Here is a 203,574-nt window from a genome sequence, read left to right as displayed (position 1 = left end):
AGGACCCGAACCTATCCTTAGAACAGAACCCACAAAGTGACCGAGGACTCAAGTAGGTTACCCTCCATTTCTATGGGAGTGCCAAAAATAGCCGAGCAACCCCTTGGGCATTAGCCCACTGTGGCCATTCCACCCCTGGCTATCGGAGTTCCAAAAATAGTTGAGCGCTTGCTTGGCTATTTCCAGCAGTCCCATAGCTGTAAGGAGAGCACACCGCGCATGCGCAGCTTGCTGCCCTTCACTTCAGGGATCCAGTTCTTGAGATGGGAGCAGGTCACAGAGTTGGGACACGCATCTATGGTATATCGTAGCAATGTGCCATCAATTTCTGAGATGGGAATAACCCTTTAGTGGTTGACCTGGTTATATATATTGATGTCCTATACAGAAAGGACAGTTCACTGCAAGTTGTGCCTGTCTGCACTGCAGATCTCTGCTTTTACAATACCTCTATTTTAAAGAGGACCTTTCATCAGTTTAGCCCTAGTCTAATTATGGTCTTACATTATAGGGCGGCCCCCACTGATGCCTTGGCATTTAATTTTTTTTCCGCTCTTGTCCCTATTGATTTCGGCACCTTATATTATAATGAGCCGACTCTGTTATACTAGGCGGAGCCTCACAGTTTCGCTGGGGGTGGTTCTCCCTGGCTTTGAGCGCATCAAATCAGAGCGCACCGCTCTTAGCCAGGGAGAATGAGCTCCTCCCTGGCTAAGAGCGGCGCGCTCTGATTGGATGCGCTTCTTGGCTAAGAGCGGTGCGCTCTGATTGGATGCGCTCACACCCAGCGAAACTGCGAGTCGGTTCATTAAAATATAAGGCGCCAAAATCAACGGGGCCAAAAGCGGACGAACGGGGGGTGGTTTTTGGGGGGAAAAAAAAAGTGCCATGGCATCAGTGGGGCCCGCCTTATAAGGTAAGACCATAATTAGACTAGGACTAAACTGATGAAAGGTCCTCTTTAAGGCTGGGTTCACACCGGAGCGTTGTGAAAGGAGCGCTCCGTATGCGCGATTGTACGGGCGTTTACAATCGCGCATACAGAGACAAGCAAACACACATTGTCGCGCGTTCCCGAAAGTCTATGTACGGGAACGCGCGACAAACACCCGAAAAAACGCTCATGTACTTGTTTGAGCGTCGGGCGTTTTACAGCGCGATCGTACGCGCTGTAAAACGCCCAGGTGAGAACCATTCCCATAGTGAAGCATTGGTTTCTCCTTGTTGAGCGTTTTACAGCGCGTAGGAACGCGCTGTAAAACGCTCAGGTGTGAACTGAGCCTAAAGAAGTTTTCCGGGCTACACATATAGATGGCCTATACTCGGGTAGGTTATCAATATCAGACCGGTGAGGGTCTGACACCCAGCACCTCAACCAATCAGCTGTTTGCCGCAGGCTCCTGAGCTAACAAAGAGAATGGAGTCAGAGGCACATCTCCATCCACTGTGCCGTGGCCATGCCAGGTTACTGAAGCTCAGCTCACTTGAATGGGAGTTAAATAAAAACGTTTTGTCATCTGATCGGGTGTTTTATGCTTGTTTGGTAGAAGCAGATCTCCCTGTGTAAATGGGGAATATACTGCCGACAGATGCAAACTAAAAAGGAACATTGGGAGAGATTTATCTTTCCCCTATGCCATTTTTGGTTTTCTTTTTGCGTACAAAAAGTTGCAGTCCCTTGGTTTGAGACATATTAAACGACGTTGCAATTAAAAGTGGTTGTAGTTTGCGTTTCTATGCTGCCCTCATCACTTTCCCCCCAAAAAAGGGGGTGGGATAATGGGCACAGGCACATTTATCTTAATTTATGGCAGTTTTCAGGTATCACTGGTGACTGAGATCTATGGCAGCTATGAGCTAGGGTAGACTGCCGGAGGATTTGCTTAGACGAGCCATGCACCGCATCATAAATTAAGTGCATCCTCCAGCACCACAGAGAAGGTCAAGACCAGTCTTAATAAATCTCCTCCATCATTTGCCCCATACAGTGGGACAATAGTTTATTACATTTAAAGGTACCGATCACGATGCTCTATTGTGAATCTGCGCTCATTTACCGCCAGATCTGCCTTTATGTCTGTGATTACAGATCCGTCATGGATTGTCAGCTGTTTTTATTTCTGTCAAGGGGTTGTATGACACTGAAAAAACATGGCTGCAATGACACTTACTATAGATGTGGACACACGGTGATGCTAATGGATTTAGCTTTGGCTAAACCAGGGAATGGAGTATAGAGGACTGCGTTCTTCACCCCGCGGGACGGAGGTCCAGCCACAGCACGGCAAACATGCAGAGAGGCGGCCGGACAAAAACTGCAGCATGTGTGCCGCTGCAGCCAAGTGGCAAATCACTGCTAGGTCACATGCCGCTTGGAGACACATAACTATTGAGGCCAGTCATTGGTTGCGGCGGCGCATGTGACAGGAAGTTGACATGCAGGGACTTGAAGTCCGGCGAAGAAAGCCCGGACTTCACAGAGAGGCAGCCAGCAGGTAATTATAGATCTCATTAAGGATCCCACTGGAGGGATTTAAAATAAAATCTTGGAAACCCCATTTAAAAACATGTAAAAAGCAAACATAGTGGAGGAGCTTTATCAAAATTGGTGCAAGGGAAAGCTGGCTTAGTTGCCCATAGCAACCAATCAGATTCCACCTTCCAAATGTTTTCCTTTGCACCAGTTTGATAAATCAGGGCCAAAATGTTCAAAGCATTTTGTAAATGGGAACTGGAAATTAACAATATTTGAAAAGATATAACCAAATGAATGTTAAATGGTTATTTTTTTTCCATTTTTACTTTGTATGTTATTAGCAAAACTAGATATCTATCATTTCATCCAGGGCCCTCAACTATGATGGAGGGATCTTCCCCTGGCGAGGCCAATTCTAGATGAAAGTACAACTGTGCAGAATGTGCTGGTGCATAAATGGGATTAATGATGATATAGGTCAAGCCTTGCCTTGCCCTAATCTGCACCACGCTCTCTTATCTGCTACTAATTAGAACAAATGATGTAGAGGGCTCTTCCCAATGTACGCTAACTACAGCTTGATGAGTATTGTGTGCTGAATGCCTGCAACTATCAAAAGCGTTGTAATGGTAATTAATTAATATATCATGCTAGAAGCGAGCGCTAGAGATGGAGAAGATCGTACGTTCATATTTGTGTTAAAGGTTCTAAAAAATATATATATGTTATATTAGTAAATATGGAAAAATTTGCAAAAATACTGCAAAACCAAAAGGGACGCAATTGTCCTAGAGAGGGGTTCACCAAGAAATCACTTTACTTATATAGGATAATTTGATTTGTGAAGGTCCCAAATACTGGAATTTTGACCAAACCCCAGAGCTTGTAAGGAGTTTCAACAGAACGTGTTCATGTATGCAGCCATATTCTCTAAAAATGACAATGATAAGACTGCCCTGTTGAAGTTGCGCCTGAACCCTCACAGATTCAACTTTTTAGATACGATTTAATTATCTTACTATACCACACAGGCATAATCTTTTTTCAATATACGAACATAACGGAATCCATAGGATGGAATGCAAAACGGAAGCCTATGAGAGGCATTCCGTTTTGCTCCGTCCTAATAGAAGTCTATGGGAAAACATAACGGATCCGTCTGAGTCCCGTTATGCAAGACTGAAAACAAAGTCCTGTCGACAGGACTTTGTTTTCCGTCTTGCATAACGGGAACCAGACGGATCCGTTTTGATTCCTATAGACTTCAATTAGGACAGAGAGCAAACGGAATGCCTTTTAAAGGTGTCCGTTTTGCATTCTGTCATAATGCAAGTCTATGGGCAGCAAAACGGATCCGTCCTTCTGTCTTATGGATTCCGTTATGTTCCGTTATAACCCTATAAGCCATAATGGACTCCATAACGCTACTGTGAACCCACCCTTATAGGAATATAGGTGTCGCTAGGCTAATGACTATGCATATTGCCATATCAGGCAAAACCTTTTGCTAAACTTCACTAACTAGAACTTTATTATTAATAAAACTTTAAAACTGTCATAAGATATGTACCTATGAAACTGGCTGACCTGCTGCATGTGCATTTGGCAAGCTCGGACTGGCCCACAGGGTTACAGGTGAATCCCCGGTGGGCCCCTGAGCAAGGTGGGCCTCTAGTCTCCCACCCCTGCAGCAGTGGCACATAATACAGTAGATTTACTGCGCTACATACATATATTCAATGTACAGCACCTCAACCAGACTATATTCATATAAAAAACTTGATAGATTATTAAAGAAACTTCCTAGTTTATTATTATAGACACGATCAGAGCTGAGATGACTTCTAGGTATAGAGAGAAGGTGCCAGTGTCCTCTTCTCCCCAGGACTTACCTTCTCAAAGCTGCAGGGACCCCCATATTCAAGTATTTGTTAGCATCTTGTGTGAGCAGGTAATATATGTATCTGTACTGTGGGCCCCCAAAATAAATTTTACTGGTGGGCTCTAGGCACCCCAGTCTGACACTGATCATAGTAATGCCCTGGAGACTGAGAGGGTGAAGATTCAAGTTCATCTGCAGATCTGAGAGAGTAAAACTCTGCATCAGAACTAGGGGTTCAGCACTAGAAATGAGGGGTTCACTTCACACCCAAAACATATTACTGACAGCACAGTCACTTCTCACCTAAACTCATCGCTTCCGCAGAAGTCACTCTCATCATCCTCTACACTGTTACTTGCAAGTTGCTTGCAGAGGAATGAAATCTCGATTCCCGTGGCACAGGACACTAAAGTTTCTCTGCTGGGCGCTAGTTAAGCCAATCAGCAGCAGGTTCTGCGAGCACTGCTAATGCTGATTGGCCAGCCCAGCGCCCAACAGTGAAACAATGTAGAGCGCTAGTCGGGACTCCAGCGCTAGCCACTGATGATGTGCTGAGTGAAGGGGAGCCCCGAGGACAGCACAAAGGAAGCAGGGAGCTGGAAAGCAGAACCTGAGCCCCAGACAGGGATTTAAGACAGGAGCGAGAATTTAGTGTAATTATGAGGTGGGGCCTTTTGTCCAAGACCGGGCCCCCTTCCTCCAGGGGCCCCATAGCAGCTGTGTGGTCTGCCTCCGTTGGAGGTACACCACTGACTGTACCTCTTCATTTTTATTTTTTTTCAGTGGAATCTGTATAAGGCCTCATGCACACAAACATATCCGTTTTGCAGTCTGCAAATTTCGGATACACAAAAAATATGGATGTGGTCCATGTTACATCCACATTTTTTGCGAATCCGTTGACTTCAATGGGTATGTGGTCCAGAGATTGTTTTTGTCAATACAAAACTTTGCCCTATCCACAGAATATCTGGGACCACCACTGATCACGAGAACTGGATCCTGTGTCTCCTTATGAATGAAGTGGCAGGTCGAGCGTGCACACAGCTACTCTATTCACTCTCTATGGCTCTGCTGGAGATAGCCGAGTACAATGCTCAGCTATTTCCAGAAGTCCCATAGACATTGAATGAAGCAGAAGGGAACATGGTTGACCTACCATTTCTTTGGGGACACAGAATCCCCATTCTCATGATTATGGGGGACCAAGCAGTCCCCACTGATTAGATACTTATCTCCTATCCTGTAAGTAGGGGATAAAACAAATAAGCTGAGCTGTAAAACCAAGAAAGGTCATCACTATCTGATCAGCAGGGGTCCGACACCCTGCACCCCCATCCAACTGACTATGAAGGCTCAGACACACCACTACTCGATATACACTGACTTCCTTATTAACTGCAAGGTATCAAATGTACAGTAGATGTTCTCATTAGAAGTCAGGGCACTGGTCTTAAAAGTGGCCCTGTTGATGATGGGCCTTTGACTCATGAATAGTGTTGAGCGCAAATATTCGGATTACGAATTTTTATCGCGAATATCGGCACCTCGAGAATTCGCGAATATTTAGAATATAGTGCTATATATTCGTAATGATGAATATTCATGTTTTTTTTTTTTTTAACAGAGTACACATCAGGTGATCATCCCTCCCTTCTTCTAGCTTGTGGGCCAATGAGAAGGCTTTGTCACAGCTTAGCAACATCCCTAGCAACCAATAGAAAAGTTCCCCACCCCTTACTATATAAGAACCTCCCCAGCAGCTATTTTCTAAAGTTTATTGCAGTTATGAAAGAGACAGCAGTGTCATTGCTGTGCTCTGTGCTTTGTTGTATTAGACAGTTATATACAGTACAGACCAAAAGTTTGGACACACCTTCTCATTCAAAGAGTTTTCTTTATTTTCATGACTATGAAGGCATCAAAACTATGAATTAACACATGTGGAATTATATACATAACAAACAAGTGTGAAACAACTGAAAATATGTCATATTCTAGGTTCTTCAAAGTAGCCACCTTTTGCTTTGATTACTGCTTTGCACACTCTTGGCATTCTCTTGATGAGCTTCAAGAGGTAGTCACCTGAAATGGTCTTCCAACAGTCTTGAAGGAGTTCCCAGAGATGCTTAGCACTTGTTGGCCCTTTTGCCTTCACTCTGCGGTCCAGCTCACCCCAAACCATCTCGATTGGGTTCAGGTCCGGTGACTGTGGAGGCCAGGTCATCTGGCGCAGCACCCCATCACTCTCCTTCATGGTCAAATAGCCCTTACTTTCAAAGTTTTCCCAATTTTTCGGCTGACTGACTGACCTTCATTTCTTAAAGTAATGATGGCCACTCGTTTTTCTTTACTTAGCTGCTTTTTTGTTGCCATAATACAAATTCTAACAGTCTATTCAGGAGGACTATCAGCTTTGTATCTACCTGACTTCTCCTCAACGCAACTGATGGCCCAAACCCCATTTATAAGGCAAGAAATCCCACCTATTAAACCTGACAGGGCCCACCTGTGAAGTGAAAACCATTTCAGGGGACTACCTCTTGAAGCTCATCAAGAGAATGCCAAGAGTGTGCATAGCAGTAATCAAAGCAAAAGGTGGCTACTTTGAAGAACCTAGAATATGACATATTTTCAGTTGTTTCACACTTGTTTGTTATGTATAGAATTCTACATGTGTTAATTCATAGTTTTGATGCCTTCAGTGTGAATCTACATTTTTCATAGTCATGAAAATAAAGAAAACTCTTTGAATGAGAAGGTGTGTCCAAACTTTTGGTCTGTACTGTATATGATTCAGATAGTTAGGGGGGAGATAGTCAGTGTAGGTTAGATTGATCTATAGTGTAGCTGATAGGTTCCAGTGCAGGGTGTTAGGCAGTGTAATAGGTTCTGCTATCCATACAGACATAGTGCTATGATGTCACAAGTTGCACGTATTGTGAAAATTCGCAAGCGCAAATATATTGGAGCACTCTATCTGCATATAAAGCTATTCTAATGTTCTGCCGTGCCGACCATTTTCTCCGGTCTCAGGAAACTTATACCAGCTTGAAAAATGTAGCGTAAGTGACTTATGCCGGTATTTCGCGCGCATTACGCGAATAATATATTGTCGATTTTCGCAACAAGAATATAATCTTGAATTCGCGAATATATGACGAATATTCTACAACATATTCGAGAAATATCGCAAATTCGAATATTGTCCCTGCCGCTCATCACTACTCATGAAGAGTCGACCTTCAGCACTCAGGAGAGGAAAAACCCCCAGTGGAGGAAACCTCTAGGGAGCCGTGGCTGAAGGACTGCCCTTCCCCTAGGCGGTGGAGGAGAACAACGACATATGACAAGGACGGTAGATTTTTCCTTGAATTAATGGTGAATGTCAAGTTCGTTGACTTCTGCAGAGACCAAGCCTGGAATCTGCCTTTTAATGCAGCAGGAATATCACTTCTTCGGTTAATACATCTGGAAATTTCGGTGAATGACAAGTCCAGTGGTCAATGCAGAGACCGAGCCCGGAATCTGCCTCTTAATGCAGCAGAAAACTCACTTCTTTGGTGAATACGTCTGTCTGCAGAAAGTCCTGTGAATGTCAAGTCCAGTGGTTATTGCAGAAACCAAGCCTGGAATCTGCCTTTGATGCAGCAGGAATCTCACTTCTTTAATGAATACGTCTCACTGCAGAAAGTCCAGTGGGTGAGTGCAGAGACCGAGCCCGGAATCTGCCTCTTGCTAAAGCGAAGGTCATCTGATTCTGACATGGTGGCCACCACATCGATGACTTGTTTCATCACCTCAGGCTGTATCCCATATTCATTGCCAGGAGACAGTGAGACCTACGCTTTGGTACAATGATCTGCAGATGCAAAAAATATAACTAATTATGACTGAACATGGAGCAGCGGAAAATTACATATAAGTGACACACAATTTACTCCCGGTCACTGTGGGTCGTTGTAATCCCTTTAACTGTATTAATCTTGGGCCCATGTTCCTAACAGCGATACCAACGCTTATCATTGTTATCGACTGTTATAGCTGTTATTCTTGTTCTGGGACCCACTGCTGTATCCAACATAAACAGAATACACCTTGAAATCGTGGGCTGATTTATTTTCATATATTTTTATAGGGTTTGGAGCTCAGTTTTCCTGATAGAAATCGTCAAAACCCCTTTATTACACACTTCCATAGTTAAAATTCTGGGAGCCATTGCTGAAGGTGATCTTCATATCAAGGTCAATGGGAGTTCCCTCTAGTGGTGACTGCAGACAGTTAGAATTTTATCATGCCATATATAAGGTGGTTTGGATGATTTTCCACTAATGGCCACTGCTCTGCTCATCTTCATGGAGAATCGAAGCCCTAAATTATTATGCGTCATCACTGTGGTGTCTCCAGAACTTGGCCTCATGTCTCTTATTATTATGAGCTTCTGTCATAAATGCCATTACATTTTATGACTCCGGTAACAAGGATCTCACCTTATAAGACCAATACCTTCTGGCAGGGGTCACAAGTGAAGATCAGGAGATGGTTTATTCTGCGCCTCATTTTGTCTCAGACCTCTGGTGACCCCATCTGCTGCAATTGCCTTCTTAACCCCAGGCTGTTTTTATTTCCAGTGGTGACCAGTGGATACCGCTGTGTCCAAGTTATACAGAAAACACCATAACTATCAAGAAAATCACAAATCATCAATATACCGAATGAAGATACAAGGTCTTCTCATGGATGCAGTCTTGATCATCTGATAGTCTGACACATGTTACTGGAACACAACTGCCTGATAATCAGGTCTCTAGGACCGAGTTAAAATAATAAATTAGGATACACTACCTATCTGGTCAGGGCGATCTCTTGACCCATCATAGACTCAACATGTCATGAAAGACATGGAGTCACTAAGTGGCCTTTTTGGGAAAGCCTGTGATTGTGCAATTCTGCAGGCACTATATTAGATAAAGGGGTCTGCAGTATATGAGATGTGTATTTTTGTGTTGTGCCCACACTGGTGATTACGAAGGGGGTCGTCCAAATTGTAGAGTCCATTTAATTTCGGCCGCCCATTGATACCAGAGTAATATGCAAGTAGTACGAAGCCATAATACAAACACCAAAGTAGTCTATGGGGCCTTACTGTACCCAAGGGCATAACTAGGTGCAAAATTCGGTAAGATCCCAAGCAACTTTCCCAAAACCTCTCCTCCCACAGCGAGTCCTGCACTGTTCAGGCGGAGGAATCAAGAGTTTATTAATCAATGGCTGATGAAAGCACCTCCCAATGCCCTTCCCTTCCATCTGCATGCAGCAGCTTCTTGATAGTCCTCTTCTCTCTGAGGGTTTGGGTCCCTGTAGGTTGCAATCTTCTGTCCTTACTGTAACCTAATCATCTATCCATGTACTGACCTTCCACTTACACACAGCAGCAAAATTGAACAGGCAGTGCTTCAGTGTAAAGCATGAGGGAGATACAGAACAGCAGACCAAGTTTATATGGAGACAGGACCTCCTATACACAATGCAGTTAAGCTGCAGTCACTATGATGCACATCAAATACAAAGAACAAAAAGTCAGTCCTGTGTCCCAACACGGACAAGTAAGGCTACTTTCACACTAGCGTTCGGGGCTCCGCTTGTGAGTTCCGTTTGAAGGGGCTCACAAGCGGCCCCGAACGGATCCGTCCAGCCCTAATGCATTCTGAATGGATGCAGATCCGCTCAGAATGCATCAGTCTGGCTCCGTTTGTCCTCCGCTCCGCTCAGCAGGCGGACACCTGAACGCAGCTTGCAGCGTTCAGGTGTCCGCCTGGCCGTGCGGAGGCAAACGGATGCGTCCAGACTTACAATGTAAGTCAATGGGGACGGATCCGTTTGAAGTTGACACAGTATGGCTCAATTTTCAAACGGATCCGTCCCCCATTGACTTTCAATGTAAAGTCAAAACGGATCCGTTTGCATTATCATGACCAAAAAAAATAAAAAAAATTTTTTTTTGTTTTTTTTGTTCATGGTAATGCAAACGGATCCGTTCTGAACGGATCTAAGCGTTTGCATTATAGGTGCGGATCCGTCTGGGCACATACCAGACGGATCCGACCTAAACGCAGGTGTGAAAGTAGCCTTAGGCTACTTTCACACCTGCGTTCAGGAGTCCGCTCGTGAGCTCCGTTTGAAGGAGCTCACGAGCGGTCCCGAACGCAGCCGTCCAGCCCTGATGCATTCTCAATGGAGGCGGATCCACTGAGAATGCATCCGCCTGCCAGCGCTCAGCCTCCGCTCCGCTCAGTGAGCGGACACCTGAACGCTGCTTGCAGCGTTCGGGTGTCCGCCTGGCCGTGCGGAGGCGAGCGGATCCGTCCAGACTTATAATGGAAGTCAATGGGGACGGATCCGTTTGAAGATGACACAGTATGGCTCAATTTTCAAACGGATCCGTCCCCCATTGACTTTCAATGTAAAGTCTGAACGGATCCGTTTGCATTATCATGAAAAAAATGGTTATGGTTATGTAACAAAAGGCATAAAATACAAACCAGTTGTCACGTTCCTGGACGTGACGACTGATTTGTATTTTATGCCTTTTGTTCACGAACCCTTGTGAGTAGAATAAAACCTTTTATAAAAAGAGTGCTAAGGGTGCTTCACTATTCTGCCTATTCCCTTTCAACCCTGCAGAGAAAGAGGTCTGGGGAGGACTGGATCCTGCAGGCATTGAGGAGAGGGGCTGACACCCTTTTGCCATTCACTGATGACCGGGAGACATAGTCTCTAGCAGCGCGGTTCCAAAACCCTTTGACTATGATGCACATGACTATATTTTTGGTCCGTGTCCAATCCGCATTTTTCGCGGATTGCACGCAAATCCATTCATCTCTATGGGTCCACCAAATAAACGGACAACACATGGATGTCATCTGTGTGCTGTCTGCATCCTTGCGGCTGGGCCACAAATGATAGAACCTGTCCCATTCTTGTCTATTTTGTGGACAAGAATAGGCTATTTTTTACATTTGTTCTCACGAAAATTGGGGGATGCACACAAACTGGTTCCATATTTTGCGGATCTGCAATTTGGGGACCGCAAAACTGATACGGTCGTGTGTAGGAGGCCTGAGAGTGAGAAAAATGCGGAGTGCACACAGAAGGTGTCCGTATTATGCAGGTCCATTGTTTGTGGACTGAAATATGGGCACGGACATGTGCATGAAGTCTAAGATATAGGGCCAGATTTATCATCACTGACAGCTCACTCCACTTTCACATATGGCTACAGTCAGTTTTAGCCAAGTCAGATTTATGATCGGCCCTTTAAGACTGTAATAAATGTGGTTTGACGGTAGCAGTTTATCCGTCAGTAAGTAGCTTTACAAAAGTCGCACGTCTTTACGAAAAAGTCGCATGTTCTATTAAAAAGTCTTATAAGATAAGCATGGTCCTCACTGGAGTGAAATTGCGCATTTTTTTGCGACTTTTTAAATAGTTGCAATAGTAAATCTGTCTAGAGATTCATTCACATAAGAAAACACACCCACTTTCAGAAAACTGGCGAGCATAGCGCAGAGCAGAAAAAAGTCGAAAATTTTTGCGCATTTTTTGCGATTTGGCAAAAATTTGAGACTTTTTCACTCCATTATTCTAACTTGAGCTAATGATAAATCTGGCCCATAGTGTAGGCTCTTTTACAGTCAGCGAGGTGTCAGGGAGTATACTACCTCTACAATGACTATAGCTACATCCCTCACTATTCCAGTTAACATACGGCCACACAGTCAGGTTTCCTGATGCCATTTTGGAAGCCAGCCACCGAGCCGCTTTTCACCTTAAATCCCAGGCCGATTTTTTAAAATCTGACATGTGTCACTTTATGTGGTAATAACTTTGGAACGCTTTTATTAATCCAAGCCATTCTGAGAATGTTTTCTCGTGACACATTGTACTTCATGATAGTGATAAATTTCAGTCAATATTTTTCATTTTTATTTAAAAAAAATACCAAATTTACCAAAAATGTGAAAAATTCACAACTTTCCAAATTGCAATTTCTCTGCTTTTAAAACAGAAAGTGATACCTCATATAATAGTTATTACTTTACATTTCCCATGTCTACTTTATGTTTGTGTAACACCCCAGAGTTGTGTTATGACACGCCTCTACCCCGCTACTATCTCTTAAGAGCCTTTACCTTGTCATCTGATATGATTTTGCTCATGTCTTCACAACTGTGCATTTAAAACTATGTTAAATGTAAATTTCCTGGTTCACCAGCAGGTGGCAGCAATGCGTTGGTAAGGTATTAGGTTCAGTTTAGTATATCTAGGCTGGAATGGGTCATTCCAGCTTAGCTCCCCCTCTGTGGATGTGTGGACTGTTCCCACATCCTGCAGATTGGGTGGAGAAGGAAGTTAGGGTCAGTATGCCAGCCACCCCTGTTAGGCAAGGCCAGACTGGCCTACCGGGATACCGGGAAAATTCCTGTTAGGCCGGTAGCCTTGACTGCCGCACGGCCGGCTGAGGAGGCTCCTTGGCCAATGTAGCACTTCCAAACACCACACACTGTAACAACATTCAGGACGGCGGCAGTCTTCTCTCACCTCCCAGCAGCGCCCTTACTACTTTATAGACACCCTGCCTGTGTCACAACTTGCACGCTTCTCATTTACAAGATTCAAATCCAACGAATCCCAGGCATAGTTATCTGTATTGCCGTCCTCAGGACAGCAATACAGATGCCTTGCCTGTGCTGTAGCAGGAGAGTGAGAGATATGTCTGCTGGGATTCAAACCCACGACCTTCTGTATCAGAGGCAAAGCACTTACCCACACAGCTATAAGAGCTGCATTGCCACTGACTGAAAAAATATGAGACTTCTACTGTTATAGCTGGCTAAGTGTATATCTATACACATGACAGCTGCCCCAACACACCCAGCACTGCTATTTCTCTATATGACAGCTGTACCAGCACACTCAGCTCTGCTATATCTCTATATGACAGCTGCCCCAGCACACCCAGCCTGCTACATCTAATACACATGACAGCTGCCCCAGCACACTCAGCTCTACTAAATCTCTATATATGACAGCTGCCCCAGCACACCCAGCTCTGCTACATCTATACACATGACAGCTGCCCCTGCACACTCAGCTCTGCTATATCTATATATCTCTAAGTATTACTATACAGTAAATAGATAGATAGATATATAGAGATATAGCAGAGCTGAGTGTCCTGGGGCAGCTGTCATGTGTATAGATGTAGCACTGCTGGGTGTGCTGGGGCAGCTGTCGTGTATAGATGTAGCAAAGCTGGGTGTGCTGGGGCAGCTCTGCTAGGAGAGAGGCACTTGATACTGGCACATGGGGGGGGGGGGAAGATGGCACTATGATACTGGCACATGGGGGGGAAGGAGAGAGGCACTTGATACCGGCACTTTTTTGGGGGGGTGTTAGGCACTATGATACTGGCACATGGGGGTGGGTGGGAAGGAGAGAGGCACTTGATACTGGCACATTGGGAGGGGGGGTGGCACTATGATACTGGCACATGTGGGGGGGGGGGGGGGAGAGGAACTTGATACTTGCACATTGGGGGGGGGGAGATGGCACTATGATACTGGCAATTGGGGGGGAAGAAGAGAGGCACTTGATACTGGCACTTTTTTGGGGGGGCGAGATGGCACTATGATACTGGGACATGGGGGGGAGGAGAGAGGCACTTGATACTGGCACACGGGGGGGGGGGGGGAAGGAGAGAGGCACTTGATACTGGCACATTGGGGGGGGTGGCACTATGAATGATACTGGCACATGGGGGGGAAGGAGAGAGGCACTTGATAATGGCACTTAGGTGGGGGGGGGGGGGAGATGGCACTGTGATACTGGGACAAGGGGGGGAAGAGAGGCACTTGATACTGGCACATGGGGGGTTTGGCACTATGATACTGGCACATGGGGGGTGGGTGGGAAGGAGAGAGGCACTTGATACTGGCACATTGGGAGGGGTGGAGATGGCACTATGATACTGGCACATGTGGGGGTGGGGGGTGGGAAGGAGAGAGGCACTTGATACTGGCACATTGGGGGGGGGGATGGCACTATGATACTGACACATTGGGGTGGAGATGGCATATGATACTGGCACATGGGGGGGAAGGAGAGAGGCACTTGATACTGGCACTTTGGGGGGGGGCAAGATGGCACTATGATACTGGCACATGGGGGGGTTGGAACTATGATACTGGTACATGGGGGGTGGGAAGGAGAGAGGCACTTGATACTGGCACATTGGGGGGGAGATGGCACTATGATATTGGCACATTGGGGGAGATGGCACTATGATACTGGCACATTTGGGGGAGAGATGGCACTATGATACTGGCACTTTGGGGGGGGCGAGATGGCACTATGATACTGGGACATGTGGGGGGGAGGAGAGAGGCACTTGATACTGGCACATGATGGGGGGGGCATCTATGGGGACACTTACTGGCACATTATTGGGGGGCATTATGGGGGTCCCTTTTTACTAGCACATTATTGGTGGGCACTATGGGGGCATCTACTGAGGCCACAAAGAAGGGGTATTATGAGGGGATTTATCTGTTTCTGCAGTATAATATTGGGGAGCACAGCGGCACAGTATTGGGGGTAGTAGGATGATTTGTCCAAAAGATGCGAGAATGATGGAAAAGTAGTAAACTAAGATTTTTTTTGTCAAACTGCAGAGACGAAAAATGGCTGAAAACTGGTCTGATCTGAAGGTCTGAAAGAAGATGAGGAAAGAGAACATCTACATCAAAGAGACGTCACTGGATGTAAGAGGTATGTGTGCTGTATTACCCTTTTTTAATACTTTATTAAAAAAGGACTCTTTATTTTTTCATATTAAAAGAATATTGAGTTTGGATCACTTTGTTTCTTAAACCGTTCACAAAATTCTTATGTGTAGCATTCGAGATTCAAAAGATTTGAGAGATTCGAGAACCTTTTCGGATTCGAATTTGGATTTGAAAAAATTGGATTCGTCCTACCTCTACTTTAAAGTAAAGTTCTTTGATTATTCTTAGTTCTGACCCAATTGGATGGGATAATGGTCTACTGTAGTTTTTCCCTCCTAGGATGCCTCTAGCTGTTGCAAAACTACATTTCCCAACATGCCCTGACAGCCAAACGCTGTCTGGGCATGCTGAGAGTTGTAGTTTTGCAACAGCTGGAGGCATCCTGGTAGGGAAAAGCTGGTCTACGGTGATAATATGAACAAAAGAGCTATTGTGGGGCAAAGTTCATATTCGTGTTTACACACGTGTTTTAAAATGAATGCTTTCCCCTTTTATAAACAAGTAAATAATGACGCAATGCTGTGGGGCTGGTATGCAACTTTTTCCAGGGCTGGTTTTTATCCCCGACCCTGCTGTTGGGGAAGGCTGTGTGATAGAGTTCAGGAGTCTCCCTGCATAGCGAAGAAAGCCAGGATCTTGTCTCGGCTGAGACATTGATCACATACCCAGACTGAGCCCTGCAGCCTCGGCTGGATGACAAGAAAGCAGACAACCTCCAGAGTTCCAGGACGAAAGCATTCCCTGAGAGTCTATCTGTGAGTAAGGTCCAGAGACCTAGGAGAAGCCATATCCTCCTCAGCTAGTCAGTCCCCACAGAGCAGAAGATAAAGAGAAGTGCAGAAGCTAAATTCCTGCCACAGTTTCAGAGCTACTAAGCAGACGTCTTTTCCTGCAAGCTCCAGATTTATAGTGCAGAAGATTTATTCCTGCCAACCATTGCCAAAACCTGCTGGGACCAAGGACCAAAGCTGTATTCTGTTTGGATTCAAGTTATCCTCAGTAAAGAAAAGTTTGAACTTCACCTAAAGGTCTGGACATAAATTTCTGCTGCAAAATTCCTCTATTACTCCTACTATCACCACACTCAATTTTTTTGTAAGTGAGCCAGGAGTCCAGCCGTACCCAGGTAGGAGACACCGTTGACACAATTATCACCACCTATAGAGACATTATAGGACATTACACCACTCTGGCATTCCTAACCTGGGACGTGCATTATAACACCTTGGGAGGGCCCTGTGATAGTACCCTGCGCATGCTGCAATTGCCGTCACGAACAAAACTATAGACTATCTACACTTGACCCAGCCATTGCATAGTTTGGCGTCAGCGTATCCTGCCTCATTGCATTTGGATCATTTTGTAAATGCCATTTTATTTTTTGGGGACGTTAGAAGGCTTAGAAGTTTAGAAGCAAATCTTGAAATTTTTCTGAAAATTTCCAAAACCCACTTTTAAAGAACCAGTTCAGGTCTGAAGTCACTTTGTGAGGCTTACATAATAGAAACTGTAACGGACCATTTCAGCAGACAAGGGGTTAAAATCCGTTTAGGCTATATGCCCCTTTCTGAAACACAGGCACAGCTACTGCAGAACACCAAACTCCCGAACTGGATACAAAATAGCACTCCAAACTGGAACCTCACGAATAGCTGCTAGCAGACAAACAGGAATCAGCTTACACTCCTGGCAATCAGTCTCTAACAGCATACAGCGGATCCCCCCAATAACGAGACAAGGCTCCATGTTGAGGGTCAAGCAGTGGTCTGACTGTACTTCAAGTACAGCCTCTTTTATTCATAAACCACAAACATAGTACTGCCCACAGGGTTTTGAAATACAACCAATCAGTAATTTACAACACATACAATGTAAGTACAGCAACCAATCGTTCACGCCCCCAGAGGACCAGAAGGGAGACTGCGACACAGGACAGATACAACATATCCCCACAATGCATCATGGATTCCTCCTCTCTGTCCCGGAGACAACCGAGGAGCAATCCAATTATCTCTCAGGACAAAGGGAAATCGCCAATACACATGTGGATACAACAGGGCAGACATCACCATTTAAACACACAATGGGACAATGGCACAATAGAAACACACCCAGCATATTCCTCCCAAGCTGACAAGTTACACTTATTATAAATTGTTACAACTTTGTGAGTTTAAATTGTCCATACATATAACTTACATCAATTTAAACAGTATAACTTGGGGACAAACCTATCCAAAATTCACTTGAATAGGTTCAGGGGTTTAAAAGTTAGTATGGGCCATAATCCTGAGGCAAGAGGCTTTTAAACAGGCCTCTCCAAAACCCAGTGGCGAGGTTGGTTTCGCCACACATCTCCCCCCCCCAGGGAAGACTAACCAGATACCTGACCTCACGGTCAGTACCTGAGTTAGTCTGGCAGTCCACCCACAACCCAATACTGGACCTGTTGAATTTGGTAGCCTGTCTCTGTCCAGTGAGTCCACCCAGGTTATGTTGGTAGCTGGTACTCCCGGTCTCTGTGTTGCTCCCTGGCTTGGAGTGGAAGTTGCTTTGTGGGCAGGGATCAGCGGTACTCTGCCCTGGTGCCAGCGCTACCACGGAAGAAGCCTGGTTGGAGCCTGGTTGTTGGAGGGGGAGACCGACTGTCTCCCCTTTGGATACCCAGCTTTGCTGCTGGAGGGGGAGACTGACTGTCCCTACCCCCTGTGCTGTAGGTGCAGAGACCACGGTCCCATCTGCACTGTTGTGGGGCTTACTGTCTCCCCCTGGTGCATTAAGCTGCCGCTGGGGAGAGGGGGTAACGAGCTCCTCTCCCATACATACTTCCAGCCGCTGGGGAGGGCGACCGACCGACCGTCTCCGCTCCCAATACAGTGTCCTGCTGCTGGGGAAAGGAGACTGGGCTCTCTATTCCCTGATGGACACTCTGCCGCTGGGGGACAGGACCGACTGTCTCTGCCCCCTGTAACTCCGCCTGCCGCTGGAGAATGGAGACTGGGCTCCCAATTCCCAATAAATCACACGGCCGCTGGGGAATGGAGACTGGGCTCCCAATTCGCTGTACATCACACGGCTGCTGGGGAATCGAGACTGGGCTCCCAATTCCCAAAAAATCATGCTGCTGCTGGGGTACAGGAACAACTACCTCTGCCCCCTGTAACTCAGCCTGCCGCTGGGGAGGGAGGACGCTGCTCTCCTCTCCCTACATTTCACACTGCCTTCCCGGCATATCACTCTGCTGCTGGGGGGCAGGAACAACTACCTCTGCCCCCTGTAACTCAGCCTGTCGCTGGGGAGGGAGGACGCTGCTCTCCTCTCCCTGCATTTCACACTGCCTTCCCGGCATATCACTCTGCTGCTGGGGGGCAGGAACAACTACCTCTGCCCCCTGTAACTCAGCCTGCCGCTGGGGAGGAAGGACGCTGCTCTCCTCTCCCTGCACTTCACACTGCCGCTGGGGAATGGAGACTGGGCTCCCAATTCCCTGCAATTCACACTGCCGCTGGGGAATGGAGACTGGGCTCCCAATTCCCTGCTGGACACTCTGCCGCTGGGGAGAGGAGACTGAGCTCCCTCTGTCCCGCAACTGTAACTTCCGATGGAGGTCCACCCAACGTGGCAGCTGACCGTCCCCTTCTGCCCGGTATAGTAGGGTCTTGAACACTAGACTCCTCACGAACTTCACGTATTTCTCAGCTGGATTGGGTCCGAAGAAGTTCAGCCGCAACCACATCATACAGTCAAATTCCTCAACAGAGTATCTGTACTCCACTGCTGGTTCCATCCTGGTGCTTTTAGGGTCGCTGTACTGAGACATGCGTTGCCCTTAAGTTGTAAAATCCAAAGAAATGGTGTCTCCTGTAGCTGTCCTTCTGGCTGTAGGAACGATCCCGCTGCTTGCCACCAATGTAACGGACCGTTTCAGCAGACAAGGGGTTAAAATCCATTTAGGCGATATGCCCCTTTCTGAGAGACAGGCACAGCTACTGCAGAACACCAAACTCCCGAACTGGATACAAAATAGCACTCCAAACTGGAACCTCACGAATAGCTGCTAGCAGACGAACAGGAAAAGCAGACATCAGCTTACACTCCTGGCAATCAGTCTCTAACAGCATACAGTGGATCCCCCCAATAACGAGACAAGGCTCCGTGTTGAGGGTCAAGCAGTGGTCTGACTGTACTTCAAGTACAGCCTCTTTTATTCATAAACCACAAACATAGTACTGCCCACAGGGTTTTGAAATACAACCAATCAGTAATTTACAACACATACAATGTACGTACAGCAACCAATCGTTCACGCCCCCAGAAGACCAGAAGGGAGACTGCGACACAGGACAGATACAACATATCCCCACAATGCATCATGGTTTCCTCCTCTCTGTCCCGGAGACAACCGAGGAGCAATCCAATTATCTCTCAGGACAAAGGGAAATTGCCAATACACATGTGGATACAACAGGACAGACATCACCATTTAAACACACAATGGGACAATGGCACAATATAAACACACCCAGCATATTCCTCCCAAGCTGACAAGTTACACTTATTATAAATTGTTACAACTTTGTGAGTTTACATTGTCCATACATATAACTTACATCAATTTAAACAGTATAACTTGGGGACAAACCTATCCAAAATTCACTTGAATAGGTTCAGGGGTTTAAAAGTTAGTATGGGCCATAATCCTGAGGCAAGAGGCTTTTAAACAGGCCTCTCCAAAACCCAGTGGCGAGGTTGGTTTCGCCACAGAAACCACCCAAAAATTACCCCATTTTAGAAACTACACCCCTCAAGGTATTAAAAACAGATTTTACAAACTTTGGTAACCCTTTAGGTGTTCCACAAGAATTAAAGGAAAATGTAGATGATATTTCAGAATTTCACTTTTTTGCAGATCTTCCATTTTAATGCATTTTTTCCAGTAACAAAGCAAAGGTTAACAGCCAAACAAAACTGAATATTTATTACCCTGATTCTGTAGTTTACAGAAACACCCCATATGTGGTCATAATCTGCTGTACGGGCACACGACAGGGCGCAGAAGGAAAGGAACGCCATATGTTTTTTTAAGGGCATATTTCACTGGGATAATTTTAAGTTGCCATGTTACATTTGTAGACCCCCTGATGCACCCCTAGAGTAGAAACTCCAAAAAAGTGACCCCATTTTGGAAAATACACCCCTTGAGGTATTCAAAACTGATTTTACAAACTTTGGTAACCCTTTAGGTGTTCCACAAGAATTAAAGGAAAATGTAGATGACATTTCAAAATTTCACTTTTTTGGCAGATTTTCCATTTTAATCAATTTTTCCAGTAACAAAGCAAGGGTTAACAGCCAAAAAAAACCTTTATATTTATTACCCTGATTCTGTAGTTTACAGAAACACCCCATATGTGGTAGTAATCTGCTGTATGGGCACACGTGTCGCCAGGGCACAGAAGGAAAGGAATGCATATGGTTTTGGGAGGGCAGATTTCACTGGGATAATTTTAAGTTGCCATGTCACATTTTAAGACCCCCTGATGCACCCCACAGTAGAAACTTCAAAAAAGTTACCCCATTTTGGAAAATACACCCCTCAAGGTATTCAAAACTGATTTTACAAACTTTGGTAGCCCTTTAGATGTTCCACAAGAATTAAAAGAAAATGTAGATGAAATTTCAGAATTAAATTTTTTGGCCAGATTTTCATTTTAATAAATTTTTTCCCATAACAAAGCAAGGGTTAACAGCCAAACAAAACTCAATATTTATTAGCCTGATTCTGTAGTTTACTGAAAGACCCCATTTGTGATCATAAACTGCTGTACGGGCACAGGGCAGGGCGCAGAAGTTAAGAAACGCCATATGGTTTTTGGAGGGCAGATTTCACTGGGATAATTTTAAGTTGCCATGTCACATTTGAAGACCCCTTGATGCACCCCTAGAGTAGAAACTCCCAAAAAATGACCTCATTTTGGAAAATACGGGATAAGGTGGCAGTTTTGTTGGTACTATTTTAGGGTACATATGATTTTTGGTTGCTCTATATTACACTTTTTGTGAGGCCAGGTAAGGATACTTTCACACTCGCGTTTGGTGCGGATCCGTCATAGATCTGCACAAATGCATCCGTTCAGATAATACAACCGCATGCATCCGTTCAGAACGGATCCGTTTGTATTATCTTTAACATAGCCAAAACGGATCCGTCTTGAACACCATTAAAAGTCAATGGGGGACGGATCCATTTTCTATTGAGCCAAATTGTGTCAGTGGAAACGTGGATCCGTTTGGCTCAGTTTCGTCAGATGGACACCAAAACGCTGCAAGCAGCGTTTTGGTGTCCGCCTCCAAAGCAGAATGGAGGCGGAATAGAGCCAAACCGAGCCAAACTGATGCATTCTGAGCGGATCCTTATCCATTCAGAATGGATTAAGGGCAAAACTGATCCGTTTTGGACCGCTTGTGAGATACCTGTAATGACCGGCGTCACGCACGGGGAGGGAAAAGGGAAAGCCCTGCCCAAGGGAGAGGGAAAGGTGGTGACCCCTGACTCACCTTGCGGCTGGCACCTGACTGCACTGACGTCCCTAGACGGGTTCCTTACCCGTGCGGCGATCACGTGCCTAAACCCTGGCTTTCCCTAAAATGAGCCCTAGATAGTGAACGGGCCGGTGGGATCGCTAGTCCGCACCACTGACACTAAGAGGGAAACACCTGCGAGAGGACAGACAAAACAGACAAACACATACACCCAGGTGTAAAAAGATTCAAGGTTAAGGGCGAGCACTCAGCAATTGGACCACAATAATATGATATAAAATTTTATTAAATCACAATAATACAACGCGTATGTAATTGATAAAATCTACAATATCATATAAAATCTGTAGACATAAAATACTAAATATCACAGGTGAAGGTAAATGGTAATGAAAGTCCCTTAATGTCCAGAATAACTAATATATAGGCAATCTGAACCGCAGGTGACTGCACTTGACATCCAGTACGCACACTGAAGTTACTAAGTAGCAAATTCTTGCGTGCTATTGCTAATTTGTCAAATCCAATGCGCGTATGAGTATGTCAATTAGATTGTAGACCATAGAGATCCAATGCGCAAACTGAAGCTGCTAGGAGTAGCTAGTTCCTATGCGCTGTAGTTATGCTTCCAAGTCCAATGCGCCTATAGGTATAGCAATGGAGTTATAGGCTCTTGCGCACTAGTGGTTGGCAAACAAACTCCTGCTTGCGTAACAACACGTGTCCTTGAATATAGTTTTGTATAGTGGATATACACGCTTATTCAAATAATTAGTCCGTCACATAAAGGTCTCGACCGAAGTCTTCCTACCTTCCCATCGGTACGTCTCACAAATACCTCTATAGACGTGACAGATAGATGAGCGGCATGGAACGCTCCCGGCTTCTCGTTTGTGGTTCCTGTCGTTAGTTAGTCCCAGATCTCGCGGTGTTGTGGACGTGATCTGTGTCCGGACGTCGGAGAGCAGAAGTTAACAATTTCTATGCTCTGCGTGTTAAATATCCAACTTCATCTGTTAGAGTCTAGTTTGCATGGCCATGCATAAGGTGCGGAGGTGCTGTTTCAACAGGTGTGCGGCCCAGACGCGTTTCGGGAATCCTTTTCCCTTCGTCAGTGGTGGGCGACCACAGCAGTCCACAAAGGTCCAACAGGGATCCGGAGGGTAACGTTCTGGACCAACAACCAGAGAACGCGGCAACACAGCTCCAGTGGGTCAGTATAGAAGTCCAGGCAGGAAGCTCTATATCTGGCAACCAGAGAAGTGTGAGAGGGGAATATAAGGAGGTTGGGAGTGCTGGACAAGGAACAGCTGAGGAGAAGGAGCTACGAATCCCTGAGTGAGCCAAAAAGGGTTGCAAAGCAAACCCAGAAAGCTACCATAAGGAAAAAGCCCTATCTTACATAGAGAGCGCAGCCAACCGCTGCGACTTCCTGACCCCGGGTATAACGGAGTCAGGCGTGGGTCTTGACACCCTCGTGACAATACCTGAACGGATCTCACAAACGGAAACCAAAACGCCAGTGTGAAAGTAGCCTAACAAAAAATTGCTGTTTTGGCATTGTTTTTATTTTTTGTTATTTACAATGTTCATCTGACAGGTTAGATCATGTGCTATTTTTTATAGAGTGGGTTGTTACGGATGTGACAATACCAAATATACAACTTTTTTTAGTTACATCCAAAATACTGTAAGCCATAAATCATCAAAAAATGAATGGATGAAACAACTATCCATGCACATCAATACCATGCATAACACAATCCAATCATACTTATGGCAAAAAAGTGTATGACTATATGCCAATAAAAATTACCAGATCGCATGAAATATAAATATAATTTATTGACCCAATTTATAAATAACAATTCATACATGAAACCAAGTGCAGGAAAAGGCGACATCCACATCAGGAGACACAACTGGTGACTCAATCCATATTATGCATAATATTAAAGTGCAAGTGCATATAAGTATCTCATACATACAATGAACAGAGTCTATTTACCCTTTTTGTGTCTCCTCTGGGATGGCGCCAGTCCCGACGTGTGTTTCGACGGACCTTCGTCATTATATTATGTATAATGTGGATTGAGTCACCAGTTGTGTCTCCTGATGTGGATGTCGGCTTTTCCTGCACTTGGTTTCGTGTATGAATTGTTATTTATAAATCATGTCAATAAATTATATTTATATTTCATGCGGTCTGGTAATTTTTATTGGCATATACTTTTTTTGGTTGTTTGTTTCAGTTTTACATAATAAAGCATTATTTTTTTTAAATTATTTTTTAGTGTCTCCATATTCTAAAAGCCATAATTTCTTATGTAGGAGCTCATTTTTTTCGGTATGAGATGACGGTTTGATTTGTACTATTTTAGGGTGCATATGACTTTTTGATCGCTTGGTATTACACTTTTTGTGATGTAAGGTGACAAAAAATGGCTATCAGTGACTGCCAGACCCCTGCAGCTGAGCGGCGGGCGCAGCTCCTGCGCCCTCCCGATCAGAGTGCTGTACTTGTACGGTGCTGGGATTTCTGACCCTCTTTCCAGCGCCGTACATGTACGGCCCTGGTATCCTACAGGTTAAAGGGGTTATCTGGGATTCACATTAGTCGAATCCCAGATTCACACAAAACTTCTTTTCAATACTGTATAGAGCTGGAGCTCCGTACAGTATTTGTTCTGATGAGCTGAAATTATTGCTTCACGAAGTCTCGCGAGACTTTGTGTAATAACTTTGTGAATTGATTATTACTGTAAAAAACCTCGGTACCGAACTTGGGTTCGGTTTCAAGGTACCACTTGTAACCAAACCCGAGTTCGGTACCAAGGTTTTTTACAGTAATAATTAATTCACAAAGTTATTACACAAAGTCTTGCGAGACTTCGTGAAGCAATAGTTTCGGCTCATCGGAGTCAATACATTCTAATACTGTACGGAGAGTTTTTTTGTGAATCGAAGCATCCGAAGTCGATTCGCTTATTATTATCTATCACTGTTTAACCCCTTTAACTGAAACCTGAGGAGAAGACAATATGGGGAAAGCAGAGAACTCCTTTAAAAAAGAGTCGTATCTGTCCCTTATACTTTCTCTCCATTTTTAATCTTCCTGATTTTGTCTTTCAAAATGGCTTTAACAAACTTGACCGTGTGGCCGTACCCTCACGTTCCCCTATAAATGCTCCAAAAATCTCCTCCCCTATTCCTCTTGAACATCAAATGTACACAATGAGCTGCAAGATGGACGTTGGGAGAAGACTGAGGAAGTCCACGGGTCGCTGATTCATCCTCCACATGGCAGCCCCTTGAATAGTGGAAGTTCTAGCCCCGAGGGTTGCTATTAAAATCCAATGTAGTATTACGCCATAGTCATTTTATTCAATATCACAATACAATTATAATATTTTGAACTTCTAAAATCTTGTATGCGATTTCTGCAAACAAGGCATGTGATAATTCATCAGGAAACCGCAAAAGACTTCATCTGAATGCGATCAAAGTTATCAGAATATTCATGTTTACACCATATAGAATAAGAATTATCACAGGAATTATTCATTATTATGTTAACAAGGCCGTTTACATCATCCATCATATGAATAGGTTTGCATTCACTACTGACAATAATGTGACACATTTTCCAGAAAATGACAAAACTAGGCAGGTGACGTCACTGTCTGCCCCTGTCCTCACCCTGGAAACAAAACAGCAGCATTTTATTTTTCTGTCAGCAGGTGTCGCTGTCTCACAGCCGCTGGGTGGCAAAATCTTTGGCTCGTCATAACGGCTTTCTAGCCAGCCTCTCTCATCTCTATCGACGACTCGCCGGACTGGGTGACGTTGGACAACAAAGATGGCGGCGGGAAGCAGTAACTACTGGGAAGGTGAGAAACGGACCCTAAAGGCGGCCAGTACCGGATCTACCGGGAGATGTGTGCTTGGGGACACTGGTTAGGATGCGGGGTGCCTGGTTATAACTCCAGAGGAGTGCTAGCAGCCTGCAGTGTAGTGAAATTAACCTCAGCAAGGAAGACTTTCCTATTACTGAGCTGTAATGTCTCTATGATGCAGGTGAAGCTGTCCCCCAGTCCAGAGGCGATAATGCCAGTGTGTTGTATCAGGAGCCTGACTTTCACTATTACACCCTCCATAGCCTGTAATGTAGTCTATGTGCTGTACCATGCAAATGCCATTATGCAGCCTCCTCATGTAAAGTATTACTGAAATGCCATGATCTGGATGTGTAATGGTGGCCATCAAAGCGCTGATCACCTCCTCAGCCCGTCAGGTCAAGAGCTGTTTGGGTCGTTATAGTCGTGTCTGCGCTGAGATCCGTAATTCCGTAAATGTACAGGACATACATTGGCTAGAATAGGTTCCTGTAAACACAAATATGAATAAAACTAATTAATATTTAAGTTCCCCCTTATTTCAAAATCTCTGCTAGCTGTCAGTAAAAATTCTTGTGCCCATGCTGTCCTGATCATGTCCTGTTTAGTGTTGAGCGAACTTGTGTTTTAAGTTCTGCGTCCAAGGGTCGGGTTACCTAAGAATCCCGTTATGGATTCCGCTACCGCGGACCATAACGGAATTTGGAATCCATAAGGGGATTCTTTGAAGGCTACTTTCACACCTGCGTTGGGTGCAGATCCGTCTGGTATCTGCACAGACGGATCCGCACCTATAAATGCAAACAATGGTATCCGTTCAGAACGCATCCGTCTGCATTTTATGTAAAAAAAAAAAGTCTAATTGTTAGTCCGATGGATCCGTCCTGACTTTACATTGAAAGTCAATGGGGGACGGATCCGTTTGCAATTGCACCATATTGTGTCAACGTCAAACGGATCCGTCCCCATTGACTTACATTGTAAGTCAGGACGGATCCGTTTGGCTCTGCATCGCCAGGCGGACACCAAAACGCTACAAGCATCGTTTTGGTGTCCACCTCCAGAGCGGAATGGAGGCGGAACGGAGCCAAACTGATGCATTCTGAACAGATCCGCATCCATTCAGAATGCATTGGGGCTGAACTGATCCGTTTGGGGCCGCTTGTGAGATCCCTGAAACGGATATCACAGGCGGACACCGAAACGCTGGTGTGAAAGTACCCGAACTTTGGACGCAGAACTTAAAACACAAGTTCGCTCAACACTAGTCCAGTTGACACAGCTGCGTGACTATAAGCCTGAGCTCTCTCTAAGAACTCATGTACACGACTGTGTTTTGTATCCACTTGAACTGATGAGCGAACTTCTGTTTTCAAGTTCTATAACTTATGGCCAGTGGTAGCGGAATCCATAACGGAATTCTTAGATAACCCGAACTTGAAAACAGAAGTTTGCTCAACACTATCCATGTGCGATCCACGTTTTTTTTTGTGTGGATAGAACACTGACTAGGGATGAGCGAATCGACTTCTGATGAAACATCCGAAGTTGATTTGCATTAAACGTTGTTCTAATACTGTATGGAGCAGAAGCTCCGTACAGTATTAGAATGTATTGGCTCCGATGAGCCGAAGTTATTGCTTTGCGAAGTCTCACGAGACTTTGGGTAATAACTTCATAAATTTATTTGTACTGTAAAAAAACATTTCCCGAACTCGGGTTTGGTTCCAATTGGCACCTTGAAAATGAACCCTAGTTCGGGAAATGTTTTTTTTTTTACAGTACAAATTAATTTATGAAGTCATTGCGTGAAGTCTCGCGAGACTTCACAAAGCAATAACTTTGGCTCATCGGAGCTAATGCATTCTAAGGGTCCATTCACGCATCCGTAGAATGGGTCCACATCCGTTCCGCAAATTGCGAAGGGGTGCCGACCCATTTATTCTCTATGCAGCAGGAATGGGTGCGGACAGCACACAGTATGCTATCCGCATATCCGGAGCGCGCCCCCGATCTTCCGGTCTGCGGCTCCGAAAAAAAAATAAAAGAACATGTCCTATTCTTGTCCGCAATTGCGGACAAGAATAGGCAGTTCTATGGGGGTGCTGGCCGGGTATATTGCGGATCTGCAGTACACTACGGACGTGTGAATGGACCCTAATACTGTATGGAGCTCCTGCTTCGTACAGGATTAGAACAAAGTTTTAATGCGAATCGACTTTGGATGTTTCATCCGAAGTCGATTCGCTCATCCCTAACACTGACCCGTTCATTTGTATGGGTCCACAAAAAAAAACATTATCTGTATCCATATGTCTGTTTTGGAAATTATAGAACATTTCCTATTCTTGTCTGTATTGCTGGCAAGAATAGTCATTTCTAGTAATGGGAGTGCGAATTTTTGGGGATCCGTGGTTTGTGGACCACAGTACAGACACGGTTGAGTGCTTGAGGCCTTGTAGCGAGGCTGTGTAACAGGTTTTCAGCCTCTTGTTCTTGTAAAAGAAAGTTTCCCATTTGCTGACAGCAAGCTGAGATCTGAAAGTTGTGAAGACATTAAAGGGATATTCCATTATTTTTTTTCATTTGTTTATATAATAGAAATTTTTGCATTTTTCCATACACACGTATTTACCATTTCTCTTAGATACCTTTCTTAGGCTACTTTCATACTTGCGTTTTGTGCGGATCCGTCTTGTATATGTACAGACGGATCCGCACGAATAATGCAAACGCTTGTATCCGTGAATAACTGATCAGTTTACTTTATTCATAAAAAAAAAAGTCTAAGTCAAAACGGATCTGTCTTGACCTACATTGAAAGTCAATGGGGGACGGATCTGTTTTCAATTGCACCATATTATGTCAGTAGAAACGGATCCGTCCCCATTGACTCACATTGTAAGTCTAGACGGATCCGTTAGGCTACGCATAGTCAGACGGTCACCAAAACGCTGCAAGCGGCGTTTTAGTGACAGTCTAAAAAAACGTAACGGAGACCAAACGCAGCCAAAGTGATGCATTCTGAACGGATCCTTATCCATTCAGAATGCATTGGGACTGAACTGATCAGTTTTCGGCCGCTTGTGAGAGCCCTAAATCGGATCTCACAAGCGGATCCAGAAACGCCAGCGTCAAAGTAGCTTTATATCAGGCTGTTGCCCCCTATCTGCACAGCAGAATGGTGCAGCCCATGAATCAGTCAGTCTTGTGTAAGGGCACCTTCACACACGGCACATTTTGTGGTAGAAAATTCTGCGACTGAAAATCAGTTCCATTCATCTAATAGGGCTTGCAGAAATCAGTGTGCTTGCTGCCCTATTCAAATTAATGGAACGGATTTTCAGTTGTGGAATTTTTTGCCACATGTGAAGGCGCCCTAATGCTTTCAGGGCCTAACTGAAACATGGCATCAGTCAAGTGACACCCGACACATGATGTAATGACATTCAGTAAGCAACAGTCTTACATGACATACATGTTCTCGGTCAGCACATGGGAAACTTCCATGAGATAGCTACAAAGGACTAATGGTGGAAACCATTGAGGCTATTATAGCAACTATTTCACTGTATGTGTGTTTACATGGCTGCCTGTCTCTAGGTGATGTCGTCATTTTGTACAGGGAGATCAATGTCAGATGTGCTTCTCCTCTGACAGACATTATGAGGTGCTGCTGTATATACTGTATACATATGTTCGGCACCGCCGTAAACTGCTATTCACCTGTTAGATTTATGGGCATTTAACTCAATGCCAGATCTGTCACATGACTGACGCCATATTTAGCCCTATTCAGCCCTATTCAGATCTCCTCCGGATGCACTTTACAGGAGTAAAATGGGCCGTACCAATTTTTTTTTTCTCTAGCGAGAAGCTGCTGTGCAGATATAATAAAGGTCAGAGAACTACCGTACATTTTAATACGTTATTAACCACCTCAGCCCCCAGTGCTTAAACACCCTTAAAGACCAGGCCACTTTTTACACTTCTGACCTACACTACTTTCACCGTTTATTGCTCGGTCATGCAACTTACCACCCAAATGAATTTTACCTCCTTTTCTTCTCACTAATAGAGCTTTCATTTGGTGGTATTTCATTGCTGCTGACATTTTTACTTTTTTTGTTATTAATCGAAATTTAACGATTTTTTTGCAAAAAAATGACATTTTTCACTTTCAGTTGTAAAATTTTGCAAAAAAAACGACATCCATATATAAATTTTGCTCTAAATTTATTGTTCTACATGTCTTTGATAAAAAAAAAAAGTTTGGGTAAAAAAAAAAATGGTTTAGGTAAAAGTTATAGCGTTTACAAACTATGGTACAAAAATGTAAATTTCCGCTTTTTGAAGCAGCTCTGACTTTCTGAGCACCTGTCATGTTTCCTGAGGTTCTACAATGCCCAGACAGTACAAACACCCCACAAATGACCCCATTTCTGAAAGTAGACACCCTAAGGTATTCGCTGATGGGCATAGTGAGTTCATAGAACTTTTTATTTTTTGTCACAAGTTAGCGGAAAATGATGATTTTTTTTATTTTTATTTTATTCTTACAAAGTCTCATATTCCACTAACTTGTGACAAAAAATAAAAAGTTCTATGAACTCACTATGCCCATCAGCGAATACCTTGGGGTCTCTTCTTTCCAAAATGGGGTCACTTGTGGGGTAGTTATACTGCCCTGGCATTCTAGGGGCCCAAATGTGTGGTAAGGAGTTTGAAATCAAATTCTGTAAAAAATGGCCAGTGAAATCCGAAAGGTGCTCTTTGGAATGTGGGCCCCTTTGCCCACCTAGGCTGCAAAAAAGTGTCACACATCTGGTATCTCCGTATTCAGGAGAAGTTGGGGAATGTGTTTTGGGGTGTCATTTTACATATACCCATGCTGGGTGAGATAAATATCTTGGTCAAATGCCAACTTTGTATAAAAAAATGGGAAAAGTTGTCTTTTGCCAAGATATTTCTCTCACCCAGCATGAGTATATGTAAAATGACACCCCAAAACACATTTCCCAACTTCTCCTGAATACGGAGATACCACATGTGTGACACTTTTTTGCAGCCTAAGTGGGCAAAGGGGCCCAAATTCTAAAGAGCACCTTTCGGATTTCTCTGGTCATTTTTTACACATTTTGATTTCAAACTTCTTACCACACATTTGGGCCCCTAGAATGCCAGGGCAGTATAACTACCCCACAAGTGACCCCATTTTGGAAAGAAGACACCCCAAGGTATTTCGTGATGGGCGTAGTGAGTTCATGGAAGTTTTTATTTTTTGTCACAAGTTAGTGGAATATGAGACTTTGTAAGGGAAAAAAATAAAAATAAAAAAATCATAATTTTCCGCTAACTTGTGACAAAAAATATAAAATTCTAGGAACTCGCCATGCCCCTCACGGAATACCTTGGGGTGTCTTCTTTCCGAAATGGGGTCACATGTGGGGTATTTATACTGCCCTGGCATTCTAGGGGCCCTAAAGCGTGAGAAGAAGTCTGGAATATAAATGTCTAAAAAATGTTTTACGCATTTGGATTCCGTGAGGGGTATGGGGAGTTCATGTGAGATTTTATTTTTTGACACAAGTTAGTGGAATATGAGACTTTGTAAGAAAAAAAATAATAATTTCCGCTAACTTGGGCCAAAAAAATGGATGGAATGGAGCCTTACAGGGGGGTGATCAATGACAGGGGGGTGATCAGAGAGTCAATATGGGGTGATTACCCCCCTGTCATTGATCACCCCTCTGTAAGGCTCCACTCAGATGTCCTTATGTGTTTTGCGGATCCGATCCATGTATCCGTGGATCCGTAAAAATCATACGGACATCTGAATGCAGCCTGACAGGGGGGGTGATCAATGACAGGGGGGGTGATCAATGACAGGGGGGGTGATCAGGGAGTCTATATGGGGTGATCACCCCCCCCTGGAAGGCTCCAGAGAGATGCCTGTATGTGTTTTGCGGATCCGATCCATCTATCAGTGGATCCGTAAAAATCATGTGGACATCTGAATGGAGCTTTACAGGGGGTTATCAATGACAGGGGGGTGATCAGTGAGTCTATATGGGGTGATCACCACAGTCATTGATCACCCCCCTGTAAGGCTTTATTCAGACGTCCGTATGCGTTTTGCGGATCCGATCCATCTATCAGTGGATCCGTAAAAATCATGCGGACATCTGAATGGAGCTTTACAGGGGGTTGATCAATGACAGGGGGGTAATCAATGACAGGGGGGTGATCAGGGAGTCTATATGGGGTGATCAGGGGTGATCAAGGATGATCAAGGGGTTAATAAGTGACAGGGGGGGGTGTAGTGTAGTGGTGCTTGGTGCAACATATTACTGAGCTACCTGTGTCCTCTGGTGGTCGATCCAAACAAAGGGGACCACGCAAAACAGCGTCTAATATACCTGTTAGGGGTTAAAAAAACCACATCTCCAGCCTGCCAGCGAACGATCGCCGCTGGCAGGCTGGAGATCCACTCTCTTACCTTCCGTTCCTGTGAGCGCGCGCGCCTGTGTGCGCGCGTTCACAGGAAATCTCGCGTCTCGCGAGAGGACGCGCCGGCGCGTCCACCCAGAAGAGCAGGGCCGCCGCAAAGACGCAATCCTGCGTACGGCGGTCCTGAGGAGGTTAATACATTAATATTAGAAAATTGTATAACTGCCTGTTCTCTGAGCTAATAAATGTAATCATTAAAACCGGAATACCTCTTTAAGGGGGTTTCTGTCATCAGAAAAATCGTTATGTAGCTGGCTGACATTAGCGATGTGCTAATGTCAGCAGAACATAACTGTATGACATATCTCCCTGCCTGCCGCCGTTCGCACTAAATAATGACTTTTATAATATACAAATGAGCCTCTAGGTGCTAGTGGGGCGTCGCTGCAGCACCTAGAGGCTCCGTCCTCTCACCGTTTGGCACGCCCTTGTAAAGGTGAGTCCGATTCACACCAAGGTCCAATTAATAGTCATAAAGACCGCGCAGCTCCAGATAGATACAGATCCGACCAAATTGTAGTAGATAGACAACTGTCTCGGTATATAGTCAATCACTGTTATGTCAAGTGTGGACTCCACAATAACTCTCATCTGCGCCTCCTATATTGGAAAGGACAGAATGGCCAAGAATAGTGCAGTACTGCGAGCACTTAATATCAAACCAGTATTTATTATACTTACAAGATTCCATAAAACATAGACATATAAAATTAAAAAATTGGTCTCCCGACACTCGCCCGATCCGGGTTTCGCCTCTGCTTCGTATGCCCCTGACGAAGAGGAAGCGAAACCATATATTAGCATCATTTTTTTTCTCAGCAATGCAGACACATATGAACATGGGACCAACACAGATGTCTTCAGCTGCCAAGTGCACATGTAACAGGTCAGCCAGTGTCATAGGGACAAAACTGCTGACAGATGCCCTTTAACTTGTGTTAACCCCTTTTTCCCCTGCATTGAAAATAGTTCTTCTCATATAGCCCAAGAGATACATACGGTACATAACGCCCCCACATATTTCCTTCCCCACTGTCTAGTAAACAATATAGCTTTATATTTCTATGGACATAGAAGTAGGGATGAATGAATGACAGGTGCCTGGACCACTTCACTCACTTCTCCATGAGATCACTACACTGGCACTGAGGGGAGGAAGAAAGCAGGGAAGCTACTGAGCATGTCAGTCCACCTCTGGATGCATGCAGGAGAAGGTGGACAAGAATTATAGACAGCAGGGGGCACTACCAGAGAGGAAAATGTAATGAGCAGAAAAAACAAACTATTTTTATTTCATTTATTGCAATAATTCTTAATTTAAAATGCTTTTTTATTTAAATTGCATAGTAATACTTTTCACAGGACAACCCTTTTTTAACAACACTGTTAAATATGTGGTGATGTGACTGTTTTTTTTTTTTTTTGTTTTTTCCCCATTAACAGATCTGAGGAAGCAGGCCAGGCAGCTGGAAAACGAACTAGATCTCAAATTAGTTTCCTTTAGCAAACTCTGTACAAGCTACTCCCATAGTAACTCAAGAGAGGGAAGACGCGACAGGTATAGGTACTACCTGATTTTATTTTTTATTTGTTCTTTTGATTAGTTTTACATATCAGTATTGCCTTTGACGTTTACATTGGCCACTTACAGTTAGTTCCATATATATTTGGACAGAGACAACATTTTTCTAAGGCTACTTTCACGCTTGGTGCGGATCCGTCATGGATCTGCACAAACGCTTCCGTTCAGATAATACAACCGTCTGCATCCGTTCAGAACTGATCCGTTTGTATTATTTGTAACATAGCCAAAACGGATCCGTCTTGAACACCATTGAAAATCAATGGACGACGGATCAGTTTTCTGTTGTGCCATATTGTGTCAGTGAAAACGGATCCGTCCCCATTGACTTACATTGTGTGCCAGGACAGATCCGTTTGCCTACGCATCGTCATGCAGACACTAAAATGCTGCAGGCATCGTTTTGGTGTCCGCCTCCAGAGCTGAATGGAGACTGAACTGATGCATTCTGAGCGAATCCTTTTCCATTCAGAATGCATTAGGGCAAAACTGATCCATTTTGGACCGCTTGTGAGAGCCCTGAACGGATCTCACAAACGGAAACCAAAACGCCAGTGTGAAAGTAGCCTAATTTTTGTTCTGTACATTACCACAATGGATTTTGAACAAAACAGTTCAGATGCAGTTGAAGTTCAGACTTTCAGCTTTAATTCAGTGGGTTGAACAAAATGATTGCATAAAAATGTAAGGAACTAAAGCATTTTTTAAACTCAATCCCTTCATTTCAGGGGCTCAAAAGTAAGTGGACAAATTTAATAATTGTAAATAAAATGTTAATTTCTTAACATTTAATTTCTTAAAAGTTAATGAAAACCCTTTGTTGGCCTGAAGTCTTGAACTCATGGACATCTCCAGACGCTGTGCTTCCTCCTTTTTAATGCTCTGCCAGCCCTTTACTGCAGCGGTTTTCAGTTGCTGTCTGTTTGTTGGCCTTTCTTTCTGAAGTTTTGTCTTTAACAAGTGAAATGCTCTATTGGGTTCAGATCAGGTGACTGACTTTGCCATTCAAGAATATTCCACTTCCTTGCTTTATTAAACTCCTGGGTTGCTTTGGCTTTATGTTTTGGGTCATTGTCCATCTGTATTATGAAATGCCGACCAATCAGTTTGGCTGCATTTGAGCACACAGTATGTCTCTGAAAACCCCAGAATTCATCCGGCTTCTTCTGTCCTGTGTCACATCATCAATAAACACTAGGGACCCCAGTGGCCAAGCCATCACACTGCCTCCGCCGTGTTTTACAGATGATGTGGTATGCTTTGGATCATGAGCTGTACCATGCCTTTGCCATTGTCACGAACGGGGGTAGGGAAGCGTGTACCCCTGACTGCCACCCACGCCTCTGCCCCTACCTACTTGCACAATCCGTCCTAGGTAACAGGGCGCAACTGGACGGCAGTCCCTAACTTAAGTAAGTGCAGGGGAGGAACAAAAGACAGGACAAACAGAACACAAAGCAAGTCAAACTAGCCAAAGTCAAATCAGTACAAAGGAGCAACAAGAGCGAGTCCAAACACAAGCCGGAAGTCAGTACCAGGAGATCAAGACAAGCAACAGGGGATGAGCAGGAAGCGAGGTCAAACTAGCAGAGCCGAGATCAGAATTCATGAACACAATGCTAGGAATACAGGAGCGTATAAAGACCTTAATCACAGGCAACCTGTGGCCAGCAAGCTGCCTGTTTAAATAGGCCTGGCTGGTGAGTCACATAACGTGGCCAGCGTCACGTGACTCACAGCAGCCCTACTCAGCCGAGCACTGATCATCATTATTGGCACTCAGCTCCCTTGCTGCTCGCCTGCTGCCATGGAGACAAGGACGCAGGCTACGTCCTTGCCCCACTCCTTGCGCAGGTTGCCGGCGGTGCTGCGAAGGAAGCGCACGCCGCCTGCCCCTCGTTACAGTACCCCCCCTTCTACGAGGGGCCACCGGACCCAAAGTCATAGGATTGGGTTTCTCCGGATGAGCCAGATGAAACCTCTTCACCACTCTGGCAGCATGTAACTTACTCATCGGCACCCAAGACCTCTCTTCTGGCCCGAAACCCTTCCAATGCACCAGATACTGAAAAGAATTCTGGACCTTTCTAACATCAATAATCTTTAAGACCTGGAATTCCATTTGTCCGGCAACCGCCACTGGAGGCGGAGGTTCCTCTGAAGGAACGACAGGTGACACATACTTTAGTAAAGATTTGTGAAACACATTGTGGATGCAAAAGGAATCAGGTAGTTTTAGTTTAAATGATACAGGGTTAATAACCTTAATAATCTCGTAAGGACCAATAAATCGTGGAGCAAACTTAGTAGATGGTGCTTTAAGGGACAGATTTTTGGGAAATAGCCATACCTTCTCACCAACCACAAAATCCACCCCATGAGAGTGTCTATCATCAGCCTTGATTTTCTGAACCTCCTGAACTTTCTTCAGGTTTGACTGAACCTGGGCCCACACTGTGCACAATTCTGTAATCAATTTATCTGCTTCCGGAACTTGTGAAGAAGACAGCGACAATGAATTAAATCGTGGATGGAACCCAAGATTACAGAAGAATGGCGACACTCCCGTGGATGAGTTCACCCGGTTATTGATAGCAAACTCAGCCAAGGGTAGATGTCGCACCCACAACAGTTGATTATCAGAAACATAACATCTCAAGAACTGTTCCAACGAATGGTTCAACCGTTTGGTTTGACCATTAGTTTCAGGGTGAAAGGCGGAAGAAAAGGACAAAGAAATATCACACTTATGACAGAAGGCTCTCCAGAACCTAGAAGCAATTTGAGCGCCTCTATCAGAGACAACATTCTCTGGAATCCCATGAAGATGTACCACATGATCCACAAACACAGAAGCCAAAGTTTTAGCATTAGGGAGCTTTGCCAGTGGAACAAAATGCACCATTTTACTAAATCTATCGACCACTACCCATACCACGACTTACACTGGCAAGTCGGTGATAAAATCCATGGAAATATGTGACCATGGTCTACTGGGAATGGGCAGTGGTCGTAACTCACCAGCCGGGCGAGTTCTGGGAGTTTTGGCTCTGGCACATACCTCACATAAAGACACATACGAGTTCACATCTCTAGATAGCTTGGGCCACCAGTAGGACCTGGAGATGAGTTCCTTGGTGGCATAAACACCGGGTGTCCACATAACACTGAATTATGACACTCACCCAAAAGCCGGAGATGTAAGTGAACTGGAACAAACAATTTATCATGGGAAGACTGTACCAGAGCTAGATGTTGTGTCGCCTCGATTTCGGTGGTAAGATCGGAGGACATTGAGGCCACAATGATACCAGCAGGCAAAATAGGTTCAGGAGGAGTGTCAGGTGGTTGAAAAGCATGAAAACTTCGGGACAAGGCATTGGCTTTTAAATTTTTACTTCCTGGCCTGAAAGTAATAGAAAAGTTGAAACACATAAAGATTGACGCCCACCTTGCTTGTCTAGGATTCAAACGTTTTCCGGATTCCAGAAACAATTGATTTTTATGATCAGTAAGAACAGTGATGCAATGCTGAGCCCCCTCCAAAAAATGTTGCCATTCCTCAAAAGCCCATTTAAAGTTAATCTGTCACCTGGTTTGAGCATATTAAAGTGTTACTACTGCCATGTACAATAAAATACCTTATTTCTTGCTGTAGTCTTTTTTTGTTTCATAGTCTTTTATGTTATGCAAATGAGTGTCCAAGGTGGCCAGAGGGGCATTATTATCCTTCTCTGGAGCCCAGTAGCTCCCCCTTACAGTGCCCAGCCTGCCTTCCTTTAGAGCCCAAGCACTCCTCTTCCAGCATAAGTAACTGCCCACACCCGAACTCTTTGCCACCCCAAATCTTTACTAAAGAAATATGTCTCTCATCAGCTATTTGATAAGAAACCCGCACTAGCGCCATGGCCTTCTTAAGACTTTCCCTAGGCCAGTGACGACATGTTCATCGGTTACATGGCCTTGGCGCAGCTTAGCACCATAGAAGTGAATGGGGCTGAGCTGTGATACCAAGCACAGCCGCTATACAATGTACAATATTGCGCTTGGTGAGAAGAGAGAAGGCTGCGGTGCTACTGCGGGCGCCTTTGGTTCTCAAACAGCTGATCGGCAGTGGTCCCCGGTGTTGGACCCACACTGATCAGATACTGATGACACGTATCGGAGGATACGTTATCACTAAAAACAGCTCGGAAAACCCTTTTAAAATATTCCCATCTGGGCATTTCACTAGGATATGCCGTAAATGTCAGATATGTGTGGGTCCCACCTTCTGTCTCTAGATTGGGGTCCTGACATAATACGATAAATCAGACACCTTAAAATTTATTAGGGCCATCCACACTTTTTTTTTTTTTTATGTTTTTATGTAATTTCCAAGCAGTAGTAGACAAAGAAACCCATACATTAATTAAAAATGAACAGAGGTAAATGAGAGTTAGGATGCACAATGATACTATAGTTACATATTACCTACATTATAAAAGACAACAAGCAAAAAGGGTGAAAACAGATGGTTAGCTTGGAAAATTTTAAACATTAGAAAGCAAAGAACAGGATAGGGAAGGGGGGGGGGGGGGGAGATGGGGGTAGGCGGTGCACGGCTGCTCCCATAAGGGCCACCTTACAGAAAAACAATGGTGGCAGGGAATTGCAGGAGGGAGAGAAGTCCCTCTTCATCCTTTATGATGAAGTCATTAACTGATCGGTCATGGTATTCCTGCTACCATTTGGGTCAAATACTAATTAATGTATTGAAAAGTGCGTAATTGTGTCTTGGTTTGAGGAGCCAGAATCTCGATAAATGGTTCCCATAAAGTAAAGAACTTTTTACCATTAGCTTCTTTATGCTGAGCAGTTTCCACCCAGTCTATTCCTAATAGGTGGGACAGTTTTTGCAGAAATAAATGGTGATGCCTGGGAAGAAAGCCATTCCTGTAGGCCACACTGGACAAAATAGACATCAGTTTCTTTGCCTCTGAAGTGCAATGATAGACCCGAGGATCTAGATGACCAAAGATCACCCACATACAGAAAAGTGGGTCTTATATGGGGGTAGATGTGCACTTCTATCACTTCCATATGTAGCTATGTCTGTATGGCCTTACAGAAATAACTTTGTGAATGCAGCCTACAGGTGTCTGAATTTTGATGGACTTACTGTTTTGTTTAGTTTCTTTGTGATATCTCAACTTATCTTAAATGTACTATTAGTTTATGGTTGAAAATATGACTTGTGGTTTTCATACCCTCAGTTCTGATACAACTCCACTCCTAAATGGATCAAGCCAGGATCACATGTTTGAAACCATGGCTGTTGAGATTGAGCAGCTCCTGACAAAGGTATTTAACGATATTAATTGTGTGTTTGGGATAAAGCTCTGTTCACACTGTAGTGGTGCGTGGCCAACATACACACTGAGAAGGTCTTCCAAAGTACACGTCAAACACATTGCCCCGATGTAGGCAACTGTACTCCATACATCCGCATATTACAAAACAGAGCCCTTATCCTACACAATACACTTCTCTATCGCTATTCTTTCAGAAGATTTTTCCAGGATATTTGCCAAACATGCATCATATATGTGGTGGAAATGTAACCTTACATATTAATAATAAACTGTTAGCCCAAGCTTCGTGATGCTATAGAGCAGTGATGGCGAACCCTTTAGAGACCTAGTGCCCAAGCTGCAACCCAAAACCCACCTATTAAGTGCCAGCACGGCAATTTAACCTGAATACCAATATAGTATATCTTCCATGTACTTTATCATTTAGCTATGATCTGCCTACATTCAGCGCGCTGCCTGTACTGTTCATAGTGCGCCTGCGCTGATGGCAGGATAAGTCTAAGGCATATTGGTACACCATAGACTTTTGTCGCTCATATCATTGGGGACACAGAAGACCATGGGTATAGCTGCTGCCACTAGGAGGCGACACTAAGCAAAAAAAAAGTTAGCTCCTCTTCTCAGCTATACCCCTCCTGCAGACACTGAGCTAATCAGTTTCTAGCTTAGTGTCCGTAGGAGGCAGACATTTTTTCTGCAGGTCTGCCAGTCTTTCCTTTTTTGTTTTATTTTTCAGGTTCGGGCAGCAGGTGGGCTCTCACCACCTGTTTTTCTCACACTTGAGGGGGGACATCAGCGGGTCCTCAAGCCTGCTGCTTGTTCCCCACCTCTGGAAGGCAAGGAGGAACAGTGGATTTCAAATCCGCTGTTACCCCCAGCTACAGTGTCACCTTGGCTACTACTTCTAGAAGTCCCCCCTATTACCGGTGTAGCCGCCCTCCCCAAGGAGCAGCACACTGAGGAAGGTGACACTGCTGGAATCAGGGTGGGCAGAAACCATCTGGGTAAGTATATTACCTACCTCCCCTGCTGGCGCCCCCACTGTGCCCGACCCCCCCCTTCTCCTGTGAACACAGGAATATATGTTGTTTCTCCTAGACCTTGACCCCTGTTTCTGGTGACTCACCGCCTCGGTCCCACCTCCGGTCCCCGGCTTCATCCACACCCTGTGAGCCAGTGCCGGCGGTCACGTGTCTCCTTGGGCGGCCGCTGCTTTTCTACTCGGGGCATCTGTACTCCCGCTCCCGGCCTCTTTGTTTCCCAGTGCACTCCGCTCCCTCCCTACATCGCCGCCCCAACCGGAAGTTCTTCCGGTCGGCCCCTCCTGTACTCGAGACCCCGACTCTGCGGCCTACTAGGCCGCATCTCCCAGCATGTTTTGGGGGCGGGATCTGTATTTTCAAAGCCCGAAAATTTTGCGCCGATGCCTTCGCCCCACCAGCTGCCCAATATCTCCGCCCCTGCCTTCTGCTTAATCCCTTTCTTGCCTCAGTACTACTGTGTTGAGGAAAGTGCTAACTGGGCTCTCTGCTGAGGCTTACAGTGCTGGTCATTAGTACAGACAGATGTGGGTTCAGTTCCCCTAGCTCTGTTTTGTTAGAATTGAACTGTATGAAAAAAAAATAACTATATAACTATATATTTATATATTATTAACCCTTGGAGCGATCTGGTCCTTCTGGAACTAGTTCCCGCGTCATTCTGTAGGCAGAATTTCTTTACCCTACTGCTGGATACATACATCCTACAGCGTAAGCGGAATCCTGCCACTACCGCTGGATAGCGCACTCCCTGTAGCTTATCCTCCTATAGGCGCAGTAGTTACACTACCACTGAATTCCATGAGTCCTGCCACATTCCCTTCCCTTCTTAGGTGGAATATGTGTGCTCACCACTGAACCCTGTACATTCTGTAACCTTACCCTCCTTCCATAGGCAGAGTAATTGTCCTTGCACTGAATGCCGTACAGCCTGTAGTGCTACCCTCCTTTCTAGGCGGTGTACTTGCTCTACTACGGGATACTGTACTGCCCATTGCATTATGCTCCTTCCATAGGCAGGGTAATAGCACTACCACTGGATACTGTACAGCCTGTAGCATTACCCTCCTTCCGTAGGAGGAGTAATTGCACATCCACTGGGTTCTGTACGGCCTGTAGCATAATCCTCTATTGGCGGAGTGTTTACATCCCATTGGTTCCTATACGTCCGGTAGCATTGCCCTCTTCGTGGGCGGAATATTTATTAGGGATCGACCGGTTTTACCGATCTTATCGGCCCATATTCAGGATTTTAAAAGTTATCGGTATCGGCATCTATTTTGTTGATATTCCGATAACGAATCGGGAACACGGATCGCGCTGCTGTCAGCGCGATCCGTGCTCCCTCAGCAGCACGGGAGAAGGAAGCAGTGTCTCCCTCCCCTCTGTGCCGCTGCCACCAATGACAGGAGGGAATACAAGAGGAGGGGCGGGGCTGTGGCCACTGCACCAGCAATGAAGATAACTCTCATTAATTCATATACAGGAGGCGGGTGCTGGCTGCAGAATCTCATAACCGGCTCCCGACCTCCTATGACAAGTAGCTGCGATCTGCGGTAGTTAACCCCTTAGGTGCCACACCTGAGGAATTAACTGCCGCGGATCGCAGCTACCGCTCATAGAAGTCGGGAGCTGGCCTTGTGATTCTGCAGCCAGCACCCGCCTCCTGTATATGGCGAGTTATCTTCATTGGTGGTGCAGTGCTACCCCCACCAACCCCAGTATTAAAAACATTGGTGGCACAGTGCGCCCCCCCAGTATTAATCATTGGTGGTGCAGTGTGCCCCCCCACCCCAGTATTAAAAACATTGGTGGCGCAGTGCGCCCCCCCCCCCACCCCCTAGTATTAATCATTGAAGGCAGTGGCCACAGGGTCCCCTCTCCCCTCCTCCTCAGTGGCCGTTCCGATCGGAGCCCCAGCAGTGTAAGCCTGGGGCTCCGATCGGTTACCATGGCAGCCAGGACGCTATTGAAGCTCTGGCTGCCATAGTCTGCTCCCTGCTGCTGTGTGCCCAAAGCCCAGGGCAGCAGGGACAGTGTAAAGTCCTATTCACCCTGATAGAGATCTATCAGACTGAATAGGACAAGGGTTCTAGTCCCTAAGGGGGCTAAAAGTTAGTAACAAAAAAAAACAACAAAATATTAAGTATAAATGAAAAAGAAAGATTTACAAAAAAAAAATAATACACGTTAACAATAAACATTTTCATTTTCAGCAGATTTGTGTAGGTTTTATTTAAAAAAAAAAAAATGAAAATTCACAGAATATCGGTATAAATTATCGGCTATCGGCCTGAAAGTTCCCAGATTATCGGTTCTAAAAAAGCAGGAGGATTAGTTGCACCACAATTTCGTGCTATAGATACTGTAGCATTACCCTCCCCCAATTGATGGAGTAGTTGCACAACCAGTAGTGCCAGGGGACCCTGTACATGTTTTCGGTTCCCCTTTTTCCGTCAGCGGAGTAATTCCACTACCACTGGAAACTGTTCCTCCTATTACATTATCCGTCTTTCTTGGGTAGAGTAATTGCTTCAACATTGTCTACCTCGACTACTCTCATTTGTTCCTTGTCGCAAGGCATCCTGTTCCATGGGTGGCCTATTGGCTAGACACGGTACCTACAACCGCCTTATCCCCACAGGTGGTATTTTGGCACTACTGCTGGATACTGCTTCACACTACCCCACACTACCCCCTTCCTCATGTAGTCTTAGTTTGGATTGGTGTCTGGCGCCTACGGGCAGCCTTTGTCTTCCAGGTCGACCTGTAGCTCTAACAGGCCGTTAGTATACCTCATACCTTCCCTCGTGCCTTGAGTCCCTGTGGGGGGCAATCTCATTTGGTTGATTGTCATTGGCACGCCCGGCGTCCACACTCCTTCCGTAGGTGGAACGTCTGCTCTGATTGCCAGTTTTCTTCCTTCTCAGGTGGAGTGTTGCGCTACCACCAATTCTTGGTGGCTATTGCTGTTGTCTTCATTTTCAGGTGGATTCTCTCCTCTGACCCTGGAGGCCATAGTTGTTGCTATCGCCTCACCCCTGTAAAGCAGTCTTTGCGCTGCCCATAGATATTCTGGCTACTATGGTTCCGTGGCTACCACGGCGTGAACCCTTCCCAGGGGGAATTTTTGCGTTCATCCTTCAACTGCGGCTTACAAGACGCATGGGCGGGAGACACTACATTTATGGTTTTCTCCACATCTCCTTCCTCCATGTGGAGTATCGGCCCTGGCATTCCGGCGGTATCTACACAGCATTTCTCCTTTTAGGCATGGTGCCTTTTCGCTAGTTGTAGTTGGGATCATGTCTACATATCCTTCTTCCACAGGGGGCCCTTTGGTTATGTTCTGCCATGACACGCTGCGGCTGAGGGGTTTGCTCACTTCTGCTGGGCATTAGTACGTTTTCTGTACCTGGTATAACCTACCGATTTCTATGGCGCTGGCTTAGCGCCTTGTTCCCTTTACATGTAACGCATCGCCTCTACAATTTACTATGGTGACAGCATCCGCGTTCTCTCTGTGTGGAGTTTGGGTATGCACTTATTCCGTTTGCATATGTGAGTTGTCTGCATGTCTCCCCTCACCGGGTCGAGCGATTGTACTGCCCTTGTCATCCCTAAGTGCTGGTTTTCTACTAAGCCGCATGGGCTGCTTCTACTTCTCCCCTTCCGCAGGGCTAGTAGTTGCAGTCTCCCACATACTGTTACTGCCTTCTCGGCCAGTGTTTATAGCCATTGGGTTCTAGTATGCCCCCTTTCTTCTGTGGGGTGCCTGCGCGGGTGGTGTTGGTTCTGTTACCAGTTTTTATCTGGGCCTCTGTGGCGCTCGGGGTCCACACTCTCTTCCTGGCGCAGTATTTTTCCTATCTCTGGTTCCTGTCTGCAGCTTCCGATTAGGTCTGCCAGTTCAGGCAGCCTTTCATGGAGTATCAGACGGCTTCTCTCCTCTCTTGTTCTGGAATTTAAGGTCCTCCTCTACTTGCCTCTGCTTACCACATCGGCATTTTCCTGGGGGAATATTCTTGTGAAGACACCCCCTTTGGCCGTATCTCTGAAGGTGTCACGGAACCATGAACCAGACGTACAACAAGAGATAAGTGAAAATAAGAAGGCTTTATTGAAAATAAAGCTGTAAAGCAAAAGTCCAAACGGATGGTGAAACCGAGCAGAGTCTTTGCGAAGCCAGAGGTCAGGAACCAGAAGGGTAGTCAGACGAAGCCAGGATCAGGAACCAGCAGGGTAGTCAGACGAAGCCAGGATCAGGAACCAGCAGGGTAGTCAGACGAAGCCAGGATCAGGAACCAGCAGGGTAGTCAGACGAAGCCAGGATCAGGAACCAGAAGCAGCAGCAGTCTTAGAAGCATGTGAACACAAGAGGACCAAGCAAGGAACTGAAGCCACAGACCTCCTATATATATGAGCTAGGCATCCAGCTCCTCCCAGGGGAAGGAGGAGCCGCAGGGTGGAAGGCTACAAGAAACCCAGGACCCAAGATGGCCGCCAGCACATGTCAAACGAAGGAGAGCAGCAAGCAGGTAAGACCATGACAGTACCTCCCCCTCAAGGGCCCCTCCTCCGCGGAGCACAAAACGGTTTCTGAGGGAAGCGTGCGTGGAAGGCTCGGAGCAAGGCAGGAGCATGGACATCTGCGGAGGGAACCCAGGAACGCTCCTCTGGACCATAACCACGCCAATGGACCAAAAACTGCAACCGACCGCGGACCAGGCGTGAGTCCAGGATATTGCTCACCTCATATTCCTCACGATTGCCCACTTGGACCGGACGAGGCCGAGGAACCGAGGAAGTGAAACGATTACACACCAGTGGTTTCAACAGGGAGACATGAAACACGTTGGAGATCCGCATGCCAGGAGGAAGCGCAAGGGCATAGGCTACCGGGTTTACCCTGCGAAGCACTCGGAAGGGACCAACAAAGCGAGGCGCCAGCTTGGGAGTGGGCACTCGAAGGTTGAGGTTGCGGGTGGACAACCATACACGGTCTCCGACCTGGTAGGAAGGAGCAGGCGCTCGTCTGCGATCAGCCTGGAATCTCTGGCGCTGCGCAGAGACCTCAAGGGACTTCTGGATCTGTACCCAAGAAGCACGTAGGACGGAAAGGTGATCCTCCACAGCCGGAATATCCTGGGGAGAGAATACCTCCGGTAACACGGCAGGTTGGAACCCATAATTGGCCATGAAGGGAGACGTCCCAGAGGAAGAGTTCACCGCCGTGTTCCTGGCAAACTCAGCCCAAGGCAGGAGGTCAACCCAATTGTCTTGGTGATCGGAGACATAGCAACGAAGGAATTGCTCCAAGGCCTGATTGGATCGTTCTGCGGCCCCATTGGACTGAGGGTGGTAGGCCGAGGAGAAGGAGAGATGAATCCCCAACTGGGAGCAGAAGGCGCGCCAGAACCTGGACACAAACTGACTCCCCCGATCCGACACAATCTCCTTAGGCAAACCGTGCAACCGGAAGACCTCCCTGGCAAAAATCGTGGCCAACTCTTGTGCAGAGGGTAACTTCTTGAGAGGAACACAGTGGCACATTTTGGAAAACCGATCCACAATCATGAGAATGACCGTATGGCCTCGGGATGCAGGGAGGTCCACAATGAAATCCATCCCCAGGTGTGACCATGGGCGCTCCCCGGTGGCTATGGGTTGCAGAAGGCCCAACGGAAGGTGCCGAGGGGACTTACTCTGGGCACAAACGGAGCATGCCGCTACATATGCGGCGATGTCGGAACGTAGGGAAGGCCACCAGAACAGACGTGAAACAGCCCAGGACAGCTGATTCTTTCCAGGATGCCCCGCGGTCTTGGAGTTATGGTAGGTTCGCAACAACCGAGTGCGCAACTCCTCAGGCACAAAACATCTGCCGTTGGGTCTCCCAGAGGGAGCACCAGATTGAGCCGCCAAAATCTGCTCACCCAGGGGAGAGGTCAGGCTGGTGCGAATGGCGGCCAGGATCTGATTCGGAGGTATGACCGAAGTCGGAATCGACTCCTCCCTGGACAGCTCGGAGTACTGCCGTGATAAGGCATCCGCCCTGATGTTCTTGGAACCGGGTAGGTAGGAGACCACGTAATTAAAACGTGACAAGAACAGAGCCCATCTGGCCTGACGTGGTGTCAATCTCTTGGCCTCAGAAAGGTAGGTCAGATTCTTGTGGTCCGTCAGGATGAGAACCGGAACCACCGAACCCTCGAGCAAGTGCCTCCATTCTTTAAGGGCCTGCACGATGGCCAATAACTCCCTGTCACCAATCTGATAGTTGCACTCCGCGGAAGACAGTTTCCGGGAGTAAAACCCACAAGGAAGCAGAGGACCCTCTGCTGTTCTACGCTGAGACAGAAGGGCGCCTACTCCCGTCTCAGACGCGTCCACCTCGAGGACAAAGGGCAACCCAGGGTTGGGATGCGACAGAATCGGAGCCGACACAAAGGCAGACTTTAGGGCCTCAAAAGCTCGGATGGCCTCGAGCGGCCAGACCTGGGAATTACTGCCCTTCCTGGTCAGATCCGTGAGAGGCTTGGCCAGCATGGAAAAGTCCCTGATGAACTTCCGATAATAATTGGCGAAGCCCAAAAAGCGCTGCAGGGAACGAAGACCACTGGGCTGGGGCCACTGTAAGACAGCCGAAACCTTCTCAGGATCCATGGAGAACCCCTCAGCGGAAATGATGTAACCTAAGAAGGTTACCTGGGATCGGTGAAATTCGCATTTCTCAAGCTTACCGAACAGCTTGTTCTCTCGTAACCGTTGCAACACTCGTCTGACATCCAGAATGTGGGCCTCCATGGATTCAGAATATACCAAGATGTCATCCAAATAGACTACCACACACTGCTGCAACAGGTCACGGAAAACATCGTTGATGAATTCCTGAAAGACTGCGGGCGCATTGCACAACCCAAAGGGCATAACCAAGGATTCGTAATGACCGGTCCTGGTGTTAAACGCGGTCTTCCACTCATCGCCCGCCTTGATCCTTACCAGGTTATATGCCGCCCTCAGGTCGAGTTTGGTAAAGACCGTGGCCCCTTTAAGGCGATCGAACAGCTCGGAAATCAAGGGTATCGGGTAAGCGTTCTTGATCGTGATGCGATTGAGACCCCTGTAATCGATGCAAGGCCTCAACTCACCGCCCTTCTTTTTCACAAAGAAAAATCCAGCCCCTGCCGGGGACGAAGATTTGCGAATGTGTCCGCGTGAAAGCGCCTCCCTCACGTACTCCTCCATGGCCTCATTCTCCGCTACCGACAGTGGATAGACTTTGCCACGAGGAGGAACGGCACCAGATTGTAACTCTATGGCACAATCGTATGGGCGGTGCGGAGGTAGGGCAACCGCGCGCACCTTATCGAATACATCCCGGTACTCCTCGTATTCAGGAGGCAACAGAGAGTCCGAGGAAGTACACAGCAACTTGACAGACCCATGGATGCAACTAGCCCCACACTGCGGTGACCACGAGAGGATCTCGACCGATCTCCAATCGAAAGTCGGATTATGCTTCTGGAGCCAGGGGTACCCCAAGACCACCGAGTAGTGTGGAGACGAAATAACCTGGAGGCAGACCGACTCTCTGTGAACGGCACCAATGGCTATCCCCACTGGAAGGGTCTCATGAGTCACGTGTGGCGGCAGAAGGGGTCTGCCGTCTATCGCCTCAAGAGCCAGTGGGGAACCTCGAGCCTGCAGAGGAATGGAATTGGCGGCAGCGAACACACTATCAATGAACAAACCACCAGCACCAGAGTCCACCAACGCCTGGGTCGTCACCGAGCCCCCGACCCAGGAGAGGACAACAGTGATCAGTGGTTTGTCAACACGGGAAACCGGGGACGAGGAGACTCCACCCAAGATCTGCCCCCGACAGGATCTCAGGGTACGAGCGTTTCCCGGACGGTTCGGACATGCCAACCGAAAATGCCCACCGAGACCACAGTACATGCATCGGCCCTCGCGTCTTCGGAGTGCCCTCTCCCCCTCGGACAGGCGAGCAAACCCCAGCTGCATGGGTTCACCCCCAGACAAGTCATCCCCAGGAGGCGTGGGAGGAGAGGGAGGCACGGGTGGGACAGCAAACGTAGGCACCAATCTGTTAGAAGACCTCCGCAGGTTCTCCTTAAAGGAAGGTCTCTCCCTGAGTCTGGTGTCAATCAAAATCAGGAAAGAAATAAGAGACTCGAGCTCAACTGGTAGGTCCTTAGCTGCAACCTCATCCTTCAAGGCATCCGAGAGACCATGAGAGAAAGCAGCGACCAGAGCCTCATTATTCCAGCCCACCTCTGCTGCCAGGGTACGAAACTCAATGGCGTATTCAGCTACGGATCGTGAACCCTGTCTGATGGACATAAGGAGCTTCGCAGCAGAGGCAGCACGAGCCGGCACATCGAATACCTTCCGAAGAGAAGCAACAAAACCGGAAAACTCGGCAACCACCGGATTGTTGTTCTCCCATAAAGGGCTGGCCCAGGCCAAGGCCTTGTCCGAGAGCAGCGAGATCAAGAAGCCCACCTTTGATCTCTCAGTAGGAAAGGCATGTGGCAGCAACTCGAAATAAATGCCCACCTGGTTAAGGAAACCTCGGCACTGAGTTGGCTCTCCCCCAAAGCGCTGTGGAAGAGGGGCAGAACCGATCATACCCCGAAACACCGCAGGCGCAACAACAGGTGTCGGGGTAGACTCTGGCGCAACAACCGGAGCGGCAGTAGGAGCGAGCCCAGGAGCGACAACCGACCCATCGGCAACGGGAGCGAAATGAGCCGTGCGTTCAAGCAGGGTTTGCAACGCCACAGCGAACCGACCCAACAGGTGATCCTGCTGATCAAGTCTGGCAACCAGCGTGGGTAGCGAGGATGGCCCTGTACCGTCAGAATTCATGGCTTGGTCCTAATGTCACGGAACCATGAACCAGACGTACAACAAGAGATAAGTGAAAATAAGAAGGCTTTATTGAAAATAAAGCTGTAAAGCAAAAGTCCAAACGGATGGTGAAACCGAGCAGAGTCTTTGCGAAGCCAGAGGTCAGGAACCAGAAGGGTAGTCAGACGAAGCCAGGATCAGGAACCAGCAGGGTAGTCAGACGAAGCCAGGATCAGGAACCAGCAGGGTAGTCAGACGAAGCCAGGATCAGGAACCAGCAGGGTAGTCAGACGAAGCCAGGATCAGGAACCAGAAGCAGCAGCAGTCTTAGAAGCATGTGAACACAAGAGGACCAAGCAAGGAACTGAAGCCACAGACCTCCTATATATATGAGCTAGGCATCCAGCTCCTCCCAGGGGAAGGAGGAGCCGCAGGGTGGAAGGCTACAAGAAACCCAGGACCCAAGATGGCCGCCAGCACATGTCAAACGAAGGAGAGCAGCAAGCAGGTAAGACCATGACAGAAGGGGACGTTTTTGATCCCGGAGGACACTCTTTTCCTACCAGGTTACTCCCCAATTTTTTTGTCAGTTTTGGGTCGGTTCCACTGCCCTGTTCTCTTTGGGTTTCTTCTCACTCCCTCAATTATTTTTTCTTGTGATCAATTCTCATGCTTGACCTCCAGGTTATCTAGCCCTGACTTGTTCGTCGTGGTCTCGCTGGAGTGTTCTTCTCTTCTGGCAGTCCGGTATGGTGTGTGGGGCCTTTGCCTTCGGGCATGCTTCGTTCTTTCCCCATGGGACAAGTTTTGTCACATCTGCAGTTCTTTGGCCCTTAATATCCAGACGCCATTTTCAGTTCGTCTTCTTCCAATCGGTATTCCTGGTGTGTCGTTCTGTTCCCCCCCCCCCCCATGGTACTGCTCTTTAAGGTCCCATGGTCTTCTGTGTCCCTCAGTGATACGAGCGAAAACATTTGATTTTTTGTGCTTACCTGTAAAATCCTTTTCTCGCTGAGTTCATTGGGGAACACAACTCCCACCCAGTATGTACATTGCTGGTTCTCCTAGATGGGTCCTTCTGGTTCTTGATGATGACCCATCTTCGCCTTTCTTACTTTTTATTGTTTTCTGTTGGCTTCTCCTGACTGCTCCTACTGCTTTTCAACAAACTGATTAGCTCTGTGTCTGCAGGAGGGGTATAACTGAGGGGAGGAGCTAAAACTTTTTTTTCTTTTGCTTAGTGTCACCTCCTAGTGGCAGCATCTATACCCATGGTTTTCTGTGTCCCCCAATGAACTCAGCGAGAAAAGGGTTTTACATTTAAGCACAAAAAAATCTACTTTTCCAGGATGCGGGTGCTCACAGAGAGGGCCGCCACCACTGCTATAGAGCTGCCAGGACAGGAATAGATTTTGTTCTCTTGAGTTGCTTTCACACCTAAACTCTGGAATAGGTCTGGAGATTTACCAAGTTGGACTTTTACCCGGAGATGTTCCATGTCGGGTGTGTTCTCACTACAGGGGAAATTTTCCAGATCCTCAGGCAAGGGGTGGTAAATTTAGGCATGGCCCACTGTGATTTTCTGGAACATTTGCTGCTGTTTTCACACATGAGCTCACGCGGACAAAACCCGGAGGTAGTACTAGGGCTCTGAGGAGAAAAAGTCTGAGTAAAGTCCAGTACAGATATTGCAGATGTTTGCATTCACACATACAACCCCTCCGGGTAAACTCCACAAAATTTATGGATTCCACTGTAAGTGTTTAATGGGGCTTTGGTGACTTTCTCTCGCTTTATCCCCTTTTCTCCACTCCACCTTTTCTTTAAATTCTTTTTTTTCCCTTGTTTTTCTTGCTTCTTCCCATTCTTTCCTTCACTTGATTCAATGTCTAAATACAAAACTTTCGGCATCCGTAACGATAGATGTGTATGGGGGACAGGGGAGACTATTCATATCAACTGATTTACTAATTGTTACTGACTTATGATTTCTTTTGTCTTTGAATATTTTGTAGCTTACTGGCGTGAATGACAAAATGGCTGAGTACAGCAGTACGGCTGGGGTGACATCAATAAACGCAGCACTAATGCACACATTGCAGAGACACCGAGATATATTACAGGTAGGTTACGTAATATGCTGGTAACTGTGGTTTGCATTTTGTCTGGATTAGAAAAACACCACAGTTTTCTTCCAAAAACCGTATCACACTTGTCCATGGGTTTTGTCTGGTATCTCATCTCTGCTGCTATACCACACAACCTTTGGACAGGCGTGGTGCTGTTTTTGGAAGAAAACAGCCCTTTTTTTCCCCTAATCCTAGACCTAGACAAATAGTTTAATGTTGCATCTGTGTGTGTCTGACCTCTGAGTCCAGTGATCACTTGAAAGGGAAACCAATGTTCCTCTTGAGTACAGCCGCAGTGGAAGGCGTTGTATGGATCTAAGACCAGCATTTGTCTGCCTCTCCATAGAAATACATAGGAGATACAGAATCAACCAAGTGAGCTTTAAAGAGAACCTCTCACCTCCCCTGACATGCCTGTTTTAATAGCTTCATACATTCCCCATGTAATAACTATTCTGGAGCATCTATTCTTATGTCTGTATGTTGTGCCATTCCTTTTATTATTTCTACTAGAATTTATGAATGAATTGCTAGCAGTCTGCAGTAAGGGTACAGAGGGGAGGTAACCAGTTGTGGGTGTGTACCTGCACAGTCTGAAAATGGCAGCACTGATTGGATAGAGTGAGTCTGTGCAGGTACACACCTCCAACTGGTTACCTCCCCTCCGTACCCTTACTGCAGACTGCTAGCAATTCATTCATAAATTCTAGTAGAAATAATAAAGGAATAGAACAACATAGAGTCAAAAGAATAGATGCTAAAGAACTGTTATTACATAGGAAATCCATGAAGCTATTAAAACAGGCATGTCGGGAGTGGTGAAAGGTCTTTTTTAAAGAAAATTTCCATGCAAAGTGTAAAACCAGCTATGTGTGTTGTAAAATTATACCTTTTTCATTAGCTTGGTCAGATGTTATCATGAGTCTGAGGGATATTGGCTGGACATGTGCCAGCAGTATCCAGTTCAGTATGAGGCTGCTGCCCAAAGCAGGTAAGGGCTCATGCACACCACTGTAGCTTCAGTCTGCATCCGATCCGTATTTTTTTCAGAATCGGATCTGGACCCAGTCATTTCATTTGGGCCGCCAAAGATGCGGACAGCTCACCAACCATATGGTGTCCTCATCCGCACGTCCATTCTGCGGCCCTGCAAAAAAATAGAACGTGTCCTATTCATATCCTTTTTGTGTACAAGGATAGGACGTTTCTACAGAAGTAAAAAAATAAATGGTGGCATGCACACAGCCGTGATCCGTGTTTTGCGGACCACAAAACACGTCCGTGTGCATGAGCTCTAATAGACGACGCAGGTGGACACATAAAGAAGATGTGTGCATGTAAAAGGTTTCCAGCAGTCTCATGATGTCCCAGTGACATCACAGAGGTTTGCTAAAATGAAGATTTTTGAAGTGCTCACATGGGGGCAAACTAACTATTGAAAATGCATCAGTTTTCTGGTGGATTTTGCTCTAAAATCTCCCTGAGGATAAGTCATCAACCCCTTTATGCTCCTTCCATTACACTCTAGAAATGTTGTATAGTTCACAGGCTTTCCATTACTGTAGAGAGATCAGTTTGAATCTGGTAACTCTCTTCCTTCCAAACAAAATAATGATGGGAATGATTAAAAAAATGCCTTTATGTTAGTTTTTAGCAAAATGCTTTGCTTCCTAGTTATGATTTGTTTTTCATTTCATGCACATGACCGTATTTTGGGTCAGCATTTTTTGCTGATCCCATGCAGACCTGTTCATTTGTATTGGGTTGCAAAAAATGTGGACAGCACACAGATTTTATCTGTGTGCTCTCCGCATCCGTGCGGCAGTTCCGAAAATTATACTACATGTACCATTGTTGTCCGTTTTGCGGACAAGAATAGGCATTTGCAGGATGCACATGGCCGGTATCTGTATTTTGCAGATCACAAAACGGCAACAGCCATGTGCATGTGGCCTTAATCTGCGTGTTTGTTCACTTGCTCTTAAAGGGGTTTTCCAGGATTTTAATATTGATGATCTATCCTCCGGATCGGTCATCAATATCAGATCGGCGGGAGTCTGACACCCGGCACCCCTGCCAATCAGCTGGTTGAAGGGAAGGCCGCACTCCATGCGAGCCGAGCCTTCTCTTGTTTGTTTACCTGCTCGCTGTCGACAGCGCAGCGATGAGCAGGTGTACTTACAAACTGTCCCATTCACTTCTATGGGACGGCTCGTTCCTATACTCTTGAATACTACAGAGCTGTCCCAAGCAGGTAAACAAACAACGCATAGAGCTCGGCCTTCCCTTCATCCAACTGATCGGTGCGGGTTTCTGACGTGGATGACCTATCATGAAGATAGGTCATCAATATTAAAATCCCGGAAAACCCCTTTAGGTCATTATACAGCAGATTTATTAATAGATGAGAATGCTGTTTTACAGGATTACACACATGAATTCCACAAAACAAAAGCTAATTTCCAAGCAATTCGAGAAAGAGAAGACCTCTTGGGATCAGTGCGGAAGGATATTGAGTAAGTCACAAATGATGTTAGAGACTCTCAGCAGATGGCTTGAGTGGTCCGTGCTGAGTGCTGCTTTCCTTTAAAGGTTTATGGCTCTGATATTGCAGCACATTCCCGTGTTATTTCTCTCATGGTTACTGTGCAGCACTACTCAGCAGAGGAGCATCACTGGAAGCCTCTGTAGTTTATGGGATTATTATTTTTAGACCTATGTGGTAAGGGTTGTATAGTTGACAGTTTTGTAGTTGTAGTGAAAATATTGCAATATAAGAAAAGAGCCATAAAAGTAATCTAAAGAGGAATGATATTTCTATTTACTACAGTTCCAGTGCTCATTTTATTTTCATGAGTTTATCCAAGTATATAGAAATCTTTCCAAAAGGCTAGGTTGGTCTAAATGAGATTTTTCTGTAATGGATTTTTAATTCCTTATTCTGTATTGGGCTCTTCTTTGAGAGGACCAACCTTCTCGAAGATTCTTTTTCTCAGCAGTTTTGGAAGTTGGTCTAAATGAGGTTTCACTGCATTACATTAAAGGGAATTTCGTAGATCTTGGTCTTGAACATTTTCAGCAGCTTTCTCTTTTACTACATCTGCAGACTATTGCTTTCTGTTTTACACTAAATCGGGCAAGGAACTTCTGTGTCTGCTCCATCTATGACCCTTTAAAGGGGTTGTGCAGCAATTTATATTGATGACCTATCCTCAGGATAGTAACATAGGGGGGGTCATTTATTAATCTGAAATACACCTAAATCTGCAATACTCTCCGTTCATGTCAGATCTAAAATTGTGGGCGTGGCGCGAGCAGGGAAGGGGACAGGTTGGTAGGCCCGTCTCATTTACCATTTTCTACGCCTGTTTCATAAAAAAAAGGTCCGCACAGGGAAGGAACGCTATTCCGGCACTGCGCATGCGCGAGCTCTTGCATCGCAAGATTACGGCGACCTGACTTTGTGAGCAAGGAGGAGATTGCTGGTTACAGGCGGTGCTGGGCTCCAGTACGGCCCCTTAGGCTCCTTACCAGGCTGATTTACATATATATAAAATCATTTTTTACACTCAATAAAACCACTCAGAGATATGGGACAGTTATATTGCGGACATGCTAGCGGCGATCTAGCCGTGCAAGTCCTCATCTCTATAGGGTAAAAAGAGGTGACAGAATACCTTTAAGACCGGCCGGTCTTAACAAAAGTGCCTCATAGTTTGTAAGGCTGAAAAAAAGACATCTGTCCATCACGTTCGGCCTGTTATCCTTCAAGTTGATCCAGAGGAAGGCAAAAAAAACTGAGAAGCCAATTTTCCTCATTTTAGGGGGAAAAAATTACTTCTCGACTCCAGGCAATCGGAATAACTCCCTGGATCCAACAACCCATCTCCAGAAATCGAATAACTATAACCTGTAATATTATTACACCCCAGAAATACATCCAGGCCCCTCTTGAACTCTTTTAGTGAGTTCACCATCACCACCTCCTCAGGCAGAGAGTTCCATACTGCTCTTACAGTAAAAACAAAAAATAAATAAAAATCAAATGAGCCTCTAGGAGCAATGGGGACATTGCTGTTACTCCTAGAGGCTCAGCTCTCTCTACAACTGCTGTGCCCTCTGCACTTTGATTGACAGAGCCAGACAAGCATGATGACTTTTACACTGCCTGGCCCTGTCAATCAAAGTGCAGGGGTGCAGCAGTTGCAGAGAGAGCTGAGCCTCTAGGATTAATGGCAGTGCCCCCAGATAGGTGATAAATATCAAATTGCGAGGGTCCCTGCTGAACAGGCAAGTGCTGCTGCTCCTTCATTGCTTACATTGCTCCACACTACACAACCCCATAATTTAAGTTGAACCTGTCAGGCTGTTTCTGCAGTCCCATCTGAGAGTAGGCTATAGTTTTTATGATTTGAAGCAGGGTGGCAGGGTAAAAAGCGGAGTAAATCCTGACCGAAATACTAGGACAGGCAATTGGGGTAATTTATTAAGACCAGTGTTTTAGACTCCAGTCTTAATAACCCTGCTCTGGAGCTTGATGGGCCTAAGTTATGTACAACAGCCTTAAATCTACACCAGCTCCCTTGCTGACGTAAATTTAGATCATTTGCTACGCCAAAAACTGGTTTAAAAAATGATGAATGAGACGGGCCTACCTGTCCTCTTTCCCTCGACCATCACGCCTCCTTTTTTAGAACTGCCGTGCGTGGCATGTAAGGGGAATAAGTTGCAGGTTTTGACTCAAATCACCTTTGCGGAAAAATCTATGCCAAATATACTCTAAAAAGTGCCGTATATTTGGTCATAAATGACCCCCGATGTGTCGACATACGGTGCTATACCCAGAACAACCAGTATCAAAGGGGTTGTCTAACATTTTGACATTGATGGCCTATCCTCAAGATAGGTGATCAATATCTAATTGGTGGTGGTCTTACTCCCGGGACCCCTGATGATCAGCTGTTTAAGGAGGCCATGGTGATCACTGTGGCTTCGTCATCGCTTACCAGGCACAGCGCAGTATATTGCATAGTGGCTTTGCTTGGTATTGCAGCTCAGGCCCATTCACTTGAGCAACTGAGCTGCACTTAGGTCATATGACCAATGTGCATAATGTCACTGGCCTACGAAAAGTGAGCTCTTTTGAGCACCACAGCTGCTTCAAACAGCTGATCGGCGGGGGTGCCGGGAGTCAGACCCCCTATCCTCTGGATAGGTCATCAGTATCTGATCGGTGGGGTCCGACACTCGGGACCCCCGCCGATCAGCTGTTTAAAAAAGGCACTGACACTCCTGTAAGTGCAGCTGCCTTCTCCCTCCTCACTAAGCCCAGCACAGTATGTTTTATAGTGACTGTGTTTGGTATCACAGCTCAACCCTATTCACTTCTATGGGGCAGAGCTGCGCTTAGGTCATGTGACTGATGAACGTGTTGTCACTGGCCTAAAGAAAGTTGGAAAAAGCCGCAGGACTACTGCGAACGCCGCTGCCTTTTCAAACGACTGATCGGCGGAGGTCCCTGGTGTTGGACCCCCTCTCATCAGATACTGATGACCTATCCAGTCAATAGTTCATCAGTATTTAAGTCTTGGAAAACCCCTTTAAATACTTCACATGCTGGATGTCAGTAGAGCTGTTGAAGTAAATTATGTGCATGTTTTCTGCTTTTACAGATCTTACAAAACAGGCTCTGGCGTTAACAACAGGAGAACGGAGCTGTTCCTGAAAGAGCATGAGCACCTCAGAAGGTAAGAGAAGCGGCTGTCAACTCTGAGACGTATGGAGCTAATGTGTACAGTATGGATTTTAGCTTTCTGCAGCCTAATTGCTCGGCACAGAGATCCAATAGTCAATAGGCTGATCCGGCAGCTATGCTTGCTGAGCAGAGAGTCCATGCTTTAAAGCAAAACACCCGTTCAGCAAGTTTAAGAATAGACCTCATTACAAGAATAGGGACTTCCTCGAAAGCAGTAGGTCATCACAATTGTGCCGCCTCTTTGTTTCTAATCCATTACCCATTGGGAACCCGTATCTCTGTCCTGCAGACACAGTTTTCTGTTATTGAAGAAGCAGCATGTTCCAAAATGAGTCTAGAAAACATCATTTATCTCTTTTGGCTTTACTATGGGGGATGTACGGTGGGCAGGTGCTCTGTCCGTCATCATTTACATAGCCAACATTGATTATTTTTACACAGGATTTAGTAAATTACTCAGTTTAGAGGTTGGCATGACGTTTTATAATAAATAAGCAAAAATATCTCTGGCACTAAACGGACTGAATAGGAGGCCTTCTTGACCTCCATCTCCTCTGAGGTGGTGCGAGTCACGTTGACATTTTGTGTCCATGGCCTGGAAACTCCCCAGATCTTAATCCCATTGAGAACTTGTGGTCAATCCTCAAGAGGCGGGTGGACAAACAAAAACCCACTAATTCTGACAAACTCCAAGAAGTGATTATGAAAGAATGGGTTGCTATCAGTCAGGAATTGGCCCAGAAGTTGATTGAGAGCATGCCCAGTCGAATTGCAGAGGTCCTGAAAAAGAAGGGCCAACACTGCAAATACTGACTCTTTGCATAAATGTCATGTAATTGTCGATAAAAGCCTTTGAGACGTATGAAGTGCGTGTAATTATATTTCACTACATCACAGAAACAACTGAAACAAAGATCTAAAAGCAGTTTAGCAGCAAACTTTGTGAAAACTAATATTTGTGTCATTCTCAAAACTTTTGGCCACGACTATAGACATATTAGGAATTGCCACGTGCGTAACGATCTGCTCTATAAAAAAGTCACATGACCTAATCCCTCAGGTAAACGCTGTAAAAATAAAAACGGTGCCAAAACATAAATTTTTTGGTTACCTTCCCTCACAAAAAATTTAATATAGAGCAATTAAAAATCATATGTACCTCAAAATAGTACCAATAAAACTGGTACCTTATCCCATAGTTTCCAAAATGTGGTCACTTTTTTTGAGTTTCTACTGTAGGGGTGCATCAGGGGGGTTTCAAATGGGACATGGCATCTAAAAACCAGTTCAGCTAAATTTGCCTTCCAAAAACCATATGGCGTTCCTTTCCTACTGCGCCCTGCTGTGTGCCCGTACAGCAGTTTATTACCACATATGGGGTGTTTCTGTAAACCGCAGAATAAGGGTAATAAATATTGAGTTTTATTTGGCTGTTAACCCTTGCTTTGCTACTGGAAAAAATGGAGTAAAATGTAAAATCTGCCATTTTCCATTAATTCTTGTGGAACACCTAAAGGGTTAACAAAGTTTGTAAAATCAGTTTTGTATACCTTAACCCCTTAAGGACCGGGCTCATTTTCACCTTAAGGACCAGGCCATTTTTTGCAAATCTGACCAGTGTCACTTTAAGTGCTCATAACTTTAAAACGCTTTGACTTACCCAGGCCGTTCTGAGATTGTTTTTTCGTCACATATTGTACTTCATGACACTGCTAAAATTGGGTCAAAAAAGTTAATTTTTTTGCATAAAAAAATACAATTTTTACCGTAAATTTTGAAAAATTAGCAAATTTCAAATTTTCAGTTTCTCTACCTCTGTAATACATAGTAATACCCCCAAAAATTGTGATGACTTTACATTCCCCATATGTCTACTTCATGCTTGAATTGTTTTGGGAATGATATTTTATTTTTTGGGGATGTTACAAGGCTTAGAAGTTTAGAAGCAAATTTTGAAATTTTCAGAAATCTTCAAAATCCCACTTTTTATGGACCAGTTCAGGTTTGAAGTCATATTGTGAGGCTTAGATAATAGAAACCTTCCAAAAATGACCCCATTCTAGAAACTACACCCCTCAAGGTATTCAAAACTGTTTTTTCAAACTTTGTTAACCCTTTAGGTGTTCCACAAGAGTTAATGGCAGATGGAGAAACAATTTTGAAATTTATATTTTTTGGAAAATTTTCCAATATAATCAATTTTTTCCAGGAGTAAAACAAGGGTTAACTGCCAAACAACACTCAAAATGGGTTGCCCTGATTCTGTAGTTTGCAAAAACACCCCATATGTGGTCGTAAACTACTGTTTGGCCGAACGGTAGCACATAGAAGGAGGGGAACACCATATGGGTTTTGGAAGGCAGATTTGGCAGGACTGGTTTTGTTTATACCATGTCCCATTTGAAGCCCCCTGTTGCACCCCTAGAATAGAAATTTCAAAAAAGTGACTCCATCTAAGAAAGTACACCCCTCAAGGTATTCAAAACTGGGTTTACAAACTTTGTTAACCCTTTAGGTGTTCCACAAGAGTTAATGGCAGATGGAGAAACAATTTTGAAATTTCTATTTTTTGGAAAATTTTCCAATATAATCAATTTTTTCCAGGAGTAAAACAAGGGTTAACTGCCAAACAACACTCAAAATGGGTTGCCCTGATTCTGTAGTTTGCAAAAACACCCCATATGTGGTCGTAAACTACTGTTTGGCCGAACGGTAGCACATAGAAGGAGGGGAACACCATATGGGTTTTGGAAGGCAGATTTGGTAGGACTGGTTTTGTTTATACCATGTCCCATTTGAAGCCCCCTGTTGCACCCCTAGAATAGAAATTTCAAAAAAGTGACTCCATCTAAGAAAGTACACCCCTCAAGGTATTCAAAACTGGGTTTACAAACTTTGTTAACCCTTTAGGTGTTCCACAAGAGTTAATGGCAGATGGAGAAACAATTTTGAAATTTCTATTTTTTGGAAAATTTTCCAATATAATCAATTTTTTCCAGGAGTAAAACAAGGGTTAACTGCCAAACAACACTCAAAATGGGTTGCCCTGATTCTGTAGTTTGCAAAAACACCCCATATGTGGTCGTAAACTACTATTTGGCTAAACGGCAGGACATAGAAGAAGGGGAACGTCATTTTTGGAAGGCAGATTTTGCTGGACTGGTTTATTGACACCATGTACCCTTTCAAGCCCCCTGATGCACCCCTAGAGTAGAAACTCCATAAAAGTGACCCCATCTAGGAAACTACGGGATAAGGTGGTTGTTGTTTTGGGACTATTTTTGGGGTAAATTTGATTTTTGGTTGCTCTATATTAGTCTTTTTTGAGGCAATGTAACAAAAAAATGTAATTCTAAAATTGTTTCTACATTCACTATTTGGTTTTGTGGAACACCTAAAGGGTTAACATAGTTTGTAAAGTAACTTTTGAATACCTTGAGGGGTGTAGTTTCTTAGATGGGGTCACTTTTTTGGAGTTTCTAGTCTAGGCTACATCAGGGGGGGCTTCTAATGGGACATGGTGTCAAAAAAAAAACTGTCCATCAAAATCTGCCTTCCAGAAACCATATGGAGTTCCCTTCGTTCTATGCCCTGCCGTGCGGCTATATAACCATTTACGACCACATATGGGGTGTTTCTGCAAACTACAGAATCGGGGCAATAAATATTTAGTTTTGTTTGGCTGTTAACCCTTGCTTTATTACCGGCAAAATGGATTCAAATTGAAATTTTGCCCAAAAATTGGTGTTTTGGCACAGTTTTTATTTTATATTTTTAACACCGTTCATCCGAGGCGTTTGGTCAAAAGTTATTTTTATAGCGACGACTTTTACGCACGCGACGATGCCCAATATGTATGGCTCTCAGACTTTGGAGACACTAAGCAGGCATCCTAAAACTGCGGCCCTCCAGATATTGTAAAACTACAATTCCCACCATGCCCTGCTGATGGCTGTAGGTTGTCTGGGCATGCTGGGAGTTATAGTTTTACAACATCTGGAGGGCCGCAGTTTGAGGATGCCTGCTCTAAAACTAATATTTTTTGGGGAAAGAAAAATTGTTTCCGTGTCTCCAAAGTCTGAGAGCCATAGTGTTTTATGTTCTCTAGTGGACTGTTGAGGATTATAAAAATTTAGTACTCCATGGAAGTGTGATACTCCCTGAAGCAATTGATAATGCAGAGGCCCGGATGATCGGGGCAAGTGTCACATTGAGTAGTGGTGTCCTTCCGTATCCCCCTCTTGTGACACACTCTGCACTTTTTTTGGGTTCGTCCCTTCTTTCCAGTATGGGGGACCACACCTGGAAAGTGTTGGCCAGGGACGATCCGGGCGCCTCCAATTCCCGAGGTACTCCGGCCTGCTCTTTCCCGGTCCGAAAAGATCAGGTCTTTGAGGACTGCCTCATAGAACTGGAGGAATGTCCCTGTGCTGCCAGCGCTTCGGGATAGTACAAAAGAGTTGTACATGGCAACCTGTACCAAGTAGACCGCAACTTTTTTGTACCATGCCCGGGTTTTGCGCATGGCGTTATATGGCGTGAGGACTTGATCAGAGAGATCAACTCCTCCCATATACCGATTGTAGTCGACGATACAATCGGGCTTGAGGACCGTTGCCGCGGTACCTCGCACAGGGACAGGGGTGGTGCCGTTACCGTGGATTGTGGACAGCATAAGGACATCCCTCTTGTCCTTATACCTGACCAGCAACAGGTTTCCACTGGTAAGGGCACGGGTCTCACCCCTGGGGATAGGTACCTGGAGGGGGTAGGCAGGGAGGCCGCGTTGATTTTTCCGCACGGTCCCACAAGCGAACGTGGATCTGGCGGCAAGGGACCTGAACAAGGGAATGCTGGTATAAAAGTTATCCACGTACAAGTGGTAACCATTATCCAGCAGTGGGTACATAAGGTCCCACACGAGTTTCCCGCTAACACCCAGAGTGGGGGGACATTCTGGGGGTTCAATACGGGAATCTCGCCCCTCGTACACACGAAATTTGTAAGTGTACCCTGAGGCACTCTCACAAATTTTGTATAGCTTCACGCCATACCTCGCCCGCTTTGTGGGAATGTATTGGCGGAAACTGAGTCTCCCCTTGAACGCAACGAGAGACTCATCAACCGCGACCTCCCTTCCAGGTACGTAGGCCTGCTGAAATGTGGCCCCAAAGTGATCGATGACCGGCCGTATCTTATACAGCCGGTCATAGGCAGGATCACTTCGGGGGGGACATGCTGCATTATCGGAATAATGCAGACATTTCCGGATGGCCTCAAACCGGTGACGTATCATGACCATACTGTACAGTGGGGTCTGGTATAGGACGTCCCCACTCCAGTATTGCCTGACACTGGGTTTTTGGACTAGACCCATATGCAGCACGAGGCCCCAAAATGTCCTCATTTCGGCTGCACTGACCGGCGTCCAGCCACCGGGTCTAGCCAAAACTGAGCCTGGGTTTTGAGCGACGAACTGTTGGGCGTACAGATTCGTCTGCTCCACCATCAAATTCACCAGTGAGTTACTGAAAAAAAACCTAAAATAGTCTATTTCAGTAAACCCCACTGTGGGAATCTGGATTCCAGGATTGCCAGCAAAATCCGGAATCTCAGGCTCAAAGTCCACTGGGGGACACCTGCTAAGTTCATCGGCAGGGGGCTCCGGTGGACTTATTTGGTGGGCCGGGAAACCAGTACGAACCCCAGGGCGGCTCGTACTAGGGTGGGCCACAGGATCCCTAGCATGTGGGGCCCCTGGCTCCGCCTGGCGGCGTCTCCGCCGCCTTGGTGGCTCATCGTCATCAGATGATGATGAGGAGGATGCGGATGATAAAAGGAATGTGGGGTCATCCTCATCCTCACTGGGGCTCTCAGAGTCGGAGGCAATCTGGGCGTATGCCTCCTCGGCCGAGAACATCCGGCGGGCCATGGGTGTGCGTGTAGGTGTGCGTGTGTGGCAAACTTTATTATATGTGCGTGTGTGTGGGGGCAACGGGTGTTCGCGTACTAAAAAGTCCAGGCAAAAAAATGGGCAAGTGTTAGAAAAAAAAAAAAAGTTAAAACTTGCTGATCAGCGGTACAACGCTGATCAGCGGTCGGTGGGGTGGTGGGGCGGGCGATGCGCTAACAGTGGACGGACGCTAAAAAGTGCCGGCCAGTCAGCGCACGCAGAAAAAAAAAAGTGGTGGTGAGTGGGGGGTGGGGGGGGCTGGTGGGGGGTGGGTGGGGGGGGGAGGCAGGTGGGGGGGGGGGGGGAAGTGGCTGGTGGGGGGGGGGGGGGGGGGCAAGTGGCAGGAGGGGTCTGGGTTAGGGTTAGATGGAAGTTTGGAAGTTTGGAATAAAAGTACTTTTTTTTTTTTTTTCTAACTTACTTTTCCCTTCTTTCCCTGCCTAACGGTGCCTCTCCCTCACTGACCCTAACCTACCTGGGTGGCGATGGGTGCAGGAGGGTGATGGATTCCGATTAGGGGGACACAGGAGCTGGTGCTGGACGATGCTGCACGGTCAGGGTGCTGGACAGGAAGAGGAGGGGAGAGAGGAGCGCAGGAAGTTTGAATCTCGCGCCTCTCTCCCCTGCACCAATCAGCACCCTGGACAGCGGCATTCAGCACCAGGGCCAGCACCGCCTCTCCAAATCCTCGGACTGCGATAGGTGGTGTATAATTACGCCACCGATCGCAGTCTTTTTCCGGTTCATCGGGTCACAGGACACCCGAATGGACCGGAAACGCAGAAAACCGCAGGTCTGAATTGACCTGCGGTTTTCTGCGATCGCCGATACGGGGGGGTCAAATGACCCCCCCCTGCATTGTTACGGGATGCCGGCTGAATGATTTCAGCCGAAATCCCGTTCCGATTAACCCCTGCGGCGCCGGAGTTCCGATTTTAAGTCAGGACGTACCGGTACGTCCTCGGTCCTTAAGGACTCGGGAAATAGGGCGTACCGGTACGTCCTAGGTCCTTAAGGGGGGGGGGGGGTAGTTTCTGAAATGGGGTCATTTTTAGGTGGGTTCTATTATGTAAAAATAATATAACAAAAACAGGTGCACTCTGTGGTCTTACTAACCTTCGTACTGGTGTAAAATTGAGAATTAGCCAACATTTCCTGCTTGGAGGACATGTCTGAGCCCGAGCTCTGTTTGTATTTAGAATTTTTTGGAGGTGTAGAAACTCCTAGTCTGAATGTGCCTTTATTGCCATCCACAGGCAGCATTCTGGTGCACATGTGAGGCCCGGGCTATATCAACCAGTCTTGGGTGGGGCTCAGAGCTCTCTGCCTCCTCCCATTGTATGCATGGTCACATGCTGGATGTTACTGGGAGATTGCTTTGAGTCAGACCTTGCGCTCCTGTAATTTGCCCACTGGCTCCTGGTATTGCCCATATGGCCCAGGTAGTTTTAGCGTTAGGTCACGAGCTACTTGAGAAACCTTGGCGCGGTGCTCGGGCTCAGACATGTCCTCCAAGCAGGATATGTTGGCTAATTCTCAATTTTACACCAGTACGAGGGTTAGTAAGACCGCAGAGTGCACCTGTCTTTGTTATATTATTTTTACTGTTTATCACATCCACACATTTGCTATCCTGTGTAGGATGTCCATCGTGGTACTTGTGGTCCGCTGCAGGCATCCTCCATTGTATGCATTTTTGCTGGGGATTGCCATTAGCAGCCGGCCACAAGTGCAGGATCTGCCCCTCCTGTATAGATGCACCACTGCATATGGGGTTGAGCACTTCCTGCTTTTTAATACCACGCCAATTTGTAGTTTGTATTATGTAATCCTCACAAAGTGACTTCAGACCTGAACTGGTCCTCAACCACTTCAGCCCCCAGTGCTTAAACACCCTTAATGACCAGGCCACTTTTTACACTTCTGACCTACACTACTTTCACCGTTTATTGCTCGGTCATGCAACTTACCACCCAAATGAATTTTACCTCCTTTTCTTCTCACTAATAGAGCTTTCATTTGGTGGTATTTCATTGCTGCTGACATTTTTAAATTTTTTGTTATTAATCGAAATTTAACGATTTTTTTTTCAAAAAAATTACACTTTTCACTTTCAGTTGTAAAATTTTGCAAAAACAACGACATCCATATATAAATTTTTCTCAAAATGTATTGTTCTACATGTCTTTGATTAAAAAAAAATGTTTGGGTAAAAAAAAAATGGTTTGGGTAAAAGTTATAGCGTTTACAAAATGTGAATTTCCGCTTTTTGAAGCAGCTCTGACTTTCTGAGCACCTGTCATGTTTCCTGAGGTTCTACAATGCCCAGACAGTACAAAAACCCCACAAATGACCCCATTTCGGAAAGTAGACACCCTAAGGTATTCGCTGATGGGCATAGTGAGTTCATAGAACTTTTTATTTTTTGTCACAAGTTAGCGGAAAATGAGGATTTTTTTTTTTTTTACTTACAAAGTCTCATATTCCACTAACTTGTGACAAAAAATAAAAACTTCCATGAACTCACTATGCCCATCACGAAATACCTTGGGGTGTCTTCTTTCCAAAATGGGGTAACTTGTGGGGTAGTTATACTGCCCTGGCATTCTAGGGGCCCTAATGTGTGGTAAGTAGTTTGAAATCAAAATCTGTAAAAAATGGCCGGTGAAATCCGAAAGGTGCTCTTTGGAATGTGGGTCCCTTTGCCCACTTAGGCTGCAAAAAAGTGTCACACATGTGGTATTGCCGTACTCGGGAGAAGTTGGGCAATGTGTTTTGGGGTGTCATTTTACATATACCCATGCTGGGTGAGATAAATATCTCGGCAAAAGACAACTTTTCCCATTTTTTTTATACAAAGTTGGCATTTGACCAAGATATTTATCTCACCCAGCATTGGTATATGTAAAATGACACCCCAAAACACATTCCCCAACTTCTCCTGAGTACGGCAATACCACATGTGTGACACTTTTTTGCAGCCTAGATGCGCAAAGGGGCCCACATTCCTTTTAGGAGGCCATTTTTAGACATTTGGATCTTCGCACGCTTTAGGGCCCCTAAAATGCCAGGGCAGTATAAATACCCCACATGTGACCCCATTTTGGAAAGAAGACACCCCAAGGTATTCAATGAGGGGCATGGCGAGTTCATAGAAATTAATTTTTTTTTTGCCACAAGTTAGCGGAAATTGATTTTTATTTTTTTTTCCTCACAAAGTCTCCCTTTCCGCTAACTTGGGACAAAAATTTAAATCTTTCATGGACTCAATATGCCCCTCAGCGAATACCTTGGGGTGTCTACGTTCTGAAATGGGGTCACATGTGGGGTATTTATACTGACCTGGCATTTTAGGGGCCCTAAAGCGTGAGAAGAAGTCTGGAATATAAATGTCTAAAAAAATTTACGCATTTGGATTCCGTGAGGGGTATGGTGAGTTCATGTGAGATTTTATTTTTTGACACAAGTTAGTGGAATATGAGACTTTGTAAGAAAAAAAATAAAATAAAAAATTTCCGCTAACTTGGACCAAAAAAATGTCTGAATGGAGCCTTACAGGGGGGTGATCAATGACAGGGGGGTGATCAGGGAGTCTATATGGGGTGATCACCCCCCTGTCATTGATCACCCCCCTGTAAGGCTCCATTCAGATGTCCGTATGTGTTTTGCGGATCCGATCCATGTATCCGTGGATCCGTAAAAATCATACGGACGTCTGAATGGAGCCATACAGGGGGGTGATCAATGACAGGGGGGTGATCAGGGAGTCTATATGGGATGATCACCCCCCTGTCATTGATCACCCCCCTGTAAGGCTCCAATCAGATGTCCGTATGTGTTTTGCGGATCCGATCCATGTATCCGTGGATCCGTAAAAATCATATGGACGTCTGAATGGAGCCATACAGGGGGGTGATCAATGACAGGGGGGTGATCAGGGAGTCTATATGGGGTGATCACCCCCCTGTCATTGATCACCCCCCTGTAAGGCTCCATTCAGACGTCCGTATCTGTTTTGCGGATCCGATCCATGTATTCGTGGATCCGTAAAAATCATACGGACGTCTGAATGGAGCCTGACAGGGGGGTGATCAATGACAGGGGGGTGATCAGAGAGTCTATATGGGGTGATCAGGGGTGAATAAGGGGTTAATAAGTGACGGGGGGGGGGGGGGGGGGGTGTAGTGTAGTGGTGTTTTGTGATACTTATTACTGAGCTGCCTGTGTCCTCTGGTGGTCGATCCAAGCAAAAGGGACCACCAGAGGACCAGGTAGCAGGTATATTAGACGCTGTTATCAAAACAGCGTCTAATATACCTGTTAGGGGTTAAAAAAATCGCATCTCCAGCCTGCCAGCGAACGATCGCCGCTGGCAGGCTGGAGATCCACTCGCTTACCTTCCGATCCTGTGAACGCGCGCGCCTGTGTGCGCGCGTTCACAGGAAATAGCAGGGCCGCCGCCAGGACGCAATCCTGCGTACGGCGGTCCTGAGGCGGTTAATAAGTGGGTTTAGGAAATTTTCTGAAAAATTTCAAGATTTGCTTCCAAACTTCTAAGCCTTCTAACATCCCCAAAAAATAAAATGTCTTTTTCAAAATGATCCAAACATGAAGTAGACATATGGGGAATCTAAAGTATTTTTGGAGGTACTACTATCTATTATAAAAGTAGAGAAATTGAAATTTGGAAATTTGCAAATTTATCCAAATTTTTGGTAAATTTTGTATTTTTTTATGAATAATTTTATTTATTTTTTACTCATTTTTACCACTGTCATGAAGTACGATATGTGACGAGAAAACAATCTCAGAATGGCCTGGATAAGTAAAAGCGTTTTAAAGTTATCCCCACATAAAGTGACATATTTCAGATTTGCAAAAAATGGCCTGGGCAGGAAGGTGAAAACAGGCCCGGAGTTGAAGGGGTTAAACTATAACCGTTTGAAGATGGCAACCGCCAGTGAAGTCAGCAAGTTGGAGTAGTTTTGTTTTTAACCGCTCTTCTCTGCCCTTGCTGTAGAGTGAGTTGCTGTAGGAACCCAGGTGTTTGAGCAGCCATCAAAATGACAAAAAATCAGGACATGATTTCTAAACTGCCTCCACTCCCTCATTTTCAAACCCACCTACACAAATCTGCTGCTAATGTTACTATAAATGTATGTTTTAATGTAACTGTGAAGCACTTTGGGCAACAACATTGCAAATTAAATGTGCTATATAAATAAATAAAAGTTGAAATGCATTTCTCACTCTGTCAAGCTTGCCATGTGCACTTTTTTAATTTGATCAATCAATTGGTTAGTGTAATGTTTACTATCTTTACTCACTTCAAACACTCCACACAGTTACTCTGCCCACTCCAAAAAGTTACTCTGCCCAGTCCAACCTTTCCACAGTTACTCCGCCCACTCCACCCAGTTACTCTGCCCACTCCACCCAGTTACTCTGCCCACTCCACCCAGTTACTCTGCCCACTCCACCCAGTTACTCTGCCCACTCCACCCAGTTACTCTGCCCACTCCACCCAGTTACTCTGCCCACTCCACCCAGTTACTCTGCCCACTCCACCCAGTTACTCTGCCCACTCCACCCAGTTACTCTGCCCACTCCACCCAGTTACTCTGCCCACTCCACCCAGTTACTCTGCCCACTCCACCCAGTTACTCTGCCCACTCCACCCAGTTACTCTGCCCACTCCACCCAGTTACTCTGCCCACTCCACCCAGTTACTCTGCCCACTCCACCCAGTTACTCTGCCCACTCCACCCAGTTACTCTGCCCACTCCACCCAGTTACTCTGCCCACTCCACCCAGTTACTCTGCCCACTCCACCCAGTTACTCTGCCCACTCCACCCAGTTACTCTGCCCACTCCACCCAGTTACTCTGCCCACTCCACCCAGTTACTCTGCCCACTCCACCCAGTTACTCCGCCCACTCCACCTGCAGACTACTGGTGGAGGCAAGAACACTTCACACAATTTCCCCAGAAATTGTAGCTTTTCTAGTTACATATATTTATTCTATGGTAAATATATTTTAGAAACTTATACATTAGGATTTTTTTGATGATTTATCTCTGCTTAAAATCAGCTTACATTATTATAAGACGTCCTCCCACATTACAAGGTTACAGTGGTCATTGCAGGACCAGAGACCATCCATATCTGCTGATCGAGGCAATCAGCCTGGGCACTTCAGTGGTAAAGCAGCTGTATGGTAGAAGTGCATGCAGTCATAGGCTGTCTAATAGGACCTCTCTAGAGTACGGTGAAGTATTACATGCTGCTTCTTACCTGTACCAGGAATAGCTGATCTTTTGGACCCTAGGCCAGGGCAGCGCCATGTTATATTTCTGGTACCCTGTATACTATGAATAAGATTGTGGTTGAAGCACATACGCAGTAGTTTTTATTGGAAAGCTAGATTTTATCGTTTCTTTTTGGATTCGCACAAGCATGCCGTGTTCCAGGCACCTCCGTTCTTCCCAGACTGTGGGCAGGTGAGCGCTGTTGTATCACCTTGGACTGTGATTGCCCATATTGGCTCCTTTGCTGACTTGATTCATTTTACACAGCTCATATCCAGGGGTTACAGCCACGGTAAATCAAGTAGTGGTGGCCGTGCTTTCACACTATAGGTGGTCAGGACAATGTGAGCACCCGTAAGCATATCTCTTATCTGAATATAAAGCAAGTATACCGTGGCTCACCCAAATCCAAATTATGGTTAAGGTGCTCTGTTTTTTGATGATTCACCTAATCATCCCAATAAAAGAGCATTTTTGAAATTTAAAAACAGGCACTCACCATCTGACAGTTAAAATTTATTTTAATAAAATATAATAAAGAATAAAACATATATTACCCCTACAATATTTCTACAATTATAGTTCTACAATTGGTTATCCCTACAATATTCTGCGATTATAATATTTTGCGATTATAAAATTCTGCGATTATTTGGGCACCAGATAATAAATTTCAGCTCTTTGCATTCAAACTAATATAAATGAATATAAACTGTGCAATAGGGTTGAAACAATGTATCGAAAACTGCTGCAGTGTCTCTTAGTGCTTGAACATAATATGTGAAACAATCAATTGATTATTTGTGCACAATTAATAATGAAATACCTTAAAGGGACACTAACAGGCGAAATCAGCATATATAATTAGATATATCACATTACAGGTCTTATAGAGTCTTTTAAAAGCATCTAACTATCCCCCCTGTCCACCTTATAAAGAGCGAAATATAAAGTTTTATAACCTGCTTCTCCGTTCAGCAATCTGCCCAAGGGGCGGCGTTTCATGTGAAAATGCGCCCAGCCAGCCTTCCCAACTGCCGTTCTTAAGCCCCGCCCAGCTCATCATTATTCACTTCGCTGGGCGGGGCTAGAACTCTCCACAGTCCCGATCCTGCGCAATTCAATCCTCCGGGCATCGTTCATGCCCAATCTTCTGCGCCCCGCCGTGCCGTCGGACGCACTATAATTAACCCCTTATATGATGTGAGTGAGCAGCGCTCTGAAGCGCTGCTCTGAACAGTGCATGGCTGAGGCTGCAGCTGCCTCAGCCATGCACTGTTCAGAGCAGCGCTTCAGAGCGCTGCTCACTCACATCATATAAGGGGTTAATTATAGTGCGTCGCACGGCGGGGCACAGGCGCAGAAGATTGGGCATGAACGATGCCCGGAGGATTGAATTGCGCAGGATCGGGACTGGGGAGAGTTCTAGCCCCGCCCAGCGAAGTGAATAATGATGAGCTGGGCGGGGCTTAAGAACGGCAGTTGGGAAGGCTGGCTGGGCGCATTTTCACATGAAACGCCGCCCCTTGGGCAGATTGCTGAACGGAGAAGCAGGTTATAAAACTTTATATTTCGCTCTTTATAAGGTGGACAGGGGGGATAGTTATATGCTTTTAAAAGACTCTATAAGACCTGTAATGTGATATATCTAACTATATATGCTGATTTCGCCTGTCAGTGTCCCTTTAACCTATTATAACATAAATTAAATATAACTGAAAAAAGAAGTTGTGATTACTATATTTGTTCCCAATAATAATGGTCACTGATGTTTGTGTGACGATATAGGAAGTTACTTATGGGACGATATAAAAAGTTATTTGCGAATTTCAAGTATAGAGCCAGATGTAAGCCAGTCAATTCAATCACTTAGGAAGGCAGGTATCGATAGTAAGGCTGGCGTCTGGGGCGTCCCCCTCGCACAGCCTCTTACCTGTTCCTTCCGTTCACCGATCTCCAGGCTGTGTCTCTTTACAAGTGTCATGTACTCCTGCGATATTTCTGGTCTTTCGGTATGTCAATCCTCTATTACCGGCATTCGAACTTTCCGGCTATGTAGAACATAGACCTCGGCGTCTCACATGGGAGATGTTTGCAATCTTCGCCGAAGGATAGCAGCTGTGACGTGACGTCAGCCAGAATCAGGTAGTGATTTTGCTCTGGTTGAGATGTCGAGTAATCTTAAAGGGCCCAATGTCCTATATAGAATATCAATTGGAATATAAAGTATCGTCACTTTGTGGTGGTCTTAGGTGGCCGTTCTTGGATTTACAACTACCCACCTAAGACCACCACAAAGTGCCGATACTTTATATTCCAATTGATATTCTATATAGGACATTGGGCCCTTTAAGATTACTCGACATCTCAACCAGAGCAAAATCACTACCTGATTCTGGCTGACGTCACGTCACAGCTGCTATCCTTCGGCGAAGATTGCAAACATCTCCCATGTGAGACGCCGAGGTCTATGTTCTACATAGCCGGAAAGTTTGAATGCCGGTAATAGAGGATTGACATACCGAAAGACCAGAAATATCGCAGGAGTACATGACACTTGTAAAGAGACACAGCCCGGAGATCGGTGAACGGAAGGAACAGGTAAGAGGCTGTGCGAGGGGGACGCCCCAGACGCCAGCCTTACTATCGATACCTGCCTTCCTAAGTGATTGAATTGACTGGCTTACATCTGGCTCTATACTTGAAATTCGCAAATAACTTTTTATATCGTCCCATAAGTAACTTCCTATATCGTCACACAAACATCAGTGACCATTATTATTGGGAACAAATATAGTAATCACAACTTCTTTTTTCACAGTTATATTTAATTTATGTTATAATAGGTTAAGGTATTTCATTATTAATTGTGCACAAATAATCAATTGATTGTTTCACATATTATGTTCAAGCACTAAGAGACACTGCAGCAGTTTTCGATAAATTGTTTCAACCCTATTGCACAGTTTATATTTGTTTGAATGCAAAGAGCTGAAATGTATTATCTGGTGCCCAAATAATCGCAGAATTTTATAATCGCAGAATATTATAATCGCTGAATATTGTAGGGATAACCAATTGTAGAACTATAATTGTAGAAATATTGTAGGGGTAATATATATTTTATTCTTTATTATATTTTATTAAAATAAATAAAAACAAATTTTAACTGTCAGATGGTGAGTGCCTGTTTATAAATTTCAAAAATATCTCTTATCTGCTCTGCAGCACTGACCGGAACCCCTGGGAAAAGCCGTTTCTAATGTGATGGAAAATCCTCAGGATAGGCCATCAGTATCAGATCAGCAGTGGTCTGACAACTCAACACCCGCTAATCAGCTGTTCATGAGCTCTAGGGCCAGAACTACACAGCTCAGTCTATTATGCCGTGGACGGAGCTGTTATTGCAGCGCTACTCAGATTCATTTCAATAGGATCAGCACTGCAGTAACCAGCTCCGTCCACAATCCAATGGAAGAAGCTATGTAGTGCCGATGCTGCTACCGAACAGCTGATGGTCAGCAGGGTGGGGTGTCAGACAACCACCAATCTTATCTGGAGGATAGGCTGTCAGTACAAAAATCCTTTTAATAGAATTTCAGTCTCTGGTTCGTTGAGACCAGGTAGGGTTATTCCATATAGAGGAGCAGGCATATTACAGGTAAGAGGCTCGCCGGCAGTTCTCTTCTGCACTGCGCCTGCGCTGTTACTTATCCACACAGAACAGCATGAGACTTTATGAGAAGTCAGACACGTTCACGATGCCAGCCCCTGTCAATCAAAGTACAGGGGGTGCTGCAGAAAGACTCTAGGAGTAGTGGCAACTCCTCTGTTAATCCTAGAAGCTAATTTTCAGATATAAAAACATAATTTTTTTCACCAAGATGCGGCCACATATTAGGACGGAGCCAAGACAGATCAATTATGCTGACAAGCACGCAGTTCTAACGTCAGCCTGTTCTATTGCTTTGAAACTGGTGACAGCAGCCCTTTAAATAGAATCTAGTATTTGAAAATGACCTATTGTTTAAGTCAAGTTTTTATGCTAAACATTTTTTTTTAATTTGTGGTGGTGGGTTTCTTAGATTTTTAAATAAATATATTATAAATGAATAAATAAAAAATCCTGAAATATTGCCATTTTCACTTTGCCTCTGAGCCCTCCCATGAGGCTGGCTCTTCCTGTTCTGTAGAGACCACTTATTAGCATTTATCTCATTATCATCACAGGTATGATTACAATGAAAGGTAACATACTGTATATCAGGGGCGTTGCTAGGTTAAAACATTCGGGGCCTGGGCCCCTGATGTTTTGTCCCAGGCCCCGAATGTCCTGCCTGCCAGATAGATGCAACTGTATTGCCATCCTCAGGCCAGCAATACAATTAAATCTAATACACTGGAAGATCTGAAGGATCTGTGGTGACAAGCAAAACAGGCAGTGGTTGAGAAGTACCTGCGATGATGTCACCATCATGGAACCAGTGCAGGAGAGGACGGCAGTGAAGAGGAGAAGACTGGGAAAGAAGCTGTGGTGATGTCTGCTACACGAGGAGAGGTAAGTGAAGGGAGAGGCAGAGCAATGCTGGGAGTTGTGGTTATTTAACTGGGACTGTATGTTAGGGCTGAAGGGAGGGATGTTATTCACATGGTATTGTGTGTTGGAGGTGGCTTGGGAGGGGGTCATGTTATTTACATGGGACTGTATGTTGATGGCGGTTGTGGGAGGGAGTGATGTTGTTTACATAGGACTGAATGTTGAAGGTGGCTGGTGGGGGGAATGATGTTATTTACATGGGACTGTATTTTAGAGGGGGCTGAGGAGATGGTGTGATATTTACATGGGACTTTATGGCGGAGAGAGGGAAATAGTGTTATTTACATGGTACTGTATGTTGGAGGGGAGTGATGTTATTTGCATAGGACTGTATTTTGGAGGGGCTGGAGAGATGGTGTGATGTTATTTACATGGGCCTGTATAGTGGACAGAGGAATATAATTGCAGGGGGCATTATAAATACTGGGGGCACTTCAGGGTGACCATTATAACAGTAGGGGGCATTATAAATACTGGGGGCACTTCAGGGTGACCATTATAACAGTAGGGGGCAGTATAAATACTGGGGGCACTGTAGGGGTATTATAAATCCAGGGGACATTAGGCATTCTTATTACTACTGGGGGCTCTATAGGAGGGACTTATAGATCTGCCTTATTTCTTTTAAGACCACTATGGAGGCCTTATTACTACTGAGGGGTCTGTAGAGAACTTTATTACCACTGGGAGAAAAATAGGGGGCCTTATTTCTACTGGGGGCTCTTCTACTAATGGGGGCATTCTTGGGGAGCATTATTACTGTTGGGGGAACTGTAGGGGGCAGTATTACTAATGGGGGCATTCTTGAAGGGAATTACTATTGGTGGGACTATGAGGAGCACTATTACTATGGGGGCACTCATATTTCTTCAGGATAGTATTTGGGAGTATTGGGGAGCACAGCAAGCAGCAGAATAACACTGTGGTGACTCCTGGTTGGGGGATGATGATAGAAATGTGCGGAAGCTAAGATGTCTGTGTGTCACACTCTGCAGAGACGAGGCGCGGCTGGGAGAAGTTATACGAACCTAATGGAGAAGATGATGACAGAAGATCTATATCAGAGGAAACGTCACCTGGAGGCCCTGGATGTGACAGGTATGTGCTGCTGTATAACAAGTACAGCAAAATGCGGTGTGTGAGGGGAGGGGGGGGAGACTTAGAGAACTGGGCCATATTCATTGGGACTTGGGCCCCGGATCTTTTGAAACTCTAGCAACGCCCCTGCTGTATATCTATATAAAACTGAGGATTCATAATAGGTGATGGTCACAGATCATCTCCTCCCTTTAGGCTCCTTTCACACAGGCGAGATTTCCGCGCGGGTGCAATGCGTGAGGTGAACGCATTGCACCCGCACTGAATCCGGGCCCATTCAATTCTATGGGGCTGTGCACATGAGCGTTGGTTTTCACACATCACTTGTGCGTTGCATGAAAATCGCAGCATGTTCTATATTCTGCGTTTTTCACGCAACGCAGGCCCCATAGAAGTGAATGGGGCTGCGTGAAAATCGCAAGCATCTGCAAGCAAGTGCGGATGCGGTGCGATTTTCACGCACGGTTGCTAGGAGACGATCGGGATGGAGAAACATAGAATGTGTCGGCAGATAAGAACCATTTGGTCCATCTAGTCTGCCCAATATATCTGAATCCTATTAATAGTCCCTGGCCCTATCTTATATGAAGGATGGCCTTATGCCTATCCCATGCATGCTTAAACTCCTTCACTGTATTTGCAGCTACCACTTCTGCAGGAAGGCTATTCCATGCATCCACTACTCTCTCAGTAAAGTAATACTTCCTTATATTACTTTTAAACCTTTGCCCCTCTAATTTAAAACTGTGTCCTCTTGTGGTAGTTTTTCTTCTTTTAAATATGCTCTCCTCCTTTACCGAGTTGATTCCCTTTATGTATTTAAAAGTTTCTATCATATCCCCTCTGTCTCTTCTTTCTTCCAAGCTATACATATTAAGGTCCTTTAACCTTTCCTGGTAAGTTTTATCCTGCAATCCATGTACTAGTTTAGTAGCTCTTCTCTGAACTCTCTCTAGAGTATCTATATCCTTCTGGAGATATGGCCTCCAGTACTGCGCACAATACTCCAAGTGAGGTCTCACCAGTGTTCTGTACAGCGGCATAAGCACTTCACTCTTTCTACTGCTTATACCTCTCCCTATACATCCAAGCATTCTGATGGCATTTCGTGCTGCCCTATTACATTGTCTTCCCACCTTTAAGTCTTCTGAAATATTTACTCCTAAATCCCTTTCCTCAGATACTGAGGTCAGGACTGTGTCAAATATTCTATATTCTGCCCTTGGGTTTTTACGCCCCAGGTGCATTATCTTGCACTTATCCACATTAAATTTCAGTTGCCAGAGTTCTGACCATTCTTCTAGTTTTCCTAAATCTTTTTCCATTTGGCGTTTCCCTCCAGGAACATCAACCCTGTTACATATCTTTGTGTCATCAGCAAAAAGACAAACCTTCCCATCGAGGCCTTTTGCAATATCGCTTATGAAGATATTAAACAAAATTGGTCCCAGTACAGATCCCTGTGGAACCCCACTGGTAACATGACCTTGTTTTGAATGTTCTCCATTGACTACAACCCTCTGCTGTCTGTCACTCAGCCACTGCCTAATCCACTCAACAATATGGGAGTCCATGCTCAATGACTGCAGTTTATTGATAAGTCTTCTATGTGGGACAGTGTCAAAAGCCTTACTAAAATCTAGATATGCGATGTCTACTGCACCTCCACCGTCTATTATTTTAGTCACCCAGTCAAAAAAATCTATAAGATTTGTTTGACATGATCTCCCTGAAGTAAACCCATGTTGTTTTTCATCTTGCAATCCATGGGATTTTAGATGTTCCACAATCCTATCCTTTAATAGGGTTTCCATTAATTTGCCTACTATTGATGTCAGACTCACTGGTCTATAGTTGCTCGATTCCTCCCTACTACCTTTCTTGTGAATGGGCACGACATTTGCCAATTTCCAATCTTCCGGGACGACTCCTGTTACTAATGATTGGTTAAATAAATCTGTTAACGGTTTTGCCAGCTCACCACTAAGCTCTTTTAATAATTTTGGGTGTATCTCATCAGGATCCTGTGACTTATTTGTCTTCACTTTAGACAGCAAACTTAGAACATCTTCCTCTGTAAAGATACATGCATCAAACGATTTATTAGTCATCCTTTCTAGTGGAGGTCCTTCTCCTTCTTTTTCTTTTGTAAAAACTGAACAGAAGTATTCATTAAGGCAGTCGGCTAGCCCTTTATTCTCTTCTACATACCTTCCGTCCTTTGTTTTTAATTTAGTTATTCCTTGTTTTAATTTCCTTTTTTCATTTATATATCTGAAGAATGTCTTATCCCCTTTTTTCATAGACTGAGCTAGTTTTTCTTCTGCCTGCGCTTTAGAAGTTCTTATAACTTGCTTGGCCTCTCTCTGCCTAATCTTGTAGATTTCCTTATCTTCATTGCTCTGGGTTTTTTTATAATTACAAAATGCTAGCTTTTTATTTTTAATGATTTGGGCCACTTCTGCTGAGTACCACAGTGGTCTCTTCCTTTTTTTGCTTTTACTGACAAGTCCAATGCAATTTTCTGTTGCCTTCAATAATGCACCTTTTATAAGGGTTATAAGGGAGAATAATAGCATTCTTAATACAGAATGCATAGTACAATAGGGCTGGAGGGGTTAAAAAAAAATAATACAGTCTACATAACACCGAACCCAAACTCGAACTTCTTACAATGTTTTAAACTCGCGCGGAAAAATTGTGCATTTTCCCGCAACGCATCCGGACACGGTCGTCAGCAAGGGGCCTTACTGCACAGTGACCTCTGCACAGGTTATGCCTGCAACACTTTCCTGTAGAAGTCAATGCGTCATGCCCAAACTACAGGTTCCTATATCTATGTGGCTGGCAGCCCCCATAATCATCTACAAAAATTGAATACAAATATGATATCAGAAAACAAAACAGATAAAATATTTAGTTTCTGTATATAGTTTGAATAACTAACACAGTGATATGTGTGGACTGCGCTATTCTTGTTCATTCTGTCTATTCTGGTTTAGGCTGGTTTCACACTTGCGTTGTCCGGATCCGGCGTGTACTCCATTTGCCGGAATTACACGCCGGATCCGGAAAAACGCAAGTGAACTGAAAGCATTTGAAGACGGATCCGTCTTCAAAATGCGTTCAGTGTTACTATGGCACCCAGGACGCTATTAAAGTCCTGGCTGCCATAGTAGTAGTGGGGAGCGGGGGAGCAGTATACTTACAGTCCGTGCGGCTCCCGGGGCGCTCCAGAATGATCCATGCGACACGTCATCCATGAGCGTGGAGCGCCCTGACGTCACTCTGGAGCGCCCGGGGAGCCGCACGGACGGTAAGTATACTGCTCCCCCGCTCCCCACTACACTTTACCATGGCTGCCAGGACTTTAGCGTCTTGGCAGCCATGGTAACCATTCAGAAAAAGCTAAACGTTGGATCCGGCAATGCGCCGAAACGACGTTTAGCTTAAGGCCGGATCCGGAATAATGCCTTTCAATGGGCATTAATTCCGGATCCGGCCTTGCGGCAAGTGTTCAGGATTTTTGGCCGGAGCAAAAAGCGCAGCATGCTGCGGTATTTTCTCCGGCCAAAAAACGTTCCGGTCCGGAACTGAAGACACCCTGATGCATCCTGAACGGATTTCTCTCCATTCAGAATGCATTAGGATAAAACTGATCAGGATTCTTCCGGCATAGAGCCCCGACGACGGAACTCTATGCCGGAAGAAAAGAACGCAAGTGTGAAAGAGCCCTTACCAGCTTTCCCTTTCTTTATGGTATACTTTGTTGCAAAAATTGTGTTTACAACAGGATTTCTGGGAAAGTTGCACTTCTGTCCTGTTACCAGCAGGGGGCACTGCTTATATGTTAATGGAACTGCAATTCACTGTCTTATAGGCCACATGAATTCAGCAGTTTCTAGTTTAGCCAGAAATGCTCTAAAAGCATTCCCAAGTAATTAAAATGTAGATTGTTAATTTGAAGTAGATAAAGTGCATCATGAGCAGCGATGTACTTTCTTGCTGAGTCTCTGCTTTACACTAGGTTACTTTGTACCATTATGTAGCTATGTAAGGTAATAGAGGGTAATTGCTCTGTCAGTCAGTGTGTGTGTATCCCCTTAGTGATCACCAATACAGCTTTTTATGGCGGTCACTAAAGGGCTTTAGGCTGGGACGCGCCTTTTTACAGAGACCCGTGCAGCGGAGAGCGTTGGCATGGCTGTTAGATGTTGCTGGAACGCCGAACTGGGCTGTTTACTCCCTTACATGCCACAGGCAATCGTGCCCACCACCTAGAAACAGATGCCCTTTGTCTCCCATCAGCACCCCGCAAATGAGATAGCGGGGTGCCGATGTCAGTGCAGGCAGACAGGCCTGCCTCCAGCATTTCCCAGTAGGCTGCACCTCTCTGGCGAATGTCAGTAGAGCACTGACATTTAAATACAATGCACTATAGAAATGTATTTTAGAAGTGGTCAAAATATCGCCTATTATAGTACCCTTATGGAACTATTAACCCTATAAGGACCCCCGACGTACATGTACAGCGCTAGTGGACATCACTTAAGGACCAACACCGTACATGTACAGCAGGCCGATCGGCAGCACAGACCCGGCAGTCACTGACAGCCGGACCCCTGCTGCATAACCTAGCATATTAACCCCTTGTATGCGGCGGTCAAAGCTGACAGCGGCATGCGGAGGGTACGGGTGCCCTCCACATCTTCATCGGATCCCTGCGCTGCAGTGGCGGGGACCCGATGGCAAAGAAAGCAGCCTTCTACGGAAGCCTGTGAGATCCAGCCCTTAGGCTGGGTCTCACAGGCAGGCTGTCAGCATACAAGCTGACATGCAATGTATTACAATACAGGATGTATTGTAACTAGTGTTGAGCGAACTTTTGTTTCAAGTTCGGCGTCTAAAGTTCGGATTCGGGTTATCAAAGAATCCCGTTATTGATTCCGCTACCACGGACCGCAACGGAATTCGGAATCCATGTCGGGATTCTTTGATAACCCGAAGCCGAACTTTAGACGCCGAACTTAAACCACAAGTTCGCTCAACACTAATTGTAACACATTGCAGAGGGGATCAGACCCCAGAAGTTGAAGTCCCAGAGTGGGACAAAAATAAAAAGTAAAAAGCAAAAAAAGAGTAAAAGAAAGTGTTTTTCATAAAAAAAAATCGTTTCAAGTAAAAAAAAATTCCCTAAATAAAACATAAAATTGTAAAAAAGAAAAAAAAAGAAAACCAGACATATTGGGTATTGCCACATCCATAACGACTGGCTCTATAAAAAAAATCACATGATCCACCCCCTCACCTGAACGCCATAGAAAAAGAAAAATGTGCTAAAACAATAATTTTTTTTGTCACCTTATATCACTAAAAGTGCAACACCAAGCGATCAAAAAGGCGTATGCCCGCCAAAATAGTACCAATCAAACTGTCACCTCATCCCGCAAAAAAATGAGCCCCTACATAAAACAATCGTGCAAAAAATAAAAAAACTATGGCTCTCAGAAAATAAAACATGATTTTTTTTTTGTTTCAAAAATGCTTTTATTGGGGTAAAAGTGAATTTTTTTAAAAAAGTAGACATATCAGGTGTCGCCGTGTCCGTAACAAGCAGATCTATAAAAATATCACATGAACTAACCCCTCAAGTGAACTCCGTAAAAAAATAAAAACGGTGTCAAAAAAGCCATTTGTCACCTTACATCACAAAAAGTGTAATGCAAAGCGATCAAAAAGTCATATGCACCCCAAAATAGTACCAATCAAACCGTCATCTCATCCCGCAAAAAATGAGACCCTACCTAAGACAATCGCCCAAAAAAAAAAAAAAACTATGGCTCTCAGAATATAGAGACACTATAACATGATTTCTTTTTTGTTTCAAAAATGCATTTATTGTCTAAAACTTAAATAAAAAAAAGACATTAAGTATTGCCGCGTCTGTAACAACCTGCTGTATAAAAATATCACATGATATCACTCGAATGAACACCGTAAAAAAAAAATATATACTAACGCAACGCAAGAATACCAGTTATGACTACTTTTTTGGGTTGTTTGTTTCAGTTTTACATAATAAAGCATTTTAAAAAAAAAAAAAAAAATTTTAGTGTTCATATTCTGAAAGCCATTTTTTTTTTTTTAACGACTGTCTTATGTAGGGGCTCATTTTTTTCAGTATGAGATGACGGTTTGATTGGTACTATTTTAGGGTGCATATGACTTTTTGATCGCTTGGTATTACACTTTTTGTGATGTAAGGTGACAAAAAATGGCTTTTTTGTTACCTTACCTCACAAAAAGTGTAATATAGAGCAACCAAAAATCATATGTGCCCTAAAATAGTACCAACAAAACTGCCACCTTATCCCTTAGTTTCCAAAATGGGTGAATTTTTCAAAATTTTTGGTAAATTTGATATTTTTTTTATAAATAAATATGAAATATTTTGACCCAAATTTACCACTGTCATGAAGTACAATATGTGATGAGAAAACATTCTCGGAATAGCTTGGATAAGTAAAAGCATTTTAAAGTTATCACCACATAAAGTGACACATGATTTGCAAAAAATGGCCTGGTCCTTAACCACCTCCGGACCGCTGTACGCACAGACGCGTCCTGGAGGTGGTTGATTCATTCCGAGTGGACGCATATACGCGTCATCTCGCGAGACGCGAGATTTCCTGTGAACGCGCGCACACAGGCGCGCGCGCTCACAGGAACGGAAGGTAAGAGAGTTGATCTCCAGCCTGCCAGCGGCGATCGTTCGCTGGCAGGCTGGAGATGTGTTTTTTTTAACCCCTAACAGGTATATTAGACGCTGTTTTGATAACAGCGTCTAATATACCTGCTACCTGGTCCTCTGGTGGTCCCCTTTGTTTGGATCGACCACCAGAGGACACAGGTAGCTCAGTAAAGTAGCACCAAGCACCACTACACTACACTACACCCCCCCCCCCGTCACTTATTAACCCCTTATTAGCCCCTGATCACCCCATATAGACTCCCTGATCACCCCATATAGACTCCCTGATCACCCCCCTGTCATTGATTACCCCCCTGTCATTGATCACCTCCTGTAAAGCTCCATTCAGATGTCCGCATGATTTTTACGGATCCACTGATAGATGAATCGGATCCGCAAAACGCATCCGGACGTCTGAATGAAGCCTTACAGGGGCATGATCAATGACTGTGGTGATCACCCCATATAGACTCCCTGATCACCCCCTCTGTAAAGCTCCATTCAGATGTCCGCATGATTTTTACGGATGCACTGATAGATGGATCGGATCCGCAAAACGCATCCGGACGTCTGAATGAAGCCTTACAGGGGCATGATCAATGACTGTGGTTATCACCCCATATAGACTCCCTGATCACCCCCCTGTCATTGATTACCCCCCTGTCATTGATTACCCCCCTGTAAAGCTCCATTCAGACGTCCGCATGATTTTTACGGATCCACTGATAGATGGATCGGATCCGCAAAACGCATCCGGACGTCTGAATGAAGCCTTACAGGGGCATGATCAATGACTGTGGTGATCACCCCATATAGACTCCCTGATCACCCCCCTGTCATTGATTACCCCCCTGTCATTGATCACCCCCCTGTAAAGCTCCATTCAGACGTCCGCATGATTTTTACGGATCCACTGATAGATGGATCGGATCCGCAAAACGCATACGGACGTCTGAATGAAGCCTTACAGGGGCGTGATCAATGACTGTGGTTATCACCCCATATAGACTCCCTGATCACCCCCCTGTCATTGATCACCCCCCTGTCATTGATCACCCCCCTGTCATTGATCACCACCCCTGTCATTGATCACCCCCCCTGTCATTGATCACCCCCCCTGTCATTGATCACCCCCCCTGTCATTGATCACCCCCCCTGTCATTGATCACCCCCCCTGTCATTGATCACCCCCCCTGTCATTGATCACCCCCCCTGTCATTGATCACCCCCCCTGTCATTGATCACCCCCCCTGTCATTGATCCCCCCCCCTGTCATTGATCACCCCCCCTGTCATTGATCACCCCCCCTGTCATTGATCACCCCCCCTGTCATTGATCACCCCCCTGTCATTGATCAACCCCCTGTCATTGATCAACCCCCCTGTCATTGATCACCCCCCTGTCATTGATCACCCCCCTGTCATTGATCACCCCCCTGTAAGGCTCCATTCAGACATTTTTTTGGCCCAAGTTAGCGGAATTATTATTTTTTTTTCTTACAAAGTCTCATATTCCACTAACTTGTGACAAAAAATTAAATCTCACATGAACTCACCATACCCCTCACGGAATCCAAATGCGTAAAATTTTTTAGACATTTATATTCCAGACTTCTTCTCACGCTTTAGGGCCCCTAGAATGCCAGGGCAGTATAAATACCCCACATGTGACCCCATTTCGGAAAGAAGACACCCCCAGGTATTCCGTGAGGGGCATATTGAGTCCATGAAAGATTGAAATTTTTGTCCCAAGTTAGTGGAACGGGAGACTTTGTGAGAAAAAAATAAAAAATATCAATTTCCGCTAACTTGTGCCAAAAAAAAAAAAATTCTATGAACTCGCCATGCCCCTCATTGAATACCTTGGGGTGTCTTCTTTCCAAAATGGGGTCACATGTGGGGTATTTATACTGCCCTGGCATTCTAGGGGCCCCAAAGCGTGAGAAGAAGTCTGGTATCCAAATGTCTAAAAATGCCCTCCTAAAAGGAATTTGGGCCCCTTTGCGCATCTAGGCTGCAAAAAAGTGTCACACATCTGGTATCGCCGTACTCAGGAGAAGTTGGGGAATGTGTTTTGGGGTGTCATTTTACATATACCCATGCTGGGTGAGATAAATATCTTGGTCAAATGCCAACTTTGTATAAAAAAATGGGAAAAGTTGTCTTTTGCCAAGATATTTCTCTCACCCAGCATGGGTATATGTAAAAAGAAACCCCAAAACACATTCCCCAACTTCTCCCGAGTACGGAGATACCAGATGTGTGACACTTTTTTGCAGCCTAGGTGGGCAAAGGGGCCCATATTCCAAAGAGCACCTTTCGGATTTCACTGGTCATTTACCTACTTACCACACATTAGGGCCCCTGGAAAATGCCAGGGCAGTATAACTACCCCACAAGTGACCCCATTTTGGAAAGAAGACACCCCAAGGTATTCCGTGAGGGGCATGGCGAGTTCCTAGAATTTTTTATTTTTTGTCACAAGTTAGTGGAAAATGATGATTTTTTTTTTTTTTCTTTTTCATACAAAGTCTCATATTCCACTAACTTGTGACAAAAAATAAAAACTTCTATGAACTCACTATGCCCATCAGCGAATACCTTGGGGTCTATTCTTTCCAAAATGGGGTCACTTGTGGGGTAGGTATAATGCCCTGGTATTTTAGGGGCCCAAATGTGTGGTAAGGAGTTTGAAATCAAATTCTGTAAAAAATGACGAGTGAAATCCGAAAGGTGCTCTTTGGAATATGGGCCCCTTTGCCCACCTAGGCTGCAAAAAAGTGTCACACATCTGGTATCTCCGTACTCAGGAGAAGGTGGGGAATGTGTTTTGGGGTGTCATTTTACATATACCCATGCTGGGTGAGATAAATATCTTGGTCAAATGCCAACTTTGTATAAAAAAATGGGAAAAGTTGTCTTTTGCCAAGATATTTCTCTCACCCAGCATGGGTATATGTAAAAAGACACCCCAAAACACATTCCCCAACTTCTCCTGAGTACGGAGATACCACATGTGTGGCACTTTTTTGCAGCCTAGGTGGGCAAAGGGGCCCATATTCCAAAGAGCACCTTTTGGATTTCACTGGTCATTTACCTACTTACCACACATTAGGGCCCCTGGAAAATGCCAGGGCAGTATAACTACCCCACAAGTGACCCCATTTTGGAAAGAAGACACCCCAAGGTATTCCATGAGGGGCATGGCGAGTTCCTAGAATTTTTTATTTTTTGTCACAAGTTAGTGGAAAATGATGATTTTTTTTTTTTTTTTTTTTTTTCATACAAAGTCTCATATTCCACTAACTTGTGACAAAAAATAAAAACTTCCATGAACTCACTATGCCCATCAGCGAATACCTTGGGGTGTCTTCTTTCTAAAATGGGGTCACTTGTGGGGTAGTTATACTGCCCTGGCATTCTAGGGGCCCAAATGTGTGGTAAGGAGTTTGAAATCAAATTCTGTAAAAAATGACGAGTGAAATCCGAAAGGTGCTCTTTGGAATATGGGCCCCTTTGCCCACCTAGGCTGCAAAAAAGTGTCACACATCTGGTATCTCCGTATTCAGGAGAAGTTGGGGAATGTGTTTTGGGGTGTCTTTTTACATATACCCATGCTGGGTGAGAGAAATATTTTGGCAAAAGACAACTTTTCCCATTTTTTTTATACAAAGTTGGCATTTGACCAAGATATTTATCTCACCCAGCATGGGTATATGTAAAATGACACCCCAAAACACATTCCCCAACTTCTACTGAATACGGAGATACCAGATGTGTGACACTTTTTTGCAGCCTAGGTGGGCAAAGGGGCCCATATTCCAAAGAGCACCTTTCGGATTTCACTCGTCATTTTTTACAGAATTTGATTTCAAACTCCTTACCACACATTTGGGCCCCTAGAATGCCAGGGCAGTATAACTACCCCACAAGTGACCCCATTTTGGAAAGAAGAGACCCCAAGGTATTTCGTGATGGGCATAGTGAGTTCATGGAAGTTTTTATTTTTTGTCACAAGTTAGTGGAATATGAGACTTTGTAAGAAAAAAAAAAAAAAAAAAAAATCATCATTTTCCGCTAACTTGTGACAAAAAATAAAAAGTTCTATGAACTCACTATGCCCATCAGCGAATACCTTAGGGTGTGTACTTTCCGAAATGGGGTCATTTGTGGGGTGTTTGTACTGTCTGGGCATTGTAGAACCTCAGGAAACATGACAGGTGCTCAGAAAGTCAGAGCTGCTTCAAAAAGCGGAAATTCACATTTTTGTACCATAGTTTGTAAACGCTATAACTTTTACCCAAACTATTTTTTTTTTACCCAAACATTTTTTTTTTATCAAAGACATGTAGAACAATAAATTTAGAGCAAAATTTATATATATATGTCGTTTTTTTTGCAAAATTTTACAACTGAAAGTGAAAAATGTCATTTTTTTGCAAAAAAATCGTTAAATTTCGATTAATAACAAAAAAAGTAAAAATGTCAGCAGCAATGAAATACCACCAAATGAAAGCTCTATTAGTGAGAAGAAAAGGAGGTAAAATTCATTTGGGTGGTAAGTTGCATGACCGAGCAATAAATGGTGAAAGTAGTGTAGGTCAGAAGTGTAAAAAGTGGCCTGGTCTTTCAGGGTGTTTAAGCACTGGGGGCTGAGGTGGTTAAGGTGAAAAATGGCAGGGTCCTGAAGGGGTTAAATGGTGAAAAGTAAAAAAAAACATTAAAAGGGTTGACCACTTTCTGGTTATTGTTGACCAATGTGTATGTAAGATGACTATAAGATACTTACTAATATAGTCTTTGTTGAAATTCTGCACTATTTTCTATAGTTAGTTCATGGGGTATGCTCCCTTGTTTACAAAGTCTTTTGTGCTGTCCACAGGGAAGTCCTGTGCATAAGATGGCTGCTGATGGAGGGTCATGTGACCAGGAAAACACCTCCATGTGGTGCCTCCTCCATTCAGATACACTACACCTGCACTAAACTCCCAACAGAACAAGTACAGATGGAGGTGTGATGTGTCTGGTCAGATGTTCCTCCATCAGCAGCCATCTTATGGACAGGACTTCTGTGTGGGCAGCACAAAAGACTTTGTAAACAAAGGAAGCTTATGAAATATAGAAAATAGTGCAGAATTTCAACACAAGCTGTTAGTTAGTACCATATGGTCATCTCACATACACATTGGACAACAGTAAACAGAAAATAGCCAACCCCAATGAATAAAAAAAGTTTCCAGTTAAAAAAACAACACTTTTTTCCCATTGAAAAAATTGCAAAAATAAAATCTCCACATATTTGGTATTGCCACGTCCATAATTACTCGCATTACGCAATTATTGTGTAATTTATCCCGTATGGCGAATGCCATAAAAAAAAACTAAAAAAAACCTGAATTGTTGCAGGTCACTAAGGGGAATTATATACAGTGGTCCCTCGAGTTACAATGTAAGGGAGCATCATGGATCCGTGTGTTCCGTATGTCTTCCGATATCTTTCCGTTTCCATTCCAAAAGTCTGTATAATACAGACGTGATGCTTCTGTGTGTCATCCGTTTTTAACGGCCCGCAAAAAAATGAAATGGGGTTTTCTAGAATGACATATGGATGCATTTCCGTGTGCTATCCGTTTTTTACGGACCCATTGACTTTCTATTGGGCCACGGACCGCAATTTGCAGCCAAGTATAGGACATGTTCTAAAATAAAAGGAACGGACACACGGAACGGACAGCACACGGATGACAAGGAAAGGCATTCCGCAATTTTTGCGGACCCATAGAAATGAATGCTAGTCCAGCGAAATGGATATACAGTCTCAATTAGGGTTAGTGAACATAAATCCAACTCCAGCAATTAGTATAACCCTTAAAATTAATATACTTTAATTAAACATCCTAAAATATAGAATAGTAGACACACAGAACACCTAAATCACTGAGAGTAAACTCCGATAGTACCACAGCAGGCAGCTATACAGATATCCACAAGGGTGAGGGACACTATCCCTATGAACTCACCCTAGTCTAGTACTCAGCCCAGGGACGGCCCCTGATGGTGGGGACTCCCTGTCCTCGAACCTGGACTAGTAGAATCCTACACCAGCCCTATTACCATGGTCAGGGTTAAATAGGTGCCTGCAAGTGGAAAGGACAAACGTTACACACATTACCCTATGAAAATAGGGTCAGTTGATGGACTATGTATACAGCCCTAATGCTGTATTATAACAGCCAGAAGGTACACAGTACATCAAGGTGTACGTAATTAAATACAACCCATAGAAAGATATGCACAAAGAAAATATCCCAACGCGTTTCCCCCACTATGTGGGATCATCAGGGGGTTAATAAGCTCATAGATATTGGATATCAATAATGATGTAATGATATCCGTAATTAGGGTGCGGACCACAAATAGTGATATGTTGGTGTCCGTAATACATTAATGATGATAGGGGAGCCATTTGATGATGGTAGGAGGAGATCAAAAATCGTTAGGACCTAATGCAGACCATAACAAAAGATAGCTGGTACGAAATTGATATCTGCTGAAGTTACACCTCCATAAAGGCATCTGTGGAGGAGAAAAAAATGTGGTATAGAAAACAAGTCCAAAGCCTGCACCTCCACCAGTGACCTCCTCTGTTGAAACCAGAACTCAGTCTCTACAAGCATCACGAAGGTCCAGCGAATGTTAGATGACATCAATATACTTAGATATCCTAAATCAGGAAAGTACACATTCAGTTTCACCAGATATAGTAAAAATAATAAAAACTCATGGGGAATGTGTATCCCTACTTGCAGTCAGTCGTCCATCTCTAAAGTAGAGCGTCCTGCTCCTCCAAAGGCCCGCTACTCTATGCGCACCATACCCCCCTATTTAAATGCACTCCTCATATTCAAGGATTCCCGCCCCCAGTCACTGAGATGTATCCGCGTCGCCCATCAGTTACCGTCACTTCCGATCTCTGGAATGAGTCATTTCCGGCCAATGGAACGCAAGTGAATCCTCCGTCCGTACGCGCATATCCGGTCACGTGTTTCCGGTAAATGGAGCGCACTGGACTGCAGATCTAAACGGAGGAACACTTAGTCTAGATAATAGAGGTACATACTGCCAATCAGAATATCCTTAAACATAAAATAAATAAATAGCAGCAATAACAGGCGCGGGGACAGCAGTGAGGCAATGTATACCCAGGAGGGATATCTAAGTCAGAAATGACTAATCCAAATGGAATATACCGTACATGGGGGAAGGAAACTTCAAAAAGGTTATGAGGTGCAGTGATTAATAGAACCATAGTCTTATACTATCCAAAGACACCTTCCTTCGATTATAGAAGGTGTCACATAAGGCAATGAATAGGTCAAATTCATTGAGCTAGATACTATTCAATTATAAGATGCTTCCCGCATCTGGCCAGTAGAGGGATACTAAATTTTACAGTGGGTCCGGCCATGTAAGACAGAGACAACCGAGACAGGGCACTGGCTGCCTTATTAACAAACAGTCAGAGAAAGCAGGAGAAAGTCAATCTCTCATTGATCCCGCGGGGGGACTGGGACCGGAACCTATGTATCCATTCACACTCCTTCTGCAGGATCTTCCTGTCCCAGTCACCCCATCGGGAAGAAGGAGGAACCAGTTCAAGAGCCGAGAATCTTAAACATCTCTGGTCTCCCCCATGGTAATCATTTACATGTAGTGCCACCGGTGTTGCATTCTTCTTCACTATGTCATTCACATGTTCAAGGATCCTCCTTCTCAGCTCTCACTGTTTTACCTATATAGTCCATTGGACACGTACATTGACAGATATAAATTGCCCCTTTACTCCTACAGTTAATGAAATCCCTGACCTCAAAAGCACGTGATGACCTTGGATGTTGAGAGGAATTCACACGCCTTACAGAAACCACATCTAAAAACAGCAATAGGTTTACGATCCAACCATGTCCCGCTTTTAGCTGGGGGTATAAAGTGGCTATGCACAAGGCGATCTTTTATGCTTTTACCACGCCGATACGTGACAGAGGGGTGCTCGGTGACAACATCGGATAGATCGGAAATCGGAATCCATCCACAAAATGGGCCAGTATTTTTTTAAGACACTAATCACCTCTTGGTTGGCTACGTCAAAGGTGGAAATAATCTGCAGCGGTTGAGGTCTATCTAGGGCTCTTTGTCTTGGGACCAGCAGGTCAGTCCGTCTCTTCCCCTGGGCATGTTTAAAGGCCTCATTCCGAACTGTCTGTGGATATCCCCTAGCCCTGAATCTGTCCTGTAATCCTCTTGCTTCACTGAAAAAGGATTCGCCCTCAGAGCAATTCCTCCTGACTCGGCGATATTGACCCCTGGGTATACCCCGTTTGAGGGAGACAGGATGATGACTCTTCCAGTGGAGCAGGGAATTTGTGGCCGTGGATTTCCTGTGTATATTTGTCACAAGTCTGTCACCCTCTTTAGTCACTTGCACATTTAAAAAGGTGATTGTGTTAGGATCAAGCTCATGGGTAAATCGGAGGCCAATTTCATTATCATTAAGGTCATCAATGAACTTTTTAAAGTCCCCCGATCCACCTTTCCACACCAAGAAGATGTCCAATGTGTGAGAGAGAATCTAAATCGCACATCCTCATTACTATGCTTTTGATACAACAACTGTTTTAAATTTAAGCAAGATAAACAATGGCTATACAGCACTATTATCATAAATTTGCTATGCACTATTAGGAGGCATTAGTATACAGTTTGATCAAAGAGCATAGGCCCACTGGCACTTACCACGACAAGGTCGCCTCCTTTCAAGTGGGGACCTACTCTAACTATGGCGCGGCGCAGTGCGGCGACCATCGCGCCCCCACACCGCTCCAGCAGGCAATGGGACCCAGTAACCACACAGCACCCACTGTGCAGAAAAGCCACCAAGGCCCTGGGTCCCATTACTCCACCAGCACGGCACAAAAGCAGCGACGGCCACCGTCCAGCACCGCATGTGAACTGGTGCAAAGAGCTCACCTGTTCACAGCCTCTCAGGAACACCAACTGAAATTTGGTAGGAATTATAAACCCTATGCAGACTTCTGCAGATTAAAAGCACCTGAGCCGAATGGGGAGGAGTGCTGATCCAGAGAGGGGGAAAAGCAAAGTCTATACAAAGTATCCAATGTGTGAGAGAGAATCTAAATCGCACATCCTCATTTCTATGCTTTTGATACAACAACTGTTTTAAATTTAAGCAAGATAAACAATGGCTATACAGCACTATTATCATAAATTTGCTATGCACTGATCAAACTGTATACTAATGCCTCCTAATAGTGCATAGCAAATTTATGATAATAGTGCTGTATAGCCATTGTTTATCTTGCTTAAATTTAAAACAGTTGTTGTATCAAAAGCATAGTAGTGAGGATGTGCGATTCAGATTCTCTCTCACACATTGCACACCAAGAAGATGTCGTCAATGTAGCGTGTCCAAAATACAATATTGTCAGCCCACCAGACGATCTGGTCAGGGAACACACATGTGTCTTCCCACCAGCCCAGGAGGAGGTTGGCATAGGTGGGGGCACAGGGGCTACCCATTGCCGTCCCCCTGAGCTGGTGGTAGAAACCTGCATTAAAGAGAAAAAAGTTATGAGTAAGCGTAAATTCCAATAGCTGTAAGGTAAAGATATTGTGTAAACTACAGTGTGTGCCTCTTGTCCTTAAAAAGTATTCAACAGCTATAAGTCCATAGTTGTGTGGGATGGAACTGTAGAGCGACTCTACATCGATGCTCGCTAGTACACAGTCAGAGTCCAGGTTGAGTGTATCGATCTTACTAAGGAAGTCCATTGTGTCCCTCGTGTATGCGGGTAGGGACACAACAAACTGCCTCAGAACCTGGTCAAGGTAAACACCGCAATTTTGTGTCAGGGAATTAACCCCAGAGACAATTGGGCGACCCCTAATTACGTACACCTTGATGTACTGTGTACCTTCTGGCTGTTATAATACAGCATTAGGGCTGTATACATAGTCCATCAACTGACCCTATTTTCATAGGGTAGTGTGTGTGTAATGTTTGTCCTTTCCACTTGCAGGCACCTATTTAACCCTGACCATGGTAATAGGGCTGGTGTAGGATTCTACTAGTCCAGGTTCGAGGACAGGGAGTCCCCACCATCAGGGGCCGTCCCTGGGCTGAGTACTAGACTAGGGTGAGTTCATAGGGATAGTGTCCCTCACCCTTGTGGATATCTGTATAGCTGCCTGCTGTGGTACTATCGGAGTTTACTCTCAGTGATTTAGGTGTTCTGTGTGTCTACTATTCTATATTTTAGGATGTTTAATTAAAGTATATTATTTTTAAGGGTTATACTAATTGCTGGAGTTGCATAGAAATTAACGTGGAACGGACACGAAAGAAAAACACAGTCGTGTGAATGCTCCCTTAATTGGTTCTGGGATGACCATTGTAAGTTGAGTAGTTGGTTTCAAAGCCCCAAAATGTCATCCAAGATAAGAGAAAATGAAGATTAAAGAAAAATAAGCAGATAACTTAAGGCCCTTTTACACTTGCGTTCTTTTCTTCCGGCATAGAGTTCCGTCGTCGGGGCTCTATGCCGGAAGAATCCTGATCAGTTTTATCCTAATGCATTCTGAATGGAGAGAAATCCGTTCAAGATGCATCAGGATGTCTTCAGTTCCGGACCGGTACGTTTTTTGGCCGGAGAAAATACCGCAGCATGCTGCGCTTTTTGCTCCGGCCAAAAATCCTGAACACTTGCCGCAAGGCCGGATCCGGAATTAATGCCCATTGAAAGGCATTAATCCGGATCCGGCCTTAAGCTAAACGTCGTTTCGGCGCATTGCCGGATCCGACGTTTAGCTTTTTCTGAATGGTTACCATGGCTCCCAGGATGCTAAAGTCCTGGCAGCCATGGTAAAGTGTAGTGGGAGCGGGGGAGCAGTATACTTACCGTCCGTGCGGCTCCCCGGGCGCTCCAGAGTGACGTCAGGGCGCCCCACGCGCATGGATGACGTGATCACATGGACACGTCATCCATGCGCATGGGGCGCTCTGACGTCATTCTGGAGCGCCCCGGGAGCCGCACGGACTGTAAGTATACTGCTCCCCCGCTCCCCACTACTACTATGGCAGCAAGGACTTTAATAGCGTCCTGGCTGCCATAGTAACACTGAACGCATTTTGAAGACTGATCCGTCTTCAAATGCTTTCAGTTCACTTGCGTTTTTCCGGATCCGGCGTGTAATTCCGGCAAATGGAGTACACGCCGGATCCGGACAACGCAAGTGTGAAAGAGCCCTAAGACAGATAAAACAAGTCCTTACATATAATGGTCAGGAACAGCTGCTAACTAGCATCTAATCCAGCTATTTTTCCAGAGAAGTGGCCTTGATTGGTTGGATTCGAGTCTCAGACATTGTATGTTGAGTCTAGTTTCAACTTACGATGGGTCAGAAAAGACTATTGCATGTTGAAAATATTGTATCCTGAGGCCATTGTAACTTGAGGGAGCGCTGTACTGTATTTTTTGCTTCATAAGACGCACTTTTTTCCCCCAAAAGCCTTATAAAGCGAATATTAGTGAGCGCTTCTACTATGGAATATATATACATACAGTACTGTGCAAACAGGTGTGATTACAGCAGTGTTTACAGTTCTATTTTCATCAATAAGAAAAATGTAAAGTGAATGAACAAAAGAGAAAGTCCAATCAATGCTTGGAACCCTTTGCCTTTAGAACAGCATTTGAAGGAAACTGTAAATGGAAGGAGTACTTGTAATTACACTGCACCGTCGAGACTTCCTAGACAACGGGCAGTGTAATGAAGAGTAAGCAGCCCTCGCATGGAGTGCCCCCTTCCTTTCAAACAGCTGATTGACGGGGGTGTCAGGTGTTGGACACCTGCCGATCAGATTTTGATGACCTATCCTGAGGATAGTATTACAGTGCCAGCAAAGAGAATGAGATTTGACAAAGCTCATGTAAGCTTTACTTATTCTCTTCCGTGAGGAAATTGACCTGTTGTGTGGGTTTTAAAATCTGCATCATGTCAATTGTTTGTCGATTCTGCACCTTATGTAGAGTGGTTTTCCCCATAGACTGCAATGGGGTTCTTAGCATTACTAGAAAATCTGCCAGAAAATCCACAACAAAGGCATAAAAACCACACAGAAAACCAAGATAAATAGTGCGGATACATGTGCATTTTGGTGCGGATGGTGTGCACAAGCTAAAAACATCTGATTCTAATTACACATGACAAATCATTGAAAAAGCACTGCTTACCCCTTATGGTAAGTTTCCCTGTAGTAGCAACGGGAGTAAAGGTTGTCTTGTCACAAGCTTTCTGGTTGGGATAGGTTATACTGTAGCATTAGAGGAAAAAAATGGAATAGACGGCTCTACTGCAAATGATCGAGGTGCAGGGCTGCTAGAACTGACTCACCCAGTCAGGAATGGATTATTTGAAGGAAAATAAGGCTACTTTCACACTTGCGTTAGGAGCGGATCCGTCCGGTATCTGCACAGACGGATCCGCTCCTATAATGCAAACGCTTGCATCCGTTCAGAACGGATCCGTTTGCATAACCATGAATAAAAAAATTAAAAAAAAATTTTATATTTTTTTTTTTGTTCATGATAATGCAAACGGATCCGTTTTGACTTTACATTGAAAGTCAATGGGGGACGGATCCGTTTGAAAACTGAGCCATACTGTGTCATCTTCAAACGGATCCGTCCCCATTGACTTACATTGTAAGTCTGGACGGATCCGCTCGCCTCCGCACGGCCAGGCGGACACCCGAACGCTGCAAGCAGCGTTCAGGTGTCCGCTCACTGAGCGGAGCGGAGGCTGAGCGCTGGCAGGCGGATGCATTCTCAGTGGATCCGCCTCCATTGAGAATGCATCAGGGCTGGACGGCTGCGTTCAGGACCGCTCGTGAGCCCCTTCAAACGGAGCTCACGAGCGGACACCTGAACGCAGGTGTGAAAGTAGCCTAAGTAAGCAGGCACACTCTAATTTGGGTTAATCTATTAATTTATTTATATATATAGTGGATGTAGGATATATTAAAATTGTTCGATAAAATGAGGCAAAGGTGTAGCATATAGTATGAAAAATAAAGTTCCGCTAACTGTCCTTTTTAATGGGTAAAAAGTAATGGATGTGAGGATGGGTGGGTTGTCACTAAATGGTCACTAAATGGTCACCAACTGGTATTAGGAATGTTGAGGTAATAAAATATAAAAAAAAAAAAAAAATGTGCGCTGAAAGAATGATGCGCTAATAGAACGAAGGAGGTAAAAAAAGTATAAGTAGGAAAGTTGTCCTTATATATAGAATCGTCTTTTCATGAAATAATAGTCTCAATGTGGAGGCTAAGAATAATGCGTTTTGTTCCTTATATAGGATAATATTATTCTTTTGTGGTCCTCTGAATAAGAGGTAAATAAGTGAATATTGCGCCTTGTGACTCCTTATATGATTCCCGCTTGTTAAATGGAGGGTACGTGATGCGCCTTTTTGTTATATAAATAGATCAGTTAGTTGTCCTAGAGCCGCAGGCATATACATTAATACATTGTAGTAATAAATAGATGTTATGCTTCTTATGCGGGTGCTATGGGAGGAAGGGGTGCTCTGTGCCTGAGTGCGGCGTCCCGCACTGGCTCTGGCTACAGAGATCACTTACCCTTCACCCGGCGCTGTTGTCTTCAGTCCTCTGGCGGTGATCATTTCTCCCTGGGCGGCTGTCTTGAATCCAGGAGTCGGCGGTGTATCTCGTGTTGCCAAGGACGCCGGGAGGCGTGGTTTGCGCGTCTGTAGGGTGACGTAGGCAGTCACGTGATCGCGATCTTTCCCGGCTTGTGCTGAATGGTCCCGGCCTATTCTGAATGATCTTCTAGCTCCGTTCCGAGTAATGGGTATTCCGACAATCCTCTGCTCCTTAGGGAGGGTAGGCATTTTAGAGATTGGATAATCCCTTTAACTTACCTCTCTGGATGGCGCCACCACTCTACCCATCTAGCCGCTCTTCCTGCATTCTCCGCTCTTTTCTTCTCCATGTCTGCACTGCACTGTGACCTGACATTGCACAGTGTGAGGACAGTGCAGCATGGGCCTGGAGAAGACCAGGGAGTGGTGAGTACAGCCAGCATTAGCCACGCTTCACTTGCCACCCCCCACGTCTCCTGCATACTAGTGAGCAATTAAATAATGGAAGCGCTCTCTAGTATTCTCTATATACGATGCACTGACATTTTCCCCACACTTTTCGGCCTTATAAAATGAAAAATACAGTAACTTCAATTGCCCTTATTTATCTTCCATATACTATCACTAGATGTTAAAGAGGACCTTTCACCACTGCTGACATGTCTGTTTTAATAGCTCCCTGCATTCTTCATGTACTAGCAAATTCTGGAGCATCTATTCTTATGTCTGTATGTTGTGCCATTCCTTTATTATTATTTCTACTAGAAGTAATTAGTGAATTGCTAGCAGTCTGCAGTAAAGGTACAGAAGAAAAACTGCTACAAGAGGACATAGTTTTAAATTAGAGGGACAAAGGTTTAAAAGTAATATCAGGAAGTATTTCTTTACTGAGAGAGTAGTGGATGCATGGAATAGCCTTCCTGCAGAAGTGGTAGCTGCAAATACAGTGAAGGGGTTTAAGCATGCATGGGATAGGCATAAGGCCATCCTTCATATAAGATACCCTTACTGCAGACTGCTAGCAATTCATTCATAACTTCTAGTAGAAATAATAAAATAGATGCTAAAGAACTGTTATTACATAGGAAATCCATGAAGCTATTAAAGGAGGCATGTCAGGAGCGGTGAAAGGTCCTCTTTAATTCATACTTTTCCACTTGGCCTAGGAATATGAAATAAATATCTCTACCCCTCACTCTGGCATATTCTACCTCTGGATATATGACCACATTACCTTCTAGTCACACTTTGCCCGATTTTTCTTGACAGTCTGACAAGTTACCGCTTAGTTCTGGCTACCCCTGCAGTTTCCATTCACTTTTCCTGCCGCTGTGTATCCTCTTCTAAGACAAATCAGACAATTTGCACAGTTCATCTGCAGCTCAGAAACCGGTTGTCGCTTTATATTACCGAAGTCTATTTCCAGCTTCTGCCTAATACATTCTCCTTATAATCTGACAAGCCAATATGCGTGATTTATATTAGAGGGCCATTTGTAATGAAGAAAAACGATCACAAGTTTGGTTAGCTGTAAGTGTCCTGCAGTTTCCAGAGCTGACGCTTTAAAATGTACTTTAGTTCAAAGACTGAAAAAAAAGTGCAGCTTGTGAGGGACTTTGGTTTAAAACAAATACATTCTTATGATATTTAAAGGGAACATGTCACCGGGATTTGGGGTATAGAGCTGAGGACATGGGTTGCTAGATGGCCGCTAGCACATCCACAATACCCAGTCCCCATAGCTCTGTGTGCTTTTATTGTGTAAAAAAAACTATTTGATCCATATGCAAATTAACCTGAGATGAGTCAAGTAGGCACAGCATAGAACTTGTTCATACAGCTGGGATGATGGTGTGTGGTTGAGCGGTGTTAGTGCACTCCCGCCAACCTATACACCTTACCGACCCCTTACATACAGTAATTCTCATGGGGCACAGTGCTTTTAACCTTTTTAGGTAGCTCACAATATTCTTTCACCAGTTTTAAACATGAATAAGTGAAAGTTATGTTTTATTAGTCTGGGACAAGAGTGGTTAGTAGCCGTGTAGGCAGTAGTGTTTGAGTAATAATAAACCCTTCCCAGATAGGGTCCTTGATAGGAAGTAGACTTTAAAAAGTTACTAACTTACTAACAAACTAACATAACGGCCATCTACCACCAGAAGGTTCTTTTAGGTAATTTTGGACCCTGTCATTTAAAAAAAAAAGTTTTTGTTTTTTTTTGTTTTTTTTTCCAGAGACACCAATGACACCTTGAATAAAGTGTATGAAAATGCATGCTTATGAATATTCATTAGAGGTTCTGTTTCAGCTCAGTCATCTTATAATGCATAATGCTGGTTGCATTAGAGGAACATTGAATGTGATTGCAGAGAGGCCACACTTAAAGAGGAGCTGTCCCCTCTCCTGACATGTCTCTTTTAGCAACTACTTCCATTTCCCCTGTAATAACAATTCTGGAGCATCTATTCTTACAACTCCATGATGTGCCATTCTTTTATTATTCCAGCTAGAAGTTATGAAAGAATTACTAGCAGTTTGCAATGAAGGTCCAGATGGGTGTTACCTGTTGGGGGGGGGGGGGGTCCCTGCACAGTCTGACACTGCCAGCACTGATTGGATAGTGTCAGACTGTGCATGATGAACACCCCCCAACTGGTAACACCTTTGTAGACCGTTATTGCAAACGGCTATTAATTCATTTATAACTTCTAGCAGGAATAATAAAGGAAAGGCACAACATAGAGTCATAAGAATAGATGCTCCAGAGTAGTTACTACATGGGGGATGCATGAGTTACTAAAACAGACATGTCTGGAGGGGCGACAGGTCCTCTTTAAGCTGGCTGTTCACTCTAGCTAGCTGTAGGCTGATTATTCGTTGAGTCTATAGCTGTTCCTCTAGTCACCCCCGGCCCCCTAGACAAGCGCACACTGCTCCGTCACTTACTAATAGGGAGAAGGGGTTAAGCCACTGATGGCTTGTCTTCCTTGACAACAAAAGTTTGTGCATGTTGAAATCCATCATGCCGTTAGGGGAAAGTTGGGATTCCTGCATACACGTTGAATGGTCAGTCAGTTCAGCCAAAATCTGCAGGTTCAGCCAGCCTCCTTCTAATGCAGGGATCAGCAACCTCCGGCACTCCAGCTGTTCTGAAACTACAACTCCCAGAATCCTCCTTTCACTTCTGTGGGAGTTACAAGAACAGGCAAGTACGTGTGCATGCTGGGAGTGCCGAAGGGTACTGATCCCTGTTCTAATGTGTATGTCCACCTTAAAGTTCCAACCAGTAGACCATTATGACTGCAGCGACCCTGTCAACTTCACATGTGAATAATATGGGCACAGTTTGGATGATCAGACCAGCATTCGGGTCGGATTTGCAGACATATTATGGGCGCAGAAATGTGGACTTGTTATGCTTCTGTGAAGTTAACCTTCAACTTGTTTGTTCTCTTAAAAAATGGCTCTATGGTTCCCTGAAATAATAGGAGATGTAATTGAGTCCTCCTATATGAAAATATTATAAGATTTTATTGTACATTGTGTATTAGATTGTATTGTACTATTTTTTTTTGGGAAGAATTTTGTCTATACCATTGTCAGGTACATACAGTTTGGTGTTTAAGGGGCTTTGCCGGGATCAGAATGGACTGCCTTATTTTGAGCCCTCTGTATTCAGCACTTTTTTTTTTTATTGCCACATAAATTTTTCCTATTCTTTCCAATTAAACAGTAAAGTAATAATTTATAATAAAACAGTAAAATCATTTTAACAAATAAAGGGTTTGTTTGCTTTTTTCCAGTGGGGGTAGAGGGCTGGGACTTGTTGTTTGTGAGCTGTCCACATCCGTAGTTCCGTTCTGCGGCCCCTATAGGCATTTCTTCCATAGGGCTGGCCTATTTGCATTTCACAAAATGTGGAACACACACGGCCGGTACCCGTGTTTTGCGGATCTGCAATTTGAATGGACCTTTAGGAAAACATGGCGGTCATTGTTAGGCCCCTGGCTGTCATTGAAACCCATAGGCACGTGCCGATCATGTTGGGATGCATACGGTTGATATACTTTATACTGTATAAAACATTTTAAAAAATAAGATTGACCACTCTTGTCTTGCGTATGTATTGTGGACGTCTACCTCTACGTTTTGTTATTCTATCGAATGTAAATTGCTCAGGGCACACTTCACGACATCTCTGGAGGCTTTTGTTCTGTCTTTGCCCCCTCCTTTGTGATGCACCCATCGCTATTGTTTTTACAATCCTAGCCACTGAACAATTAATGAGCCCCATGAGATTACAGAGCCATAAATGTATGGCACTGGGACTTATTTACTGGCATTCAGCACCGGGAAGGGGTTAAACTGCTCCAAGATGGGCTTTCATTAACTCCCTCGTCATATCTTTTCTTCAATACTGGTCTATTCTCTTTGTAGTATTGGGACATTCATGGCTATCATTAGACTGGCTACTTTTGTAAGCTTTAAAGCAGGGATGCCCAACCTGCGGCCCTCCAGTTGTTGCAAAACTACAACTCCCAGCATGGTCGCACAGCCTACAGCTATAGGCCTACAGCAGGGCATAGTGGGAGTTGTAGTTCTACAACAGCTGGAGGGCCGCAGGTTGGGCATCCCTGCTTTAAAGGGATTGTCCAGCGTTTTTTAAGTGATGGCCTAACCTCTGGATAGGCCATCACTAGCTGATCAGTGGTGGTCCGGCACCTCACACCCATCAGCTGTTTGGTGTAGCTCCATCACCAGAAGTCAGCACCAAAGCTGTCAACAATTTAATGGAGGGATCTGTGTACTACAGCGCCGCTCCTATTGACTTAAGTGTTAACGGTGATGTGTAATTCCGGTGATGGAGCTATACCAAACAACTGATGGGTGCGTGGTGCCGGACCACCACTGATCAGCTAGTGATTGCCTATCCAAAATATAGGCCATTGCTTAAAAAAGGCAAGACGATCCCCTGTAACTTTTACAACTATAGCTAACTAAAATATCAAAGGTGAGATGAGTTGTGCCTTTTCTTAACTCTGAACTATCCATTGTGCATCCTGGTCACTTAAAATTGTCCTTATTAGAATGGGTAGATTTAAAATCCACGCTTTATTTCAAAAGACTGGACATCCTCTTTAAAGTTGTTATTTAATAGCAAATAATGTGTTCAATGGTATGAAAATGTGAAAGGAAGCAACATACTAATGTACTCTCCTTTTCATAACTGCACTGATTGCAACCGCAGTGATCCCGGTAGTTCGGAGACTTCCCTGTGACGTGTTGCCACCGGATCATGTGACAGGGAGCTTCCTCCACCCCCCTGTGTTTCGGCAGAGATCTGTATGAAGGGGGCTTGATGTCTGCCTCAGTTCACTAGCTAAGGGCTGTGTTACACAGGTAGATTTTATGTTGATGACGATTGATGATCAAACTGTTAGCGTTTTGAAAGTGCTGACATTACACAGAGCGATGGTCGCTGTTATTGGTAATTTGATTGTTAGAAACTCTCTAAACTACACCTACAGTCTGATCTTCTAACGAGCGGATGGCAACTTATTACACATTAAGATATAGTAACATAGTATATAAGGCCGAAAAAAGACATTTGTCCATCCAGTTCGGCCTGTTATCCTGCAAGTTGATCCAGAGGAAGGCAAAAAAAAACCTGTGAGGTAGAAGCCAATTTTCCCCACTTTAGGAGAACAAAAATTTCCTTCCCGACTCCAATCAGAATAACTCCCTGGATCAACGACCCCTCTCTAGTAGCTATAGCCTGTAATATTATTACACTCCAGAAATACATCCAGGCCCCTCTGGAATTCCTTTATTGTACTCACCATCAGCACCTCCTCAGGCAGAGAGTTCCATAGTCTCACTGCTCTTACCGTAAAGAATCCTCTTCTATGTTTGTGTACAAACCTTCTATCCTCCAGACGCAGAGGATGTCCCCTCGTCACAGTCCTGGGGATAAATAGATGATGGGAGAGATCTCTGTACTGACCCCTGATATATTTATACATAGTAATTAGATCTCCCCTCAGTCGTCTTTTTTCTAAAGTGAATAACCCGAATTTTGATAATCTTTCAGGGTACTGTAGTTGCCCCATTCCAGTTATTACTTTAGTTGCCCTCCTCTGGACCCTCTCCAGCTCTTCTATGTCTGCCTTGTTCACAGGAGCCCAGAACTGTACACAGTACTCCATGTGTGGTCTGACCAGTGATTTGTTAAGTGGTAGGACTATGTTCTCATCACGGGCATCTATGCCCCTTTTGATGCAACCCATTATCTTATTGGCCTTGGCAGCAGCTGCCTGACACTGTTTTTTGCAGCTTAGTTTGCTGTTTATTAAAATTCCTAGATCCTTTTCCATGTCAGTGTTACCGAGTGTTTTACCATTTAGTATGTACGGGTGACTTGCATTATTCCTTCCCATGTGCATAACCTTACATTTGTCAGTGTTAAACCTCATCTGCCACTTATCTGCCCAAGCCTCCAATCTATCCAGATCCCTCTGTAGTAGTATACTGTCCTCTTCAGTGTTAATTACTTTACACAGTTTAGTGTCATCTGCGAAAATTTATACTTTACTATGCAAGCCTTCTACAAGATCATTAATAAATTTATTGAAGTTAATAGGGCCCAGTACTGACCCCTGAGGTACTCCGCTAGTGACAGTGACCCAATCTAAGTGTGTACCATTAATACCCACCCTCTGTTTTCTATCATTGAGTCAGTTACTTACCCACTTACAGACGTTTTCTCCCAGTCCGAGCATTCTCATTTTATATACTAACCTTTTATGTGGTACAGTGTCAAATGCTTTGGAGAAGTCCAGATAAAAAGATATGCGCTTGATAAACAAGAATTTTTAAGCTTGCTGAAAGATCACAATCAGCAAAAACCAAACCATTTTCCAGTCGCTGGAAACTATCACACAGTGCGAATATCGCTGTTTCGTGAACAATATTATGATTTCTTGTTTGATTCTCGCAACTTATAATACAAGCTAATACATGCAAATATGTTGGTTTCTTGATTTATTTTACATTTTCACACCACTGAACATGCTTTTTTGGTATTAGATAACGCCTTCAAAGGGGTTGTCTCACTTCAGCAAATGGCATTTATGATATAGACATGGTTACTACAATGCACTTACTAATGTATTGTGATTGTCCATATTGCTTCCTTTGCTGGCTTCATTCATTTTCCCATCACATTATACGCTGCTCGTCTCAATCGTTACGACCGCCCTGCAATCCAGCAGTGATGTTCGTGCTTGCACATTATAGGAAAAAGTGTCGTCCTATGCACACTCTGGCAGTCTTGGCCACCGGAGAGGCCGGAGCTTTTTCCCATAGTGTGCAAGCACGGCCACCGCTACTGGATTGCAGGGTCATCATAACCATGGAAACGAGCAGTGTATAATGTGATGGAAAAATGCTTACAGCCAGCAAAGGAGGCAATATAGACAATCCCAATACATTAGTAAGTGCCTTATATTAACTTTGTCTACGTGACAAATGCCATCTGCTGGTGACAAAACTGACAAAAAGACAAACCTCAACAAATAACCCATCAGCTGTACCACTAAACAGACTGTGTTGGACTGAACCTGAGTCTTCTAGTACACCATCCATAACTGAGGACTTGTTAGGATGTTTAAAGGGATTCTGTCACCTCGTTTTAGCCTATAGTGATGCGGACATGCAGGCTAGATCGCCGCTAGCATGTCCGCAATATACTTGTCCCATAAAGCTGTGTCCTTTTATTGTGTTTAAAAAATTATTTTATAGATATGTAAATGAGCCTGGTAAGGTGCCCAAGGGGCCGTACTAACCTTCTTGGAGCCCAGCCACGCCCCCTGTGAAGGAGCCCAGCACCGCCTGCGTCCTCCGAATCTCCTCCTTTCTTCACAGTTAGATTGCTGTAATCTCGCGATGCGCAGTTCCTTCCCTGAGGTTGATGCCAGCACAGGGAAGGAACACTATACCGTCACTGCGCGAGCTTGCGCATCGCGAGATTACGGCAATCTAACTGTGAAGAAAGGAGGAGATTCATAGGACGCAGGCGGTGCTGGGCTCCATCACAGGGGGGCGTGGCTGGGCTCCAAGAAGGTTCGTACAGCCCCTTGGGCACCTTACAAGGCTCATTTACATATTTCTAAAATCATTTTTTAAACACAATAAAAGGACACAGCTTTTTGCGGACATGCTAGCGGTGATCTAGCCGTGCATGTCCGCAGCTCTATAAGCTAAAACGAGGTGACAGAATCCCTTTAAGGAGTAGAGGTTTTCATATTTTTTTCCCGTCTAAATAACCTTTTTCAATTTCTCCATCAACTTGTGCTCTCTTGTCACATTGACTCCCATGATTTATGACTGCAGCAGTCAATTAGCTTTGCATAAGTTGCTATTTAATTTATATTTTGCTGCAAGAAATTGATGAGTTTTTTTTCCCCGCAGTAGTTGAAAAGATTTGTCAAAGTCATTTATTTACATTTTTGCACAATTTATATGTTTGAGGATTATGTGCCAACTTGAAGAGTAAAAAGCGTTGGACCGAAATATACAGGCATTACCCGTGTACTGTTTTCATAAATGATATCACACTGTAGTAATGACCATAGGTCACGTTGAAGGGGTTTTCTGGTTTGCATCTACATCCTTTAGGCCTCTTGCACACGAATGTGTGCCGGCCGTGCATTGGGGACCGCAAATTGCGATCCCCAATGCATGGGCACCATCCCTGTGGCTGCCGCAGACGGATCCAGACCCATTCGACTTGAATGGGTCCGGGATCAGTCCACACCTCCAAAAAATGGAACGTGTTTGTGTGCGAAGGCACAAAGAGAAACCCCACGGAAGCACTCATGCCCGTATATATTGCAAACCCGCTGTTTGCGGGCCACAATACAGGCCCGGGTAGTGATAGGGAAGTGTCTATGTAACTAGCTGGGTGGGAGGAGCTATAAACTTGCTGTACATTGTTAGGGGCGGGGCTGGAGGTGTGGCAGAGAAAGGAGAAGTGCATCATGGGTTTGGTTGGACACAGCGACAGGAAGTGCTGCATACAGGATGGTGAAAACTGGTCAGAAAGTCCAAGTTGAAAAAGAAAAGGCATGGGGAAGATGGTAGGCCTCATTCAGATGACTGTAGTGCAGCCACATTTTAGCGATCTAATAACCTGAAGCAACAGCATCATATGGGTTAGACCTGTGGTCGGCTAGGACTGATGCCAGTTCTGGTCTTCAGACTTATGGTTATGTTGCAGCAGTAATACGGACGCTAAAATGTGGCTGTCTGAATGAGGCCATAGATAAAATAGATAGAAATAAATTAGAGATATTAACCAACAGAAGTATTGGAGGGCTGGTACTTCCTTCATGTCCACGTGCCGAGACACCATCTTGCAGCAGCTGAGAAGCTTCAGTAGACAATCCAGTCAATACAGTAGTACGTTTTTGTTAAGCGACGCTGTTTACTCCATGCACACAAGAACCCGCTTCCCTTCATCATTCATTTGTATGAATAAATACATAGTACACCACATCAGATGCCAACTTTTATTCCTTGTATTAAACACGCATCACAAAATCATCACCCATAGTGTGCATCCAAGTCCTCATTTCTGTTATCTGTGGCATTCACAGCAGAGTTATAGCTGGTGGATGAAGTCCGACCACACTCTACCTGCAACGTTTTGAGGGAAATCCACCCTATTTCTCAAGTATGCCTGCAAAACCCATCACCAGTCTGAAATAGTACACTTATTTAATCACCTACAAATTATCAATAAAATTGAATTAAGCATCATTTTTTTTAAAAAGCTTTCCATTCATTTCAATAGGAGAATCCGCGCGGATTCCGCTCCAAGATATAGCATGCTGCTGCTTTTTAAGGTGGAAAAAAATATATATAGTTCTGCCTCCCCATGACATGAATGGGAGGCTTTTTTTACAGGCTGTCCGCAGGTCTTGATAAAGGAATATTTGCAACATCTTTTACAATATCTTAATAAATCACAGAAAAAATGCACCAAACGGATATGCCACTGGCTATACTGGCTATCTTTAAAATATCACTTTGAGCCATAAGTAGTTGCAAAGTCCCTATTCCACTCATGACTGAGGTAGGGACACATTCACACAGCCCCAATCAGTTCAGTATAAACACTGCTACAGAAAAGCATTTAATATAACATATAGTTCCTTTAACCCATTAGGGCTTTTAGTATTCAATGCAAAATCCAGTAGGTCACCTAATCTGGATTTATTCCTCATCTGGTCCTTTTATCTCCTCCCCAATATGCACTATTTTAATTCAACTACTTTAGACCCCAGCTCATAAAAGTGACATGCTACCGTATGGTCGCCTTATTTATTTATTTTTTTCACTAGTTTGTGCCCATCTTTATTCTCATCAATTCTCTGAGGGTAAAACCAGATCCCTGAACGATGTTCATTCACTTCCCGAAATATGAATCCTGTGGTCTGTCCCCCAGTAGACCTCAGCTTGGCTTACATTGGAGCTGCTGCCTAATAGTTCACGTACCCTACGCTTGGCTGGCGTCATTTGGAGCTGCCCGCCAGCCCTACGCTGGTTGCTCAATTTGAGCCTAAAAATACGTAGATAAAGAGGTTCTGAGCACACAAGGGCGCCTTCACCCGCGGGCGATTTCTGCCACATAAAATCTGTTCCATTCATCTGAATGGGGTTGTTTTGGCGACAAGCGCATGGATTTCTGCAACCCCCAAATTTGCTGTAACGGAATCTGTTGCATGTGAAGGCGCCCTGACGTTTCCACGAGATTGAATTTATATTGTACAGGAGCCTTTACGAGCTACGTGGGTGTCATTGATGTCTGTAGAAATGTTATTGCAACGAACTACTCAGTCAGCAGGTTTGTAGCACAGTTTTATAAAAAAACATCTCTCACCGGAATTGTATGAATACATCCTGATACGTAAATGATAAGTGCTTGGCGTGCATCTCTGTGACCTTATGTACTGTACACAAGCAATAAATGTAGTGTGAAAATAGGTAAATGCCATTGCTATGATGAAAACTAGCTTGTTGAGTAGAAAAGCCAGAGGAGATGGGCAGGACTTTTGAGGGCCACATTGAATATGAACATGTTGGACCACATTCATATTCGTTTCTGTCAGACCACAACAAGAATATGTTCAGATCAGACTGTCTTCTTATGTTTGCCACAAAATACATCACTTCTTGACTTCAGTGGATTCCTGATAATTTTCATTAAAATACCTGGAAGGAACGTCCAGGCAGAGACTGAAAGAGGTAGCTGCACATGTACATAGATAGCTCTCTGTTCACTTCTACAAGAGTTACGTAAACATTCAATCAAGTGTGTTAAATTTTTCCCCATATGTGAATGGAGAGAACTGAGTACATACATGGGCACCAGTCAGCCACCACCTGGATTTAGCAGCCAGGGGCCCCCTGACCAGGCTAGACTGGGGCTGGAGATTGATGTAGGTCCAGAGGGTGAAACCCACATCTATCAAATGTTTTTGGCTCTTCTTTTGGATATATGATAGATGTTTAAAGATGCTGGAAGAACCTGATGCTCGTTCATTGGGTAATCTCTGGCAGCTTTAGTTTGCTGGATCATCGCTAACTAGTATTCCTACAAACGTTGGCACGACAGTCGCCTGGTGTAATACTATCACTTAGATAAGGATTAGATATCAACTGTGTCTTTTCTAGGCATCCCATACGGTTTACAAACTTTCTGACGAGCATTCATATAAACATATTGTAACAAATCATTATTTGGGGGGTACTATCTCTCCTTCGGAAGAGAGTGCCTTAATCGGCGTGAGGAGACGTCTAGGCCATACATGCTCCTCTGGAATTCTGGAAAGAAAGGGGACATTAGAGGCAGAGCTTGTTAAGAGCTCATTCGTAGAGTTGAGCGAAGCAATCTTCAGATGCTTAATCCAAAGTCGCTTTGTTCAAAACTTCGGAATAATACTGTGCAGAGATTCATCTCCGTACAGTATTACAATATATGGGCTCCGATGAGCCAAAGTTAGTTATTCACGAAGTCGAGCGTGACTTCGTTGAATAACTTCAGTAGTTGATTTTTTAAGTTTTCACCACTTTAAAACTTGAAACCAAACTATGCTTCAGTTCAAAGGTACTAGTTTGAGTCGGTTTCAAGTTTTAAAGGGGTTTTCCACTTTAAAAATCAACTACTGAAGTTATTCAACGAAATGTCGCTCGACTTTTGTGAATAACTTACTTCGACTCATCGGAGCCCATACATTCTAATACTGTATGGAGATGAATCTCCGTACAGTATTATTCAGAAGTTTTGAACGAAGCGACTTCGGATTAAGCATCCGAAGCTCGCTTCGCTCAACACTAGTCATTTGCATCCCCTTCTTCCCTGAATTCCAGAGGAGCATGTATAACCTATAAGTCTCCTCACACCGACTAAGGCGCCCTCTCCCCAAGGAGAGAGAGTACCCCCAAATCCTGACTTGGCCTCTCACCCAGTTAAGCCAGTACTCTCTGCTCTGCACTAATGAGGGGCAATCACCCTGAAACAGCTGCCTGCAGATGAGGTGCTGGCTTACTTAATATCTGAGTCATGTCTCAAGGCCTACTTAAAGGGTTAAACATTGACCTCCTTACATCTGGTGGCATTAGAGGCAGAGCTTGTCAAGAGCTCATTTGCATCCCTTTTTCCCCCCCGAATCATTTAAATGTATCATTGTGTGTTGAATATTTACTAATTGGATTTAAAAAAAAATGTTTACTTGGCTGGAAGCAAAGTTTATTGAAGGAGAGAAAAAAAGCCCATATTACTGCTGCGAGTAGTCTCCGAACCCTAGGAGCTGTGTACTAATGAAGCCGACAGCTCAAGGGAACCAGAGCTTCCACCTAATTATAAACATTCTTACTCCAACCAGATGCGGATGGGCCCAGATCTTTCATGTCTCCCGAGCGTTTCTGATCCTCGAAGATTCCCAGCACTGCAGACAAATGAGAGCTAGCATGATTTCTCTAGGCTTCAATCTTTTCTGCCTCTCTTAGAAATTGCCCATTTGATGCAAGTGGAAGCAATTTCTCTGTCGCCGCGTGTGCTTTAACCTATTCACCCGAAGATTTTCTGAACAAAGGATCAAATCTTCTTCTGAAGTGACCAATCTCCTATACGTTTTCAGAGGGAACAGAAAGCTAGACTTTTGTCTTTTAATTAGATTGGGACCCCGAACGAGACACCGATAATTACTTCGCTGTCTCCACATTTGTATTACGTCAGTCTTGTTAATGCGATCGGATATCTTACAGCGCTAAACTGTGGACATCGGTTGGGGAATATTCTTATACTGTGCATAGTCTTAATGCCCTTAAGTTTCCAAAGGAAAAAAAAGCTTTATGAAATGGGTACAAAGAATTGCATTTGGCACACAGTGTGACAAGCAGTAAAGATCCTGTTTTATTGGATTGCCTGCATGTTGATTACTAGCGTATGGGAATCTTGTGGCACGTGGTTGAGAAGACTAATAACGTCTACTAGAATTCGAACCCCCTTCCACTTGACACCGCATATCATGCTACTCATGTTCCTTCTGTAATCTCCAGATTCCCACCATTAAAGGGATTCTGTCACCAGATTTAACCCTATTAAGCCAGCTGACATTAGCGATGTGCTAATGTCAGCTAAACCTAACTAGCCTATTCCTACTTTTATCTATGCCCCCGTTACGCCAGAAATCTAACTTTTATAATATGCTAATTAGCCTCTAGGAGCAGGGGGGGGGGGTGCTCTCCCACCTTTGTCGCCTCCCTCCAAGAGGCTCTGCTCTCCCACCTTTGTCGCCTCCCTCCAAGTCTGTCTGCCAGCCCTGTGCTCTGGTGAAATCTCGTGCCGTTCAGCATTCGGCGCAGGTGCGGTGAGAAAGCTGGCAGCCTTCGAGCGTCTTTCCCTCACTGCGCCGAATGCTGAACTGCGCAAGATTTCACAAGAGCACAGGGCTGGCAGACAGATGCGAGGTGGGAGAACGGAGCCTCTAAGGGCAGGAACAACGCCCCCTCTGCTCCTAGAGGCTAATTAGCATATTATACAAGTTAAATTTCTGGCGTAACGGGGCATAGATAAAAGTAGGAATAGGCTAGTTAGCTTTAGCTGACATTAGCACATCGCTAATGTCAGCTAGCTTAATAGGGTTGAATCTGGTGACAGAATCCCTTTTAAATATTAATTCTGCAACACTTTTCCTTAATTTTATGCATTATTCTATTTCGCTGTTACTTCTGAAAATGTGTGAATAAATTTATTCGCCCTGAAAATGTGTACATAAATTGACAACTCTCTAAATAGTCTAACACAGTCAGAACTGATTCCCCCCCCCCCCCCCCCGAAAGCAGGTTTTCAGCCTGTGTAAAGCATTACTGTGCACAGAAAGCTTTTGCCTGCTGTGTCTGTGTCCTTATCGTGGTATTCCCACCTTGGACATTTATAGCATACCAACAGGATAAGCTATTAATGTCTGATAGATGCGGATCCCACCTCTAGGGCCCAAACTACCTAGTAAAGCGGCTGCCAAATCCAGGCGGAGAAGGAACCAAGAGATGACTTGTATGGGAGTGAAAGCAACAGCTGAGCTCTCCAATCATCCCCCGCCTGGATGCGCCTGCATTATCAGGTGGGCCGGGACCCGAGTTTTCCACATAGGTCCGGCTCCAATTGTTTATCTGCATCAATCAGACATAAATGGCATATCTTATTTTTAAAACTGAGGGGGTCACTTATTAAACAGAAATACACCTATATTAGGTGTATTTCTAGCGCAGATTGCGGTACAAAGGTCCTTTGCGCCTCAATGTCCAACTTTTCCTCAATCTACAACTACTGCTCACCCCAGGTCTAAAGAAGTGGGTGTGGCGGTGAAGGAGACAGGCTGGCAGGCCCGTCTCATTTGCCATTTTCTATGCCTGGTTTAGGTGTAGAAAATTTTATAAATGTAAGACCGCTACATTTAGAAGCGCCAGTGTATCCTCCAAAGTTGTGTAGAGGTCAGCGTTTCTACATAACTTGGACAGATCCACCGCCAGGCCTTTTTAAGTCTGGCGTCTAAAATGCTGGTCTTAATAAATGTTCCCCTGAGTTCCTTGTCTCATCTTTTCTGACCCCTCAGATATTACAAAGTTATTAAGTGGTGCACGCCTCTTAATGTTTGTGGCACATCTGTGCAGGTCAGTGAGCCAAACTGGAGATCTACGCCAGCAAGGGAGATGCTGTAGATTTCCTCTATAATGTATGCCAGTTTCCAGGCGTAGAATATAATAAATGTGACTCTGGTCCCACACAGCTCCCCCGGCCCCCCCTCCCTCTATTGTATAATCATTGGTGGCCAGTGTGCGGCCTCCCCTGGCCCTCCCTCCCTCTATTGTATTATCATTGGTGGCCAGTGTGCGCCCCCCCCCCCGATCATTGGTGGCAGCGGAGAGTTCCGATCGGAGTTCCAGTTTAATCGCTCTGGGGCTCCGATCGGTAACCATGGCAACCAGGACGCTACTGCAGGCCTGGTTGCCATGGTTACTTAGCAATATTACAATATTAGAAGCATCATACTTACCTGCTGCGCTGTCTGTGACCGGCTGGGAGCTCCTCCTACTGGTAAGTGACAGATCATTAAGCAATGCGCCGCACAGACCTGTCACTAACCAGTAGGAGGAGCTGGGGTGGGGGCCGCACACTGGCCACCAATGATATTCAAACTGGGGAGGGAGGGGGGTCTGCCCCCTGCTGCCTGGCAGCCCCTGATCTCTTACAGGGGGCTATGATATGCACATTTAACCCCTCAGGTGCAGCACCTGAGGGGTTAATTGTGCGGATCACAGCCCCCTGTAAGAGATCGGGTGCTGCCAGGCAGCAGGGGGCAGTCATGTACACAGTTCGTAGTATATTCTAACTAGAAGCATCATCATCACTATGGGAACGCCTCTGTGTTAGAATATACTGTCGGATATGAGTTTCTAACTCATATCCGACAGTATATTCTAACATAGAGGTGTTCCCATGGTGATGGGGAAGCTTCAAGTTAAAATATACCATCGGATTGGAGAAAACTCCGATCCGATGGTATAATAGGGACTCCTGACTTTACATTGAAAGTCAATGGGAGACGGATCCGTTTGAAATTGCACCATATTGTGTCAACGTCAAACGGATCCGTCCCTATTGACTTGCATTGTAATTCAGGACGGATCCGTTTGGCTCCGCACGGCCAGGCGGACACCAAAACGACTTTGGTCCGAAAAAACGGTCACGGACCAACGGAACCCCGTTTTGCGGACCGTGAAAAAATATGGTCGTGTGCATGAGGCCTTATACAAAGATGTGGATTTTTTTACACTGTTTCACCTTGCTGTATAGTAAAGGTGTTTCAAGGAGTTTTATGCATTCTTTCTTCACCATTTTTGATGCAAAGGTTGGTGATGTTTGCCTTTTGATTTATGGAAAAAAAATCATGCCTGCTTCTATTGTTTCATTTAGCCATGTGCTCAAGCTTGTATATCACATTTATTACTGAGCAAATGCTGCATTTATGATCTACAGGTCAAGTGCTCACAGAGGCCAAGCTGTGACCATCTGCTTCATCCTGGTCCTTGTGAAGCACAAAGCGGTGAGCACTGACCTGTTATGGTCTGTGCTGAATTTGACCAGAAATGAAATTAGCTCAGGCTTATGCATAAGTGTTTGTCCATTTGTGCAGCATCTTCAGGTTTCAATGTACGGCTTTCATTAGTGTTTAAAACTGACGGGCTTTCCATTTAGAGCTATAATTGCTATATTGCAACAGGTTAAAGATAAATGCAGTAGGGGCGCGTGGCTAGGCCGACGAGAGATATGGCTGCTTAGTTGGGGCGCTCCGGCATCAAGCATCTGAATAAGCAGCAACATCTCGTCACATAAGAGACAGAACCTGCCAGACTGCTGGGTAAGCAGACACAGGTGATGGGGAAGACAAAAAGACAGCTCCCTAGGCTCTCAAACAACTTGAAGCAGTACTTTGACAGGGACCGGAGCACAGATGGCGCCAAAGTACAGGGCTCAATGTCTGCTCTCGATTCCCATCACAGCTCTCCAGCCTCAGTAACACCACGCTTACACTCCCCAACACTCCCCTTGCACCGCTGTCCGCATCTATACAGACCTAGAAGGCATGGTGTACCACGTAGAGTTTGCAGACTCGCAAAATTCCGTCATTGATGCGCATAATGATATGGCGGAGGAAGTGGAGGCGCTTAAAGCAAAGATGGCAGAAATGGAGGACCGCTTCCGCCGTAATAACATCAAGTTCAGGGGCATACCAGAAACAGTAGCCCCAAGTGAGCTACGACCCTATCTTCACAAGCTCTTCTCCACAGGGTGCCAAAACCACTATTCTTGGACAAAGATGTTCCACGAGATACGCTGGCATGAATTCACTTTTTCCACACCAAAGAGGCCCTGATGATGGCAGCACGCAAGGGCAAAACTATACCTCCACCCCACCAGTCAGTCAAGCTATTTACGGACCTATCTGCGGCCACACTCTGACAACGCAGAAACCTTATCCCCATAACGACAGCTTTACGGGGCCGCAATGTCGCATACCGCTGGGGATATCCAATGAATTGTTTATCTCTGCAGACGACGGCACACACATGGTGAAATCTTACGAAGAGGGAAAGAAACTGCTCACTGAATGGAAAATCCCCATAGAACAACAGAGATAAAGATGCCGTTAACTTTTACGCCTTTGAACAAGGAGTGGAACAGGGTCCCCCAAGGCAGAAAACAAAAAAGAGATGAACATAGACAATATGACAAGATTCCCACCCGCCTCAAGTAGCCTAAATACTCGGCTTCTACATGGAACTATTCCCCCGTGTTACTGGTTGTCGTATTGTTCTTTTTTCAGGGATTTCTTTGTTTGATAATGTTTTTATTTTTCAGCTTAACTGTTTTATGGTTCCCTCATATGCCTTTACTATATATCAGCATTTCTCTCAAAGTCAAGGGGTTAAATAGTCCACAGAAGAGAGCTTATGCTTGGAGGGAGGCGATGGAGGCCCACGCGGACATCCTCTTTGTGCAGGCATCTCCCCTGCTACAGTCAGATGCTCACCGCATGCGACATCGCGTCTATCCAATCATCATACACGCACATAACATGAATAAAAAAACAGAGGTGTTTTTATTGCCTTGAGGAATTCATTAGCCTCTTCAATCACTCAACAGATTGATAGCATGGGCAGATTTATCATTCTAGTTTGCTCTATTAACAACATAGTATATACCCTGGTAAACGCCCCAAACGAATGTCAACTGGCTTTCCTAAAAAGCTCATGAACAAAGTCAATAGACAGAAACAAGGAAAACTAATGGTGTGTGGTGACTTTAACACTGTTGTAGACCCCGCAATAGATTCTACCAACAGCAGTCGACGCCAAGATGGGGGTTTACTATCATTCCTGCGCACGGAGGGGCTCAACGATGTCTGGAGGTCTCAACATAGTGTTGAACGAGATTATGCTGTTGCTGTTAAATTATAGATACTGACATGGAAAATAAAAAATAACAATGCTCATAAATTCTTTAACGATGGGTTAAACATGAAAATGTGATTTAAACAATAGGTCATTTTATGATGACACATTTCCTTTTCATTGTGAACACAAACGGGAGGAGGACAAACCGCCAGGAACTCAGTGCCACATGGAGGGCTGAGACAGTCCCAAGCTTTCACTCCACAAATTACTTTCTATAATATTGATTATGAACTGATTCAAATTTGTATTTATCTAAGTAATTACATAGTCGTTTGTGTTGCTATTTTTCTTCTTGTTCACAAGTTCAAAATCACCTGAACCAACGAATGGAAATATCTTATTAGCACTTGAAGGAAATGTGTCAGCAGAAAATTACCTGTTGTTTAAATCACATTTTTATCTTTAACGTATTTTTGAAGAATTTTAGGTGATGCTATTTTTATTTTTCAATTTCAATATCTATAGTTAAACGAAAAGCATAAAATCCTGCAGTTTTCCCACTGGCCACTAAGCCTTAAAATAGGCGCTATTTCTTGGTCTGTACAGATCACTTTACTGCAGTTACCTGCTTATATATACGCAGAGGTGATATCATTACAGGCAGGATTAGAATGGCAGATAAGACAGGATCCACAATTCACAATAGGTGATTGTCAAAGCTTATCTATTCTGTCCTTGTACAATGACCTCTGCACAGATCACAGAGGATGACTAGAAAACCCTTCCTTAAAAGTCGATGAGGTCCCCTCCTGACCATTGTGTCTATGGACCATGTGGGTGTTGTAAAGCAATTTTCCATGTCATCACCATGACGGACTCACAAGGAGATTGACCCCTGACCTCTATAGAGGGGACTGTGAAAGGTTAAACCCCCCCCCACTACCATTCACCAGTGTATCCTGTCCCTACAGAGGCCAGAGCAGAGAAAGGTCTCCCTGACAGTCAGGGAGATGAAGGAAGAAGAGTTTATTGTTTTTTATTTCATGTTGGTTTGGGCTCCCTGGGGAGGTGTCATAGGATGGCACTTATCTGCATGCAGTTCCCCTGCTCGCCGGTGGTCTTGTACCAGTGCTGAGCAGGGGAGAGACGGGAGGGTTCGCTCTGGTTGATCCGGAGCCTGCTCCCGGGGTTGCGTCCTTTTCCTGCCCCCTTGTGCTTGAAGCAGGAGTAAGCGCCCAGTGCGCTATGCGCTTTGGATTATCGTCACTTCCAGGTCAGGAGGCGCGCGGTGGTGTGGCGTTCAAATGCCGGCTGGATAAAGTGGAGGAGCCACGAGTTAAGACTGATCTGAGGTCTGGTGGTAGCAAGATGTCAGGTCCTGAGCCGCAATCACCCAGAGAGCTTGATGCTCCTTTTCTGCCTCCTGTAAGTTCCCTAGGGGGATTGCCCTTTCAAAATGTTGATTACTTGGCACTGGAAATTAGGGGGGTCACTCTTTATTTTAAAGTATGGGTGTTTCTTCCCCCTATGAGCTTATGATCTGCACCCAGTCGCAATGATATTTATATATTCTTCCTCCTAATTTTGGTCTGTTCTCAACTCATAGGTATCTGAAGAAACAAAAAAAAAAATGCAAAATGCATTTCTTTCCAAAAATTGCGGGGTACCCCCAAAAAATCTGTAGGGATTGCATCTCTAACATTATCCAGGAGGAACGTATCTCTCTGAGGGACGAGTTCCGTTCCATGATTCCGGAGGAGGTTGAGGCTTCCTTATCCCAGATGTCTGAGGCTGATCAGGGACCGTTGAACCGAAAAAGGAGAAGAGGCCTCCCTACAATACCGTAAATGAGGGCAACCAGAACCAATCATGTAAACCTAAAAATGTTGCTAGAAAAACAACCATAGAATGCCCAATAAAAATATAAATATTTTATTAAATCATCAATTGATCAAAAATTATTTAAAGACAATTATTTTCACAGAATTACTATGGAGAAAAATCAGCAAAACAACCTGGATGCAGTAGTCCCCCCTGTCGGTGCCTCAAAAGCCCGCCAAATAGATGACATACATGTCCATGCAATATGCAGTAAGGTGATTCACAAGTAGCAAATATCAGGTGAATACCTGCTACAAGTGACTGTGATATTCACCTCGCTGCACAGCCCAGTGGAGAGTTAGTGTGTACTGGTAGGGCCCTAAATGGTAATACTCTAGAGCACATAATCACATACCATCCGTTAAATAATTTCAAATGAATATGCCCCTAAACAACAGGTCATGGATAGCAGACTACAAAGTAACAAACTATTACACAGAAGTACCCACTGGGAACGTGAACATACCCATAGACATGATGAAGGGCTGAGACACCGAACATAAGGCAGGCAAGAACCCCGACGCGCGTTTCGCCTCAGCTTCGTCAGGAGGTTAATGAGAGTGTGGCCATGGCTCCCCCTTTATACCCCTCATGTAGCTGCACATATGTAAATAATTGATATAACTCGGCTGATACCTATTAACCGAGCGCTTGTGCCCGATGATGTACGCCGTGGATATCATGGAGGCGCTGCATTCATCAGGAGGAGGGGTGGAACGCAAACATGCGTTCCAGCCCGCCTCCCAAGGAAACACAGCGGCGTCCCCACGTGACCCGGCGCACAGCGCATCCTGGCCAAGCGCTGCATCAGCTCATCCGGCAGACATGCCATTAGACTCTGGAAATGTCAAACCCTCTTCAAATATATGGGAAATTATTTTAGCCCTAAATAGAGTCTACATGGAGTAAGTATAAGGTCCAGAAATGCCAGAGGACCGCTGAGTATACCCAACTAATAGCAGAGAAGATAGAAAAGAAAGAGGGGTAAAGTAGAAGGAAAGAAAGAGCAGGAGGAATCAGGAGGAATGAACAAAAACTCCATACCATATATTTAGATTATGGATACACGTATCTATGGTCACATAATCATACAAGGGATCCTTGATGTCGTACTGTATAATGGTAAATTAATACATCAGCAATAGCATGATTCTATGGACAATTGTGTGCCCAGATTCCCAACAAGAAAAACTATAGTTCCTCAGTACCATGATTTCATACAAGATTACAGCAAATTAGCATGATAGATGTATACAAGAAGAATACTATGATTCCACATCAATTGAATCCCATGATTTTTAACAATAAATTTACATATCCATGACACCATGATTACAACAATCTATCACCAACAGACATTATGTGCATAATTATGTGATACAATATATATTTCCTCTGATCAGGGACCGTTACCTCCAAAATGGCAAAGAGTAATACCACCCTCTTCTGTTTCGGAATGCTTGGGTGACGATGCCTCTTCCTCTAGACAATGGGACGAGGAAGACCCTCTTTCGGAAGGAGAGATTTCGGAAGGAAGTAAAAATTTCTGCTTTACGGCAGATGAAATGTCCGACCTCTTAAAAGCAGTAAGAACCACTATGGGGGTAGAAGAGGTTCAAAAAGCGCATTCCATTCAGAAGGAGATATTCGGTGGGTTAGAGTTAAAAGGGCACGAGTGTTTCCCATTAACGAAAATATCCGTAATATGATCCTTGAGGAATGGTCAGACCCAGAGAAGAGGCTAGTAGTATCTAGAGATTTTAAGAACCGATTGTTATTTGATCCTGCTGAGACAAAGATCTTTGTTGAAATCCCTAAAATAGACGTTCAAGTGGCCAAGGTGAACAAAAAAACCTCACTGCCCTTTGACGATGCGTCTCAGCTGAGGGACCCCATGGAAATGAAAGCGGACAGCTTACTACGTAAATCCTGGGACAATGTTTAACGTGAAGTCCAACATTGCTGCAGCCTCGGTTGCTAGGTCCATGTATCTTTGGTTGAATGAGCTAGAGACTCATCTAAAGAATAAGACCCCCAGGGAAGAAATAATAAATTCCATCCCTCCTCTAAAATCAGCAACGACCTTCTTGGCAGACGCTTCGGCTGAATCTGTCAGATTTTCAGCCAAAAATGCAGGACTTTCCAATGTGGCCCGACGGGCCCTTTGGATGAAATCGTGGTCGGGGGACAAGATTTCAAAAATGAAAGTATGTTCTATGCCCTTTTCAGGTGAATACGTTTTTGGCCCAATTTTGGACTAGATTCTGGAGAGGGCATCAGATAAAAGGAAGGGCTTTCCTGAGGATAGACCATACAGAAGGAAAATTCCTTTTTGGGCCAAGATAGACTCTATAGGGGGAAGGGAAAGTCAGGATGCTGGAGTTACCCCAAAGGGGGTAGTGGTAAGGGGTTCCTCCTTAATCCCCAGAATAAGCCCGGAGATAAGCAATGACGCCAGGGTAGGAGGGAGACTGAAGAATTTTCTATCCTCCTGGGGAAAGATAACATCAAATCCCTGGGCCCAGGAGGTAGTCAGAGTGGGCTATGAAATAGTTTTCTTCAGTCCCCCCGAGAAGATTCCTTGCGGCAGATCTGGGGTCAGTAAGATCTCAAAACAGTATTTGTCAGGGGGTCCAGGACCTTATAAGATTGAGACTTGTGGTTCAGGTCCCATTTCCAGACCAGGGCCAGGGATTTTATCCAGTCTCTTTCTAGTAAAAAAGAAAGAAGGTTTCTTCTGTATGATCATAAATCAAAAATTCCTCAACAATTACATTACTCACGGAAGGTTCAGGATGGAATCCATGGGGTCCTTAATTCCCCTGATAAAAAAGGATGCCTTTATGTGCACAGTGGACATAAAAGATGCGTACTATCATATCCCAATCCACCACAATTCACAAAAATTCCTAAGATTCGCCATAAAAGATCAGCTAGGAAACATTCACCATTTGCAGTTCACAGCACTTCTGTTTGGGATTTCCTCTGCTCCCAGAGTATTCACCAAGCTGATGGTCGAGATGATAGCATATTTGAGAAAGAAGGAGCTAGTTCTGGTTCCATACCTAGACAATTTCTTACTAGTAGGAGTCACGGTAGACGGGCTGTTAACAGATCTAAACATCTTTTTATCTACTGGAGAAGCTGGGATGGATTGTCAATCCAGAAAAATCATTTCTACAACCATCAACCAGCGTAAGATTTCTGGGAGTCATCCTGGACTCTTGAGCACAGACTACCTTTCTACCTCCAGACAAGATCCGGTCCTTAAAAGAGAAGGTCAAAATCTTCCAGAGAAGGAAGATCTGTTCTAAAAGACAAGCTATGAGTTTGTTGGGGACGTTGACTGCTTGCATTCCCTCAGTGACATGGAGTCAGTTTCATTTCCGCACCATACAATCCTGGATTATGGGAATCTGGGACAAGCAACAAAAGTTCCTGAATCGGAGGATTCCCATTACAGTTTCTGTGAAGACTTCCCTGTGCTGGTGGAAAATAGACAGGAACCTCTCATGGGGGGTAGCCTGGAGAAATTCACCTCCTATTCAGATCAAGACGGATGCAAGCCTGTTGAGCTGGGGAGCTAAAAATGGGGGACTTTTATTACCAAGGTTCCTGGTCCTTATCGGTGAGCAGTCAGTCCTCAAACTTCAGGGAACTGAGTGCAGTGTGGCAATCCCTAAAAAAAGGCGAGAGAGATTCTTCAGGATCATCACCTGAGGATCCTTTCAGACAACACAACAGTGGCTTACCTCTCTCATCAAGGGCAGAAAAGTATGTAAAGTCTATCTCAGCGACCCATCTCAAAAGGATCTCTAAATCAGGAAGCGGACTATCTAAGCCGACGCATAATAGACCAAACAGAATGGTCCCTAAATCTGGAGGTCTTCAAAATGATAGTCGACAGATGGGGGGACTCCAGACATATACTTGTTTGCTTCAAAAGACAACAGTAAGAGGAAGCAATTCTGCTCCCTGGATCCCAGGGGCAATTCTTGGGCGATAGACGCATTTGCCACGACATGGGACTGGAGTCTGTGTTATGCATTTTCACCAATACCGATAGTGCCGAGGGTGATTCAGAAAATCCAACAAGAAAGTTTGACAGTCATCCTGATAACCCACTTTTGGCCGAAAAGGAGTTGGTTCTCCTCCCTCAAAAGGCTTTCAATCTCCAACCCTTGGACCCTTCTGCTCAGGAAGGACCTTCTTCTACATCAAGGTCCCATCCTGCATCCACACCCAGAATTCTTAGAACTGACAGCTTGGATCATGCAGGCGAGATACTGAAACGTCAAGTCCTTTTAGACAAGGTTCTAACCACTCTAAGGTCCAGTAGATAGAAGGTGACTTCCGCTATGTACTTGAAGATTTGGAAGAGGTTCTGCTCCTGGTCAGGGGAACCATCTCCGAAACTAGAGAGGCCATAAATTCAAAGAATCCTGGGCCACAGACCCTCTGCACTTAAAGTGCAAGTATCGGCATCCAGCTGTTTCTTCGATTCAGACTTAGCCGATCATAGATCAGGAGGTTCATGAGAGCCGCGTCTAGACTGAGGCCCAAGTTGAAAACACAAGTCCCTTCTTGGAACCTTAATACCGTTTTAAAGGGTCTAACGATGAGTCCATTCGAACCTCTGGAAGAATGCTCAAATTCCTATCTTTCAAGACAGCCTTTCTAATTGTGATTATGTCCGCAAGAAGGCTGGGGTGAGATCCAGGGCATTTCGATTAGAGAACCTTATCTTAGAATCTTGGAAGATAGGATAGTGCTTAGACTGGACCCGCGGTTCCTTCCCAAGGTGGTGTTAAATTTTCACAATGATAAAGAGATTATTTTTCCATCCTTCTGTAATAACCCAAAAAATTGTGTGGAGTCTACCTTTCACACTCTCTAGATGTAAGACGTACAGTTTTAAAATACCTAGAGGTGACTAAGAATTTTAGGAAGTCTTCTTATTCATTTCTCAGGGAAAAACAAAGGTGAAACAATTTCTAGGTCATCGATTGCCAGGTGGATAAAGAAAACCATTACCCATTGTTATAGTGTTCAGGGGTTTCTTGTCCTGTTAACTTAAAAGCTCACCAAACTAGAGCTTTGTCCTCTTCATAAGCGAAGAAAGCGGGTTCATCTCTGGAAGACATGTGTAGAGCATCTACTTGGTCCAGTATGCATACTTTTATAAAGCATTACCGGTTAGATTTATCCAATACTTCAGAATTGTCTTTTGGACGTAAAGTCCTCCAGGCAGTAGCTCCCCCTTAATGTTATAATTTTGTATATCTCCTTGTGAGGCCGTAAAATCTGAATAAAATTTACCGGTAATTTGGTTTCCATGAGATCCCCATGACGGTCCATTAATCCCTCCCATTTTATTAGTTTACTTTGTTTCTTATATGGTATGAAGTAACACCTTCATTTTCTATATTATTATGTTACTATAATTAAATCTCCACCATCTCACTCTCTAGTAATTTTGAAAGCACTGGTGTATAGTGGGGTGGGGCGGGGGCGGGGGTTTAGCGGTTTACCGGTAAGTCTAATTCAGATTTTCTTAATGGTTTCTAAATGCGGTTAAGAACAGTTTAGGCAACATGGCTGCCCCCATAATCATGTTCAGGAAAGAGAATAAAGAAATCTGCAATCAGAAGATAAAAACCGATGAAAAGAAAAGGATGTGTTACTACGTGGTTTTAACTGGCAGAATTTTTTTGGGGAAATGCATTTCCTTTAAAGGGGGTTCTGTGGTTTGGACCCTTGACAGTAAAGTGATGACAGAGTGTCTCTCTGCTGGAGCTTCCATCAGTCTGCTGGAATCTGTGGGAAATCTTGGCAGCAAGTGTTCCGTTTTCCTGCTGCACCACCACAGGGAAAAGCGGGCATTACACATGTAATGCAGGACAGGTCCTCTAGAGCAAGTGGTGCTCTTTGTATACAGTCTTTACTCTAACTAAGAGATGAAGATACTGAATAGAGGACTCCCTCTATTTATTTTTTTTGTCTTTGTTTCACTTTAGCAGTGCTCAGCAATGTGCAAGGGGTTGATATTAATATTAGCTAACCTTAATGTATATTCTAATGAATTATAACATTTTAAAAATGTACATGCTTCATTGATTTCTTACGCATATTTACATTGGGCAGTTAAGTGTTTTCTAGGACTCCCACAAACCTGCCTTAATTACACATAACACGCCTATAGGAGAAATAATGTAATATACCGTTACAAAGTTGCATGGATCAGCCTCTGGGAACCTGGTTATATAATGCTACTGAAGTTCCAGCTTCTGCTGACGTCACGTCCTGCATCAAGTTTTCAGCCTGGGCTACAGATGGCGTGTCACTTTTGCTGAGGATGGGGCTTCAACAGTTCCCCTATCTGGTGCATGAGCAAACTCCTGAATCTACCTGCGCATGTACCAGGGAGTGGAGTACTTCTGGCCTTATCGATAGCCCAGGTTGAAAACTGGTAGAGGACATATTGGTGGAAGCCGAATTTTCAGGAAAGGAATGTCACATAACCGGGTTCCTGGGAGGCCAATCCTTCCAATTTTGCAAGACACTTTCTCCTACTGGTGTGTTCTGTGTAATTAATGTGGCTCCGCTGGTCCTGTTGGGTCCCGGAAAACGCCTTTAATAATTGTTTAATTGTTCAGATCTGAACGATAATTGCTTTGTGAAAATAATTGTGCCTGGATGGAGCTGGCAGGGGAACTTTGCTTTTTAAACCATTGGCCGGCTACTTAAGTGAGTAGAAATAGAGTGGTTATGGAGTGATACTGTCAGTGTGTTAGACGCCTATAAATATTAGATGATTACTGATGGTTTTGCCGGTTTCAAAGATCAGGTGACAGACAAGCACTGTGCGTAAGCAGCAGCGCTTTGTTCTGATCTCTCCTCAAAAATATAGTTATCTATTGTAAGAGCTCTTGTATCTCTGTGTGCAGTACTCCTTCTTACTAGACCTGCCTGTTTGGCTCCTGAGCTCTTCCTCCTAGCTGGGACCAAGAAACCGTAAGCTGCCACAGCCATGTAAAGCTTTGGAGCCCTGACCTCCTTATGTGATAGGACTAAATTATACCTGCTCCTAATTCTTTTTCCTCACTCTAGTTTGTCTAAGATGTGCTGAGTTAAGGTGCCATACACATTAAAGGGCATCTGTCAGCAGAAGGCATCTGTGGTGGTCCTATGTTCATATGTGCCCGCGTTGCTGAGAAAAATGATGTCTTAATTTATGCAAATGAGCCTCTAAGAGCGTTCCTTCCCAACAACTGGTTCAGTGAGGGTGAAGCGCTGCATTTACATGCAGTGATCACCTCCACAATGTGAGAACGAGTGATTGCAACTGCAATTTTTAGGAACGAGCGTTCGTGGGAACATTCGTCCCTGATGATCTGCCCAACAGTTGGGCTGTGTAAACCCAGTATTATTCACCACTCCTAATAGAGGGTCATGATCAGTGTCCTGGGTGGGAGTTCCCCATTTTTTGTGCAATGTGTCATGAGAACTGACAGCATGTCACCCCCCCCCCCCCCCCCCCCCCCCCCACACACACACACACACACACACACACACACACACACCAATCCCACAGACACAGCCGATTGTTTAAGAACATTATAACAAAGATTTCACAGTCTCTCTTCAGCTCTGCTTTGTGTAATATGATTTCTCAGGGAAAGCTCTGACAAAAGCCTTGGGATTTTTCAGTGAGTGCAGAGATTCTGAAAAGTTACAGTCAGAGCAAATGCAAAGGATAGGGGAAAGAGACATCTGATATGTGGAGAAAGAGGCAATTCACATTAACACAATATATTATAAAACTTTATTAGATTTGCATACACTACTATAGATAAATGAAAACAATGATAGGTATTCTTTATGACTTATCGCTAGTGGTGGGTCGTTCTTTATGAGGTCTCCACCTGCCTGCAGTGACAGAATGGCAGTGGGGCAAGATGTTTACGAAGAAAAGAAAGTTTTCATCTTGATTCATTGCAGCGTATACCTATTTTCATAAACACGAAAAGAAATAAGAAACTTGCAATGGTACATTTGGTCTTAATTATACTTACCAGCTTGCATATGCTGCGTTCACTAAAGAGCTTGATTCATTGTGGACATATCTGATGTTTTAGTTCCTAGGTGGATTGTTTTGGAAAATTCTTGATCACCAGTAGGTTAAGTGCAGGTTATGCGAGGTATGGTGTTCTTATTGTTGCAGCTGCATATGTTAATTCCTTTACTTTAGAGGAGTAAGAGAATCCATTAGATTTGTTCCTGGCATGGCTGGAACCATTGCGGTTAATGTTAATGACTTTCAGTAATGCCTTTTACCTGCATTATTTTGCCTTGCAATGGGCTCCTGCATAGCAAATGACATAGGAAAGGCTTACCAACTGCTGGCCTGACGAGGAGAAAGCTTAAATACACTCATGCGGTAGGAACCCATCATATTGTTCCTGCTCACTTTGTTAGATGTCAGGAATCTTGGTGCTTGCAGAACCCATAAAATAAATTGCTCCTGCTTGTCACACTATCTTTGAAGTTAAATTTCTGCATTATACATGTTTGGTGTAATAGAAACTTACAATGAAACAAACATTTTTCTTGCAGTAGTTTAATTCAGCTTTGTAAGAAGCCGTTGAATCTGTATTTAATTTTTCTGGCTGCCATCTTTTTTTTGTAACCTCTTCAAAGTATCACCGAAATCATTTTTTATAAGTCATAACGACATATCAAAGGTGTGGATTGGTGGGGGTCTGAGTGCTGAGATCTCCTAACTATGGCTAGAATGACAGGAGAAGTGCTCACACAGTGCACTCGCTCTTCTAACTGCAGGAGATGGATTCAAGACAGGTCCATAGACTTCCTCTTGAGCCTATCAAGGAACAAGTACTCAGATAAGAACTCGGGTATTTGCAAAGTTGGCAATTTTTTTAAAACCACAGCTGTAAAGTCATGGCCACTAGTGGTCTCACTTCCACCTAATTTGTAGTCCACTGCCAGTTGTCAGGCAAGATCTAGCCCTGATAACAGAGACTCTGAAAATATGGGGGGGGGGGGGGGGGGGGGGCGTCAGAGGTAGCTGATATACTGAGCCTGATAAAAAAAACTGCTTCTGAATTCACAGGAGCCTCCTGCCTTTCTGTAAGTGTGATTTACCCCTCTTGATCTGTTCTGTGAGCTCTGAAGCTGCAGACAAACTTAGTGAGACATAAAGGAAAGGACATCAGTAGTACAGTGCTGGCAGACTTCACAGAAGAGATACTCCCCCCTGCTTGTGAGAGAAATGCATCTAGTTGTGCAGCTGAAAGGAAATAATATGGCTGTGTAAGACTTTAGGGAAGCCCAAAGCACCTGTTCCTTCACAGTTATGATTGTAGATAAGTGCTCAAACAGTGCACCCACTCTTCTAGCTGTGAGGGATGGAATTGAGACAGGCCCATAGACTTCCTCTTGATCCTGTTAGTAGCAGAAAACAAGTACTAAGATGAAGACTCAAGAATTGGCAAAGATGCAATAAAGAGGATGGTGAAAGTGTGATTCTACCATGGTTTGGTGGGTGGATTTGTCTTGAATTAAATTATATCAAACTGCATTGTTTTATAGAGGTCTTCCAGGACTCCTGACACCCCCGCTAATAAGTTCATTGGAGCCGCAGGGTGCTGGAAGTAGCACAGTTCCATATACTGTGTAGTGGGTGGAAAATGTACTGCATACTCGGTTCCATTGCAGGACAATTTCTGGCCACTACACAATGTACACACCTGTACTAGATTCTATATAAGCTGATCAGTGGCGGGTGCTGTGAGTCGGACCCCCAACAGCCTCATAGTGATAAATCATTCTAAGGTAGTTCATCAATTAGGAAATCTCTGGGTTATTTAAAAAAACTGGCTTTTTTTCCATCCTGTGGAAGAAAGATTGTTTAGTTAATACTTACCCGTCCTTCGCTCTGCCGATGCTGCTGTCCCCACTGCACTCACACAGGTTGGGGGCTTTTCCACCTTGGTCCTGACAGATGTGTGCTCATCTTTTCCTGTTCACCTGCATTTACTTTTATGAAGCTGAAGAGGGGTATCTCCCAAGAAAGAGAACTGTCTCGCACCACCTATTGGAAGTGGCTCCATACGAGTCCAGATCTGACTTTCCAACAAGCCTTGGGAATTGACAACGGAAAATAGCCAAGCCAGATATCCATCCATAGATAGCTGTTTCAGGGTGCTTGCCCCTCGTCAGTACAGAGTACGATTCTGGCTAGCTTGGAAGCAGCTTAGGCAGGGTGCTGAATCTCCTTAAAGAGTCCCTGTACTTTCACGCAATTTCATTCAATAGAGAATGGTGTAAATAGCAAATTTCTAAATCACTTCATTTAATAAATATGCCTGTATCCACCTGAAAAAAGCTGTAAAGTCATGGCCATCAGGGGTCTCACTTCCGCCTAATTTGCAGTCCACTGCCTGTTGTCAGGCAAGATTCATTCATCCATACATGCAAAGATAAAAGAAAGACAGGAGGCAGCGCCTCATGTGTTGTGTTTCAGTAAAATAATAAGATTAAAGGATAACTGTCATATTTAGACCCTAATTTCAATTTTCATATATGTAGTTACTAATAACATGATATTCCCGAATCAGTTACTATTAGACTGACTTACCCCATATTTAATAAGATTCAGCCCTTAGCAACCAGTCTGCATAAAACTGCAATTTCACTATTAAGTTAAGATGGCCGCCACTGCCCTCACCCTGAGGCTAATCCCGCCTGCCCTCACTAGCCAGTAACAATAGCCCCCCCAAAAGTGTCAGTAACCAGAGCCCTCCCCCCTAAAGGGTTAATCTCCTGCAGCACAAAGGGGTCCTCTTACCACATGTTGCTTTCATTTATACACTGAGCAGATGACAGATCTCCCTTCCCTGGTCTGCGCTGCTTCCACTCTGCATTCTCCAGCTCTGCTGAGTGAGGGAGCGTCTGCCAAGCGCAGGAACAGGGAGAAGTGCACACAGCCCAGGCACTGTTATCAGCTGCTGGGGAGGACCTGGCTTTAATCATTTACTTACAGTCCCTGGCTGTCAGTAATGTGAGCCTGCACGCTGCGTGCTCCGTCCTTCAACAGATAGACGGACCATGCCTAGCATCTCTATTTTAAGTTTGTGGGCATTAATATGTTAAACTGGCATATCGGGAACACAGGGAGAAGTGACTTCATCGTATAGCCTTAGTGATCTCTACAAAGACTGTTTTGTAATTATGCCGGTTTTTATTGAGGATATTCACTGCAGAGCATGCTGTAGAGCAAGATGATCGTGATGTGATAAAAGTGACTGTGTTATGTCGTACCTAAGAGTATAACAATATCGCACTGGCATGCCAGGGAGACAAACCGAGGGGTGATTTAGAGTATCAATATGATAGTTTTTATGAGTGATTTTTGACACAAATCAATAATTGAAACCAATTTGTTTCTAAAAGAAAAATGTTTAATCAGCAGTGCACCCTCCAAGATACGGAGGATCGCAGATATATGTATCATGTAGTTATCTTACTTGTAAAATTGTATCCATAATTCTCATAGATACAATTTCATAGATGTAACACTTTCCCTTTTGGAGGGGTAAAAAGTGCAGAGCAGTGCGTACTGCAGGCACGTACTATATGAGGGCCATAGTGGCATGTAAGATCTAAAAATTAGTCATTAGACCGGTCTGCCGTAGACACAAGGGGGAGAGATAGAATGTCTTGAAAATACTGTGGTTTTAAAACACAATATTTGTAATAGGGATGTCCCGATACCATTTTTTTAAGACTGAGTACGAGTACCGATACTTTGATTTAAGTACTCACCGATACCAATTACCGATACTAATTTTAACAATAAAATACACACACATGTATTTTCTGACCACTGACCAACCAAAAGGCCCAAAAACAGAACTATAACATTCCAAGGAGACATTATACTGTATGGGGGCCACAAAGAGACGTTATACTGTATGGGAGCAGCCACAAGGAGACGTTATACTGTATGGGGGCAGCCACAAGGAGACGTTATACTGTATGGGGGCAGCCACAAAGAGACGTTATACTCTATGGGAGCAGCCACAAGGAGACGTTATACTGTATGGGGGCAGCCACAAGGAGATGTTATACTGTATGGGGGCAGCCACAAGGAGACATTATACTGTATGGGAGCAGCCACAAGGAGACATTATACTGTATGGGGGCAGCCACAAGGAGATGTTATACTGTATGGGGGCAGCCACAAGGAGATGTTATACTGTATGGGGGCAGCCACAAGGAGACGTTATACTGTATGGGGGCAGCTACAAGGAGACATTATACTGTATGGGGGCAGCCGCAGGGAGACGTTATACTGTATGGGGGCAGCCGCAGGGAGACGTTATACTGTATGGGGGCAGCCACAAGGAGACGTTATACTGTATGGGGGCAGCCACAAGGAGACGTTATACTGTATGGGGGCAGCCACAAGGAGACGTTATACTGTATGGGGGCAGTCACAAGGAGACGTTATACTGTATGGGGCAGCCACAAAGAGACGTTATACTGTATGGGAGCAGCCACAAGGAGACGTTATACTGTATGGGGGCAGCCACAAGGAGATGTTATACTGTATGGGGGCAGCCACAAGGAGACATTATACTGTATGGGAGCAGCCACAAGGAGACATTATACTGTATGGGGGCAGCCACAAGGAGACATTATACTGTATGGGGGCAGCCACAAGGAGATGTTATACTGTATGGGGGCAGCCACAAGGAGACATTATACTGTATGGGAGCAGCCACAAGGAGACATTATACTGTATGGGGGCAGCTACAAGGAGACATTATACTGTATGGGGGCAGCCACAAGGAGATGTTATACTGTATGGGGGCAGCTACAAGGAGATGTTATACTGTATGGGGGCAGCTACAAGGAGACATTATACTGTATGGGGGCAGCCGCAGGGAGACGTTATACTGTATGGGGGCAGCCACAAGGAGACGTTATACTGTATGGGGGCAGCCACAAGGAGATGTTATACTGTATGGGGGCAGCCACAAGGAGATGTTATACTGTATGGGGGCAGCCACAAGGAGACGTTATACTGTATGGGGGCAGCTACAAGGAGACATTATACTGTATGGGGGCAGCCGCAGGGAGACGTTATACTGTATGGGGGCAGCCGCAGGGAGACGTTATACTGTATGGGGGCAGCCACAAGGAGACGTTATACTGTATGGGGGCAGCCACAAGGAGACGTTATACTGTATGGGGGCAGCCACAAGGAGACGTTATACTGTATGGGGGCAGTCACAAGGAGACGTTATACTGTATGGGGCAGCCACAAAGAGACGTTATACTGTATGGGAGCAGCCACAAGGAGACGTTATACTGTATGGGGGCAGCCACAAGGAGATGTTATACTGTATGGGGGCAGCCACAAGGAGACATTATACTGTATGGGAGCAGCCACAAGGAGACATTATACTGTATGGGGGCAGCTACAAGGAGACATTATACTGTATGGGGGCAGCCACAAGGAGACATTATACTGTATGGGGGCAGCCACAAGGAGACATTATACTGTATGGGGGCAGCCACAAGGAGACGTTATACTGTATGGGGGCAGCCACAAGGAGACGTTATACTGTATGGGGGCAGCCACAAGGAGACGTTATACTGTATGGGGGCAGCCACAAGGAGACGTTATACTGTATGGGGGCAGCCACAAGGAGACGTTATACTGTATGGGGCAGCCACAAGGAGACGTTATACTGTATGGGGGCAGCCACAAGGAGACGTTATACTGTATGGGGGCAGCCACAAGGAGACGTTATACTGTATGGGGGCAGCCACAAGGAGACGTTATACTGTATGGGGGCAGCCACAAGGAGACGTTATACTGTATGGGGGCAGCCACAAGGAGACGTTATACTGTATGGGGGCAGCCACAAGGAGACGTTATACTGTATGGGGGCAGCCACAAGGAGACGTTATACTGTATGGGGGCAGCCACAAGGAGACGTTATACTGTATGGGGGCAGCCACAAGGAGACGTTATACTGTATGGGGGCAGCCACAAGGAGACGTTATACTGTATGGGGCAGCCACAAGGAGATGTTATACTGTATGGGGCAGCCACAAGGAGATGTTATACTGTATGGGGGGCAGCCACAAGGAGACGTTATACTGTATGGGGGGCAGCCACAAGGAGACATTATACTGTATGGGGGCAGCCACAAGGAGACGTTATACTGTATGGGGGCAGCCACAAGGAGACGTTATACTGTATGGGGGCAGCCACAAGGAGACGTTATACTGTATGGGGGCAGCCACAAGGAGACGTTATACTGTATGGGGGCAGCCACTATTATACTGTATGGGGGCAGCCACTATTATACTGTATGGGGGCGGCCACAAGGTGACTTTATACTGTATGGGGGCAGCCACAAGAAGACGTTACACTGTATGGGGTAGCCACAAGGAGACGTTATACTGTATGGGACGGCCACAAGGAGACGTTATACTGTATGGGACGGCCACAAGGAGACGTTATACTGTATGGGGGCAGCCACAAGGAGACGCTACTGTAAGGAGTCAGGAAAACAATTTTTGAAGCCCCCCCTCCTCAGTATAATAGTCTTGTGGCCATCATACAGTAATGTATATTTCTTCTTGCCCTAATGCCTGCTTTTAGAGATCAATGTGCAGCTTGCAAGCAGGAAGGGAAGGACCAGGGCCATAGAAGACAGACACTATCACCAGGGACTTGCTCCTGGCAAACACAGCTCTGCTGCAGTGAATGCAGTGGAGCAGACTGATATAATTACAATTAGGGTTGTCCCGATACCGATACTAGTATCGGTATCGGGACCGATTCCGAGTTTTCTCGGCGGTACTCAGCCGCCGATACCCCGCCCCGATACATAAATAGAATACTTTTTTTTTTTTTTTACATCAAGCGGGCTGGTGAGCGGTGCATAGAGGGGGCAGTGAACGGGAGCTGAGAAGGGGTGAAACGAGCGGTACATGTGTGTAACTGTAATAATTAGTGATGCCATGTGTTTTGTTTTCTCCCCTCGAGCGGGCTGGTGAGCGGGTGCTTATAGGAGGCATGTAGCGGCAGCTGAGAAGGGGTGGAGAGAGCCGGCAACGATAATTATTGCTGGTATGTGACTGGGTATTACTATTACTTACTGTTTGTTTCCTCCCCTCGAGCTGGCTGGTGGGCGGCTGAGAAGGAGAGCGCCAAAGATCATCCAATTAGCATGCATTTTCCTCACCTTGTGCTGCTAATTGATGAGAGGGCACTGGAGAGTGGGCAGGAGAGAGAGAGAGGGAGGAGAGTGGGAGGAGAGCAGGCGGAGAGCAGTACGAGCAGGACGGACATCGCAGAAGCAGGCAGCCCTCGCCGAGCAGGTAAGATTAGAGTGAGACAGTCAAGTGAGTCACTGTGGTGCCACTGCCATTTAAGCAGGACTGGTTCTTTACGTACTATTGATTTGCGCAAATCTTCACCATATACTGTATGCTATTTAATCTTTCATTTAGTTGGCGCAGCTGTCCCCTTTTCCTGGAACCCAAGAAAGGCTTCTTATTCATGTTTGTTTTTTTTTTAAAAAAGGCACTGCAGTGATTAAATAAAATGAATACCACCAAAATAAGCTCTATTTGTGTGAAAAAAAAAAATTATAAAAACAAAAAAAAGGAAAGTACGGTGTAGCATGACTGCGCATTGCGCAAATATCACTCAAAGTGTGACAGCGCTGAAAGCTGAAAATTGGCCTGGGCAGGAAGGGGTGAGAGTGCCACTGCCCGATAAAAAAGTAGTTAAACAATGGATGCTTATTTTTTTTATTTTGCCTTTTTCACCCAAGGTCGTGCAAATTATCAACACCTTTCAGTTCACACTGCACAGAGACACCAGCAGAATGTCAGCTGTGTGGAAGTATTTTAAAATTAATGAGGACAACCGACGGATTGCAGAGTGTAAACTTTGCTCTGTAAAATTATCGAGAGGAGGTACAAAAATCAGCTCTTTCAATACCAGTAATCTGATAAAGCATTTGAAAATAAAACATAAAACTGAGCATGCAGAGTTTACCGCCAGCACTAGCACTCAGCAGCCAACTTTGCAACAAACTTTTGCCAGAAGTGAAAAGCTGTCAAGAGACAACCCCAGAGCTGTAAAGATAACAGATGCCCTCACCAAATTTATTATTTTGAATGATCAACCTCTTTCCGTTGTTGAGAACATGGCTTTTCAGCAATTTCTTAACGTGTTAGAGCCAAAGTATGACATTCCCAGTCGCCACTACATAACGGACGTCATCTTACCAAAGATCCATGGTGCGGTTCAAAAGCACATTACCATCATGTTGCAGAACGACATTAAGGCAATTAGCTTCACAACAGACATCTGGAGCAGCAGTGTGAGTCCACTGTCTCTTATCAGTTTAACGGCGCAGTGGATAGACGGCGAATTCTCTCTGCATCAGGTCATGCTCCATGCTACAAAATTTGAAGGCTCCCACACCGGTCAAGCAATTGCCAACATATTTGAGGAAATGCTTCAGAATTGGGCAATTCCAAAAAGTTTGGTTCATGTTGTGGTCCGGGACAATGCCAAAAACATGATAAAGGGTATGGAAGATGCTGGACTTCCCAGTATTTCATGTGTTGCGCACACATTGCAGCTTGCCGTCACAGAGGGACTGTTGTCACAGCGCAGCATTTCAGATGCTGTGGGAGTCGGGCGCAGAATAATTGGCCACTTCAAGCATTCTACTCTGGCATACTCTCGGCTGCAGGACATCCAGAAAGACCTTGGTCAGGCAGTAAAAAGACTCCAGCAAGACGTGCAAACTCGTTGGAACAGCACATTTTACATGCTGAAGAGTCTATTTGAGCAGAAACGTGCCCTTGGAGTCTATTCGTCTGAACATGAGCTCCCTGCCACCATTACTTCAAACCAGTGGAACCTGATAGAGAAGTTGCTCAATATCTTGGCTCCATTTGAGGAGATGACCCGCCAAGTCAGTTGTTCTGATGCTTTCGCCTCTGATGTTATTCCTGCAGTAACAGTGCTACAGAAAGTTTTGTCAAAAGTGGATGACGACCAGGGCATCAAAACAATGAGGAGCACTTTGCTTGCTTCTTTGCAGAAGCGCTTTTCTGATACTGAGAGAAACCCCCTTTACTCTATCGCAACTTTACTGGATCCAAGGTATAAAGATCGATTTTTTGGTAATTCAGAAACTTCCAGGGAGGCAAAAGAAATGTTATTACAGGAACTGCAAAACTTTTCTGATGAGACAATAGTATCTGAGGATCATGAAGAACAAGCTTCCAAAAGACCTCACTGTGACCAGCCAGGTACCAGTCTGTCCAGTGTATTTGCGGAAATTGCTGGTGAAGGTTCATCTACATCGGAAAGCAGTGCTCCAAAAGCTGCTACTATACAGCTGGAAGCTTACCTGGGAGAGATCACCATACCTCATTCAGAGAAACCCCTGAAGTACTGGGCAGTTCACAAAGTGAGGTTTCCAACTCTGGCTAAAATGGCCCAAAAATTTCTTTCTGCCCCATGCAGTAGCGTTGAAAGTGAAAGACTGTTCAGCTTAGCGTCCAACGTGCTTACTGATAGCAGAAACAGGCTAATGGCTGAACATGCAGAGATGCTTTTATTCCTTAAAAAGAACTTGCCACTAACTTTTGACAAATAATAATTCTATTACCTATATTGCCGTTAATCCATCCCATAATGTTTGTTCCCCATGTTAAACAATGCACTGTTACAGTTTTTTGCTGTTTTGCACTTTTAGTTGGGTTGTGATTTAACATGTGTTTAGTTATTGTTGTTGTTAATATATTTTGATGTTGTAAAATATATTTTTGGGATTTATCAACATGTTCTTTGAAAATTCTTTGAGTTTTGTAGTTTTATACTACTGCGTGACAAGCAAATAAAACAGTTTTATTCTTTTAAAATGTCTTGAGTTCATAGAGTTCTTCATAATTCTAAAGAAAATATCCTTAGTCTGTATTGTGGTTTGAAAACGGTCACATGACATTTAAAAAAAGTATCGGTATTCGGTATCGGTGACTACTTGAAAAAAAGTATCGGTACTTGTACTCGGTCCTAAAAAAGTGGTATCGGGACAACCCTAATTACAATGTATAGTTATTGCAGGGACTCAGAGAATCGTCTGAGAGTTTATTAGTTAAAAGAATCTAATGAGTCAGAGACTGTGTCACCGAGTCCCTGCCAGACTTCCTGCTCTGCTACATGCACCCTGTACACACACAGCTCCACTACATGCTATGCTAATAATGCCCCCCCCCCCCCCTTCCCCCGGACGGACTTACAGGAAGCCTGGCAGGGACTCGATGACCACGGTCTGTGACTCATTGGATTCTTTTAACTAATAAACTGTCAGACGATTCTCTGAGTCCCTGCACTACGCTCCCTGTGCTGTGAGTCTCTGATTGGTTGGAGGGCGGGGAGGGGCGGGGCGGAGCTAGCTTCCACTGTCGGCTCCTATTACACACTGCCTGCTGCTGCCCTCTGAAGCTGTTAGCTGTGCGAGGTGCAGGGGCAGGCTGCGGACTGACACAGACACATAGAAGCGGCGCACAGGTATCGGCAGTGGTATCGGGGACATTTGCACGAGTACATGTACTCGTGCAAATGCCCGGTATCGGTCCCGATACCGATACTGGTATCGGTATCGGGACATCCCTAATTTGTAATATATATATATATATATATATATATATATATATATATATATATATATATATATATATAGAGGAGTATGTCACCCTTAGGTGATACAAGACAGATAGCGCTGGAGTGTGTGGTCAAGACAGCTGGTCCCATAAACAGTACTAGCCTGGTATAATGCTGATAATGTTAGCGATGGTGTGATACAATATTAGTAGTAGTATTGTTGTAATAATAGGACCAGCAGAAGAATCTTGCAACAACAGGACCAGCAGAAGAATCATAGAGCAACCAACTCCTACTCCTTCAGATCAAACCACCAACTGAGGAACCGACATCGGATGAATAATAAGGTAGTGACACTGCTGCCATAACCTATGTCAGTTTTCAGTTTTATTCCTGCTTGACTTTCCACCCAAAGGATAATTAACATACACTATTACAACAATACTACTACTAATATTGTATCACACCATCGCTAACATTATCAGCATTATACCAGGCTAGTACTGTTTATGGGACCAGCTGTCTTGACCACACACTCCAGCGCTATCTGTCTTGTATCACCTAAGGGTGACATACTCCTCTCTCATTACTTTATTCTGAGGAGAACAATAGCTCCTCACTAGACAGTAAGCAGCGGGATCTCCCTATCCAGGCAGATCTGTCTGGTCAAATAACAGGAGCGCAGGGGGAGCACCTTTTTCCTTTCTATATATATATATAATTGTCGAAGAAAGAGAAAAGAAGCTCAAAGTACCAAACAGAGTAAAATAAATGAGTAGTTAGCCAATAATATATAAATGATATATAAATATTTTATTGTATCAAAACATGATTAAAAATACAAATACATACAGATAATGCCATGAAAAAGGGTGGAGGAAGCAGGGAAAAGGAGAAAACAGGCGCCACCCTGGGAGAACACACAGGTCACAAAATATATATGGTACAGAAATAGTGATGGTCATGGGAAAATACTAGGTACAATGACCAGCCAATAGGCCAAATATAACAGAAGTTGGTAAGGTAATACAGGGTATACGAAGGCACGCCGAAACGCGCGTTGGGGTGGCGCCATCCTGGGTTGTCAGTCCACACAAGGTCCATTTTAGGTAAGCTTCAGGTCATAGTCTTCCTCCCACAACTTTGTGTTGCCGATGTTGAGACTTCTCATCTGGCTCCTTCATTCCCTTGCTGGCCATATACTTATGTTTTTTATTATTATTGTTCTGCTCAGTATATTATGTATCATAGCCGTGGTTGGTTTTCTTTATTGACCTGTTCTTACCCTGTATTACCTTACCAACTTCTGTTATATTTGGCCTATGGGCTGGTCATTGTACCTAGTATTTTCCCATGACCATCACTATTTCTGTACCATATATATTTTGTGACCTGTGTGTTCTCCCAGGGTGGCGCCTGTTTTCTCCTTTTCCCTGCTTCCTCCACCCTTTTTCATGGCATCATCTGTATGTATTTGTATTTTTAATCATGTTTTGATACAATAGAATATTTATATATCATTTATATATTATTGGCTAACTACTCATTTATTTTACTCTGTTTGGTACTTTGAGCTTCTTTTCTCTTTCTTCGTTATTGCACTCGGGGCTTGTACCGAGTTATCTCTTCACGGGTGCCCCACTGCGTTCATTTTGGGTGGACATAGTCCTCCATCTGCTTTTGGGACACCCGGGGTCTTTCTTCTTCTCTTTCTATGTATAATTGTCGCAGTTTATATCCTAAACGAAAAAAAGGGGGGAATTGTAGCTGGGTAATAGAGGCAGCCAATATATCACAAAGCCTGACATGTAAAATACACCAAGAATGGTGACATGTCATGTAACTATAGTGATTTTTATAGCGGTATATATATCCGGCACTAATACATTCCTATGGGAAAAAATGCCGGATCCGGCATTCAGGCAAGTCTTCAGTTTTTTTCGCCAGAGATAAAACCGTAGCATGCTACAGTTTTATCTTTTGCCTGATCAGTCTAAACGACTGAACTGAAGACATCCTGATGCAAACTGAACGGATTACTCTCCATTCAGAATGCATGGGGATATACCTGATCAGTTCTTTTCCGGTATAGAGCCCCTGTGACGGAACTCTATGCCAGAGAAGAAAAACGCTAGTGTGAAAGTACCCTAAATGGTGCTTTATTGCGAAGGTGGTTTCGTTTTTATTTGAAGAAAAATATGTACAATTACTGGCTATAACGTTGCAACATAGGCATCGGCTTTTTCCACATTTAAAACTGACAGTTTTTTTGGGAGGTAGGTGTGTACCGCCTGAACTAGCTTTTTTGTGTTGTATCGGCTTACTTGGGGCGAGAAGGTTCCTAATAGTTGGGGCTCTCCTATAAATCATGCTGGGCTCAGATGGTAGGTATTTGGCTAGATACGGATCCTGTAATAGGATGTGCCAGTGTTTTGAGAATATTGTGCGTATGGTATTATTGGATGTATTGAACTGCGTGACAAAGTTTATATTCATTTCTGTATGCACACCTTCTTTTTTTGTAGGCTGTAGACATGTTTCTTGTGTATCTGTAGTTGTTCTGCTATAGGCGTTTTTTATAAGTTTCTTGGGATAGCCCTTATCAATAAATCTTCTTTCGAGAATTTTTGCTTGGTTTTTAAAATCGCTATCATCGGTACAGTTTCGTCGAATACGTTTGTATTGGCTATATGGAATGTTTTCCAACCATTTTTTATGGTGAAAACTCGAAAAATGGATGTAGCTGTTTGTATCAATAGATTTGAAATATGTTTTAGTGGCCAACTGGTTATTTTTAATGGAGATAATACTGTCTAGAAACTCAATCTCAATCTTTTTTTTTTTTTAAAGGAGTCAGCCCAACATATCAAATCCTAGGATCTATATAAGACTATGGTTCTCATTACCCAGCCACGATTTTTTCCCACCTGCAGTATGCATTGTTATGTATATCGGCTCTTTTTTTTTATTTATTTTTTTAGAATATATATATATATTTATATACCACTATAAAAATCACTATAGTTACATGACATGTCACCATTCTTGGTGTATTTTACATGTCAGGCTTTGTGATATATTGGCTGCCTCTATTACCCAGCTACAATTCCCCCCTTTTTTTCGTTTAGGATATAAACTGCGACAATTATATATATATATATATATATATTACAAATATTGTGTTTTAAAACCATGGTATTTTCAAAACATTCTATCTCTCCCCCTTGTGTCTTCGGCAGACCGGTGTAATGACTAATTTTTAGATCTTACATGCCACTATGGCCCTCATATAGTACATGCCTGCAGTACGCACTGCTCTGCACTTTTTACCCCTCCAAAAGGGAAAGTGTTACATCTATGAAATTGTATCTATGAGAATTATGGATACAATTTTACAAGTAAGATAACTACATGATACATATATCTGCGATCCTCCGTATCTTGGAGGGTGCACTGCTGATTAAACATTTTTCTTTTAGAAACAAATTGGTTTCAATTATTGATTTGTGTCAAAAATCACTCATAAAAACTATCATATTGATACTCTAAATCACCCCTCGGTTTGTCTCCCTGGCATGCCAGTGCGATATTGTTATACTCTTAGGTACGACATAACACAGTCACTTTTATCACATCACGATCATCTTGCTCTACAGCATGCTCTGCAGTGAATATCCTCAATAAAAACCGGCATAATTACAAAACAGTCTTTGTAGAGATCACTAAGGCTATACGATGAAGTCACTTCTCCCTGTGTTCCTGATATGCCAGTTTAACACATTAACGTCCACAGACCCGCGCCCCTCCCTCCCCCTGCTCCACCTCCCCCGGGTCCCACACGCCACAAATTTGAGTTTAAATAACCGCTATATGTGAATGTTGTATATTGTCCTGATGAAGAGGGCCCTCCGCCCCTGAAACGCGTAGACTGTAAATTAGGGCTGAAACGATTACTCGATTAAATCGAGTAATTCAACACAAAAAAATCCTCGATGCAAATTCTTTGCATCGAAGGTTCGTTTGTGTCATGTGACCACGGAGCAGGAGTGAAGCGCTTGCTATTACTCCCGCTCCGTGGTCTCCCGCTGCGCTCGTAATACTCACCTTTCCAGCAGGGGGCCTCCGGACACTTCACAGCACGTCCATGGTCCAGCGCTGCACTGACCTCCTGACGTACACACGCCGTGAGCTGACGCGCTGTGTGACGTCAGGCGCAGAGCAGCGCGGAACGATGGAGTGTCGGCGGCGCCCCTGCTGGAAAGGTAAGTTGGTGAAACCGAGGGGGTGGGGGCGTGACTAAGGCCAGGTACCCGGAGTCCACAGCGTCATAGCAACCAATGACTGTGCAATCCGGGTGTCAGGAGGAGCAGGGCAGCAGAGACTATGGCACAAGGGGAGAGTAAAGCTGTTGGCACAAGGGGGGAGTGAAGCTGTTGGCACAAGGGGGGAGTAAAGCTGATGGCACAAGGGGGGAGTAAAGCTGATGGCACAAGGGGGGAGTAAAGCTGATGGCACAAGGGGGGAGTAAAGCTGATGGCACAAGGGGGGAGTAGAGCTGATGGCACAAGGGGGGAGTAGAGCTGATGGCACAAGGGGGGAGTAGAGCTGATGGCACAAGGGGGGAGTAGAGCTGATGGCACAAGGGGGGAGTAGAGCTGATGGCACAAGGGGGGAGTAGAGCTGATGGCACAAGGGGGGAGTAGAGCTGATGGCACAAGGGGGGAGTAGAGCTGATGGCACAAGGGGGGAGTAGAGCTGATGGCACAAGGGGGGAGTAGAGCTGATGGCACAAGGGGTGAGTAGAGCTGATGGCACTGAGGTGGGGGAGAGCTGATGGCACTGGGTGGGGTGGGGGGGAAGTGATGGCACTGGGTGGGGAAAAAATGAAGGCACTGAGGGAATGGAGCTGATGGCACAAGGGGGGGACAGATGATGGCACAAGGGGGGGACAGATGATGGCACAAGGGGGGGACAGATGATGGCACAATTGGGGGAGAGATGATGGCACAATTGGGGGAGAGATGATGGCACAATTGGGGGAGAGATGATGGCACAATTGGGGGAGAGATGATGGCACAATTGGGGGAGAGATGATGGCACTGTGGGGGAGTGGAGGTGATGGCACTGGGGTGGGGGAGCTGATGGCACTGGGGTGGGTGACACTGGGGTGGGGGGAGCTGATGGCACTGGGGAGTGGAGCTGATGGCACTGGGGTGGGGCAGGGCTGATGGCACTTGGTCAAAGAGAGCTGATGGCACTGGGGGAACAGACCTGATGGCACGGGGGAAAGCTGATGGCACTGGGGGATAGTGGAGCTTATGGCACTGGGGGGAACTGAGCTGATGGCACTGGGGGGAACTAATGCACTTGGGCTGATCGCACAGGTGGGAACGAAGGGTGTTGGGGACTGATGGCAGGGGGTCTTATGAATTTTTTAAAAAGGAAAACAGTCTATTAATTCATTTTTTCTTATTAGATTACTCGATTAATCGTAAAAAATAATCGATAGAATACTCGATTACTAAAATAATCGTTTACTGCAGCCCTACTGTAAATAAATAGTATTGTTTTACCGATACTTACCTGCATCCGACTTCTGCTGACAGCGCCACCACAAAGGTTCAGTTTTTTCTGTCTTCTTCTGTAATGATTCATCCCTAGTAACAGAGACTCAGCAGAAATGGGTGTGTGGCAGAGGTAGCTGAGATACTTAGCCTGATTAAAGATCTGCTTCTGAATTCACAGGTGCCTCCTGCCTTTCTGTATGTGTAATTTATCCCTCCTTATCTGTTCTGTGAGCTCCGGAGCTGCAAACAAACTTAGTGAGAAGTAAGGGAAAGGACATCACAGCCGTATAGTGCTGGCAGACTTCACAGCAGGTATACACTGCCTGCTTGTGAGAGAAATGCATCTAGCTGTGCAGCTGAAACAGGTAATAATACGGCTGAAGAAGACTTTAGGGAAGCGCCAAAACACCTGTTCCTTCACAGTTATGATTCTACAAAGAAGATTAGCCATTATGTAAGCTTTTTCTTTTTTTTTTTTTTTTTTTTAAAGCTCATGTATGATTTAAAGAGAACAGTTCTGTATGTAGACTTACTGGAAGTATATTCCATAGTATAGAGACTTATTGGCAATGTTCCATAGGCATGAATCGCAGTGGGTGCATTCGCACCATGTTTGCAGTGTATGTCCCAATATATGCCTTCAACATATTCCACTGTATAAGTATTAAAAAGATGTAATTACTCTTTTGGCCTTTGTCGGATGAATGGGGCTCTGTGGTCATGTCTGATGTACTGTATATATTGTTAGCATTCTCAGCCCATACATGTATGCATACATCCTCAACAGCCTTCCAACCAAGAGGAGAAGGACATAAAGGGCCTGTAAGAGGCATACAATAGATCAGGGCAGCAATAAGGGAGAAACAGCAAAAGATGGATGACATTTGCAATAATTTGCTTTTGAATTTTTCAATCCTTAATTGTTTTTGAGGGTTGAGAGCAAAACAATTATCATCGGATATGGCAGCATGCTAATACCAGTGTGGTTTTGGAAAGGGAATCCCAACCAATGATAAATAATAACAGAAATAAAAACACCAAAGATGTGAATACAACGTCCTAGGACATGGGCGTATGCTAATGTATTCATCCTGATTTTCTAGGGGAATGCTAGAGTAAAGATGGACGCAAAGGCAGAGCAGTAAGAGGATGCTCACCCAAATAGTATCCCATTAGACAGCTTGGTGAGCCATATGCCCTCTGAACTGGCTGCTGCTGATGGTCGCTCACAGATGTGATATTTTTAAAAAAAATCTAGTACATGAAATGCATCTGTTTTCTTTCATTTTTTTTAAAAGGAACCGAAAACCTTTGGTGAAACCGCGTTTTTGCAGATCGCGCTGCACTTTCGGGTCTCATTGGCTCTTTTCTGCTTTTCCAGCATGCAGAGTACAGATCCATAGAAAACATATAGGATCTGTCCTCCAATCATTGGAAAACCAAGCAGAGCCGATGAAACCCGAATGTGTAGAGCGCTGTGAGAAGCTCTGCTGCACGATCGTGGCTTCACCAAAGGTATAAGTCCCATTTTTAAAGTCACTTGAATCAGTTTGTGTGAATTAATTTACATTTGTGTTTTCATCTCTACTTTGATAAAGGAGGGATCAGTGTGTCTAAATGATCATATCTTTATTTATTTTACAGCTCTGACCGTCTTATAGAAGAAACAATAAGGTAAGGAGATTATCCATACTATTCATGTGCAGTCACATTCACACTAGCATCATGTTAAAGAGCTGTTCCGGTGTCCAGCATTTTCCATCTGGCCACCGGGATCCCCACCAATCACAAGAACAGGGGACCCTGAAGTTAAACTACAGGTTGTAATTCTAGACATCGGGCTATAAACATCACATTGCGGGCCAGTAAGTGGTGATCAACTGTGGGAAACTAGCGAGATAAATGTAATTACTGTGTATTGTAGTATATTAAGGATTTTTATTTTATATCATATACTTTCAATAGTAGTTAAGTATTATGTATACTGGAATACCCCTTTCACTGTGAAGCAGTGGAGGCAGTGGTGTCCAGACAGTTAAAGGGGTATTCCTATCTCAGACAGTGGAGGCATATTGCATGCGCGGCCACCGCTCCTATTCGTTTCTAGAGCCAGTGCTCGGCAATTTTCGATGGCCCCATAGAAATGAATGGAGGGCTGCCACGCATTCGCAGTGCGCCCTTCGTGACTTTCTAGGCTCTGTTTAGGAGATAGGTGTGGGTCCGAGAGGTGGGACTAACACCTATCAGACAATGGGAGCATATCCTAGCAATATGCCCCCCTTGTCTGAGATGGGAATACCCCTTTAACGCTGAGTTGACATCAGTGTTGTTTTTCCATCAGAGAGACTGAAAACAGAAGAAGCTGATCCGTTTTAATCCCCTTGTGTTTGAATGGGTTAGGCTTCATTCACATCTCCATTTGGAGATTCTCTATGCCAGAACAGCCTGTCGGATCTGGCATTGACTGCAATCAGGTCCAGCGTTGATCCTGCCAATTTCCAGCCTAAATGCCAGGTTTGGCCGGCATTTGTGCCGGATCTCCAAAACAGAGATGTGTACGTTGCCTTCGTTTGTGCTCAGTTTTCATCAGGTCTTAGTTATGTTGTACTTTTTTTCTCCTGTCAAAAAATAAATGAAACCTGACAGGGCTGACATAAACTGATGCTCACAATAACTCATTCTAACAAACAAATAAATCGGTTTTTTTGTATTTTCTTCTGTTAGGCTTTGTTCACATCATGTTTTTGTCCCATGTTTAACATATACACATGACATATATGTTAAAGGGATGTCATATAGTCGCAGCCGTGACCATAAGGTTCCACAAAAATAAAAGGGATGCTAACTTTATATGTTTTTTGCTGGACTCTGCAGGATTGAAATGCGTAGTGAACTATGATTTTGCTTCCTTTTTTCCCAACATAAAGGGGTTGTGCAGCAATATATAGATGACCTATCCTCAGGTCATCAATATCTGATCAGCTGGGGTCCGGCACCCCCACCAATCAGCTGTTCGAAGAGGAGGCAGCGCTGTATGCGAGCGCTGTTTCCTCTTCGTTACGTTACCCGTTGTCTCAGAACTTTTGTCAGTGCAGTGTAATGACAAAGAGAATGGTGTGAGCATTTGTAATTACACTTTGCCACCGCTACAAGGAAGACGACACGTAGTGTAATGAAGAGGAAGCGGCGCTTGCATGAAGCGCCGCCTCCTCTTTAAACAGCTGACAGCGGGTGTCAGACCATGAGTGTAGGACATAGTATATATGGTCTGCACAACCCGCTTAAATGTGATGTGAACAGCTCCTTAGCCGGACAGAACAGAGATACGGAAAACGGTGACCTCAACCTTAGTTGCAAGGAACTTACAGAAACCGTATTACTGGAATTTCCCTTTAAAGTAATTTCTTTATACATATGTAACGCTGGAGCGATCTGATAATTGGCGTCAGAGCTGCAGAGAATTGATAGCCTCCCATGCGTAAATGGCTCCTGTATTCTGCTGACACTGCCTGCTGGGCAGAAGTAGACAATCTGAATTATTTCCTTTTAACTGGAGTTTGGCTTTGGCATAATTGTACATCTTTTTAGTAATATATTGCTGTTTTTGTTTACATCTACGGGGAGTAATTATATTAGGGATATTTTGTCCTTTACAATGCACTTCTCTTAAGCCCCTCGTTAATATATAGTGAATATATAGGCAGCAGCCAACATATAGAGTTGTTAGATTGGTACCCTGGCTAGAACAGATTATCCTTTATCCACTGGAGAGAGGATAACTGTTAGTTTGGAAAGGGTCTGACCGCTAGGACAAAAGGTATGACTTTAGGAGCAGCATGGCTGCCAGTATGTTTACCCCTGTGTTCATACTTGTCCCCCCTCCAGCTGGCCCTTTGCGTCCTGAGCTATCAAGCTGCATCACCTTAGTGCCATGAACACTGGATGCAAAGTAGCATTGGAAATATATCCCAGTGCAAGGGGTCCTCTTCTGAAGCGTGTGTTGGCAGAGTGTTGTTTCATCCTTTCCTTTCCTGCACTGAGCTGTCAGTCTGGGACTATTCTGACATCAATTGAAGTCGCTCAGCGGTATATAGCAAGCCATGGCTGCAGTTGCAAATGGACACTTTTGCCAAATTGTTGTGACAGGTGAACATTTCTGGTCACGGATGTGCCCATGTTAGTCATTCTGTATACTGTGCCTGGCATCCGTCAGAAAATGACCTTTCAGAGGAGCATTATTTTGTGGCAGAACAGCCTTCACTAAAAGAGATCGACTCCCTAGGTCCCATGGTAAATAGGAAATCTTTAATCAATAATGCAGTATAATATAAATGTAATTAAAATATCAGATATAAACACCAGAAACCACGAATTAAAAACAAAATACAACAGAAACTGGTTACAATAAACCATAAAATTAATGTTATACAACGCGTCTTGAGCTGTTATAGCTATCGCTAGGGCCCAGCAGTCGGCTAAATATTGTTGTCCCAGGCGTAAGGCTACTTTCACACTTGCGTTAGGAGCGGATCCGTCTGGTGTCTGCACAGACGGATCCGCTCCTATAATGCAAACGCTTGTATCCGTTCAGAACGGATCCGTTTGCATAACCATGAAAAAAACCATGACTTTACATTGAAAGTCAATGGGGGACGGATCCGTTTGAAAATTGAGCCATACTGTGTCATCTTCAAACGCCTCCGCACGGCCAGGCGGACACCCGAACGCTGCAAGCAGCGTTCAGGTGTCCGCTCACTGAGCGGAGCGGAGGCTGAGCGCTGGCAGGCAGATGCATTCTCAGTGGATCCGCCTCCATTGAGAATGCATCAGGGCTGGACGGCTACGTTCGGGACCGCTCGTGAGCCCCTTCAAACGGAGCTCACGAGCGGACACCTGAACGCAGGTGTGAAAGTAGCCTAAAATGTAAAACATTGTTTCTATTGTATTTTGTTTTAAATTCATTGTTTTGGTGTGTACTGTATTTTTAGTTCTATAAGGCTACTTTCACACTGGCGTTGTTTAAATCCGGCGTTCAATTCCGACACCGGAACTGCCCGCCGGATCCGGAAAAAAATGTGTGAAAACGGATTACATTTGAATCCTGATCAGGATTTTGATCACAATGAAAAAATGCATTGGAAAAAACGGATCCGCCATTTATGGACTTTAACTTTTTTTTCACATTTTTCGGGTTTAACATGCAAAAGCCGGATCCGGTTTGACTGAACACACTGCGCCGGATCCGGCGTTAATGCAAGTCAATGGGAAAAAGACCGGATCCGGCGTTCAGTCAAAGTGTTCAGGATTTTTGGCCGGAGGTAAAAATACAACATGCTACGGTTTTCTGAAAAGCCTGATCAGTCAAAAAGACTGAACTGAAGACATCCTGATGCATCCTGAACGGATTGCTCTTTATTCAGAATGCATTAGGATAAAACTGATCAGTTATTTTGTCCCCCTTCATAGTCAATGCGGACAAAACGTAACTGAACAGAACGGAATGTTCTAAAATGCATTCCGTTCTGTTTGGTTGCGTTCTCATACCAGAGAGCAAACCGCAGGAAGCTGTTTTCTTTCCGTCATGGGATGCAGAGCAAGACAGATCCGCCATGACCCACAATGCAAGTCAATGGGGACAAATCAGTTTTCTCTGAAACAATAGAAAACAGATCCATCCCCCATTGACTTTCAGTGGAGTTCATGACGGATCCGTCTTGGCTATGTTACAGATAATACAACCGGATCTGTTCATAACGAATGCAGACGGTTGTATTATCAGTAACGGAAGCGTTTTTGATGAACTCTGCTGGATCCAGCCAAAACGCCAGTGTGAAAGTAGCCTTAGACGCACCCAGGTTTTAGAGGAAGAAAATAAGACTCCTAGTGTTAATCAGACCTCAGATCAGAACCCTAATCAGAACCCCAATGTCTTATTCAGATCAGCCCCACAATGTTATTCAGGCCTCAGCTCAGACCCCCAATCAAACCCCCATTGTTAATCAGACCTCAGCTCAGATACACATTCAGACCTCAGCTCAGATACACATTCAGACCCCCATGTTAATCAGACCTCAGCTCAGACCCCCAGTGTTAATCAGACCTCAGATAATACAAAAAATATAAATAAATCAACTCACCTTTTCTGTTCCAGACACCACCGCCACTCTGGAGATCCAGTTCTCTTCCTGCCGTGCTGTGACTGGGCGTTGCACAAAGCGAGGTCCCAGAGCGCGCCCATGTCCTCACACAGTGTGCTGATCACAGCACAGCGTTTGGAGCCAGCAGGAGAAGACCAGGAAGCAGTGAATACAGCCAGCACAAGGAGCGCTGCGTTCACCAATCCCTGGTCCTCCTGTACTAATGAGCGCTTCCATAATGGAAGTGCCCATTAGTATTTGCCCTATAAGACACACTGCCACCCCCCCCCCCCCCCCCCCCCACACACACTTTTGGGGGAAAAGGTGCATCTTATAGGGTGAAAAATACAGTATATTTGATATTTTTATTACATGTAATTGCTGCATATTGATTAAAGGGTTTCTACCACCACATTTTGACCTAATTAGCTGTCAGACACTAGCGATCTGCTAGTGTCTGCTCTACCTAACCATGCTATTGTAATTCCTTTCTCTGCAGCGGTTACCCTAAAAAAACAAACTTTTATTGCTATGCAAATGAGCCTCTAGGTGCTATGGGGGCTTCTTTTCAGCACCTAGAGGCTCCGTCCACTCACCATTTCTGCCGCCCAGCGCATTCCAGCCCGCCCCTCTCCTCTAGATTGACAGCCTACTCGCGCCTGCGCCGTGTGCTTCTGTATTAGGCGCAGTGACTGTTGGACTGCTACCTGCACCGTAATCGGCGCAGGCGCAGTGAAGATGCCGACGCAGGGAGACAGTCACTGCGCTAAATACAGAAGCACACGGCGCAGGCGCGAGTAGGGTAACCGCTGCAGAGAAAGGAATTACAATAGCATGGTTAGGTAGAGCAGACACTAGCAGATCGCTAGTGTCTGACAGCTAATTAGGTCAAAATGTGGTGGTAGAAACCCTTTAAATATTCCTTTATCATGGTACCTAGAGAGTTAATCTTTTAGTGTTACTGATTTCAATTTTGCTTGAAAATGCCAGGAGGGCTATTGCAAGGCCTACGTAAGCTGCTAAGTTATACTATGTTTACCAGATCAGCTTTTATCTAAATGATACAGAGTCCTAAATTGTGGTCTGTAGTCTGCAGTTAGACCATCACTGGTAGACACATTTATAGCAATCTGAACATTCTCTAGCAGCTTTCCTCACTGCCTGAAATATAATGTATTCTTTGTATTAATGCAGACAGTTAGTATAGGTGAACAGATATGAGAAAAGCTGCTGAATGAGCTGACATGCCCAGTTAATCAGTGTTGTAGTCCGTGAGGGCAGGATGGCACTACAGGTGTCTGAAAGCCATGTGAGTAGGGAAACCAGGCCTCACATACTTACTGTTACTGGTATCAGTAGGATCTTAAAGGGCATCTGTCAGCAAATTTGTACCTATGACGGACTGACCTGCTGCATGTGCGCTAGGCAGCCGAAGGCATCTGTGAACTTTTTATATATGCTAATGAGCCTCTAGGGACAATGGGAGCTTTGCCATTACTCCTAGAGGTTCTGCTCTTTCTGCAACTGCCGCACCCTCTCCACTTTGATTGAAAGGGCCAGGCAGTGTAAACGTCATCATAGCTGCTGGTCCTGTCAGTCAAAGTGGAGAGGGCATGGCAGTTACAGAGAGAGCAGAGCCTCTATGAGTAAAGGCAACACCCCGTTGCTCCTAGAGGCTCATTTGCATATATTGAAACTTTTTCAGCCAGGCGGGCACATATGAACATATGCCTTGAGCTGCCAAGCACATGCAACCAGCAGTTTACGTCAGTCACTACTTTAGGATCTTAGTAGGCTGAAGATTCATCACCTTTCTACAGGATAGGTGATAAATATTAGATCACTTAAAGGGGTTATTCCATGAAGATTGTAAAAAATGAAAATAAGACATCATATATGGTAGTTCATGACAACCTCTTTCTAACAAAGCCAGAACCATCCCTGTACCTCACATAGATCCAGAGATCTCCACATTCATTGCTCTGCTAGACTTATATGAAGCTGACAGCTCAAGGGGAGTGTCTTTTCTGCTGCAGCTCAGGGGCGTGTCTCAGCTCTCCCTATCACAGCTCAGGGGGCGTGTCTCAGCTCTCCCTATCACAGCTCAGGAGGCAGTTGAAGGATAATGTGCGGCCTCTTCAGTGAGCAGGTCAAAGAAATAAGAAAAAAAAAACAGCAGGTGGTGCTATACAGATACATTTTATTGAATATCTCACTGGCTGTGCTAAATTTTTATTAAATGCAGTTACAAAAGTGTTCAGATCCAGGTGCTGGTTTAAAAACTGTAGAATATTTTTTGCGGGACAACCCCTTTAAGTCTCCACCGATCACTAGTAAGGGGTCCTAGGCCCCCTTCTCCTCCTCACTAGCATGTCTTCAAGTCTTGGTGTGGTGCTCAAGCATGCCTGCCACCGCTCCATACACATCCATGAGATTTACAGAACCAGGAGATTGCTAGGAACCAGGGGTTCCTAGGAAATCAACATTTATTGGCTGCTTTTGTATAGGTGATGGTAAAACCCTTTTCAATTTAGTCGAGAGCCTTCTTGGAGGCACATTAGCCCAAACACATCGGTCAGCAAAGTGATTTTATTTCACATACTATAATCATCTCCCTCCGATCACATCTTCTAATTGATCTTTAGCAGCCATTAGAGAAAATAGATGCAAACAAGATCTGAGGAGATAATACACTTTAAAAGTTTGATGGTTCTCAAATGTGTATCTACTGAGGATGCTAAATGGTCAGGGATGATTTGTGCTCGCGTTACTCAGCACAACATACGGCTGGGAATTCCCGCTATCGAAGACTTTGCTTATTAGGTATTCTGCCCGATGCTACACAGCCCTTTCTTCAGTAATTCCTTTTTCATGAAAAAGTTGCACTTTTTCTTTTCTTTTTCTTTTTTTGGAGAATGTAAAGCTATCGCGTTCCCCAATGTACAGGCTTGAAAGCTCCGTGCATTTGCCTGCCTTACTTATTGAGCTCTGCCTTTCAGATGTTAAAAGCACTCACTCTCAGGATATATTCCTAATGAGGTTTTATAATTGTGTCCCTGGGGTGCTCTTTACATAAGCCAGCAGCACTCTGAATCCAAGCCGTGCAGACCTGCTAAGCTACCATGATAACTGGCGTAATGAGTCCGGGGACACTGCAGAGATTCGCTGGGAGAATAACTGCTGGCCAATGGAAGAAGTCAGGATCACATTTGATTTAGGTCATTAATTACAGTGGAAGAGCTTGGCTGCAGAAACTGCCAGTCTTTGACATGGCAAGTTGTCCTGGCATGGCCTTAAGCTAGATGCGGCCTTCCCTGCAGTGGTGATTAAGCAGTGCTGGTTCCTGTCTTGGAAGCAGGAGAAATGATACATACACGTGGTTCATTTGTGTTCTTATTGGTTTTGCATGGTTTACATTTTATCGGGTTTTCCAAACTGTGCGTCTCGAAATAATATTATACTGAGAGAGATCCAAAATATGTAATTATCTACTAACCAAAAAAGCAAGGAACAAAAAAAAAAAAAAAAGAGCTGCACTTATATAGTAGGATTGATTAAACATAATTAACTCTTGCATATCCCTAGATTTTTTTTTTAAAACGTCACAATCCTATTGGCTCATTTGTATTTTTTAGGTTGTAAGGGTGACACCCAGGTTTTTCTAATAAAAGGCTTATTCTTCTGTTTGAAAGAGGGAGAGGAAGACTCAAATACAAAGAGTCACGTCTTCCCATTCTTTTGCCCCTAGACTAAATTTCAAGATCTGGAGCATCGCAGAGAACATGGTTAGATCCCTTGTTTAGGGATGACACAAAAATACTGCCATGACATGTACAATATATTGTATATACAAAATGTTTTCCAAATATCTAGAAACGTGCATTTTTTTATTATTCACTTACAGCAAAAAAAAAAGACTTGACGATAGAAAAAGGCGTGAAAACATAAAATGTTTGAGACACTATCACTTTATTTTTTTACAATAGAGTACAATACACACTCGTTATATTTGGTAAAATAAACCTCAGCAGGTCCTGGCACTCCGAAAAAATGACCATAAGGGCTCATGCACACTGTTGTGTCTGATTGTCGTCCGGAAAGTGGATATTTTATGCGTGCATTTTGCCTTTTCTCAGGCTACTTTGACATTTGCATTGTTAATTAGGATGCGTTTTGATTCTGCACATCAGGATGCATCCGTTCCGTTAGGATGCGGTTGTGTGAAATCAAAACTGATCCGTCACTAAATCTAGACTCCTAAAAAAAAACTGATCTGTCACCATTGACCTACATTGTTTTCAGTGCCGGATCCGTTTTTTTTTTTTTTTTTTTTTTTTTAAGACCAGACACTGCACAAATCAGAATGCTGCAGGATTGGAAGGCACCCTGAACGGAATTTTTTTTTCTTCTGGTATTGAGATCCTCTGCCGGATCTCAATACCAGAAAATAACGCAAGTGTGAAAGTAGCCTTACTTCCATCGATAGAAAGAGCTATTCTCAGATGCAAAAATGTACAAGATTATGATCTGTGGTGAGATTCCTGGATTGGAGACTTGGTTTTTCTCCATTCTGTTCCATGGAAGTTACAGAAACAACCCATCAAGTGTGCTAGATTCCCCTTCTCGACATTAGTGCAAATACACATAACTTTGCATGGTACTGATTCTAGTCCAGACTATGGTACCAGACTGCAAAATCCCATCATGATTGTGTTGTTGTTTTTTTTTTTTTTGCTGAATAAATGATCAGAAATAAAATGCTTTCTTTATCTTTCCAGCATTGCAATGGCTACGAAAGAAAACATGACATCGCAGAGGGGGTTGTTTAAATCCATACAAAGCCGGATGAACACCTTGGCTAGTATCCTTATGAACCTGCTAATATTTGCATATATTCATGTTTTACAGGCAAGCAGCTGTCACATTAAAGCAGTACTCTGAGTAAAAGCTAAATATATACTTAGTACCAGGATCTGCCAGCAATGATACAGAGCTTCTGCAGGCTTTCTAGCTTACCCAGAGCATGATTCCTGGATTGAGATGTCATGATTTCCCTGATATAAAGACAGTACTCAATCTTTTTGAATCTTATGGTATCCAGCTGAAAAAAAAAAATAATAAAAAAATGTGTATGTGTATATATATATATATATATCTACAAGGAAAATGCAGCACTCCAATAACTTGAATAAAAGTGTAAAAGATGTATTTACCAATGTCTCAGCTATATAGTGTGTGTGTGTGTGTGTGTGTATATATATATATATATACACACACACACACACACACACACACACACACACACACACACACACTATATAGCTGAGACATTGGTAAATCATTTTTTTGCACTTTTATTCAAGTTATTGTAGTGCTGCAGTTTCCTTGTAGATAGATAGCCAGATATATATAGATATATACACACGTACATATATATTTTTTTATTTATAAAATACATTTTCTTTACAGATTAAACAGTTCACTTAGGTACATAAAATACAATATTACATTTGATTTCTCCAAAACCATAGGAAGAAAGATAATGAGGTTCCCTTGCTGATGTGACAGCACCAGGCTTCTTCTGTCCAGGCCTATTTGCATTAAACCAGGTGAACTATAATCATAATGTCCATCTACCCTAGTTTGAAAAAATATTAAAGCGCAAACATTGCAACCAACCATTTAGCACTAGCTTTTAGTTAATTAGTGGAAGGCTTTGCTTTTGTGCTTATTTTTGTTTGGGTGGGACAGTTTTCGATACTCATTCTCTAAGCGGCAATGAGTGACCGGGGTCACCCCTGATGATTCCCTTGTGTCACCGCTCCCTGATACTCCATATTGGAAAGCATAATCAGATTTGAAAGAATATTCAATAGTCACCACTTCTCCTGCTGAAGTTTGTCACGGTTGACACGTCATTTTTGTAAGCCAGAACATGTTTCTTTATATATTCATATTCTAAGGCCATGGGCTGAGGAGTCCATACATTCCTTCAGTTTATACCATGTATTTGACATTTACCTAGTTTAGAAATAGAAGTGTTTGTATGAAATCACTGCACTCTCGATCCCTCACATATGGTGGATGGAAAATAAGTCCTGAGGAAGTTGTTTTCCGTTCCAAGTGTTGGTAAGCAGTTTTGCAACCTGCATTGTCAGCAGCAATGTTATTGACCTCAACTATAGCATAACTATATAATGGTTATCTGTGCTCTTTAGAAAGTAAGATACATTAAGTATGGTCACACTTCATCTCAGCTTTTCAGTCATTTGCAGCATATTGGATTCTTTTTGTAGAGTGATGTACATTAGGATTCTTGTTGCTGGTTGAGCTGTAACTGCAGACATTGATAATCTTCACAGGGGTGTTCACATCTTATAATGTGGTGGCATAGTTAGGATCACAGGAGCTTCGGAATACAGTGATCCCTCAAGTTCCAATATTGGTTCCGGGACGACCATTGGATGTTGAAATCGCTGTAACCTGAGTCCATAACTCTATGGAAAATTAGTAATTGGTTCCAAAGCCCCAACATGTCATCCCAGAGTATGAAAACAACCAAGACAGATAAAGCAAGTCTTTACATAAACCGGCCAGGAATAGATGTTGGACATTTTAAATCACTTGCTATGATGAGCACAGGCCCTTCTTCAGGGTGTTGTATAGTGCAGACATGTACCGGAAAAATAAAATGAAGCTACCCCTTACTTGGTATCCATAGTAGCTGAAGCATTATATGGTGAGTCTAGTTTCCACTTACGATGGTTCAGGAATGACCATTGTATGTTGAAATTATTGTATCCTGAGGCCATTGTATCTTCAGGGACCACTGTACTGGGAAACTTCAGTAGTGGTTAATTAACTCTGGTGCTCCTGAGTGACAATCGCAGCAATCGGAACCCCATGAATAGTAATTGATGGAATATCCCAGCTATATGTTATCATTTACCATCACGGTATCAAAACCTGTTTTAACAGACATAACATATGCAATGGTGACAAAATAGTAAATGTGCAAGAGCTAAATGTGCTATGCAGAAGAAACATATTAGTTAAATTGTGAATAGTTTTCTCTATGGAAAAGGCCTCATGCACACAAACGTTTGTTTCCGTGTCTGTTCCGTTTTTTTTTTTTGCGGATAGGATGCGGAACCCATTCATTTCAATGGGTCCGCAAAAAATGCGGACAGCACACCGTGTGCTGTCCGCATCAGTATGTCCGTTCCGTAGCCCCGCAAAAGAACATGTCCTATTCTTGTCCGTTTTAGGCATTGTTACAATGGATGTGCAAAAAAAAAAAAAAACGGATGTCATCGGGTTTTTTTTTTTTGTTTTTTTTTGCGGACCGCAAAACACATACAGTTGTGTGCATGTAGCCAAATTGTTTACATTATTTTTAAAGGGAGGCGGTCAGCAGTATTGACCCAGCCATACCTTTTATGATGATTTTCTTTTATTTACAGGACTGAGAAAGTGAAGTTTTACTTCTGCAGTTATCTACATGACAGTCCCTCTCCTCTGTAGTGGTCTCCTGGCTGGACATACAGCTGTTACTTGGAGCCAAGGGGTAGGATTGTGAAGGAGCTTGTTGCAGAGGGCACTTTACAGTGAGGCACTGCCTCCCGGGCACTTGCAGGGCATGGTGAAATAAAATGTCATTTACTCTCCTCATTCCAACCCCTACATAGCTCTGTCAGTCACAGTTTCTCACAACCTACAGATAAACAGCTTAAACTCTTGGTAATGTGTTGCGTTATCTCATGACACTGGCACTTTAAACCTTGTGGTGATAGAGGATAAAATGAATGCCACAAATACGTGCTGTGGTCTTCAAGAGAACTGAGAGACATTTATGTCTCAGCCAAACAATATCCCCAAGCATGGAGCCCGTTCCAGTCGTAATGCCCTGGAGTAGCCAAGTTCTTGAGAATGTGAGGCCAGATTTTCAGTCTTCCCACGTCAAAAATGGCATATTTATCCACACAACAGACTGAAGACTGTATACAAATGCCCCAACCAAATACTGACTTGGTATATATTCAATTATTTAATATGTAGTAATTACGCTGTATTAAAACTGACATTTTTACAAGATTTGTTCACATTTTCTCATTGTTCTCAGTGACAGATGAGCAGACCGATCAATGGAGATTTAGGAGTCCTAGATTTAATTACTACAGAAGGTAGTAATGAGTAGATCCAGGAAAAGCTCTGAATATTTCAGCAGCTGTCTTGCTGACACCTCTATTAGGCGGTTAATGGGAAAGTGTAGTGAACAGTAACCAGCGAGTTATTTCCACTGGGCCATTGTTCCCTTTCAGCTCCCAGTCACCTCTATTATGGAAGGGAAGCAACACTGAAGCAGAACAGGAGCATAGTTGCATTTGTTTCCTTCATATATTTAACGAGGGATGGAAATATATTGATTTGTATGCGGATGGATAAATAGGAAAGGCAGCCACATCAAACAGACATACTGTACGTATACACATAATGTACATTTACATAAATCTAACATACCAAATGGAACAGTGGTCCAGAAAAGAGCATATTAATGGTCCATTCACACTACCTTATGAATGGGTCCACATCCAATTTTGCTGAACAGGTGTGGACCTATTCATTTCAATGGGGTCGCAAAAGATGCGGACACCACACAGAGTGCTGTCCGCATCCATAGTTTGGTTCCGCTGCCCCGCAAAAAATATAGAGTATGTCCTATTCTTAAATTCATAGATAGGTAGGCTCACCAGATATTAATATTCCGAAGCTTGGCCTGCTCTCTACCAAAAGGCTTCCAATTCGGCTACTTTCACACTGGTGTTTTTACTGGATCCGGCAGGGTTCAGCAAAAATGCTTCTGTTACTGATAATGAACGGATACTGATGTATTATCTTTAACATTGCCAAGACGGATCCGTCATCAACTCCATTGAAAGTCAATGGAGGACGGATCTGTTTGCTATTGTGGCAGAGAAAACAGATCCGTCCCCATTGTCTTGCCTTGGGGGTCATGATGGATCCGTCTTGATCAGTTTCCCAGGACGGAAAGCAAAATACAACATGTTGCAGTTTGCTCTCCGATCTGTGAACGCAACTAAACGGAATGCATTTTGGAGCATTCTCTTCTGTTCAGTTCAGTTTTGTCCCCATTGACAATAAATGGGGGCAAAACTGAAGCGTTTTTTTTTTCCCAGTATTGAGCCCCTATGATGGATCTCAATACCGGAAAACTAAAACGCTAGTGTGAAAGTAGCCTTAATCACAGAAATATATAAATGGCTGGCTCACAGAAAAAATTTACATTTATTATTAAGAACATGTAGATATCACCTAATTATAATAAAGATAGTAATAAAAATAGATAAAATGTAATATATTGAGATTTCACATATAGCCCCAATAGAATGAATAACTAAAATAGAATCAAGTCAATCGGTCTTGGTCCCTTTTGGTATTATCACATGCGGAGCTCACACATGTGCTGTTGTCAATGATGGCTTGGCAGACTGAGAGTTTTGATCTCCATCGTTAGTCTATCACAGGGCTTGACAAATTTCCTTGGAATCTAGGAGCCAGCTAAAAAAGTTAGGAGCCAGGCGGAGCCGCGTCATAAAGCCCCTAGTAGGTGCCCCCATAGTGCTCCCCCCCCCCCCACTTCTCCATAGAGCCCCCCCAATAATGCTGTATGCCATGTTACATATACCGCCGCTCCGTCCCCGGACCCTATTGACTATAATGGGGACGGGGTGGAGCTCCGGCACAGCACGGCAGTTCGCGGTGAGAGGCCGCCGGACTAAAAAGTTGGACATGCAGTACTTTTAGTCCGGCGGCCTTTCACCATGCACTGCCGTGCTGCGCCAGAGCTCCACCCCTGTTATAGTCAATGGGGACAGAGCGGCGAAACAGCGGAAGGACGGATCCGACAGGGTGAACAGCCTGCCAAATACATCCTGCCGCAAGTGTGAAAGTACCCTTAGTTATATAGCTACTGAATGAGACAGAAGAAGGGATGCCTTTAACATATAGATCTCCTTGAGAAGCCAATTTGATCCTAAAGGGTTAATTTACACTGTAATCTAAACTCTGTGTCCTGTCACTGTCTTATCACTGCTGCAAAAGCATCAGCACAGCCTCAGTGTAACCTGTTCTTTTAACTCAAAGAATCTAATGAGTCACTAACTAAGTCGGATCTTTAGATTCTTTTAACCTGAGACTCATTCGATTCTTTAGACTCCCTCCTGTACTTGTGTCAGTGACTCAGAGCTGCTAGTCCTTGCATTGCCTCAGCTCTGATTGGTTGGTGGGCGGGGAGGGGAGGGGCTGGCAGAAGCAGCTTCCACTCTAGGATCAGATTACACTCCTCCCGAGTCCCTCCCCTCCCTGCTGCCAGCGTCTCTGCTATTGTGTGCTGTGACGGAGCTGTTTCAAACGGTGCTGCCTCCGGACAGAACGGCAGCTCCGCACCCATCGCCCGGGCACCTTTGAAAACGGGCTGACAAATACCCAAGCGCCAGGACTACATTCCTGGTCGCCATGGCGACCTGGCGCCTGGGATTTGTCGAGCCCTGGTCTATCATATGTATGATTTCTCCGTGTAGTTCATGAAGTTCATAAATAATATCAATGCTATAGATTAATATTTTGTTATGCTATGAATCTATAACATTGAGAAATCATACATATGATACTGCAATGAAGTTCACATGCCATTAACCATTGAGCTGCTGTTTCATGATCCTGAGTTCATCGCTAGAGATATGTAAGAAATCATTAGACAGATTAACTTTAGATATGATTTTCGAGGCGGTTTCTGTTATGTAGGAAAATATATCCGTAGACATGGATAATGATTAATAGGTGCTGGAAAAGCAGACCAGTCAAAGCTGCTAGAATATATGAAATCCGCAACCTGTAAGCAATATGGGGTCCCTGTGACGGACATGTTGCAGTCTCTAATCAATTCAAATTATAGGCCATCACTTAAAGGTGTTGTCCCACAATATTCAACAGTTTTCAGACCAGCACCTGGATCTGAATACTTTTGTAATTGCATGTAATTAAAAATTTTGTATCGCCACTGAGTTATTCGTTGAAATCTACCTGTATAGCGCCACCTGCTGTTTTTCTAATTTCTCTGTCCTGCTCACTGAGATGGAAGCACCTGTTCAGTTCTATCCTTCAACTGCCACCAGCTGCAGCAGAAAGGACACACCTCCTGAGAGAGTGCCCACCACCTAAGCTGTCAGCTTGAAATAAATCTAGCGGAGCAATACATTGGGGGATCTCTGGTTCCATATGAGGTACAGGGCTGGTTCTAAGTTTGTTAGAAAGAGACTGTTGTGTACTATATGATGTCTGATTTTATTACTTACATTCATCATAAATAACCCCTTTAATCAAACCTGGACACAACGCCTTTAACTTTAATATTTGAGCCACAAAAGGCTTCTTTTCATTTTGGCTAAATGGTTTTCAGAGACTTTAAGGCCTCATGCACACGACCGTTGTTGTGTTCCGTTCCGCAAAATGGGGTACCGTTGTTCCGCGAACTGTTTCCGTTTTTGTTTCTGTGTGTCTTCCTTTATTTTTGGAGGACCACCAGACATAAAGGAAAGTAAAAAAAAGTCTAAGTCAAGTTTGCCATGCAAATGATAGGAAAAAAACGGACGCGCGGACGCGGATGACAATCTTGTGTGCCTCCGTTTTTTTTCACGGTCCCATGAACTTGAATTGGTCCGCAAACCGTTTTCTGTGAAAAAAATAGGACAGATTATATTTTTTGGACGGACTGGAACCACGGATCACGGACATGGAGCATTAGCCGAGTTGAAAGTCAATTGGTCCGCAGAAAATCACGAAAAACGGAACAACGGACTCGGAATAAAACAACGGTCGTGTGCATGAGGCCTAATACTGATGGCCCATCCTTAGGATTGATCATCAATGTTTAATTGGTGGAGTCTGACTCTTGATTTCCCCAATAACAGTTCACTTAATAAAGGGGCTTTGTCCCTTATTGTTCACCCAGGCACAGCGCCATGTGTACTGTTGTGGCTGTGCTTTGTACTGCAACTCAGTCACATCCACTTGAATAGGGGTTAGCTGCAGTGGCAAATGCAGCCATAACACCATGGCTATCAATAAATAAGTCCCAGAAAATTGCTTTAAAGCATGGTTTTTGCCTCTTTTGCTTAAACATCTGTTAGCTATGATTCTAAGGAGTCGCAAACCAACAACACCCAGCATAGAAGCTTCCTGCTGTAAGGACCTCCATTTGGCTCTATGTCTCATATATGTCTGTGAATGTGAACGTGGATATTCTTTTTATGTTTCATATTTGATGTCTGTTTCACGTTGCTGCCCTTAACCCACCTTCTCAGATCGTTTTCCTGCAGTGAACAGTCTCATCCAGAGGATTAACCTCCGGAAGCGCCGGGATTCGCTCATCTTGGGAGCCGTCATTGGCATTTGCACTATCTTGCTGCTACTTTACGCGTTTCATTGATAGCTGACAGAGACTCTGCCACAATCCGGAAGAGCAGCGACATCAGGGTTGGAAAAAACGTGGAAGTTGCAGTTCTGCACACACCAACTGTACATAAGGGAGTGGGAATATTACAGGAATACTTTGCATTTTATATTGACAGGCTATCGTACTGGCACCAGGCGGGTTTCAGACCAGTAGCTGTACATAGTCATTGTCATCTAACCTTCTACGTACATACTGAATCTTGAGATTTGTGAAAGGCTCGTCCATGTCCGCTGTAGGAATTGTTGAGCTGGGACCTTAAAGGACCACTAAACTTATGTAAAATTTATGGTGTGTACAATTTCCAGTTAAACTAGGGAAACATCTCTTATAATGTACCATATGGCAGCCATTGCAGTAAGGGTTTGTAAGATAGCCTCAGTCACCCCCAATATCACTAGGGCATATAGTTCTTACTCCGAATACCAGACACATGTACATAACCAGTTTACTAGGCACTGATGAAACTACGAAGGCATGCAGCACAAAATGTCCCTCTCTCCAAGATCCATACGTCACAGATTGTCATTTGTGCAATCCTCATCTACTGTATATGTATTTGTGGCAATGGAGGGCCCATACCTAGTGTAATCGCTTTGGTTTAGTGCTCCTTTAATGGTTATTGCCAGGGGGTGGAAGACATCACTTACGTACACTGTGACCATACAGTCCGTGTTTGAGAACACTTTACAGAAGTAAAAATGTACAGTATATATCTATACCCGTTTTAATTTAAAATGTGGAAAACTGGCAACATTGCAATTTTAATTTAAAGTGATGCAATAATAGAGCAGAACAGAATGCAGAAATCCAATTTCCTTCCAAATTCCAGTCTACAGGCCAATTGCAGATGCTGTTTATGGCAGGCTGTTTTCCCCCTTTGGCGCTGCAGACACAGATTGTCGTAAAACAGTGCATTCTGCTGGCTCCTGGCAGCCCTGTGTGGACCTGATTTCTCAGCTGCTGTATTATTGGCTTATAAGGGCATATACCTGGCTTTAATATATGCTGTTTTTTGCCAAAAACAGGAGTAAATCCTAGCAAAAGACTGAAAAGCAGCGCTAATGAAAGGATTCTACTACTTCCCGCTAGGATAGATTTCTGGTTTTAGCCCCCCAAAAAAGCAGCAACATGAATATTCTATATCACTGTGTAAGTATGCCCTTATGGATGCTGTTCCAAAATGGAGTGTATAAAATAATAATTTTTAGGCATTTCCCTTATATACAAGTTTAGGGTTATTTCAGATGGCACATTTTAGTGTTTGTATTAAGGCTGCCTTACTCAGACCTCCTGCCATTTTACAGAAGTGAACTTGTATGACCGTGGAAAACGATGGTGGTCCGTGCTTGCTTCAGTAAAACTACGGGAGGTCCAAGTATTTGGGCTTTAGGTTCATAGCACCGGTGAAATGTAGACTGCAAAATGCATTTAGCGTAAAGCAGGCGTGCTCAACCTGCGGCCCTCCAGATGTTATAAAACTACAACCCCCACAATGCCCTGCTGTAGGCTGTTCGGGCATGCTGGGGGTTGTAGTTTTGCAACAGCTGGAGGGCCGCAGGTTGGGCATGCCTGGCTTAAAGCAACAAAAACAAATTGCACTGCAACATAAAGTACTGTCTGTGGCTAGGAATATGCAATTATATTTTTCCCTCAAGTTTATATTATTGATTGGCAGGCTGAGTGCAGTCATGTGTACGCTCGCACATTGTACCCACATGCTAAGCACATTTAAGCCTTTTTCTGCAGAGAGAATTGGTCATTGTAAGAGAGACGCAAAAGTAATTCTAATAGTTGGTGGTTTTTGGGGAAAAAAAAGTTGTTGTTTTTTTTATGGTGAAAGTGAATGCTACCCGTTTGCAAAATCAAATACAATAGAGTGCTGTGTAGCTGGAACAAGGTGCTCTAGTAGACCGGCATGCTTTTAAATAACATATGATGAAGCAACTTATACAATTAGCCTTGGTTAAAAATGTCCTTCTATTTTATGTATACAGCCCCTATGCAGACCTGCATGTCTCCATTGCTACAGACTACAAACAAACCTAATGTGTAATCTGCAGTCATGTGGATGGACGTATTCCGATGTCGCTGTCAAACTGTGTTTTTATTTTTTTTGCAAAATCTCACACAACGTGACTATAGCCTTACGCTAGGATCTCTTTTGTGGGAGTTTTTTATGCAGACTTTGTAGAATCCAGAAACAGAAGTGAATGCAAAGAGAAATGTATCAGAATTTCTTTTTTTTTTTTTTTATGAGGCTCAAAATGTGTGTAATTTCCAGTTTCCTCTGGAAGGGAGCTAATGTGAGCACATGCACATGACTGCAGGTTCAGGCTACCCAGGGTTTATTTGTAGTTGTCACTATAAGGACACATACAATAGGTCCCCATCCCCATAAGGAGCTGCGTATCCAACATTATTAAGGGTACTTTAAATCAAGACCAATTGCAACGTTGCTTTCTTTATTGATAATTATTTCTGTACTGTTGACTGGGGGCGCACAGAAAGTTTGCACTTCGTTTATTCTCCCAAGATGAAAAGTCATTTTTTTTTATTGTTTAATTGCAACAGCTAAGGGGTGACTGGGAACCTCAAGGCCCCTTACAGGCGAGTGATTGAAACATCTGTATGTGTTCTGGCCAGAAGAGTTTTAAAACACCTGCACGCTGATGGAGTAATTTATTTGCATTATTGCAGGAAAAATGGACAAAGATAGAAAATGCTGCTATTCAATAGAGTTCAAAACTCACTCATGTGAAAGTGCCCTTAAAGGGGTTGTCCCATGCCAACAATTTATTCCCTGTGCACAGGATAGGAGGTACGTGTCCGATCGACGGGGAGTATGTCCATTAGGGCCACCGTGATCACTAGAACTGGTTCCTGTGTTCCCCTGTTTCAGTGGAGGCACACATGCGTGTCCACTGCTTTATTCAGCTCAAGGGGCTGCTGGAAATAGCTCAGCACTTGTACTTGGCCTTCTTCCGCAACCCGCACACATTCATGTCTGTAACTCCATTCAAACAGGAACACAGGCCTGTGATTAGTGGGGGGAGCAGCAGTCGGACCCCCGCCAATCAAACACTTATCCCCCATGCTGTGGTTAGGAGATAAATTGTTGTCATGGGAAAATCCCTTTAAGATTACAACCCAAGAAAACTGTAATTTTAAAGCTTATCTCCAGTTAGAGAAAATGTCTGATTTGAACAGTTTCCACTCTTCTCTAGATGGAAACTTGCATGCGTTCTTTTTGTGGATTTAAACTGCATGCTCAATTGAGTCCTTAAAGGGAACCTGTCTTGAGGATTCAGGCCTCAAACTGCCACCAACCTGTTATCCAAGGTGTTCACAGGCATTGCCTTCTATATTCTGGGCATAACTCAGAAAAAAAGAACCTTGCAAACTGTAGTCAAATGCCCTGTTAGAAATCATGAGATGGAGCCACTTCTCAAGAAAGTCAGGTGGGCCTGTCGTGATCGTCATCACAGTCCACATCCAGAGCATGTACAGTGAAGCAAGGTGTACTTGCCCAGGGTTTATCTGCGCATGCGCTCAGTGTCACTGGAGGTGGCTTGTTATAAAGTACCCAGCCTGTGGGACATGAGTCAAACCAGGAGGGGGACTGGCCAGTATGACTCTTCTGAATAGCGGCAGCACCCTCATGACTCTTTATAGTTTATGTGAATAGAGCATTCAAATTTCTTTATCTGCCACATATCCCAGAGTATAGAAGCACACCATTGTGAACGTCTTGGAGCTCTTTCACACGAGCGGATCCCGTGTGAGTAATCTGCTGTGTGAAAGAAAGCCAAGCCCCGTTCCGGACAGCAGAGACACGGAGCATTAACATGACTGATAATTCTCTGTGCCTCTCTGTGATCTTTTTACTATAAAATCACAGTGAAAACTTTATCTCACTGTCATTTTGTAGTAAAAAGAGCACAGAGAATTATCAGTCATGTTAATGCTCCGTGTCTCTGCTGTCAGGAACGGGGCTTGGCTCTCTTTCACGCAGCGGATGACACGCACGGGATCCGCTTGTGTGAAAGAGCCCTTACTGTTCTGAATAGCAGTTTGGGGGGCCCTAAATTCTCATGACATGTCCCCTTTAGTTACCAAAATCAAACCCAGCTCAAGGCAGAGAATGAAAATTCCTAAGATCTTCATATGGGAATGCTTCCCTTTTTCCCAAGTTTTATTTTGTTCCCATATCCAGTCATTAAAAATGGACAACGCTCCAGTAGTGCACATGCATCCTGATAGCTGGGTGAACTCTGAAGGACTAGTAGTAGCCAAAGATGCCGTGTACGCCATTACATCTCTGTGAGGTTTCCTATAACTGGAGGTATGCTTTATACTACATTGTAACTCAAATACATCTACTACCAAATGTTGCAGCTCATTGCAACTTGCTGCAATCCTTTCATGTGACAGTCATAGAAGTTGTGATTATTATGCAACTTGGCTTCGAGACTTGGCTAAACTCTGACTTGGTATGTATGTAGTGTGTACCGTCAGATGTCATGCAACCGTTTCTCCTACAGAGATACAACCAGAGTTGCAACTAGCGTTTCCGCACTGTAATGTGAATGTAGCACATACACAGTGGTAGTGTCTAGTGACCTCAGTATTGTTGTGGTCCTTATTCCCATTCACATAATGGCATGACATAACCTACATGTTATGGGGATTACTTGACTGAAATTAGAGTTCAGCTCTGGCCCCTGCACCATATACCATGCAGCAAATGAAATCTTGTTGCCCAGCCTATTGCATTCTATTACTTGTGCTGTTCAGCGATATCCTTGATTTCTAGTAATTCTGTAGATTGTGCGATTGCAATAATTGCTATCATTACATCCCTGCTTGGACGTTAGAGGGACCTCAGTTGGATGGGACCAAATTATCGGGGTCGGATGTGAATAGCCATTATTCTAAAGTATTGCAACAGAGGGGAGTGGATTAAAAAATGTATTTTTCTAGTTGGGGGGTCTGACTATTGGCAATGTCACTGATCAGCTGTTTCAAGATACTTTTATAGTATACCAAGCACCGCACCTTGTAAGCTGTGCTTGGTATTGCTTTTCGCTTGATTGGAACTACATTGGAGAAAGGGCAGGACAGATGGACATGAAGTCACAGACCGAGGAAAGTGCTGTAGACCCTTCAAACAGCTAATTGTGGTGGGTGCCAAGAGCAGGATCCCATGAGGATAGGTCATCAATTTTTTTTTCCAGGAAAACCCCCTTTAGTGCACCATGTTATAGAGCAGGAAAAGTTGAGTGTATATAGATATATATATAAAAAAAAGAAAATAATGGCGGCACTGGAAGAAAAGACAAGGAGGGTGCTATGTCCAGGGATGTAGCAGCTTACCCCGTCAATAGGAGATGAAAAAACGGACAGCACTCCAAGTAAAAGCTAGTGGTGTTTATTCACCCATGTGGATGGCAATGTTTCAGCTCATACAAGAGCCTTTTTCAAGCTTGAAAAAGGCTCTTGTATGAGCTGAAACGTTGCCATCCACATGGGTGAATAAGCACCCCTAGCTTTTACTTGGAGTGCTGTCCGTTTTTTCATCTCCTATATCTATATATATATATATATATATATATATATAACTTTTTTGTGGAATAGGTGAAAACTGTAATTTATACAGTTATATCTCTACTTTTTCTAACAGCGATTGGTGCAGGCGGGAGGGGTTATCAGTGACTGAGAGCTATCACTGTAGGCACTCTTGTATACAAAATGCTCACTGATAGCGCAGGAGGTGGAAAAAGCAGAGATCAAATGTATAAATGACAGGTTTTACTGAATCTTTTCAAACAGAAATATACCGTACATAATTCTGCTCAGCTCCTCCTGCTCTATGACCTGCTGCTTTCAGATTGCATTGCATTTTGTGGTGACAGGTCCTCTAAGGGATTATCCAGCAAAATATTTTAATTCCTGGAATACAGTAGCTGTTAACATTTAGAAACATGAAAACTAGCTTTTCCGGTGGTTTATTTTTCCATTTCATGGCATTTATTAATAGCAACCATTGTAGCCCCGAGTCAGCAGGCCTTCACACTGTGTTCAGGAGATCCACTCTGCCTAAAGCTTTATTCATCAAAAGTGGGAACTGACCCGACAACAAAAGGAAAAGAAAAAAAGCCGGTGGGCGGATTTACTAAGCCTTAAGATGGGGTAAATGCGGTCTAGCCCTGCACCAGATGTATCATAGGGGCTCAGGCTGGATACATTTGGTGCAGGGACTGACACTTCTGTCTAAATCTATACCAACTACTCGTTAGCTCACTTTATGACGGGAGTTTTGTGGCAAAATTTATGTTGCATCTGAGGCTGCGCTAGAATCTAGGTCCACTCACATGTCGGATGAAAGAAGAGACTTGAAGGAGATTTGATCTCCTGAACACAAGTGTGAAGACCACATTGTACACATACAGACCTTGAGGGAAACCAAGGATCAGGTGCCGAATTATTGCCTGCCATTAGAATTTCAACATGGTAAAATACTAGTAAATTCTACCAATACATTTCCATTTCATTATCTCAGGAATGAGGTAGTGCCCTGCCATTATTTTCCCTGGGAACATATCTTTTATCATCATGCACAGCCGCAGGTTTATATGGTTTTTGTATTAATAAAATCTGTCGATTATCAGTAGACCTGAAGGGAGTATTCAAATAAGTGTATTACTGGCCTATATGAAAACTTGATATTTAGCCCCAAAAATGATATAGTTTAGTAATGGGGATAATGGAGACATAATACATATGAATGAGTCCTAATGAGAAGTGGAAACATGGGTGGATTAGTTTATACCAAAACCACAGAACACTTTATGAATCCACTTTGCACTTGCCAGTAGATTTCTGGATAATTTCAGACAGCTGTAATGTGGTCACCCTTTAGCGTCTCTATTATATCTATTATCAGTTTGTCTACTCTCTTAACTTTACCAAAAGCTAATAGGTTCTGTAATAGTGCTTCAAGAACATGTCCACACGAGATGAATGCACTGCGAGTTTGTTATGATGGCTTTGCGTGCGGCAAATCCTTAGCATTTTACAGTACCAGCAAAGTGGATGATATTTTAAAGGGCATCAGATTTGTCCCTATGACACTGGCTGACTTGTTACATGTGCACTTGGCAACTGAGGACATCTGTGTTGGTCCCATGTTCATATGTGCCCGCATTGCTGAGAAAAATGAGGTTTTAATATATGCAAATGAGCCTCTAGGAGCAACAGGGGCGTTGTCGTTGCTCCAAGGGACTGAGCTCTCTCTGCAACTGCCGCCTCCTCTGCACTTTGATTGACAGGACCAGTCAGTGAAAACATAATGCCCGGCCCTGTCAAAGGGCAGAGGGCGCGGCAGTTGCAGAGAAAGCCGAGATTCTCAGTGTAATTGAAACACCCCCATTGCGCCTAGAGGCTCATTTGCATATATTACATTTTTCCTTTTTTTTTTCAGCAATTCAGGCACATATGAACATGGGACTAAGGCCTCTTGCACACTAACGTTTTTTTGTTTTTTTCGTTTACGTTCCATACACGGTCCGTATACAGAACCATTCATTTCAATGGGTCCGCAAAAAAAACGGAATGTACTCCATATGCATTCCCTTTCCGTATTTCCGTTGTTTCGTTCAAAGATAGAACATGTCCTATTATTGTCCGCATAACGGTCAAGGATAGGACTGTTCTATCAGGGGCCAGCTGTTCCGTTCCGCAAAAAATGGAATGCACACAGACGTCATCCGTATTTTTTGCGGACCGCAAAATACTGAAAGAGCCGTACGGTCGTGTTCAATAGGCCTAACACAGATGCCTTCAGCTGCCAAGCGCACATACAACAGGTCAGCCAGTTTCATAGGTACAAATCTGCTGACAGATGCCCTTTAAGGAATGTCATCCACGCGAAAAATATTTACCGTGAATTTCACCACTTTACAATACATAGGGTGAAATCCACGGAAATTCTGCATGTGTTTAGTACCCTCATAGGGGAAAAGCATAAAGGGATACTTTTATTCTTTGTTAGAGATGCTTCCACTTTCCCTGGTATTTTTAAAATTTAAGGTGTGAACACGGCCTAAATGATTCGCCATTAGGTACAAAATGTTAACATGCTAAAACGTATAGCTCCTATAGAAGGGTGTAGCCAGGCACAAATGTTGAGCGTAATCTCTTTCTGACATACAATGTAAACGTGTGGTCTCCTGTAGAATGTGACAACTAATTTATTCACCGAACCTCATTCGGAAGTGATATCTGAACCCAAAGTATCCACCTGTATATATAACTTCTCATCTAATAGCACTTTCTTATTTTGCTTTACAAGTTGCTCATTGGAACTAATTATATTTTATTGCTCTTGTAATTATTTCCTCATTTCTGCACCTAATGTGCAAATCCTGTCTGTAATAAAGAAAAAAAGCTTTGTTATGTAATTTAATAATAAATTAGAGTTATACATGTTTCTGTGTGTTTTTTCCCCCTCATTGTGTTGAGTCTCGTCCATGGTATTTGGCTAGGGTGAGACCTACAATTACAGTATAGTGTCATAAAAAGTATTAGATACATCAACACCCTCTGGAAACTGTTGACAGTAACCCGTAGGATACCAGCGCTGTAACAGGGTCACAAATCCCAGCGCCGTACAGCTACGCCACTCTAATTGGGCAGGCGCAGAAGCTGGAGCTGTGCCCACCCGATCAGCTGCAGGGGTCCGGCATTCACTGATAGCCGGACCCCTGCTGTATGCTCTGGCATCAGTGAAAACACTGATGCCTTCACATTAATCCTTGCACTGCCGTGGTCAGCGCTGACCGCGGTATCCTGCTGGGTGCAGGGTGTCCATCGGGTACCCACGCTGCTGTAACGGTGTCCCGGTGGCTTGGATGGCAGCCTGATGCCTCCTTTAGGCATCGTGGCTGCCATCCGTGTGAGATCCAGCCCCCTGGATCTCACAGGAAGCAGTCTGAAATGTATTACATTGAGTAATACACTTACAGCAAATGCATTACAATACAATATTTCTGTATTGTAATGCATTGTAAAGGGGATCAGACCCCCAAAAGCTGAAGTCCCAGAGTGGGACAAAAAAGAAAGTTAAGAAAAAGAAGTAATAAAAATAAAGTTTTACAAAAAAAATTAAAAGTTTCAAGTAAAAAAAAAAGCGTCCTTTTCCCAAAATAAAGTTTAACATAATTGTAAAAAAAAAAAGCGAAAAATAGACATATTGGGTATCGCCCCGTCCATATCGACCGGCTCTATAAAAATATCACATGATCCACCCCGTCAGGTGAACGCCATAAAAATAAATAAATAAAAACAGTGCCAAAACAGCCATTTTCTGGTCGCCTTGCCTCACAATAGTGTAATACCAAGTGATCAAAAAGGCATATTTAGCCCAAAATAGTGCCAATCAAACTGTCATCTCATCCCGCAAAGAATGAGACCCTACCTAAGACAATCGCCCAAAAATGAAAAAAATTGCTCTCAGAAAATGACAATACAAAAACAAGATTTTATTCTCTTCAAAAAGGCTTTTACTGTTTAAAACTTAACAAACAAAAAATCAAACATATTAGGTATCGCCGTGTCCGTAACAATCTGCCCCCTCAGGTGAATGCTGTAAATAAAATTTTAAAAAAAACTATGCCAAAAGAGCAATTTATTTTTCACCTTACCTCACAAAAAGTGTAATACTAAGTGATCCAAAAGGCGTATTTAGACCAAAATAGTACCATCTCATCCCGCAAAAAATGAGCCCCCATATAAGACTATTACTTAAAAAATAAAAACCATTGGCACCCGTAAACCAATCCATCAAAATCTGTGCTGCAAAAGCCATATGGCGCTCTTGCCCTTTTGAATCCTGCCATGAGCCCCCACAGCAGCTTACCACCACATATGGGGTGTTGCCATATTCAGGAGAAAATTGGTAAATTATGGGGTGCTTTTTCTCCTGTTACCCCTTGTGAAAATGAAAAATTTGGGGCTAAAGCAACATTTTATTGAAAGAAATAAAATTTTTCATTTTCACAGCCAAGTGTTTCCAAATTCTGTAAAACGCTTAGGCGGTCAAAGTGCTCAGTACTTCCCTTAATATATTTTTTAAGGGGTGTAGTTTCCAAAATGGGATCACTTTATGAGGGTTTCCACTGGAGGGGTCTCTTCAAATACAAAATTGTGCCTAAAAACCATTCTAGCAAAATCCGCCTCCAAAATCCATATGGCGCTCCTTTCCTTCTGACCAGTGCCACGTGCCCATAGGGCAGTTTACCGCCATATATGGGGTATTTCTGTAAACTGCAGAATCAGAGTAATATATATTGAGGTTTATTTTGCTGTTAACCCTTGCTGTGTTGCAAGAAAAAAATGTTTAACAGAAAAAATCTACCAAAAAATATTTTTTTTAATTTCACCTCAATTTTCCTTTAATTCTTGTGGAACACCTCAAGGGTTAACAAAGTTTCTAACATCAGTTTTGAATAATTTGAGCGGTGTAGTTTCTAAAATGGGGTCATTTATAGGTATTTTCCATTAAGTAAGCCCCTCAAAATCACTTTATAACTGAATTGGTGCTTAACCTCTAAAGGACACAGGGCGTACAGGTACGCCCTGTGTATTTCCGATCACTGGCGGGTGGTGATCGGAACAGAGTGCCTGCTGTGAAATCATTCAGCAGGCACTCTGTGACAATGCCGAGGGGGGTCACAGAGTTTCGGCGATCGCAGCAAACCGCAGGTCAATTCAGACCTGTGGTTTGCTGCGTTTCCGGGTCTCCGGTGACCCGATAACTCGGAATAGGATGGTGATCGGTGGTGTGATAATACGCCACCAATCACCATCCTTAGATACTGAGAGGTTGCGCTGACATCACCTCTCAGGATCGCATCCTATTGGCTGGGCGGGCGGGGGTTAACTTCCCCCAGCTCTGCTCTCCTTCTCCACACTGCTTCCGTGGAGCCAGGAGAGAGGAGCCCGTCCGTCCACCTCTAAGCCCAGCACCCCCACGTGAGCCACCATAGTGCCATCTGGCACTCAAAAGTTATTAGGGAAAGGTTAGATTATGCAGAGAGACTGAGGGATAGTTTTAGGGGCTTCGCCCTGAATCGTTTTTGGGTTTTTTTCTTTCAAATTTTTGGGGCTTTCATATTTTTTTTATTTAGTTTTATTTTTTTCCGGTTAGGTTTAGGGTGGGTTAGGGTAGGGTATAAGTGAACGTGAACACCCGTCCCTTCACACACACTAAATAAAGTTTTACAGACACACACTCCCCTATGGCCCGCCGGACGTTCTCGGCCGAGGAGGCATACGCCCTGATTGTCTCCAACTCCGAGAACCCCAGTGAGGACGATGATGAGCCCTGGGGACCCTGTGGCCCACACTAGTATGAGCAGCCCTGGGGCTCGTACTAGTTTTCCGGCTCACCAGATAAGTCCAACTGTGCCCCCTACCTGTGAACTTGTCTTGTGTACCCCAGAGGATTTTGAGCCCGTGCTTCCTGACTTTGTTGGCCAACCAGGAATCAAGATTCCCACAGTGGGCTTCACTGAATATTACTTTTTTTAGTTTTTTTTTCGGTGACCACTTTGTGAATCTGATGGTGGAGCAAACGAACTTGTTCGCCCAACACCCGGGCTCCTTTTTGGCTAGGTCCAGTGGCTGGACTCCGGTCAGTGCAGCCGAGATGAGGATGTTTTGGGGCCTCGTGCTGCACATGAGCCTAGTCAAAAATTCTAGTGTCAGGCAGTACTGGAGTGGGGACGTCTTCTACCAGACCCCATTCTACTGTATGGCCATGACACGTTCCCGTTTTGAGGCCATTCGGATATGCCGGCATTATGCAGGCCGGTCATCGATCACTTCAGGGCCAAATTTTTGGAGGCCTATGTACCTGGAAGGGAGGTCGCTGTTGATGAGTCTCTCATTGCTTTCAAGGGGAGACTCATTTTCCGCCAGTATGTTCCCTCTAAGCAGACGAGGTATGGTGTGAAGCTGTACAAACTTTGTGAGAGTACCTCAGGGTACACTTACATGTTTCGTATAAACGAGGGATGAGATTCCCGTAATCAACCCCCAGAATGTCCCCCCACTCTGGGTGTTAGCGGGAAACTTGTGTGGGACCTTATGCACCCACTGCTAGATAAGGGTTACTACCTGTATGTGGATAACTTTTATACTAGTATCACCTTGTTCCAGTCCCTCGCTGCCAGATCCACGTCCGCTTGTGGGACTGTGCGGAAAAATCAACGCGGCCTCCCTACCCATCCCCTCCAGGTACCTATCCCCAGGGGTAAGACCCGTGCCCTTACCAGTGGAAACCTGTTGTTGGTCAGATATAAGGACAAGAGGGATCTCCTTGTATTGTCCACAATTCACGGTAATGGCATCACCCCTGTCCCTGTGCAAGGTACCGCGGCAACGGTCCTCAAGCCCCGATTGTATCGTGGAATACAATCGGTATATGGGAGGAGTTGATCTCTCTGATCAAGTTCTCAAGCCATATAACGCCATGCACAAAACCCGGGCATGGTACAAAAAAGTTGCGGTCTACTTGGTACAGGTTGCCTTTTACAACTCTTTTGTGCTGTGTCCGAGCGCTGGCAACACAGGGAAATTCCTGCAGTTCTTTGAGGCAGTCCTCAAGGACCTGATCTTTTCTGACCGGGAAAGAGCAGGCCGGAGTACCTCGGGAACTAGAGGCATCCGGATCGTCTCTGGCCAACACTTTCCAGGTGTGGTCCACCATACTGGAAAGAAGGGATGGTCCCAAAAAAAGTGCACAGTGTGTCACAGGAGGGGGATACGGAAGGACACCACCACTCAGTGTGACAGGTGCCCCAATCATCCGGGCCTCTGCATTGACGGTTGCTTCAGGGAGTACCACACTTCCATGGAGTCTTAAATTTATAATCCCCTTCCCCAATTTTAATTCTATTTGGCGACAGACAATCGCCAAGAAAAAATAAAATAAAAAACTATGGCTCTCAGACTTTGTAAAACTAAAATAAATTAAAAAAAGTATACATATTAGGTATCGCCGCATCCGTAAGAACCTGAACTATAAAAATACCACATGACCTAACCCCTGAGATGAGCACAGTCAAAAAAATAAAATAATAACGGTGTAAAAAAAGCAATTTTTTGTCACTTTACATCACAAAAAGTGTAATAGCAAGTGATCAAAAAGTCATATGCACCCCAAAATAGTGCCAATAAAACCGTCCTCTCATCCCGCAAAAAATTAGCCCCTACCTAAGACAATCGGCTAAAAACTGACTCTCAGACTGTGGAGATCCTAAAATGTTTTTTTTTTTTTTTTTTTTTTTTAAAAAGGATATTATAGTGTAAATCCTAAATAAATTTAAAAAAGTAGACATATTAGGTATTGCCGCATCCGTAAGAATCTACTCTATAAAAATAACATGAACGCAGTCAAAAAAATAAAATAAAAATTGTGTAAAAAAAAAACATTTTTTTGTCACCTTACATCACAAAAAGTGTAATAGTAAGTGATCAAAAAGTCATATGCGCCCCAAAAAATAGTGCCAATAAAACCATTCTCTCATCCCGCAAAAAATGAGCCCCTACCTAAGACAATCGGCTAAAAAAAAAAAAAAAACTGACACGCAGACTATGTTTAAAAAAGGATATTATAGTGTAATATTGCCGCGTCCTAAGTATCTGCTCTATGAAAATAACACATGACCTAACCCCTCCAATGAACACAGTCAAAAAATAAAATAGAAACTCTGCCAAAACAGCTATTTTTTGCCAAATTTTCCATTTTAATTCATTTTTTCCGTTAACAAAGCAAGGGTTAACAGTCAAACAAAACTCTATATTTATTGCTCTGATTCTGTAGTTTACAGAAACACCCCATATGTGGTCGTAAAATGCTGTATGGCCAAACGGTAGGGCACACAAGGAAAGGAGTGCAATATGGTTTTTGGAAGTCAGATTTTGCTGGACTGTTTTTTTGACACCATGTCCCATTTGAAGCCCCCTGATACACCCCTAAAGTAGAAACTCCATAAAAGTGACCCCATCTAAGAAACTACACCCCTCAAGGATTTCAAAACTGATTTTACAAACTTTGTTAACCCTTTAGGTGTTCCACAAGAGTTATTGGCAAATGGAGATGAAATTTCAGAATTAAACTAGTTTCTAACCTTGCCTCACAAAAATGTAATATAGAGCAGCCAAAAATCATATGTACCCTAAAAATAGTCCCAACAAAACTGCCACCTTATCCCGTAGCTTCCAAAATGGGGTAACTTTTTTGGAGTTTTTACTCTAGGGGTGCATCAGGGGGGCTTAAAATGGGGCATGGTGTAAATAAACCAGTCCAGCAAAATCTGCCTTCCAGAAACCATATGGTGTTCCTTTCCTTCTGCGCCCTGCCGTGTGCCCATACAGTAGTTTACGACCACATATGGGATGTTTCTATAAACTACAGAATCAGGGCAATAATTATTGTTTTGTTTGGCTGTTAGCCCTTGCTCTGTTACTGTAAAAAATGGATTGAAATTTAAAATTTGCCGCAAAATCCACATTCTGAAATTTCATCTCCATTTGCCAATAACTCTTGTGGAACACCTGAAGGGTTAACAAAGTTTGTAAAATCAGTTTTGAATACCTTGAGGCGTGTATTTTCTAAAATGGGGTGATTTTTGGGTGGTTTCTATTATGTAAGCCTCACAAAGTGACTTCAGACCTGAACTGGTCCTTAAAAAGTGGGTTTTGGAAAATTTCGGAAAAATGTCAAGAGTTGCTTCTAAACTTCTAAGCCTTGTAACATCCCCAAAAAATAGAATGGCATTCCCAAAATGATCCAAGCATGAAGTAGACATATGGGGAATGTAAGTTAATAACTGTTTTTGGAGGTATTACTATGTATTATAGAAGTAGAGAAATTGAAACTTGTAAATTTGCACATTTTTCACAATTTTTAGTAAATTTGGTATCTTTTTTATAAATAAAAATGAATTATTTTTTTTATTCCATTTTACTAGTATCATGAAGTACAATATGTGACAAAACAATCTCAGAATTGCCTGGATAAGTAAAAACGTTTTAAAGTTATTCACACATAAAGTGACACTGGACTGATATGCAAAAAATGGCCTGGTCTTTAAGGGGTTAAAAAAATGGTTTTGGAAATATGTTGAAAAATTGAAAAATGACTTCTAAATTTCTAAGCCTTCTGACGTCCTAAAAAAATAAAATGTAATTTACAAAATGATGCCAACATAAAGCAGACATATGGGAAATGTTGATTGATAACTATTTTATGTGGAATTACTATCTGTTTTAAAAGTAGGGAAAAAAGCAAATTTTGAAAATTGAGAATTTTTCCAAATTTTTGGGGTAAATTTTGGATTATTTTATAAATAAAGGGGAACTATATTGACTCAAATTTATGATTGTCATGAAGTACAATGAGAAAACATTCTCAGAATGGCTTGGATAAGTAAAAGCGTTCTAAAGTTATTACCACATAGTCAGATTTGCAAAAATCAGCCTGGGATTTAAGGTGAAAAGTGGCTTGAAGGGGTTAAGCTTAAGCTGGGCATAGACATGAGATAACTATCGGATTGTTTGGCCCGACAACTATCTCTCTGAATTCTCCCATAAATATGCACCTTAGCTGAGCCAAGCACACACATGTAGGAAATGGGGAGAGCGGAGAAAGTCACTGCCTGATACATCTAACAGCGGCTTATCTGCATGAGAACAAAAGGATCGGCAGTTGAAATCCACCATTTCCCCAAACATCTGCTGTCAGGGGGACTTGAGAGGCCTAACACATAAGATGGCTGGCTGAATCCTCAGGAATCGGTGAGTTTGGCCGACATAGATCTAATCTGTATGGCCTGCTTTAGAAGAACCCAAACCATTCTTCTGATGGTAAAGGCCATCAACTATAGGTTGGAAGGGTTAGGCTCTTCTAGGGGACTGAACTGGTTCTTCTGTTTTTGACTAAATAAATACAATGATTCATGCTGAAGCTACTGTGCTATTTTCTTGTTTGTAGAAAGAAGACCTACATGCCATGTCTGGTGGCCATATAATAAACTAATATTTCTTTACTAGAGCCTTGTGCTTAAAGGGTTATCCATGGTAAATACAGTGGATATAAAAAGTCTACACAACAAAACAAAGATAAATCATTTTTAGAACTTTTGCCACCTTTAATGTGACCTATAAACTGTAAATCTTTTAGGTGGAGGGAAAAAAACTAAAATAATGTGGTTGCATAAGTGTACACACCCTCTTATAACTGGGGATGTAGCTGTGTTGAGAATTAAGCAATCACATTCAAAATCATATTAAATAGGAGTCAGCATACACCTGCCATCATGTAAAGTGCCTCTGATTTACCCCAAATAAAGTTCAGCTGCTCTAGTTGGTCTTTCCTGAAATTTTCTTAGTCGCATCCCACAGCGAAAGCCATGGTCCACAGAGAGCTTCCAAAGCATCAGAGGGATCTCATTGTTAAAAAGGTATCAGTCAGGAGAAGGGTACAAAAGAATTTCCAAGGCATTAGATATACAGGGTGGGCCATTTATATGGATACACCTTAATAAAATGGGAATGGTTGGTGATATTAACTTCCTGTTTGTGGCACATTAGTATATGTGAGGGGGGAAACTTTTCAAGATGGGTGGTGACCATGGCGGCCATTTTGAATCCAACTTTTGTTTTTTCAATAGGAAGAGGGTCATGTGACACATCAAACTTATTGGGAATTTCACAAGAAAAACAATGGTGTGCTTGGTTTTAACGTAACTTTATTCTTTCATGAGTTATTTACAAGTTTCTGACCACTTATAAAATGTGTTCAATGTGCCCATTGTGTTGGATTGTCAATGCAACCCTCTTCTCCCACTCTTCACACACTGATAGCAACACCGCAGGAGAAATGCTAGCACAGGCTTCCAGTATCCGTAGTTTCAGGTGCTGCACATCTCGTATCTTCACAGCATAGACGATTGCCTTCAGATGATACGAGATGTGCAGCACCTGAAACAACGGATACTGGAAGCCTGTGCTAGCATTTCTCCTGCGGTGTTGCTATCAGTGTGTGAAGAGTGGGAGAAGAGGGTTGCATTGACAATCCAACACAATGGGCAGCACATTGAACACATTTTATAAGTGGTCAGAAACTTGTAAATAACTCATGAAAGAATAAAGTTACGTTAAAACCAAGCACACCATTGTTTTTCTTGTGAAATTCCCAATAAGTTTAATTTGTCACATGACCCTCTTCCTCATGAAAAAACAAAAGTTGGATTCAAAATGGCCAACTTCAAAATGGCCGCCATGGTCGCCACCCATCTTGAAAAGTTTCCCCCCTCACATATACTAATGTGCCACAAACAGGAAGTCAATATCACCAACCATTCCCATTTTATTAAGGTGTATCCATATAAATGGCCCACCCTGTACTATGGAACAACAGAAAATATGGCACATTGACAGTGACATTACCAAGAACTGGACGTGCCTCCAAAATTGATGAAAAGACGAGAATAAAACTGGTCTGGGAGGCTATCAAGAGGCCTACAGCAACATTAAAGGAGCTGCCGGAATATCTGGCAAGTACTGGCTGTGTGGTACATGTGACAACAATCTCCCGTATTATTCATATGTCTGGGCTATGGGGTAGAGTGGCAAGACGAAATCCTTTTCTTGCGAAGAAAAACATCCAAGCCAGGCTACATTTTGCAAAAACACATCTGAAGTCTCCCAAAAGCATGTGGGAAAAGGTGTCATGGTTTGATGAAACCAAGGTTGAACTTTTTGGCCATAATTCCAAAAGATATGTTTGGCGCAAAAACAACACTGCACATTACCAAAAGAACACCATACCCACAGTGAAGCATGGTGGTGGCAGCTTCATGCCAAGGGGCTGTTTTTCTTCAGCTGGAACTTGGGCCTTAGTTAAGCTAGAGGGAATTATAAACAGTCCCAAATACCAGTCAGTATTGGCACAAAACCTTCAGGCTTCTGCTAGAAAGCTGAACATGAAGAGGAACTTCATCTTTCAGCATGACAACGACCCAAAGCATACATCCAAATCAACAAAGGAATGGCTTCACTAGAAGAAGATTAAAGTTTTGGAATGGCCCAGCGAGAACCCAGACCTGAATCCGATTGAAAATCTGCAGGGTGATGTGAAGAGGGCTGTGCCCAGGAGATGTCCTCGCAATCTGACAGATTTGGAGTGTTTTTGCAAAGAAGAGTGGGCAAATCTTGCTAAGTCAAAATGTGCCATGCTAATAGACTCATACCCAAAAAGACAGAGTGCTGTAATAAAAGGTGCTTCAACAAAGTATTAGTTTAAGGGTGTGCACACTTATGCAACCATATTATTTTATTTTTATATTTTTTCTTCCCTCTACCTAAAAGATTTCAGTTTGTTTTTCAATTGAGTGGTACAGTTTATAGGTCACATTAAAGGTGGAAAAAGTTCTGAAATGATTTATCTTTGTCTAATTTTTTTTACATCACAGAAACCTGACATTTTAACAGGGCTGTGTAGACTTTTTATATCCACTATACATACGTCTTCAGCAGTAGTAAATGTAATAAAATGGTCATGCTCTCCACTGTTCTCTGTGGCCTCAGCAGTCACATTGTGTACACTGCTAAGATCAGTGATTGGCTGCACGGTGACCAGGTGTATATGGAATGTCCCCACTGCAGCCACTAAGGTGACTCCGAGCTGCAGGACTAAAGCGCAGCGCTGGATGTGGCAGAGAGAAAAGGGGTAAGAAGTATGTTTACCACTGCTCAGTACTTGGGGCACAGTGCCCGGGAGAGTAAAAGATAATTTTGCTCATTTGCACAATTACTAAAGACATCTATAAGGTACAGTTGTGTTCAAAATAATAGCAGTGTGTTTAAAAAAGTTAATAAAGCTCAAAATCCTTCTAATAGCTTTCATTTCCATACACACAAATGCATTGGGAACACTACACATTCTATTCCAAATCAAAACATGAAGAAAAATATATAAAATGTGTGTTGTTCCTCTAAAAAAATTGAAGAAAAGTGAATATTAGACTGTTCAAAAAAATGGCAGTGTTTGTATTCTTCGTTACAAACTCAAACATCTAATATAAAAAGCTGAGTGTATGTGTATGTATGTCGCATTTACAATCACGAAATTTGGCACACAGGTACAGCTCACACTCAGACAATACAGTGCTGCTTACTTAGAGTGATCTGTTCAAAAGGACACGCCCCAGATCCAGTAAAGGCAACTGTTAAGGGGGTGGGCCCCTGTGGAGGTCACTGTCAAAGGGGTGGTATGCTGTGAAAGTCCCTGTTAAAGGGGATGGCTGCTGTAAAGGTCAAAGTTAAGGGGGTGGGCTGCTATGGATGTCCAATTTTAAGGGACGGGGCACTATGGGGTGGGGGGCTGTGGAGGTCACTGTTTTGGGGGAGGGGTGCTGTAGATGTCACTTATAGTGGATAGTGTTGATATCTTCTAACGACACACACAAACATTAAATGAAATAGATTAAATATACCCGTGCGAAGCCGGGTCCTTCAGCTAGTTCACTATATAGCAGAAACAAATAGAAAGAGAGCTCATAGTACCAAAAATATATAAATTTTATTAGAACATATTAAAAAATGACAAAAAAATGATGAATAAAGCTAGTGCATGAGATGCCATAAAACAAGATGATGAGAGCGGAGAACAGAAAAAAGCGCCACCCTGGGAAGAAAAACACACGGATACAAAGATGAAAAGATATGGTATATATCATGGGAAAAGAAAGTACTGGGTACAGTGCCCAACCCATGAAATGAATGGATAATAATAAAACCATGAAGTGCCAGGTAAAGCAAGGTCAGCTTATGCACCCCCAATGGCATAAAATGCAAGCAAATATAAGGTGGAAGTATATTGCATAGAAAGACCGAGTGTAGGTAGACAACAGGATCCTATAGCCGGAGGGGGGCAGCAGGAGACCAAGGCTCACCTGAACAGACCGTGTGCAAAGAGACCCAGGGTGGCGCTACATTGTGTATACATTTACTGATTTTTATTATTATTATTTCTTTCTCTCTTTAGCTTTTCATTTGATGGATATCCAGCCGCCTTGCTCCTCTCTGACCTTTTTAGGAATGGATCGCTTCCAGCATGTTACCATTGTTTTTTCAGTGTGGTTCATTTAGCGGGACCAATCTACGGACATAGCTATTATTACACTTGTTTCTTGGCACTGCTATACATATATTCGTCGTCTCTCTCTTCTTTTTGCTAATATACAACTGGTTTTTCCATGCCAACATATAACTTGTATTGGCTCTTCTTAGGGTTGTCTTTACATCACAACATTATTATTACTCATTATTTTTTATTATTTTTTCTTTTTCTCCTGGCTCTATATATTCCTATATTTAGCTAGGTACATATATATATATATATATATATATATATATATATATATATTCTATGAATTTTTCTTTTTCACTATTTATTATTATATTTATTATTCACTTTTATATACATGAGTCCTGATTCAGTTTCCAATCATATTCCCCCCACCTCACCATTATGTACACCATGCTTTTCACCACCATTGCTTATTATGAATTATTATTCATTGTTATTTATCATGCATCAGTCTTACTCACCATTTATGAATTTTATTACCGTATATACTCGAGTATAAGACGAGTTTTTTGGCACATATTTTTGTGCTCAAAAAGCCTCCTCGTCTTATCCTCGAGTCTAGGTCTTAGCTCCGGTAATAGCAGGCAGTGCGGGGGGCGGCGCTCACTCACTGACGTCACGCGCCTGCGCCGCCTAGTGGGAGCAGGCGCGTGACGTCAGTGAGTGAGCGCCGCTCCCCGCACTGCCTGTATTACCGAAGCAAAGACAAAGTAAGATATCCAAAGTTAAAGGTTACTGATTAGTTTAAATATACTGCTGTGAGCGTCGGGGAGGGGGATCTGTGGATGGCACTGTAGGGGGATCTGTGGATGGCAGTGCCATCCACAGATCCCCCTACAGTGCCATCCACAGATCCCCCCTCCCCTAAACAGTGCCATCATGGCACTGTTTAGGGGAGGGGGGATCTGTGGATGGCACTGTTTAGGGGGGATCTGTGGATGGCACTGTTTAGGGGGGAGATCTGTGGATGGCACTGTTTAGGGGGGAGATCTGTGGATGGCACTGTAGGGGGATCTGTGGATGGCACTGTAGGGGGATCTGTGGATGGCAGTGCCATCCACAGATCCCCCTACAGTGCCATCCACAGATCCCCCTCCCCTAAACAGTGCCATCATGGCACTGTTTAGGGGAGGGGGGATCTGTGGATGGCACTGTTTAGGGGCGATCTGTGGATGGCACTGTTTAGGGGGGAGATCTGTGGATGGCACTGTTTAGGGGGGAGATCTGTGGATGGCACTGTTTAGGGGGGAGATCTGTGGATGGCTCCCTGTATTTAATGCAGAGTGTGTGTGTATATAATGTAGAGTGTGTGCATTATATACACATACACTCTGCATTATAGCTGCATTTCCCACCCTAGTCTTATACTCGAGTCAATCATTTTTCCCATTTTTTTGGGGTAAAATTAGGGGCCCGGCTTATACTCGGGTCGGCTTATACTCGAGTATATACGGGTAGTTTTGTTTGCACCACTTCTCACATATATTTATATTTATACTATATGTATAATTTTCTTTTTTCCTTCTTATTTCTAGCATGTCCTTTCTTACTTCTTTATTTTCTTTATTTATTTATTCATTCATATCATGATTACTGTCCTTCGCTTTTTAATTATACTGTATTATAATCATGTTTGGCATTTTCTATTATGTCGCTGCATGTATATATTTTTTATTTATTCATTTTCTATGTATAATATGTATACATTTATATGAATGCATTTCATTGTATCTGCTTTTTTATGTATATTATCCTCTGAACTGTTTATTTATTTATTTATACATATATTGTCATAGAGCTACACATGCCGCATTGATGCTTCAATATGGTACGGTCACTGTTTTCTATCTGAGAGGTAGCTCGTTTTCCTTCTTTTTTATGAATGATTTGGCTATCTGCTGGTTTCCTGATTTTCCTCCTCCCCCTCTGTGATGTGTGCGCGCGTCATCCGGGTGCCGCCTCCGGCGCCTCACGCCCGTGCGTCCTTACGCCAGAGCTGCCCGATCATGTGACTTGTCACATGGTGTGGGCGTGCCGGCGGGACGCCGGCCGTGGGGCGGCTGGATGTGGCTTACCTGGATTTCCACGCGCCTCTCCAACATACACACCTGGGGACGAGTAAGTACTCATTCCCATTGGCTAAGAGAGCCTACTTATACCTGTTTCACAGTGATGCCGCTACCCCCTGACGAAGGCACGCCGAAACGCGCGTTGGGGTAGCGCCACCCTGGGTCTCTTTGCACACGGTCTGTTCAGGTGAGCCTTGGTCTCCTGCTGCCCCCCTCCGGCTATAGGATCCTGTTGTCTACCTAAACTCGGTCTTTCTATGCAATATACTTCCACCTTATATTTGCTTGCATTTTATGCCATTGGGGGTGCATAAGCTGACCTTGCTTTACCTGGCACTTCATGGTTTTATTATTATCCATTCATTTCATGGGTTGGGCACTGTACCCAGTACTTTCTTTTCCCATGATATATACCATATCTTTTCATCTTTGTATCCATGTGTTTTTCTTCCCAGGGTGGTGCTTTTTTCTGTTCTCCGCTCTCATCATCTTGTTTTATGGCATCTCATGCACTAGCTTTATTCATCATTTTTTTGTCATTTTTTAATATGTTCTAATAAAATTTATATATTTTTGGTACTATGAGCTCTCTTTCTATTTGTTTCTGCTGTTTCACTCGGGAGCTTTTACCGAGTTATACTTTCGGTGTATCCCCTGTATCTATATTGGGTGGGCACTGTTCCTTACCCGCCCCGGGGATACCCTGGGTCATTTTTGTTTATCTGACTAGTTCACTATATAAACTGAAAAATATTTGAAGATTTTGCTTTCCTTTGAATCACTTCACTAATATTTAGTTGTACAACCCCTGTTTCTGAGAACTGCTGTACATCTGTGTTTCATGGAGTCAACCAACTTCTGGCCCCTGTGAACAGGTAATCCAGCCCAGGATGATTGGACTACATTCCACAGTTCTTCTCTATTTCTTGGTTTTGCCTCAGAAACTGCATTTTTGATGTCACCCCACAAGTTTTCTATTGGATTAGGATCCGGGGATTGGGCTGACCACTCCATAATGTCAATCTTGTTGGTCTGGAACCAAGATGTTGCACGTTTACTGGTGTGTTTGGGGTCGTTGTCTTGTTGGAACACCCATTTCAAGGGCATTTCCTCTTCAGCATAAGGCAGCATGACATCTTCAAGTATTCTGATGTATTCAAACTGATCCATGATCCCTGGTATGCGATAAATAGGACCAACACTGTAGTATGAGAAACATCCCCATATCATGATGCTTGCGCCACCATGCTTCATTGTCTTCACAGTGTACTGTGGCTTGAATTCAGTGTTTGGGGGTCATCTGACAAACTGTCTCCGGCCTCTAGACCCAAAAAGAACAATCTTACTTTCATCAGTCCACAAAATGTCTCTTTAGACCAGTCAATGTGCTCTTTGGCAAATTGTAACCTCTTCAGCACATGTCTTTTTTTCAACAGTGGGACTTTGCGGGGGCTTCTTGCAGATAGCTTGGCTTCACATAGGTGTCTTCTAATTGTAACAGTACTCACAGGTAACTTTAGACCTTCTTTGATCTTCCTGGAGCTGATTGTTGGCTGAGTTCTTGCCATTTTGGCTATTCTTCTATCCATTCGAATGGTAGTTTTTCGCTTTCTTCCACGTCTTTCAGGTTTTGGTTGCCATTTTAAAGCATTTGCGATCATTTAACTGAGCAGCCTATAATTTTCTGCACTGGGTCTGTTGGATTTCTATTTGGCCTCTTTCACACGGGCGAGATTTCCGTGCGGGTGCAATGCGGGAGGTTAACGCATTGCACCCACACTGAATCCGGACCCATTAATTTCTATGGGGCTGTGCACATGAGCGGTGATTTTCACGCATCACTTGTGCGTTGCGTGAAAATTGCAGCATGCTCTATTTTGTGCATTTTTCACGCAACGCTGGCCCCATAGAAGTGAATGGGGCTGCGTGAAAATCGCAAGCATCCGCAAGCAAGTGCGCATGCGGTGTGATTTTCACGCATCTTTGCTAGGTGACGATCGGGATGGGGACCCGATCATTATTATTTTATACATCATTATAAGGGAAAATAATAGCATTCTCAATACAGAATGCTTAGTAAAATGTGGATTGAGGGATTAAAAAAAAATTAACTCACATCCTCCTCTTGATCGCGTAGTTGCCAATCTCTTCTTACTTCTTTAATCATGAGCTGCCGGCTAAAGGACCTGTGGTGACATCACATCACATGGTCCATCACCGTGGTGATGGGCCATGTGATTGGACCATGTGATGAGCTCAGTGACGTCACCACAGGTCCTGAAGAAAGAGCAGAGACCGGCAGCTATAGAGGAGGTGAGTTAATTTTGAGGAGGTGAGGCTCCCAGCGCATACGCAGTGTCGGCCGGTGTCCAGCTGAGAACATCCATCTGATCATCGCGCCTGCGCACTGGCCCGTAATTTTTCCCTACCCTAACCGCTGGTGAGGCACACCACACCTCCTCACGTCATGTCCGGTCCGGCCGGAAGTGACGAGGGTAGGGAAATCTCACGAGGTAGCGAAATATAACGGAACACCGGATTACACATGGGAAGACCACCACATGTGAGTTATTTATATACGTTAGATGTATATCGCTATTGAATATATGCCACAAATGCCAGGAATATTGATTTCTGTATAGTAATGTTAATATATGAATGAAGTGAAAAGGAAATGTTTACTAGTAAGTTTATTTGTACGTTTTATTGGGTTCACACCCCCATCAGGGGGAAGGTGTAGGACACACCCCTATTTGCACTATTTAAAAGGCACACTGTGTATTGTGATTTCATTGCTTGACAAAGACCAGAGGCGGTCGAAACGTCGCTGTATTAGGCTGCTGGTTTAAATTAAAGACCAGATTTTTTTCACTACTGGAAGAGTGCTGCGGATTTCTATATATACCGACTGTGGGGCAGCCGCATGCGGTCCGTCCGTTCCGCAAAAAGATAGAGCACGTTCTATCTTCTTGCGGACGGAAGCACGGAACGGAACACCACAGAAGTACTCCGTAGTGCTCCGTAGGATTTACGGACTCATTCAAGTCAATGGGTCGCAGTCACGGATGCGGAATGTACACGGAACAGTGCCCGTGTATTGCGGATCCGCATATGCGGTCTGCAATACGGCAACGGGACACCTACTGTCGTGTGCAGGAGGCCTTAGAGCCACTTTGCTACGGTAGGGAATTGCATTGTGAGTGATTGTCTACTCTACATCTATGACCTGTATCGTTTCCTTAGGCTACATGCACACGACAATGAAAAAAGACGGCTGTTAAAAATGGGCACAATGTCAGTTTTTCATGGCCATTTTGCTTCCATTTTAGAGTCGTTAAAAGTGGATGAATTTCATTGAGTTTTTTTAAGTTAGAACCCCAACCCCTGTAGTGTCCCAATTAAAAATAATGCACTTTGTGCCACCAGTATAGCTAATGGCCACCTTAGTGCCTCCCAGTAGTTATAACAGCCCCCAAGTTGTGCCCCAGCATAAAGATTAGCCCCCAGTTGTGCCGCTATATATAATGCACCCCAACTCAACCAGTGCTGACATAAAAAAAACCTCATCCACTTGCGCGCAGTGGAACACTCGCTCCGCAGCGGATGCACCAGGACCTGGCGTTGCCAGCCTTGTGATATCATGTGAGAAGTCCCGACGCTGAGAGTTCAGGTCCTGCTGCCTCCAGTACCGAGTGAGTGTTCCATCCCATGCAAGTGGATGAGGGGAGTATTTTATTGTTATTTTTTTAACCTCTGAAAGGGCCTTTTTTCACAGTGCACCTGTTTTTAACGACCATTAGACGGGTACAGTCCTGTATTAACGACCATTAAAAATGGTCCCAATGATTTCAGTGTGGTCATGAAAACAGACAACAATAGGACATGTCCTATTTTTTAACAAGCACGACTCATGTGAATAGCCCCATTGATTTCAATTGGTTCTAAAAAATAGCCGTGTGACGCTTGTGACAAAAACGTCAGTCATACAGCCATTTTTCACGTTCATGTGAATGTAGCCTTAAAAGTAGTCAATCACCCTGATTTTGATCTTTTATCTGCAGTACTACATGAGCAGTACCGCACGTAGGCTGTCCAGATTGCTAGTTTTTTTTTGTTTTGTTTTCCTACTTTAATCCCTGATATCGGGGAATAGAGGGCAGTAGGAAAAAAAGTCGTGATCCGGACTCCTTATGTGCAGTACTACTCATGTTAATAGTCCAAGGTCAGGGTGACAGATTCCCTTTCATTAACGGAAGCAATTTGTGTAGTTGGAGCATCCACTGTCTCTTTTCATGGCACATCTATTTGGCAATGGCTCAGGATGCTGTTCTGTAATATGTATGATAAAGTCGCTCCAAAGATTCTAAGTTGTCCTAGTCGCATGGATAAAGATAAAGCAATACCTGTTCTCTTTGTTTAAATGTTGAAATATTGGAAGCTTCATTCTAGTCAGTACTTACTGGACACCATAACGTCCTAGAACTGCAATGCAGAGCAATATTTTACCCGGCAGAGACCGTACACAGTGCACTGAACTGTTGAACAGCCGATGCTCCTTTTGCATAGATTTTATGAGAAGTCCTTCTTCATGATTAAATCTAGTGTTCATGACAAGAATTCTTAATGATAAGTGTTATTGAGTCGTTCACTTTTATAGGAAGCATTTAAAGGGATAGCCCATTAATGAATAGCTTTTATTTATTTTATTTTTTTTAGTTTTTGCCTCTCCCTGTTTAAGCAGCTATAACTTAAAAAAATAAAAAATAAAAAAATTTCACTGACATGACTGTATAAGGAAGAAATTGAATTTTTTAAATGTTGTTTAACAGTACATATACCCTATATTTCACTCTATAAGATCCACTTTTATTCTCCCAAAAAGTGGTGGGGAGAGTGGTGGTGGCAGTGCGTCTTATGAAGCGAATACTAATGAGCGCTTCCAATATGGAAGTGCTCCTTAGTAAACGGTAGGACTGGAGAGCTGTGAATGCCAGGTGCTGTCATTACTCACCTCTCCCTGGTCTTCTGCCGGCGCAACGCTCTGTCCTGACTACATACAGCGTCAGAACGTACTACGCGTAAGGTCACAGTGCAGCGCTGTAGGAAGAGAGCGCTGGATCCTCTAAGTGGCGGTGCTTTCCAAAGCAGAAGAGGTAAGTTCTTTTGTTTATTTTATGTCTGATCATCTGAGGCCTGATGAAGATGAGGATTGGGGTCTGAGATGAGGATCGGGGTCTGATTTGGAGGTCTGATAAAGATTGGGGGTCTAATTTGAAGTCTGATGAAAAATATTATTTTCCTCCTCTAAAACCTAGGTGCATCTTATGAAGCGATTTTTTTACATAGTTTTTTTTACTTTTTTGTTTTTACTGTACATATTTCACACTGAATAACCTGGTAAATGAGTTGTTTAGATTATTTCAGTCATGCAGATACCTAATGGTTTTTTGCTTTTACATAGTGTACGGACGATAATGATTATTTTATGTAAAATTATTGCTTTTTGTGATTTTTATTTTTTTTTATAAAAAAGTTTGATTACAATTTTTAACTGTATTTTTTTATTAAATTTTTTTGCAAAATCCCATTGAGGAATTCATGTCTTCCAAAATTATTTTAAACATGTATACTTGTACTCGGGTTTGCCAGTACATTGTGCTCTGTGTCTCTATGGCACAGGGTGCGGTTAGTGAAACACTAGTGCGCCCCAACAGCAGGATTACTGAATTTACAGTCCTGGGGTCCTTTCTATGTCCCCAGGGCTTCTGCAGAGGGTTTGTCCAGCCTGTAATCAGGTCACTGGGACCCAATCAGAAAAGGAAATACTCTTTGATCATGCGGTGGTCAAGGACTGCAGGGGTAACAGTTGGGATTGGAGCTATAGGTAAAAGGCTGCTCCAAGAACCAGAGCTTTTCATTTCAGTTCATTTGTAGATCAGGAGTGCTCACAGAGGAGGTCTGCTCCCTCTAAAACAGCAACGGCAAAAGACAGTGGGTGGTCATTAAGGGGTTAAACCAGCATGCTGTGAGCCCCTACTATATGGTTCTCAGAACCCAGGTTTTGGGGGCAATATACTGTGCCTCGTATCCAACTGAAAAAGACATTTAGGGCTCATGCAAACAAGCGTGCGTGCCCCATGCTGCAGTCTGCAATGCACGGCACTGTTCGTGTGCACGCCATTTGCGGATGCGGACCCATTGGCTTGAATGGGTCAGCGATCTGCAAGAGACGGTCCGCACCGCAAAAAAGTAGGACGTATTATTATTTATTTTTTTGTGGTGCAAAGACACAGAACGAAATCCCACATGCCTCTGCAACGTATCTTAGGGATTGCGGACCCATTCAAGTGAATAGGTCCACATCCATGAGTGCACACGGCCGGTGCCCGTATATTGCAGACCCGCTGTTTGCAGTCCGCAATACGGGCATGGGCCACACACGCTCATCTACATGAGCCCTTAGGAGAGATATTTTGAGCGGAGACCTACCCTTTTTAGAATCGATGACATGAGATATGAGCTTGATACAGCTGAAGTTCACCCTGCATCCCGATCATTTCTATTTCATTATATGCCACAAAAGGAATAAACCACTGTAGAGTGAAGAAATGCCCTTAGTCTTTTTCTATCTTCTTGCCCTTTTTACTCTTCTTATTTAGCATTTTCTGCTGCTGACTTTGGACTGTAAAGTAAGGAATCAGCAGATTAATGGTTGACGTCAGTGTTACAGTCCAGGTGTGTGCATTATTTCCTGAGTGAAAAATGTGAATTGTTACACGCTCATATTTTTATCAAGGAATATAATTGTTAAAAAGCAAAGGCACCGACATTATTAGAAAATCCTAAATATTACATGCATTTAAAATAATAGTTCACGTTTCATGCCACGCATAATACTTCATCCAGGCCTTGCCACTGCAAGGGAGACGTCGGGCAGTGTAATGAAGAGGAAGCAGCGCTCACAAACAGCTGATGGGTGGGGGTGCCGGGTGTTGGACCCCCGCGAGCAGATATCAATGACCTATCCTGAGACAACCCTTTTAAATGCAATGTTGAAATTTTTGATTGCTGCTGATTAATATCCCTTCACTGACATGTATACACTGAATATGTATACCATTAAAACTACTTACAGTTCAAAGGGGTTATCTCATGATTTATGTAAAAAGTGAAAATCCGACGTCACATAGTACATGAGAATGCCTTTCTAGCCCTGTACCTCACATAGATCCAGCAATCTTCCCGTTCATTGCACCAGTTGCTCTGCTAGACTTATTTTAAGTTGGCAGATCAGGGGGCATGCCCATTCTCAGGTGGTATGTCCTGTCTGCTGCAGCTGGTAACAGTTGAAGGATTCAACTGAGCATGTGCGTCCACCTCAGTGAGGTGGACAGAGAAATTAGAAAATGTGCAAACAGCAGGTGGTGCTATACAGATAGATTTCTTTAACTCGGTGACTATAGTAATTTTTTAATTGCATGCAGTTACAAAGGTATCCAGATATTTTTCATGGGACAACCCCTTTAAGAGAATAACATTTATTATGTTTCAATCGCACCTGTCAAAGGGTGGGATATGTTAAGCTACTTTCCCACTGACTAGCGTTTTCAATTCCGCTATTGAAATCCGTCATAGGACCAAACGCGAGTGTGACCAAACGCGAGTGTGAAAGTAGCCTTACTCGACATGGGCCCACATGTTCCAGTATATGTTGTTTGGCGTGCGTTCCACAGTGGAACGCATAACATCACTTCCTCCCATCATATCTTGTACCTCCCCTCATCGGCCAACTACTATTCACAAATAAAAGGACTTATTTTCCCACTACTCCCATATCAGTATCTAAATAGATGTCCCAAGTGGGGCCATTACCCGCCCCATGAAGTGCGATGAGAACGATGCCATTCACCTGCGTACCACGGAGTAGCGCACTGTTCATAAACTAATACCTCCGGTATGCGCTCCACTGCGGAACACAAGCCCAAACATCGCAGGACCTGAAACAGGAAACCTCTCATACTCACCCAGTAGTAGGGACGGCAGATTTCTCATGCGCTCCACGATGGAACGCACAACCTGGAACATCTGGTGTGCGTCCCACCGTAGAGTGCAAATGCGCCGCCACGCGCAACCCAAATGCCAAATAAAAATTACATGTTGAGCACCAGGCATGTCTACAATATATACATAAATTATAATCCAGTGATAATTATCAATACCCAACGAATAGGGCTGAGCTGTGATACCAAGCACAGCTGCTGTACAATGTACGACGCTGTGCTTGGTAAGCTGCGAGAAGGCTGCAGCGCTCAGTTTGCCGGTGCCTTCTCAAACAGCTCAACAGTGTCTCAGATGTCGGACCCCCACCGATCAGATACTGATGACCTATCCAGAAGATAGGTCATCAGTATTTAAAACTTGGAAAACCCTTTTAACTCTAGCTATACCACACAGAAGTTCAATGAGCACTTGCCCCAATACACACAGGGTATACACATAGCGGAACAGTGGCAGACATGGGCCACCAGTCACAGTAGCTCCCATTGTGACCAGTGTAAGTGAGTCTCTCTTTCCAACTATAGAGTATATGTAAAATCCAAGCTTAGCCACTCCGGGTGGTTGATGTTCCCAAACTCAACTTGTGACTGCTCTGCCACTGCAACATGCTTTCACATGAATTTAAGTGAAGTTCAACTTGATTACACTCAATGTGTATTTTTGATGCCCTGTTACAAGTTCTCCAAAAATGTGTCCTACCCCTTTAATCTCAGCTTCTATGAACGGCTGCTAAATATTCATAATAACATTTTAAATTCATATAAAGTGTCAACCATTATATACATATATGTCTATTGGAGCATCCAGCCCTGTAATTACTACCTTTTTTGTGTCACTTTCAGAGTCTGGTCTGGTCACCAACATGATGATCCCTTGTCCTCATTAGCAACAAAAAGTTACATAATAATAAATAGGCTTGAGTAAATCGACCTTCGGATCATAGATCCAGTGGCATGCTAAGGGGGAGGCGCGGGGGGCGGTCCGCCCCGGGTGCCGGCTCTCAGGAGGGTGCCAGAAGCAATGAGCGCTTCCATCAATACAGATGTAAGCGCTCATTGCTGAAGCGCTGGGAGCTGCGGTCCTGTCACTCACCGCTCAGCTTCACGTGCTCCTCCCCTCCTTCAGGCCGGCGGAGCACAGAATGGTGAAGCAGGAAGACTTCTCTCTGCTCCACCATTCAGCCTGCAGACACAGATCGTGCTCCCAGCCTGTGTGGGCGGAGCCTGCAGCACGTAAATCTGCATAAGCATATGAGTAGTTACTGTGTTTTTTGTTTGTTTTTTAATACAGAGGGGGCACAGAGGGCTTTCTTACTATGGAGGGGGCACAGAGAGCTTTATTACTATGGAGGGGGCACAGAGGACTTTTGTCACGGACGTTCCTGTGACAGGTGCCAGGAGATCAGTGAGACTGGCAAAACGTGGTTTGATCTGACAGGTTCCTATGGATCAATTCGTGTCTCTGTTGTTTCTGTTAATGGCCAGACCCCTTGCCTCAGGTGTTGCTTATGTGGTCATTTATCCTTCCCTATTTATTGTGGCTTCTCCCACCATGCTGTGCGGTTTATAGCTTCAGTCTGGTTTTGGATTGCTGGTGTTTGGATCTCAGCGGAGTTCCTGTGCTTCCATTGCCTTTTGAAGTTAAGTGTCTTATTTCCCTTTTGTTTATTGTTTGGGTTATCTTGTGTTGCTCTTTTCCCTGTCATTTGCGTTTAGGCCTTAGGGAGACTCCTGTTTGTCCTACCGGTTGGAGGAACAGGTTGTCTCTTGTCCTGACATTAGTACCAGGGTCCTACGGGGGTAATTAGGACTTTAGGTTCCTGTGTATGAACTCACCTACCTCTGGGGTCAGTTCATATTTGCAGTCAGTCAGGACTTTGGTTAGGTTTTCTCTAGGAGGTGATCAGCTAATTTCCCTAGTTTCCAGGCCTTTTCCCCTCCCCCTTTCCCTCCTACATTCGGTGTGGGTTTCCCTCCCACACCGAAATGTGACAACTTTATTATTATGGAGAGGGAAAAATGGGCATTTCTACTATGGAGGGGACACAGAGCCAGGGGGCATTACTACAATGAAGGGGGCACAGAGGGAATTATTAGTGTGAAGGGGGCTCAGAGGGCATTATTACTGTGAAGGGGCACAGTGGGCATTATTACTGTAAAGGGGGCACAATAGGGATTTCTACTATGGAGGGGCAAAGAGGGCATTACTAAATACAGTGGGCATTACTACTATTAAGGGGGCACAATGGGCATTACTACTGTGAAGGGGGAACAATGGGCATTGTTACTATAAAGGGGGCACAATGGGGATTATTACTATGAAGGGGACATAATGGGGATTATTACTATGAAGGGGGCACAAGGGGGATTATTACTGTGAAGGGGGCACAAGGGGGATTATTACTGTGAAGGGGACACAATGGGGCTTATTACTGTGAAGGGAGCACAACAAGGGCATTACAATTGTGAAAGGGGCACAGAGAGGGCATGACTACTGTGAGCGGGGCACAATGTGGGCATAACTACTGTGAAAGAGCACAATGTGGGCAATGCTACTGTGAGGGGGTACAATTTTTTTAAAGTATTGGGGGAGTACCAGAGAAAGGACCTGCCCCGGGTGCCAAACACCCTAGGCACGCCACTGCATAGATCCGAAGTCAATTCGCTCAAATACTTTGATTTTAATGCTGTTTCTGTACAGAATTAAAATGTATGGTCTCCATGGAGCCAAACTTCGTCTCGCCCAAAGTCGTTTGAGACTTCAGTGAATTACTACTGTATTCATATCTACGTATTTAAAAAACTATTTAAAATTGGGATCTGAAGAGGCCTTTGGTACCGAGGTAGTAGCCAGTACCGAAGCCCACTTCAGATTCCGATTTTAAATTGTTTTTAAATATGCAGATAGTATTTCACTGAAGTCTCAAACGACTTTGGGTGAGACGAAGTTTGGCTCCACAGAGCCCATTTTGTATTTGAACAAATTGACTTTGGATCTTTGATCCGAAGGTCGATTTGCTCAAGCCACTTGTTCTTTGAATAGATGTTACAAAAGCAGATTTGTTATCTAAGTGCCCACCCACCCTGGTTTTCAAACTATAACTCCTGTACAGGGATCTGGACTCTTTTGCAGGGGGAACCACTCAATCACTACCTCCTGTTATATTCTCTGTACAGTGGTTGCCGAACCATGGGGTAAAGAGACACTGGTGCTCTGCAGCAAAGGATCAGGCTCAACCATAGTCGGGGAATAAACAATGATCAGGGCAGGCAGAGTTTGAGCAACCCAGTAAACAGTCCCATGGTCCGGATGGGCATCACAGGGTCAAAACGAAGAGCAGGCAGAGGTCATATTAGAAAAACAAGAAAATTACCTTTGCAGGAAAGTAGGAGGAGTGGGAGGATGCCTTAAATACCCTAGGGAATCTCCTCACACTCCCATCCTCTCCAATCTCTTGGGTTTGCGTTGTGACCTCTACCTCAGGTCTGAAACCTTTGTTGGAGATATTAGGGCCCTTATGTTCTTTTTCAGGAAATGTGGCTTCAGTGTCATCAACTTCTAAGTTTCATTACCTCTTTATTTCCCACATCGACTATTCCCACCATTTTAACTGAGTTTGAATTCAGGTGCATGTGCATGTCTCCAATTATTGCTTTTTCCTTGTTGTATAATTTACTCCTGAAGCAGGTGACAGAGGACACAAGGCCAGAATATTTTGATGATATGGGATAAAGAATTGAGCAGGAGATTTTCACACATGGACTGGACTAGTCATTCATTATCACTCACTGAACTTCAAGATTCTCTCCCAGTGGTAAGGCTTCAACAAATGTATCCTCATGCTTCTCCTTTTTGCTGGAGATGTTCCTCCTCCCATGGCACCATGCTACATATTTGGCAGGGGTGCCCTCCAATTTATTCACTCTGGAAGGAGGTGTTCTCCCTTTATAATTCATTATGTGACACTGCAGTCCTTGCTACCCCCGAAGTGATCCTTTAGTCAATGGTTCTGGGCTCCATAGCTAATATAAAGAAAGGGCTTCTTCATCAATTTGTATTGACAAATTATCCCTAAACTTTGAAAATTATCAACTCTTACTTCCAGAGACCAGTAGGTTGAGCCCCTTAACCAGCTTTTGAGATTGTGAGAACATGGGGTGATAGACCATGGCACTTTTTCTTCCTTTCATAAAACCTGGTTTCCATGGACCCAGTTTCAAGCCTCTTCTGGCCTTGCTGCCTGGATCTCGGGGGGACACCTCCCATCTTAGGTTAGTTGTCCTTAGTCACCACCCTGATCCTCTCCCCACCTTTTTCTCCTGTGCTACCTTGGTCCCTTGCTAGGTATAGTTGGCAGTTGCCCATCTAGTTATTAGGTTTAGTTTCCGTACCTTGAAAATGTCTGTACTGACTGCTATCTGTCATGTCCATACATCTTTGCCATTTTTTTTGCTAATGTGAAGATTTATTGAACCATAAATACGAGATAAGGTGCAATGTTTTGCAGAGGCCTAGGTGACTAGCTACTTTAGACCAATGTACTGTCACAACCAGACAGCTGAGAAGCTCTGACAGAAGCCTTTCAGAACCTCCTCCTTGAGTTTTCTTTGTTTTGGTTTCAGTTCCTCATCTCGTTAGCCTCTCTCAGCTGTCATGCAGTTGGACTGATTGCTTCCCTTTAAATTCCTCCCCATAATGCAGTAGTGTGCGGCTTATACAACTTCCTGGAGTGTGTGTGCATGCTGTTCCTATATCCCAGTCTTCTGCAAGATAAGTGCTGTATATTTATTTGTGATTTTCTGTTTGCTGGATCTTAGGAGACCCTGACTCCCTTCATGTCTAGTGTAGGGAGCCGGTGGTCGTGTCCCCTCACTATTGTACGGTCTTCAGGCGTTAGATAGTCGAGGTATGTGGATATGCGACCATCCACCTTTGGGGTGTTCGCATAGGCTGAGCAGTCAGGGAGAGTGTGCCAGGTCTCATGCAGGGGTCTCCCTTTTGTTCCTTAGTTGTGGATCCAGTGAGTCATAGATTATTTTGCATTGTCTTGTTTCCTGTACACCATCCGTGACATTATAAGCCGCCAAAACCGTCTTAAGCATGGATCCGGTTTCACTTTTGGCTGAACGCTTCCAGGGTCTTTCATTGGAGGTAGCTGATCTCCGTAAGACTTTTTCTCAGTTTCAAGTGACCGGTTCAGCTTGCGTTCATGGAGTTTGTTCTGAGCCTAAGATCTCGCTTCCGGATACGTTCTCCGGGGGTAGTGAGAATTTTGTGCATTTTAGAGAGGCTTGCAAATTCCATTTTCGCCTTCTTCCCATTCCTCTGGTGATGAGGAACGGAGGGTGGGGATCATTATATCGCTGCTCAGGGGTAACGCTCAGTCCTGGGCCTTTTCACTGCCGGAGGGGGCACGGCCCCTCTGTTCAGTGGATGAATTCTTTTTAGCCCTGGGTCAGATATATGATGATCCGGATCGTATTGCTCTGGCTGAGTCTAGACTACGTCTGTTATGCCAGGGTAAACAATCCGCAGAGATATACTGCTCAGAATTTCGGAGATGGGCAGCTGATACTGGTTGGAATGATGCTGCACTCCGAAGTCAATTTTGCCATGGTCTTTCAGAGGGATTGAAAGATGCATTTGCCTTTCATGAGAGGCCTATCTCCTTGGACTCTGCTATGTCTCAGGCCGTTTGTATTGACAGGCGTCTTAGAGAGAGAGGAGAGATCTCTCCTTCCTGTCATACTCAGTCCCGGGACAGTGCAGCGGTCTCATTCTGTGCGCAGGGGTCTCAGTCGCTGTCAGCCCCTTCTGAGCAGGAGCCCATGCAGCTGGGGTTGATTGCCTCTGACAATAGAAGATTCAGCCCGCATGTCAGGGTTTGTTTTTGTTGTGGAGGTATAAATCATTTGGCAAATGTTTGTCCCTCTAGGAGATTCAGGCAGTTTTCTGGGAGTAATAAAGAAACAAAAAGGAAAAAATCTTTTAAAAATGTTCCGTCTGTTACTATTGGCAGGGTTGAGGCGGAAATTGAAGGTTTTCCGTTTGCTTGTAGTTCCCGTTTTGTCCTGCCTGCTAGGGTGGCGCTAGAGAGCAAGATCATTTTTTGTGAGATTTTTGTGGATAGTGGAGCAGCTGTCAATCTTATTGATAGTCAATTTGCAATAACTCATGGTTTCCAGGTATGAACTTTGGGAAAGGATATTCCTGTTTTTGCTATTGATTCCGCTCCACTTTCTCAGAGATCATTAAAGGGCATAGTTCACAATATCCGTTTAATTGTGAGTGATACTCATGTTGAGGATGTGTCATGTTTCGTCCTTAGCGGTTTGCCTACTCCTCTAGTGTTGGGGCTACCCTGGCTCACTAAACATAACCCCACCATTGATTGGCAAGCGAGGCAAATAAATGGTTGGAGTGACTTTTGCAGAGAGAATTGCCTCACGACATCTGTTTCTGAGGTTTCTACTAAGATTGTACCACCTTTCCTCTCTGAATTTTCGGATGTCTTCTCTGAGAGTGGAGTTCAGGATTTGCCCCCGTACAGGGAGTACGATTGCCCTATTAATCTCATCCCAGGCGCCAAACTGCCTAAATCTCGTTTATACAATCTTTCCCAACCTGAGAGGGTCGCTATGCGTACTTATATCTCTGAGAGTCTGAGAAAAGGACACATACGACCCTCGAAGTCACCTGTTGCCGCTGGTTTTTTCTTTGTTAAGAAAAAAGATGGTTCTTTAAGACCTTGTCTGGATTTCAGGGAGCTGAACAGTATCACTATTCGTGACCCTTATCCGCTTCCTCTGATCCCGGACCTGTTTGACCAGGTTGTTGGGGCTAAAGTCTTTTCCAAATTAGACCTAAGAGGGGCATACAACCTGGTCAGGGTCAGAGAAGGAGACGAATGGAAGACGGCCTTCAATACCCCTGAGGGCCATTTTGAGAATTTGGTTATGCCTTTTGGTTTGATGAATGCCCCAGCCGTTTTTCAGCATTTCGTGAACAGCATTTTTTATCATTTAATGGGAAAATTTGTATTAGTGTATTTGGATGACATTTTGATTTTTTCTCCTGATTTCAAAACTCATAAGGAACACTTACGTCAGGTCTTGCTCATCCTGCGGGAGAAAAAATTATACGCGAAACTGGAAAAATGTGTGTTTGCGGTTCCAGAAATTCAATTTCTGTGGTTTCTTCTCTCCGCTTCTGGTTTTCGCATGGACCCCGAGAAGGTCCGCGCTGTGCTTGAGTGGGAGCTTCCTGAGAATCAGAAGGCGCTGATGCGTTTTTTGGGCTTTGCCAATTATTACAGGAAGTTTATTTTGAATTATTCCTCTGTTGTTAAACCACTCACTGATATGACCAGAAAGGGGGTAGATTTTTCTTCCTGGTCGGTAGAGGCGCGTAAGGCTTTTTCTAATATCAAGGAGAGTTTTGCTTCCGCTCCCATCCTGGTACAACCTGATATTTCTTTACCCTTCATAGTTGAGGTTGATGCTTCTGAGGTAGGTGTGGGTGCGGTCTTGTCTCAGGGTTCCTCTCCTGCCAAATGGCGACCGTGTGCCTTTTTCTCGAAGAAACTCTCCTCCGCAGAGAGAAATTACGATGTGGGAGATAGGGAATTGTTGGCCATCAAGTTGGCTTTTGAGGAATGGCGCCATTGGCTCGAGGGAGCCAGACACCCTATTACCGTGTTTACTGACCATAAAAATCTGGCCTACTTGGAGTCAGCTAAGCGTCTGAACCCGAGACAGGCCAGATGGTCTTTGTTCTTTTCAAGGTTTGATTTTGTTGTTACGTTCCGCCCTGGGGTTAAGAATGTGAAGGTAGATGCCCTGTCACGTTGTTTTCCGGGAGGTGGGAATTTTGAAGACCCGGGTCCCATTTTGACTGAAGGTGTGGTGGTCTCTGCTCTTTTTCCTGAATTGGAGGCAGAGGTGCAGGCAGCCTAGTCAGAGGCTCCTGATCTTTGTCCTCCTGGGAGGTTGTTTGTGCCTCTCGCTTTGAGACACAAGATTTTTAAGGAACACCATGATACGGTCCTTGCTGGGCACCCGGGGGCAAGAGCCACACTGGATCTCATCGCTCGGAGATTCTGGTGGCCTGCGCTTCGTAAGTCGGTTGAGGGTTTTGTGGCAGCCTGCGAGACTTGCGCTCGTGCCAAAGTCCCTCATTCACGGCCATCAGGTCCTCTCCTTCCCTTACCCATTCCTTCCCGTCCTTGGACACATCTGTCCATGGACTTCATAACGGACCTGCCTCGTTCCTCGGGGAAGACTGTGATTCTGGTGGTGGTGGACCGTTTTAGCAAAATGGTGCATTTCATCCCTTTTCCGGGTTTGCCCAATGCTAAGACGCTGGCGCAGGCATTCATTGACCACATTGTCAAATTGCATGGTATTCCTTCAGACATAGTCTCTGATAGGGGCACGCAGTTTGTTTCCAGATTCTGGAAGGCTTTCTGTTCTCGCTTGGGGGTTCGGTTGTCATTCTCTTCTGCTTTCCACCCGCAGTCGAATGGCCAGACGGAGCGCGTCAATCAGAATCTGGAGACATATCTGCGCTGTTTTGTGGCGGAGAATCAGGAGGATTGGTGTTCTTTTTTGTCCCTTGCTGTTTGCTTTAAATAACCGTCGTCAGGAGTCCTCTGATAAGTCACCATTTTTTGGTGCATATGGGTTTCATCCGCAGTTTGGGACTTTCTCGGGAGAGGGGTCTTCTGGTTTACCTGATGAGGACAGATTCTCCTCGTCTTTGTCATCTATTTGGCAAAAGATTCAGGATAATCTAAAGAGCATGAGTGAGAGATATAAGCGTGTGGCAGATAAGAGACGTGTGCCTGGTCCGGACCTGAATGTTGGTGATCTGGTGTGGTTGTCTACCAAGAATATCAAATTGAAGGTTCCCTCCTGGAAGTTGGGTCCTAGGTTTATTGGGCCTTACAAGATCCTGTCTGTCATCAATCCTGTTGCCTACCGTCTTGATCTTCCTCAGACTTGGAAGATCCATAATGTTTTTCATAAGTCCTTATTGAAACCTTATGTTCAACCCATTGTACCCTCGCCTTTGCCTCCTCCTCCGATTATGGTTGATGGGAATCTTGAATTTCAGGTCTCTAGGATTGTGGATTCTCGTCTTGTCCGCGGTTCTCTCCAGTACCTCGTTCATTGGGAGGGTTATGGTCCTGAGGAGAGGATGTGGGTCCCAGTGACGGACATTAAGGCCACTCGTCTCATCAGGGCTTTCCATAGGTCCCATCCTGAGAAGGTGGGCTCTGAGTGTCCGGAGTCCACTCGTAGAGGGAGGGGTACTGTCACAACCAGACAGCTGAGAAGTTCTGACAGAAGCCTTTCAGAACCTCCTCCTTGAGTTTTCTTTGTTTTGGTTTCAGTTCCTCATCTCGTTAGCCTCTCTCAGCTGTCATGCAGTTGGACTGATTGCTTCCCTTTAAATTCCTCCCCATAATGCAGTAGTGTGCGGCTTATACAACTTCCTGGAGTGTGTGTTCCTATATCCCAGTCTTCTGCAAGATAAGTGCTGTATATTTATTTGTGATTTTCTGTTTGCTGGATCTTAGGAGACCCTGACTCCCTCCGTGTCTAGTGTAGGGAGCCGGTGGTCGTGTCCCCTCACTATTGTAGGGTCTTCAGGCGTTAGATAGTCGAGGTATGTGGATATGCGACCATCCACCTTTGGGGTGTTTGCATAGGCTGAGCAGTCAGGGAGAGTGTGCCAGGTCTCATGCAGGGGTCTCCCTTTTGTTACTTAGTTGTGGATCCAGTGAGTCATAGATTATTTTGCATTGTCTTGTTTCCTGTACACCATCCGTGATATGTACCCATCCCATCCTCTTCTGGGTACAGTATGTACCGTACCAAGTCTATATCCAAAAAGAACTGCTTAGAGGGCATGGCAATGCAGAATAGAGGCAGAAGAGAAAGCCTGCTTGAGGGAATGGAGGGCAGCCTCAGGAGTCTATTCCATAATGTAACTTCTCTTCAGGTGAGAGCTGAGATAGGGTAGGTAAGTATGGAAAAGTGTGGAATAATAGTTGGCAAAGCACAGGAACCATTTCATGATCGTATACTACAGTCAGAAATCACATAGCCCGGGAAAGGAAGACATCCTCAAATCTGTAGTCTGTTCTCTCACAGAAATTGGAGGATGGTAGGAAAATGCTTCTGGGGTGATGTCAGGTCAGTTGAGTAAAGATGTTGTCAAGATAAACCATGACACAAACGTAGAGTAAATCACAGAAGATGTTGGTGATAAACTCCTGAAACATAGTGGGGCCTTTTAGAGGCCAAAGGGCATGAATCTGTACTCATAATGACTTTCATGGGTGTTAAAAGTTGGCTTCCACTCATCGCCCTCTCAAACGCGGATTAAGTTATAAGCCCCCACAAAGATCTAATTTTATCAAGACCCTCATCCCATGAAACTTGTCAAAGAGCTTGGAGATTAAGGGGTACTTGTTTTTCACCATGATCTTATTCAGTCCACAGGAGTATATACATAGCTGAAGAGATCCATCCTTCTTTTTCACAATGAAGCCAACTTCAGCTGGGGAGGAGGACTACCAGATGAATCCTCTCAGTGTTCTCCTTAATATAGTCCAACATGGCTTGGGTCTCTGGCAGAGACATTGGGTACAAATGACCATGTGGGGGGTGGGGGGTTGATTCCAGGCAAAAGGTAATTCGAAAGTCATATGGCCAACGAGGTGTCAGAGTCTAACCTTGTCAAACACATATGCATAGCTGACATAGAATGGAAGCATACCCTGTAAACTTTGCAGAACTGAGGCCTACAGGCTGGTAATATAGTACCCATACACTGTGAGTGACATTGTGATACTCATGCAGAATCTGCCCATTGTCCTATCAATCACAGAAGCATGAAGCATAGCCACGATAACCCCACCAACAGAGCACTGATGGATTCTGGCGGTATGTAGAAAGAGATCTCAATATTTAGGACTCCGTCTTGGAGGTCAATGGGCTCAGTGGCATACTGGATAGGGTAGGTATGTGGTACCAATCACTAAAGCTTGATGCAGGAAGTTGCTGGTCAAACCAGAATTCAGGAAGAGAGTATCTTCACCGTGGGCTGTCTCTCCAATCGACACTGGAGCTTTCTGCCTTGTATATAACTTATACATGTTACTGTTATGTGTATAACTTATACACATAAAGTTATTGCTGCATCTATGCTGACACATCTCAGACAATTTGACTCAAGCTACATGGGTTCCAATGAGGATGAAGAAAAAGGTATCAAAGGCTTCTGGAAAGAACGTGCCAAAAGTGGTGTTTTCCTCTCACAAGTCATCTTTTTAAGACAGTCCCTGAAACACAGATCAGTACGTGTAGCCAATGAAATAAGATTGTCCAGGGTAGTTGGAAGGTCCCAACCTGTTAATTCATTCATGTGTCCTGCAAGACCCTCCCAAAAAGCCTCCTCCCTGTTACAAGAAAGCTCTGAGAAGAGGATACAGAACTGGATGGCATACTGCCCGACCATAAGGTTGCCCTGATGGGACACAATTAGGAATATGCAGTGGAGGCCATCTGTCCAGGCTCCAGCTATAGATCAAGGTGTCACTCCTTTCCCTGAGAGGTGTAGCCCAGGCTAAAGCTTCTCCAAGGCAACACCAGGAAGGCAACTTTGGCCTAGTCAGTAGGAAACTGTAAATCAAAGTGGATAGTGCAAGGGTTAAGGGATCCATGACAGGTTTTAAGATCTCTGTTATAGTGTGGCGGCAGTGGTAGATGGAAATCGGAACACATGGACAAGGTAGGCAACTAAGGAATCATTGCAGCTTGAGGAGGTGGAGAAGGACCCCCAAGGAGTCCAAAAGAGCAGAAATATTATTCTGCTACTGGAGTAGCTGTTCCCACCGGCCTCTTCAACCAGCTGATCGGCGGAGGTGCCAGGTGTCAGACCCCTACCGATCTGATATTATTGACCTATCCTTTACATCCCAACATAAATTAACTTCAGCGGCCGGGCATTTAAAAATGGTGCCCACTGGCACGTGTTTAAAACAGCACTAATGTCCGAGACCAGGACTTTTAACCTTTCAGATGCTGTGGTCAAATGTGACCACGGCATCGGGATGCCCTAAAACCCGGAAGCATGCGCTGGGTTAGGTGGAGCTGGAGCATGTATGCAACAACCCCTGTCCTCCTATGTGACAGGAGGCTGCTGCATATTAGGAACATATTAAAATTCTCATTGACTCCAATGCCAGACTAATTCATTAGATTAATAGACCAGCTGCTAAAATGCCATTACAAAGCAGCAAACAGGTATTTGAAGCTGCTGGTGCCTCTAAAGTCCTGCGAACTTCAAGCTTTAGGATCCTTTAGAGCAGGGGTGCACAGCCCGCGGGCCACATGCGGCCCCCAGAGCCAAGGTTTGCGGCCCCCGTCCTCCTGGACAGAAACACAGCTGATCGTGTGATGAGCTATGTTTCTGCCCGCAGCGCTGCATGATGGAGCATTAATGCTCCTGCTCCCGCACTGTAGTAGGAGCAGGACGGGTCCTCAGCTGTCAGTGACAGCGGGGGAGCAGAGGAGAAGACAGAAGCAGTGTATCAGAGCTTCTGCCTTCTCCTCAGATAAGTGAGGGGCGGACTATGCAGGGTAGACCCGGCTTGGGGCAGAGGAGTGCACAGCTGCAGGGTCGGGAGACCCTGCTCAGCCCCCACAGCAGGCTGATTTCCCCTGTAACTGGGGATCCTTTGGATGCCCCAGTTACAGTGGAAATAGTACAAAAAAAAGTCTGAGTCCCCAAAGGTCTTTCAGTGACCTCTTGGGGACAAATTATGTGAAAAAAATATATAAAATATATTAAAAATACTTTAAAAAATATTTAAAAAAATTGAAAGCAAAAAAATAAATAAAACACAAATAAAAGAAAAAAAAGAAATAAAATATGATGTAGCAAAAAAATATAAATTATATAAAAAAAACAAATAAAAAAAATTAAAATAAAAGGAAAAATTACAAAATAAAAGAGTGTTCACTGTCTCCTAACAGTCTTTTTATGATCCCTTTGGGGAAACATTATGTGGCAAAAATATATTTAAATAAATAATACAAAAATTAAAAATAAAACAAATTTAAAAACAAAACTAGAAAATAAAAAAATAAAAAAAATAAAAAGTGCAAAATAGTAGAGTGTTCATTGTCCCCCAACAGTTTTTTTATGACCTCTTGGGGGACATGTTATGTGGTTAAAAATATATTTAAATAATAAGTAATAAACCAATTAAAATAAAAAATAAATACATAAATAATGCAATACAATATTAATAAAATACAAACAAACGTATCAGTGTCCCCCGAAGGTGTTTTTCTGACCTCTTGGGGGATATTATTTGTAGCAGAAATATATTTAAAATTAAGTAAACGATTGACACAAAATTGGAAACTAATTATGATCATTTATTTTGGTATCAGTTTGCATATTTAAAGAATAAGGAGTTATAGTTCGATAAAAATACTTGTTTTTGGCCGGAATCATGAGGAGAGAGATGGTAGGCCCCCTGAAGGTGTGAAAATGACCATGGCAAAGTATATAGAGCTTCTGACTGACCTCTTTCTTCCATGGTACAAAATGAACAACTGTGCCTTTCGTAGCAAATTCATCTTCATGCATGACAATGCACCATCTCATGCTACAAATAATATAGCAGTCATTGGCTGCTATGGGCATAAAAGGCCACCATTCTCTCCTGACCTCAACCCTATTGAGAACCTTTGGAGTATCCTCAAGCAAAAGATCTATGAGGGTGGGAGGCAGTTCACATCAAAACGATAGCTCTGAGAGGCTATTCTGACATCCTGCAAAGAGATTCAAGCACAAACTCTCCAAAAACTCACAAGTTAAATGTATGCAGGAATTGTGAAGATGATATCAAAGAAGGAGTCCTATGTTAACATGTAACTTGGCCTGTTAAGATGTTTTTGATTGAAATAGCTTTTGATTTCAGTAAAAAAAATCTGTTCCATTCACCTTAATGGAGCTTTCAGAAATCCATGTGCTTTCTTCCCTGATTCAAATGAATGGAACTGATTTTCAGTTGTGGAATTTTCTGGCAGGAAATCTGCTGCGTGTGAAGGCTCCCTTATACTCTGCACTGCCTCAGAGTTAAGGGAGGCTTTTTAAATTGCTTATTAATTTTATTGTGCCAGCCCAGCAGGTTGAAATTTGATTAGGAATAGATAAATGGATCCCCAGCAGCATTGGATCTCTTTGTGGGAGAGGGCATGGAATGGACACCCAGCAGCACTGGCCTGAAAATTCCCCAGATCTCATTTTGATAAAACATCTGTGGGATATGTTGGAAAAACAGGTCTGATCCATGGAGTGAATGCCTCGACAGGTCAGAGCATCAACATCTTCTGCAGTGCTGTACCGATGCTGTCCTCAGTCACAATGGGGTATACAATCTGTTTCTCACACACACACTGTCGTATGCACACACACTAGAT

At 44.1% G+C, this 203,574-nt stretch overlaps 1 protein-coding gene across 2 annotated transcripts; it reads left to right on the top strand.

Moving 5' to 3' along the window:
• The first annotated feature begins 25,570 nt into the window (after positions 1–25,570).
• GOSR1 (golgi SNAP receptor complex member 1) lies at positions 25,571–161,422 on the top strand. Of its 2 annotated transcripts, none has more exons than XM_040423388.1 (9): positions 25,571–25,638; positions 33,598–33,712; positions 38,992–39,079; positions 51,023–51,130; positions 53,561–53,652; positions 56,809–56,883; positions 141,698–141,727; positions 150,969–151,051; positions 158,574–161,422. In XM_040423388.1, the coding sequence occupies exons 1-9, from the start codon at positions 25,608–25,610 to the stop codon at positions 158,696–158,698; spliced, it is 747 nt and encodes a 248-aa protein (XP_040279322.1). In that variant the 5' UTR covers positions 25,571–25,607; the 3' UTR covers positions 158,699–161,422. The 2 variants fall into 2 exon arrangements, with proteins under 2 accessions (XP_040279322.1, XP_040279321.1); XM_040423387.1 differs by having other exon boundaries at positions 33,598–33,718.
• The last annotated feature ends 42,152 nt before the right edge of the window (positions 161,423–203,574 follow it).

This window comes from Bufo bufo, chromosome 3, assembly GCF_905171765.1.
Source record: "Bufo bufo chromosome 3, aBufBuf1.1, whole genome shotgun sequence".
In the NCBI taxonomy this organism is placed as follows: Eukaryota; Metazoa; Chordata; class Amphibia; order Anura; family Bufonidae; genus Bufo; species Bufo bufo.
The sequence above is the reverse complement of the archived record's forward strand: the minus strand, read 5'-3'. Positions and strand labels throughout refer to the sequence as shown.

Excerpts from the sequence above, each read along its gene's own strand:
- GOSR1 (XM_040423387.1), top strand. The coding sequence starts at position 25,608 with ATGGCGGCGGGAAGCAGTAACTACTGGGAAG. Across the intron at positions 33,719-38,991 it reads GGAAGACGCGACAGGTATAG|TTCTGATACAACTCCACTCC; the intron begins GTACTACCTGAT and ends TCATACCCTCAG. Across the intron at positions 51,131-53,560 it reads GACACCGAGATATATTACAG|GATTACACACATGAATTCCA; the intron begins GTAGGTTACGTA and ends GCTGTTTTACAG.